The sequence below is a fragment of the Pelodiscus sinensis genome, chromosome 6 (genome assembly GCF_049634645.1).
Source record: "Pelodiscus sinensis isolate JC-2024 chromosome 6, ASM4963464v1, whole genome shotgun sequence".
In the NCBI taxonomy this organism is placed as follows: domain Eukaryota; kingdom Metazoa; phylum Chordata; order Testudines; family Trionychidae; genus Pelodiscus; species Pelodiscus sinensis.
In genome coordinates, this window is record NC_134716.1 from 32,305,413 (window position 1) to 32,531,155 (window position 225,743).

General features: G+C 42.0%; 2 protein-coding genes across 11 annotated transcripts; one reads left to right on the plus strand and one right to left on the minus strand.

Annotated features, from left to right (window-relative positions):
- Positions 1-10,690: 10,690 nt before the first annotated feature.
- On the plus strand, positions 10,691-54,802 carry ENTREP1 (endosomal transmembrane epsin interactor 1). Its single transcript, XM_075931697.1, has 11 exons — positions 10,691-11,197; positions 17,023-17,079; positions 32,461-32,571; positions 34,831-34,959; positions 35,457-35,564; positions 35,723-35,856; positions 42,436-42,565; positions 44,100-44,178; positions 47,796-47,954; positions 49,844-50,133; positions 53,051-54,802. Exons 1-11 carry the CDS (start codon positions 10,856-10,858, stop codon positions 53,252-53,254), a joined length of 1,743 nt encoding a protein of 580 aa, XP_075787812.1. The 5' UTR covers positions 10,691-10,855; the 3' UTR covers positions 53,255-54,802.
- On the minus strand, positions 48,772-202,311 carry APBA1 (amyloid beta precursor protein binding family A member 1). 10 transcript variants are annotated; one of them, XM_075931687.1, is made up of 17 exons: positions 202,087-202,310; positions 118,049-118,306; positions 113,097-114,301; positions 97,087-97,188; positions 91,665-91,704; positions 89,277-89,422; positions 78,766-78,798; positions 77,603-77,689; positions 76,616-76,801; positions 72,683-72,862; positions 71,162-71,374; positions 65,334-65,453; positions 64,465-64,605; positions 63,818-64,030; positions 60,458-60,585; positions 58,573-58,698; positions 48,772-56,469 (listed from the first exon to the last, which is right to left on the minus strand). In XM_075931687.1, exons 3-14 carry the CDS (start codon positions 114,246-114,248, stop codon positions 63,959-63,961), a joined length of 2,472 nt encoding a protein of 823 aa, XP_075787802.1. In that variant the 5' UTR covers positions 114,249-114,301; positions 118,049-118,306; positions 202,087-202,310; the 3' UTR covers positions 48,772-56,469; positions 58,573-58,698; positions 60,458-60,585; positions 63,818-63,958. The 10 variants fall into 10 exon arrangements, with proteins under 10 accessions (XP_075787802.1, XP_075787803.1, XP_075787801.1 ...); XM_075931688.1 differs by adding an exon at positions 200,678-200,837 and having other exon boundaries at positions 60,458-64,030; XM_075931686.1 differs by having other exon boundaries at positions 60,458-64,030.
- Between the last annotated feature and the right edge of the window lie 23,432 nt (positions 202,312-225,743).

Below are 225,743 nucleotides of genomic sequence, written 5' to 3' on the forward strand. Positions count from 1 at the left end.
GTTAGTATTTAGCTCAAAACTTGGCCATATTCCCCTCCCTTCTTTCCCCCCACCCAAATAGTGAGTTAGTAAGCTCTTCTGTGGGGGCTAGAAAGGCTTAAGCCAGAACTCGACTTGATTAAATCTTCCACTTAAAGATTTGGATTGGTCTAGACTTCTGTAACAGGTACTGTATCTTAGTACCTTGCATGACTGTTCATTGTTTAGTCCTGCATGTGTGTTCTTATTTAGTTTAGTACCCTCTTTGTAGATAGAGGAATCTCACAAATATTAGTGTAGCCTTTGAGTGTGACGTCAAAAGGACTTGGCCCTGTTTTTATACAGCCTGGAGATCCCAAAAAGCATGTGGCACCAGGCACCTCCTCACACAATACCAATCCAGCCCAATTAGTACAGTATTATTTGTGTATAATTTACAAAAAAATAAAAAATAAAAAGAATGTTAAAGCTGCAAAGTCAAGCACTCAAAAGCTGTCATATTTGTTTGTCTGTGCAACCTTAATTTGCCTCCCACTTGTGTGTATGCATTATGCCACCTTTAATTACATGATCCCACACTGTGTTTTCCCCACAGCACTCCTGCATATGGTGCTCACTGAATGAGAAGTCATTCAATATTTATTTTTATCCTAATCATTCAGTGTGTCGCTCCAGGCCGTGTATGACCCTGCCATGTATTTACTTTAATATTGGATTCAATTTAGTTTTCATTGCCTCAGATTCAGTGTGCTGCAAATCCTGTATGGCTGACCAGTAACTGAGTTTGAGAAGCTGAGGAGCACAGGAAGATTTCATAGCGGACTAAGTGTCGGCTAAGTCTTTTGGTGCCCAGAAAGATCAGGTTTGTTTTTGAGGGTGGGGGGATACTCGGGAGATATTTTAGGTTTGGGTACCAAGCAGGGAATACATTTCCTCTTTCCCTCCCTCCTTTCTTCTCAGATTGGAAAAGAGATGACTGAGAGGTGGGGAGAGGTAGAAGACAGAGGTCTATAAAATCAAGACTGATATGGAGAAAGTAAATAAGGAAGTCTTATTTACTCCTCATAACACAAGAACTAGGGGTCACCCAATGAAATTAATAGTAGCAGGTTTAAAACAAAAGGAAGTATTTCACTCAATGCACAAGTCAACCTGTGGAACTGTTGCCAGGGGATGTTGTGAACGCCAAAGCTAGAACATGGTTCAAAAAACAACTGGAAAAGTTCATGGAGGATAGTTCTATCAATTGCTGCTATTCGGGCTGGCCAAGGACCACGTTCCTACCCTCTATTTGCCAGAAGTTGGGAGTCAGTACCAGGGGATGGATCACTTGTTTGCCTGTTGTAATGATTCCCTCTGAAGCACCTGGGATTGGCCCACTGTCAAAAGACAGCATACTGGGCTAGATACACCATGGATCTGACTCAGTATGGCTGTTCTTTTATGAAGGGACAGAGATGGCAGAAAACTTAAGGTGCGAAGGATAATGGGATTTGAATTTGTTATTCTCCATCCTACTGCACACCCCACCTCAAGATCTCCAATTACATCCAGGAACAATGGTAAGCATGTTTTGGCTAAAATGATCAGCAGTAAAACATTTACTCTGGTCTTAAATTGTCATCAGACTTTAGCATTAACAATCCATTCAGACAAATGAAGCAGGTCAGATCTTTTGGAATATTGTTTAAGACACTCTGAAGATTCAGTTTCAACTTTAATCCATCAGTTTCTGGTTGGTTCGTGTTCTGAACGTTTTTCTCTGTAACCATGAGGTATAGAGCCTTAATTTTTTAATGACTTTCAGTTCAGGAGCAGTGTTATTCAGTAGGTTAATTTTACTCAGCATTGAATTTGGTCCACTAGTTTCAAGAGATGTGGAGTTGGGTATAACTGGGTGAGAATGTGACTCCTGTTTTCAGTTGAAAGCTATTCAAAGAGCTCATCTGTTTTTTGGCCCAATGGGGCTCAGCTGCTGTCGATGGAGAGCTTTTGCAAGAATTTTGATAGATACTATTGTAAGCCTCAGTATATTGGATCGTCTTTTGTTAAATACATAATTGCAATTTAATTTGCTTTTCTTTTACTGTAGCCAACATTTAAACTAGAAAATCCTAGCTGTTACAAACTATGCACTGCTTATCTCTGTTTTTGTTTTCAGGGCCTTGCTTATCTTAGCAACTGCTTTAAACTCTAAGAGGGTTTGCAAAATTAAGGGGGAAAGAAGTGTCAAATGACGACCTTGAAAAATTGTGCAATGCCTTCAAAGAAACTTAGAATTTTTTTCTCCACATTCCATTTTACTTTTTTTTTTTTTTTTAAACCTCCCTCTCTAGTTAGGCTATTGCATTGCTAGATTAGTAAAAATTATTAAATATTTATCTTCTGATTGTACAAATGCTTTGAACTGATTATAATTTTTTTAAATTAAATTAAATTAAACTTTTAATATATCAACACATTTTGTACTGAAAATGTGAAGACTACATATGGACTTTGTGGGAATAATTAACAGATAATGCATTAAGAGTTTGAGGAAGAAATAGGAAGAATACATGGAAACAAAAATTGCTATTGGTATGGCTCATATAGTTGCCCTGAATGTATAACTAGACTTTTTTTTGTCTGTCATGCAGCAACAGAATGGTTGTCATCTCAACTATATCTTAATATTTTTGTGATGTGGGGGAAAAAAGGGTCAATTTTACTTTAGCATAATCAAGAAGATAGTCCTCATATTGTCTGCAGGACACTATCCCAGCCTTATCACAAACTGAGAGATCCTTGGCAGTAGGCAGGTAGATTAAGTAATAATTCTCCTACTATGAACATGGAACATATAATTGCACTATAGTTCAATTTGAAGATGGTGCTTTAATTACAAATCCCAAATTTTAGTTATTTCTGAGTGACTAGAAATTTGCCTTTAGAGAGAGTTTCACATGCCTGATGTATACCCACTTTAAAAAAGGAGAGGACAGGAACATTTAACACAGTTTTTTTTTTTTTTTTTTAAATAATGAGGCAACTGTTCTCAGAAGAGCACTCCAGTAGATTATGGCTGTTTCTGATAGATAGCCAAGCAAGTCTGCTTCCTGCCTCAGCTCCTTTTCATGAACAGGTGCCATCGGGTGCCTCTTTTTAAGACAGGTTTCATTGTAAAGCCTGCCTAGGAGAAACCCAGCCTGATTCAAATGGCCATTTTTAGTTGGACACTCAAACTTTCTAATCATCCTTCTGATTTTTCTGGTTGTCTCTGCTGCATCCATTTTCTCCTGTGTAGCCAATCAAGCAGCTAACCACTGTAATGGGCTCACAACCCACTCCTCCTCTTCCCTCCCCCCTCCCCCCATGAGATCTCTCACAAAGGGACTGCAGGAGGAGTCCAGTGCAGAGAGCACTGATATCTAAGCCGGGGGAGAGAGTGTTTGGGTGAGGCAGTCATTTTATCACTTCTGAGCAGAGCACTGCTTAGTCTGCATGAGAGGAAGGTAGGAGGATAATTGGGGGACTGGAAGGATGGTGGAGGGGATAGATGGAGAAGTGAAGGGCTGATGGAGGGGAAATAGTTTCCCACATTCCCCCAACTCTCTAACACACTGAAAGAAAGAATTGATGAGAAAGGAAACACTGACTTGGAGAGGGATGAAGTGAAAGGGGACAAATGACAGAATGGCAGGAGGCATTATCAATTTGACGGGGGGTAATTGAGGGACTTGGTTAGTGGGATCTTTACAATTTGCATTAAAATCATATGTGAATGTATGCATTTTCACGAGGCTTTTAGTTGTACTATTGCATGCAGATCTAGTGGCTTCTCAGGCTGCCATAAAATGATTAATGGCTCAGGGTTTAAGGTGAAGCCACATCAAGGGATGTCCTTGCCAGTTATTTCCTCCAAGAGATAATCAAGGTAATCAATATCATCCTGTTTGGGTAGAGAACCACACTTGGCTCACGTGTTGTTCAGAAGCAGTGGTTGCATTGAAGAAAAGTATAACATGGCTAGAATTTGGAGCCTTCCAACCTCCTTACCTACCAAGTCTTACATATGCAGCTACGACATCCCTCCATGTTGTGACGGACAATATGTTTATGTTTTGTGCACAACATTATCTGTTTGCACATTAAATATTTTGCAAGTCAAAGTTGGACACCAATGTTCCAAATTTAGCCCACATAGTACAGATATAATTGGATAATGCTTGCTCCATTTGCTGAAAACAGTAGGGTTTAGGGACAAGTTAAGAACTCCTTTCTCACCTGAAATGCTTATTGTAGTTGAGAGTCTTACGAACTGAATAGGGCTGTAATCATAAAGTCAAATCCTGCAGACCAAGTAAAGGCTGAGAGAGATACTGAATGCAATAGAAACTGTGCTGTGTACAGCATTAGTAGATGCAGGACCTTGGACAGCCAGAGTCTTTTGAAAATGGGAGGAAGGAATGGAAAGAATATGCTGTAAATCTGTTAATTCACTAGGCAGAGGATTATCTCTGAGACAAGTTGGATTACTGTACGTTTTGCTCAGTTTAACAATGGACTCTGGAGGCCTCTGCTGTCTCAAAAATATGAGAATAACAAATATATATAGTATCATGAGCTTTCATGGGCAACACCCACTTCTTCAGATGAGCTGGCTAAAAAGTGGGTTTTGTCAACAAAAGCTCATGATACTATAAATATTTGTTAACCTTTAAGGTGCCACAGGACCCCTCATTGTTTTTAAAGTTACAGACTTACACAGCTACTCCTCTGAGACTCAAAAACAGGAAAACATCTGGGGGGAAAAATAGAGAGTCTTTTGCTTTTCAAAATAATAGAAAATAAGTTTTAAAAGTTGGGTTTTTTTTAATAATCGACCACACTTTCTGCAGACAGAACAAAGGTGTCCTACTTTATTGCTCTTCCTTTTTAGACAGCATATATCAGTTCAAGTGTGGAAAATGGATTAATTAGCCAGGAAAACATTACTTGCACCAGTGAAGACAAAAGTAAGCTGAGACTTAGTGAAATGATTTATTAGATTAATAGTGGAAAAACTAAAACTAGATGCACCAGAACAGCTGCATAATACTAGTGAGCCTTAATTTTATTATATTTGTTTGATATTATGGATCACATAATTATTTAAAATAAAATAAATAAAACTCAGGTCAACTCAGACACATTAACTAAAGTGCTGTTCTATAATCATCAGACTGGATATGATATTCAAGTCCCAATCTGCAAACCCTTACTGCCAGGCCTTACTGCTGTGAATAATCCATTGAAATCAGTGAGACGGGACCATTTGTTTTAGTAAGCATTGTGCCTGGCTGTGTTTGTACTTTCAGGTGCTAAGGTGAAAAGTGGTATTGATTAAATATTGCTACATCTATAATAAACATCAAAGGTCTGATTCAGAGCATTCCGAAATCTCACAGAAGTCGAGCATTATTTAAAAATAAGTGTTTATAGGATTTTGGAATCATGTGTTACTCTTGATTAAAAACCAGTTTTCCTCTTAGACAGTTGTGACCATAAGCAATTCTCTATTCATACCCTGCACATTATTGTAATACTCTGCAAAATATGCCTTGTGAGGCACACTGGGAAACGAATAACTCACTAATTGTTAATATTCTATCTTGATATATGTATGTGGTGGATATTAAAGAGTTATGAATGTATACTGAATTATGACTGCAGTGTGCATAAATAAGGTATATCCAGGTAACTGTTAAACAGGTTTCTCCTACACCTGTGATGTGTTTTTTAAGGATGGTAAAAGACTAGTCGACTATCGGATAAGCATTTGCTTATCGGATAGTATTTTGACTAGTCGATATCCCACCCCCCTTTGCTGCCTCTATAATATAGAGGCAGCAATGGGAGGAAGGGGTACTTCAAAGTGACTTTTCAAAGGGGCTGCCACTGCACAAAGCGTCAACTGGGGAGTCCCCAGCTGACTCCGGGCTCCATGGCTGTCCTTTTGAAAGATGCAGAGTTGGCAGTTTCAAAGGGGATGCCGCTGCTCAGCTGTGTGGCAGCTTCCCCTTTGAAACTGCTGCCTTTAATTCAGGTTTCCCAATAATTCTATTTAGCTATACTTGGGGTTTTTTTATATTTATTCAAAATTGATTGTTCCTTGCTCAAATGTGTGAATTTAAATTATATTTCAAAACCTGGACTAAATAAGAGTTCTAAAAGTAGAGGCTCCTGAGGGATGCTCTAAATCAACACATCCTAACCCCTCTTGCCCCTTCACCAGAACTGTCTGCTTTTGTAAGCACTGCTAGTGTGATCTGTGTAATAAAGACTGGAGTTATAAATACCTACACCCCTATAACTTTTCTCAGAAGGGCCATTTGCCATAAGGCACTTCTGCCAAGCCAAAACTGGTGCAGACCTATGTGAGTTAAGCCTACCAACTGTCCAGAAGCTCATTTGGAATAATATACATGCTTTGCTGATTATGCCAGCTGTAAGTAATGCAACTGTCCTATTGTCTGATGATAAACCAACTGTGATAGTGGTTGGTGAGGGTGTTTTCTAAATTAGCCTGTAAGTACATCAAGCCAGGGACTTAGTTCTGTAATGTAACAAACTCACTTGAAATGTTGAATAGAGAAATGGTTAATGGCACCATAAAGTTTGATAATCAACCCTCTGTCAGCAAGGCAACATAATCTCCTGACTCATGTAGTCATTCCAGTTATATACATTTTTTTCTTAACACACTCACACCAAAGCAGAGCTACATATATGCCTGCTTTTATTACCCACCAACACATTACACTGGAACATGGGCATAGATTTCCATTGTAAAGTAACTACAGGCAGTCCCTGGGTTATGTACAAGATAGGGACTGTAGGTTTGTTCTTAAGTTGAATTTGTATGTAAGTCGGAACTGGTACATATTGTAGGAGAAACTCTAGCCAAACATTTCTCCAGAGCTCAGTTTTATTCTCCCACACCTCACTTCCCTCAGTCCTTTATTCTCAAGCTGAGGTGTCTGCTGAGAAAAGCCGCTCCGCGTCTCCCTGGTCTGCTGAGGGGTGGGGGGGGGGAGGCGCGCTAGCTTCGCGTCTCCCTGGTCTGCTGGGGGGAAGCAGCTAGTGTGGGGTTGCCTCACCCCATTTGTAAGTAGGGATCCGATGTAAGTCGGATCCATGTAACCGGGGGACTTCCTGTACTGCCATCTCTTTGCTGTTTTATGTATTTTTTGCAGTGGAAAGTCATATCATCGAGAGAGAGCCTCCATCACAAAGAATGTAATTTTTCTTTTGGTACCAATGTTCAGTGGTCATCTGAAGAACACAATGGGATAATGTTTGTTCTCCGGGGGTGGTAATTTGATTATACAGTACAATATCTATCCTATCTGCTACTGAATCGCTTTGATATCTTCCAAGTAGGAAAGGCAACACATGCTAATGTCTCCAGGGTTTAGTGTTTGGGGTAGCGGAGAATTTGCTTTCACGATACGAAACTGTATACATTTCCTTGTTTAGTATAGGAGTTTTTAAATGTAAAGGATTAATGATAGTCTGATCAAAGCTTTGCACAAACTCCTTCCCTACCTCCACTATTAAGATAAAAAATGGGATAGAAAGCAATCTTGAAAATATTATGCCATTATCTATACGGCTGTATCTGGAATATTGCCTTCAGTTCTGGTCCTGTTTCAGAAAATGTGCAATAGAAATAAAATAGAAATGGGTGACAAATGATTAAAGGGATAGAATGACTTTCAAACCATAAGAGACTGAAACCGTGGGATGCATTTCAGGAATCAGAAATTCCAGAACAGACAGAGAGAAACACAGACTCTCAAATATGTAGTAGATAAATGGGCATCAAGTAAAAAAGGAAAGGAACTGGAGGAGAACATGTGAATTTTAAAAGACCAGTTAGAATTACCAAATCAGAAAGTGGAGGTTGAAGCAGTTTCTGCTGAAGTTGATGTGGAAAAGAAATAGGTGACTTCATCCTAAAAGGAAACTTTCAGTGTCCTCCACAGTTAAGATTTTTTCCTCCACAGTTTGTTTAATTTTATTCATAAAATTGAGGAGAATAGTGAATATTTATTACTCAGAATTTCAATACATCAGTAACAGTGAGTAGGGAGAAAAAAAAACAACCCATGAATCTGCCACTGACTCATCAAGAGCTAATGCAGAGTTCTCCTGCATGGGTGGGCTGGTGCACCTTCCAGCCTCTGTAAGGGTGGTAATTATGATTGTATAGAACTACTAGTAGAGAGTTTTTCTAGCTCCTTCCATTAGCAGTCTTCACTCCTTCTAAAATTGACACCTGAAGAGGTGGAAAGAAGCACATAACATTAAACAAACACATTCCTGTCATGAGTCAGCAGAAGTCTATTGTGAGAACCTGCAGCAATTGATCAATGTTACAGTAGAAAAGGTCAGTGTGAACCTAAGTAACTTGGAATAAACACAGAGATGAAAGAAATGGTGCTGCTTTTGACAACTAAATTCCATTTATCCAGACCCCTCTCTACTAAGGTTATATGATGTACTCTTTTCAAGAAGGGCTAGGGGATCTTTAATCCAGCTGGTAAATTGGAAGAAAGAGGCAAAAAGGCTCTCATCCAAAGGGCACCACCTCTAATGCTGCAGCTCCTCCTCTCTTTGTTACTGCAGTGCAGTGCCAGCATCAAGTCTGAATTAAAGTTCTAGTTGAGTGTTGACCTCACACTTCTTCTACACAGGGTGAATGCTACCAGAACCACCAATGACATTTTTATAGTGGTGTGTTTTCCTGTCTAGCTAACAGCTATATTTTTCCATGACTGAAATGATCTATTTTTGAAGTCATGTCCAGACATGCCCAACATGTTCAAATTGTAGTGCCTGAAATGCAACACCAGAACACATTGTTTGAAGAACATACAGACTGTGTCTAGACTGGCAAGTTTTTCCGCAAAAGCAGCTATCTACACTGGCCACTTGAATTTCCACAAGAACACTGACTTCCTACTGTCTGAAATCAGTGCTTCTTGCGGAAATACTATGCTGCTCCCATTCAGGCAAAAGTCCTTCTGCGCAAAGCTTTTGCGCAAAAGGGCCACTGTCGACAGCTCAGATTAGTTTTATGCAAAAAAGCCCTGATCGCGAAAATGGCGATCGGGGCTTTTTTGCACACAAGCACATCTAGATTGGCACGGACGTGTTTCTGCAAAAAATGCTTTTGCGGAAAAGCATCCGTGCCAATCTAGATGCTCTTTTCCACAAATGCTTAACGGAAAACATTTCCGTTAAAAGCATTTGCGGAAAATCATGCCAGTCTAGACGTAGCCACCTAGTCTAGACAATGGCACACTAGCTTTAGCACAAAAAAGGAGATACTGAGGGCATTTCACTTGAATGACAAATTTCCCTATCCTGATCCTTAGGCAGCATTATAGTGTGTATGAGCATCTGTACATAGATGTAGACCCAGATGCATCCACAGGCGCGCGCGCACACACACACACACACACAAAACCAGCTGCCAAACCTCCTCCTCTTGGGGAAGAAAGCCAATAATGTGAAATGCAATCCAGTTGCTTCCCTCATTCCTCCTCCCAAGGGGAATTATTTTAAAACTTCAAGCTCATTCTTTAGTAACAACATTGCCAAAAGAAAAAAAGAGCCATGGTTGGGGGCGTTCAATAAAAGAAAAACAAAGTGGAAAAAAGAGTGGAGAAGAAATTTTGGGCAATAAAGGGGAAAGGCTAATACTTGCCAGTGATCAGTGTTGTACAGTAACAGAGTAATTTGATGGGAAGATTGGTTAGGGAAGGGCTTCCAGTCAGCAAATTGCTTAGTTTGAGAGGAAGTTGACAGCAGTAGAAGATAAAGGGCCAATTAGAAATGGGGTTGGCTGCAATGGTGGGGAGTGATTGGAGAAGGGAGTCAAGAAGGGCTTGGCACAAGCAACAAAGTAGTTTAGTACACCATTAAAAAGGAGTTTGATAGTCAGGTGAGGTTTGGTAGTGGGAGGTGAGTGTTCTCTGGCAGAAGATGTTTGACATGGCAGGTGGACAGGGACAGGTGTTAAACACTAGCAGCATGGAATAGTTGGGGAATGAGAGCTAGAGAAAGACTTGACACTAATGAGAAAGTGGTTAAATATGAGGAGTGGGGTGCCATGGGCATTTGGTGGGGGGGCTGGTACAGGGGCTTACCAGAGATTGAGGTTGGCCTGGCACAGAGAACCAGCCTGGGATGTTTGGGGGAGGGGGCCTAGCATGGAAAATGTAAGTGGGTGGCCCAGAAGAGCTACTTCATAGGGGTTAAGAAGATGTGAAAGAATGGCATAGGGGTCTAGCCCAGGGGAGGATTTGAGGGGGGGGGGGCTAGCCTTGCGCAGTTAAGTGGATGGGGGGGGGTGTTGAAGTGACATTTGGGAGCTTCAGCTGAGGAAGTGGGTTATACCTAGGAAAGCTCATGATACCACCTACATGTTGTGTTAGTCTCTAAGGTGCATTGGTTATTTGGGAGCTAGTCTGGGATGGTTCAAGGAGCAGTGGGGGAGTGAAGGTGGCATAGGGGGGCAGAAAGCTGCCGGAGGGGGGTATTGGGCTGCGTGTGGGCTCAGCCAGGACAGTTAGGTAGGTGGGAGGTTAAGGGGGCATTTGAGGGTTAGCCAGGGGGTAGTTAAATGGATGGGGGGGGGGTTAAGGAGCATCAGGGGGTCTGTCCGGGGCACGGGGGGGGGGGGGGAGCCGGCCGGGGCAGTTGAGGCGGCGAGCGGGGGAGCTCGGCACTGGCGGCAGCGCGCTGCGGGGAAGGGCTTGGCAGCGGGGCGGTAGCTGGCGGGGCCTGCCCGCTGCCGGCCCACACTCCGCGCCTGCCCTCGCAGCGGAGCGGCCCGGCCGCCGCCCCCATGTCGCTGCCTGTGGTGCTGCCGGGCTCCTGCTGCCCCCTGGCCGGGCTCTCCGCGGCGCCTCAGGCGGCGGCCCCCGGCCCCGCCGCCCCGCCACTGCCGCCGCCGCCTCTGCGGCCCCGCCGCTCCGGCTTCCCGCACCATCGGCCTCCGCCGGCGGCGCTCTCCCCGCTGCCCGCCCGCCGGGCCGCCGCCGGGCTGCTGCCGGCCAGACCGCTCCTGTCCCTGGGGCTGCTGCAGCTCATCCTGGGCTGCTGCATGGTGGCGCTGAGCTTCGGGGCGCTGTCCCTGAGCGCCTCGCCGCAGGTGAAGAACTCCTGCCCCTTCTGGGCCGGCTCCTCGGTAAGTGGCCCGGGGGCGGCCACACCTGCCGCCACAGCCCGGGGACGGGGCAGCTAGGCCGGGCAGGCGCCATCTCCCGCCTGCCCGCAGCCACCTCTGCAACCTGCTCGGCTCTTTCTCTCGTTAGCGGCCACATGGCCGGTCTGTTATCTAGTCCGGCTCGTTAGCTGGCGCGGGGCGGGTCTGTTATTTCGTTAGCCAGTTTGTTAGCAGGCACGTGGCTGATCGCTCAGTCTAATCTATTTTCTGTCTCGCTAATCTCCTAGCTGTCATCTATCTGGTCACTCTAATCCATTATCAGTCTCCAGTCTGTTCGCTCTCACAGGTCTGGGCTGGTCTCTATCTAGCTGATGTATTATCACATATCTGATTGCTGCAATCTGACTAACTAGGATAACCTTAAAAAACAACAAAAAGTCAGGTAGCACTTTATAGACTAACCAAACAGGTAGATGCTATCATGAGCTTTCGTGGGCACAGTCCACTTAGCTAATCTATTAGCTACCACATCTGATTGCTGTGATCTGTGATCTATCTAGCCAGTCTATTAGCTGCTACATATCTAATTTGTTATCTGTCTGATCCATCTACCTATTTACTAGCTACCACGTTTGATCAGTCTAGCTAATCTGTTAGCTCTTACATGTCAGAACAGTCTAAGCAATATATTTTCTAACTAGTTAATCTATTAACTAACATTTTTGGGAAAATTTCGTGGCCCATGTTATACAGGAGGTCAGAATACATAATCACAGTGGCCCATTCTGGCTTTAGAATCTATTAATCTATTTACCCATTTGTTGTATCTATGTACCGGTCTGTGGCAAAGACTGTATTTTTTGCCTCAGACATTTTAGGCACTACATCCGTAATTAATAATACATTGTCTATTGCTGGTAACATTCATAGGGTGTTATGCTTTCCATCATGAATTTTGGATTTAAGGGATTAACTCTACTCTTTTATTGCAAAAGATTTATTGAATTTAATGAGTCTTGCAAAGTGTGATCTCAGGCCATAATCCTACAAGAAGCTTTACAAATCCAGACCTTGGTTGAAATGCCTTATTGATTCTTACAACATTCCAGATGGGTGCATGGATATGCCTGCACAGAGCTCCTTGCAAGACTGAAGCCTAACTGATTAGAACAGGGGAATGGTAGTCAGGATGCTTAGGTGCTAGTCTAGTTCTTCTGATTTGCAGTGTGATATTCAGCATGCTACTTAATCTTCCTGCATGTCAGTTTCCCTATCTGTGAAATGTGTAGAATCTGGTATTGGTCATCTTCCTTTCCAAGTGCAAACTAATGGTTCTTATCAGCCTTTTGTAACTATTTAGTCTTTGAGATGCTACTAGACTAATTGTTGTTTTTAAAGTTTTTCCTGTTACGGACTCACTTGGCTATTCCCCTAAAGCTTATCTACTCACTTTTTCTTCTTCTTCCCCTTCAATTTTTTTTCCATCTCTTCCCCCCCCCCCCCACCTTATTTATTCTTGCATCTGGACTTCCAACACTCCAGTCATCTGAAGAAGTGGGTTGTGCCCACAAAAGCTGATGATACCATCTACATGTTTTGTTAGTCTTTATAGTGCTACTAAACTATTTGTTGTTTTTTAAGTTTTTCCTGTTACAGACTAACTTGGCTACCTCTCTGAAGCAGTTGTAAAATGTCTGTAAAGCACTTTGAAAGCTTCAGGTAAAAGATGCTCTCTATACATATATGTAATATTAATAAGTAATATTACTTATAGAAGCACTTTTATAACAAATTACATTCTTAACTGAATTATAAATTCTCAGTGATCAGAGGCCATATATTTTTATTTGTTCATTAGTGAGAACACTACTCTTTATTGTTTCTGCAAGACAAAAATAATCTGCCATATATTTGAGAGAGTCCGTCTGTTTGTTCAAAAACTCCTCCTAAACAGTAAGAGCTAGGACCACCAAATTTGTTGTGTGCTTAAAACAAGGTAACGGTTTGATTGTACCATGCAGAAAAGAGACAGAATCACCAGGCAGGTGAAAGGGGCTTCACTTGAGCCTTCCACCCTTCCAAGGCCCCCTTATTTTTTAGGAGACTTTACTGGCTGTTCTTATTTGTCATGGAGTGAGGGGAAAGTATACAGTTTGCTGCATTCCTCAGTCTGCCTGGGGAACACGGGGCAGATGAACCTGCATCTGCCCCAGATGGAGGACATGTCTCCTCTGCAGGTGTGCCTGCTGGAGCTGCAGCAGCCATGGACAGATGCTTCTTCCCTGGTCCCAAGTTGCTGTGGTGAGAGAGGGCTGGGGTTGTCCTCTCTTCCCCGGGGCAGCCTGTATACTGAACCCTCATCACTACACCAGAGCAATGATTTAAATGGAGATTTTCATTTTATTTTCCAAAAAAACAAAATTGAGTTAAGGACCCAAGCAATGCCAGATAAATCTTCTAGTATAAATAATATTTTATATTGCTGTCTATAGGCCTTACTTCTGTAGCAGCACAAACCCTAACAAAGACATTCTTACAGAAGAATAAACAAATATAAAGAGGAGGCCAAATTGACATTTTTTGTAACTGATTAGTTTAAATGTTATCCTTATGAAAACTTAATTTCTCAAACCTTGTGTGTCTTCTTTTAAATGCCTATAACTTTATTAATGTAGTTCAAACCAGATTGTTTCAACTATGGCTAATGAATATCCCATTTAAGACTGAATACATAATAAGCTTGCATGTATGTAACAAATTAGCTTTTTAATTACTTGAGTGCAGAATGAATTTGTGTTCTGTTGCTCAATGGGAAAAAAAAGCCTTTTCCCTTATATGCCTACAGTTCTAAAACATTACATTTGACTATAACATTTACTAAAATTATTGTTTCAGGGTTGACAGACATAAGAAAATTTATCCCAAAGATAATTATGTGAGAAAGCTATAAGCAACTTCAGTTATGGAGTTAGGATGTGGATGCTTTCTCATGTGTGACTATAACATCACAATGCTTTCTTAAAACAAAGCACAGAAAAATTATGAGTAAGGCTTAAATCACATGCCTCAAAGTTGTAATAAACATTAAAGCAATCGTGCAGGCTTTCCTGTGGCAAAACACCCGTTGACATTGTGATAGATATAATAATTTCCTGCAGTGGCCCAGACAAACGTTGTTGATTTAAGTTAATGTGTCATTGTGGGCCACAGATTGTAGGTAATTTCATGGGGAAGGGTGAACTACAGCCCTCCAAGAACTAAAAATAATGGTGGTAAATTCACTCCGGTTATAACATCTCCTGAGAGGTACAACCATCTGGACAGGCGTGCATATAGAGGTTCAGATTGGATTCTCTAGAGAAAGGACTTTTGGATAGCCTGAATTTAAACTGATCCAGGGCCTGCTTTCTGTTCCAACAAATGGACAGGACTTTCTGTTCAAGGGAGGTCCCAGTCCTTCATGGGAAGGGTTGGAAAGACTTGAGCTGTTTATATGTGTGCTTGTTCTGTGCCAAGACAGTTACGAACATGGAACCACAAAAAAGTTCCTTGGCAGAGTTTGAAGGACTGTCTCTTACTAGACCCCTTGCTGGGGTTGTGGTGATCTCTGATAAGGTTATTAGTACCTGTAGAGGTTCTTTTATTGGTTTAATGTGCTTTTTCTCTCTGTTTTCAGTGCTTGCTAGGGGTGTTAGATATAGTGTAATTGAATAGTCATGCAACTGCATGAAATCTTATTGCTTATACGACTATACAGTAGTCTCTGAGGGTGGGGCCAGCAGTCAGTGTGCTCCTAGCCCCATTCCCAGGGAGCCCCCTGGCAACCCATGCTGCTGTCTCTGTATCAGAAACAGCAGTGTGGGGTGGTAGGCAGGAGTTGGTCCATGAGGTCTGTGTGGAGTGGCAGCAGCCTCTGTTTGCGGGGGGAAGTCTGAGCTCCCCATGGACAGTGGTTGCTCAACCTCTATCTGCGGGGAGCTCAGACCGTCCGTGGACAGGGGCTGCTACTGGGTACCAGCCACTGTTTGTGGTGAGCCCAGACCACCATGGGCAGAGGCTGCTTCGTGGCAGCCTCCCCTTGTGCTGCTGCCTCTGTTAAAGGCACTGCAGAGCTGGTACTGGCAGGAGCTGGTTTTTAAGCCCCCCCCTCCAACATCGTCTCCTGTCTGCCCTCTCTTGCTGCTTCTATGGGAGGCAGCAGGGGGGGGGGGCAGGTGGGTCCGTAGAGCCAGCACACGTGGAGAGCCAAAAGCTGGCTCCTTGCATGAATCGGCTCCAGCCTGCCCCACCTCCACGCAGCTGCCTCTTTATCAGAGGCAGCAGCACGGGGAGGGGGCAAGCAAGTTGGTTGCTCCTGGGTAGCCCGCTTTAAACCAGCTCCTCATGGGCACCAGCTCCCACTGCCCCCTCCTCTTGTTGTCTCTGATAGAGAAGCAGCAAGTGGGCATGTGTGTGCCTGTAGTCAATAAGATTAACAGATAAACCCGAGCTTATTGGTTAACTGTTTATGTAGACTACACATTGACATCCCTAGTGCTTGCTTAGGAAAAGCTGTCTGGTACTTATAACTGTGGGCAATGATGCTGTTTATAGCATCTGAACAGAAAAAGCAAAGCAGGCTCACTTAGGCAGTCTGAGTCACTGGGAAATCCATGGTGTAGGCAGGGAACCATGCAGCCTTGAAATGCTCCAGTCAGAAGGGGTGAGATGTGAGTCTGTACCTGAGAGAAATAATGGGAACCAGGACCTAAAAATAGATCCTCTTGGTGGACCAGTTCAGGTTCTGTAGCCCTGAACTGTGGCAGATATCAGTGATGTGTTTTACTTACAACATCACATGATAACTTCACATTCATATCATTCACAGGTTGTTACAAAACTGCAATGTTACAGATGTAGTTTTGAACGTAATGGCAATGTAAATGTTTTGGCCAACTCATGATGCCTCGTGAGACTAGAAGTCATTGGAGTTATAGAAGGGATTTACTTATTTTAAAATACTAATGAGTGCAGTTCCATTTGCTGTAGCCTATCCCTTTCTGGTGCAGGATATAATCTTGAAGTTTTGTGTTCATTAACCTAATCGCATTGGCTCAGATCCTCAAAGGAATTTAGGCTCCCAACTTCCACTGATTTTAATAGGAGTTAGGAGTCTAAATTCTACATCAGGATTTATTCCTGACCTGTCAGAATGGAATGAACTCCATGTATATGTATGTAAATCTTTAGCTGTAGATCCTTCTGAGTTGTTCTCTTGACTGAAATACTGAGTTTAATAAAATAAGGCAATATAATACAAGAATTTCTTTCTTTTGGCTCCCCTCCAGCAAAACAGTTGAACCATGACCAAACTTTGAAGTCAATGAGATTACTCCCTTAAAATTACACATGGGCACAAGAGGTTGGCTGGTTAGGGATCTAAGTTAGTAGATATGTTACTTTGCAGTCAGATAAGTTGTTTGAGTTTACTGAAAAAATAGGTAAAACTATTGTGTACATTTCTAGAAAATTGTGTACATGGACTAAAAAATAAAAAATAGAATAAAAAAATCTGATCATGTTATAAGGTAAGATATTCTCATAGGTGAAGTGTCCTATTCACATTGGCTCTGATTGTCCAGTCATTCAGGGCAGGTTTACACTGGTGTCTTTCTACTGAAGTCAGTGGAGTTACTCCTGTGTGAGAGGGTCAGGCCCACTCACTTAAATAAGGAACATTTTATCAATGTTTCTACTTGAACTCTGAAGTTAATAGTTTCTTTCAATATATTAATGATGGCTGTAAAGAGGGCCTGCCAACATGGTGGTTCAGTCTTGCATAATTGTTTGTTTTTTTGCTCTTGCAGGTGATCTTGTCAGGAATCATAGGTTTAACAACGTGGAAGAGACCAGTAATACTTCTGGTATGTATCTGCAAACACATGTTTTAAGGGAAGTATCACAAGATGCTCTTGATATAATAGTACAGTACTGGTACAGAGGTTAATTTACTTTCCCTTTAAAAAATACTGGCATTACTGAATTAAGCAAACAAAAGATTAAAGCAAACCAAGGGGTATACACAGCTCTTGTTAGCAGCAATAGGCATTATGGGACTGTACTGAGAGGAAGTAATACTATTGTAATTTAATTTTACAGAGCTTTTCCATTCATGTAGCTCAGTGTTTCTCAAAGTGGTCCACAGACCCACTCTGAAAAAGCTGTTATCTGGCCACTCTGGTTTGTTTATTTACCAGTTCCACAGCCACGGAGTGACCTACTGCTTCCCACAGCTCCCCTTGGCTGCAAAAGGCGAACTGCAGCCAATGGGAGCCACAAGGCTCTGTGGCTGCAGACTCAGTAAGTAAACAAACCAGAGCGGCTTGATAGCAGCTTTCTCAGAGTGGGTCCACGGGCTAATCTGAGAAACACTGGTGTAGGCCTATTTCCTAATTCGAAATTATAGATTTGGGATACGAGTAGCACATCCGAGAGCACATCTACACAGCAGGGTAAAGTCGAAATAAGCTACACAACTTGAACTATGTCAATTGCATACATTAAGTCAAAATAGCTTATTTCAGCTTTTGCGCTGTCTACACAGCAGGAAGTCTGAGTTAGAGTAATCTTCCTCCAACTTCCCTTACTCCTCGTAAAATGAGGGTTACAGGAGTCAGAGTAAGAAGTCTTCTAGCTCGACATTATTTCAACATTGTCGAAATAACTACTTGCTATGTAGACATGGGCTATGTTATTTTGGAATAATGTTGCTGTGTAGACATAGCCTAAGAGACTAACAAAAGTATATACGATCATGTGCTTTCATGGGTAAAACCCACTTCATCAGTCTTAGCCACTAAAGCTATATATTTTTGTTAGTCTTTAAGGCAGGGGTAGGCAATAATTTTTGACCAGGGGCCACGTCAGAAATTTTCAAAGTGGCCTCAGGGCACCCCAGAAGGGGTGAAGCCAGGCCACTTCTGAGATTCCCCTAATTGGTCTGGGTGGAGGAGCGTGCAAAGACTTTGCTCCCCCCTCCCGAGAACCGCCAGCTGTTCTCAACTGCTAATGGGTCGCTCTAAGCACCCATGCCCATGGCAGTAGGAGAAGACTTTGCGTGCTCCCCCATTACCCCAAGTGAATCAGGTCCTGGGGGAGGGGGAGAATGTGAAGTCTGCTCCCACGCTGCAAGGGAGTCATCTGTCAGCTGAGCAGCAGCTGGCCGATGACTTTAAGTGCTGAGCCCCTTGCAGGGTGGGAGAAGTCTTTGCATGCTTCCCCTCCCCCCAAGCCCTGTTTGGTTTGGGGGTGGTGGGGATCATGCAAAGTCTCTCTTATTCCCTGCATCTCTGGCACACAGTGCTTAGTCAACTGCCAGGGTTGATTCTTAAGCACCGCATGCTCCCCCGTCCCTAGGCCCTGATTGGCCTGGGAATGGGGGAGTGGCAGGGACTCCAGGCTGGTTCTACTCACTTAGCAGGCTGGATCCAGGCCATGGAAGCCCTTTTGCATACCCTGCTCTAAGGTACCACAGGACTACTCATTGTTTTTAAAATTACAGACGAACACAGTTACCCCTCTGAGTTTTAGGATAACAATTCACATCTATGTATCCTGTGTTGTTTCCTGGCCCTGAATTTTTTTCCATTCTGTTTTGTCAGCACTCTGGCAGAGTATGTTTTGTCATTTGGGGATAATACTATTCAAGTTTCCAGAAAGGAATTGCTCTCAGGACTGATCACTCAGCTGTAATATACTGGTGCCTACTACTACAGCGGAGTGGTCGCTCTAAGTACTACTGTCTTATATCATTTGTCTTTGTCGTGCCTCCCATATTTAAGAAATTATACTCTTTTGATAGAAATATATAAATGTACAGAGTATGTAAGCTGTATCTAGATATAAACCATCTAAAATGCTCTTTGTTGTGGTGGGTCTGATGTCTCGGGGACTGGAAATGGGATATGAAACCTTTCATTACTAGGTCACTGCTTCATCTCTCTTCGAGGACAATAGTAACCAAAATATGTTGTCACAGGCTACTTTTTTGGTGAGACGTGAAAAGTGGGGTGGTTTCTATCCAGCTTCAGTTGTTGTCTAAGTATACAGACCAAGGACTGGATAGGTATGTTGACTAAGTTACTTTCTCTTCCTTAGAAGAGGAGGTCTGTCCAGATGAGAGACATTGGTGGGATAGTATATAACTTGCTTTGTTGCTACCTATGTTGTACCAGTTCTGTGAATAATTAGAGAAGATATCCAGGACTCTCAATATGGCAGTTTACACAAGCACTGAATTTGTTTAAAAATAAATATAAATGCCATCTGTCTTTAAGAATTTCAGCCCTACAAGGAGTGTGGTGTTTCTGTATCTGGAAAAAAATGATTACAGCAATTGCTGTTTACTATAGCTCCTTATTATTTCCTTCTCTTCTACAGTCTAATCCTTTTTTTCATATCCTCCTTTTTATTGATTGAATGGATTATTTCTCATTTTACCTGAGCACTGAATCAGTACACTTAACTTTTTATTTTCATTTACTTTCATTCATAATAAGTATGATTCTTTAGTATTTTTCATTTTTGAATATTTCTATGTTTGTGAAATGTGATATCTTTTCCCCAAGATTCGGGACAGAAAGGTAATGGTACAAAATTCATCACCAAGTTTCATATCACATGGATTCTTTAATACAGAGAACCTTGCAGATGGATTAATTTAATACATTGTCATATTTAAGAATTTTGTATAACTTAGATTTTTTTAATTGAACACCAGGGCCATTGCAGCAATCTGAGAAATCTGGATAGTCTCGTGTATGTTTTGAATTGCCAGGGTTTGTATTGCATCATGATGTTAGCATTTGCACCATCTTTGAAGAGATTTTGGACACTGTAAAATATAGTTATAACATTAGTTGTTGTTGGATTCATCTTGATCATTATTTTTACTTCTATAGCTGGGTCAACATTAAAACTCTCCCTTCGTGTTCATAAGCTAAAACCTTATTATCATCTTTGTTTTTATGCATAATTGTACTTTGAGCTGGTGATTCTATAGAGAATACTGTACCATTTTAAGTGCTTTTAAAATTCTCTGTGGTTTGCCAAAAAATAAGTGCTGCAGGTGTCTTGAAACTTCAAAACCAAATGTTAAAGGCCATGAAATTGTTTAATTTGATGTAGATTAAGAGCTCTCAAATCTAGTAATTAAATTTGTCCAAAGAGCTATTTGGGCTTATTCTTTTCATCATAATAAAATAAATAATTTCCGTACTGAATGCTTGTATTATTCTGCCTCTGCAGCTGCTTATCGCTTAGCAGTATTTAAGTAATCTTACAAAGGAGCACACATTTTTCTCAACTCTCCTTTATATGCATGTGTTTAGGTAATGTCACTGCTTCAGTTGCTTTCTTTGTGTGTGTCCAAATGAGGATAAATTTGACACAGATTTCTTCGTCCCTATACTGTACTATAAACAGAATTGTGAGGGGGACTCAGTATCACAGAGTGGCTTGTTCTGAGGGCTGGAAAGTCTGTTGCTAAGCCTACTTGATCTCAGAATGAGCCTTACCTACGGGAAACCAGGCAAATTGCCACATAGAGTAGAAGGTGAATGCAATAATGGGCAGGAGAGCTAGGCTTAAGCAATGTTAAAGAATTGGAGTGAGAATCAGATAGGAAATTCAGAGCAGGAAGCAAAGCTTTCCAGGCAGGGAGGCCTGGGAAGAGACCTTAAGAAGCTGGATAGGAAGTAGGCTAACACAGTTATAAAAGCAGACCTAGCTGGTCAGTACGTGGCCCTGGGCTAGAATCTAGCATAGGAGGGTAGGACTGGGTTCCCTACCAGCCCCAAGGAAAGGGGTGTGCATAGGGTTGCCAGGTGTCTGGTATTCACCCGGACAGTCCGGTATTTTCGCCTCCTGTCTGGTAAAAAAAAAAAAATCAGAAAATACCGGATACCTAAGATGTCTGGTATTTTCTGATTTTTTTCTCCTGGCCAGAAAGCGAAAATACTGGGAACCTGGCAACCCTACAAACACTAAGCGCCCAAACTCCCCTCACCCCTCCCCTGAGCCGCTCCCAGCCCCCAACACCCCCAGATCCCATGCTTACCTGGTTCTGCAAGGCTGCCGGCACAAAATGACTGCCGGCAAAAAGACCAACGGGAAGCAATGACTTCCCTGGGTCTTAGTGCTCAACCGCTCCCCTATTTCTATCCCTGCACTCACTCTTAAAGGGGACATGCTGTTTTAATGCTGTTTTATTTTAATATATATATATTGCTTAATAAGTCTTGGAGTCTTTTTTTTTTCTCAACAACTTTGGTCTCCTCCCCCTCCCCTTTTTTTTTTCTTCAACAGAATTTTTTCCCAGTGTTTTTTTTTTTGGAGGGGGGGGAGGGAGTGTTTGGTATTTTTGTTTCAACCATCTGGCAACCCTAGGTGTACAAGCTCACTGCAAGGGATATTAAGCCCACCAAGGAAGCTAAAGGCAAGCCAAAGAGAGGCAGAAGAAGTGCTCAGAGTAGATGGAAGAAATGTATTTCTGTTAAACACATTTGAAGACTTATAAGTTTAGAGTCTTAAATGACACCAAAATGGGTGACACCAAAATGTGTGGACTTAAGATGGCAACATGGCCGAAGGGATGAGTTACTGACAGAGAAACTGCCACTGTGCTAGAGTGACCATTGGTGGGAGTGCTACCCAGAGAGAGAGCTGTTATGCCATGCTTGGTCGTGAGAGAATGCCTAGTGTTGAGTGAACTGATTTATACCACTTACAAATTTGCAGCACTGTTGTCCCATCACCCTTCCCCATTCCTCTGTTTAGATGGCAGCTGCTTGTGATTCTGAATCATGGAGATCACTATGCAGTTCAGGCTTTAGCACAGATGGAGAACATAGTTTACTCCTGGAGGAATTCACAATGTAGAATTTTGCCAAAATTATTTTTGTGTGTGCGCACAATTTCCATTTCCCCACAGAAACGGGCTGCAGGGCTGCTGGCTGCCACTGGGGGTTACTGGACCCGGCAGAGCCCAGTTTGCACATAGAAGACACTGCCAGGTGGATGAGGAGGAAGTTAGATCCCAGCTGCAGTTCCCAATATGCCTTGAGGGAAGGAGAGGGAAGTGCATAGGAAAATCTGTACAAACCCGGGACAGAGCATCAGGCTGTTTCTCCCTCCTGGATTCTGAGGGGTAACGGAGCAGGTTTCTGGGCTGGGAGAGACACAGCTGGGTTCTGTGAAGAGGCAGCTTAGGTTTTTGGGCTGGGGGGTGCTGTTGGTTGGGGGTTGGAGGTTTGGGTGTAGTGGCAACGGCATTACGTGGCGGGACTTTGGGGCAAAGGGGCATCTGCATCTAATCCCCAACTGGATTTTGGGGAAGGCAGACAACAGCAGATGGATTGTTGTAGGGGGGGAACTGTGTCTGTATTGCTGCTTGCTGCTGGCACTTTGAAATAAATTTCCAAAATAATTGAAACTGGCATGATTATATGTTGTTTTAGCTAATGAAATTTGCAGAATTTTTAAAATATTGTGCATAGAATATTTAATTTTTTGGTGCAGAATTCCCACAGGAATAGAAATAAAAAAATAAATAGCTCCTCTACACACTTACAACTATGTTGTAACTGCATTCCTGGAGATGGCCCTCTTCGTGGAGTAGTCCAGGCCTTCAATGGTATATCTGTGTGGATATTTCGGCAATCTGAAAGATACTGTAGTTTTTAGCTTTGAGTCTCAGTTCTTTAGCTCAGTCACCAAATATCTTTGCAATTTAGTTTTTAGCATTTGGTTGGTGGTTTTTCTGCAGAACAGATTCTTCCTGTTTTGGGGAGTTTTATTTCCTCTAAAGTTGGCAGGAGATGTTGATTTTCACTATACTGAGTTAAGCATTGCTCACCTCTTTATGGAAACTGTTTCTTCCTGTAATGAGCTTCTTCCTGCCACAAACTCTTACCTTTGGCCTATAACAGAAGTGTTTTCTTTCTAAAATCATATCAGTGGCCAAACTGGTTTGAAAACAGAGATCAGCAGTGCGGTCAACAACCAACTTTAACTCGCTATTTTGGCCTCAGCACAAGGTCCTCAGTCTTTATGCTCTTGCTCTCTGTGGTTTTTCATCTTTGGCCCATAGATGGCTAGGGCTTCATTGCACTCTTTCTGGTGATTCCTGGAGCTGTCCGAGTCCTATTGATGAAAGCTATCAATTTTCAGTCAGTAATGTATAGTATAAGTTGCAGTCCCGTTCAGGATGTTTTCTAAGACTTTCCTTGGCTTTTTGAGCAACAACAATAAACTGAAAATCACAGACATCTGCACATACTGTTGTCTTCTTTGTAATTCTTTTGTTACTTTATTTTTCTCTCAAGGAGGAAAAAAAAAGCCTGTGTTCAAATACATGGATGATGCCTCAGTTGAAGCGATAGCAGTTTGGTTCTGTCCTCTTATAGGTCTGCAAAGTGACCTGGAAAGATTGAGCTATAGGCAGTGGAGGAAGATTCAGTAAATATTCAGTGCCTGGGTAGAAGAAATTAATTGTACAAACAGGGTGGCTGTAGCTGCTCCAGGCAACTCCAATAAACACATTATAGTTTTTCTAAAAAGCGACTGTAAAAAATGGCATTGTATGATTCTGTATGCATTGCCAACCAGTGATTTCCATTTCAGATGTGCTCAGCATTCAAGTTCCCTGATTCTTTGCTAGCTCACCTGCAGGGATAGGGGCTACTGGAGACCTTAGGTTTCCAGGGTCTGGAGCTCTAGGACAGCCCTTCCCTGGGGACTACCCAGGTTCATTGCTCTAGGAAATCCTGCCATGTGGACTATCCTGGGGCTGGGCAGCCTGGACTTCCAGAGAGCTAGGAATCCAATAGCCTAGGGAGCCAGCTGGCTTGAGAGTCTGGAAGCCCAGAGAGAGTATGCATGGCAGAGCTGCCCAGGAACTGCAGACTCTGGCAGCTGCTGACTGAATTTGACATTCTTGTCAATGTCAGTTTCACTCAACAGCTGCCAGTCTCAGAATAGCTGGTTTTGGAAACAGCATACCAGTGTTTCTGAAACACTTTTTTTTCCCAGGGGGAAGGGGGAATTGCCAGTTTTAGAAACATTTAGTTTCAGTCCAGTTTGGAAAATGAAAAAATTTCTTGCGAATTGTAAACTTCAAGTTTTGGCCAGCTGTAGTTGGCATACGAGATTTTTTTTTTAACTGGAGTGTTTGCCCTGCAAACTCAGTACGGTTCTGAAAATCAGCTTGAGGTTTTTTTCAACTTTTGCTGCATAACTAATAATTTGGAGCAGTTTGATTTTTTTTAAACATTTAAATTAAAATGTTTTTTCATCAAAATAGAAATCTCTGCAAGAAGTTTTTGCTTTTACTTATATGTTTTGAGTTTCTCTTGGGGAGGGAAGGGAAAAACGGAGAACTGAAAACCCAAACATTTTTGAAGAAAAACTTGATGAACTATGTTTGAAATTGTTGACAGGAACAAACATTATTTCCTGACTAGCTTTAATAATAAAGGTTCTTCAGGGCAAGCAGTGCTGTTAGTGACATTTTGGCATGGTTGTTGCCTTGAAAAGATTTGGAACAAAGTGAAACTAAATAAACTATTATGTTTATTTGATATAAACTGCACCTTGCTTATTCTTAGGCAGTGGTTCTCAAACTTTTGTACTTGTGATTTCCCCCCCCCCCCCCCCACACACACACACACCGGAAGCCTGTGAGAGCAACCCCCTCTTTAACAATTAAAATAATTTTAATATATTTATTGCTTTTATAAATGCTGGAGACAAGGTGGAGTTTGGGGTGGAGCCTGACAGCTCACGACTCCCTTGCCCTTATCTCTGTAAGGGTGTGTCTAGACTACATGCCTCCTTCGACGGAGGCATGTAGATTAGCCAGATCGGAAGAGGGAAATTAAGCCGCGATTAAAATAATCGCGGCTTCATTTAAATTTAAATGGCTGCCCCGATCTGCCGATCAGCTGTTTGTCGGCAGATCGGGGCAGTCTGGACGCGATGCGCCAACAAAGAAGCCTTTCTTCATCGGCACAGGTAAACCTGGTTTCACGAGGCTTACCTGTGCCGATGAAGAAAGGCTTCTTTGTCGGCGCGTCGCGTCCACACTGCCCCGATCTGCCGACAAACAGCTGATCGGCAGATCGGGGCAGCCATTTAAATTTAAATGAAGCCGCGATTATTTTAATCGCGGCTTCATTTCCCTCTTCCAATCTGGCTAATCTACATGCCTCCGTCGAAGGAGGCATGTAGTCTAGACACACCCTAAGTGTTTTGTTAACTAGAGGGAAAAGCAGTGAAAATGGAAGCTAAATACCTGAAAACCACCAGTGCAAGCACTTAACTTTTAAGTACACGAGTAAATATTCAGACTAAGCATATGTATAAATATTTGTAGGACGAGGGAGCGTTTTTGTCTTCTGTGCTCATCTGGATTTACTAGGAAATAAATAATTCCAAATATTTCTATACTAGCCAATAGCCCGGCATAAGACAAGATTTCCGGGTCTCTCCTCCACGTCCTATTCCCTTTCTGTCTTGCTCTTCTCTCTTGAGCCTACGGTCTCTCGCTCTGTCTTTCTCTTTCTCTCGCTTTCCTACTGCCTTCCCCCCCAGCCTCTCTTCCGCCTCCTGCCTCTCTCTCCATCTCTCTTTTTCTCTTCTCTCCTCCTGTCTCTCACTCTCTCTTCACTCTCCTCCGCCTTCTCTCTGTCTCCTCCGCTCTCCTCTGTCTCCGTCGGGGATGCACACTCGTCCAGGCCCTGCCCCTTGGCCATATACGTCACTGCCCCCCTTCCCCTCCCGCCGTGGCGCTCGGCTGACTTCTGTGCCGCTCAGCCAGGCCGCCGCAGGGAAGCAAACGGCGCAAGCGACCGTTTGGGCCCCGCGCTCCCCATGCAGCACCCCCGTGCTGCATGGGGACCATGGCGCCCAAATGGCTGCTTGCTCCCACCTGGCAGCCTGGCTGAGCGGTGCAGATGTCAGCCAAGGGCCACGGTGGTAGGGGAAGTATGTGACTCAGGCAACAGCGCCGCCCAGAGGGAACAGACAGCATTTCGGGCAACAGCACCGCCCAGAGGGAACAGCCAGCATTTCAGTGTTATATATATATATAGTAGCCCAATGTCTGAGAGTCTGTAACGCTGAAATGCTGGCTGTTCCCTCTGGGCGGCGCTGTTGCCTGAGTCACATACTTCGCCTCCCGCCGTGGCCCTTGGCTGACATCTGCACCACTCAGCCAGGCTGCCAGGTAGGAGCAAGCGGCGCAAGCGGCCATTTGGGTGCCACGGTCCCCATGCAGCACGGGGAGGCGAAGTACGTGACTCGGGCAACAGCGCCGCCCAGAGGGAACAGCCAGCATTTCAGTGTGTTTATATATATATATATATATATAGTAGCCCAACGGGAGTGCTGCATGAGGAGTGCGGGGCCCAAACGGCCACTTGCTCCCCTGTGGCGGCCTGGCTAAGTGGCACAGAAGTCAGCCGAGCGCCACGGTGGGAGGTGAAGGGGGGTGGGGCGGTGACGTGCAGCGTGATAGTGGCTCCAGGCCCTGCCCCCTGGCTGTGAACGTCACTGCCCCGCCCCTCTTCGCCTCCCGCCATGGTGCTCGGCTGACTTCTGCGCCGCTCAGCTGGGCCGCCGCGTGGGAACAGGTGGCGCAAGTGACCATTTGGGCTCCGCGGTCCCCTGAGTGAGAGATGGGGGGGAGGAGAAGAGAAAGAGAGAGAGAGAGAGGCAGGCGGTGGAGGAGTGCTGAGAGGGGGGGGGAGGGAGGCAGGAGGAGGAGGAGAGAGAGAGAGAGAGACAGACGGAGCTGGAGCTGGAGTGAGAGACCGGAGGCTCAGGAGAGAAGACCGACATGGAGGAGAGATCTGAAAATCCCGTCTTATGATGGGCTAATTGACTAGTTTTACTATATTAGCTCAGTATTCATTTGACTCCTTTCTCCTCTGCCATCCAGAATACATACTGATATCAAAGGGAGTTAAGTTCATATAACATTTGCAGGACTGATCTCTATATACAATAAGAAATAGAATTTAGATGTATGACAGTGTATAATATTGAACGTGTAGTTTGACTTCATTTTTAATATACTCAAATACTCCACACTAAAAAAAAAAAAAAAGCCTTCACCTTGATTTTAGGAGTCTTGCTACTTCTTCTAAAAAGTAGTATAATATTGCTTTTTAAATAAATTATTTTATACTTGTAAATTAGTATTTTCCTTGTCTTGAGCTTTATCACAAAGCTCTGTATAATCTTTCAATAGTTCTCATGGCTGATGGGGAAAATTAGCAAGATTATAAAATTAGTGCTTGCTCTTACAGCTGAGTCTCTGAAGGAAAACTAAGACATTTATTTAGAATGATGTGTAATATTTGCACTGGTATAATATTTCATTATTGGGAATGAAGCATTTTTGTTTTGCTTACTATCAAAGGGTTTCTTTGGGCCCTGACCCTAATCCAGGTACAGGCCTAGCCTCGTTGACTGAAAACATTTTGCTCCATCCTATGTGTATACGTTCTTTTTTGGTGGAGAAGTCATTCAATGAAGGCCTCAGTATAATGGTTTTCATTTTCATATAGTCTAATTCATACAAAAATATTACACTTTCATGCCTTTGTATAATCCATACACATATAGGACTAAAAGAAATTAAGTGCAACAGGTCAACTGAGCATAAAGCTAAGCCAGAATTTGGCTTGTTTCAGTTTTTATCACTGCAGTTCAGACTAGGTCTCTATGCATTTTGACTTTTAAAATAGTTTGTTTACCTTTGCCAGTGCTTCCATATGTTAACTCTCCTTTGTTCAAATGAATTTTCCTTCTGTCATTGCAGAGAAGGTGGGTTGGACGTATAGCCCTACTTAGTTTCTTTGTGCACTGAGATCCAGGGTTCAGTGAGCCAACATAAGGGCATCTTTCTTCTTTCTTCCTTGGATGGATGTTCATTCCAAGTTAATTTTTGCAGTAAACAGTCATAGAATAATTTGCTTGAAAATTGTAATCAGTTAGCTAACTGTCTTGGAGCTTTCTAGAATGTGCTCCAACCCAGCTTTAATTCAGGTCAAGTAATTAAGAAGTGAGGGTGTATTTGAAATGTCTTCTTGGAACTTACCAAACTTCACTATCTTCAAGATTAAGGTGCTTCCTGATATTCCTTCTCACTAAGGCTATGTCTAGACTACATTCCTCTGTCGAAAGAGGAATGTAAATGAAGCAAATCGAAAGTGCAAACGAAGCGCGGATTTAAATATCCTGCGCTTCATTTGCATATTTGCGTCCGAGCACTTTTAATAAGTAAATGAAAATAAAGTGAAGTACCTTGATTGTTTTTACAATCTAACTTTTGAAAATTGCTGAAGGCCTCAGTGGACCACTTCATGATCTTTCCAAATATTGTTTGTACCATGAGCTACCTATTGTAAATTGCTTTGGATAAGAGCACTTTAAGAAAAAAAAATCTTTCCTCAGTCCACCTGAATGGAGTTCTCGGAGCACACGTTGAGAACTTCTATTCCAGATGAAACCTTGTATTTGCATTACGCTAACATGACCCAAAAGTGGAAAGAAACAAACAAACAAAAGCATACGTGTTTTAAACAAAGTCAAAATAATGTGTAGTGCTCTCACAAGATGTGGCTGTAGCATTGCAGATTAAATTTAAGGAATGGCTGGAACATGGCATGAATAAAGCAGAGGCATTTGCATTGTTCAGTCTTGCCTGTAGAGCTGAATATTTTCCTGCCATATTTGCATATTGCCAGCTTTGCCCACGACAATTTTTAATGTTCAAACCTAAATTTGCAATGATTTTCAAAACCGTTGTCTTTAGACATTCAGAAGTGTGGGATTTTAGTGGGACAAAACAAAGAAATTGCTCTACAACTTCACCATTGCTGGTCACGTATCTTAAAAATTAATGTTAATTGGTCTACTTGACTCACATCTGGTGTTGAATCGACTATTATAGAATAGTACTTGGCATCCTTTACTTCATCAGTGAATTGGTTTCTGAGCTGCTCTGCCATTATGATAATGAATTCACTGTAGGTTTGGTGCATTAAAAAATTGGTCTTCCCCGAGTCACAATACTGATAATTTTTCCTATGTTCATTGAGACAATTGTCAAATTCACTAAGATATTCAAGGCAGATTCAAAAAGTTACCTTTTTGATTTGACATTGATGACTCCTCATGTCGTCTTAGAGGTAGTCCAAAAGAAGACTGCAGTTTCACTGTGCCAGACCTGGTGCTGGACTGCCTGGCCCTGGGAGCCCCCTATTGCTGGGGTAGGGGTCCTGTGCCAGAGCACGATATATTTCATTGTAAATCCACCCTGTCTTGGATATTGGCTTTTGGAGTGCACACTTTTGGTTGTGGCTTTTTAATGTTCGCAAAATTGTTGGAGCATTACAGTGAGTACAGGCAGTCCCCGGGTTACGTACAAGATAGGGACTGTAGGTTTGTTCTTAAGTTGAATCTGTATGTAAGTCGGAACTGGCGTCCAGATTCAGCCGCTGCTGAAACTGACCAGCGGCTGACTACAGGAAGCCCAAGGCAGAGTTGCTCTGCCCTGGGCTTCCTGGAATCAGCTGCTGATCAGTTTCAACAGCGGCTGAATCTGGAGGCCTAGGACAGAGCAGCTGGGGCGCTGCCGGGTAGGTCCCCGCAGCGCCGCACCTCAGCGCTGCGGGGACCAACCCGGCAGCACCCCAGCAGCTCTATCCCAGGTGTCCCCAAGTCAGCCGCTGCTGAAACTGATCAGCGGCTGATTCCAGGAAGCCCGGGGCTTTGTCGACAGAACTGAATGTGTCTAGACGCTTGCTTTGTCGACAGAACTGAATGTGTCTAGACGCTCTATGTCGACAGAAGTTTTGTCGATAGTATCTGTCGACAAAACTTCCATCGACAAAACCCTGTAGTCTAGACGTACCCGTAGACTCATTATAATGTTTAACTTTTCGGTGCCCTGCTGCCTAGTGGAATCTGCAGTCCTGAGTTAGGTGGTCATGCTGCTTTTATAATGCATGGGGAAAGTTAGCTCCTTCAGAATGGGATTCACAGAAATTGGGGAGTTGGGAATGGGGTTGCCTAAGCTACTTGATGGAAAATGCTGAAGGACGGCATGTATCTAAAACCCACCCCTCAAAGGGCCTCAGTTATCTAAATCTAGATTGGAGTGAAACATCTATCTCTGCCTGAGATTCCCAGCCGTGAAACCTCTCTTGGCGTTAGGTGCCTAAGCCTTTTCTTGTTTTGTCATTTTCTTAAAACCAATAAGGGGTGGTGCCCTCTCACTTGTAACTTTTAGCCCTGTGATTAGGACACTGATCCAGGATGTGCAAGACCCAGGTTCAGTGAGGCAGACCTGCCCCAGAACAGTCGCCTGAGAAGTGGGAGACATGAGTTTAAATCCTGCTGCACATCAGGCAGAGGGAGAAACCAAATGCATGTCTCACCCCACATCGTGGTAAATGCTCTAGCGACTGGGCTAAAGGTCATAAGTGGAGTGAAGGCAGCCAAACCATCACCTCCTCTGGATGTTTTGTTTGAGTCCTGCGCATGCCTATTGTCTCAGGCCTTGCAGGTGAGGCAGGTGATGCCATGCCTAGCAGGGATGTAAAATCCCAGTTAAACAGTTAAATGTTAGGGTCACCTAAAGTTTAACCAGTTAACTGACGAAAGCGGGATCTGGGCTGGGAACCACTCCAGCCCAGATGGAGAAGCCCCAGAATGCGGGGCTCCTACCCCATCCCCGTGCTGCTGCCTGCTCCCAGCTCCATTGGAGCAGCCGCTGCCTGCAGCAGGCAGAGTGCTACTCCGGCCCCCACAGGTTACCGGTTAACCAGAATCCGTAAGCATTATCCATTTAGGGTGATGTTTAACATTCATCAATTTACCACTTAACCTTTCACATCCCTAATGCCTAGTTTGAGGATTCCATAGGAGATTAAGTGTGAGCTAGGGGCCTAGACTGAGGTGGATGTGGTTATGTCCAGGGGTAAATATTTAGGTTCATAAGGCATTTATCCCTGGAAACCTAGTGACTTTAGGAACCTACAGGGTTAGGTGGCAGCACAGTGGAGATTTGGGGGGGTCTAAATATTGGATTAGGCATCTAAAATGGCATTAAGTACCTAAAGTTTTTTTGGAACTAGCCCTTTTTGTGTCATCATGGTTTCCCCCTGTAGTTAGCCAGTTTCTCTTGGTGTCTGTGTGTGGACAGTGGAATGAAAAATAGGAACATTCAAATGTAATAATACAAAAATTGGCAGGCAGTCTCAAGGGCAGGCATATTACATTGAAATACTTTTAACTCATGTATTAAATTGGCTAGGATCCTGTAGTAATTGGAGTTTAAAAGTGTGTTTTGTACATATAAGCTCAGTTCAGTGTGTATAAAATCCATTGAATAGTGGGATGGAAAACAAATAGATGATTCATTCTTATGTTCTTATGATGGTTTTACAGATCAGAAACATTGTCTGTGACATTACTGGAGGGATTCTGTTTTTGGTAGCAGAGGAGAAATAAAATATTAGAATTGAAATTTTTTGAATGTGTCTGCTTCCTAGTTGTATTGCATCAGTTACTCTAAAATATTTGCCCCACAAAACAGTTCTGAAAATTGCCCATGTTGAATAAATGGTGCTGCAAGATATTTCTGCCTCAAATTTCCTAATGATCCAATTGTGCTGAGAGGCTGGTATAAAATGGAAGTTGGGATCTCTACAAATCACTCTTTACACCTGCTGGAACATCTTTCAGCTAGTCAGGATGAAGGTGCCTAGGGCTCCCAGACAATTTGTGAGAATCAACTGAAAATCTCTCTGCCACTAGTAGAAAAATAACCTTTAAAAAACTTTTTTCAAAAGCTCCTTCAGCTCTTTTAAACTGCACTAAACATCAAAGTAACTAATTGCTTCTTGCAGTGCTAATAATGAGACTATTACTGTAACTATAGGTCTCTGTACGTGGGGGCCTGCAGGGCATATGTCAGCTGCTGTAGAAACTCTGAGGAAAAAGGGATAGACAACAAGTTTTGCACAAAGTTCATGGCCAAAATAATTGGTGAGGTCAATTCTTTTTCATGAGATATTAGGGAAGAAATCATAGCCCTACTGACCTCAATGGGAGTTTTGCTATTGACTTTAATAGAACTTGGATTTCATCCATGTAATTTTTCAGTGAATTAGCTTTCCCATAGTTCAATTCCTACTCTTGTTTCCATTATTGTTAACTATGTTTTTCTGTTTCAGGTTAACCTGTTTGTTTTGCTCTCTGTTGTCTGTGTTCTTTTGAACCTGGCTGGATTTATCCTAGGATGTCAAGGGGCTCAGTTTGTGTCCAGTGTACCCAGATGTGACCTGGTGAGCAGACTTGATAACTCAGTGTATTTCTTGACTGCATGTCAAGAAGTAGGGTTGCCAGATGGTTTCAACAAAAATACCGGATGCACTTGACATTACATCACAATCTACATTACATCTTATTTAGAAAATACTGCACATTTATATTTTCTCATTGATATTTTCTCAGTTTGTTTCCTGAACAGAAAGCTCAAATATTGGACTGTTCGGTTCAAAACCAGACACCTGGTAACTCTATCAAGAAGAGTGGCTGGCACTGCTGGATTCCTACGAGTGCTGATAGATTAATCTATGCAGCAAATCAAGGAGTTGTTTAGTGCAACCATAGAACAGCAAAAAATTTAAAATAATGCATATTGACTTAAGCCTCTGACACAGCCAAACACTTAAGCATGCGCTTAAATGTAAGCGTGTGACATATTTCCTTATAGAATGGAACACAGCCAGTACAAGTGAAATTAATGCATGCAGCAACTTACGAGCATTTAATAGAGTCTAAGCGCTAAATACGTTCTTACAAGACTAATACCTATTTTCAACAAAACTGACATACAGATGAGTGGTTTGGTTCCCAGCTATGAGTATGTCAGTTCTTAGCCACTGCCCCTAGCCTAAGCCAGCACATGGTTCACCAAGGTCACAATATCACTGTAATAGAGCTCTTTTTAAAACTAGTTTAAAATAAATACATTTGGCTATTGGAAAGTCTGACACAAATCTTAATAGGTATAGGATTGCTAGGGAAATATATTTTTAGAAGTGTTATTTAAACAGTCCTCACAGTGGCCACATTGGGGTGCCATGCATATGATCCAAGTGCAGGCTGTTGGACCCTGAGCTGGTCGTGCTGAGGAGTCCTTAGGAAATATGATGCCCTTGCTCTTTAGCAGACCCTTACGGCTGGCCCTGGAGTGGCTTTTTTGGACATAGTAGGAGCCATATCCTACCTTTTGCAGCCTGAAATACAAGTTGGTTCAACATGGAGCTGGTCAGTCACATTTAAAAGAGAATCTGGGAAGGGATCCCAGAGATACCGCTGCCCTGACTGGCTGATACACTGATTTTGGATAAGAGCATGATTGCAATAAAAGATTTGTTTAATTATCTGGAGAGAATAAGCAGTCTGAAAAGCATGAAAGAGCAATTAGGCCTAATTCTTATAAACTAGGAAAATTGTATTTAATTAAGATGACATACAAGACAGGATTCTTTTTTTAGTTCATTACACTTAGTAGAACTCCTGAAAATAAAATATTAAAATGTGAGACTAAATAAACTATGTAATAATAATTGACTTGTTTTACCAGATACTCAGAATAATGACTCTCAAAGGGAAGAGTGTTCTGTAGAAAGAGGGAGGGTAAAAGCTAAAAATCTCTCAGTAATGTAAAAGACACAACAAAATGATCTAAACTAAACTGAAGTGGGACAGGGGCACAATCCCACAGATTTGATAGGTGTTGATCTGTTGGGGCTTATAAAGCCTTTGATTTTTTTCCCCCTTAGATTTTATTAGTAATGCATAATCTGTTGCTTCACAGGAAGCCAGTGCAGCTTCCGGAACATACCATTTGGGGTTGGTATCAGATTCTGGTGCTTACCAACAAACAGTTTAGCAGTTAAGGGCTGCACAAGCACAAATATATTGAGAGAAATATTGGGGAGGAGATTAATAATTCAGACTAGAAATTTTAATGCTTTATTGAAAATCTCACTGCTCAGTTCTTCAGGAAGCCATAGGCCACAGGCCAGAAACATCTTGGAAATTAGATAATTGTAGCAATGCCTCTGAAGAACAGGTTGGACTTCCCTTGTCCAGCACCCTGGGGACCTGAGTGGTCCCAGACAATGGAGTTTGCTAGACAAGGGAAGGTCAAGACTCCCTATCTAGCTATAGGCTCTGCTTCCAGGTGGGGCTGCGCTCCATATCGTCTGCCGCTGCCTCCAGCCCCCCACCCTGCCAGGCCTGGCTGGGGCTGCATCCACCACTGCCCCAGCCCCAGACTGGAGCCGGACCCGCTGCCTCTAGCCCCAGCAGGAACTGTGCCTACCCCCCTCCCAACACCGGCCCATCTGACATTAATGGAACAGATGAATCCCTGACATACTGAACTATGCAGCTTTGATTTTGTATGCATGTGATTAGGTCAGTCAGCTATATAATAGAGTGTATGCAGCTACAATTAGATATCTAGTCATAGACATTGGATTAGTCTGCAAGTTAAATCATAATTCGCATTATTTTTCTTACTGTTAAAGGTGGACCTGGGTGAAAGCAAGATTTGTTTCTGCTGTGAAGAATTTCACCCAGCCAAATGCACAGAGAAAGAGAATGCATTGAAGCTGTACCCAGTCCAGTCATGTAGCGCTGTTCACCTTCTACTCAAGGTACCGTGAAAGCAGTGCCAAAGAACTCATGCTCTGAGAAAATACATTAAAGTATGTTGTTCTTTGCCATGTAGCGATTCCCCTTGGTTTCTAGCTCATTTCCTTGCCCAGGAATTGCTTCCAGCTCCAGTGTAGCTTGTTCTTGATCCGCAGCCTATGCTGTTGACAAGCACTTCCTCCTCTCGCATGGCTCTTGGCCTAATTGGGAAGGTCTATGAGTTCTGGCCCAAGAAATGAGGGAGGGGGTCCTACAGAAAATTGGTGAGGCGAGTCAGGATTTCTGGTTGGAAAAGATTTTGACACTCTTTTTAGCAACCTCCTCTGATTTCCCCTTCATTCTGTGCCTCCTCATGGATCCTTAATAACCCTTAGAAATTAGCCAGCCTGGAAAATTAAGTAAAATATAGATTGCAAAGATTATTACTGTTGTCGTCCTTCTTCTCCCTCGACTTTTGTAGGGACTTGATGTACATTTCATAATCTTTTTTGCTCCTCAGAAAGTTCTCTTTGCTCTGTGTGCCCTCAATGCTCTGACGACCACCGTATGCTTGGTGGCAGCTGCCCTGCGTTACTTGCAGATATTTGCAACAAGAAGATCCTGCATAGTACGTGAGTGCAAGGCACTATCTTATAAAATACAGCCGGCATGATCATAGAGCTGCAGAACAAGTAGCCAGATCTTCTGGATAATCTAGTCATGCATATTTGTGCGCTATACAAGCGCAGAGAGGTTTGGTGGTTAACAGAGATTGTATTTGGTTAGGATGAATCTCAGGTGTCTGTCGAGGATGTTGAAGAACAAGGCCGCATTTCAGATCCTGAGGATTTTGTACCACCTGTGCCACCTCCTTCATATTTTGCTACATTCTACTCTTGCACACCGAGAACGAATCGCAGGTAAGAAGTGCTAAACCATTGTCTTTTCTATGTGTCTCTCACAGCAAGGGTTCTCAGCCTTTTACTTTCTGAGCCCTCCTCCCCAGCATGCTATAAAAATGTCAGGGTCCAGTGTAGGGATGTATGAGACTAGTCAACTAGTCACTCCCCCACCCCTTGCTGCTTCTATCAGCCTTTTAAATGTACTCAGAGCCTCAGGCTGGGAGCTAACCCCGCTGTGGCTCCACAGTTTGTCCCCTTATCAGCTAATCCATCGACTAATCAATTAGTTGATTAAACACAATTTGACACCCCTAGTCCAATAAGGGGCGAGAAAGGTTCAGGATTCCTGGATTCTGCCTCTGTATGTGGGGGAGGAGGGGACCACAGACACCACGCTGGGAGGGGAAATGCTTAGGTCTCCAGGTTTCAACCCCATAGTTCTGATTCCAATTTTAGGCCCACAGGGAGTGCCAGGGTTTGGGGTTTCAGACATGTAGAGCTGACTTCAGCCTGGGGAGATAGAGGATATGCTGCGGCTCTAGGCTGCCTGGGGCTCTGCTTCTGGCTTCAGCACTGTGGAGACACCAGGGCTCAGAGCCTGGGCTTCAGCCCTGGTGCCCTGCAGCCCCTGAAACTGGCTTGGGGCTGCAGACCCCTGGTTGAGAGCCACTGTTTTATAATGGAACACTGCTTATAATCCTCTCAGAGGCATTTCTTGCTGTAACTCGCTGTGCAGTTCTGCCAGTAACTCCAGCTTGGCCTAAGGGTATACATTTGGAGTTTTCACCAAAACGTCTGCAGGAGCTTGTCTCAAAGTAAGATAAATACTGTACCTCGATATTACTGAGAACATCTTTGACGTAAGGACTCTTAATTGAGCTAGGCCAGGCTGAGGGCTAAACCCAACTGCTTTGCACCAGTCCTGAGGCACTCCCAATGTTGAGTTTCACCTTCACAGCTTCCTCTGTCCAGGGACTGGGACTAGGGAAAAGCGTCCCTGTGTTCTGGAGATATTTGGCTGTCAGAACTGCCCCTGTTGCTGGGGGGAGGCTGGGGTGGGCAGAAGGCTCACAGCAGCTGGTATATTCTAAAGTAACCCTAAAGACCGCTTCACTGCAAATTAACTAGAGCGACCTGCACCCCAACCTGAGTACCAGCTTTAACCTGGGTATGAGCAGCTAATTGCAAAGCTCCACTGTGTTCCTGATCCACCCTGGTTCTACATACACTTATCTGTCTCCAGGACTTCAAGGATCATAGCTCATAGTTTCAGTGCCACAATAAGATGAATCATGCCATTCTTGCCAATGAACTGTGGGAGAACTTTTCTGTCCTTCTGGGTGCATGGATGGAATTGTGTGTTGATAGCTCTCCTAAGCTTTCATGAGTGGTTTAGCCTGCATCCTCACTGCTCAGTGGGCAGGTTATAGTCCCAGCGAAAGCACATTGGGACTTCAGCGTATAGCTCCCAATGAGCCAGCTAGCCAGAATAAAAGCACCACCAAACTTGAGAGAGAGGATTTTTTGTGTGGACAGGAGAGGGTTAGCGGCAAACTCCGAGTAAGAGTCTAGCTTAACTCTGCTATGAAGACTGATCCTAAATTGACAGGACCAGAGCCTGGCAGCATGAGGATCAGAGAGTGATAAATGTACCAGTGTAGCGCCTTTCCTAAGATGTGCTAAGCACTAAATAGACAATCCTGGCGATCTGAGATCATCTGCGGGTTAGGCCTTTCAGTTCAGGGGAGGGCATTGCATTTTATTGCCTGCACAGCACCTTTCCCAACCTGGGGGAGAGGATTTCAGTTTCCAGGGCTGCAAACTTAGATAATGAGACAATCCCTGTCTGGGAAGGTTTATAACATAAAAGACCCAAACAGACAAAGGAGACACAGCTACAACAGACAGTCAAAATAACATAATGGAGAACTGGCATAACCTTGTTAGATACTTTTGGTTTTGTTGTTGTTCGGCTTGCTGGTTGTGTGTAGAAGTAAGGTGAGGGGGAAATAGCAGGCATGGAGGCGTTAGTACCAGGGAGTAGGAGAAGGAAGGAAGGGGGAGAGGAACCTGATTTACAAGGAATTACAGCAAAGGTGAGCCTGAAGGAGGCTAAAGTAGTCTCTGCATGGCGTTTACCTGGGAATTTTCCAGTGGGTAAAGGCTGGCTAAAGAAAACAGGAAGGTGCTTTTTAGTATGTTAGCTTCAGATTCATAACCAGATAAGTTGTCTCTTTCAAAAAATGTGTTAAAAATCATGTAGTAAATCCAGCAAGTTTCAGGTTTGCTTGTAGGTTTCTACCATGCAGGCCAGTTTATGCACCCAGGCTTCTTGTTGTAGGACCCGAGGTCATAAATCTTACTGTGCCTCAGTTTCCCCTCTGTAAAATTGCAACAATAAGATTGTTGTTCCCTTTGTAATCTTAGGAAGCGCTTCAGGGCAAGAGCTGTCTCTTTCTGGACATATAGCATCTAACATTGTGCTCACTGTGGTATTTGAGGCCTGTAGCTATTTCTGTAATACAAATAAAAGATCTCTTAAGTGATTCAAAACACCTGTAATAGTCACAAATTTAGAGTATGGAAGAAATTCTTCCCAAATTATACCAGTTTAAGGTAGGTCACAGAATGGCATTAAAGGGTGAAGTGCTGCTGGAGATGGCGTCTGTCAGATGATGGTTATAATCAAGGCCGTGTGACCCCCTTTGGCCATGAAAGATCCTATGCGATAATCCCATGTACTTTTCACAAGCCTCCGTCTATTAACTATGGTGTCATAGGCAAATGCAAACTAGGTTAATTGTATTCTGAGAAGAAATTAGGGCAGGCTCTAAAATAGCAGTTTCTGGCACTTGTAATTCAGTGGAATAGTCCCAGGGAGAGCTGCAGATCCCTCAGTGCTGGAATAGTGAGGCTTTATTTTTCGTCATTCTATAATAAGGACATTCAGTCTGTTCTGGAGATGGGCTTTGGGCTAGCACAAAACAGAACTGTCATTTCATGAATAGCCGATGAAAAGGGTGGTTCTGGGGTGCTATGAGGGCTGTGTTCAGTTATGGTGTATTTCTGATGGCGTAGGAAGCTCAAAAGTAAAAAGCAACTGACAGATTTAATTTCCTCTCTTGGGAAACAGGGAAACATGACTCACCCTCGATCAGATTCATAGCATCCAGCAATGCATGATTTAAATTTGACCTGACCTTTTCTCCTCCATTACCCCATCGCTCTCACTGCTTGTGTATTGAATGCCAAGCAGGCTCAATGACCTGCTTTTCTAGCCTGGAACTACAGTGGTTTCAGCTTCCAAAGCCAGACCAGGCTTGTTCAGAAGTGAATAGATCAGGGACTACCTCTAGGCAATATAAATGCAATCTGTGAAGTACATTTGGGGGGCTTCCGAAACAGGTCTACCGCAAGTATAAAGGAAACAGTATAGAGACCAAAATCCATGCCCAGGATGCATTTGGATTGGGCATGCATCCTCCTCCACCCTTGTGCAGAGCCAAATCCATTGCTTTTGAAGCCAATGGATTTGTGTCTGTTCACTCCTGGAGTGTGCTCTACCTGAAACTTTTTAAATTAATTTGTCTTATTTAATATTAGACACAGACAACATACTACCATAACAGAGGTGGGATGTTTTACTTCTACCTGTAATCTTGTTGTTTTACAATGAAGCAGATATAGTAATTAAGTATTTTTTTCAAGATTAGCATAATAGTAACTGTTGTGGATTAAATGGGATCTTCCAACTATCTCACTAACTATTCCCAAGTTTTATTTTCCTTCTCCTAAGTTGCAAGCAGCTGACTACATTCCTCTTTTCCTCTCTGCAACTCTTTTTAGGCCCTTCCATTCCTGCTTCAAACCCTCTGGATTTCCTGAATAATGTTTTCACCTGTCTCATCTCCCACCTGTCCCACAACCCACTGTCACCCATCCCCTCAATGAGCTCCCAAAATTCAGGGCAAAACATGTAGCATATTTCTCTGCCATGCTAAGCTAGAGAGGCACAAGCCACAAAGTTTGGATCTGGACTTTCCCGAGTATGGGAATGTTTGGGGGCTCAGGTTTTGTTTTAGACCAGGGGTGGACAATAATTTTTGATAGGGGGCTACTCCAAGAATTGGGTAAGTGGTCAAGGTCTGCATTTTTCTATGATATAAATGGAGAAAGTGCAGGGTCTTGGATTGGCAGTTGGGTGCAGAACGGAGTTTGGGGTAGGGGATTGGGATGCAGGAGGGGATGCAGGATCTGAGAGGGGGTGTGGGTGCAGAAGAGGAGTCTGAGGGAGTGCAGGGTCCAGGAAGGGATTGTGACCTGGGGCAGGGTGCAGGAGGTGGTCAGGGGCTGTGTTGTGACCTGGGGCAGAAGATTTGGGTGCTGGAAGTGGTGCAGGATCCAGGAGGAGGTGTGGGTGTGGGAGCAGGAGAGGATTCTGACATGTAGGAGAGGTTGCAGTGGGTTGGGTTGTGCCCTGTGGCAGGCAATTGGGGTGCAGAATCTGGGAGGGGGTACAGGTGCAAGATTGTAGAGGATTTGGGTTACATGGGGCAGAAGTGCAGAAGGGAGAGCGGAGGGTTTGGGGGGAGGAAAGGGCTAGGGCCACAGGCAGTTTGTGGCTGGGGGGCGCTTACCTAGGAGCCTGATGGCCAGCAACCTATCAGGTCCCTCAGGCTCCCTGCCTTCCATGAACCCGCACACCACTCAAAGAGACTGGCTGTGGGGACGATATTTATCTGATTGCTGCAAGCCCAGGGGGGCATTTTGTGCACTGCCCCCATGCACAACCTAGGAAGCTCCCATTGGTCGGTTTTCGGCCAATGGACGAGATTGTGCTATGGGCAGGAGCAGCGCATGAAGCCTCTGCCTTCCCCCCCTCCTCCCCGCCCTCCTTGCCCAGCTCGCAGTGTTCACATGGCTCCCACAGCCAGCTGCTTTTAGTGGCATGGGGAGCGGGGAGAAGTACAGAACCTGCCTGAAGCTTCCACTGGGTTGAGGTCCAGATCTAGTGGCTTGGCAGGCCAGATCCGGCCCATGGGACATACTTTGCCCACCTGTGTTTGCCCAAACTCTGTTATCCCCAACCAAACAGGGGATGCTTGTTGAGTCACCCCCCACTCCCTTTTTGAGCTATTGTGTGTGATATAATATTATGTTCCCACAATCTGGAAATAGAAAATAAGAACAGCAGTTGGAGGTCAGCAAAAATGAGGGTTTCAGTGGAGATTTCAAAACCCAGTGACTCTTAGTCTTTAGTATTTTGTGAGGAAACCAGCCTTTGAGATGTCAATCATCAGTATTTGTTTATTCAGATGTTAAATATGGCAGGATAATAACATGCAATCAACAGTAACATTTACAACAACAGACTCGACAGACCTAGAAAACACAGCTCCCCTCCCTTATCCTGGCTTTGATTTCTCTAAGAGAAATGTAGGATGGAAGGGCTGATAAAGAGATATCTGTTCTATTTTGGCTTCACTAGGATCTTGTTATATCAAAGACCCAATAGTGAGTGAATAGTATTCATCAGTCCTGTCTGCGTCTATTCACTGACTATTCAAAAGTAGACTCTAAGCGCAGTGCTCATCTTTGTGTGTCTCTATTTAGCCATGGGAGGCATGTGGGCGTGAGCATGTTTAATTCTAACTGAAGTTGATGGGAGTTCATCAGCTTGTAACTTCAGACCACAAACGTCTAATTTTGGAGACCCCCATTTTTGGATTCCCAACCTAAGAGGATTATTTTTGAATGTTTGGACTCAAAACTTTCATATTTGCAGGAACTAGATTCAGTATCAGAGAGAGAGGGGGATTCGCTTGGGGCAGTCTCTTCTTTCTCTGCTTCAGAGTTTTGATCGGGGTGGGCAAGACAGCTTCCATGGATCGAATCCGGGCCACCAAGCCGGTGGATCTGGCCTGCGGCCACCCCGCCACTCCTCCGCCCGCAGACCAATCGAAACCTGGGGAAGCGGGAAGCACATGAAGTCTCCTCCCATGCCAGGGACACGCAGCACCAGAGGGAACTGCCAGCTGTTTTAAAATAGCCAGCTGTTCTCTCTAGCCCCCGCAGGGCAGGGGCAGGGAGCGAGGGACTTAGCCCGCTTCTCCACCCCCAGACACTGATTGGCCTGGGGGCAGGGAGAGCATGAAAAGTCTCTTCCTGCTGCAGTGCCTAGAGGGAAGTGCCAGCTGTTTTAAATCTTCCCATCGTGGGAAGACTTCACATGCTCCCCCACCCCCAGGGCAATCGGGGTCTGTGGGAAGGGGAGCACAAGAAGTCTCCTGGCCCTGCCCCTTCTGCCTGAGGCTCTGCCCCTTCCAGGACAGCCCAGGGCCACTTCAGAAATGTATGAAGTGGCCCCCTTTTAAAAATTAGTGCCCACCCCTTGTCTTGGTGAAGATTAGGAGGGGGTGAGTCCAAGACATTAGTTCCCCATATCATTTTGGGAAAATCTCTTGGTGGTCTCTGAGTTCATTAACTTTGATTATGAGTCTGCACAGCAGAGCCAATGAAATTCTCTAGCTAATCATATCTTTTTGCAGGTAGAAAGCTGCCTGGAGAAGGAGACTAATATAACATTATTTTTCCTAGGATGCTTGGGGCTGATATTATTCCATTACCACATATTTATGGAGCTAGAATTAAAGGAGTTGAAGTGTTCTGTCCTTTGGATCCCCCTCCTCCATATGAAGCTGTGGTGAGCCAGACCAGTTGTGAGCAGGTACAGTCCATGGGATTCTAGCAACCTAACTTTCTTTACTGCAGAGATACAATTGAAATGAGAACCAGAAGAACTGAATTTGTACATCTAGTCGCTCTCTATTTGAGAACAGCAGGCTAGCACCTTGGGTGACATAATCTTGTATAATTGCAAACCTCAGTAGGCAAAGTCTCACTTTTGCAGACAATGAGAAATTCAGCAGAAACATTTCCCTCATTTGGATTCTTAAGCATTTGTGGCGGATATTTTTAAGAACAAGTAAAACTGGATACAACTTCTAAATGGATCACTCCTAACATAAATCCATTAGCCTTTCACATATTATTCTCTATTGATGTGGGCATCTTTGTTAGGAACCACAGAGGTATTCCTGTAAAGCAGGGTATGCCACTCAGTCTTTTTCCTCATCATATAAAGAAATAAAGTCCACATGTTCCTGTAGCTCCTTTTTAGGTAATTATAACTCTGCAGCCATTCATGGCAGTCTTCTGTAATAGGAATACCAGCCTAAGGAAAAGATTTGCCTTGTGGAGAAGTGAATTAAGTGGATCTCAGAGCGTGGAGCACAAGTGATGGAATGTGATTATTCCTTACACTTGTACTACTACTCCTGCAAACAGCAATCAGCAAACAGAACTGCATGCAGAAACAGTTCTGATTGCTGTTTACCTGGCTGGAGAGGGGCAGAAGTGGAGGAGAGAGTTCCAGCTCTGCTGTGTGATCCCACTTCCACAAGAGACTTTTGAGCACCCCGGAGTTTTGAGCAGGGATGGAGTGAAGAGGAGCTGCTCTCCATGTCATCCCCCCTAACTCATTTGCAGATATCAATGGTAACTCATATTCCACACCAGCAACCTTCTCACTAAGTCTGAGGAGTAGCTGTGTTAGTCTGTATCTTTAAAAACAAGTAGTCATCCTGTGGCACCTTAGAGACCAACCAAAATATAGAGAACCATGAGCTTTCATGGACAAAACCCACTTCTTCAGATGAGTTGGAGACTAACTCAACTTATCTGAAGTGGGTTTTGCCCATGAAAGCTCATGATCCTGTATATCTTTGTTATTCTCTAAAGTGCCATAGGATGACTGCTTGTTGTTCTTCTCACTAAGACATTTTATCCACAAGCATGGCAGTATACTCACAGGAAAGGGGCCTAAAGGGTAGTCTTTTCCCTGGAGATATGTGGGGCTGTGAGTCCTCATCCCACATCCTCACTGCTATCCTAAATTCTTCCTACATGAAAATATTTCAAGGAAGCTCTGCAAGGTACAACCTGGTCCTAAAACAGTCTTACGATGATAATGCCTGAATGGGTCATTTGTAAAAATGTATCCATCTGGTTGCTTCAGAGGAATACTTATATACAGTATGTGAGTATTGTCAAGGATTTGCTGTGCACTGTTAAGTTGTTGTGGTTTCACTTTAGAGGGAGATGCAGCTGTTCCTGCATGATAAATGTGTGTAAAGTGCAAAGAGAACTTTTCAAAGACAAGATATTAACATTTTTTTACTATTGCTAATTTTGTATGCCAGGGAGGTGCATTCCAAATTCCAGATGTGGCAGAAGCTGTCGTCAGGCCACCAGAACCAAATGATATACAAGTATCTCAAGGTAACTGAGAGCCATCTTAGATCATTAGAACCTTTAAGTAATCAAAACTATCCAAAGCAGGGTTTCACGCCAAAAGTAAATTGAAGGCAGCTGTAGCAGTATCTTGCTATGTGTTTATTGCTTTGAGGGTAGGCACAGATTTCCAAGCCTGCAGAAACAGAGCAACATGTACAAATTAATATTCTTTAACATGCAAGCAAGTTAGCTGTTATCCATGCACGAGCGGGTAAACCAGGATTAGCAATTGAATTAGAAAGCAATGTGGTAGAGAAGCATTTTCCTTTTTTAGAAATAACTAGTCTCTGTTCCCCTGTCTGTGCCATGGCATGGGTGGTGTCCGGATACTGCTGTGGTATTTATAGCCCATTGTGGCTCATTACAGTGCAGTGTCATTGATCTCTAAACTGGGACTTCCTCTATGGCAGGGGTGGGCAATAATTTTTGATGGGGGGCTACTCCCAAGATTCTGGTAAATGGTAAAGGGCCACACTTTTCTATCGAGGGAGGGAGTGTGGGGTCAGGGATGGAGGTTGGGTGCAGAAGGGAGCTCAGGGTATCAGATTGGGGTAGGAGAGGGTGTGAGGTCTGAGGAGGAATTTGGGTGAAGGAGGGTGTTGTGGCTTATGGCAGGGGTGCAGGAGAGAATTCTGGCCGGGGGGGGGGGGGAATAAGAGCGGGTGCAGGGTCTGGGGGGTGGGTGCAGAGGGTTTGGGGGAAACCTGGGGCAGGAGTAGGAGAGGGGCAGAGAGGTGGGGGATGGAGAGGCTGGGGTGCCAGAGGTAGGTTCTGGCTGGAGGCATTTACCTGGTGGCTCCTGGCCAGCAGGCCCCTCAGACAGGCTCCCTGCTTTCTGCAGTCCAGGGTGGCTGGCTGAGGTACTTCATTGCGATCTTGGTACTGTACTTTATTGCAGAATGAGTACTGTAGACTATAATATAGCAATTGGTATACATTACAGACTACGTGTAGTCTGCATTGTCTCCAGGAAAGAAGCTGTAATCAACTTTGTTCTAATATTTCAAATCTGCTTTGTAAGACCCAGTACATCTGTAGGCTTGATAGAAAATTGAGGCCCAGATCAAAGGTAACTATTGAGGCACATAACACTGGCTAAATGTCAGAGGATCTGTGTCTGCATGCCTTGATAAAGAAAGGTGTCACTTCCTTGGGAGGGGGCCTGTCTTTTTAGGGTAACGATTAAAAAAAAGTGAACATTTCTTCTCTTTATTGCTATGCATAATGAGGGAGACATAATCTAATGAGGTTTGCTAGTTTCATGAAAGAATCTAAGTGGAGCAATTTCACATGATCGCTCAGTTGTTCGAGGAGAACAAATAGACATAATGCTGCATTTACGCCTGGCTTACTGTAGCTGCTTCTAGTATAAACCCAGCCCAGTCAGAAAAGTGGGTGATATTGGCAGGGAAGAGGGCATGGCTAAGGCAGCTGGCAGATGTGCTGATTCAGTGCATTCTTTTGGCTGCAATCCCCAGCAAGATTGATTTTTTTCCCTTCCCGCTTTCAGCTATGGAGCCCCTGGCAGAAATAGTTACCCACCCTGAGCCAGACCTCGGAGGGAGGGCAGCAGCAAAGCAGCACTATATAGTGTGTCAGAGATCCGTAGTCCCCCTAATATGTATTTAGCCCATAGGGCCTAAGATTCCGCCTCCTGACGTAAATGTGAGTTTTCTATTTGACAGTCGGCTCAAGTCCTGTATAGACTGCTAGTGACATGTTGTAGTTACCCTTCATCACCATGTAACCTTAGAAACAAGTACACTTCGGCTGTCATCCCCATTTCTAGCTACTGTAATGTTTTTTCTCTCAGGAATTTAGAATATTGAAGCTAAGATTACAGATAACTCGTCATCAGAGAGTCACTAGACCAAATTACTCCCTGCTTTTATTTAAAACACATTTCACTGCAGAAGCACTCTTACAAATTGTAGGATCATTACTGTACTGCAGAGGTTCTCCAACTTAGTGCTACCATGAGCCTCCTCTAAGTTGCTCGCGACCCCTCCGAGGGGGGTCAGGACCCACAGTTTGAGAAACGTGGCTGTACTGTGATACTCCAGAGGTTAATGTAACTCCATTGGCTGCAGTTCAGTTACACCAGGCAGAGGCTTGACTCTTTGATCCTACACCATTTCCGGATTCCTTAGCGGCTATTGTTTGTTGTTGGTTCTTGCTTTTGAGCTGTTCCCCACTCCAACTTTCCAGGCTGATAATTGCCTTTATGCTTCACCTCATTGCTTCCTGTTATGTGGATTTTCTAGTTTGTGATCCAATACCAAACCAGAAGCGACAGTCAAGAAATAAAAACAACCCCTCTTCCCCTCCCATCCGCCCCGTAGATGTGCTTGCTCAGGGATTTCAATCACTGTTACTTTTCCATTAGTCAGTTAAAGTGATGAACCGCTATTGCTCAGGTTCTGAAAAAAGAAAGTTTAACTCTCTGCTCCCAAAGAAACAAAAATTGCTGCCAGAGATGGTTACAAAATGGCTACATCTAGACTGGCATGATTTTCCGCAAATGCTTTTAGCGGAAAAGTTTTTCCGTTAAAAGCATTTGCGGAAAAGAGCGTCTAGACTGGCACGGACGCTTTTCCGCAAAAGCACTTTTTGTGGAAAAGCATCCGTGCCAATCTAGATGCGGTTTTGCGCAAGAAAGCCCCGATCGCCATTTTCGCCATCAGGGCTTTTTTGCGCAAAACAGTTTTTAGCTGTCTACACTGGCCATCTTGCGCAAAAACATTTCCGGAAAAGGGCTTTTGCCCAAACGGGAACATCAAAGCATTTGCGCAAGAAGCACTGATTTCAGATAGTAGAACGTCAGTGCTTTTGCGCAAAATCAAGTGGCCAGTGTAGACAGCTGGCAAGTTTTTGCGCAAAAGCAAGCAAAAACTTGCCAGACTAGGCGCAGCCAATGAGTCTCCAGAAAAAATATCCAGCTACATCCTCTTTCATGTTCTCTGCAACATAATATGTTGCACCACCTCCTGTCAAAATCATATGGTCTGAATTATACTGATGTATGAGTTCAAGGAACAGGGACCGCTGATGTTGGATTAGAAGAAAATGAATGAACAAAAATGTTTTCTTGGGCTCTCCACATCTTTATTAAGGAGCCTATGATACTAGATTTTAAAACACAGCAAACAGGTGTGCAAAAGGACTGGCTTATAAATACAGCTCTGGAAGCACAAGTATTCAGTTCTGTGGTTTCCCACGTACCATGTCAAATGCCACTGTACAGCCACTGAAATACAATTTTTCTCTTCTTTCAGAATGTTTGAATCTTGGTACATTCCAGGGGTGCTGAACAGTTTGTTCTGGTCTAAATTTTCAGTTAAAACAGTTTGGCAGCAGTACAGCTGTGCCCGATGGTGATTTATAAGAAGTGGGTCAGTTTTTTTACAATGTTTAGGAGGAAGATTTTAGAATAGTATGGAATGGACTTTGGACTCTCCCCCCCCCCAACCCATGCAATTCCCATTAAGATCAATGCCAATCATTGTTTCCTGAAAGTGTAAGTTTAACCTGTTATTTCCAGAAGGGTATTGCATAATTGGTTTATTCTGGTTTGTTTTCCTTCATCTTTACCTATTATCCAGTGGGTGCGGATATTCCCGACTCTTCCAGTAGAGAGAGCCTTTCGACTTCAAATCTAAGCTCAGTGCCTGTAGAACAAAAGCCTGCACGCAAGAGAGCTTTCAACCCTCTGAGGAAGAGATCAAAAAGCGACCCTATGCTACATGGCTTGCCACCTAGAGGTGATTACTTTTCTATATCAACACTGTCAGACATTGCAGTCATTTTCTTAAGGCTGAATATGCCAGTGCATTGAATTTGATATAGCAATCTGGCAGCTGTTGAATGTATCATATCAAGATTTTTGGACAGAGAGAGAGAGAGACAGACCACAAGAAAACAAGTGTATGAGTTAAGAGCAAACCCTTCCAAAGAACAGTAGTAGTACTCTTAGCTTCTGCATCTGTAGCTACTAGTAAAAAAGAGGGAACGTTTTCCCCTTTTCTGTGTATTTATTTCTCACTTTAGATGCAAATACCATTTATGAGCATGTTCAGTCTCATGCACTGTTTCACAGGGAGTCAGCAAGGGATGCTTGGTGCTGTGCATAGAATCAATCAGTCAATCAATCAGCAGCTTTTAGGCACTTAAAACCAGGCCATCAGGAACCCTGTTTGTAATTGATTCTATATAATGTAACCTTGGTCCACTTGACAATGTAATACTGAGCTGCTGCAGAGATGGAAGTCAGCTGCCACATTCTAGGGAAGTCACTTTTTAGCTTGAGCATCGGTGATAAGAGGTACTGGAGTTCCTCCTGGAATTATTGTCCCTGGCATAAAACTCATATTAACAGTGCTGCCTTATTAACCTGTGGATGTTTTTCTGATTACAAAAACACAGTAGTAAGAATTTATATTTAAACAACATGTCAGTTTATTTCCCCCCCTTGCAAAGCTCTGCCCAAGACAGTGGAAATAGAAAATTCAGTCAAATAAAAAAAAAAACCCAGGATGTATAGTTGCTAATTTTTGTTTTTTTTTAAAAAAAGAATTCTCGTTAGTTCATAACCAATCTTCTTGCTCAAGGATTACTGTATTCCTCCAAAAGATCTTGAAAGATCCAGTATAGCTTGTAGCAGTATGCAAAATGAACACAGGAGCTATGAATGTATTGGCATTAGTTGTCTGGTTATGCTTGGACTTGGGTTGCTGTTTTTTCCATATATTTATTGAAATTAACAGCTACACTATCTTAGTTGTATGACAATACAGTGCAAGTGGGGGGGGGGGTGTAATCAGTGGTGCTTATGTTGGACAGGGGAACTACTATTCACAAATTGTGAAAATCACTGAAGTTTAGAAGGGGTCTTACAGGCCCTGACACTACTTACATCCTCTACACCAAGTCCTTCATGGGGTCTAACAGCTTAATTTAATCTATCGACTTCTCTACCTGGCAAGATACTGTGTGGCAAACACACCAGCTTGTTTTGCAGTAATGTGCAATGAAAATGTAGACTACAGCGTAGTACACTACAATTTTCACTCTGCCGTAGCGACATCCATGCTGGTGAGTTAGTGTGTGGCAAACTGGTACACTGGAGAGTTACACCTTTGCTTGCCATGCATCTACTTACTGTACAGACATGCCCTGGTCCATGATCCATATTTACAAAGTAGAATTAATGTTATAAAAATTATAGAAAGTTTATTTAAAAAAAAACCAATCAGACCTTGTTTCATGTTGACAGTCACAGCCCATTAAAGTACAAAAGAGTGGTAAAAGGGGCTTCTAGCTCTAAGGTGGTGACAGAAGGGCAATAGGCCCGGAAATGCATTTATTTTCCTTCCCTAAGCATGTACGGTTTTTCTCTGTGCACTCTAGCTGGAGTAAATTTGACACAAAGCACAAATATTTCTCAGGAGTGGAGGGGGGGAATTGATGCTTGTTACCAATGGTGCCAGCATGGCAATAATTGAGTTTCACTAGTTACGATAACATCACATTTATTTTTGCAATCTATCAGTGTTGAATTACTGTCAGTGCTGACATCTCATTAGGACATTGGTTTTTTTCCAACTGCCCAGATAAAGTAAATGGGCTTTGACTAGTTTGTTTTTGTCTTCAGGTCCAGTACTAAGCTGTGAAGCTGCAACTCAGACTGAATTAAAACCCAAACTGGCCACTGTTATTTTGCGAAGGGGTTTGAGAGCAAGAGCTCTGAGAGCAAGACCCCGATCTTTGGTGGACTACAAGTCATACATAGACACTAAGCTGCTTGTGGCAAGGTTCCTAGAGCAGTCCTCCTGCAGCATGACCCCTGACATACACGAACTGGTGGAAAATATTAAATCTGTTTTAAAGTCAGATGAAGAACACATGGAGGAAGCCATCACCAGTGCCAGCTTCCTGGAACAGGTATCTTTTATTATTGTAGCTGAGATGAATCGGAGACATTTCCTTACTTTAATTGGCTTTTCTAGCATAGAAACCACTGGTTCAGCTCACAGCTGCACTCCCTGGATAGCAGCAAGGTTCAGAATTGACCTCTAGCAGGGTTTGCTAGTATGCCAGCTTGGTTCTGGGAAAGAATGAGAAGCCAAACACAGAGCTAACCAAGATTCAGGGGAGGGGAAATGGAACAGGAAAACATATTTCTCAAAATAGTGTGAAAAGAGGCAGATCGAATATTAATCTCCTCTCCCCCTAAAGCAGGACAAAATCTTTTGTGGTAGGGACTATAAAATGACATGAAATGATTATACTTTACCCAGAAAAAAGGTTGTAGAAGATTATAAAACTGAGTAAATTGAAATTATAATTTATTATCCCATTGCAAAAAAAACCAAAACCCCCACCACAAGAGAGAGTCTGGAGCTAATTGAGTTCAGTGATGACATAAAAATGTTAATTAATGCCGCCATCTAAGAACATAACTAAAATATCTGTTACCCTCATGTTTTACAAGTTACCGTAAAACATCTAAGCCTTTTGATTTCTCTCTGATCGGTTGTTTCTAGTGCAACCTTTGTGATACACCTTCCTAAAACTCCAGTGCTGTTTCTAAAGCCAATGGACTAATTCAGCCTTGAGCACATTGATGTTATTTGTAGTTTAAACATGACTGTAAATCACAGTATGCATAAATAACTCTGCATTATAAAAAGAGGCCCAGACTCATCCTTATTTCCCCAAGACCTTAACTGAGGTTGGAATAGTATTTATCCATCATCCCATAGCTTCAAGCAGCCCAAGTCTTGGGCCAGGACCCCGTTGTGCTAGGTGCTATACAAAAGCAGAACAAAAGGACAGTCCCTGCCTCAAAGAGCTTACAATCACTCTAAGACTGTGTCTAGACTACATCCCTCGTTTGACAGAGGGATGTAAATTAGACACTTCAAAATTGCATATGAAGTGTGGGATTTAATATCCCATGCTTCATTTGCATAATTGCACATTGGCACTCTTTCTAGACCATGGTTTTACTTTCCAAATGGCGCTTTTTGGAAAGTGCGCCATTACGCGATTATGCAAATGAAGCATGAGATATTTAAATCCCCGCTTCATTTGCAATTTCGAAATGTCTAATTTATATCCCTCTGTCAAAAGACACAAAGTGTAAGGTAAGAGACAATGGGTAGATATTGACAGATAAGAGTACAAGAAAGCAATGAATCACTATAGTTCAGTATGGTAAGCAGTGCTTTCTGCACACCAACTTTACCACCGTCAAGGTTTTCTTAAATAAGTATAATAGAAAAGGAGAGGTTTAAGGAGGATTTGGACCAGGAATGGGCAGTAAACCAGAAGCAGTTCACCAGGGTTCCTCTCTCATGGGCCGCTGCTTTATTTACCTGATTCCTCCCTACCAGTTACAGCACTTACAGGGAGCGTTACATGTGACACTCTGAGTTCCAGGGCTGTCAGGAAATAAGAGACCTCTGCTGAACATACAGTTTAGATTCACTAATCCACAGCATAGAGGGCTAACTGCCACCCCCATCACTGAGAGAAGAGGGATGCTTTTCAAGGTCTGTGAAATAGCTACCCATTATGTTTCTCACAGGCTCTATCAAATCACCTTCCTCTTCCTCCCTGAAATTGTGCGTGTGACTCTCTACCAGTCTAGAATCAACAATCAGCACAATTTTCATAAGACATACTGACAAGGCACATGGACTCACAACAAGATGTCTAGGCCCAAGAAAGGTTTAAAACAATCTCCTGCCTATCTTTCCTGCTATCCTTTATTCACAGGGGAGCAGCGCTGTGGGGTAACTTCTAGCAATCAGGCTGAGGATTACTACAGAAATACCTAATATAAACTCTATCAAATCAGCTATGACCTATATCTGTTATCGATTTAGGGACTCTTGAACCAAACACAAAGTAACCTAGAGGAAAAGCAGACAGTGCAGAACACATTTTTATAGTAACAGGATGAGCAACCAGCAATTTTTTTATAATTTGATACAAGCCACATGTAGGCGATAGACTTTTTCATGAAAAGTCTTGGGTATCTTGGAGACACAGAACATTTAAAATGGGTGAAGCTACAGCCCAAGTGACTCTCTATTAAAATGGTGAAAGTCAAGAGTTATACTTCACATTATGCAACTCTTTGGTTTGGTTGGGTTGGGTTCTTGCCCCCCCAAGCATTTCACATTGTTTTAGAATCAAAAGAACAAAATGATATTTCCCTAATTTCAAGCTGAAGTGATACGTGGCTCATGGTTTCATCCAAGTTCAAGGAAAGGTTTGAGAAACAAACACAGCAAAAGTGTGAAACTAGGCCGTTTCTTTACAAAAAATGTCTTGTGGCTTTAGTCTTTACATCAGCATGAGTCTTTCAGAACTGTTCAACCCTCTGAGAGCTGGGCTGAAGCATAGCAGGGAAGGGAAGGCTACAAATAAGGGAACGTGGGAAATAACTCTTGAACCATTATTAACACATTGTCTTGCACTTGGGGTGAGTTAATATCAGAAGTTCACCTATGTTTAGATTTTAAAAAAAGTGGAGACACCAAAATGCACAAATACTGCACCCATGCTATGGAAAAGGAAGAGGGGGGAAGATGTTCCCACCCCCACGGCTCAGCCCCCATTAGAGATTACGTCTTTGTACACTTTTCAAGGCAGTACCTGCCACATTACGATATACATTCATGAATTGTCAGTAAGTCAGGCATATAGTTATCTGGGAAATATTAGAGGAAGCTACAGCTTGTAACATCCTGTCTCCCAGGAAGCTGGGCCAGGGTGACTTCTATCGTATCTATTTTAAAACTGGGAAGCTAAAAGAAATAATGTTCAATTGTTTTCCATTTCTTTGAAGGTAATGACTCCAGCTCAGCCATCTACATCAAGGGCACATACCCTACCATTTAGAAGACACCCAGGGCTGCTGCACTTGGAGAGCTGTGGAGATCTGAGTACTTTCACTACATCTGAAAACCAGGTAGCAGAGAGGAGAACCCAGAGACTAGAGCACGAACGGCCCCATAGTCTCATTGGAGTTGTACGGGAAACTGTGCTCTGATTTCATCTGGTTTTGTTGCTTATCTGAATTCCTGCATGAGACAAACAAACAGGGCTAGAAAATCATCTCTAACAAGCACGTTGAGGGGAATATTGCTCATATATTTTTTCATGCTTTTGGAACCCCCTGCTGGAGAGTCTTAGAGTTAATTCTACAAAACTTTTCTCTTTATTGTTCTGGTTCTAAGCTGGCTTTTAAAATAAGGATATCCAGGTGCAATTAGTATGTTCCCAGATCATTGTTTTGGTGCACTACTGTAGTTTTTCAGTTCTTGGGAGTTGATTCATTCTTATTACTAAGCCACATTATACAGTGGAAAGTTGAATGAATATATCTTGATTTCAGTGGAAGGTATGATTATACATAAATTCATTCATTGTTGTCTTATGTGGGTGTATGGTCCAAATTCTGATCTCCTGTCTGTATAAATCTAAAATGAAACCATTGAAGTCAGTGGGACACCTCCTCTAAGCCAATTTACACCCACTATGATGTGTCCCTGTTGTTTGCACAGCTCTAGTATGTAGTAAATCAACACTGCAGAATGGTGTGTACTGTCAAGCATTACCTTGGTGAAAGTGTTTTGTGCTACCATCTTGATAGCTCTTTGTTGACTTGAAATTCAGTCATTTAGGGATGGTCGGTGTTCCCAAAGGAGCTCAATCTAAGTTCATGCAGCTGAAGTTGTGTAACATCGTAGCTGAAGTTGACATACATAGATCTACTTACTGTGTGGTCTTCCCTGCGGTGTATTGATAGGAGCTGCTCACCTGTCACTTCCCCTTGCACTTCTCATTGAAGTGGGGTACCAGAGTTGATGCTAGAGTGAGGGGCAGTTGATTTGTCATGTTTATACTAGACACAATAAACTGACCCTTGCTAGATTGATCGCTACCCATCTATCCAACTGGTAGTGTTGACATAGCATTTCAGTTCCCTGACTGACTAGGCTATCCTGGGCTTTTGGCAACCTCAGTCACACAGCACAAATAGTGAATTAGGAACAGCAAATACTCAAAGTACAGTGAACGCTTCATGAGCAATCTGTGAGCTGAAACACACTGGTATCAAATATTTGTCATTCTGAATAATGTATAAATTCAGGAGTCGGTCTGTTTGTTAGCAGATAATTGATGAGTAACAAAGGGCACCAAATTTGTCAAATTGCAGACCATTAATAAGTTGGCAAATTGTATTGCATTTAGTTGGTAACTGGAAAGAGAATTTACTCAATTTCTCTCTCTTAGAAGGATACAGGTCATGATCCAAAGCCCATTGAGAGTCTCTCCATTTGGCTTTAATGGGATCAGGATCATTGTTTGTAGAATCAAGGCTATTTATAGCAGCCTACAGCATCCTGTATTGCAGCAAAACATAGGATTTTGTATAAGTAAGTCAATGATTAAATATTCCTGCTGTTGTTGAAATTATAAAGTGTTACATAGGGTAACTATTAAATCACTTTTCCTTGATTAGAAGGAGAAAGACTTGTTTCCGTATATGCTGGCTTGAAGGAAGAGAAATAGTTAAATAAAACTGTTGAATTTGTATAGCTGGAATCCGTGTTTTGTTTTGTTTATGCAGCTTGTACATGTTAATGTTTGTTGATTGCTAGCTGGAACCTTCTGCTTGGGGGAAGTAGCTGTTGCATTCAGGCCCCCTTAACTCATCTGAAGCTCAGAGCAGGATCAGCCCCTACATTTTTAATAATAAACATCAAGCAGTAAAACTGTGTCCTTTGATTTTTAAGTGAAACAATACAGTCATCAGTGGGACAAATTATCCTCCCCACATGCCCAACAGCTACAGCACCAAGCAATTGGCTAGTGTCAAAAGCATAACCGTTAAGTAATTAATCACTTAACTTTGCCCCAAGCTGTTCACTTGTAGATGATTGGCACCATTCACTGCGTTTCACAGAGACAGGCATGTACTAGAGCACCTGGTCTGCAAGGGCAATTTCTGATTACTTCAAAGTGAAACCTTTGAACCATTTTGGAATGGTAAATCAGACATTAAGAATGGCAACATAACAAAAAAAAAAAGTGGGGGGAGCACTTTAACCTCCCCTGGACACATAGTTTCTGACTTTCAAGTTGTCATTCTTATGCGCAAAAACAAACAAAAAACCCTTCAAAAACAGATTGCAAGCAGAAACTGCTGAGCTGAAATTCATATTCAAATTTGACACCCTGAAAAAAGGGTTAAATAGAAAGATGAAGTGGTTCTCACATTACAATAGGTACTTTCCTCTTCAGATACTTTCACCCTCTCATTACTGTTGGAGATAAGCCATATCCATTCTGATTTAATTAGCACTGATGTCATAATCTCATCTCTGTATCTCTGCCTCTTTTCAGCATCTGAGGAAGTGAGTTATCTCATGAAAGCTTATGTCCTAATATATTCATTTGTATTCACAGTGCTATTGGACTCCTTTTTAATCTGTTCCGTTAGCTTCGGTACTTCACATGACAAGGATTGGTAGCAAAAAGAAAGTACACAGTAGGTGTTGTGGCATTTAACCTTTTTTGGCTTCTTTTTGTGTGTGACTTCCTTGACACAAGAGCCCAGAGTCAATTTCTGCCCATTTTTCCTTTCAGGGGACCCAAAGTTTGGGAATGGCTGTTTTGAAGGACCTGATCCTTGAAGTACAGAGAAAATTTGCAGGGTCAGTGGGCCTCTAGCCCGATTGCTCTACAGAGTCACTGAGTAGGGCTAAAGAATAAAAATTAAAAAGGCTGGCTACTGTTACAATCTGACAAGCTAATGAGCTGACAAGGAAGACTTCAGGCAGTCTAGTCCAGATGGCAGGAACTGCACAAGAGAGGCCACTCATCCAGCCAGCTCAATGAGCAAACGAGTAATTTACTTGTAACGTGAGTTTGTCCATAACATTCTTTTAAGGCAAGGGAGGAGAGAGAGAGGAAAGAATAGTGGCGACAGTTAAGAACTAACCTCATTCCATTATTAAAGAGCTTGGACTGATTTATTTTTCACTGTTTGCAAACAGCGCTAACCTCATTTCAGTGCACATCATGAGGTCTGCCTGAACCAATGTGGGCAAAGTAGCTCCATCCAGTGTTGCTCACTCTCATGGTTTTGTCATGAGTCTCATGATAATTATTGTTTTCTCTTCAAGTCCTAGCTTCTGGAGTCCAGTGGATCTGTTGATTTCAGACTTCACTCAGAAATAGTAAGTTTTTAGCCTTTCTCTGCAGAGAAAATGTCAAAGTGTGACCACCCTTCCCCCAGGCACCTTAAAAGCATAAAAAAACCCAACCCCAAAATCTATTATTTTACATAATTTCATGACAGAACAGCAATAGCAGTACAAATCATACATGCATAGTTTGGCAGAGTCTGAGAAGCATTTTTCTAGACAATTATTCCAAATGAAGAATGAATATATTCCAAAGCCCATTTGAAAATATTCCAAAGGAAGAATTTGGGAACTATGGGTGGTTTCCAGAAAAGGAGTTGGATTTGGCTGTCTACATAGCTGATTGAGAGTGGGTGTCCAGAAAAGTCAAAGGAATTAGTTGGTTATTTTTGTTTTGCTGAGTATAGTATATTACGGAGGCACAAGAGTTAAGGTTGAATCTAGTTTTACATTTTGAGGTAGCATTGAAACTCTTTATATCTTTCATACATAACAATGCATCTTCCCCTAAACATTTAGCACTTACACTGGTTACAGTAGTGACGGATGGCAGAGCAATAGTCTCAAGTTACAGTGGGAGAGGTCAAGGTTGGATATTTAGGAAAAACTATTTCACTAGGAGGGTGGTGAAGCACTGGAATGTGTTACCTAGGGAGGTGGTGGAATCTCCATCCCTAGAGGTTTAAGTCTCGTCTTGACAAAGCCCTGGCTGGGTTGATTTAGTTGGGATTGGTCCTGTCTTGGGCAGGGGGCTTGACTTGATGACCTCCTGAGGTCTCTTCCAGCTCTGTGAATCTATGATTCTAGGTGCATTAAGTGAATTTTCTAAGAATTTACAAGTACAGCAAACAGATGGTCTCCTGCTGGGCCTCTGCCTCCTCTGCCCCCCCATGGAGATGGTTTTGGGGTGAACTGGCTTTTAAGCTGGTTCCCCAAGCACAAGCTCTGCTCCCTCCCTTTGCTGCCTCTGATAGAGGCAACAAGTGTGTGTATGTGGGGAAGCAACTAGTCAAGTAGGCTAGGTCTACACTTAACCCCTCTGTCAGCAGAAGGATGTAAATAAAGCACATTTAAATATCCCACACTTACAGAACCGCGTCTAAACCGCCATTTCAGTTTCAAAATGGTGCTTGTTTGAAACAGCACCAGAACGTGATTATGCAAATGAAGCATGGGATATTTAAATCCCCGCTTCATTTGCACTTTCGATGTGCTTTATTTACATCCCTCTGCCGACAGAGGGGTGTAGTGTAGACACGGCCATAGTGACTCGACTACCTGGTAAGCCTAGGCAAAAATCCTGATACAGGCAAAATCCCTCATTTGGGACTGGTCAGGAAGGTCTAACCTGTACCATCTTCCCTGAGGCAGTGTATAGTCACAGTTCAACTGAGATCAAATAAGAGCTTGTGGCCAGGTTGAAATAGGACAGTTCTTTGTGAGTTTCTCAGAAAGAAGAGACTTTATGTGGAAAAAGAAAAATTCTTAAGTTTCTTTAAATACAGTTCAGTCTGTTTCAGTGTTCATAGTTCCAGAGTCATCATGCAGTTACTGCAGTGGTGTCAGTACAATGGAGTCAAGGGTCCTGGGGTTCCCAACTGTGCCACTTCTCTACATGTTTAGGTTTCTTTTAACTTTGACTCTGAATGTCTGGATTGGTAATGCTTGTGTTGGGGCAGGCCTGCCGATGGGCTGGAGGGGGGCAAAGTGAACAGTTGCCTTAGGGCCTGGTGATTTAAAGGGCCTGCGCTCCCAGGTACTGCAGCTGCCACGGAGCCCTGCGCTCTTTAAATTGCTGCCAGAGTACCACCACGGCCTTACCACAGAGGCCCTGCCCCTTCTGGGGTAGAAGAGCCGCCCTCCTTTACCCCATCTTGCCCAAGGGCAGCTCTGGAATGTGTTTTGCCTTAAATTACTCTCAACCTCAAACCAATCTTATAATTCTTGCCTTTGAATATGTGTACTAAAAGGGTTTTATATGGAATTGTTGATCGTGGAAATGGAATTTGAGTGGCATGTGCTTATACCAGTAACACCATAAAGATGTCTGCAAAGGGTGTGAAAGGTAAAAGATCCAAGTTTTTTCCACCAGAAAAATTAATGAGAAGTAGATTAGAGAAAGCTACAGAAGTTCCAAACTATGCCGACAACTCACCTGATGAGTTTCAGAGGCATGAAAGCAGTTGCTCTAGGAATTATCCCCAGTAGATGGCTCTTGGCTATTGAAGGCTTCAGAATAACAAACATCTCAGTGAAGCGGGTTACTGTGTGAAATGAGGTACTGAAGAACAGAATGAAATTAAATATTATTACCGGGAACACTGGCTGTTGGATACTGTGGTTCTATAGGAAGCACTGTCTTTCTCCAGAAGAGTCAGCAGACAGCTTCATGGATAATCTCTTTATGCATAATCCTATTTGCTGCAGAACAATCTTATCAGCAGACCACTCTCCAGACAATAAAAATTCCTTGCATCCCTTACACTTCTCAGCTGCATATAGATAACATAATAAAGGCCTCCACCCCCCTCTACTCCAACGCCTCTGCTGAAATCTATGAAGTCTGCCTGCATTCTACAGCCCTTGCAGTATCTCAAAAGGAACAAGTAATATCTGCAGAGGATTCCTACCCACAAATAAAACTTAGCATCCTGCACTTCTAATTGTTTAAAGTATAAAAGCAAAATGTATTCCTATTTGTGTAAACTGGCCCTTTGCAACTCATATGCAAATCTCCCCAGATAGAAAGTTAATGAGGTTTGGGAAGATTAAAGAACACTATGAACTTTCAGTTTTACAAAGGAAATGTGCCTTTGCTTCCAGGGGCAAAATATGTAAAGTCACAAACCCAAAAAGCCTCTATTATGACGGATTTAAGGTTTCATCCACATTTTAAAAAAAGGGATTCTCATTACAGAGTTGTAATTCGGCAGTAGTCTGGAAATATGCCATGAAGTTTAATCCTAGCTATGATCTTTTGTTATATCCATCCTTCATTTACTTGTGGGAGATTACTCTTGCTCCAACTGTCACACAAAATAAAAATATTTCTTTCCCCCTCCTCCCAGTGCACTCACTTAAGTCCTATATCAGGTATCTACACTTGTCCCTTAGGCTCATCTAGATCAGTGTTTCTCAACCAGTGATACGAGTCCCCTTAGGGGTACTTGAAAGAAGTCTGGAGGGTACATTAACACAACTGAAATTTGAAGAAAACTGAATTTTGTTTTAAGTTTTACAGCGCTTGAAATTTTTGGGTGTAAAAATAATAATCACCCACCCGGCTACAATTAAGTTGTTTAAACAAATGTGTTGCAACGGGGGAGAAAAATTGTGTGTGTCTGAAAACTGTAGGTACTGGGGGTACTTTTTTTTTTTTTAAAGAGGGTACTTTATAAAAAAAAAGGTTGAGAAACTGATCTAGATTGTTGCAAAGAACTGGAATGTCTGTCATCGGTGTTGGATGTACACGGTAAAAACTAACTGCTAGCTTGGGTGAGGTTTCTGGCTATAGCAGAGAGGGTGAAAAGACAAAGAGTGGGATCTACAGTTCACTGAGTAGTGGATAGTGGAAGAAATCTTCTGTGGCCCATATGAGGTGGTGGGTGAGGTGTTGTGGCCTATATCCAATACAGGTAAAGGCAAGGTTAGACTTTTATATTAACATCAGTGATCAATGTCTGAAGTTGCAAGTTCAATTTTTCTTCTACAGCTTCTCTAGTGTATTCTATATATTCAAGTTGTCATTAGAATTTGGGCACATAAAAAAGTTCTATGATAACACATTTAAAACACTACAGTGACATTGTATCGCTTCAGTGTAGACACTACCTGTATTGACTGAATTCTCCTGTCAGCACGGGTATTCCACCTTCCAGTGCTGTCTACACAGGGACTTAGGTTATCTTAACTACACTGCTCCGGGTAGGGTAAAGGACTCCCTCCCAGAAATGTTCATTCAATATCGATGATCACATCAGCAAAGTCTCAGCCATGCCCAGTTTGTTTTTGTTTTGTTTTTTTATTGTTGCAAATCTTACCGACATTAGTGCTCCATTAAATAAAGGAATGTAGCACAGTAAATACATCACAACAAAACAGCTGGCCAAAAAAAAAAAAAAAAATCAATCAAACCACTGGAGCTGCGTTACAGACGAGGGTCAGAGACCTGTGACAAAAAACGTCAGAGGAAATTACATTCAATAGATGTGCAAGTATCAACATTCCAGGCTCACATATATTTATATATATATTTATATTTATATATAGAGATTGAGTTTAGTGTTTACAAAGAACAATATTGTTACAAATACATTACTATACTTTTCCCAACGCTTTACAATAATTTCTATTCACCCTCTTTACAGAACAATAGTAAAACTTCATATTCTAAATACTGTGCTAAATATATACAAGAAATCTCACCCACACTGCCATCTTCATAAACAGATTTCATTTAGAAAAATTAAAACAAAAACTGCACTCAAGAAATACAAGCCAAGCTTTAAATTATAAAGAGATTGAAACAAGTAAGTGTGGAACCTACAAAAAAAAATTAAAGGACATTTCATCCTTCATGTAAACACTGAAAAGTTAGTAATATTGTACTAAAAACAGTGAAGGGACGGCTTTGCAGGACCTTCACGGAAGAGAAGGAATGTAAAATGGTAGGTTATTCCTTTCAACCCATGGAGAATTTCACTCATCTAAAATACTAACATAAACAGCTGCTCTAACATCTTTTAAACATCCATAAAAAACAACAGACTACACAGGAGTCAACTCTCCCTTTTGAGTTCATTGTATTTCTGAAACACACTTTTTCTCTTTCCAGACTAAACTTCTGGGACTGTTTACATTAGGAGTGCTTACTCAATCTATCTCTCTGTCCTTGTTTAGAAATCACAATATGTTTATTGTAATAGACTAATTCACATTCTCAGGCCCCCAAATCCTGCACTCACATGCTTAGTTTTTACTTGGATGTGCAGTCCCAATTAAATCAATGGGTTACTCAGATGCCTAAAGTTAAGCACAGGTGTTTTCAGGATTGGACCCTTAGTTTCAAGACTCTATCACTGTTTTAGCCCTATATTTGTATATTGAGGGCTCAATCCATCTTCCACTGAAGTTGATGGAAAGATTCCTCAATGGGAGTTGGCTGGAGCCACAAAAGCAGAAAATTAATATGGGAGTTAACAAAGCTGGGAACCAACAGTGTGGTAACCATGTTATCAAGAGTAGCTTTTCACTCAGGCAACTATGGAAAGGCTGCACTGTATATAATCTTCTAAATTATACATGGTATATATCATATTTACATATATTAACTATACATATGGGAAGTTATGAAAAAATTGTTCCTATGACCTTTATAAACCATATGCCTGGCATTAAAAACGCTACTAACTAGTCATTCACAATCGATTTGCATCTGTCTGATGGTAGAGCAAATACTAATGTGGATTAACACCACTATACCATTGTAAAGTTTGCTATTCCAGAGACTGGGATTTGATTATAGAGCAACAAGAACTGTTGTACCTCAAGGAACTGTACAGTACTCTTACACCAAACATATTCATTTACTACAACAGCTTACTCAGCATTCCACTATTGCTCTCTAATATTTCCACTATTCACTGCCAGTTGGAATAAAACGTTTATGTTTTTTCTCTCCACTCAGTCCACTGTTTTGGAAGGGAAATTAGGCTCCTGAAACCAGCTGGAACTAAGTGATTGGACAAAGGCAGAGTTTTCACAGCTCACTTAATAATGGAAATGCACGCACGTGTGATCTAGGAAACCTATGCGAACAATTCCAAAAAGTCATCTCCAGTCTACAGCCACAGTGCTCATACTGCACAGTCCATTCCTCATTAAATGAGATTTGTTCATGGCTGTCACTTTCCCCCACCACCTCCCCAAAAAAGAGGGATGAGATTTTTTGTTTTGTCCTGCTCCTATATTAGTCCTGGGGGAATTCTGCAGTTGTTACATTTGGAGTCACAGTAAAACTGCAGAACTCCCCCAGCATGGCTGTATTTTCATCATTTTAAATCGGTGTGTCGTAATAAAATGTAGCAAAAGCTGTTGCTTTTGATCAATTTAAAGGCATCCAACTGGTCTAAATTCATGATTCTATAATGAGCTTAAATGTGAGTACATAGGACTAATGGAACATAACTACTGTACATGGGAGCAAGGAGAGTCACTACCACTATTACTGTTTCTTTTTTTATCCCTCCACTTTCCAAAATTTATAGCCCATATAACTCCTTGACATCATGCACCCCACCATAGCATTTTTTAACCCTCTTTTTCATTGTACAAGTACATAAATACCCTTTAACATCCTACATATGGAGAACCATGGATTAACTTTATAGCTATGTATATATATTACAAATAAATTAATTTTTCCTCATTCCCATTCCACCTCCCTCCCTGTTATCCAGATCATTAGCTAAATAATAATAATAAAAAAAAGAGTCATTAAAATTAAACAATCTTTGGACCAAAGATATGTTAATACTGGCTCAGAGTAACAAAATTACTTAGAACTGTATGCAGATCTATTTTTGTTCAAATTTCAAGCACATAGTTTTACACACACACACACACACACACACACACACACACACACACACACACACACACGAGAAATTGTGTATTTAGATTTTCAGCAGAAGTCCCCACAATACAATTGTTGCTGGATATTTATAGGCCACTTAACTTTCTCCTCTCTCTGAAGTAGGAAGGAGAATATAAAAGATATCCTGCATCCAAAAATGAAGTGAGATTTTTTTTTCCCCCCAAAGAGGAAAAAAAGACTCATATACCTGGGAGATCAAATGGCGAAAGTACCCTCTATAGTACTGTTTAGTGAAGACAATGGAACTCTTACTTTCAGGTTATATGAGCCTAAAGAATGAATGTTCAAGAAAATTAAAAGATGTGTGTCTGAATTATGAGTTTTACCACAACATCACTTATTCATTAACTCAGTCTTCACAGGCATTTAACTCCTCCTTTAGGGCAAAACTGTCCCCTTGGTTCTTTGCTCTCCTTGTGTGTGTAGAACCCTTCATTGGTAACGTTAAGCTCATCGCACACAGAACAGTACAATGGTGTCCAAATCCTCTATGGGGAGTCCAAGAGGAGAACTTTCCTGTGTGGTTCAATCTGTTTGTTAAGATTCTAATTTCATAATAATTCATGTTTTTGTGTGGTCCAGTTATGGCCATTCAAATACAACTGATGGTGGCACTTAAAGTGCAATGAGTCCTTTGTTAAACTACTTGTGAATAACAGCTATTTTTCTGTTCTGTGAGGAATTACAGAAAGCTTATAACTTGTAAAAAGATGCAGCAAAAAAACATCTTCTGGAAACCTTTTACCTGTACACAGCAAAATGTTGGAGAGAGAGAAAGAGAGAGCGAGTGAGATGTCTCTGAAGACACAGAAATGCAGGACTAGAAACACAACCACTAATGAGGAGAAACATCCTCCATGCATGTTGTGAAGGTGAGGTATCAGCCTTAGATGTAAACTGGCTGCTCCTGTGCAGTCAACAATCTGTACATGGCCGCTGGCATGGTCTTCATATGAATCTGGGTGGAAACAAAACAAGTCAGTCAATGCTCCTCATGTACATGCTGCAGAACTAAGGTAATAAAAGGCTTTGTGCGCTTTCATGCTTAGATCTTATGAATGTGGAAAGGAGAAAATGGCCTGAGACAAGGAGAAGGAATTAGCGCCAGTGACATAGTACAGGGGAAATATAAAACCAGTGAGTTTTTCATGCCCATTCTAAGTCTTATTACAGCACAATGCTGAGAGATGTTGAGCTCTTGCAAACATTGCTGACATTAATAGGAACTATGGTCACTCAGGGCCTCTCAAGCAGGCTTGCTAATAAAAATCTATAAAAACATGTTAACAGTAAACCTGGTTTAATCATATTCTCATTTCCAATATTTGGATAGTAGCAGTCAGCAAGAGGCAATGGTGTTGAAATGTGTAATATTATCTATCCAGTACCTACCTCACCAACAGCATTTGAGAGAATGTGAACGATTTTTTCATGGGGTGTTGCTACAACGCTCTGTCCGTTGATTTCAATGATCCGATGGCCCACTCGCACTCCTCCTCGCTCTGCTATACCTCCTCTCATAAGGCTACAGATCTTATGAAGGGAAAGGGCAAAGTTATCAATGCTAAGCATGTTACATTGTAAAACAACGGAGGTTTGTTCACAAATTACAAACTCTAAAATTAAACACTCAAGTCTCCAAAGTGTAAAGGAGGTTTTTTTTTTTTTAATACATAGTGAAACACCAATGAGGGTAAAATGGAATAGTACTAGAACAACTGCAACCAAGTCAGTACTAGGCTTAAGGAATATAATGAACAACTCTTCCCCTCAGTGCATAAAAACAAACAAAGTAAGTTGGCTACTGAAAATTACTCATATTAAACCTCTAGACACTGGCACTTTAAAAATGTAGGAGACTGCATAGGTCCATAGGAGCTTATGTATGTGAAAGGGAGAAATGTATGGTTTTTTATTTTCTCTGATTGTAAAGAAGACTCTTTCTTACAAGACCTGCAACGTGTCAGTTAGATCCAGCCTGTGCACAACTTGTCCCATGGACCTTTTGGTTCTTTAGCTTAAAATATCCTTTCTATTCCTATGGTTGACTTTATACTTTAAATAAAAGTATCTTTTCCTGCTTTTGACTTGCAAAGAAGGATCGGATATAGAGGAGGTAATACATTTTTGGATAAGTCAGTTTTTGTGTCTTCTAATCAAAATGTGTACGTAGCTCTTGGGAGAGCTGAGAGATTTGCCAAAAATTTTCATAGCTATAAAATCATCATAGTAGATACTTCAGGATTGTGAAAGCTACTTACGATCCCATTCTGTACACTGAAACCCAGCTGATATCTGAGGTCAGGTCTTCTGATCAAGACAGTGGTTACTGGAGGACATCTCACTATATTCAGTTTAACCCGGGCCTGGTTTTTCAAACCCTTTAAAAAATATAGACATACCATGACAAGTGTGGGTGCAGGTGTACTAAGACAGGTGAAAAAGTGGCACTGAAAAAGAATAATAGTTTGAAAGCTAACATCGAAATAATACTGAAGAGCAGTTTGCTAAGTATTCATCATTACAAATAGGTATTCTAATAAGTACCAGAGACAGGCAATATGACAACTTGCTAACTGAATGATGCAATGTCAACCTCTAGTTGTCAACAATTTGACATGTTCATTTTAAACTGCCAAGAAATTAGACATCATGTTGGCAATTTCTTTATTTTGGATCATAGAACATTATTTTACAAAAAGCAGAAGGGAAAACAAGAAGTAGGTCTGTACAATGAAGCTAAAAACTGTTACCTATCATGTTGTGAAGAAAAAAATCTTAAAATATGCATTTAAGATGCAAACAAGTAGCTTTTCTGGATGTGCCATTTAATTCTGCAATGCAAAAGGCAGAATTTACTTAACTCCTGTCCATTTAATGCTAGTAAAAGCAATTCTCAGAGACTCCCCTTTCTAAACTGGGAGTATCACATTCATCCTTAAATGTTTGGTTACCCCAGCAAAGCAGACCTGCTAACAGGGAGGAGGGAGGAAAGGGGGCAGTTGCTCTGGGACCAAGCAATACAAAGAGGTCTGGGGCTCCCAGCCGCAGCCGCTGCTACAGAAGCAGTAGCTATAGCCCTGTGTTCTTTAAAATGTCCCTGGTGCACCTCACTGTGCACTGTTGGCAGCTCTGAGGGTTGGGGGAGGGCTGGCTGCCCCAACTCCACCCTTCCTCCCAAGGCATTGCCCCTTTCGGGAACGTGGAACCAGCTCCCCCAACCTTGCACAAGGGCTCATGCAGACTGTCGGCTCCCCTGCAATAAAGCATTATCAAAGCTGAACATGACTGCATATATCTGACCCGTGTACGTTTTGAACTTCTCACAGCTTTTTCCTGTAGATCAACCCCCCTAATCTTCTCTGACTTTCCCTCAGAAAGAACGCATCTTTCTTCTTCCAGAACAGAATATATTTCTCTGTACTAGAATACTGTATAAACATCCAGGCAACACTCAGAACTAACTAATCTGTAATTCACTAAATTATGATAAAAGACCACCTCCAACAACCACAATCCCTAGCAAAAAAGGAAAGTTATGTTAATGCCTAAGGCAAGGTCTACACTAGCCCCAGAAGCTCAGATTAAGGTATGCAAATCAGGAGTTGTCTTACCTTAAGCCGAGCTTGGCGGCACCTCCACAGCAGGACGACGGTGGGAACAAATGCTCCCATTGGCTTCCCTTACTCCTCACAAGCACAAGAGTACCGGACACCATCGGGGGCACCCTCTGAATTTAATTTAGTGAGTTTTATCTAGACTCACTAAATCAAACTCCACAGAGTGAAGACATGGCCTAAGAAGCTGGTAGCTACCCTAGTATTAAACATTCCAGGGTTTGTCTGCTACTGAATTCAATAGGACTAGGATAGTACTAATAGTTGGAAAAGATTTCCTGATTTGTACAGGGAGTTATACTGACATCCTCACGCTTCCACATATGGTTTCTTTTTGCTCATGTTGTAAGGCTTCTCTTTGCAAGACCCAGTACTTGAGTGTCTATGCCATTCTGCCAGGGCAAATAGCTTTTGGCACAACTCTGAAGTGCATGGCAGTCCATCACCAAGTAAGCAGAGAAGTCCAAAAACGAGAAGGAAATCTTCATTCACCTCTCTGTATGAGGAAAGGTTGAGGTGGGAGGGAGGACAGATCTCCAGTAGACAGAACTAGATGGCTTCCCTTCTGAGATTAGATTAGTTTGGAAGTCAATCTGTGCCTACATTACAATACAAATGGGGAAGATGCCTGAAGTCAATCTGCTAAATCTAAGATGTTTTGTTAATTGCCCCATATTGATCTAACAGCTCTAACCTATTTTTTTTTAAAACAGGAAGTAACCAAAGTATTCCCTTTGGATTAATGGAGTTCATAATTATTTTTCTATTAATATGCAAATACAATCAAGTGCAATTTAAAACAGTTTCTTTCTCTTCTCCATTAAAGAATGAGAAATTTAAGTGTCTACATTCAATTTGATTTTAAGGAAAGGGATGCTTACTTGGGAGCTTATGTTAAGTAGAGATCCATTCAACCCTCTCACCAATCGCTCCAAGAAGGTCTATTCTCCTGACAACTGTGTCAAACTGCTTATTTATATTTATGGCAGCTGTATGCACCCACTCAGGGGTAGGAGGCCAAATCCTAAAGAAAGAGTGCCAAAGAATTTCGTTTCTCTGGTCTCTAAATAGCTCCGTACTCAGCATGGTTTGTTAATCAAGCCAACACAGGCTGGCTATAAGAGGACATGCTGCTTTGGGAACCAAAGCAAATGAGATTATGAAGTGAGAAGAAGCAGTTCCACTGCCAGCTGGCTCTCAACAAAACACAAGGCCTCAAGTATTTTTTGCTCTACTTCATTCCATTAATCTGGTAGTTGTTTTATTTACTGTTTGTGATGCATACACTAGCCAGAATCAGTTATCATCAACTAACTACAGGCAGTCCCCGGGTTACGTACAAGATAGGTACTGTAGGTTTGTTCTTAAGTTGAATTTGTATGCAAGTCGGAACTGGTACATATTGTAGAGGAAACTCTAGCCAAACATTTCTCCAGAGCTCAGTTTTATTCTCCCACACCTCACTTCCCTCAGTCCTTTATTCTCAAGCTGAGGTGTCTGCTGAGAAAAGCCGCTCCACGTCTCCCTGGTCTGCTGGGGGGGGGGGGTTGCTAGCTTCGCGTCTCCCTGGTCTGCTGGGGGGAAGCAACTAGTGCGGGGTTGCCTCACCCCATTTGTAAGTAGGGATCCGCTGTAAGTCGGATCCATGTAACCCGGGGACTGCCTGTATAGGGCAATTGGCCTATATGGCTACATACACAGAAACAAGAAAAGAGTAAATATTCAGTTTGCATTTATTTGTGTGTTTGCTCTTGTGGATATCTTTTAAAAAATAAGAGCATAGGCTCGTTGTGAGCAATTTCTAAATTTTACAGAACTAATGCATCTCTTAGACATGTCTGTTCATAATATTTTATTTGCTGGTATTCTATGCCAATAGGAATAGAAGTATGCTAGATTAATGCAGTGGTCCATGAAGTCCTGAATCTGTCTGACCATGGTCAGCATCACATGCTTCAGAAAAAGGTGAAAGCAACATAAGACATGGAATAGCCATTCCAAACAAGAAAGTTTCTTTTTAATCCATCAGTTAGCACTTAGTTTATGGTTGATTAGTATAAGGGTTTGAATCTCGCATTTTAAAAAAAATCCTAATATTGTGGATATTTTCATTATTTACATACATGTTCAATTTGGAGTGCAGCCCTGTTCATACCATATTAAAGAACTTTTGCAATGTTATGATCCTTGTGCATCCTGTAAGTATTTATTTTGGCCAATAATATATTTATGTGGGTCATTAATTTTGTCCTTCCAATGACAAGATGACCCATAAGTTTGCAATGCCTTACCGCAATCTAGCTGGAGCTGTTCAGACATTAGTTCTGAATTAAAAGTAATATATATCTATTTTTTGCATGTAATTCAGAAGTGATGTATGAACAGCTTCCAATAATTTTGCAGTTCTTCTCAGCAATCTATGGGTCATCTTCTCATTGGAAGGACAACATTAACGGCCCAGTAGTCCCCATGACAACAAATGTGGCAACAAAAAAAGAGATAGCAGCATGTGTCAGAATAAGATCTCCATAGCAATGAGATAGTGGTCGTACTCTCCTTGGAGAAGCACAAGGGAAATTCTAAAGACACCACCACAGTTGTCTGTTTGGAAGGATTCTGGTGGAGGAGGAGTGTTCTGAAGCACATTCTATGTGCTAGACCTGCAAATAATTACACTTTTGGAAATAAGTGGTGCAGAATGGGGAATAAGCATAACAAAAGTGAGAACAGTAAGAGGTCTGGTAACAAAATATATGGTTAAAGGTGAAATGGGAATTCCTTAACAATTGCACCTCCCTGTGCTCGCTACAGACCTTTGCCTTCAAGGTAGTTATTTACCCCAGGACACACAGGATTATTTTTGCTGTTTCCCTCTTTCCTTTTAGGTGGGAGAAGACGTAGTTTTCAGCTGTGATCTTGTATGCAGCCTCAATGACAGCAGAGGCTAAATCAGGGCCCACTTAGGTTTCTGTCTTGGTGAGATGCTCCCAATTTTGGGCTTCCAGAAGTAAGGATGCAGCCAGTTTCTGCTGCTCCAACCTTCTTCCATCTTCAGGGTAGAACTTCAACCTGAATGGGTCATGAATATGCCGGCATAATCCTAAATGAATTTGTCCTAATTATTAATGTGGACAACACCAAGCTGGGAGGAGTTGCAAGAGCTTGGGAGGATAAGATTATGCACCCTGACATCAGTACCCGCTCCTCTTTTTCCTGTTCCCTGCACAGCAAGCAAGAGGCTCCCAGGAGTGAGGAGCAGCTCCGAGGCAGAGGGCAGGAGCAGCACGGCAGTGCTGAGTAGGGCAGATGAAGTGCCAGCACTTGATAGCCTCCTGGTCAATCCTGTCAGAATCACCTGTCAAAGGCTCCAAGATCCACCAGTAGATCTACTGGTTGGTGACCACTGGAGTAGCTGAAGTCAAAGTAGCTTAACTCAGCTTTTGGCGCAGTCTACACTGCAGGAAAGGAAGGAACACTCTTCCTTCAACTTCCCTTATTCCTCATGAAAGCAGGGATACTGGCATTGACCAGAGTAGACCTGCTAATTTGAACTCAACAAGAATGACAGTGTCAGCTTCAATCATCCTCTGTAGTGTAGACATACCCTATGTAACCTATAAACCATGCAGTACATTGGGGTAGGGTAGCTATTTGTTTCAATTTAGTTGTGCCTGTGATACTCTCAATCGATGCATCATTTTCTTTCCATGAAACAGTGATGATTACATTCCCATTCTCTTACAGCTACTCTAGAGGTTCTTCTTTTCCAGTTGACATGCCTGCTTTTTCCAATTACATACTCATATAAATTAGAAAAAATTAAATGACCCATAGCATAGCTAGGTCAACTACACATTCAAACATCCACAAGTTAACTCCATATTTATACAGAAGACAAATACATTTTATAGTTTAAAAACCTAAATTTCCCAATTTTTTATCCAATGTTTTATCAGTCTTAGCGCACAGGGTCAAATTCCAAGATCCCTTTTTTCAGCTCTTACTCAAGTCAGGTGGAAGTTCAGTGGAAGTTTTGCTCAAGACTGAGATATGGCTTCACAACTCAGCCCTTTTTCTCTGAATAGTTTTGATCTTCGTGAATGATGAAACACGAAGTAAGGCCAAGGTGGCAAGGATAGTCTTGTAATTAACACATAGAACTAGAGGTAGAACCAATCTTTTATTCTCAGCTCTGCCAAACATTTTATTTGAATTTAGGCAAGTGAAAGCGCTGCATTTTCATTTCACCCTCTGTAAAATGGGGATATTGATATTTCTCATCTCACAGGGGCCTGCTAGGCTTAATTAATTAGCATTTGCAAAGTTCTTTGAAATCATCAGATAGAAATTGCTATAAAGAAGCAAAATTATGAGTGTGGTTAGATAATAATGTCTTTAATTTACATCTTTATTATCTTCCACTATTCCCATACAGTTTTTAAATATGTAACATTTAAGAACATTCCCTGTACCTTTATAATACTCTGGCATGTTGAGAGTGGTAAGCCGACCAAGCTTGTACCATTAATTGACATGATCTGATCCCCTATGTTCAGCTTTCCAGACTTCTCTGCCGGTCCTCCATGCATCATGTTGGCTATGATAACTGTGGGCAGGATGGAGCCCCAGCCAGATTCTACAATCACAACACCTAGAATTTCTCCCTTTTGCTTTTCAATGTAAACCTACATTAGGAGACAGAAATACAGTTTCAAAAACAGATAATATGCTCAGGTATAGAACACAGCCTGTGTACATACCTACATTTACAAAGACACTAACAGAGACACATACAACTTCTCTTTCTAATGCCAAGGTAAAAACCAATGAAACAGATGTGCTAACAATTTCTTTTTTTTTTTCTTACTTGAAATAAGTCAATATATTATGTTTTATCTCAAAAGAAAACATAAAAGGCAGGAGACAGAGGAGCGTAAGGCAAACCTGCTGCTGGACCAGGGCTGCTTATGTAGATAGAGTGACTCACACCCCTCCAGCAAAGCCTCCTGTGACTCAGCCTTCTGACATACTACAGCAGCCTGTTCCCCAGCAGGGCCCAGGTGAGATAGGCCCAAGGCACAGGTATTTCATCTTTACTGCAATTTAGTCTGTGGAAAAGCACTACTCAACAAGGGACGCTCCTACTGTCTCAAAATGTTACAGACTCCCTAGGGTTCCAGCCTGCCCTTGATCCTGACCTCTGCCTGTTCCTGCTCCCTGCATTGTCAGTGTCCTATCCAGGGCCCTGCTCTAGCTCTGGCCTTGACTCTTGATCCTGAGACTCCTGGCATGACACAGCCCAGCTTTGAGCATTGGCTTGCTCCCTGCCTCTGACTACACGCTTGATCTGGCTTGTCTATGGACTCTGACACCAGTTCTGGCCTAAGGACGGTATTTGGTTTCACCAAGTCCTTGGCTCTTTCCCAACCCTACAACAGCTTCGACCTTCATTCTGGCCACCTGGTTTGACCATCCAGACCCCAGGGTCTCACAGGAGGTGGCGGTGATGGGGTGCTGCAGGTAGGACTATAACAGTGAAAATGTGCTGTTGACGACAGACTGGATTAATGCTACACTGGTTCATCTTTATCAATAAAGCTGTATGTGTGTATAATTGCTGTTTTAAAACAAACTCAGAGAAAATGTTTTCACCAATCCTAATGTCTCCATAAAGTGTATATAATTTGTTAAACCAACAGCATGTTTTAAGCTCCTTTTACTGACGTGCAGTGTCCCGCAGATTTCAAAATCGTTTGGTAAAACAGCACAGAACAGATGGCAAATCACAGTAACACTAATGAACTCTCAGTTCAACAATTCACTCTTCAAACAGAATGGCCACTGGGTTTCCTACTGGGCAGGAGAGTGTTCTAGCCTGACCGGATGAAAGTGATTTGTGGGACACATGAATGGCTTTCTAATTGCTCCCAGTATTAGCTTGCCTTTGGGACAGATCAGTCTAATGCTACTACGATAAGAAGACTGGGACGTACATCTTTGCAGTTTTCAGACTTGGAGAAGTGGATGAGGTCATCGTTGTACATGTCTTGGGTGTTGAGCAGGTCACTATACTCTTTCTGGCTCAGGTCTTCTGGATTTATTCCATTGGCCCTCAAGAATTCCTGGTAGGCCACACTAAATGCTTGACCTATGGATTGTGCAATCAGCTGTGCCTGCAGCCCCCCCCCCCCCCCAACCCCAGAAAGAAAAGGAAAACATTAAATACATAACATTGCTTGTGGGCCAACACTTTCTGAGTTACAGTCATGCTGTAAATAGTTCCCCCATATCAATTAAGCAACTTTAAAACCAATTTCATTTTTTGTCTTTTAATAAAAATTATAATGCTAACAACCAGCTTCTAAACCCATTGCGTGTCTGTTTATTTTCATTTAGGTATGGATAAAAAGAACCTCTATCCCGAGCTCCAGGTACTTGACAAAATAAATAAATAACCCCCTCCCCCCCACAACCCTCCTTGCTTCCCAGCAAAGAAACCAAATGTAATCTTATCCTCGTCCCTTAAAACTAACTAGCCCAGCAAGGCAAACTGTCAGAACTGAAAAGCAACAGTAGCAGATCATAGAATCATAGGGTTGGAAGAGACTTCTGGAGGTAACCCCCCTGCTAAAAGCATCCCAACTAAATATTCCCAGCCAGAGTGTTGTCTTCCTTTCACTGATGAGAACTGAAGAAAACCCTCTTTGTGTTTAACATTAGCCGTCATCCTCGCCTCTTGAGCAACACAGGCAACAACTGAGCTGCTCTGCCCTCTAGCAACAAACAGTGCCCATCTCTCACATGCTAGCAACACATGAACACATCTATCGGGAAAAGATGCCACTTAAAACAATATCTGTTCCTCCTTTTTCTTGCAAAGTCTTCTTGCTCATATTTGTACCCGCTACCTCTTGCCCACCTGGATAGTATCTTAAACTGCTCTCACCTGGTGCATATGTTCACTGATGACAACAGATGATCACTGGCACTTATGAGGGCACTGTCTCAATTATGCTTGTGTGTGCACACACATGCATACAGGGCCAGATTTGCATAGGAGTTCAGCTCTCATCTAAACATGACAATAAATAGCTAGATTTTGAGTATTAAGCTTTTTTGAAAATCTGGCCCTGATTGTGATGCTGAATAACTGGGAACCTGGCCTTGAGCTCCTGTGAAAATTTGGCCCTTTACCAGTAGTTTAGTCTTCACTGCTTAAAATAGCTTATTAGAAACTCAAAAAACTCACTTTCCTACTGATTATCCTTTTTCATTTAAGTATTCAATACTCCATTCCCCTGTGTTTAATCCTGCTAAAATTAAAACACCACTTTAAATTGTTTGGGCACGCAGTTTGTAGACCATACTACCATAATCTGGAAAAAAAATTATGTGTTAGTCAATTGCTCCTGCAGAAGCAGCTGAAAGAGTGACATAGTTTCTTCCGATGCTTGCTCGAACATATCAGTCTCTCTAGGATTTGCACAAAATATATTCCAATAGAGTGGGCAATTTAAAGGAGAAATTTGGCTAGCATCAAAATGTTTGATGATGTAAGGATTGCCCAATTAGCAGTTGGGTAGAGCAAGATCATTCTAAAACAATGCTTCTAGGGCTACCTAACTGTCCCCTTCTGGAGAAGAGAAAATTAGATTAGAATACACATGAACAGACGTAAGATTAAGATAATATTCCCATGGGCTCTTTACTTCTAATAGATAAAGTTCTAATTTTTTAGATAGCCTAGTATTTTTTCCAATTTATTTTGGATTCGAATCAGAACTTTTACAGAATGGTTGAAATAACGTCATGTAACCCAAGACTGAGTACAGCTGACCATGTCTCCTCAAATGTCTCAAAATACTGTCAGATCTCCTGACTACTAACACATTTTGGATCTCCTCACATTTAGGACTTTCCAAGCTAACAGTTACACATGGGGGTGAGGAGGGATGATCGTGATCTGCATAAATGTGACCTGATCGGACCTCATTAGGTGACACCAATGACTTCAGAAGGGGAGTGCCCCGTCTGATTTGCCAACTAATTACTGAGTAGTAGTTCCATGGGCAATCAGCCTGATCATCTCCTTCATAACTTGAAGGAAAAAAAATTGCTTCTGCCCCCTTGCCATGTGATGCCACCGTGCCTGATAAAGGGACCTGTGCTTTCTCTGTTCTTAGTTGGTCAATGTGGGCTAGGAGTCTAGCAAAATGCTCAACATCCATTATTTGACATTTGTAAGCAAGCAGTCTATAACCAGTCCGAATTCCACTGACATTTACCTGACGAGCAGAGAAAACCACTGACTGATCTTTTTTTAGGCATATACCAGTTTCCTGGAGTTGAAGGAAATCACAAGTCTCACAGCAGCCATCCTGTATAAATATCTTTTTTTTTTCTTTTTTCCGATTTTTAGTAGTAGAAGGATGCCTCAACTTCAGCGTTCTCACACTTGTCTTTCTTCTAGCAGGTGACTGGTAGTGGTCCGTGCTCGTGTATAGACCTCACAAAATTTATCTGAGAGTGATACCTAGAGAATAGTTTCTCAAATATCTAAAAAATGACCTTGGTTAAATAACCTTGCTGTCTACAAGAACTCACACATATATTTATAGGTTGGTAGGTGCGTTATTTTCACCTAAATGCAACAAACTGTGTCTTTCTAAATTGTTTTGGAATGTTTCCTATAAACCTACATTCAGGGAGCAGGGAACAGAAATAGATTATCACCTATCCATTTATAATGTGGACAGATTACGTTAACTGGCAGAAGAGCTGTTGTCTAACCATTAATTTAAACATAAGAGTGATCTGTCCCTCCTTGTAGCAGCCATTTGACTGGAATAAGTATAATAGTTGCCTCTGATATTGAAAATAGCCTGCAGAATAATTGGGTGACAGCTAAATAAGATACGCTAACTTCCCACATTACTAGATAAAGTTCACAGAATCATTATTTATTTGATATTAATTAACATGATTGATTATTTTATAATAATGCATTTTATTTTAAATTTGGATTTGACCATGTGTTTAATTATATTTTACAAGTTACTTAAAAACATACACAATTGGAGAATTGTGTGGACTGGTATATTTCCCCAAGTGGTCAGGGCCTAGACAAGAGAGGACCCAGTGGCAGATTAACAGACACAACTCAATGCACCACTTAGTGGTAGACAAGGGTATCTGCTTTCTACTGTCCTCTCACAATGTCATGAACCCAGTTTAACTGGCTACTTAAAAAAGGGTTTACAGCTGCTTTGCATCTTTCAAAGCAGCGGAAAACACAGTAACAACTCTGGTCCTGAATCAAAAATTCAATTGAGATACTCATAAATTAAATGACTATGGACAATATATAACCTACCACTATAGAGGTCTGCTTGGAGAGTGGCTGCATGCAAACTACTTTGGAAGTGTACATACGATATCACTGACTGGATTTCCTAAAATGTTTTCAGTGTATCCTGCCCAACAGCAGCATCCTCAAGGACAATAAAGGCCTAGCTGCATCACCCTTATATGCATTTATGATCCTAGCAGTAACGTTCAAGGTTACAACTCCCCTTGAAAACAAATTACTGTGATGAATGCTGACTCTCAGGGGTAGATCCTCAGCTAGCAAAACTAGCGATGGCAGCAGCTAGTATTTAAAGATCTCAATGTCTTCCGTTAAGAAAAAAAATAAAGCACACGAAAACAAAAGTCTGTGTTTCTAAATATAGTTTCTTTGTTAATGATGACAACCAAGCAAAAGGGCCCAATCTGCCAAAGGCAAAAGACTTCCTCTTTCTAGATTAATTCTTTTTACGTAACTAAAAACCAAACAGAACCATCAACCATAGACTTCAATGATATCCTGACAAATGGTTCTCAGATTCTCAAGCATAACAAAATAATGGAATAAGATAGTTCCTTACATCCTCAGATTCAAAGACATGGCAAATCATTTTGTACTGCCTCTTTCCATCCTGAGAGGGGTGAGATGCCTCCACATTGTCCTGGGAATTAGATCGAGGCATTCGCCGCCGAGCCATCAGCACAACAATGTTCCCTATATCTGCAATGTAGGAAATGGTCCTCAGAGGATGATCCATCATGGTTTCCTGAGGAAGAGAAATTTTGAGATCAGTGCTCACTTTGAACAAATGCTTAACATGGTTTTGGCATTATATAAATAAATTGAGAACAATTGTAAGTAAATACACACGAGTTAATATATGAAAAGATGTGATAAAATAGAACCATCAATGTCAGTTCCAGCAAATGGATTGAAATTCCCATTTAAAAAAAATGAATGGCCATTATATTTAGTGGGTAAAAAAACTCCAAATACACAGATCCCATAAAGCAGGTCTGAACATACACAGAGGAGGACCTGGAATTAGCAACCTCAGCTAAGCTTTTTAAGTAATACCAATTACACCTCTCTAGTCTGGCACCGTCAGGACCTGAACGGTGCTGAACCAGAGAATTTGCCAAATCAGGGGAGGTCAATATTGTCTAGCAGTATTACCAAAACTCCCACTGCCTACTGGGCTCTTGGAAGACTTTTAGGGGTAAATTAGAGCTAAATAACGGCACAGAAAACTGAGAGCCAGGACTGGTGGTTGTAAACAAACTTTATGGGATCACAAGAAACTTGACCACACCCATGATAAGTGGACATCTTACTAACTAAAATCATGTTGGGCCATGGATGTTGCCAGACTAGAGAGTGCCAGATTAGAGAAGTTCAGCCTTTATACTGGAAAAAATATCTAAGACACATTCATAACTAATATATTATGGCACAAAACTATTTGCAATGTTGTATCATGATATCTTTCAATAATAGTTTAATAGAATTGACCACTACTACAAACTGACAAAGTCCAGCCCCGGCAAGAGCACATCTGTGCCTATACCTGTGTGTCTGCATTCAACACTTTTATTCTCTGCGTAGAGATAAAGAGGTCCACCTCAGTCATAGGCTGAGATTCACCTTCTGGGGCCTGCAAACAAAATGCATTAGATTTATTAAATACTCAGAAAACAACTTTAATAATGATGTTAGATCACAAACAGGGGTGCACCAAGACACAGTCACCAGAACAGCAATGCAAAACAGTGTATTAAATTGCAGAAGCTAAACACAAAGATATGGAAACTATATATAGGGATGAAAGTGTGTTAAGAGTCAGTATTATCTGTAAAACTGTTAATTCCATACAGAATCCCTACTCTCTTTTCTGATCAAATGAAGTTATAACCCCCTAATTCATGAACTGTATAATCATTCCATGGAAATCAAAATGATTCTCATTTTAACATGAATGCCACATTAAAGAAGGATTTTCACATGAAAAGCGTACTAACTAAGGGTAGCACTTGCAGGATTTCTATATGATTCTAATTAAAGTGACTGCTGAGGCTATTGAGAAAATGTATACAACAGGTGCAGAGCAAGGGATTATAAAGCAGTTCTGGCAAGGGGGTCTTTATGGTCAAACAACAGATTATTAAAGCACTAACCCACTCCAGAAGATGTACCTTTGTAAAATGTAAAGTAAATGCTTGTACTTTAAAATGCATATTTGTTCCATGACACCTAAGAACTTCATGAACAAAATGTACTCATATTTTAGTAATCTCAGTGTATAAAGTAAGTGTACATATGTAAACTATTTTTGCATCCAGCAATTTGACACACATTAACCAAAAATAGTCTTTAGAAAGAGATACAATATAAGAATAATTTCTTATTAATATGCCATTTTACAGAATTAAAACCTTTACCATTCCTGTTTATTTGGTAGGTACTTTGGGGGTACTGTGTTTCCATTTGATGAATCCAATATTTACCCTTTTTCTGACATGAAATGGCTAATGATAAGCAACAAAAAATGGCCAACTAGGCAACTGATTTTTGGGAAATGTCAACTTGTGTGGTGAGGCGGAAATAAACCCGAACAAAAACTTGCTGGATGCAGAAAATAAAAACACAAAATTAAAAGTAAGAAAGGCAAAAAAATAAAATAAAACAAAACAGAACAGGCATAACATCAAGCTGATGGAGGTTGTACTGCACCTTCTTCCTGCTTTTGGCTAATTTCTGGGCCATCTGCTTAGCATGGAATAAACAGAGATAGGAGAATGGTTAGAGAAGACTTTGCAGAGACTCAAGTCAAGTAGGGCTCTATACGCTAATGTCCAGTAACTCATCTAGGTTAGTCTCTGTTTGGATTTCTCTCTTTCATTCTGGTTAAAAAAAAAAGTTTCATGTTTAACGCAATAGGTTTTAAAAAGTAAACCTGCACCAGAAAAGAGAGAGAAAGAATAAGGATTACTTTTATTTAATTTTAAAAAGACTGCTAAGTTAAAAACATTGGGCCAAATTCTGCTCTCATTTGTATTTGTACAAATCATTAGTAGTTCTCTTTAAGTCACTGGAATTACACAAGTGCAGAACTAGTGGAAGTGAGAGAAGAATCTGAGCCTTTATATTCAAACTCTCTCAGATCTTAAGGTCTTAGATTCAGGTTATTAAATTTTGCAAATCCATACAGACTTATAAAGAGAAAAAAAAATATCAAAAATGTTAAATGGCCCTAAAAAAACCAAAATGGAAAAAAAAAATTTAAACAACCCATCCAATCAAATGCACAAACACACATACATATTTGCTAATATTAGACTCAGGCAATTAGGGACCACAATTCCCCATGTTTATTGCACAAGGACATTTTCCATGCCACTCACACATCTGCAAACTTCTTCCCTGGTTGGGGTGCACACTCTTCAGATATCTATGTGAAAATGGTCTATTTAAAGTATTAATATATACGTGGTCAATACCAAATAAATTCTATAGGCAACTAATGAGATACAGTGACAATCAAGTCTTGACACACTATCATCAAGCATTTATAAATCTTCTGCAAATAACTCCAGATGTAGTAAAAAAACCAAACAAACCCCAAGGACTCTGTGGATTTCTTTTGTGGACTTGTTTATTGGACAAGCATGATACTCACCTTGCAGGCAGACTTCCATTCAGTTCTAAGAGTAACATTTAATTAACTTAATGTGTTTGCTCTGTGGTTATTTTGCCAGGTTTCATCTTTAAATGCATTACTAATAACTATTAGGTCCACAGAACATCAGCCCTGAATTACAGATGCTCTGAACATTTGTCATTGGTGCTCACAAATTATGCTAATTCTGCAGGTTGCGCTTTAAACCAATCCGAAAGCAGCAGTTGATAATGAAATATTCCTCTTAACTTACAAACAAATCAAACATTTTTACCTTATTTGTAGTAATCCTTTATAGATTAAAACACATATACAAGTCTGGTAAATATAAGCCACTGCTAGTGACAACGTGAATAGACTCATGCCAAAATCTTTATATTAAGTTATTGTGTCTGGCATTCAGAGAAAAAAAAATTACCCTGTATAGTAATGGCAATAAAAATTTAAAAATAACACCACGACTTGACTTTTATTCTCATTGTGTTTTAAAAAACATAGCTTCTCTGCAGTCAAAACTTTTTCAGTATTGCAGGCAATAGGTCTCTAAAAGAAGGAGTATACCAGTCACAAAGTGAAATGAAAAAAAAAATCTGCTTGAGTCAGAACTAGGGTAAAGCAGACATGATAACTGAAAGGTGAGCGAGAACAACCTCATGCACTTTGTGATTCTGTTCTTGATTTTAGTTGGGAGCAGCAGCAGGGCATCTGTCTTATTTTATGTTCTTGGAATATCATTTTCAGACATTTAACAAAACCCTAATATAATGGCATAGAATACACATTCATGTTAAAGAAATGATTAACACCCCAGAGAAGGTGAACATGAAAGGGGCTAATATATCTTTAGCTGCTAGCTAAACAAAGGGAAAAAGTCCATGAAAATGCAAACACCAAGATGACTTGGATGCAAGAAACAGTAGCAGACAATTTCAGTCAGACTACGTAAGTAATTCTAGCTACATTAATCAAGCAGTTCTTTTCACAGTCATACGAATACAACAGTAATATAAGACAGCCATACTGTAAACCAGAGGGTCTCAAGCTCACAGCCAGTGGGCCATATGCGGCCTGAGCAGTTCCACAATTCAGCCCGTACACGACTGTTGGCATATAAGTCCCTCTGGCCCTGGAGGGGGAGGGCGGCAGTGTCTGTAACCTTCCCCCAAGTCCAGCCCCTGCTCTACCCTTCCCCTTCATTTCAGCCCTTCAATCAAGCCCCCTCCCCTGAGGGACGCGGCCCTGGTGTGGGGCAGTAGTAGGGGTCCCTCCCCCCCAAACACACACACTCACTGTGGTGACAGAAGCTGTGGGGAAGCAGAACGACATAACAGCCTCTGCTTTGCTCCACTGCCATCTCCAGTTTTATATCACCAGGGGATGGCAGGCAGGGCTGGGGGATGCACGGAGAGGGGGAATGTAAAGCCTGACAGGAGGGGTCAGGAGATGCATGGGAAGGGGATGTACAGAGACCTCCTCATCCTCCTTCAGAGCCCCAGCAGAGAGGGGTGTCCACTGGCCTACTAGGAGGATTTGAGGACTGGCCCTAAGGTAATTTGAGTTTGAGACCCCCTAGTGCAAACTTAATATAAGTTAATAAATGCACTGAAAAAAAACACAAGTTTTCTTTGATAGGGATGCATTTCATGTATTTGGTCTAGCTATGAATTGCTTACAATTTTAATAAAGAAGTCATTACAATTTAAAAAAAAAAAAAGATACATTTTGCAGCTATATTTCCACTACTATTTGTACACATTTAATATACACTCTCTCTAAATCAGATTGTAAATTCTGTATGCCAGAGACTGCATCTGCCCCATTGATGGCAGTCAATAAATAACAATGGCTAGGCTTTTAAACTATCCTCAGATATGGAATGCGTCTTTCTTTCAGTAATCAGGTCAACTGGTATTTGAAAAAGTGCTAGCCTCCTACACAGATGAAATATGCTGGTGAAATCTAACACTTAATCACCGCTTTTCCTCCAGGCTGCGAGCATCATCCTCTTATTCCAGATGTTAACAAAAATTAATATCTGCTTAGGTTGGGAGGATGGATGGCTCAGGAGATTAGTTAAGAGACTAACAGTCTTTCAACTCTTAGGTCACGCAATCAATTTTATCACAGTTTGGTAATAAAAGTCAGTCCTGGCTAACAAAAACCAAATCTTGAGTACATTGCCTGCCACAGTTTTAGTTCTACTAGTAAGTTTTTGCATAACTGGACCTTCAGATTCACAGGTAAACAAAAATATTAGTTGATGGTCATGGTTCAGTGGACAGCCATCTGCATCGCAAAATCCACCATTTTGCTGAAACTATTTTTGTTGTAGTCTCAGCAAAGAATGTATAATAATTTTTAGCATTTATATAATGCATTGTAGTCTCATAGTGATGTGTGAACTAAGGAATAAAGTGAAAATCCATCCTTGAGCACAGGGGTCATACAAGATCTGGGCATCACTTAATGCCTTTCAGGCTCAGTTTGAGGGGCTGAAGTTGTGCATAGACCTGGTACGTGAAGATACATTTTCCCCACCCGCACTGACTATAATCACTAGAAGAGGTCCTCCCAGATCAGGAATGAGTCAATTTCACTATACCAGTCTACACTCCATCTAACTATTAAAGCAATGTATCAGAGTCCCTCATGTTACCTTTGTGTTATGAATAAATAGACGATGCTCCAGAATTATCATCCCTGTACCTTCCTTTAATACTAAATATACTTTTAAAATAATTATTGTTTTGAAAAATGACTCCTAGTCAATCAGATGCTTAAATGGATGATTTCATACACAGAATTTTTTTCTATTGTTAAAGATACAATCTGGATCCATATTTCATTCTGCAAAAGCTGCCTTTGAAATGTAGCAAGAGCCCCACGGGCAGCTCTTGCTACATTTAAACGGTAGAGGCACAGCAATCAGATGGCCGTTTTCCGCTGCACCTCTGCCTCCCCTGCCACCACCACCCCCCCAGAGGCGGTGCTGGGGAGGGGGGAAAATCGGCTTTTAAGCTGGATCCCGCTTCCCTCCACCCCCGTGCTGCCTCTGATAAGATGCCTATCGGGTAGTCAACTAGTCACTTACATCCCTAAGTAGTACTACACTGAAGTAAGCAAGGGACCATTACAGAGAGATTATCGATACTCATACTACTGTAATGAGTAAGGTCATAGTATATGTTAAAGTAGGCCTCATCCTCCCTGATTGGATTCACTTCGTTATCTCTAGCATTATTCTGGCCTGCATATTTATACCTGCCTCTGGAAATTTCCACTACATGCGTCTGTGACGTAGTGGGGGTACCTGGCTGGTTTCTATGCTGCTGGCTCTGGGGTAACCCCCACTGGCTGTCGTGGGGGCCATGACCCAGCAAAACAGGATGAGTCACTATGCAAACCAGTGACCAAACACCCCCCATGGAGAGGAACAAAGGAAGGTGGAATGCTGCCCTGGCTGGGGGGCAGGGCTGGAAGTGAGAGTGTTGGTGGCTGGCTGTCTGTGAGGATGGAGGAGACAGCCTAGGGAGAGGAGCTGGAGTTTAGGGGCCCAGTCTCCCCCCAACTCAAGGGGGCCTGAGGCATCCTAGCCCAGCTCTGTGACCAGATTACATCTGTGCTGTGCTGTATCCTGGAGAGGCAATAAACTTCCTCTATTCCACCGGCTGATGCGGTCTGTTTGTGCCATTTCGGGGTGCAGGAGACAGGGGACCCCCAACGCGCCGTCACAGCGTCTGATGAAGTGGGTCTTCACCCACGAAAGCTTATGCTCCAACACTTCTGTTAGTCTATAAGGTGCCACAGGACTCCTCGCCACTTTTGCAGATTCAGACTAACATGGATACCCCTCTGATATTTCATTCTGTGTAATCGCAAAACAATGGACTTTTGTAGGACAAGAGTAAATGGAAAAGGGCTTTTAAGTGGGAATAGCAACAGCCCCACCAGGTTACCAGTGTTTAAATGGGATCAGGAGGCAAAGGAATACTTTTAGACCTGGGATCCTGAAGGTAGGCAATGACGTCGCTTGGGAACTCCATGCCCTCAGCACCTTTGAAAAATCAGGCCATTTATTTATGTTCCTAACAGGAGGCAGCTTGGTTTTTTTTTTTAAAGTAGCCTATCAATTCACAGCTTTTGTTACACTTTTTTACAGGAAAAGACATCAGGAGGTTCTGGATGTAGGTTAAGGATTTTCACAATGCAGTAGATTTTCTATTTTAACAAAATCTTTAAAAAAGCTGTTTTGTCTGTATGGTATCTGTGTGTGCACATAATACCTTACTGTACTAAACCTGTAAGTGCTATAAAAGGAACGAAGAGCAGGAGACCTATACTAACAATGACGTCTAAATGACTTTTCAAAACTTTAAGCCAAATCCTTCCATGACCAGAAAAGAAACGGCCATCACAGATTCAGGTGGCTCATCTGTCACAGAGAAACTACTAAATGAGCCAGGATTTTATGGCAAGAGCCAGGGAAGATAAAATATTTCTATGGAATCTCAGACCCAAACTACTTAGGCCTTCTTATAAGTGAACATCACCACTTTAAATTTTACCTAAAAATAAAAGGAGCCAGAGTAGCCACAGGGGCAGTGGTATAATATGTTCCCTGCAAATCCGTCCTCAGAAGTGTTTCTGAAATTCATCTCATAGCTTGTGACAGTTGCCAGGTTCCTATTTTAAAGGCATTCATTCCATTTAAGACTCTGCATAGGTACACTGGAGCAAATTTCACTAAAGTGAGTAACTGTGCACCTATTTATCTGTCGGGCGTACAAACAATGGGCCGGGTGTTCACCAGGGGCAAACCAAACAGTTTCTCAGTAACAACTGGGTTGTTTGGGGTATTGGCAGAATTTGGCCATAGCTAATATTGTATTTTAATAATGAATAAGAACACTATTCGATTTACAGGGCTATTTCTTTTACAATGACAACCACTAATAAATATAATATTTTTAAATGTAATAAATTAGCTATAACGCAGAACTTAAGAACTACGGAATAAAAACTGTCCTGCGGAGGAGTTATGTTTGCTTGAAACTGTATGATGAGATATTGTTATAGAATCAGTATTTGTAAGCAAAATTGCATGCTGGGATATGCTATGGGGAGAAGGTCAACTGACTAAACAGGGGCACATAAGCTTGGACTCCTGAAATGAAACTCCATCCAGACTGCCTATTTGGAAGTCTGGAGGGTTTTGAATTTGAAGGGTAATCATCTGGCCCCTGGAAAAGGGGAAGTAGAACCAGAGAGGAAGTTGAGGCACTAGACTGTGATCCTGAAGGGAAGCACAGCTGGATTCTGATAAGTTTAGACTGACCTTGCTGGAGTAAAAAGTTGGAGGGCCACTAAATGCTATTTGTGTTATATATAGTCAGCTTAAATAAAAAGTAATTGTTTTTCAAACTCAGAAGTCAGAGGCCTAGTTGACGTGAGTTTTGAAGAGATCTGCAAGGTCCTCAAAATACAGTTAAGAAAAGCAGCCAAGATCATGCAGTATTTGCAGCAAGTGTCCTGAAAAGTAGGTTCGAGGAGAGAAAGGACTGACACAGGAGAGAACCCTGACACATCAGTGTTGAACAAAGAGAGTACCCAGAAAGGGGATGATCGTGACACCTCCATTTGTGAGTTGTGTAAAAATATAATGTTTTCCCGGGTGGGAAGACAAAAGAATGATACTCAGAATGAGAGTTTCCAGTATAAGTGTATGGCACAGATATATATGAATGACTGAATGATCAGAGGGACTCTGATTTGCAAAAAACAACTGCACCTGAAGTCTTTAAGAGCTTTGCTTTGAACATAAAAAGTAGTCTGAAAAATCAGATCCTAAGGTATTTCAAATTGGGCACCAACAATTAATGAATACTTATGACCTTAATCTCTCTGTGCTTTAGGACCCCATCTGTAAAATGGGATAATACCTCCCTTTTATCTCACAGGGCTGCTTTGAGGACACATTAAATAAGGTTCGTGAAGTACTAACATACTGTATGGATAAGTGCCATTGAAAAATCCCAGAGGAAATTAATTCTGTCTTCAGAGCAAGATTTGAATAGTGCACAGTAGATAAGGCCTAGGGCCATCGGCTGAACAAGGAGAAAAGAAAATATTGAATAGCGGCTCATTCAAGGAAAAAATAATACATGATTGTGTAAATAAAGACAGATTCATAATGCATATGCAAAAAGGGAGCAAATAAAGGTTGCACATACCATCTCATTTCTGGCAATTCCTAACTTTTAAGTGCTTACTTTTAGAACCCAAATAATGTCCTTTTAACATTGTTTTTACATAGAATGTCCTAGGTTTATAAAAAGCAAACCAAACCAAACCAAACCAACAAACAAAAGAAACAGAAATTCTACCATGAGTCACCTGCAAGACTGAACCTTTTGATCCACCACACAGACCTCTGCCACTTTTGCTCGATGTTCAACAGCAGGTTGTCATCCTCTACGTGGACCAGCACCAGGGGGGGATTAGACACATGCTTTTTAGCGGGTTTCACAGAGTTTTGCTCACAGCAGAGGAACAGTGAGATAGGGACTCTTCGGTTCCATTCCAGGCTCCAGAGGTGAGTGCACTCTTGTGGGCATAGACTCTTCTGCCCATTTCCTGTAGCTTGATCCCTTCTATCCATCCCCTTCAATCTGCCCTTGTTCTGTCTCAAACCCACCCCTGGCTCTGAGGGTTGCCAGGTGTCCGGTTTTCTACCACACAGTCCAGTACTTACACCGTCTGTCCGGTAGAAAAATTCAGAAAATACCAGACATGTGCAATGTCTGGTATTTTCTGAATTCCCAGCTGGGCACTGGACAGAAGCCTGGTGGGGGAGTGACTGGGAAGCAGGGCCATGATTGGCGCTAGGAGCCTCTGGTAGCGTACAAAAGCCAGGTGGGAAGGGGCAGGGACTGGGACTCCCAGTCACTCCCCCCGCCCGGCTTCTACTAGCAATTCGAGGGAGTGCCTACCAGGGGTGCAGCCCCTTGGACTCCAGCTGTGGTCACTGGCTGCACTCCTCCCCCCACCACCAGCCTCCCTTCCTCCGGACCCCGCCCTCCTCCTGTCCAGCCCCGCGGCCCCCGACCCTCCCCAGCTCTGCTTCCCAGCCCCCCGTTCCTCCTACCCCCTCCCTGTTCCTCCTGGCCAGCCCCGCGGCCCCCCCCCCCAGCTCTGCTTCCCGCCCTTCCCTCCTCCCGTCCAATCCCTCCCTCCCCCCAACGATCAAGTATGTCCGTTTTTTTTAGCACGGTCTATCTGGTAACCCTACTGGCTCTGTCCCACTCCCAACCTCTTTGTCTATGCAGTCCCAGTCTCCACTCCTCAGGCTTCTCCTGCCATCCCAGTTTTACTTTTCAGCCAGTCCCAATCTTCCCCCTGAGCTCATTGATTGAGTTCCATTCTCACTCCTGATTTCAAGTCCCTTCCCTTCCCCACCCTCTTCAAAGCTATTTGCCCAATCAATCCCAGTTTCCACACTCCTTTCCCAACTGCTTGTTCCCACCTGATTAACTAGCCAGTCGCAGTGCCTGGCTCTTCATCTGATCTGTCTCTCTTCTTCCCACTTTACTGACTTCCCACCCTAGTCTCTCCAACAGCTCTCACCTCATCTAGTTTCTGCCTTCCCCCACCTGCACCAGCTCCTTCTCCCAGATTCAACCCTCCCTGGTTCTTTGTTCCAGACTCCTTGTTCAGCTAGCCACTACGCATTTAAACGATGTGTGTTCCTTCTCCAGGCCCAGGTCTTTGAGCGAATAGGAGAGACAGGCACCCTGCTCTTAGTGCCAGTTTTTAGCCCAATCCTGGTCTGGAGCAACCATCATAGGGAAAATCTGATTTCAACTATATAGCTCTAGGCTAGGGCACACTCTGTGGAGTCTGGTCAGTAATAGGAACTGTGAGAAGGTGAAGCATGTGCAATTAGACCAAATTTTCTGAAATTGTAGCTGTTAAAAATCAATGCCTCTACTGAGCATGTGTGAATCTGACTTTTGTAAGGCTTAAAACTGCTGTCATCTGAAAAAGTGGGTTGCGCCCACGAAAGCTCATACCACCATCTACATGTTTAGACAAGACTTTAAGGTGCACCTAATCTATTTGTTGTTTAAGTTTTTTCTTTTACAGATTAACTCGGCTACCCCCTGAACTTATTGGGAAGGACTGTCATAGAGATGGCAAAAGGCACATACTGGAGAGAAAGGCCACCATTCTGCTACCTTTTAAGTCTTCACTCTTAAGCGCAAGCAGGGATGCTCAAGCACTTCAAAGTTAGTCACCAGAATGTTTTAACATGGGCACAACAACATATCCCCCCACCTTCATTCGCAAAGAAATGATCAAATCATTTTGGCCGAAGAAGTTTTCCAGGAAAAAAAATCATTGTGATTTACACATCTAGTATGGATAGTTTCAGTCCAAGCGAGTAAATCTTGGCAAACTCAGAAGCAACTAAAAACAGAGTCTTATTATGGGAGGTGTTGGGCAACCGTAATAACAGATGGTGCTACCCATCCCATTTACAATGTTATCAAACACAGCCTGTATTGGGTGTTCATTATTTTGGATACCAGTGACCTGTGAACATTTTTTATATTGAACGGATGAGAATTTATTTTCAGATCAGATATTTGGCAGCTGAATTACTCTAAGCAATATGAAATACCACTGCGCAGCAGAGGAAAAACTACAGCATCCTTTCAGAAAAGAATTTAAGGAACAAAGCACAGCCCCACAGACACACTCCCCTCCCTCCTTCCCTCTCTCTCTCTTTCTCTCTCATATACCAGAGTACTGACAATTTAGACTAGTAGTAGGAAGGTCCTGCACTTTCAGAACAACCTTCCTCAGAATGAGACAGTCAGCTGTTCCTCTCTGGGGGCTAAGTGGATATTAAATAATTTATAGCATCTTCAGTTTAAAATTAGAAAGCAAGCCAGGTGACCTGGCCAATATTTATTCTTTCACTATAGGTTCTGAATGTCCAAGGTTTAGTGTCCAAGGATGTATGTAGGGATGCCAGTTAAATCGGTTACGCCGTAAGCATCAGCCAGTATGGGTGATGCTTACCATGTAACCGGTTACCCATTCACATCATGAATGATCTCTTACAGGATTCTGACTGCTGTGACTGCCTACCTGTGAAGTGGTGAGAAAACAGGCATGGCTGTTAACGTGGTATTACTTTCACAGAATGCCGAATTACAGCACAAGCAAAAGAAATATACAAAATATACACAATGCCCTCTAAACCTATTTCCTCACATCTAAGATAGAACTTACACCACCCTTTGTTTCCCATAAGCTTTGATGACTAGAATATGAAAGGCATATTAAACCAAATTATCCAGTGTATCCTCCTTCCCACTCCAGTCCCCAGATCAGACTAAACAGGTGAAATATCTTTCAGAAAAAAAGTATACAAAAGGCACCTAACCTTTTAAACAGTATATAAGAATAAGGGAGGAATACCAGATGTAAGTATGCAACACCCATATCTGAAGTTTAAAAAAAAAATCTAATCACATGAACAGCAAGATACATGCTTCACCTTGATTCTGCTGACAGCTTCCTGAGCCTGCATCATTCGCACATTCTTGGAAGGAGTTTTGTCAGAAAGGAGCTGAGTGGAGCCAAGGTAATTGGCAGCAAAAATAATTCCATCAATTAAATCTTCAGGATCACAGGGTCCAGGAACTATAACATAGAAAACAAATTGCTGAGCAAAATTATGTAGCATGGAGAGAAACACTATTTAGCCTGCATCTGATGGCTATAAATGCTGCTCTGACCTACTTAGGTTTAGCATGATGGCAGGACAACCAACACTTTCAGTTAAGGCCCCCATTAAAAAAACATTGAGAAAAGTGCTTTCAACATCTCTACAGCAGAAATCACAATTGCTAATCCAACCTGCATCTCCCAATAGTTTGCTCCATGAGGCAAAGTTAACACTAAACCACAATAAACTCAATTAATTTAAATTCTTACAAAAAAGACCAAGCATTTTCATTTTCCTCTCTGTTCTTCCAATATTCTTGTGTCTCTCAGATAGTCATATCATTTAGCTAGAGTCTAAAATAAAAAGGAAACTAGGGGCATAAGTCAGTAATAATCATTAGCACCTCTCTTATTCAAATACTGACCATAGTTGGAATGAACAGAGAAATCTCCTCAGAGCATTTTATAAGCATGATTTTTCCCCCCAGTGTGGAGTTAAAAGCTGTCACGTCATATTGAAGAGTGTATAGATTTATGCCAGACTTACTCACAAATGTCATACAGGGGACTGTTCTCTTTAGTAGGTATCATTTTAATTTAGACAAACTCTCTTTGCTATAGACTCTGATGTTAAATGTGCAAAGTAAGGGATTTATGCTGCTTGGACTTATATATATATATATATATATATATTATACACACACACACACACACACACACACACACACCCCATTGACTTGGTCCTGCAAGTTACCAATACACCTCAACTCCCTCTAGTGTCACTGCAAGCTTATGATGCTGCACAGAAGCACTTAATCATTTACAGGATGAGTTACTATTAATGTTCCCTCTAATTATTTCCATAAATGTGTGGAATAAATTTGTATTGTGCACTGAAGCATGTGCACCACCACTAGAAACAAAAAAAATCTAGCTGGGGGTGTTCTGCTAATCAGCTGGGCAGCATCCGAATTTCTCCTGAATGGCTGCAGAAGAGCCTAGCTTACAGGGAACACTGGTCCCTATAATATCTATATGAACACTGTTTTTTCAGGCTGATCACTTTACAACGGAAGCAATATTCTTCCCTTGGATATTTCATCTAAAAGGACCTGGATTTTTTCATTAAAGGTTTAAGCTCTAATGATAGTCTAGAAGGCAATTCACATAACACACTACATTATCAGAGTGCAAGAAAGAAATATCTGGATTCAAATGTAACTAAAAATATACACAGCATTACTCTCATGAGAATTAATTTTTTGTAAACTTAACTTTATATTGTCATAAAATTTAAAATAGTGACATTTTATTTTTCTTATGAATATGAAAAAAACCTACTCTCAGGACCTAAAGTATCAACCTCAAAGACTGAATCATCTCTCTGAAATTCTGAAAAAAATGTATTTCTATTGTACAGCTTTTAAATACATCACAATGGAAAACAATCCAAAGAATCCCAAGAGAGAAAGCTGATATTGACTTCAACTCTCATCTTTATAAAAATCAAAAGACCAACTGCAAGAGTTTTAGGTAGCAAAATTATCTTAGAATTTCCCGGCTTGTTCTATGTTATCATTTCCTTTATATTATTTATGTTTTAGGGCATGCAGCTGAATATTTATGTGTACACACAAAATACACAAGTATGCATGTGGTTATGTTAATTCTAGTGATGGGTGAACCTCATAATATATATAATTGTTAAAAACATTATTTACCCACAGAACATGGATAATGGATGGTCCCTGCCACCACCACAGCACTGCCAATAAAGCTCAACACAGATGTTTTTATTTTATTTTAGAGCCAAAAGGGACCATTATGATCATCCAGACTGACCTCCATTCTTTGTCATAAAAGGGTAGTTCAGCGTCCATGCACCATCCAGTGCAACATGAATTCCAAGAAAGCTGCTATGGATAGTGAAAATTCCAGTAGTGCCTTATGTGATATTGTCACCCATTCCTTAGGAACTGGGCTGGGAACACTAACAAAACATTACAAAATAAAAAATAATTAAGCTTTTTTAACTTCTGAAAAATAGTTCTGGGGTTTGGTTCAAGTTCTGAATTGGTTCATATTTGATCTAAACAAGTTCACCCAGCCCTAGTTAACATTTACCTTCACAGTACATAGACGTCTTGTGTTTTTACTTGTACAAAATAATTCTGTTATAACAAGTACAGCGTTACACATTGAATGTTATATAGCTTACCTTCAACATAGGTTGGGAATGAAGCCAAACTTTTTCGGGACTGTAATTAAGACAAACAGGATTTCAAACAGAACAAAGCATGCTCAAAAATGCATTAAAAATCCTTCCATGCAAAAAAGAGAAAAAACAATAAAACCCGAAAACACAGTAACAAGTAATTAGTCAAGGACAGCTGACAACTTATTAAAGGGGAAAAAAAAGAAATGTTCTCAAAATATTAGCAATTAAGGAATTATTATGCTGGAATATAGTTTATATAATTATTATTTTTATCAATTAGGCAGTTTCATCCTGAGTCTGATACTAGACAGCACATTTTTGAGTGCCAGAAGTACTGATCCATATAGGAATAACAGGAATACATCATATTTCAAAGAACTTGAATGCCAAATTTAAAAAAATCCAGGAATATTTTTAAAAGATTTGCAATATTATCATAACTCTAGACTGGGGTGGGAACCTAAAGCCTGGGAGCTGGATGCAACTGATTTTTCTGTGGGTCAGTGGCCCCTGACTAAAAAAGATGCTACACTCCTGCTCCAGATCAAAAATTTATATACAGACTCAACCTGTAAAAAAAAAAGGTATTATTAGAGTTATGCTATATTAAACACCCACATCACAAATAAAAAACATATTATTTAGACACTGAAAATTGTGAGCTCTGGATTTATCCTTTGATTGTTGGTATCTGGCAGGGAAACTGATGGGTCTCAGCTTAAAGACATGTAAAAGATGGGACTGACTAATGGAAAATCATCAAGCTGGCATTTGCAGGGAGATTGACTAGATGAAATAACAGAACCTTTCCATTTATAACGTCTACAAAAAAGCCCAGTGAAAGACGACATACATCTAACTGGCTCTCACTGCAGTAATACTCATCATTTAGTTACTCTTAGAAATAAGCCTATATGAAGAAATTTGTTAAAGGCAATTTGCATGTCAAAGTATAGAGGATAATATGGAGCACTGCAACATATGCCGCTATTAGATATGTGTGTGACAAAGAATTCTGGAGAAGCCAAGGATTACAAAATGTTGATGTGCCTAACCCTAATCCCACAATGAAGCAGATAGGCATTCATTCCATTGATTTCTCAACATAATTATGCTAGTGGAAAATCAGTGAGAGTTCTGAATGAAGCCCAGTCTTTCATATGAGGGGCAAGTGCTTTTGAATGTTCAATTACAGTACACAGTAAATCTGTTATCCCTTTTTATGCTGAGCAACTTCCCAGGTATTAGATGTTTGTAAAAATGTAAACCAACCACGCAGGCAGGCAGGCAGGCAGGCAGGCAGGCAGTTGTACCTAAGTGGCAAGAAGGAGGACTAAATGTCCCAGTAAATCCTCTCCATTTTCATGGATTGTCAGAGTAACCATATTGTACAACTTATTACATGGGGCTGGTAATAAAAATAAACTGCTGGTGGCAGAAGAAAGGTTCATCAGGGCATGACATAAGGATATCAGGAAAAACTTAAAAAACAACAAACCGTCTAGTAATAGAGATGTAGCCGTGTTAGTCTGGTCTTGCTGAAATAAAAGACAGGACTATGCAGCACTTTAAAGACTAACAAGATGGTTTATTAGGTGATGAGCTTTGGGTCTGGCCCACGAAAGCTCATCACCTAATAAACCATCTTGTTACTCTTTGAGCTTTTGTGGACCCAAAGTGGGTCGCGCCCATGAAAGCTCATGATACCATCTCCATGTTTTGTTAGTCTTTAAAGTGCTACTAGACTATTTGTTGTTGTTTAAGTTTTTCCTATTACAGACTAACTTGGCTACCCCTTTGAAGATAAGAGCATCCTTGAAATACTTGCTTTCTTCTTCTTCTATGAGATAAAGACAACAGAAGACAAAGTCATCACTGAATAATGGCCTCCTGCTGCCAAATACATATAAGGAAAATTAAGTGTTGGGAAACAGTTGCTGTCAAAGCAGTAGAGGCTGCCCTGAGACCATCCTGCCTATTACAATGACTATTTTTATTAAACCCACGATTGATGTTGATTTTGATAACTGATCTGATTGCCTGTCAGAATGCAACCTGTCAAGTTATTGTGTACTGCACTGACAGCAAAGAGAACAGACCAATTGTTTTTCAGAAAACAACAAGCTTATACACAAGTACAATTTTAAAGTTTACACTTTTTAAATAAACAGACTCAAGGAATGTCTGTCTGAAGTTTTACTTATTTAGTTTTAACTTTAATCAGTTAATGGTAGTCCATCATTAGGGAATTTGATTGATCTGCAGAGTTTCCTTTTGGGATAAGACTGAGTACATGAATATCAAATTTAACATCTAACATTTATTAGTTGCAATAATATTTAATTTAAAAAAGACGTTTAATTCTAGTACTTTTATTTAGGAATCTTTTGGCACTAGAATTAACACAAGGCAACAGATGTCACAGAAATATTTACCTTTAAATCCTGGTAAAGTTTGTTAGATTAATCTTTTTGTTTGTTCAAAAAAAACATAAGATTTCTTTAAAAATAAGGTTTTGTTCAGACAATCGTTTCCCATAATCAAATAAGTTTACTATTACTTTTGTTATTTTTAAAGGGATGTGCAGAAGACGACAATGCTAATTTTAAAAAAAAATCGTGAGAAATGATTCCTGCAACATATTCTACTATGAAATATGGTTTATTACCACTGTTACTGTATGAAATCAAATGCTAAAATGGGCTTTATTTCACTAATACTTGGACTATGACTAATGATGGCTAATAACTGTTGGCAGTCAATAGTGGATTGCATGAAATTATGAAATCTGTACTTTAATGAAAACCAAAGGCTATGAGCAACGAGGAATATAGATCAAAGCTTATATACACAAGTGCTGGTCATACAGTTCCCCAGGCATAATATGCAAAGACTAAACGCACACGATAAAATTTCCACATTTTCACAGTTGTCCCATTAACACAAAGCGAAATATTCAGAGTTTGCAAAGTTAATCGTGTGCATAAGTCTTCACAAGATAGAGGCACTGGCCTGTTTGCTTTTTCCCCTTTTGAGGATCCAATGTCAGGAACCTCTGGATTCTATTTCCAATTTTGTCATTAAATCACTGCCTGAATTTCGGCTAATCACTAATTCTAAATCCCTGCTGATAAATCAGGGAGCAACGCTAATATGCAAGAGTGCTGTATTCATATTTATTTATTTTGGCAGACCTATCATTCTAAGACCATGTTACATTTACAAGCTTGTAGAGGCACAGCTGTACCAATACAGCTGTTGTGCTGTAAGGCAATACATATGGCCACGTTATGCTAACAGGAAAGCTCCCTTGTCAACATAATTATGATGGATAGGAGGAATGCTGCCTAGCACTCGGTGACTAAAGGGTTAAAATCGAGTATTTAGGTGGTGTTCACAGGGAGCCAAGAAGGCCAATGGGAAAGATTATTGAAATTTAAATTGAATAGATACACCTGCCTGCTGTTCCATTGTGTGAGTTTTAAGCTAGGAGCTGGGGGAAATAAAATGAATTAATCCAGGCAGCACTATCATGCCTACAAGGAATACTGGGCATGGAAATGGACTGGACCTTGAAGTATGGATCATGAGTAAATAGGAAAAACGTATATTTAGTTGCGATCAGGTTATTTTCTTTGTTTTGTTTGGTTAAACTTCTCTGTGCTAAGTCCATGTGTCTCTCCCCCCACTTCACTATATCTAAGCTGTTCCCAGAGATATTATGTTTCTCTGTGTTTTACTTTGTTTTTACTCAGTTACTCTATCACGCTTAGCAACTAAGGGTGTATCTACGCAGCAAGTCTTAACTCGAAGTAAGCGACGCAAATTGAGCTACGTCAACTGCATAGTTTCTTTCAAAATAGCTTTTCTAAATTGGGAGAGTCTACACAGCACTTATTTCAAAATAGAGCACACTCCTTCTGACGTCCCTTATTCCTCATACAATGAGGGTGACAGAAGTCAGAGTAAGAAGTCCTCCAGCTTGGAAAAAAACCAAATTTGTCATTATTTCGAAATTACTGCCTGCTATGTAGATGCAGACTAAGTTATTTCAAAATAACGCTAGTTATTTTAAAATAATGTTGCTGTGCAGAGGTACCCTTAGTATGTTTTATTAAGTATATCTTTTAGTTTTGTTAATAAAAATCACCCTTTTAAGGTGATGATTTGCCCTGGGAAATAGCCAGGGGTCTGTGTATGCATGCCTAAGACTAAGAGGTCAGCTATCAGAGATTGCAGTTTGTTTTCTGTTTTAGGGATGTGAAGGACTAGTCAACAGGCTAGTCGACTAGTTGCTCTCCCCCCCCCTTGCTGCCTCTATCAGACAGAGGCAGCAAGGGGCAGGGATGAGGAGGGGGTATTCAAAGCGGAAGTGTCGCTTGAAACCTGGGGCCAGACTCTGGGCTTCACGCAGTGCTGCCACTTGGAAACGCTGTGTGCAGAATGGGGCCAGTGCTGCATGTGGCATTTCAAAGCGGCAGCACTGCATGGAGCCCGGGATCAGCTGGGGGCTCCCCTGCTGACCCCAGGCTCCATGCAGTGCTGCTGCTTTGAAATGCTGTGGGAAGCCCGGTGTCAGGCTGCACGCAGCATTTCAAAGTGACAGCACTGTGTGGAACCTGGGATCACTCCCCAGCTGATCGACTATTCAATTAGTCAATACTTAACATCCTTATTCTGTTTTTCTCATGCTCTCTGGTGGTAAAAGAGCTTGTGGGGGGAGGAGGTTTCTCCTCTGGAAGAAGTTTAAGTGCTTCTACCTGAGTTTCAGAAGAACGGGTTTTGTTTTTACACTTGATGGTGGCAGCTACCTCCCAAGGGCAAGAAATCTGTGACCTTGGAGACTTTTTTTTGTAAGCCAAAGCCTTTAGAGGCAAGGTATTTAAGGTCTTTTGCAGGCCCCCACCTTCTGCATTCACATTGCCAGAGTTGGGAACAGCCTCGACAACAGTAAAAACAGCTCAGTGAGCGACAGAAGCATCTCCTGCCAACACAGTGCTGCACACACAAGCACTTATACTGGCAAAACTAATGTTGCTTACAGTGTCAAAAATTTTGCTGATACAAGTACTAGGGTAGATAAGGCCTAAGACATGTAGCCTCCTTTGTGGAAAGACATTCTGCAAAGAGTGGGAAAAGAAAAATGCTGTCTCCTTTTCTGCAATTCAGAGGGGATACTGGCTGCTCTTAAATAAATCAACTCTCCTCAGGATGTTACACAAATATTACTGCAGAAAAAAAAGCCAACCGAAATACTGTTGTGAAATTAAGGTTTCATTCAGAGAGAAGGAGGAAGCACGTAAAACGAACTTTTGCCAGTTTTTGTCCTCACCCCCCATCTATGAGAAGGAAGAAGATGATATAAAAATTCATGAGTAGTAAGAGGAACAGAACTGTCTCTCTTAAAAAGATTGCACTCTACCTCTTTATTAGTGGAGGGTTCTGCTGTGCCACAAACATCTTGGTGATGTTGCCTACTAGATGATTCAGCACCACGGGGCGAAGAGGAATCAGGAGATGGAGACTAGACACGGTAAGAAAAATAACATTAAATAAAAAACAGAGTGACCACTATAGAAAACTCACTCTATTTTAGTTGGAACTAAGAATAAGGATTACAAAGCAGCCAAACATTATGTACGTTGTTACAACCCATGTTTCCCGAGCTAATGAACATGCGAAACTTCTAGTATTTCATCATTTTTATTTCAGTTACATGTTTGTGAAAAGAATTAAATGTATTGTCTGTCCATAAACTAACGCAGTTGAAAATTTAATAAAATGAAATCCAGAGAAAAGTAATATTCACCAAAAATCACATAATGAAAACATAGTTTTGAGAGTTGAAGGGGAGAGAAAATGATGAGATTTAGCATGAACATTTGTGACTTTCATTTGACTTTTCTTGCCAGCCACTCAATTAAGTTGCAATTACAATACCTCTCCCCACACAAGCAGTGTATAAATACAATTATCTTATTCTTTTATTTAAGGTTGCAAACACTTCAGCCTAATATTCTGGAAAAAAACAAGAGAAAAATAGTAGAGTCAAGATGAAAATTGTTACGAGAAAGATGAGTGAAAAAACACTGAGGGCCTGATCAGAATGTGGGGGTGCAACTTTAGTAAGGTGAACCGAACTGACACACAGCAAACAGAGTGCTTTAATCTGCCCCTTTAAGGCTATGTCTAGACTGCAGGAATTTGTCAGCAGAGGTAATGGAAATGAAGTGTTCATTAGCATTTCTCGCGCTGTCATTTGCATAGTCTCTTCCGATCCTTTTTGCGGAAGAGGTTTTTGCGCAAAAAAAAAAAAGCAGTGTAGATGGAGCCATTTGTGCAAAAAAAAAAAAAAAAAAAAAAACCTTTTACACAAGATCCTGTATACCTCAGCATAAAGGATTTTGCGCAAAAGTTTTTTTTTTGTGCAAAATGGCCCCGTCTACACTGCTTTTTCTTGCGCAAAAACCTCTTCCACAAAAAGGATTGGAAGAGACTATGCAAATGACAGCGCAAGAAATACTAATGAGCGCTTCATTTGCATCGCCTCTGTTGACAAATTCCTGTTGTCTAGACGTAGCCTAAGAAGAATGTGTACCTACAATTTCTCAAGAGTAAATTCCAGAAAGGCTGGCCTAAAGTGAACAGAAGCAGGTTGCCGTGGTTCCGTCTAACCATTTTACAATTGCCTTAAGCAATTAAATAAAATAATAATTTCTGTTTATTGTTTGTACTGCGGTAGCACCTAAAAGTCCCATTCACAAACTAGGACCCCAGAGTGCTAGACAATAAGTAACAGGGAGCATTGCTAATACCGAGGAAGTCATACCCAATTATCCAAGGCAAAACTGAAAAGGATTTTAGGATAACTACTATACTAGAAATACAAAGGATGGAATCAAGGGGATTGATTACAATGGAATTATATAAATTATAAATGAGCACCAGTGTTCCCTCTAATTTTTTCCATCATGTATAGAATACATTTTATGTTAACCAAGGCACGTGCAGTTCTTTACCACCAGTAAAACCTAACCTCATACTGCTGCCTATGGGAGGCTCTGGGCACTTTACTAATCAGCTGGGCAGCATCTGAATCTCTCCTGGGGTGGCTGCCCAAGTGCTTAGCTTACAGGGAACACCGGTGAGCCCATAATTTGACCCATAGAGCCCCGATATCAAAATCACCTTCAGATATTCTTACAAAATAAGTTTTCAGAGGTACAATAGTCTAGGTAAGATTTTCCCCCTACAGTTATGCAAGTCAGGTTCTGAGAAAACATTGGAATCCTACACAGTCCCCTCTAACACACACACGTGGATCCTTATGTAACTTTATCAGTCCATTCAAAGTTTGCCATCCACAGCGGCAACACCAGATATTTAACTGCTAGTTTCTTGGCTTAAAAAGAAAAAGAAAAAGACACCACGCTTGCTACTTGCTTCTTCTTTGGGCCAACCAATGTCATTACATTGTGAAATGGCTCTGCTCTGATTTGGGACAGCTGCATTTCTGACCCACACATCTCTTTTCACTGGAGTCCTCATTTCAGAGGTACTGTTGGATACTGCAGAGCAACCTGAATTGATTCCTTCACCCTCCAAATGAGATGAAACTTGGTTTCAAGGTATATGTCTAAAAAGCAATAGGTTCTTACTATATTTCTTGTTTTCAAATTAGCTTTAAGGACAAATCAAGGCACTCGTGCAGATCCTTGGCTATATGGTTTAACCACCCTCCTTCCTTTCCCCCCCCACCCCCCCCACCCCTCATGCTCTTCCCCATCTCTGTAATAAGAGGACAGAGTTAAGAGGTTCTACCGAATACCTTGGTATAAAAAAAACAGCTTCTACAATTTTCCCTTAATAAAGTAACTGCTAACTAAAACATCACTTCATTAAGATCTTCACTAGGCAGGGATGAGATGGCATTTACCAAAGGACCAGGCTGAATCATGGTTTTCACCATCCCATGAAAAACTAGATAGTCCCACTTTCAAGGCATTTTCTATTTTTAAAATCATTTCATTAAGGCACACCACATTGCACGTGGCTTTAGTTACATATTCAAATTATGGTCACATAAGGCAGTAGTTTCACAGATTTGTATCTGTACAACTCTAAATTGAAATAAAACTTCAATGGGCATACTGCTTATATTTGCAATTAAAATACTGAACACTGGTATGTCTGTGTATGTTTTGGTTGGATATTTTCTCAAAGATGGTATGCATTTCATGAATAATTTTGTTTTTTAATAGGATATAAAAAGGGAATTATTAGACTGTGTGAAAATGACAATTTGTTGTTGTAGGCTTGAAGCAGTCAGCAACCAGAAGCAGGCAGAGCTACAGACTATAAACCTACCTCCTATTGGCTATGTAGTATTCTGTAGAAGACGACCAACTTTGGGGATTGACCAGGCCTATTCCTCAGATCTGAATGGATGTAACCAAAGTTTGGAAAGGTTCATTCTATGCTCGCCAGCTGGGCACTGATGCAATTCCCCCCCCCCCCAGTTGCCTGTTTTTAACTCAGTTTAAATCAGCATTTACCAGCATCCTGTTCTAAATTAGTTTTTCCGTGGAAACAGCCAAGATTGGTGATAAGTGAGCTAGCAGTCCCTGGGTCCACGTCCAGTAGATCTTGCTCGAGCAAGATGACTGTAGATTAGAAACTTTAATTTTATTCTTCATCAATCTCTCTCTTTTTTTGGAGGTGTGTGTGGAGGGAGGGAGGGGGGGTAAAAGTGTGGACCTGGAAGGCGGGAGACAGAGATTAAGAACAGAGGCAGAGTGTTTGTAAAAATGGCACCTAGAGCTGTGGAAGATACTTGAGCCTTCAGGCTAATGTACCCCAATTTTATGCAACTTTGCTACCATATTTTTTGGGGGGAAGCTTCCACTCCCCAAGAAAGCTCCCCAGCACTGAGATAAGTTACATGGGGAGAAAATTATATAGTTAAGAGCCATACTGTAAGTCAAGAAATACAAAACTTACAGTGTCACTAGCAACTTTAACTCAGCTGTGTTGTTTTTCCATTCCTATTTTTCTAGTTAAACATGACTGTTTCTGTTTTTTAAGTGTTAAAACAACATAACAGGTGTGCAATGCTATCAAGCTAACAATGATGCTAGTGGGTGTTTTGTGTCAGGAAATAATGTAGGATTGAATTTTAAAACAAACAAAACAAAACATATTGAGCACTGAATGTTGTCCCCAAAATATTTATTTAAAATACTGTCAAGTTCACTTCTCAACTAAAAACAAATAAGCCTCATTGTTAGTGTGTCCACCACATTTAAGAGGTCATATGTTTTTAAAAACATTGTGTTGTTGATCCAGTAGTTATCAGCATTAGAAATCTGTATGATTGAACACATAATAAACTACACATATCTAAAAAGTATTGGAATTATTAACCTATTAAAGGTCATATAAATGCTGTGTCTGCATTTTTGCTGCAAGATTTTTTTCTAAGATGATGACTAAGTCTGACTGAATACACTGAAGAAATTTATAACAGAACAGACAGCATGCAATATACAGCTTGCTCTACTGTGCAATATTAGCAACCCCAAAATAGTTCCTATTCTGAAGTGAAGGAAAATTCAGGCTAGAGGGATTCCCACATTTGGTCTATTTAGCATCCCAAAGCAAAAGGTACAATGTACATTACAGAGTGCAGCTTACAATATACAAGTAATTCATACGGTAGGACCAAAAAAAGAAATTCAATAAGAAATAGCAGAAAGGGCAGTTTGTTCAGCTTCTTCAAAACTGTATTTTTTATACAATTTCATTTTAAAAGAATGTCTGTTCACATTGCTCTTATAACTCTTAAGCTAGTTAAACCAAATCTAAACTCTGGCAAGAGAAACTATACTGTACATGTATACACTGATTTACTGTACCAATGAAAATGTTAATTAGAATTGTGAATGGCTGCACAAAAGGGAGAAATATTGTTAAAAAAAAGTAGCAGCATCCTGACTTCTCTTCCTTCCTTTTCCACCTACCTGTCTTTTAGAGTATTCCGCCTGGTACAACCAGAAATTCTCCATTTCGCTTTTGGTGTTGTTCAGCTGTAACTAACACATCCTCCACTAACAAGCTGGGAATAGGTTAATGCTTCACTGTTATTTTGTGCTTGGATTTAATAATGAAATTGGTAATAGGAGATGCGACAGGACTCCATTGTGTCACACCTATCCAGATTAACCAGCTATGTAACTGAATATCCTGTGAAGACATACATCAGGAAGAGTGGAGCTTCCTTTGTCACAGCAAGCTGTTCTTGTTTTAGCAAAATGGTGATGTTTATTCATTCGTAGCAGCAGTATATCTAGAGATTGCATAAACAGCTTATTATCACTATGACACATTTAGATTTAGGGGGGAAATAGACAAATACTTAATCCAAGCAAAATTCAGTGGTGCCACTAGAATTAAGAAAAACAATTGTTTTTTGTTTGTTTGTTTTTGTAACAGACTAACTTGTCTACTCCCTGAAGCACTAGAATCAAGGGTCAAATGTCAAATTCTTCAAAGGGGTTAGAGGAAACCTGCTAGACCTCAGCTTGCATTTTCTTTCCACTTAATTGGGCCTTTGACTCTCTAAAAACCTCACTCACCTCTGCTACATTGCCTCTGATCCTTAAATTAATTATCTCTCACCACCACCTCCTGAACAAAACCCTAAAGATATACACCACAGTACAAATCAACAATGGAAAATTAGACACCACTCTCTACAGAAAACCCACCGACTCATACAGTTACCTACATGCATCCAGCTCCCATCCAGAACACACCACACGATCCATTGTCTATAGCCAAGCCCTTCGATACAAGCGCATCTGCTCTAATCCCACTGACAGAGACCAGAAGCTTCAGGATCTCTACCAAGCATTTATAAACCTCAACTACCCACCCAGAGAAATAAAAAAGCAAATTGAAAGAGCCAGACGAATACCTAGAAACCATCTACTTCAAGACAGACCCAAGAAAACCAACAATAGAACACCACTTGTCATCACCTACAACCCCCAACTTAAACCTGTCCAACACATCAATAAACTACAGCCTATACTGGAACAGGATACCATACTCCAAGAGGCTCTGGGAGACAGTCTCCTATAGACAACCACCTAACCTCAAGATGATTCTTACCAACAACCACAGGACATACCACACTAATACCAACCCTGGTACCTTCCCTTGCAATAAACCCCATTGCCAGCTTTGTCCACATATTCATTCTGCTGATACCATTATTGGACCTAACCAAGTGAGTTATAAGATCAAGAACACATATTCCTGCACATCCAGAAATATAATCTAATGCTATCATGTGCCGAAAGTGTCCGTCTGCTATGTACATTGGGCAAACATCTCAGACACTTTGCCAAAGGATTAATGCCCACAAAACAGATATCAGACAAGATCACAAAGAAAAAACAGTTTCTTGCCATTCTGCTACAAAGACCTTTTACATCTGCACTTGAAAGAGAATCCTCTGAACTGTCATTCATGTTAAAATTCGACACTCTCCAAAAAGGAATGAACAAACACTTGAACTATCTCACCCATTACCAAGATAGCTTCCCCAGTTATTACCTCTAATACCATTAACTCACAAACGTCCCACTCTCCCCACCTCTAATATCATCAATTCACAGACACTTACCTTCCTTCCTCCCCTCCCCCCCCCCCCCCCCCCCCCCCCGCATCCCCTTCCTGTTCTGCAATGTGATTTGTCCTTTTCATATTTGTTCATTTTTTTAATTGTACTCTTTGGTATATATGGTTGTGACTATTTTCTTCCACTATTTGATCTGAGGAAGTGGGTCTGGCCCACGAAAGCTCATCATCTAATAAACCATCTTGTTAGTCTTTAAAGTGCTACATTGTCCTGCATTTTGCTAAAGATATATATCTTCCTCAGAGGGGTAACCGCATGATCTTATTATTATAACCTTTATTTTTCCTCAACTGCTCCCTCATCTGTCTGCTACAATGTATGAAAATTAGATTGTAAGAGCTCTGGGGGAAGAATTTTTTCTCTTATTTGTTCTGTAAAGCACCTAATACAGTTAAGTGCTATACAGCTCCTTTTGCGGAAAAACTTGCCAGCTGTCTACACTGGCAGCTTGAATTTCCGCAAGAACACTGACAATCTCATGTAAGAAATCAGTGCTTCTTGCGGAAATACTATGCTGCTCCCGTTCGGGCAAAAGTCCTTTTGCGCAAAAGCTTTTGCGCAAAAGGGCCAGTGTAGACAGCTCAGATTTGTTTTGCGCAAAAAAGCCCCGATCGCGAAAATGGCGATCGGGGCTTTTTTGTGCAAAAGCGTGTCTAGATTGGCCACGGATGCTTTTGCACAAAAGTGCTTTTGCAGAAAAGCATCCATGCCAATCTAGATGCTCTTTTCCGCAAATGCTTTTAACGGAAAACTTTTCCGTTAAAAGCATTTGCGGAAAATCATGCCAGTCTAGACGTAGCCAAATGGTACAAAAAGCAGTGTTAACTTACTTTTGTTGTGCACTCTCTAACATTTTACAATATAAACTTAAGAAAACAACAAACAGTCTGATAGCACTTTAAAGACTAACAAAACATGTAGATGTTTTCTCTTTAAAGTGCTACCAAACTATTGTTTTCTTAAGTTTATCCTGAACAGACTAACTCAGCTACCCCCTGAAGCTTCATTTTACAGTATACAATTTATGCCAAATCATTGAGTGATATCATAATTTTTTAAAAAAAGTTGATTTTACAGTGAGAAAAGTGTAGTTTTTCACTCCTCTTCTAGCTAATCAAAGAGATTTTGCTTAAACTTTCCCAAAACAACAAAAAATCCTTTTTGGGAAGGCAATAACCATGTAAATCTTGAAAGATTATTCCCCAAATGTGTATACTTTGGAAACTTACAAATATGTGGAATATGGGGATTATTGTGGAAAGTAGTAGTCAGACAGCAGACACTCACTATAACAGATTCCCTTCTCCCTGCAATACGATCAGAGCAGCTCAGTCTAATGCTGTGATCTGGTCAAACATGAGTTTTTTTGCAGCCTACCAATGAGGGGTCAGTTAATCTCCAATCTGATCGGGAACCCTGTCCATTAAAACCTACACTAAGACCATTAATTCATTTCACTAAGATACAGCTGCTAGATGGTAAAAACTAGATGGAAACCTATAGGTGAAAACGCCACTCATCCTCAGAATGCATTTTAGATGGTTCTGTTTTGCTATGTTAAGGGAACGATATTGTTAAAGGGCAGCTAAGACAAGAACACTAAAACTGGAGGAGATCTTGCTCCTTGTCATGGCCTCAGGGCTGGAAGACCTCTCACTCCCCTCTGTGGCTTTTGAGCCATGGCAGCAGGATAAGGATGTAATAGTGTAGTCGAGTAACCGATTAACCAATAAGCAAAAGCTTATAGGTTAATGCTATAGACTACACGCATTCTCCCACCCCCAATGGTAAATTTCTTAGGAGGCTGGCCAGCAGACGGGCCCAGTCCTGGCTCAAGTCAGATCCGGGACCTACCTCTGCTGTAGCTCTGCATTTGAAGTGTTTGAGTTCACACAGGTTCTCGGAGCTCAGCCCTGCTTCTGGACAGGCAGCTGGTTTGCGAGGGGAGCTGTTTTTTAAACTGGCTCCCTTTGCGGACCCACTTCCACCTGGCACCCCACACTACTGCTTCTGATACAGAGGCAGCAGTGCAGAGTGGCAGGGGGCTTTTTCGGAGGGGGCCGGAGCGCACTGGCTGCCAGCTCCCTCCTACCCCCCGGACTATAGAATAATCGAATAGCTAATAAGAATTCATGAGGGTAATCGACTACTCAATTAACCGATATTTAACATCCCTACAGTGGGAAAGAAATTCTCCAGTCTTGGGGCTGTAGTGGGGGGAGGGAAGAGTGAACGGAGGTGTAAGGTCAGTGGCAGGGGTGATATGAGGCGGGACCATGGACAAAACAGCAGCAGGGGACGGGAAGAGGGGAAGGTGGGAGACGGAGTGGAATGCGAACAGGACCATAGGTGGAAGGGATGGGTCAGGGCTAAAGTTCTTGCACCATGGCTCCTCCTTTTGGCCTAGGGTTCCAGGAGATATTAATCTGCCTGTGAAAAAGAGTTCTTGTTCAGAGTTCTATAACATGCACGGGTTACAGTAATGTATAGGTTACAGTAATTCACACCTATAAGGATTTCTTTGCTAGAAACAAAGGCTAGAATCTTTCCTTTAAAAATTGAATCTCAGATTCTACAGAATCTGTGCATGCTCAGCAAATCAATAAATACCTTAAGTGGTCAGACCTGGCCAGCAAACTGAATGCTTCACACCAAAAGCTGGCATTGCAGAATTCCTGAAAATGGGCTCAATTCTGGCTCTTTTTCTCTCCCATGATGTGAGATTTTTTCCTCCACTCAACATATATAACCTGAGTTAACTTGTATTTGAATTTCAACTGCAGTATATCACGTGTCAATCTAAAGCAAATACTGCAATTCTTGTCCATGTTTTCAGAAGCCTTTCTTCATAACTGTAATCACCACGGGCAGTGCTCCAGTTTACAATGGAGAAGAATCATCCTTTATCTTTCCATAATTTATTAAAAAACACAATAAAACACAAAATGATTCACAGACTCCTGAATCAAATATTCACCATAATTTAAATATCCTGACCTGGTCTAGTGAGTGTTTGTCTTCCAACACTGTAATTGATTAACATCTCCCTTTTTCCTACATGGTTGATGAATCAGCATAAAGCCTTCTTTCCTTGCAATTAAAATGTTCATGGTTATTGGGCTTGCTGTATAATTTTAAGACTTTATAATATATAGATGCCACTCATTAAAGATTTGACCTCTAAAATCTATTCCAAAAAGCAGCTTTAAAGACTTTGTTGGGGGGGGGGGGGAAGCACCAACAATATCACATCCATATAACTAGACACTTTTCCCTCTTTCTTTCAAAGTTCAACCAGTACCTGAAACCCGCTTGAATTATTTAAAATAGACTTCTCAATTTCCTCATTAATAATAAATTAGGCCTGCTGTGGAAAAATTGAAACATGCTCATCTCTGTGAAACAGCTCCAGTATCAGTGCTACCAGATCTCATGAATGCAGATTTTGGACACCAATGATTGTGAGGTCTGAGAAACTGAAGGTGTAGAATCACAACAGCCAAAAATGTTTGTGCATCAACAATCCTTGGGTTGCTGATCTACAATGCACTACAAATACGTGACTCAATTGCGAGAGAGAAATCCCCTCTCTCTAGAGCTGAACATGAGGGTCTCACTCAGACACCAGTCACTCCAATAATTTGTTATTTGCTTGTTCCCCAAACAGAGCAACTCACTCAGCTGTCAGATACTTCCTGGAGCTTTGAAATGGGAGGGGCACATGCCTGCAGGGCACAGAGATCACAAAACACTGAACACAGCCATCAGGATAGACATTGTGAGATACTGGTGGAAGCCAGTTCTCTTGACAAAAATCTAAAAACAGCAGCATCCACACTGGCTCTGGCTCTTTGTTCTCAATAAAGGGAGGGGAAAAAGACAAAAGTCTCTCACAAGGGTTGAATTTTTTTTCTCCAAAACTGGGTGTTTTCCCCAACAAAAGTTGCATTGAAATATAAACATTCTCACTGTTTTGATGCCAAAAGGCAGTTTTTGGTAACAAAATGTGCCAGTGTTGACAAAGCCCTCGAGAAACCTAACTCTGATGCTCCATGGTTTCTCCTTACAGTTACTTGGTGTTGCAGTTGCACTACGCAAGTTCTAGAAGGAAAAGGAACAGAGCTCTACCTAACAACCATACATGGCTATACATTCTAAAGAAAATTTAAGGAGTTCTGCTAACAGAAGCAAGGAAGATACTGTAATCACACCACCACCTGTGCAGATACTAGGGAAATCCTAATGCACATCTTTTATGGTCTAAAACCAAAGGTTGTGTGCATGCATTCGTGAAAGTTTAGCTTATTGTACTTAAATTTAATGGAGCCAAATTCTGTGAAAGCACACAAGTTAATGAGATTGCATAGGGTGTATATCAGCACAGATATTGTCTCACTCCCTTTTAAATGGAATCTTGGGCATTTTTTTAAATTCCCTGCTTATAGGTTTACATTTCAAGTTTGAAATAAAAAAAAAATCTTTTTCCTCCTTTCTACATCACATGATCTTAATAGCTACTAACTGTACTTCTACTAACTACACTGTACATAAAAGCTGTATTGCTGCCATTTTATTCTGTTTTTCATATACCAGTAAAGCATTTGTTTTAGGGTAAATACATATGAATGACTGAAAGGAATTAGCTACCAGATTTAATCCTGAATATCATGAAGACAAAGCACACCCATCCGTAAGTGGTCCTTCCTTTAAGTGTCTCATTTATCCGCTCCTTTATCCTTTCCATTAGCCCACATAATCTCCATCTCTCTTCCCAACTGCTGGTTAGTTGAAACCCAGTCTAAGCACCCCAACAGGAGTCAGTCTCTTATCATTACTGCTGAACCTTTTTACTTTATCCTCTACACAAAAGCCTCCAATCTCAACACTGTCATGTAAATGCTCAACACTGCAGCGTGATATTTATTTTACCTTTGAAAAAAATCCTGCTATATTTAATACTGATACCTGTAGATCCTTCTGCAGTCTCCATGGCTTTATCACCTCTCAGAGAACTGCTTGCTAAGGGAATCCAAGTCTATTGTTCTAATCCTAAGGTTTGGTCACTATTTGGTTAGCAGCACAAAATGATTGCAAACATTTTCCAAAAAAGAGTAATATGGGAAAACAGATCATTTGCAGGACATACCTGAAGAGAATATAATGTTAATGTAATAAAAGGTCTGATTCGCTGGAGTGCTGATTTTGGTAAAAATTATGAGATTTTCAGTACTTCTGAAAAATCAGTAAGTAAAACAGCACCTTCATTAATCAAATCCCTGCTTAGTTATAGATGAAATTGAGTTACATTTCTGAAACATTTCAGTTATATTGAAAAGCCCCTAATTTTTCCAAAATATCGTTTGTCTGAAAAAAATTGATATCCTGATAAATGGGGTTCTATAGTATTATTATTATAAAAACTGATTCCTTGTGATCACTTAGTGAAGGCAATCTTATTTTGTTCAGCAACCTGCTACGCCGTTCAACGCACCCTCTGTTCAAGAAGATGGATTTACTCGGACTACTGTATCTGTGCCAAGTGATACCTGAGTAAAGCATTACAAACAATGCAAAAATCAGCAATAATTGATGCTGAAAAAAAATCCAACCCACATTCTCTTCTTTTCAAGTGGGATGCATTTTTTTCAATCTGCCACAGGATTTTTACCGTTGTTAGTTTGATTCACGCTTTTCTGCTTTTCAGAATTTAGGTTGCCTGCACGCCTATCAACATCTAGTTGTCATATGAGCTTTGGCTATTATCAGCATCATTTATTATTTGTGTTGCAGCAGCACCAAGAGACACCAATTAGGATCAGGGCCCCATTGTTCTAAAGGACATACAAACAGAACGCAAAAGATGGTCCCTGTCCAAAAAAGCTCACAGTCTAACATATTATAATATCAGTTAAGGACTTATGGAAACACCTGCTTTCATCACTATGCAAGTGCGCCACATTAGGATCCACAAGTGCAACTTCCGTGGTCCGGTTCTGCAGAGTGTGGAAGTTACACATGAGAAATGCAGTCAAAAGGGAGCATGGCAAGCACAGCACTCACTAGGAAGAACTAAGCCCCTTTCAGGATCCTTACAACCTGATAAGCTTGCTGCCATCATGGGTACTTTAGGATACTGAACCTAAAGCCATTAGGAACCAACGAATATTTTGTGCGACTGCTATCATGGCAGAACAAAACCACACAGAAAATGTTGTCCGAAAGCTGCAATGAGGTGATACTAATATGTTCTATATTTGGATGATGGAAGTGAAATAATGATGATATTTTGATGAATGAACTCCCATCATAAAAAATAAACTACAATTTTACAACACGTGAGTCATCTTAGTTCTACGTATCCTGTAAACACGTTCGACCCTCCGAGTCCACTACGAGCTAATTGTGGTACGGAGAGTTCAGCCTGAGCAGTCACCACTAAGGCCGGTGGCCCTTTTATTACGCACATTCGCGTTACACCCGAGCCGGATCGGCCTGCTGGCGGAGTAGGGGGGTTCGGGCCCGCCCCCTCTCCGAACCCCGGCCCAGGGCCCTAAAGGCAGGGACCCATGGTCCCTCCCTCGCGGATGGGGGAACGCCCCAAAACACACCCTCTCACGGGCTCCACGACCCCGCCCTGGGCCGCTTCCTACTCCACCAGGCCTCCTGGCCCGTCTCCCTTGACCCCGCTTGCCTCACCTCTCCTTCCTTCTCCCCTCCTCCAGCTCTGTCCGCCGCGCTCCCCTGCACCGTGCCGACCCCGGGTTTAAATCCCCCGCCGGCTCCGTTCCCCCTCCGCGTCACTTCCCCTGCGACGCCTCCCAGCCACCCTTCCCCCGTGACATCATCCCCCTGCGCCTCGCCGGCCCCTCCCTCTTGGGCCCTGCCAGCCGGCGCCAGCTGCCTCCCGACGCCCCCTGCGCCGGCTGCCGGCGTATTACTGCAGCCCGCCGCGGCGGGCTGGGCCGCGTTCCCCGCCCCCCGGTGTGGCTGCCCGGCGCCTCCCGGCGCGCTCTCAGTGCGGGGCGCGAGTGCCCCGTCACAATCCAGATACCACATTTCTAGGGTAATATGCCCATTGATGGTTAATGACACATTCTATAAAGTATAACAAGCTTGAATTTTAGAGGTGCTGAGCATGCACAGATCCCAATGCTGTGTTACAGGCAGTCCCCGGGTTACGTACAGGATAGGGACTATAGGTTTGTTCTTAAGTTGAATTTGTATACAAGTCGGAACTGGCTCCAGATTCAGCTGCTGCCACTGAAACTGACCAGGGGCTGACTACAGGAAGCCGGAGGCAGAGTTGCTCCGCCCCCAGCGTCCTGGAATCAGCCTGATCAGTTTCAACAGCTGCTGAATCTGGAGCCTGGGACAGAACAGCTGGGGCGCTGCCCGGTAGGTTCCCACAGGACCAACCCGGCAGCACCCCAGCTGCTCTACCCGAGGCGTCCCGCAACAAAAGCCTGGTCGGGGGGGGGGGGGGCGCACTAGCTGCGCCCCCTCCCCCCCCAGCAGACCGGGGAGACCCGAGCAAAGCCGCCCAGGCGGCGGCTTTGCTCCCGGGCAAACGAGCAAAGCCACCCAGGCAGCGGCTTTGCTCGGGTGTCCCTGGTCTGCTGGGGGGGTCCAGTGGCTTTGCTGGACCCCCCCAGCAGACCAGGAAAAGCTTTTCTCGCCCCGGAGGACACGGGTGGCAACCCTCCGCCCGTGAGCTCCGGGGCGAGAAAAGCCCCGTTCGTAAGCGCGGATCCGACTTTAGTCGGATCCACGTAAGTCGGGGACTGCCTGTACGTATAAGAAATTGATATGTAGATATAGGTTTAAAAGAGTTTCCAATGGCTGTATGTGCAAACCATGCATATTAAACTAGAAGACACTTATTAAACAGGGATGTTAACAGAATGATGTTTAATGCTTTAGCTGCAAAATCCCGCTTCTACATCTTTCCTTAAACAAGCAGTCCCAGAGAAGGCAATAAGAGCACGAGCAGATGTAAGCTTGCCGATATTTGACTCTATTTTGGGATAATATAAATGAATTATTGCAATTCATCGTCTCTGTTACACAGGGTTAACATTGTGTGATGAGACATGATCTAATTCACAATTCACTTACAAGTTTCTGGATTTCTGACGGTCTTTCAAGAAAGAAAAACAATATAAAAGTTACTTATCTTGGCCAGATCACATCCCTTTTTCATATTTCAAACTCCATGCGCTATACTACAGTAAGCCTGGTAGCATATAAGACCATTAATATTTAGTTTTTATTTAAACTGGTATTGCTAGAAGTTTGAACTAGGGATGTTAAAAGATGTTTAATAAGGTAATTGTGTAACCACTAAAAATCTTAGTGGTTACATGCTGAGGGCTCTGCAGTACAAAGCTCAAATAAGCTTCATACTGCAGAGCCCGCAGCGAAGTCTCCCAGGCGTGGGGCCACCAATAGGGATGTTAAAATGCATTTAATTAAGTAATCGTGCAACCACTGACATTTTCAGCAGGTACATGGTTTCACATGAGCTGGTGTGCATACCCCGTGCTTACGGGTTTCCACCTGCCCTCTATATTAGCATTAACAGATAGGGGTGGGGGGGCAGCCAGGTAAGCTGGCTTTCCTTGCATACCGGGAGTCCTCATGTAACCGGGCATGTTAACTCATGAGCCCAAGTTCATCCGTTAACCATGTACAGGGTTACACTTTCACATCTCTAGCCACCAGCCCCAGCAAAGCCACCTCCCTGGAAGTGGGGTAGGGTTTAACCAATAGCATTAACTGATGAGCATCAATGTATTAGTTAATAGGTTAAACTCGAACATCCCTAATTTGAACTATACATAGTATATCACCAAAGGAAGCAGACACCAATAAAATACTCCATAAGAATTAAAGAGAATTGTTACACACATTTTGGGTCACACTCATCCATGGGACAAGTTAGCTGACATTAAATGAATTACTTAAGGGATGATTTGATCTACTGCCCCTATACATTTTAATATGATTAAAAGTTGCTTCCAAAACTATTAAAGAAATACTGTAAACCATAAATTTAACATATACAATTAACTGTACATGGCAAAGAGAATAGGCTGAACAGTTCTGGACTGATTCTGAATCAAGTTAGGTCTGCTGTCTAAATATAAAGTAGTTCAAAAACTGTAATAGATTGTACACTATAAGAAATAACTAACAACATCAGGTTCACACATGAAGGTGAGATTCCCCTTTACAATTAAACTAACAGTGTTGTAAATTTGCATTGTCTTGTAGTTGGCAAGCCCATAACTGATGGGAGCCTGGAGAACCTGATCACCCAAGTAAAACTGGTTGATAGCTGTTCTCATCAACCAGTTAGTTAAGGGATATTGGAAAAAAAACGTTTTATCGCTTGTTTCTGCAAGATAGCAATCAAACCTTGCGTGGCAAATTCACCTGTGGTGTAACTCTATTGATGTCAGTGGAATTTCACGAGGGGTTAACATGGCCCACTGATAATACATAGCTCCAATGCTTCTGCATCCTTTAGAAAACAGAATTAAAATGGGTAAAGCTCTAAATATTTAACAGGAACAGATTGAGCCATACAAGCATAGTGTACTTTACCAGGAGTGAGAGAGAATGCATGCATGTGTGCATCTACATGAAAGAGACAGACATACAAATGTTGTTATGTGTTCCTCATGCCTTTACTTGTAGCAAGTAAGCCAATAGCTTTATGTACTTACATCTCCATCTAGTGGCCTCTGATCATCACAATCCCTGGTTGGGCTGATGTCCTGTCTCATCACCCAGATGGGTTCTTTTGGTTCATCTGGGGTATAAGGGGAACGAATGGTCCTTGTCTTCACTTCCTCAATAGCCTCTTTAATATCTTTAATGGCCAGAGATATTGCATCCCTTTTTTCCTTGCTGTATCTCTGCACTGACTCTCCTGAGTTGGCGGTGGGCCTGGAGCCAGTTGGGAGCTGACCGTTGCTCTCAAGTGTCCCCCTACTGGGAGTATGGGCACATTCCAAGTTCTGCTCTGCTTCTGGCATATCTTCAGCCAGCTTGTCTAGGCTCTGAGAACTCATACTCTGTTTCACCTCAGCCACAATCTGATCAATGTCTTCCTCTTGTTCATAACTGTCCATCCTTGGATAGGGAGCAAATTCTGCCTCCTTCTCGGGGCTGTCAGACTCTCCATCGGACCGTTCATCATAGTGGTGAAGGCGGGCACCCAGAGCTTCCTTGCGATAGTTGTCAGCTTCCTCCCTCTCCTGCTCGTAGAGTCGTAGACCCTCCCTGACATCCAGGTCAGGTGCATCTCCTATTTCCTCATACACATGCTCCTGCAGTCCATAGTCGGCGTAAGGCTCAGCATATTGTTCATCTTCCCCTCGATGGAAGAGCCCATGAGTGTAAACATAACCCGAGTAGGCAGCATTCATAGCTTCCTCATGTTCAATGGAATGAAAGTGTAAGTGGTTAGGGAGAGTTCGGGCATGAGTGGCCTCCGCATGCTCAGCTTCAGCATTTTCCGTATACTCTTCAGACTCAGGCCTATACTGCACTGCATAGGCACTCTCGTCCTCGTTTTCCTGGACTCGGTCTGTGTCATAGCCATACTCTGCTGTGGCTATGACATCCCCTTCAGCAGTATCAGTGTGATTGTGGAAGCCACTCTCAGTACTGGCCGACCGAGCTAGCATCCCCTCCTCCTCCTGCCCAGACTGGCCTTGGCTGCCACTGGCATGTCTCGGGTAATGAGTGGCATATTGCTGCTGCTCCTCCTCCACCTCAGAGTGCTCCAGGTCAGCCTCCACAGACTCGTTCACCTCTCCGTTTGCTGGCTCGTCATTCACCTCCCCCTGAGGTGGCCCGTCCAAATGATTCATGGCAAGGTCTGAAATGTAGGCTACTTATTCTATGGACATTTTGTCTACTGAGGCTGAAAAGAAAGAGAAAAATAAAGCTGATTATAAAGTACCATGGTGATTACAAGGTCATATGATTTGATAAATAATGTTGTGGCAACAAAAGGCATCTCCTCTTCCCCAGTTAGTGGTGTAAGTAGGGTGGTCCAGTCCGCCATTCTCATAAGATATTTATAACCAATCTCTGTGCCAGAAGACAGAGGAGAAGCAAAACATGGGACCACTAGGTAGCCCCAAATGCTGCTGCTGCAGTTCTGGAGAGCCCTGTTGTTTTAGAAGTTCCCTGAGCAGCAGGAAGAGCACAGACACTCCCCTCCCAGCCTTAAGGTAATGTAGGATGGATAATGGAATGAGAGGGGAAGAAAGTGTGGGTCTCTGGGCTGGAGTCATGTGCCCCCTCTTTAGCTGGTACAGCATATTAGTAAGAAATAAATTCTACTTGCTGTACCATCCACAGTAGACACATATATAGCCTTCTTGGCTCTAGAGTCGGTGGATGGTAATCACGTAGATGGTCTACATCAGAATCAGACACTTGAAGTGTCACTCATGAACCTAGGGGAACTGTAGAGTTTACATTTTTGTAGACATATTTTATGAGAAAGAATTTAATTTCAGATACAGCAAGGTAAAATTTAATTAATTCTAGTTATTGCCCTGTAGTTGCATTAGTGCACGTCTTCAGTATCTGAAAGCATAATCTCACTCCTCAAATGCAAAAATGGGACATTTTCTGTTTTTATTACAAGCAGCAACTAAATATATCTTTTGTGTTCTTATACACAAGCAAATTATATCATTTTTCAAGGAGTGTGTGGTGAATGGGAAGAGGAGTAGCGGTAGTTCGAACTAGGCTTCCTAGTTCGAACTACCGAGTTCGTGCCGCGTGTAGCCACGCGGCACGGGGTTCGAACGAGCGGGGATTTAAAAATGGCGGCGCCCCGCTTATGCAAATGAAGCCCGGGAAATTCAAATCCCGGGCTTCATTTGCAATTGCGGTATGCCTACATTACCCTCCTAGTTCAAACTAGCGGGGTAGTGTAGACATACCCTAGTTTACTCTTGGGACCTAGTCCTAATTGTCTTACCTGTAAGGGTTAAAAGTACAGATAGTGGGTCCTAGAGAGTCCCCAGGAATGCTAGGGAAGCATGAAGTAGGTTGGCAGGAGGCTAAGAGAGGCAACAGAAGCAGTGTGTGGGTTTTTGAATTGGAAGCAGAGACTTTTCTGTTCCTGCAGTTGTGTAACTAGAGCTGAGCTGGAAGGACATAAATTAAGCCAGAAAGCCAAGCATGGAGTATCCAGTGACACCCGTGCCAAGGGAAGGATTAAATCTTGCAACAACAGATATGTTAGAAGAACAGGGAATGTTTAGTCAGACACAATCAGGTTATTTTCTTTTATTTTTGGGTTTGTTGGACTTCTCAGTGCTGAATACCCCCTTACACTGTAACTTGTTAAACAGAATCCCAGGAATTCTCTGTGTTTCATCTTTTTTATTTTTTAGTTGCTTTGTAACATCTAGCAACCAATTAATGTTTTACCAAGTGTTTTCTCTGTTTTGTTAATAAAAACCAGCCTTTTAAGTCCACAATCTGATTCCTATGTCTTAGAGGATGAGAGGTTCTGTATGTACCTGCCTAAGAGTACAAAGCTGAACTACTAAGAGAAATTAAGTTTTCAAGCTCTCTCCAGGGGGAAGAGTTAGAGCTTGAAGGTGCACCACAGGAAGGAATTCCCAAGTGTGCCTTCCTGACATGGATTTTCAATGGGATTTTTGTATTTGGGAGGTGGTAGCCGTTAGGGGTGCAATAGTGTAACAGTTTAAACAGTTAACTGATCAGCATGAGCTTATTGGTTACTGTAATGGTTACATGCTGGCTCCTCGCTCCCAGGAAGCTGGCTGCCACTCCATGCTGCTGGCCTTCCTTGTTATTTTTGCAGATACCAACTAACACAGCTACCCCTCTGATACAAGCAGAGCCCAGCGAGTCAAAGCAAATGGAGAATGTGGCAACGTAAACAACACAAGGATTCTGCTATACTGAAGCACTTTCATCTCAGTGTATTTTCTAAAATAAGGAGTCCTCTTGATGAAGTCCATAACCACGAGGATTCTTGCCATATGAAGCAATGCATCACATTTTCATTTCACTGAATGTGTGTGTTTGGCACAAAAATAATCAAATAATTACTAGAGAGGCTGCAAATTAAAAACAAACAAATATTGCAGGGAAGGAGAGGAAGGGGGGAGCTCAGAAAGCAACCTGAGGATGGACTTCTTCCTTTCCCTGTACTGTTGGGTTTAGCGGATTCAGAAAAGTGTCATTTTCACCTCTGTCTCAGCTAGGCTGAATACTGCCAAGTGTTTTGAAATTCATCATCTTAGGAATAAGGATGTCTCAAGTATTTCAACAGTCGAACCATGTAGTCAGTACTAGAATATAATTTTATCTTGTGGTTTATTATGAATGACAAGGGAGAAAAGGTGCTGATAAGTCAGAACATTTGTACTTTGAAGATACTATAAATATAAGTCAGATGCTAATAAAAACATTTCACACATATATAATGCAGAACGTGTGTCAAATGTCATGAAACTGGTGCATGTGTCTCAAAGTGGAAACTAAAAAGATAAGGCACCCAAAAGAATAAGCCATTTGAAAAAGAATTGTGGCTCTGATCTTTGAACAAGACTTTCCAACACTGGAGTTTATGCTAGTGTAATGCCTGAGCAAATGTAGCATGTTGACTTCAGACTCCAATGCATGTTACTTCTACTTTAAAGAATAAAGTTTAATCTTTAGTTATAACATGAAAGCTATCTGTTAAATAACAATTTATAAAGAAATCATTTGAGATGTGGTTGAGCAGATGAAAATACCCACACACACAAATAACCCTATTTCTTCTAAAAGGATCTTAAAACACTGCAAAAAAATACAATTCAACTTCTCAATGGAAATATTAAAACATGCAGGAGTATTAGTCAAAAGTACATGGGCAAGAATCCTCCAGTGGCAAAGGAATGTGTTTTCCATGTATGATTTCTAGGAATCTAGGGTAGAAAAATCATTATAAAACACAGAGAATTAGATCCACATTAGTCAAGAAACTTGAAATTGATAATGGTCATCTTTTGGTCTTAACCCTGGATACAAAATAACTATAAAGCAACTGCTTAGTAGTACTTAAAGTATCACCTCAAGTTTTAACCAGGACTGTCAATCACAGTTATCACCCATGATTAACTAAAAAATTAATCACAATTAAAACAGTTAATTGTGATTAATTGTAGTCAATCACATTAAACAATTAAATACCAAATTTAATGTATTGCATATTTTGAATGTTTTCTGTATTTTAAAATATATTTATATCAATTGTGACAATTCAAAGTGTACAGTGCTTGCTTTATATTATTTTTATTACAACAATTTGCACTCTAAACATGATAAACAAAAGGAATGGTATTTCGAATTCATGTCATACAAATACGGTAGGGCAACATCTTTATCATGAACATGCACCTTACAAATATAGATATTTTTTTGTTATATACTGCAGAGCTCACAGCACATGTAACTGTATAACCGCTAGGATTTTTAGCAGTTATATGGTTGCCTTTTAAAATGATTTTTTACATCCCTACTTTTAATACCTGAGAGAGACAAGGTATGGTGCATGCTTTCAGAAGTCTTAAAAAAGCAACACTCCGATGTGGAAAATATAGAATCTTAACCATGAAAAAAGGAAATAAACCTTCTGCTGGTGGCATCTGATTCCAATGATGAGAATGAACATGCTCTGGTCCGCACTGCTTCAGACTGTTATTGAGAACAATCCATCATCAGCACGGACCTATGTCCTCTGGAATGGTGGTTGAAGCATCAAGAGTCATATGAATCTTCAGGGCATTTGGCATATAAATATCTTGTGATGCTGGCAACAAGAGCACCCTCAAACTCCTGTTCTCATTTTCAGGTGACTTTATAAGCAGGAAGCAGGCAGCATGATCTCCTGCAAATGTAAACAAACTTGTTTGTCTGAGGAATTGGCTGAACAAGAAGTAGGACTGAGTAGACTTTGAAGTTTTACACAATTTTATTTTTAATGCAGAGCTTTTTATATAATTTTACATTTGCAAATTCAACTTCCATGACAAGGAGATTGCACTACATTATTTTCAAATGGGGGAACTAAAAAATACTATTGTTTCCTGTGACAGGGTACAGTCACAGAAGATCCCTTGGGGCTGCTTCCCAGTGTGCTGATAAAGCCACTTACACTCGCCTCCTTGCCCTTTGGGGCTTCTCACCATCCCATCCTGCTGGGCCAGATCTCCTGGTCTCCCCCAGCCAAGGCACAGGGCTGAGATCACCTCCCACCCCCAAAGAGCAATACAGACACGAAATCACTTCAGCTACTAGGAGAATGCAGTTTCGGGCACAGCATCCAGGAAATCAACCCCCAAATGGGATCAGAACCCCAAATAAACCATCCAGGCAAGCCCCCTGTAACAATGAAAGAATGATGGCTCCCCCAGGTAACAATTGTTTACACTGGGCTTGTAATAAAAGTAATTTTATTAAGTACAAACAGTAGGATTTAAGTGGCTGCCAGTGAAAACAGAGCGAAGTAAATTACAAATTTAAAATAAAAGAAAATACATAGCTAGTTCTAACAGACTAAGGCATATTGCTAACTTACCCTAAATCTATTCTTATTTCCGGCAAAAATCTCCAAGCCAGGGAAGATCTTTTTCTCCCTGGGGTTTCTGGCTCCCTTAGGGCATTTCACGCCAACCAAAGATGTCAACTGATAACTTTACAGTTTAAATAGACTTTCTTTTGGGTGAGAATTCTTTGTTTCTACATCCTCCCCCTTCCATGGGAAATTATTTGGTTAGATCCTACCAGTTGGGGTGATCATGTGTCTTCCTAAGACCAACCACTACTTAAAGGACAAAGGAGGCTGTTTACATGGTCATCAAGTTGATCACCCAGACATTGAGGTGTCCAAGCATTGGAAGCCGCCTTGATGGCTTTCATTTGCACGTGTAAAATGATCAACCATTCCCTACCCCGTAACTCTAACTTTGCAGACAAAAAGCTTCAGGGGGTAGCTGAGTTAGTCTGTACAGGATAAATAAATTCCAGTCATTTGAAGAAGTGGGCTGTGCCCACAAAAGCTCATGATACCATCTATATGTTTTGTGAGTCTATAAAGTGCTACCAGACCATTTGTTAATTTACATATAAGAGTGACTCATACCAAAATAAGCTATACAGATCCAGGAGACTGAGACATTACAATTGATAGATTACATGACATATTGTATCCAAAGCATCTTCGAGTTACGCATATTTGTATCCATAAGACAATTTCATAAAGCTTGGGGGGGGGGGGGGGGGGTCCATCATACTTTTGGTTTTCACATTCAAATATTTGTAATAAAATAAATATAAACTGAGCACTGTAAACTTTGTACTCTAAGCTGTATCCAAATCAATATATTTGAAAATGTAGAAAACATACACAAACATTTAAATATATGGTATTCTATTATTGTTTAACAGCGTGATTAATTGTGATTACTTTTTAGATCATTTGACAGCCCTATTTTAACCTAATTCTGCTTCCACTGAGTCAATGGTACATCTGTCACTTATTTCAATGGGAACAGAGTAAGACCAACACTAAGAGCTTTTGAAACCACCACCTTAATCTGTAGATTTTTGAAGCGCTTTAATAAATGGCTCCACAAAGTTGCTCACTAGGTGTGTGCAGCAAAGTTGCTTTAGTGTGCAGCAAAAGGATCCACAGGGAGAGTTAGAGCATGACAGGCTTACATCTCAGTTTGCTGCACATTAACTATTAGACAACACAGGCCACCAAACAATATCCCATAATTGTCTTACATTTTAAATACACACAGTCCAAAACAATTTCAGCATGTTGGCATACAGCTGACAGATTCACTGCCAGCTGCAGCTGTAAGAAACAGAGCTTATTTTAAAAATACAAAATATCATTTGAAATGACAGGGCATTTTAAGGCCTCAAAATTTCACTTTTGTAAAATGGAAGTTTTTGAAGTGAAGCTTATGAAACTGTTTTGATATGAAAAAAATCAATCTTCAGAATAAAATTTCACATATTACAATCTTGAACGTTTTCCATTTTCATTCAAAACCAGCCCCTTTTGCACTGAAAAACCCATAACATCCATGAGGCATTTATTGGTTTTGATTGTTTACAAAATCACCTCAGTTTTCCCCAATTAAAAAGAAATATGGACACCAAAAATATACAACTTTTTAAAAATTCACCATGACTAATTCAAAAATTTTAAACTGACAAAAAACAGTAGTTTGGAAGTACCATTTTCAAAAACTTAAATTAAGTTACTTTGGAGCTCAAGTCCTACTGGCTTTGAATGAGAGTTAGCTCAGACATGTAGGCCCTTTTGAAAATGTTACCCTAGGACAGGTCTTCAGCTCAGTACTTTATTTGAGCCAACACAGAAGAGTCAAAACCATTTTCACATTGGGTGGCTAGAGGGCATAGTGAATAATCAGATTTCTGCTGCCAGCAACAAGTTTCTCCCCATGCAGATACAAGCCTTTCTGATTGTTCTCATCAGGTTCCCACAAGAAAAAAAATTCACCTCCATACACCCACTGTAAGTGAAATGCCACAGTGCTACATGATGGCAGAAAAGAGAAGCAACAGAAATCCCTCAGTCCTGGGGAATAAAGACATGCTACACTTCAGAAAAATGCTGCATTCTCACACTAATTACCCTGAAGAGCAGCTGTGCTCTAATAATCAGACACATATGGGAAAACGCTTTCTAAGCACTCCTGGCTCTGCACTCAAGCCCTGATGGATGGATTTGTCTCCATAATAGAGAAAGCAGAATTTGATTGATGGTGCTATTGGTTTCTCATTGAAGGTTAAGCTATGTTCTCAACTGTAAAAAGAAAATAGTAACAAATAAATCTCTATACATTTTTAAAGAATTTGGATGCTTCATAGAGATATCAAGAGAATCTGGAACTCCAGTTCACCTCTCTGCAATTTTAGATCAAAAACTTTAAAAACCCATTGATACACATAACACTAAAAGGCATGCTGTCATCTCAATGAAAGATAATGCCAATTGACATGTTAATGATAGCAACACATGCACCAAGAAAAGAACAAAACCCAAATATCAGGTAAAAATAATCCTTCAATGTCTGCATTTTTAATCCTTTCTTCCGTTGCACACACGAACAAGTGGCACATGCTCTATACCAAACATGGCTTTCCTTAAATTCAACATTACTTTTATGAGAGTTCTCAGTTTAATATTTTTAATAGCCCTTTTTCACTCGTTTAAAGCTACATTGAATCTGCCCATACATCCTCCCCCTCAGGATATTTATTGATTAAATGTAATCAGGAATTTATTCACCCTCATGTACTCTCCCAATACGAATTATTAGAAGATTTACCCAGTGTTTCTCAGGTCCTTAACTCAATTTTCATAGAATCATATACTCATAGAATTCTAGAACTGGGAAGGACCTCGAGAGATTATCAAGTCCAGTCCTCTGCCCTCATGGCAGGACCAAGCACAGTGTAGATCAGAGGTTCCCAACCTGGGGTACGTGTTCCCCCAGGGGGTACGAGAAGCTTGTCAAAGGGTACAGGGAATATTTGGTAAATAACTAGATTATCCTAATTGAAATATTCCAAAAGTAGTAGTGTTAGTGAAAAAAGTAGTGAATTCAGGAGTCTAGAATTTATTTCCTTTCATATTGAATAGGGGGTACGGGAAGGTTTACTAAAAGCCAAGGGTGTACGGGGACTGAAAAAGGTTGGGAACCCCTGGTTTAGATCATCCTTGATGGCTATCTGTCTAACCTGCTCTTAAATATCTTGAGAGATGGAGATTCTACAATCTCCCTAGGCAATTTATTCCAGTGGTTAACCACTATGACAGTTAGGGTTGCCAGGTGTCCGGTATTGTATCAGAGAGTCCGGTATTTGAGCGCTCTGTCCGGTAAAAAAAAATAATCAGAAAATACCGGACATGTGCACTGGACGGAAGCCTGGCATGGGTGGGGGAGCGGCTGGACCCTGCAATCCCAGCATCATTGACTATGTCAGGTAGCCTATTTTACAAGCCTCTGCCGACAGAGGCATGTATTATAGACATACCCCAAGAGACCTATTTCTTAGTGTGTCTGATTATGCACAGGAGAAGTAGTTTAATGCACTAGCCTGGTTGAGTGTGTAAGTAAGTAGGATTTTGATATTCCTAAGTTTAACTCCTTTTAGTGTATTTATCCATACCTACATATCACATTATCAGGGGAAGAACCAGGATGAGCAGGGATGCTAGATCTCAGGAAGGAGGTAAAATCGCATAGATGCCCAGGGAATCTTGCAAAACAGCTGCCTGCTTTCTGCTAGGTTCCAGCATTATCATCAGTCCTTCACTTTCAAGGAGCAACAAAATGAATCTATTTCCACAAAACCCAGATATTTTGAAAAAAGCATCAGTGCTTTCAACAAATTAGATTTATATTATATTGCGCCTTTTTGGAGCAATGGAAGTTTCACTTACATAATTAGGTGGATTTTTTTTAACCACCCATTAATTTTTTTAACCAGAAAGGTAGCTATTTAAAAAAATGTCAGTGTGTTTTATCACCTCTAGAGAACACAAAATATTTGTTTAGCCGGCCTATTCCTTCAATGGGCTTTTTTCTTCTTTCCTTTCCTTTTTAAAAGGGATATCCACTGTATTTTTCACCAAAATGAAGGTAATTCACTGGCTGAGAATTGTATAGCATCTGCAGTGACTCCTTTGATGGAATTTCTAATGAGTTTTCCCCTTACTGTTGGTCAACCTCTTTCTCTCTTCTCAACTGACAACCTATTTAGAAAAGCTGATTACTTTCTCTTTGTGTGACAAGTAAATAAGATGATAAAAGGGATCACTTCCCAAAGATATCTTAAGTAAGCCTGTGGAAATACACCATTCACCATGCATAAAATATGGCTACCTAGAAATACCACAATAATAATTCCATTTTAAAAACAGCTTGAGAACACTGAGGCTATGTCTACACTACAGCCTTTTTCCGGCAGAGAGTAGGCTAATGAAGCGCTCATTAGCATTTGTCTCTTCATAGATCTGGAGGGATATAGAATCTTGTGCAAAAGGTTTTTTTGCGCAAAACAGATCCGACTACACTGCTTGTTTTTGCACAAAAATCATCTGGAGAGAATATGCAAATGACAGCGTGACAAATGCTAATGAGCTCTTCATTAGCCTACTCTTTGCTGGCAAAAGGCTGCAGTGTAGACGTAGCCTGAGGTTGCCCAGTTACACACCTAAAAGTCAGGAATTGGTAGAGTAAAAAGGTTGCACATGCAAAATTGAAGTTGCTGTGCATGTCAAGTTTCCCATAAGAGTTGGTGGGGAGCCTGGGGCCATGGAACATGTTAAAACCAGAACATACATTTCTCTACATTGTAGAAAACCTAAAGTAGGGCACAAAGTTTTCTGTGCTAACCAGTGTTCAGCTTCAATGGCTCCCATCCCAAATCCACTAGCTTCCTTCAATTCCTGGGGCTCAATCTCCTCTTCTAGCTGTTTCACTGGCTTCTCTTCTGCACCTGGGTAGATGCAGAGCTAAAACCATTCCCTCCCCAATGATGAGAAGGAAAACTTTACCATGTTACTGCCATCAACTGCTGCAGAATGCAAGTTTTAATTAGAAAAATGAAAAAAAAAATCTATGGACTTTGGCATAATGAAAAATAAATGGGAAAGAACAGGAAAAGGAGAAATAGGGGCAGGAAGAGAGAAAACACACATGAAAACAAGGCATGGTGAGATGTACCAAGATCAATTATGGGAAACAAAAAAGGAAAAAGTGGACGAGAGTCAGGAAAGGGAAGAAAAAAATCGGGGAGGGGGAGAGGAGAAGTAAAAGAGATGCAGTAAGTAGGGATGTTAAAAAGCATGTACCGGCTCTAGCCTGCCATGCTGTTCCAGGGAAGATGGCTGCAGCCTCTGTATCATTGACTTCAATGGGACCAGGTTTTCGCTTCATAACTTAACCCCACAGGAAAAGAGACACACAGGAGAAGGAGAGATAGAGAAAGACAAACACATACACACTACACAATTGAATACACAGAAAGGAGACAAAATTTGGCAGCGGACTAGCCAAAAAGATATGGATGAATAACCATTCAATTAGCGAACCACTTGAATAGATCCATATAGACCTAAATTGGTTCATGTAAGACAAAAAGCACAGCAAAATCTGGCAGTTCCCACAGGAAGACAAGCTGGCATCTGAGCCTAGTTAATGACTGGTAATTTCCAAATAGATAATATGGTACACACTGTATTATTAGCTACTGAGATCAGGGGTGGGGAACCTAAGGCCTGGGGACTGGATGCAGTCCCCAGCTTGCAGGGATCTGGTCCCTGAGGCTCGGGGCTCCCGATGATGGGTGGCTTTTTTTGGTTTTTAACTTGTGTGCAGCCCCCAAATGATTTTGCTGTAGGTCAGTGGCCCCAACCCAAAAAAAAGGTTCCCCCACCACTCATGTAGATCAATATGCGGTAAGAAATTGAAGCATATTGGTTGAACTGAATTGGGAGCGAATTGGACTATCTGTAACATACATGTAAATGTTCCAACATAAATGGCACTTAAAATTCCATTTTCCTACTCATTCTATTTTAGTTGTTACCAGGGTATAAAACTCTGTGGTGGGAGAGGTTATTTCCAGAGATAAGATTTAGCAACAGAGTACCTATAGAGAGAATGTCACACCCTATCCCTTAATTAAAGGGAATTTAAATTGAATTCCAGGCTTCAAATTTAAAAATGACTGGTTAGATCTACTCTAAAGTCTTGTTTTGTTTGTTATAATGCACATTCAAATGAAAACAGGATGAGTCACACATCCCTGCTCTATAGTTCAGAAATACCAGGATTACATCTGCAGTGGATAATGCAGTTCCTGTGTTCATGTTTTTACCAACTGGCATTTTTTACAATCTGTGTTTTGAGTTTTACACAATTGCTGTTACTTCAGCCTTCATGCTGATCTGTGTGACAGTCCAAACTTACCCTTGTTCTTACAGTTCAAAAGTATGCTCATAAATGCATCTACTGTAGCAGATAATCTGCTGCAATTATGTAGCTACAGTTTAGAAAATACTGGTTTGTTTGAGCAATTTCTCTGTACCTTTGCAAACAGCAAGCAAAACACCATGAGAAAGAAGGGAAAGATACATTTCAAAATGCCTGAATTTAATGTAACAGCTAATTTGAAAGACAGACTGTTCAGTGCCTGTACAGTTCAAACCTCGCCTCTTTTTATATGTACTTAGAGCAGGTGCAAGGAACCAGACTGGCAATTCTGAAATCATTTTACTGCTTGTAAGCCTCTGAGCAAAGATAAGCAGTTAAAGGAAATGCCCAAAACAGGCAATGCTGGTGCAAGAGTGCCAGCTCTGAGTACAGTAGTTGATAAAACTGTACTGTACACCATGCCTCTGCTTTTTCAGCAATAAGGTTTCAGGTGAAAGTGAGAGACAGAAGCTGCATTTTCTGGTGGGTGGGTGGGTGGGTGTGTGTGTTTTTCTTCTTAGAAAATTAGACTGTCTCTGACAACAGCTGCAGAACATTTCAAATAAGCTCCCTCTGCCCAGCCAAATGGACAGTAGTCACCAACTTTAATGCCATTTAAGACACCCTCAAGGGATTGTTCTCCTTCTAAAAACTCTCTCCTGCTAAATGGAAAGGAAACAAGAGATGTTGTTAAAATGAAAGCCTTACCTGAGCAGTAACTGTTAATGTTATAAAGAAAACAGTATGAAGCTGAATTTAATTGAGGTGTTCAGTAACAGCTATGCTCTGTACTTTAGAACAAAGGAAATAAAGGACAATAAGAGAGGATTTCAAGGTTGGAGGAGACTAGAGAAAATAGAAAGAGGAAGGGGAATAGTGAGTTTTGTATAAACTCTTACCTCTCTATAACTCCAATGCTCAGATGGCTAATCCATCCCTAGGAGAGGGTCAAGATCAGAGGTAAAAAGTGGGTCGGTACAGTGTACTGGTAGGACCCGACCCCCAGGATTGGCCCGTATACAGCTGATATTAAAGCTCTACTAAAGCGGCACTTTAATGTCACTCCCTTCTTTGCTCCCCTCCCTGATGGCCCTGTCAGTAGGGTCGGAATCCAGCAGCACTGGGGGTGAGTAAAAGGGGCAGCTGCCCCAGGGCAAGTGATTTAAAAGGGCCTGGGGCTCCTGGCTATTACTGCCATAACCCTGGGATTCCTGGCCTCTGTAGTGGCAACCTCTGCAGTGGCAATGAAGGACTGGCTGGGGGTGTCTGGCCCCAGCTAACCCCTTCCGCCTAAAACCCTATGCTTTTAGGGACCCAGACACCCCAAAGCCAAATGCCAAGAACCCTGTATACCGGTAGGTCCTGACAATTACTTTCACCCAAAGGGTACATCTAGACTACAAGCCTCTTTCAAAAGAGATCGTCTAGAAAGCCACAAGACTTTCGAAAAAGCAATTCACCTTTTTGAAAGAGAGCACCCAGCAAGAGCTCTTTCAAAAAAAGGCATCCTTCTTTGTAAAAACAGGTTTACCACTGTTGAAAAAAACTGACGTGTTCTTTTGATTTAATTTCGAAAGAATGCGATGGCAGTCTAGATGCAGGCGAAGTTTTTTAGAAAAAAGGCCACTTTAAAAAAAAAAAAAAAAAACCTCTGTAGTCTAGACATAGCCTTAGTCAAGATTCCATTGGTGGAAAACTTACCTCCATCTAGATTGCAAGAGAAGCATTCCAAGTGCTTATTGGGAAAGTACAGGAGTTTGGGGCTGAGCACACTCCTTTAGGCACTGTTTTACATGTTCTGTTCATTTGTGGATTTAGAATAAGGGGAATTCAGAAGAAAGGAAGGAAGGAGAGAAGAAAGTCATGCTGGAAGGACATGACGACTGGGGTCCCACGGGGATTAGTTCTCAGTCTAGTTGTGTTCAGTGTCATCATCAATGATTTAGATAATGGCATAGAGTACACTTACAAAGTTTGCACGATACCAACTTGGGCGGGGTTGCAAGTGTTTTGCAGGATAGAATTAATTCAAAATAACCTGGATAAACTGGAAAGATGCCCTAAAGGAAACAGGATGAAATTCAGTAAGCACAAATGCAAAGTACAGCAATCGATTGCACGCATACATAATGGAAAATGACTACTTTGGAAGGGGTACTATGGAAAAGGATCTAGTGGTCATAGTGGACCACAAGTTACTTATGAGTCAACAGTGTAATACTGCTGCAATAAAAGCAACCATTATTCTGGGATGCATTAACAAGAGAGTTGTCAACAAGACACAAGAAGTAATTCTTCCATTCTACTTTGCACTGATTAGCCTCAACTAGAGTACTGTGTCCAGTTCTGGGGGGCAACATTTCAGGAGAGACATGAAAAGACTGGAGAAGGTCCAAAGAAGAGCAACTAAATGACTCAAAGTCTAGACAATATGACCTATGAAGGAAGACTGAAAGAATTGGGTTTGTTTAGTCTGGAAAAAGGAAGACTGAGGGAACATGATTAGGGATGTGAAGGTTTAACTGGTTAGGCAGGAGAAGGGGCCCACTCTGAACAGGAGCTGCAGCCTCCATTTGCAGTGGGAGAGTGAGGGGGCATGCGACAGCCCAGACCGGTTAGCCAATTAAACTAGGGATGCTAAAAGGCGTTTATTCAGGTAAACATGTAACCACTAAAAATGTCAGCGGTTACACATTTACACGGGGTGTGGGGCACACCAGCACGTGCACTGGGTCCGCCCTTCCCCTTCTCCTCTCCCTCCCCCCCCGGTGCGTGTACGCCCTTCCCCTTCTCCTCTCCCTCCCCCCCCCCGGTGCGTGTAGCAGGGAGGGGAGAAGAAGGCAGCCCCATGGGAGCCCATAGGGAGTCTGCTTAAAAGCTGGCTCCCCACGTGTATCGGCTCCCGCACTGCTGCTTCTGATACAGATCATCTCATCTGAAGAAGCGGGTTTTGCCCACGAAAGCTCATGATACAATATTTGTTAATCTCTAAGGTGCCACAGGACTACTTGTTGTTTTTACAGGCTGGAATGTCTATTGTCTCCTTTATTTTTTGAAATGGTTATGAAGCCTTTTTGCATAGAGGAAGAACAGATCTACCACAGGAACAAAACTTTCAGGAACACATCAGAAACAGCATGATACACTATTATTTTTATCTACACCAGATATTTCCTTAAATTAATAGGTAAAGAAATCTAAGACTTTGGAAATGCACCTGAATTTGAAGTAAATTATGCCAAATCTGAAATGACAGCTTGGCTAGTCTCTGAAAAGTCACTCCTACAGAAAACATTTGGCTACAAATGGGCAGCAAATTCTATACAGATACTTAGGAATACAAATCTCTAACAACCTAGCAGAGTTCTGTGATTTAAATGTCAAACTCTTACTTCAGCAAATGAATAAAGATGTGATGTGCTGGGGGGAGCAAGGAATATTTGGTTGGGGAGAACAGTCACAGTCAAAATAAATCTGCCAAACATATCTATCTTACTTCAGAATCTTTCTCTGATTATCCCACATGAAACTCTGTTGTTAGACTGTATAGTGAATAAAAGCAAGAGCAGATGCTGTACTTTGTACACACCCATTAAATAGTGTGGATTACCTATTCCAAATGTTTCATTATACCCTCAAGCCAGACAGCTCAAAACTAGTGGATTGGAGGATATAACTCAGTCAAACACGGGGTCTTTGTCGAACAAGAAAACTGCTGCAGTGTGAACACTGCGGAACTATTTCAGATGATTATATATGTAACAAAAGAAATCACACCCTCCAGACATTTACACACATCTTTTAGCAAAAGCTACTCTATGCACGTTTGGGATAAAGACAGAGATAAACTCAGTTCTTTTCCACACAAGTGTCACCCAGGGCAAATAATCCAGATCTTAATCCAAATCATGAATGAGAGAGCTTCAAAGATTGGGAGAGCCATGGCCCACTATTCAGTAAAGAAGCTTTTTAGAGGTTAAAACTAACTTTAACTGTCCCACTCTCCCCTAGTACCAGTACAGGCAGTCCCCGGGTTACGTGGATCCGACTTATGTTGGATCCGTACTTACAAACGGGGCTTTTCTCGCCCCGGAGGACGTGGGCAGCGGGACCGCCCAGACGCACCGCGGTCCCACCACCCAGGTCCTCTGCCGCTTTGCTCCGCGTCTCCCTGGTCTGCTGGGGGGGGCCCCGGGCTTCCTGGAATCAGCCACTGATCAGTTTCAGCAGCAGCTGACTTGGGGACACCTGGGGTAGAGCTGCTGGGGTGCTGCCGGGTTGGTCCCCGCAGCGCCGAGGTGCAGCGCTGCGGGGACCTACCCGGCAGCGCCCCAGCTGCTCTGTCCCAGGCGTCCAGATTCAGCTGCTGTTGAAACTGATCAGCAGCTGATTCCAGGAAGCCCGGGGCACAGCAACTCTGCCTCGGGCTTCCTGTAGTCAGCCGCTGGTCACTTTCAGCAGTGGCTGAATCTGGATGCCAGTTCCGACTTACGTACAAATTCAACTTAAGAACAAGCCTCCAGTCCCTATCTTGTACGTAACCCGGGGACTGCCTGTACTTTCAAGTCAGACACTATGTAAATTCTCAGCCTTCTACCAAACTTGTTTTATACAGAAAGCTAACCTTAACAGAAGAGGTGGCATCTGACCAATTAGGAAACAACACTTATAATTAATTTACAGCAATCTTTGCAGATAGCTTTCCTAACAAATAGGGTCCATCTATGACATGCTGGGGAAAGGATGTGGCTAGATAAACTGCCTAAGAGGAATGGAGTTTGATTTGGAAAAAGTGGACCATGAAACCTCACAATAAAAGAAAATTTCTTTAACTACTGTTTCAATAGTACCTCATATCGGTCAGGTTAAAATAAATACATAAATAATATGTGACTGAATGGGAATAAATGTTGGAGAAATAGTGATGAAAGAGGAGATTTTATGCATATATGGCAGACATGTAGTCTAAACTCAGTTACCTCTATAAAGCATCTTAACTGCTGTAATTCATCCCGCGACCCAGGTATGAGAAACTGTAATGTTCTGTTATCAATCCTCTGAGCCACTCAGTCCTCCCAATTCTGTACTTTAAGAAATTACATCGAGAAGGGAAACTTTAAATCAGTAAATACTGTAAAGAAAACATGCACATTTTCCACAAAAACTGACCCTATTTTTTGACCAGCTCTATTTGCCGACAGCCGGGGGGAAAGCATGTCTCCCATGAGTATTCTCTCAGAAAGGGAAGCAAAACATTCCTCCAAGCTGAAAAGTAGCACATCTGAATAGATATCTTGGCTAAAACACTACACAAAAGGAATTTCTACACAAAGAAAACAGGCCAATGGGTTTCTTTAAAAGCCCCTTCCTCCACGGGTGACTAACCAAGTGCAAGAGGCACCAGGCCACAGTGAGTTTTAAGGATATTCTCTCAAAGACATGCAAACCTTGACAGAATCCACACCACCATCTGTACTAGATACAGGATGTGATAATCTGGTGTCACGAGTGACAGATAACCCTTTAGATGTTGTTGAAACCAAGTCAGCAAGCAAAGAAAGCAGTGTCAAAACATGTAAGAAAGAACTTCAGCAAGCAAGTAGCAGAATGGAAAATCACAGTATTAGACTGATCAGGCTCCTTGGGTCAAATGAACTAAGTGGCTCAATGCCATTCTTAGAAAGCTGAGTATCTGAGACAATCAAATCTACCTACATGTGAAAAAGGGGGAGCAAACATGCAGAGTTAAAAGATGAGTTCAGGAATTCGTTTTTATTGTCACAAACGTTTGTGACAATGAAAGGGTTTTAGCAGTTGTCAAACAAGTGAAACCTTCTGTCATCTAAAGAAGTGGGCTGTGCCCAAGAAAGCTCATGATACCATCTACATGTTTCGTTAGTCTATAAAGTGCTACCAGACCATTTACTTGCTGTTTTTCTTCTGTACAAAGTCCTCCTTAGATTTTCCCAAAACTTAAATTCAGGAACACAGGCAAAAAGGAATGGAACCGACCTGGTCAGGAAAGCCTTAGAAGATAGGAATGTTGAAACACCAATACATTTCCCAGATCCTCTTTTAGAATATTTGCTTCACACTAAGAGGGGCTATCACAAGGATTCAGATGATATAAGAACTGATTCTCCTCTCACAGAAGTTTAACACTGAATTAATTAGAGTGAATTATTCTTGATTTATTCTGGTGAAGCCAATTAACAAAAGACAAATATAGAACTTATCTTTTGTGTTTTAGTAAACAGAATTTCCAGGCAATAGGACATTTTAAGTAAAACTCTGCTACACAGAAAAAGACTTTACAGCAAAATAGACCCTTTATCTATGGACTGATATGTATGGAATGGCACTTATCCAGGCCACAATACAAGCCCAAACTCTTCAAGGTATTCAGTATGAAGAATATTAAACAACAAAATTAAACCCATCTCGAGGAATTGCTAAAAGTCAATTTCAAGGACATGCATAAAGTCTTGAAAAACAAACACCTCAAAACAAAATCCAGCCACTCTCATTTTAATTATGTTTACAATTAAGCATATACTCAAAAACACTTTTTGCTAATAACTCTTTCTAGAAAGGTTCAAAATTATGTAGGAGTGGGGGAAATGAAATTATAGGAGAGAGAAACTGATTAGGGACAAACATCAGTTCCATCTCTTTCTCCTTCAACCTTCAAACAGAAAAGTAACATTTCCTTGTCATAATTAAATCTCCTTTACAAGAATCTGACATATGCTCAGATTATGTTGCTGAGACCCATGTTTTAATACTGCAGGTTGAACCTCTCTAGTCTGACATCACTGGAACTTGACCAGTGCCGAACCAGAGAATTTGCCAAACCACAGGAGGTCAATATTGTCTAGCAGCATTACCAACACTTCTCTTCCTTATGGGGTTCTTAGAAGATATTTAGAAGTAAATTAGAGATAAATAACAGCACAGAATACAGAGCCAGGACTGGTGGCTGTAAACAAACTTTATGAGACCACCTAAAACCTGGCCACACCCATGATAAGTGAACATCTGGCTAACTAAAATCATGTTGAACCATGGATGTTGCAAGACCAGATAGTGTGGGACTAGAGAGGTTCAAACTGTAGTTTGTTTCTCTCACTCTTCAGTGCCAATAAGACACAAAGCTCTGAGAAATGGCATAGGCAATAAGACACAAAGCATCAACTGAAATGGCATAGGCAAATGACAGCATTTAAGATTTTTAACTCTTGCGGAGGAAAAGCTCTGAACTGGAAAACTCTGCACTGGAGCTCCAAAGTCTCTTTATGTCGCTCAATATGTTCATGAACAAAATCTCCATTAAAAACACAACAGAACCAGATTTTTTAAAATTGTGTTTTAATAACTACTTTACAGTAGCTTCAAATAACAAGATTTCTAGAAGTCAGCATTGTTGGGAAGATCTGATTCTGCCTACATAAACCCTCATTCTTAGACAAAAAAAAGGAACAAAGAATGGGGAACAAAACCCTGTATGAAAAAGGAAACAAGTCGTACACATATATAAGGTTTTATTATCTGCCCGATGAAATAATTTCCTTCTCCCCTTCCTTTCTTCCAAGATATAAGTGTTGTTAAAGAACATTTAACAGAAAGTAGAGTCAGTCTATCCAAGCTAACAAGTCCCAGAGCCTGTGTGAACTGACTTGGCCTCATGGGGCTCACACTACAACATTAAAAATAGCAAGGTAGACATATCCGTCTGAAACTGGATGAAGAGTTTGGGTCTCATTGCCCAGGCTATATTGCTATTTTTAGTCCCACAGTGGGAGCCTGAGTCAACTAGCCTCGGCTCAGAGGCTCGTTGCTAAAGAGTCTGGCTTGTTTTTTATCCTGATTTATTAAATCATCTCCCTCAAAATGCAAAATTCTTTCCCGCAAGACATGTTTTGTCCAGGCTAGCTTTAATTGGCGCAAGTTTCCCACCATATCCCTTACTGTGAAATCCACCCATGAAGAGAATCAGCACAAGCAAGGGGGACTTATGCAAGGTTCCCTCTAAACTGTGCCACTGCACAACTGCCTAATAAGCCCCACATGGGAACTCAGGGTTGTGGTTGCAGCAGTGCCCCACTGCTGCTAGAGGAGCATGCCTCTCCCTGGATGCGACAGCTATCTGCAGGGACCAGGGGAGAGGCGTGCTTCTCCAGCCCCAGCGGGGAGCTGCCATGGCCTGTGGGAAGATGTGTTCCTCCAGCCTCAACAGCAGGACCAGATTAAGAAAGGGGCTTTAGGACTTGCAGCCCAGGGCTAATGGGGAGCCCCCTTTAGCCCAGGCCTCTGGGCTAGAGCACTAAACTTCCTCCTCTCCCCCAAGTTCTCAGCCAGCCCCTCCTGGCAGGGAGGAAGGGAGGCGGCTCTGCAGGCTACTGTTCCTTCCCCCTTGGTTGGAGTCACGGTGAACTCTGGGAAGCTCTGTCCCCACAGCTCCCATTGGCTGGGAATCATGGCCAATGGGAGCTGTGGAGGGTGGTGCCTACAGGTGAACATGGGGCAACACAAAGCCACCTGTTCCCCCCCCCCCACCAAACGAGAACTGCCCCAAGTATGTGCTCCATACCCCAATCCCTTGCCTCAGCCCCAAAATGCCTTCATCACCTTAGCTCCCTTATAGACCCCCACACTCCAAACCAAAGCTCTTCCTACGCCCTTCTTTCTGACCAGACCCTACATCCCTATGCCCTCCTCCACCCCTAATCTTTACTAAACCTTGAGGTATCAGTAAAACACACAAGTGCACTTATACCTAGGCTATAAACATAACATCTAGGCTACATCTAGACTGCAAGCCTCTTTCGAAAAAGAGTGTCTAGACTGCAACCAGTACTTTCGAAAAAGCAAGCCGCTTTTTCGAAAGAGCACACAGGTAGTCTGGATGCTCTCTTTCAAAAAAGCACAGTTTGCATTACATAGCGCCTTTTTCGAAAGAGCACTTTCGAAAAAAGGCGTTATTCCTCGTGAAATGAGGAGTACCGCCGTTGAAAGAAAAGCCACGTTCTTTCAATTTAATTTAGAAAGAACATGGCTGTAGTCTAGACGCAGGGAAGTTTTTTCGAAAAAAGGCTACTTTTTTCGAAAAAACCCTGCAGTCTCGACACAGCCCTAATGTCAACAGTTATGCAGCATAGCAAAAAATATTTCAACTGTGAATTTAAATGTAGAATAATGTAAACTTGAAATGGGTTACTACTAAACATTAAATAGCTATACATTTAAATATTTTAAATTATTTAATCTATTTATTTCTGCTTTTTGGTAGCAAAAAGTTATAGAATCAATAGCTTGTTTCACAGATACTCTGCAATTATTAATGAGCAAACATATTTAAAAGAAACTCATGTCCTTTTTTTCCCCCTCCAGGGATTTAAAAACTTTAATTACTTTGCTGTATTATGTTTCATAACGAGAAAAATAAGAAGCCTCTTAACAAGGTTCCATTAAATCTGGATGAAACAGATATTATGGAACTAGGGAATGGTAAATCTATTCTATATTTTGAAGAGTTTGTTTGTGGATTTGTTTGTGCAAAATAAAGTCATACTTCCCAATTAGTACAGATACCAAATTTTATATAAACAAGTCTGCCACTTAAATTAACTGAATGCACTACTTTTTACACCAGAATATACCGGGTGATAGGTTTAAATAATTATTTTTGTTTTTCATTGGAAAAAAGTAATGACTATTATCATTAAAGTTCATAAAAACATTTGCTAACAAAATTAAAATTGAGTTGCCTATTCAACTGTCATTTTAGTTCAAAGAAAATTTTTACTGTTACAAATCACAAAATAATTCAAATTAGTTAAGGAAAGAGTAAAGGAAGCTTTACAAGTTTCTGATTCAAATCTACTATGTATGGTAATTATTCAATAAAATGAATAATGTTTGAAGTTAAAATCCTACAAATTTAATACTGTTCTTTTACTTCCCTTATGCAAGCACTTTTAAATACATGTAATAACATTTTTTATTATTTCTTAAAGTTTCCTGTAAAGTGTAACTTACGCAAAATGACTTTTCCCAGTGAATGAAAGGCCTCCCTCACCTGCTAGTTTAAGATATTTTCACTTATCTTTTTTCCAAGAAAAGATCATCCTTTCTACCATGTTGCCTTTCCTTCAGTCCCTAAGCTTAACTATGGAGTTGAAACTTTACATTTTTGTTCTTTAGTGATATTTAAACTCACATGAAAAGCCTGGCCTCTTTTCTGTATTATATTATGCAAATTTACCGTTTGCCTTCTATTTTAAACATTTAACCTTTATCCAAGTGTGACTATATAAACATTCTTTCATCTGATTCCACTCTCAGAGTTCTTCCAGTGTATTAAGGGCCAGGGCTATTGCTACACTTCAAAAGTGAAAGAGCAGTGAGGAGCACAGGGCCAGCAGGGGACTGCTTGAGTTCCCTGCTGGCTCCTGCTCCCCGGGGCATTTAAAAGCAGCAGCACCGCATGGAGCCCGGGGTCAGTGCCCTGGGCTCCATGGGGTGTTTCAAAGCAGCAGCGCCGCATGGAGCCCAAGGTCTGGCCCTGGGCTCCACATGGCGCTGCCGCTTTGAAAGCACCCCTTTCTACTCTCTCTCCCCCTCCCCACTGCCTCTTTCTGATAGAAGGAGCAAGGGAGGGTGGAAGCGACTAGCTGAATAGTGTGTCGACTATCTGGTAAGTATTTGCTTATCAGATAGTTGACTAGTTGTTCACATCCCTAGTATAGAGGAGTGCGATTAAGAGGTTTTTACGGAAATTAAACAGTGTCCTACAGAAGCTGCTCCAAAAACTATGAATACAGTGAGGAATTATGTATTTTCTATAGGCTCTTTAATCCACACAGAGAACTGACTAGAGATTATAACCTTGCTATAGAATATCATGGTTTGGTTTAAAATTTCTATAGAAACGTTACTAAATTCTGCAAGGCTTTTATATAAGTGTCACATTAATGACACTTTTATATAAGTGTCACATTAATGAGAGTAAAAGGGCAACTGTTAGAACTAGACAGTGAGCCAAAGTTTCTAAGGGAAACCAGAACACAATTTGTACATGTACAAAAGTTGCTTGTGCAATTGTTGTGCTCAAATATTTGCACATAGAAAAGATCATGTGGCAAATGTAACACACAGATGTTTTAGAAACTTCCCTACTAGACTAGATTAGTCTGCTAATGCACAACAAGCAAGACCTGAGAACACACCTAGTATTTCAGCCACATAGACTGAGCAGAGACTTCTCAATCTTGCTAATTTGTGAGCAATCCAGCGGTATGAAAAAGCCAATATTAGCTACTGACTCCTTGGATAATGTGCTATTGGACTATTGGATAATGTACACCCAATATTAGCAATTGACTCCTTTCTTCTGCCATCCAGAACCAAGCAAGAAGATGTACATAATTGACATGTACAGAGAGAGTAAGATAGGAGGAAAAATTAAACAATATTTGAATAAGAAGTGTGGGTTTTGGGCCTGTTGAAAAAATTGTTAACTGAATCCTTCCAGCTCCAATTATATTTCTTTTGTTGCCATCAGTACTTTCCAACCAGAAGACTGTAACATTCCATTAACCACATTCAAAAGGGACCACAACATTAGCAGGTTCTTTTTATTAGAGCTGTGCCAGCATAATACTTTAGTTATGGTCGAGAAGGCCCTTTCATTATTCATCCTATGAACAGAATTACCTTTGGAGCTGAAAGATTGTCTGATGCTTCTTAGCTGAAAGGTAAATTTTAGTGTGTATGTATGCACACAGAGACTTTAAGGCCAGAAGCGACCCATTACAGTCATCTCGTCTGACCTTCCACATAACACAGGACAAAGAATTTTACCCAATAATTCCTGCATTAAATCCATGTTGAACGAGAGCATACTTTAAAGAAAAAAAATCCAGGTTTGAGTGAAAGACCCCAATGTGACGGAAAATTTATCACACCCCTTGGTAATGTTCCCTCTAATTTTTCCATCCCTGTTAAGAATAAATAGTATTATATATACAGAGGCATGTGTGGATATGTACCATCATCACAAACACATGCTGTGGGTGCTCTGCTAATCAGCTGGGTGACATTTAAATCTCTCCTGGGTGGCTGCCCAAGTGCTCAGCTCATAGGGAATATTGCCCCTTAGTCAGATATGATAAATTACCTTCATTGTTGAAAACAGAACCTCATCCAAAAAGCTCTTGTGCTCAATGGGCTTTGGATGCAGCTCATAGCTAGGCTTCTCTTGAGAAATCTGATCAGTGAAACATAAGTGCTTCTCACACTTTAGGATAATTTTCAGACATATTTGTGTGATTAGAATGTTTAAAACCACCTTTCTTTTTAGAAAGCTTCGATTTCTTGGCTTTGAGACTGAATACTGCTGTGGACCCTTCCACAGGACTAAGCATGCAGAAGTAGAAAAAAATCATGCCCCTAGTTCTTCATAGCAATAAGTGACTTTGAACTATGTAAGGAAGCGTTTTAGAAATGACTATGTGTTAGAAAACTCTCTCATAGTGCTTGCATATGACCTGCCATTGTTTATAATTTGCCCTTTTTAAGAGCCTGATCCTTAAAAACCATTTAGCAGTAGGCATAGACCGTAAGTCCATCATGATGGTTACAGTCTTTTTGTGCAGTGTTTGAACAGACCCTGACAAAATGGAACAGTGGTCCAGAATTAGAGCTGCTAGTTGCTATGGCAATACAAATAATAAACATGCCACTACCTCCACCACATAGTGTTTCCTCACCGTGAGACCATTAATAAACAGTAATGAACAGTAACTATTACACTCACAGGCAGGGATTTTCCTACACCACACCTGAATTTCCCCAACACTCCTCCACTAGTCAACCATTACATGCAGTGTTGCCAATTTAGTGGTTGGCTGAATGAACTGAAATTATATATATATAAATAATATATATAAATAAAAAGACTGACGAGAGTATATGACAAGGCTACCTGAGAAATAATAATGGGTTTGAAAAGGATGAACAAAGATTAAAAATACTGCAACCATTATTACTGACTTTGGAAAGTATCTACCAAGACAGGACAGATCTAACTAGTGCAGTTGGCAGACTACTTTCTGACTACTACTGAGTTAAGAAAAGACTTTTGCCATTCTCTCTCTCGTAAATATGCTATTGACAAGCACTTGGGTCATTAAACAATGCCATCCAGGAATCTGCTACAACAGTAGTAGATCTTTGTTCAGCAATAGAAGGAACTCTTGGGTCAATCAGAAAAACATCCACTGAAAACATACTGGAAGAAACAAAAATTTCAGTATGGAAGTTGACCAATAAAGACACTTATATTGAATCTTTAAGTGAAGAAGACAAGAAGTGTTTGTTAAGCCAGATGAGAAAGTACACAGATTTGATTATTACAAATCTGTAATAGCAATTTCTGGATTTTACTTGACCTCAATGTAATTTTTACAGATGCCTGTCTTATAAAACATCAAGGGTATGTCTAGACTACATGGCTCCGTCGATGGAACCATGTAGATTTGTTTACTGGGCATAAGGAAATGAAGCGGCAATTTAAATAATTGCCGCTTCATTTAAATTTAAATGGCTGTCGCGCTGTGCCGATCAGCTGTTTGTCTGCTCAGCGCGCTAGTCTGGACGCTCCGCGGTCAACATCAAAGGCATTTGTCGACCTCCCCGGTAAACCTCATCCCACGAGGCATACCCTGGAGGTCGACAAATGCCTTTGATGTTGACCGCGGAGCGTCCAGACTAGCGCGCTGAGCCGACAAACAGCTGATCGGCACAGCACAGCAGACATTTAAATTTAAGTGAAGCAGCGATTATTTAAATCGCCGCTTCATTTCCCTATGCTGGGTAGCCTAATCTACATGCCTCTGTCTCTAGAGACATGTAGTCTAGACATACCCTAAGAGCTGACTGGAACAAAGCACTAACAGCAATGGTGCTGCTATGTGATCAGGAGAGAATAGAGAATTATGAACACGAAGTGGAATATCATACAGGAAATGAATGAAGATTTAACTTCTTTAACATCACTAGTGGTTCAACCCAATCTTTGTGCTATGTTTCCAGGATAAACGAAGGCCAAGAGTTCATCTCTTGCTACTCCCAGTCACAACAGCTACAGCTGAGTGTTCTTTTTCTTCCTTGAATAGAATTTTGTGTTCTAAAAGAAGTTGCATTTTGCCTAACATGAACATATCACAAAGTACTAGAACTAATGGACACACAAGAAGTCACTATTGAATGCACTGCATTCAAGAAGTTCAGTAATTAATTGTGCAAAACTACAGCAAGAAACCAAGAGGGACGGAAAATGTAGTGCTTCACAGTAGGACTGAGTAGTAAACTTTAATTTCTGTGATGATTTTAGAACATGAATTGTATCTAATAAAATTGTCATGAAACTGGGTTGTTTTTTTTCAATTTGTCTATGATACCTTACAACCTGCCTGCACCCTCACAGTCTCAGCCCTCATCGGCCCTCCCCTCCCATCTGCCTCCATACATTTGAACACACATGCTACATTTCAATTACTGGGAAAAACACTGCAGGTAACTGTACATAGGAGTAGGAGATTGGCTGTAGATTTTCCTTTTCCATTTAGCAAATACTGCCAATTCTGCATTGGCAAAGGGGCTAAAAGTAAAATTGATTTGGTTTTTCTTCCATTTATTTGCATACAAGTTTCCAAAAGGATGTTAAAAATACCAGCACTGCTCTGTAGATGCAGCTCGTTAGTTTACAGGTGCTCCCTCTGCTGGCTGCTCTCTGCAATGGATCACAAAGCACTGTAAGCTTTTCATGTACAGACAATGGCTATTCTTTTGAATTCTTCCTTGACAGAAGGGGATTCTTTTAAAATCAGATATTTACAGCGCACAAGCACTAGAAAGGCAAATCAAATATATATGGCCTTAAGATATCTAAGCATCACCATTTCATTTCAATAAAAATTTCGATTCTCAAAAACTATTTTTCCTCTTATTCTTTTCTCTTTCTGATGTTTCCTCCTTCCTTACCATGACAACACCTGAACAGCAAAGCCAATGTCACTGTTTTCACACTGTAAGAAGCACAACAGAGTGCTCCTCAGGAGTGATGTAGTCTACTCTACACCTCTCCCTTCTAGGACTCCATGTAAAATGCGTGCAATATGACCTTGGGTTTCAGTGTATATTGACCCTACAGCTTGGTAAACTGCCTACTTTTATTTTTCAAACGTTACTAGAAACTAGGGATGTGACTGGGTAACCAGTTAACTAAGGATGTTAAGGACTACTCGACTAGTTGACTATCCGATAAGCAAATGTTAGTCGACTAAGGACTAATCAATTCCGCCCCCCCTTCCCCCGCCTCTATGAGATAGAGGCAGCAAGGGGGGAGAGGGGCAGAAAGGGTACTTCAAAGCAGTAGCACCACACAGCTGAGCCAGAGATCAACTGTGAGGCGCTGCCCATTTAAAACACTGCCTTGGTGTTTCAAAGGGGCAGCGCTCTGGAGCCTCGGGTCAGCTGGGAACTCCCCAGCTGATCCTGGGTTCCGCGCAGCATATCTGCGGAACCCATAATCAGATGGGAACCTGGGTTCTGGGAAAATGCCGCATGGAACACAGAGTCAGCTGGGTAGTCCCCAGGTGATCCCGGGTACCACGGAAATGTCACGTAAAGCCTGGGATCAGCTGGGAACTACCCAGCTGACCCCAGGCTCTGAGCAGTATGCAGCACAGCATGGAGCTCAGGGTCATCAGGGGACTCTGTGTCCCCCTATTGGAGACTGATTCCCCTGCTGACCCCGGGCTTCCTGAGGGCCCTATGGATTTGAAGTGCACAAGAGCCCCCGTTGGGGACTCTTGTAGACTCTTGTACATTTCAAAGCAGACATGCCCTGGTGCAGCCCAGAGTCAGCAGGATTTCCTGCTGGCTCTGAGTGGCACATGGAGTTCTGCATTCCTCCTCTGAAATGTACAAAAGCCCCTGCAGGGGCTCTTGTACATTTTAAAGGAGGAATGCAGAAGTGCCTATTGACTAATCGATAGAAATTCCATCAACTACTCCACTAGTCAATTAACCACAATTTAATAATATATATAGATATAGAGAGAGAGAGAGATAAACCTATCTCATAGAACTGGAAGAGATCTTGAGAGGTCATGGAGTCCAGTCCCCTGCCCTCATGGCAGGACCAAGTACTATCCCTGGCAGATTTGCCCCAGATCCCTAAATGGCCCCCTCAAGGATTGAACTCACAACCCCGGGTTTAGCAGGCCAATGCTCAAACCACTGAGCTATCTCCCCCCTTAGAATTAACTGGTAACGGTGATGCTTACTGGGTAACCAATTAACCAGCCCCCCCCAAGAACTGGCAGTCATGGGGGCTGCTCCAGCCGAGCTGGGCCCACTGTGCCACGGGGGTGGGGGAGAGGCTTAATCAGTTAACTGGTTAAATGGGATTTTAGAGCCCTATTGTAGACAAATGTTTATAATATCTCAAATTTCAGTACTGCACATCACTAACTCCTCAGTCTTCAGGTATGCAATGTGCAGATGCTATTTTTGCCTCTTAAGCAAGGAAAATACCTACAGCAATTCATTGTGCCAAGATCCCAGAGGCTCCACTGGTTCCTTATTTGTTGCAGGAAACAATGCAAGGTTCTGGCACTCAGTGCAGACACTAGGCATAACCAAACTAAGCAATTGTTTAGGGTAGTGTTTCTCAAAGGGTGTGTCTACACAGCAGGGCTTAACTCAAAGTCAATTGCGTAGCTTATTTAGAAATAGCTTATTTTGTAATTGGGAGTGTCTACACAGCACTTATTTCGAAATAGAGCACTCTTCCTCCAACTTCCCTTAGTCCTCATACAATGAGGGTTGCAGGAGTCCGAATAAGAAGACCTTCAGCTTCACAGTATTTTGACATTATTTCAAAAAAATTGCCTGCTGTGTAGATGCGGAGTAAGTTATTTCAAAACAACACTAGTTATTTTGAAACAATGTTGCTGTGTAGACGTACCCAAAGTGGGGGGCAGGCCCGCCCTGGAAAGGCTGTTAATGGGCCGCTTCGGTTTGTTTACTTACCAGCTCCATAGCCACGGAGCCCTCCCGTGGCACCCCTTGGCTGCAAAGGGCAAACCACAGCCAATGGGAGCCACGAGGCTCCGTGGCTGCAGAGCTGTTAAGTAAACAAACCAGAGTGGCCTGTTAGCAACTTTCTGAAAGTGGACCCACGGCTCACGTTGAGAAACACTGGCTTAGGGCCTACGTTTGCCACTTAACCATGAGGCCACCTATTAAGCCTCATGCTGCTGTGAGGAGAGGTGCCTTTGCCCACAGGCCACAGCATGGAATTGCCCCAGAGTTGCTGTAGTTCGGGGAGAGGTGCCCTTTCCTCAGCTCCCACTCAGGCTAGCCCGGACATCTAGGGAGTGCCCCTCTCTGGCCAGGCCTTGCTGGAGCTGCTATAGCAACAATGTGGTGCTTTTCATCTGGCTCCAAGTTTCTGTGATAAGAGAAGCCTGGGGATTGTCCTCTTTCCCTGGGGCAGCCTGCACACCCCCCCCCCAAGACTCTCATTCCTGCCTCACTCTGGATCCCACCCCCCCATCTGGAGGACTCCCTCCTTCCTTCTGCACCCTGAACTCCGACCTGCACCCCAAACTCTACATGCCTGGCCTCACCCTAGAGTCCACACCTCCAGCCATAGCCCTCACTCCTCCCCCACCCTCTGCCCTAGCCTTGTGCTCCCTCCCACACTTGTAACTCCTCCCCAGCTACCACACACTGTCCATGTGAAGAATGACTTTTGTGATATGCACCAATATGGATGCTGTTGGCACACCTCACCACCATATTGTTGCAGATAACATTCATCCCGCACATGGGCATAAAAAGTAGAGGGAACACTGACTGGTTAGGGCCCCATATGTGTGTGGGGAGGAATATTCCTCCACAAGACCCCCACTGGGATAATACGGGGAGTGCTGGCTATAATCTCTAAAAGCCTTTTTAGAAACACGACAGGGACATCTTAAAAATGCCTCTTCATCCCTCCTAGATAGTTGTGATCAACAGGAATGCTAAAGCTGACAGTTCAGGCTTAAACTCTTTTGAGCAAGGGCCAGAGTATCCTTGAGCTTGAATTCCTTACTAGAGAAAAGCAGATTAAATCCAACTGTTCTCACAGCGTTGTGGGAAACCCACCTCTTCCAAAAAGCATCTGGTCAATGATGAACCCTGAAAAGCTAATTAAAATAATAACTAACACCTACAAAATGCAGTAAGAGTATTTGCAGCAGAACCTAGACTAATAGGCTACACTGCAGCCAAATCCAATATTTTAGTCATTAATTTTTACATCTAGCACCTAGATAGGAGGGTAATAGGCTTCTCAGAGATGCCAAAAATAGACAAATATGCCATGCCACCGTACTAGCATGAGGTGCAGTAACCAGTCATCAACTATTCACAAACTCACTCATGACACAGGGCTCATTCCACTCCCACTGTAATCAACATAAAAACTTCTGCTGACTTCAGTGGAAGCAAATTCTGGCCAACAATTGACAGCTCTCACAACTCTTGTAAAAGCCCCAAGTTTTAACTTGTTTGGATAATAATGCAAGTGCTTCCTGAATATTTACTAAGTTAATTCATACTTGCATCCTCCAATGAGATAGGTGGTGGTGTCCTCATCATACACTTGTTGAATAATGAGATACAAAGAGGCACAAAATGGTACGCTTGGTGCCAGTCTTGGAACCATTGGCACAGCTGATAAACAGCTGGGGAGTCTCTGTCTCCTGGTCCTGCCATCAGTGTATTAGATGACATTGTTTTCTTCTTTTCCCTGCAAACATTAACTCTTACAGTCCCATCAGAACAATATGACATGGCATTAAGACACTTTTTACCCAAATGCTACAGAATCTTCTTTTGACTTATGTTTTTAATTCTGTAAATCCTTAGTCAGTATTTCTGATGTAGTCTTGGGAAAGCTGGGAGAGGAAATTTCCTTACAGATATACAGTAGCCTACTACTTATCTCACATAAAATCCCAGACAACCAAGATGTGAAGGAAATTAATTGAGAAGCCTTCCATCAGTAATCACAGAGGAGGGGGAGGATGTTCATTCTTTGCTAAGGAAAACTCAACCTCCTACATCTCCATAGTTTTCTGCTCTTGAGGCAGTAAGAAAAAGAATAGAAAGAAATTCCCTTTTCTCTAACAATGTCATTTACTTTCCTTTTCATGGCACAAAATGGCCAGAGGATAGAAAGGCAGGAATGTGAAGAAATGTAGCAATATCCAACAAAGTCACTCTCACCTTTGCACTAAGTGCATAAGCTTCTTCCGGCACTTCAGTCCCCCATGCAGCATTCAGTGGAGAGAAAGGCTCTTGTCACTTCTGCAGCAATGTTCCAAAATCAAATTATTTCCATTATGTCATCATGAGACAAAACTATGTCACTCATGAAACTTAAGCTTTCTTGAAATATTTTTCCTTGTATTCGTCTACCAAGTTTTGGGTTCATAGTCAGTGATAGTTCCTGGAGGCATTGAAAAAAACCACCTATATAGAAAAATTGCTGTTTGTCAGTCATATTTTCTGTCCTCTCCCTTTGTTACTAAGGCAACATCTGCATGAAAATAGAATCTGAGTATCACAGGAATTCACCTGAGGTCACAACTCAGGAATCTAAGTGGGATATCACAAAGAGGAGCTACATTTAGATGTAGACTATCAGACAGGAGAAGATGAGTGCTTAAAACAAAAGTCTCTCAATATTTCATCTCATACAACTTTGTAAAATATGTGCATGCGATATCAAAAATATCAAAGAATGTAAGCGGAAATTAATTGTCTCTAAATCAAACAGGCCAAATTAATGGGTCAATAAAGCACAAAATTTGCTAGAATATATCAGCAAAGTTTTGGACATAGAATCAGTTATTTTAAAGCGCTGTGCAATTTTTGGGATGGGAGGCACTCTGTATAGGACTTTGAATTATATTTACTAATCAGTGCAACTATCTTTCTTATGCAAAATAAAAACTCAGTTGTTGCCCACAAGGGTTATGATATTGTTTGGCCAACCTGGATGAACAAGATCAGTGTTCTTATCTTAAGAGTCAAATCCTGAAGTTGTTGATTAGTTTTCACTCATCCTCTGTGCCTCAACAATACTTTGCAACAGAGGTAACATCTGAGGTGCAGAGTCTAGAGGAGAAGGTAAATTAGCACACTGACTGAGAATTCTCTCAAGGGGAAAGAGCATGATAAATGAAAATGTAAGCTTGAAAGAGATTACATATAGGAAACTGCACAGATCAGTATGGGGTTTACAGCTTTTTATAGGCACAGCAAAAGAAACATTGGAGAAAAAAGAATTTCACTATAGCCAGGTTAACAAATTAAAGATAATTTAATACAGATAAACCATAGGATAAATCAGGAGCAAAAACCAAAAGAAGGCATTTGCATCGCATGAAAAGTTGCTTCATGGATTTATGAGTTATTACAGAAATCCCTTTGTTTCGTGAATATACAGCTATGCGGAAGGAGGCTTATAAGACACAGAGCTCTTCCTTTGTTCTTGCATATTTAACTCTTTGGTGTTTGGGAATCAGACTTCAGGGGTGAATTATTGGAACATTGCAGAAGGAATATCAGGCCTCAAATGCAGATAATGAAATACAGTGAGAAGCTAAGCCTTACTAACAGTATTTCTTAAACAAGAAGTTTGGAAAACTAACAGTAATGGATAGACGGAGCAAAAAGGAGGGCCTGGCATTTGGTACAAACACAATTTTAAAGAGGTTCATACAAGAAGCTAAGCAAAGTAAATATTGTGGTCCAGGGTAAACAAAACAGCCAATCAATAATCTCTATTCAAGGCGCATCTATGCATTTGTCAAGACCAAAATAAAAAATAATCACATATACTACAAATGCTTAAACCAAAGAAAATATCAAAATGAAAAAAAGCATTTTAGTTCAATCCCCAAACTAAACTGTAAGATCTGATGATGCTTTTGGCTCTTACCCATCCCCAGTAAGATTTACCCCTACTTCATAAAATCCATATAAAACAGAACCACAGAGCTACAAACACTTTGGGAATGGAGGCTGTTTGGAACTCTGAAATGTTCGTAATTGAACAAAACATTATGGTTGTTTTTCAAAATTCTGCAACAACACTGACCTAATACATTTTTTAAACTTTACTATGCAGAAGAAAAATGTAAATGAAACAAACACAAACTATTTCCTTATCTTGTCAAATCTTTAAATGTTTTTTAGCAGTTTACATTTAAGACAATACTGTATTGTATTTGCTTGCTCTGTGCGTGTGTCTGCTGCACCCTGGCTGCATATTTCCAGTTCCAAATAATGAGTGTGGTTGACTGTTCAGTTTATAACCCGGTTAGTTGATAATTCTGAGGTTCTTCCGTAGGCCCTAACGGAGCAAATGTCCTAGATGTGATTCTATAACATCACATCCCAATTTTCCACGTCTCAGCCTAGTTCCTGAATTTCAGCAAATTCAGATGTAGCTTGGTTGAACAAAGGAAAGATAATGGTTTAAAATCCTTCCCTCCCTAGAATTTCTTAATACTCCCAGCCCAAATACAATTAAAACCTTTGTTATTTCTTTCCCTTCTCTTGCTAGCCAGTGATAACCCTGACTTTTGGCCAAGTGTAAGTGGTGCAGATTTCACATTTAATGGGCAGGTTTTTGGGTGAGTTTTTTGTTTTGTTTTGTTTTATTTTGTTTGTGCATATGGGCAGTAAATGGCATGTTTGTATTCAGATTTAGAGAGAAATCATCAACTTGAAATCTAATAAAAAACTTGAAATCTAACCAAAACCACATGTTCTACATCTGCCCCAGAGTTATCCTGCCATTTTTGTGTTTTTATAAATCACATTGTCTATATTGCCCCTCACACAAATGCTTCAGGGTGTCTACAGCCACAAGGCCACCTACAACCCTTCTGTAATCTCGTAACATTCCTGTAGCAGCTACAGTAACAGCTTATATGGAAAAAATTGTAAATCTTTCATATATTTTTAGTTGTCTTTAATGTAACACAGCAACTGGGAACAGCCAATCTCCTGTGAGCAGCCTGCTTTCTGCAGACCACCTGCAAGTATCCTGTGGCCCACTAAACTAACAGGGGAATTAGAGGAACTGACTACATAAACTGCTGAAAAGCACATTAACAAATGGGGAAAAAAAAACTTCTCAACTCTCTTTCAGTTGCAATAACCGTAGATGCTACCTGTAATAACAGTGGTTACTAAAAAGCCTTCAAATAAAGTGTGATTTAAATTCATGTGTATTGTTAACACCCCCAGTTCTTCCATCACAGGGATGGGGAGGAGAGAAGAGGTTACTACTAAAGATTCCAGTGTTAATCCTTCTTCACCTTCAATAAGCATAGTTGATTTAGGTTCTTATAAAACGTTTAATACATGAACATGGTCTATCAGACTTGCCTAACAAAAGACATCCTAAACACAAAGCCCAGATTTTAAACAGAGACACACATTAAAATGAACTCCATCTTCTCTGATGTATTTCAGGCCAAATACAAACTCGTATCTAGAAAAGAACTCCTGCCATGTGCTTTTTGTCAGCTCAGGGTCACGTTGTAAATAATATCCAAGGAAGGTCATTTTGCCATTGCCATTATATTCTCTGCAACTTCAGGCTAGATCCTGCTAACAGATCCACGAGCCAGACTCCTGCACTGAAGTGGAAGCCCACTGAAATCAAGAGGAGTTTGACTTTTGTAGGACACACTGATTAAGCTGAAGGATCCATCTTTTAGAGACCTTTATATGTTGTGTAGGCTATAAATCCAGACAAAATTTGCCCCAGTGTGAGCAGGGCTCCAGCTCCTGAAATGGTGTTTGGCAATTAAAGTGCTACCTCTTTTATAAAATTAAGGTTAGGGAGTAAATGATCGGTCTTGGGCTTTAACGAACATGAATGTTATTTTGGAAAGTTAGGTGCCTCTTTTTTTCCCCCGAGAGAGCCCCACCTGATACAGACTCCTTCAGCCCCAGGGGGCACAATCAGCAGCTCCACTATGCCACGGGAAGACAGGAGAGAGAATGGTCTCAATCCATGATAAAAAATGTGGGGAAAATAGGGGGGAAAAAAACACTCCTCTGTCATCCACCAGCCACAACCCAAACATATGGGTCAGACCTGGAGAGACTGGGAAGGAACACCTCTGCCACTCTCTATAGGAACCTGCTAACAGCCTAAAAGGGAGGGAAAGAAATCCCCTCCTCCGAAAAAAAATATAGGACAAACAGCTGAGGGATGGGAAATGTGCCATGCCCTTTCACTCCACAGGAATCTAGGAGAGGGAGGAATTTCTTCATCACTTTCCACCCAAACAGCCACAGATTCCTGTGGTTTTTTTCCCAGCCTACCAACAATCCCATATTCTCACGTGTGTTTTTCTCCACAATACTGCCCCAAGATGATTTGGTGGAGAGGAATCCAGAGACATTCCTTTTGCCTTTCAGTGCTCCTCTGGTGGTCTTAGCGATCCTGTCTATAGGTCCAGGGGATTCCCAGCCCCAGTAATAATGCATGATCCTATCTCAGCAAAGCTACAAAAAGAAATCAGATCAATCAGGACCTATCAAAATCAGGATGTTCAAAATTAGTAAAAAAATCGGAAGGCCTAGATTTGTCATTTACTCCCATGCTGAATGTGACTTTTTGTGTTAGTGCATAAAAAAAGTTCCAGAGCAAACAGAAGAAGCAGTAAACATTGTAATGAGTATCGGCCTCATGTAAACAATGGCTTTTTAATTCCTTAGGGACACTTTTTAAAAACAGATTAGATCAGAGGATCTCACACAGTGGTCTGCAGATCCATTCAGGTGGTCCACAGATAGTTCCCTCTACAGGTGTGCATGGAAGCAACCACCTGCAACAGAATGAAAGGCCACCCACTAGGAATGCAACACTACAGCCGTTTAAATGGCTAACCAATGAGCATAAGCTCACTGGCTATGATAACGGCTCCCAGAGAGCCAGCTGCAGCCTTGTGCTGCTGCCTCTGTACCACCATGGGCTCTGTGCTGAGATTTTCAGTGGTTAGATAGTTACCTAATTAACCGCTTTTTAACATCTTTACCACCCACTGAAATGGGTGCTGCACAGTGAGATATGGCATAGGTGGAAGAGGGCACCGGGGTGAGGTGGGGAGAACAGGTAATAGGTGGGAGAGAGCATTGGGGTGATGAGATGGTGGAGAAATTTAGGGTGTTCGGGGCTGGAGCTGGTACTGAAAAAGATGACTTTCCCCAGAGCCAGGGCTGTCAGAGCAGGAGAGAGTGAGAGACCCCGCTTCTTTCAACCCCCACTTGGGAGCTACCACAGGAAAGATCATTAAGTGAGCTACCGAGTCCCTCATCAATTTTCAAGTGGTCCATGAAAAAAGTTTGAGAACCACTGGATTAGATTCCTGAGAACATTTTACCAGTCCCATGAAAAAAATCTTTCAGCACTTAAGAGAAACCAATAGAGTTCTGTTGAAATTTCTCTAAAAACTTGCTGAATAGAGAATATTACCCTTTCAATACCTTTTGGAACCAGCAAGGATCTATTAAATTGTATTAGATGTTAAATAACCTATTCTAAAGGTAACATTTTGTATTAAATTCTATAAGACTTTTCTATAAGGGTCATTAGAGTGTTATTAGACACAAATTTGACCATGTTACATGACAACGTCTCTTTAATAAAACTTATCCATCCAATCTTTTGCCTTTTATTTTAGTGATACAACCTGATAAGAATAATACAATTTCTATCAAACACTAAACAGTTTATATACCAGAGTCCAGTCCAGCATATTTAATAAGACCAATATTTTTGTGAATTAGTTGGTACATTATAAGTTCACTAAGCCAGGCAGAAAGCTATTTTTCATTAATATTACAGTTGAACAGCTGCCACTCAGCTGCACCTCACATTTTTTTAAAGCTTCATTCAAACAGGAGCCATCTGATGCACAGAAATAAAATCATTAATAAAAACTTGAAAAACAGATAATGCTCACACTGAAAATTAACACCTTGGCTTCTTCTGCACAACTATTTTCAAACAGCTCCCACGCTGGCCTTCCTTTAACAATGAGACCATTATTCTGGGGCAATGTAATATTTCAGTGACATCATTGCTAGAGCCCTGTGCAGATTTGCAATCTGTAAAAGTGGTCCAAGAATATCCACATACGTGGACACGGATTTCCGCAGATTTGCAGGGCTCTAATTATCGTTTCAGTAAGGCACAGCTGCCAAAACATAAGTTCTGGGACATCTTATTCAGAATCATACTCTTACAACAGCTGCATCCCATGTTCCATTCCTACGATGAACTCACCAATGCAGAGTCCCACTATCTTCAGTGGGGTTCCATGTGGGCACTGCAGCCTGTATGGCATAGCTTAGGACACCACTGCATAAATTCTCAAAGGAATGAAGTAGCTGAAGCCAGTGTCAAGTTAATTGAAGAGCACTGATTGGTAACACAAAGACAATTTGATTTCAGTAGCAACATGGGATGTATAGTATTTTCAAAAACACCTATGTCACTAGGATCCTAAAGTTATGTATGAACTGCACAAGGGAGACTATGGAGGTCTTCAGGGTGCACCAAAGTACTGCACTGTACCTCCTCCATACAAAGAGTCTGCTGGCACACACTAAAGTTTGTATTACTGTTGTCCTCTTCTAACAGGTCTACATTAATCCAAGTAGGCACCTTTTAGTGCACATTAACCATACTCACCCTGAAGAATTACAGCATAGCACTTTGATGTGCAATGCAATTCACACTAAGATGTTAGGTATCGTATAACTGACTAATCGAATAGTCAATGCATTTTTGCATTGATTATTCAATTAGTCAATACGGTGACACTGCCCCTTTGAAATGCCACTGCAGCATTTCAAAGCGGCAGCACCACATGGTGCCCACGATCAGCTAGGGAGTCCCCAGCTGACCCCGGGCTCCAAGCGGCTCTGTCGCTTTGAAATGCCATGAGGAGATTGATGCCGGACTTCCTGCTGCATTCAAAGCAGCAGCGCCACACAAAGCAGCTGACCCCAGGCTCTGTGCGGCGCTTCCACTTTGAAGTACACTCCTCTTCTCCCCCCCACTTGCTGCCTCTATTTAATGGGGGGGGGGGAGACCAATTAGTCAACTTTCCTGTCGACTATCCGATAAGCATTTGCTTATCAATTAGTCCTTGACATCCCTAATTCACACCCTCTTAATCTGAACTATGGGGGCCATGTGGACAAGCCCTAAGACAGTGGCTCTCAGTTTGGTCTTCAGACCACTAGCGTCTTGCAGGTCGGCCGAGGGCTCAGGGCCTGCCCCCCCTTGCAGTGGGGAGACCATGCATGTGCTCCAGCCCTGCAGCCTCCCACCCCATGTGGTTGGAGAAACAGCATTGGCTTCCTGCTGGAAGGGAGCCCCAAACTTCAAAGGCTGGATTGGGCTTGTGAGAGGAGGAAGCAATTCCACATGCTGCCACTCCCACTCCCCCTCCTTCTGGCGGCTAAAGGAATAGCAGTGCAGGGAACCACTCACCTGGAGGCTTTCCTCAATGCTCCCTTTGGCTGGAATCCTGGTCAATGGGAGCAACAGGAGGCGGTGCCTGGGAGCAGCTGGGGTGCCCAGATCCCTATCCCATCCTCCTCACACACACACACCCTCCTGCTGAGACCCTGCACACACACCCCAGACCCCTCCACCCCCCCATATACTCCTGCACCCAACTTCCTGGTCAGATCCCCACTGCCCCAGCCTGCTCCTGCACCCGACCTCCCACCCAGACTTTGCATCCCCTCCTGAATCCATTTTGTCATCATGGGTGGTTGGCCGGTGGTCCACAGAAAGGTTTGCATTGAGTGGGATGGGCTGCAAGACAAAAAGTTTGAGAACCAATGTTTTAAGCCCTACTTTTAAAGGAAGCAAGCAAATATAGAATTTACTCTGCTAACAGGAGGGCTGACAGCATTAATTAAGGAATTTTGTAATCAACTTTGAAGATGAAATACAAAATTTGTACCAGGTGTTCTTAATGTCATAGCATTTACACCATGAAATGTGATTGGGGAGAGGAAGGGATGCAGTTAATCTGAAATAAAACCACTATAACCAGAAGGAAAAGGCACATCATATTTCCGAAGACTATTTCATTTTTGCAGCAGGGACAAAATGACTTACAAGAACCCAATCTGCTTGAATTTTCAGCTTCAGAAGAAGAACAAGATGCCTTCTCCATGACACCAATACTCTTCTGATGGGAGTCAAATATTTGTTGGAAATTTATTCTTGGCACATAAGAAAAGCTTGACTACAGCAACAGCAATAATTAAACACCTTTCAAGCACCTTCATTATGTGTGATGTAAATTTTTTCATTGCTATTTAGACACATCACAGCTGATGGAGCGACTTTGATATCTATCTATCTATCTATAGAGAGAGAGAGAGAGACTACGAATTTAACCGTAAAACATTCTGTCAAATCCTAGTGTTTGAGATATCTATTTTTGTTTTTAAAAACATGGATATCTACTTGAAATTGCATATGTTTATAAAATCATGAAAGGAGTTAAATGGAAAGCAATAATCAGAAAAAAGTGATATGCACAGTTGAACACCTCCAAATTGTTTTTATTTTTAAGACCGGGGGGCAAGTAGCAGTGGCATCAACTGATTCTTCTTTGGAATTTGTGCGATCACATTCATCAGGTAAGCATCAAGGCTTCTATGTTCTTAGAACTCATGTCTGTTTCCCTGGATCAAATGCAACCCTGATGTAACTCCACGGAAAGGAAAATACAACAGGTTATTATACATGCAGTTTTTATATTATGGGAAAGATTTTCAAAAGTGTACAGCTGAGGTTGCCAGCTGTCTGTTTTTAGACCAGAACACCTGGTAAAAAAGGGACTTTGACAGCTTCAGTTGGCACCCCAACCGGGCCTTTAAAAGTTCAACTGGTGGCACAGCATAGCTAAAGCAAGCTCCCTGCCTGCTGTGGCTCCAGGTGGCTCCCAGAAGCAGCGATATGTTCGGCAGAGGGTTCTGCACACTGCTCCTGACCCAAGTATAGGCTCTGCAGCTCCCATAAACTGGGAATCTCAGCCAATGGGAGCTGAGGGGTGGCACCTGAGGATGGGGCAGCATGCAGAGCTGTCTGGCTATGTTCTTCACAGGAGCTGGGGGAGTAGGCTGCTGTTTCTGGAGCTGCTTGAGTTAAGTGCCACTCAGAACATGCATCCCTGAGCCTTCCCACACCCGAACCACCTGCCCCAGTCCTGATCCTACTCCTACCCTGCAAACCCTTCAATCCAGCCCAGAACAGCCTCCTGCATCCCTAACCCACTGTCCCCAGCAAAGAGCTTGTCCTTCCTCCCCCCCGCCCCAAAGCTGCACATCTGCATATGCCTCCGAGCACATAACAAAATTTATTCTGCATGTGGACAAGGACTCCATTTCGGGAGAGTCAGGGAAGCAGCAGCTGTGCACTCCAGAATGCAGCTAGCTTTTCATCCCATTCCCAGGATGCTAAGGGAGTCAGGGGAAAGTACTGTACTTGCATTCCGTGCATGCCCCTCACACCCAGCTAGTGAGTATCCAGATACTCTTTAGTCTGGTAGTAGTACTTCACTGAAGAGTGGTGGGTTTCTTGAAGTAATTAAGGTATATATGTTAGGGCCATCTAAGTGTAAGCGTTTACATGGTTAACCAATCATCCTGGGCTCATTGATTACCATGCACAGTTACATTCAGGCTCCCATCACAACACTGCTGCCTGTGTCTCACCAGCAGCAGCATGGGCGGGGAGGAGGCAGGAGCCAATTCATGAGGGGAGCCGGCTCTTAATTTTTTCAGCAGTTACACGTTTACTTGAATAAATGAATTTTCACATCCCTAATACAGGTAATGTTTTCTATAAAGTAGGTTATCTTATGACACTACACCCGCACCCTCTCTAGGGATGGCCGGGTAGACGCAGAAGGGGTAGAAGATTGGGGTGAACTTATAAATGACCCATGACATGCCCTGAAATTTGTTTTTTTGAATAACACCCTGATATCAGCTGGCTTACTTGTCTTCTCTTTTGCATGAAAGTAGACTGCAGAATGTAGAATTGCATAACGTTCTGGGCAGTATACTAGTCCTGATTACTAGATTTAAGATTTATATCGGGAAATATGAGACATGCCTGTTAATAGAGCTTTCTGGGTGGTAAAATGCCAAATAATACAGCTTTTACTGTGCCAGCTTATAGCTAATAGCACAGGTTAAGCAACACATACTGCAACATTTTGCAGCATGAGAAATGCCTCACAGCTAGTGAAAGTCTTAATCTCAAACTGTCTTTTCAGCTGTCACATGTCACAACTTTAACAGGAATGCCACAAATAAAAATACAGTGCTTTTCAAATGGCAGTTTATTTAATTCACCAAGAAACACATCAACATTGCTATACTCACCAATCAAGTACAGCAGGGCTTCTCAAACTTGTAACTACCAACACCTACGTTTCTGACTGTCCTAATACTCAACTCCTATGGAGCCTTATATTTTGAGCAGTGACTATCAAACACACTGGGCCAAACTCAGGGAAGATGTCTCAGCCCAGCTAACCCTCCTGGGCTAGAGTGGAAAATCACTCATGTGCAGGAAAGCCAAAATTTTTGAGGATAGAAGATTATAATTTCTCTTTATCGTATGTGGCTATTTGGCAGGTCTGTCTTCTAATATCATCTTATAACATTATACCTCTCTTTGGTACCTACTGCCATGTATATCCATGGGTTTTAAGGAAATTACTACATGACATTACTGTAAAGGTGGGTACAAGGTTAACAGAGAGCATACTTCAATGAGAGGCTGTCATTTATTTGCTGTTAAATTAAGATTACATGCTATTCAATATTTTGCAAATAATTTCATTAATAACTTGGATAACAGAGTGTTTGTAAAGTTTCTGTGTGACTCCAAGCTGCCAGCACAAGGGAGGTAAGCACCAGGGGAAGCAAAGAGCTATTTAAGCTAAAGGACAAATGGCTATAAACTGGACATGCACAAATTCAGACTAGAAATTAGAATGCACATAACCAGAGGAGTGAGGTTCTGGAATCTCTCCCTGTAGGCATTGTATGGACAGTGAATTCAGTTTTAATAGAGAACTGGATAAGCACATCAATGCAATAGTGTGACAGGGTTCGGAAGATAGCACCCCTCCAGCAGCAGCGCAGAAGAAAGGGTGGCAGTCCTATATTATACCATCCTTATTTCTGTGCTGGCGTTCCAACCAGCAGCCATTTTCCAGCCAACCATCTCTGAAGGCCACACCACCACCAGCAGCAGTGCAGAAATAAGGGTGGAAATATTGTGAATGCTTACAATAATCCTACCCTCCCACAATTTGCTCTTGGCTCAGGACTCCTACAGTTAAGACATTGAAATTTCAGAATTAAATAGCTGAAATCATAATATTTACATTTTTTAAATCCTATGGCCATAAAATTGAACAAAATGGCCCGTGAATTTGGTAGGGCCGTAACTGTAATGGTAATTAAGCACTGGAAAAAGCATTCCAGGGAACTACTCTCCTTGGAGCTTTTTAAGAACAGATTGGACAAACACCTGCCAGGGATAGTCTAGGTTTATTTGGTTCTGCTCAGAGCAGGGAACTAGACTAGACGATCTCTCCAGCCTACAATATTTATTACACTGATGTTAAATTTTTAACCGATACTCACTTTATCTACATAACTATGTGTTAGATTTCTGTTCTTTGTGAAATCTGAAATTATCTCCTTTGAAACACTTCCGTAATTTCCCCCGTACGTTAAAATAACCACAACACCCAGCTGAAGGCAAGAACGTCCCCATGCCCAACTTAGGAAACACTGAGGTTCAGCATCTAGAATTGCCGAGAGATACTAAGCACATTGATTATAAATTCACTCTATGATACTCTGACACTACAGAGAAGGATTTAGTTTAAGAACCTGAGTAGAACAAAGCATTAATTTGTGTTTCGAAACCAGTGCTCAAAACAATGCAATTCACTCTCATTTTCTGCACATGCAATTTCTATTTGAGTTCTCTCGGGGAAGCTATTATAAAACAGCTAAATGAAATGAAGAAAAATTTAACATCTATTTGTGACGCGAATTGAAATGTACTGTGATACTATACTACTTAAGAATCTGACAGTGTTTTGCACTGAACCCAATCTTTTGTAAAATTCTTCATTTCCTCTGTGAATCACCTTGGACATTTTCTGTAAAATACAATCGCCAGGGAGCAGAAGGTGAGAGCAGAGCAGAGCTTAGCGATGGCATCTGAGTCAGTGAGTGACAGTGAAAACAGCCTGCAAAGCATTTCATTTTAAGGCTCCATCTTGGGGGTTTGACATTTTAATTTGTAAGAATCTATGCTCTAGTCTTTACCTCATGCACCCTGAAGGATTCACACAAACAGATGTGAAACAAGCCCAAATCACAACCCACTGGCAGCAAGCATGTCCTCCTCTCCCCATCATGCCCCACATTTCACACCTATGCACCAAGCTACTTATTTAATAGCCGTAGCGTCGCTGTCTCAGGTGAAAACACTACATATGTGAAGAAATGAAACTGATCTAGGCTCCCACCCATTAGTTTAATAAAGTCCTGGAATTTCATATTTAGATGAAAAACATTTTTAAAAAAATCACATTTCCCTAGAGACTAGTGTAGTCCCCTTACTAAAAGTGCCTCTGCTTATTTTCTGGGAAGATCCTGTGTGCTGCAATCTAGCCCCAGAGACTACAATTCCCAGGAGCCCTTGAGGAAACCAGGAAGGAAGTTTTGTTTTGTTTTGTTTTGGTGTCTGGGTCTCTCCATGTGTGTGGAGAGAGACTCTGAGCAGTCTGTGGACTCTTCCCTTTGTTTTTGGAAAAAAAGGAACCAGGCTGCTGTGGAGGAGTTTTAGCCAGTCCAGGAGCAGTTAGGTTGCAGCTATAGATTTGGATTCAGAGCCTTTGGGACTGGAATCCAGCAGGCTGCTTCTGAATGCCCTTTGGCTGTACCTGTAGCTAGAAGTACTACTCTGCACCCAGCACAAAGAAGGAGACTAGCATCATCCTCTCCAGCTGCTTCAAGCGCACCGACGCAAGCAAGTGTATGGTACAGTGAGTCCTGAGGAGTGCATACTCTGGGGTGTGATTATTCCAGATTATTGCTGGAATAATTTTATTCCTGGAGGCTCCCAAGGCACACCATTAAGGGCCAGTCAGGGGGAGGTACCGCCATTGTATGTTCTTTATGAGCAAGGGACAGCAGCAAGAGGGTGGATAGGGTTTTCCCCAACTAAACACCACCACCACTGGGATACTCAGGATCTCCCTTTATGTTAAAGCCATCAGGCGCCCAGGCACACCTGTGAATGTGACCTGCTCCCAAGTAACCCGGGGAGGAAAAAGGGGATTACACGAGGAAAACGAGGAGGATGTTCGCATGTGCTGTGATTTCGAGCCAATATAAAAGATACTTAGCATTCATAAATGAGGCCACAAATAGCTGTTATTTGTATATTATGTCCTAAAATTTACAGGGATTAAGATTTCCACTATTAATCATAACAGGATTTTATTTCCAGGATGTTCAAAAATGTGTGTCATGTATGTATATGTCCTAACTTGGGCATTTCCAAGGCACATATCAAGATGATATACAGGGGCTTGTACATAATTTTATGTTGCTCAGCAACGTGAACAATCTTTTCCCATCAATTTAGCTAGCAAAGCTCTCTCTTCCATTAGCGTACCATGTTTTTACAAGCCATGCCGCAGTTGCGCTGCTATAGCTCTTCTAGAGTGTAAGCTAGCTCTAAGTTGTCCACTGCATATCAGCAGGAACCAGGCACATGTCTTAGGTAGAAAAAGCTGCTATTCTCTCAGTTCCTTTTTAGTTCAGTCTTTTGTGATAGGCACATGCAGATCACATATCACTATTAAGTCCTTAGGCAGGAAAATCATCAACCAGAAAGACAAAGCAAACAAGAGTTACACAGGTAATAACAACATAAAATAGCAACATAGATAGTAATCTTGTGAACACGCTCTAAAACACCTGGGATTATTATCCCACACAATTCCATTGTAACTTCACTTTAGTCAATGGAGTTACAACAGGGATTAATTTAATACAGTGACTATAAACACATGACTCCATAAATCCACAATTAGGTTTGCAATACTGATTATATGACAGTTGTTACTAGAAGGGTAGAAAGCCCTGTATTTCTGTTTGGTATGTTTTGTAGTATTATTTTCTCAAATTTATTGCTTAATTATAAATGAACTCTATGGAGATCACATACTAAATTATTTTGGGGAATCTCCTGGAAATACAGTTGAAAATATAAAGTAACTCCTTGTAAGAAGGTATTACCATTAATTTAAACCTGAATTAATTGTGATTTGAGGTCAGCAAGATTTCTAGATACAGCTTTGGGCATAAAATGTTCTAAAATGCTCTGACAAAGTGAGTAATTTAAAAGCAATAAATGAGTCTAAGAATTAGCTTCCTAACTGGGTCCTAGGTCCCTTGAGTTCCCACAGAGTGTCTCAATACAGGCTCTCCTATGTTTAGAACCCTCTGGTTTTTTGTTTGGCTTCTTTTTTTTTGCATCACCTTGCAGAGCGTTCCCACCAGACTTCATTCAAAGGATAGTCAACTCCCTTCCCTAATGGAGTTCACCCAGACTTCTCACTAAGCATATGCACTGAAAAGAAACATAAAACAGAATAAAAACTGGTCAACATTTTTCAGACACACACATATATACACACACAGATAAAGAAACAAACAAACAATGGATGCTACAATTTTCAGGAAAAATATACTTACCCATCTTCCACAAGCAGGGAAAAAATCTAGAAGAATGAGGCCTTGTCAACACCACGAGATAAGTTCGATTCTATTAAGGTCAATTTCTGGTCACCCATTTTTGCAAAGCTTTCAGGTCCGTGTCCCTACACTGCACAAGAATTCAATGTCATTCAAAGTAGCAAGTCCCCATTAGAGAGACTGCCATCAACTTTGAGAGCGATGCACTATGGGTCGCTATCCCACAATGCCTGTACCACTTTGCATTCTGGGTTATACTCCTGGTGCATGCTGGGACCAAAACTGGGGGGCGGGTGGTTATGAGTTCATGTCATTAGCATCCCATAATGCACTCATCTCCTCCCTCCCTCCTTTGCTTGAGGCAATTGGAAACAGAGAAATTAGGGTACATCTACTGAGTGCAAGTGGCTTCTGCCCTGCTCTCTGTTAGGGATGTTAGATAGTGTGTAATTGAATAGTTGTGTAACCGCATTACATCTATCTGACAGTCCCTAGAGGCAGGGCAGGTGGCCAGCATGCTTCCAGGCCCATTCCCAGGGAGTCCCTTGCCACCCTGCGCTGCTGCCTCTTTATCAGAGGCAGCAGCGCAGGGTGGCAGGCAGAAGCCAGTCCACGATTGGAGCCAGTTTAAAAACCTCTTATACAGAGGCAGTAACGTGGGGGAGCAGCAGCCCCTGTCCACGGGGGGTCCGAGCTCCCCATGGCCAGAGGCTGCTCTGCAGCAGCAGCCTATCTGCGGGGAGTTCAGACGCCCCCAGAGACAAGGGCTGCTGCCATGGAGCAGCCTCTGACTGTGGCAGGCCCAGGCTCGCCGTGGACAAAGGCTGCTCCATGGGATGCGGGAGTAGCCTCTGTCTGCAGGGAGCTCAGATGCCCTGCAGACGAGAGCTGCTGATGCAGAGCAGCCTCTGTCCGCAGTGAGCCCGGGCCACCGTGGATGGAGGCTGCTTCATGGCAGCTTCCCCAACGCCCCCACCTGTGCTGCTGCCTCTGATAGAGGCAGCAGGGCAAGGGGTGGAGGAGGCACTGCAGAGCTGGTGCTGGGCTGGGGGCACTGGTTTTTAAGCCAGCTTCCCCCGACACTGGCTCCTACCTGCCCCTGACCCCACCTCTTTAGGAGGCAGCAAGGGGGGGCAGGTGGGTCGCGAAGCTGGCATGCACGGGGAGCCTACTTGAAAGATGGCTTCCCCATGCATATTGGCTCCCACCTGCCCCCCTCACCCTCCGCACTGATGCCTCTCTATCAGAGGCAGCGGGGGGGGGGGGGGTCGGGAATAAGGGGAAGAGTGCATGTAGTCAATAAGATTAACCAATAAGCCCAGGCTTATTGGTTAATCATGTTGTCATCTACACCTTGACATCCCTATTCTCTTTGTTGCTCGCCTATGTGCCCATTTGGTCCCTGAGCACAAGTGACTGCAGAATGGCATGGGAAAGTATCCTACAATGAGGGAAGGAATAAAGCTACACTGCCATGGAACCTGCAGCTAAGGATTAATGAGTAGCTCCAAGAACTTTCTGGGAGATCTCTCTGGAGGATTCCCATGAGATCCCAGCGTGCATCACTACTCTGCTTTTGAACCTACATATAAGAAAACAGGGAGGCCAGCCTGAAGGAGCAGGAAATGCATTGTATGAACGGGGCAGTCATGCAGAAATAATATTCACTAGTCTGTTATTCTAGCATGAAAACAATGTTGGCAATAAGATGAATATTGTAATAAACTGGTGTAATTCTGGACTGCCAGTCCCATAAAGTGAGTTAAATATAGTAATAAGGGTGAAGTGACAGGGAACAATATAAGAGCAAAGATGGAACAGATGCAGAAACATAAAGAAGCTCAATTAAATGCCTTTCCTGATGATAACCAAGACCAGGAAGGAGGTGGTGAGATGAAATCTTTTATTGTACCAATTTCTGTTGGTGAGAGAGAAGCTTTCAAGCTTACTCAGTGCTCTTCTTCAGATCTTGGAAATGTGCAAACTGAACTTTTCAAAGATTTATGATTTGGCCAAATAGATGGTGCTTAGGATGGCAAAGGGCACATCCCTCTCACAAAGCCATTCACTCTGCCAAACTTCAAGACTACCAAAAAAAAATCAATATAAGTGAAACACCACATTTTTTTCTCTACACTCATTCTAATAAACAATTGAATCATTTGGACTGAAAATTCCCTCCCACAAACATACACTCAAAATCAACCTGAGGCAGACACCCAGTATTGGAAAAATTCAGCCAAATATCATTTGGCAAAGTTATAACACAAGTGAAAACATAGTCTTATAATGAGAATCATAGAATACTAGGACTGGAAGGGACCTTGAGAGGTCATCGAGTCCAGTCCCCTGCCCTCCTGGCAGGACCCAGTACTGTCTAGACCATCCCTGATAGGTTAGATAAATGTCTACTCTTAAATGTCTCAAGAGATAGAGATTCCACAACCACCCTAGGCAATTTATTACAGTGTTTAACTACCCTGACAGTTAGGAACTTTTTCCTTATGTCCAACCTACACCTCCCTTGCTGCAGTTTAAGCGCTTTGCTTCTTGTTCTATCATCAGAGGTCAGAAAGAACAAGTTTTCTCCCTCCTCCTCATGACACCCTTTTAGATACCTGAAAACTGCTATCATGTCCCCTCTCAATCTTCTCTTTTCCAAATTAAAGAAGCCCAATTTTTTCAGTCTTCCTTCATAGGTCATGTTCTCTAGACCTTTAATCATTCTTGTTGCTCTTCTTTGGACCTTCTCCACATCTTTCTTGAAATGCGGTGCCCAGAACTTGATACAATACTCCAACTGAGGCCTAATCTGAGCAGAGTAGAGCAGAAGAATGACTTCTCGTGTCTTACTCACAACACATCTGTTAATGCATCCTAGAATCATCTTGGCTTTTTTTGGAACAGCATCACACTGTTGACTCATATTTAGCTTGTGGTCCACTATAACCCCTAGATCCCTTTCTGCCGTACTCCTTCCTAGACAATCGCTTCCCATTCTGTATGTGTGAAACTGATTGTTCCTTCCTAAATGGAGCACTTTGCATTTGTCCTTATTAAACTTCATTCTGTTCACCTCAGACCATTTCTTCAATTTGTACAGATCATTTTGAATTATGATCCTATTCTCCAAAGCAGTTGCAACCCCTCCAAGCGTGGTATCATCTACAAACTTAATAAATGTACTCTGTATGCCGATATCTAAATCATTGATGAAGATACTGAAGTGCTGGGCAACCTTCATAAGGAGCAACACTACTATAAACACTTGCACAGAAAATTCTGTCAACACCAGAGAATTTGAGAACACGCAGGGATAATAGTGTTGTGCATAACCTCCACGTTCCACAGGATGGGATTTGGGGGAGAAAATTCCCTAAGGGGACTACCTTCGAGAAATACCCCCATATCATCCCTAGAGGAAGTCTGCATGGCACAAGATTTGCACCCTCTCCCCCCAACCAGAAATAAGAAGTCCTCCCCCCAGTGATTTACTCAAGCAGCACAGCTGCGCTAGAACAAAACTTGTAGCTACTCCTCTTTTGCCCAGGGTGGTACCCAGGTGGCAAATGAGAACGTAAGGGTAAGTTTTATGGAGCTGGATACCATGCATCTCACCATGGGCTCATCCCACTTGCACTTCCCTTCAATTCCACACAGTCTCCTTCTACTGGAACACCAGATGTGCAGAAAGAGCTTGGCTAGGCGTTCTGTGGAGAAAGTGCCATGAAGATAACCAACCCTTCCTTGACACAGAAGAGGCAGGACTTGCCCATGAAGAACTCTTCTGCACATGGATCAGGTGAGAACAATCTAACTCAGCAGCATATTGCTCAGTTATTTACCATGTTCCATCAGCGTGCTCCATGCAGTATAATCAGAGGAAGACATGGTCACTGCCATGGACACTCTCAATCTACTTGCCAAAGTCAGTAAAGCTGGCACACTCCATAATACAGGTCAGGGATAGCCACACAGTCTCAATTATGCTGAGATGACTGCTGGTGGCTGATGTTGCTCAGAAAGACAGTGGCGCCTGCCATGAAGAGGGCATGGTAAGAGAGTATACAGACTTACTAATTTCTCTGGGGTGTTCATAGTGAGTGATGGGAAGAGACAAAGTGTTGACCCATAGGTAAGAGTCAGAGGAGAGGCCAATCATGTCTCACATTCCTGGAAATAAGGTGCAATTAGCTACTCTCTGAGCCAAATGTTCTGAATCTGAATTTCACCTTCAGGATTTTGATCATTTCTGATTCTGGCCTGGTATAGTATTAAAGTGGAGTTATCAAAAAACTGCTGCTTTATACTCCTGCATATTTATTTTCTACATGTCTGTTTCATTAGAGAACTAAAAGAAAAACAAAAATGTTTTGGATGTTAAGATACTCGAAGCCAGTGAAGCTTATCCAATTTTAAACCAGTGTAACCAAAATCAGAATTTCATCCACTGCTTTGTTCTGACACACCTATGATAGAGGAGGGACAGTGGAGGGTAAACAATACGGGTGCTGAGAATACAAGCAAATCAACCAACTGCAAAGCACATTTGTTTATTTGCACATGTAAACCTTACTGATTAAAGGTTTATTAAAAAGATTTTGTAAAAATACCCAAAGTTTGGACTATTTAAGATTTCAGATCATTAGCAGAATGCAGCATACATCTTAGTTTGAAAGCCATTTTTTCCATAAACTGCTTCACTGGGGTGGCTTTCATTTGAGGAGGGTATCTACTAAATTTCATTATTTCCCAAATGAAGCTTATATGGAAACAGCAATGGTACAAAACAAGGGCAAGCTGTGTTAAAAACTGTAGACTAAATATGGGGCAATTTCATGAGAGCAGTTTGTAAACAAATAAATGCAATATGAAATAGGAATGTAAAATCCCGTTTAATTGGTTAAACAGGCAGGGAGCTCCTCCAGACCCCACCTGTTAACCAGAACTAGTTAACCTTTCACATCCTTAATATGAACTAGGGATAATTGGTTAATTATCAGGTAATTGACGAATCAAATAGTCGATGCATTTTTTCATCGACTATTATAATTAGTCAATAGGGTGTCTCCACCTTTGAAGCATAGCAACAGCCTTAGGGTTGTTCCTACACTTGAAAGGCGAAAGCGCCTGTGGCGCTGCTCCTTTAAAACACTGCCACGACGTTTCAAAGTGGCAGCACCGCACTGAGCCCGGGATCAGCTGTGGAGTCCCAGGCTCTGTGAGGAGCTGCCGCTTTGAAGTACCCCCCTCTTCTCCACCCTCCTTTGCTGCCTCTAATAGAGGCAGCAAGTGGGGGAGAAGCAACTAGTCGACTAGTCTATCGACTATCCAATAAGCATTTGCTTATCAGATAGTCAACAAGTCAACTAGTCCTTCAAATACCTAATATGAACAGATTTTAAGAGAGAGAGTTATTTAATAGCAGTTGCTTTCCCATTGACTTGACATGACCATCAGTCAGAGTATAAAATAATCCAAGGAACAGGGCTAAAGATGCACTTTCTGTAATACAAATACAGGACTTGGCTGTCTTACAGCCATTTATTCCAATGTTTAACCATCCTGATAGTTAGGAAGTTTTTCCTAATGTCCAACCTAAACCTCCCTTGCTGCAATTTAAGTGCATTGCTTCTTGTCCTATCCTTGGAGATTAAAGAGAATATTTATCCCTCTTCCTTGTAACAATCTTTTAGGTACCTGAAAACTGATATAACATCCTGTCTTAGTCTTCTCTTTTCTAGACTAAATAACCCAATTCTTTCAGTCTACCGTCATGGGTCATTGTTCTAGACCATTAATCATTTCTGGTGGTCTTCTCTGGATTTTCTCCAGTCTGTCTGCATCTTTCAGGAAATGTCACATCCAGAACTGGACACAATACTCCCAGCTCAGTCCTAATCAGATTGGAGTATAGCGGAAGAATTACTTCTCATGTCTTGCTTGTAACACTCCTACTAATACAGTACATTTCTTTTTTTGCCGCAGTATTATACTGTTGATTCATATTTAGCTTGTGGACCACTATGACCCCTCAATCTCTTTCTATAGTACTCCTTCCAAGGTAGTCATTTCTCATTTTGTATTTGTGCAACTGATTGTTATACTTTGCATTTGTCCTCATTGAATTTCACCCTATTTACTTTAGGTCACTTGTTCAGTTCATCCAGATCACTTTGAATTATAATTCTATCCCCCAAGGCACTTGCAACCCCTCCCAGCTGAGTATCATCCACAAACTTTATAAGTGCACTCTGTATGCCTTTTTCTAAATAATTTATGAAGATATTGACTGGACCCAGAATTCATCTCTGTGGAACCACACTTGTTTTACCCTTTCAGCAGGACTGTGAACCATTGATAACTACTCTCTGGTAATAGTTATACAAACAATTATGTACCAACCTTATAGTAGACCAATCTAGGCTGTTTCTCCCTAGTTTGTTAATAAGGTCATGCAAGACAGTATCAAAAGACTTACTAAAGTCAAGATATTTCACATCTACTGCTTCTTCCTTATACAGAAGGCTTGTTACCTATCAAAGAAAGCTATTAGATTGGTTTGGTACGATTTGTTCTTGACAAATCCATGCTATTACTTATCACCTTATTATCTTCTAGACACTTGCAAAGTGATTCCTTAATTATTTGCTCTATTACTTTTCCTGGTACAGAAGTGAAGCTGACTGGTCTGTAATTCCCTGGGTTGTTCTTTGTCAGGGCTGTTCCCCACTCTGGCACTCTAAGTGCAGAAGAGGGGACATGCAAGAGACCTTAAAAATACCTTGCCTCTAAAGGCTCTGCTTACAAAAACTCCCGAGAGTCACAGATTCACTGCCACCATCAAGTGTCTGACCCCTTCTGTTAAAACCCATGAAGAATCACTTGAACTTCTTCCAAAGGAGTACCCCAAGCTCTTTTACCATAAGAGAGCTTGAAAAAGAAAACAAATTGCAATCTCTAGTAGCTAACCTCTCAGCCTAGGCAGGCACACACACAGACCTATTATATTCCAGGACACAAGAATCAAATCATTGCCTTAAAAAAAGTGATATTATTAGCAAAACAAAAATGTATACTTGATAAAGCATACTTGGTTGCTAGGTGTTACAGAGCAACTGAGAAAAGAGCAGATTAAAACAGAGAAAAATGGCACAACTCAGGTATAGTGAAGGGGGGACGGCAGACCCATGGATTTCACACAGAGAAGTTTAACCATATAGCAAAATAAAGAAAGATAGCCTGATTGTGACTAAACATAGACTAAACATACATTTCTCTATCTAGTCACAATCTGTACTGACCCCGTACTTCAAGGCCCAGTCCATTCCCAGTATTTCTTATAGGCAGGGCTCAACAAATAGTGTGTAGTTTACACCCCAGAAGAGCTGGCGCGGAGCAATCTGCGCATGCGCAGAACCACGCGGCTGGCGAGTGGGGCTCGCCGCCGCTCAGCGAGCCCTGCTTATAGGCATGGTAATTCTGTTTGACTACAGGCAGTCCCCGGGTTACGTACAAGATAGGGACTGTAGGTTTGTTCTTAAGTTGAATCTGTATGTAAGTCGGAACTGGCATCCAGATTCAGCCGCTACTGAAACTGATCAGTTTCAACAGCGGCTGAATCTGGAGGCCAGTTCCGACTTACATACAGATTCAACTTAAGAACCCCAGGCATCCCCAAGTCAGTTGCTGCTGAAACTGATCAGCGGCTGATTCCAGGAAGCCTGGGGCAGGGGCTTCCTGTAGTCAGCCACTGGTCAGTTTCAGCAGCTGCTGACTTGGGGACACCTGGGACAGAGCAGCTGGGGTGCTGCTGGGTTGGTCCAGTGGCACCCAGAGCGGCGCTACGGGACCAACCGGCAGCGCCCCAGCTGCTGTACCACAGGCGTCCGGAGCAAAGCCGCGGAGCACGGGGGCAGCAGGACAGCCCAGACGCGCCGTGGCTATCCTGCTGCCCTCGGGCTCCGTGGCTTTGCTCTGCTTTGCTCCCCGTCCCCCTGGTCTGCAGACCAGGGGGACAGGGAGCAAAGCGGTGGAACACGCGGGCAGCGGACAGCCCAGACGCGTCTGGGCTGTCAGCTGGCCACGTGCTCCGCGGCTTTGCTCTGCTCTGCTCCCCGTCCCCCTGGTCTGCAGAGCAGAGCAAAGCAGAGCAGAGCAAAGCCGCGGAGCACGCGGCCAGCGGACAGCCCAGAGGCGTCTGGGCTGTCCGCTGCCCGCGTGTTCCGCCGCTTTGCTTCCTCTCCCTGGTCTGCTGGAGACCAGGGAGAGGGAGGGCCCCATTCATAACTGCGGATCCGACATAAGTCGGATCCGCGTAACTCGGGGACTGCCTGTACTTCATCTTGCTTCCTCCAGCTACTAACTTAGAACTCACACAAAAAGAATGGCAATCAGGTAACCTTTACCATTGAAATTTCAGCACTGTATTGCACTGGTTCTTCTGACAACTGGTTCTTCTGACTGGTTCTCCCTGACAACACTTGTAGCTACCTGAGTTTAATCCTTTAGTCACCGAGTGCTAGCCAGCACTCCTCCTGTCCATCACACTCTTATTTCCTTTATAAAGATGGGCACTATAATAAAGAATAGTTCACTAGACTCTCTAGGAACCACCTTCACAGAGAGAACAGTCGAGCCCAACCAGATAACATGGCACTGGGAGGTTTACAGCTATAGAGACCCTATCAAGAATGCTGTGTCACTTGCTCTGGAAAGTTTCACCCTCAGATAGCTGCCTTTTTAGGGTATTCCCCTGTAAAACTCTTAGCATCTATAATGTCACAAAGAGATGCTGTGACGGTGCATTGGGGTTTCCCCATCTCCTGCACCCCCGTAGTGGCACGAACAGACTTCACCAGCCAGTAGAATAGAGGGAGTTTATTGCTTCTCCAGGATACAGCACAGCACAGATATAATCTGGTTACAGGGCAGGCCTAGGATGCCTCAGCCCCCCTTGAAATAGGGGAGACTGGGCCCCTAAATTCCAGCCCCTTCCCTAGGCTGTCTCCTCCATGATCCCAGACAGCAACTCACTAACCATCCCTTCCAGCCCTGCCCCCCAGCCAGGGGCCGCATTCTACCTTCCTTTGTTCCTCTCTCTGGGAGGTAACCGGTAGAACAGGTTACCTCCCTGTCCCATCGGCTACTCGGCTGGGCTGTGGTACAGACAGCAGCCAGTGGGGGTCACCCACAGCCCAAGCCTAGCAACCAGCAAGGTACCCAAACTACGTCACAGATGCATTCTGGGATCTCCTCAGTTAAAGTATCCATGAATTTCACACGAAAGGATTTTTTTTCCCAAGATAAATTAAATGGTTATTTCTATGCTGAATTCCTTTCTACCCTATACACTCGAGAACTGCTAGAGTGAGTTTATTCAGCACATAAATCCAGATTTACCACAATGTTCATGTCAGCTTCATAGTTAACCTTTAGCTAGGAAAAAAAACAACAACACGTTCCTCTCATCTTTAATAATTAAAAATAGCCTCATGGAATGAAATTCTGTCAAGCTCTCCAAAACTCTCATCATTGGATGGAGAACAAACACAAGAAGTTCTTTATGCTTTGGTGTGCATGTGTTTTTTTTAAAATTTAAAGACATTTATATGCCATCTGAGATAGAACTATAAAATCACTACTAGGGATGTAAGAAACCAGTTAAAAATGCAACTAGGTAATTGTTAAAAATCCTAGCAGTTACACACACTGCAGCTGCTATAATGCTTCTCTGCGGGCTCTGCAGTATACATTTTATATTGTAGAGCCTGCAGCACAGGGCAACATCCAGCACCTCAAGAGCAGAGCCAACAGCTGGCATACACTGGCTCCCAGTTGCCGACCCTGCTCCTGTGGAACTGGTTGCGCTTTGGACTCTGCAGTATGAGTTCAGTGTGACTGCCCATGAAGACTTTACCAGATTAAACTCTTACCTCCCGAGTCACTAGAACAATGAACACCCAAACTGAGATTATTAAAAGGCTGTATTTTTATCTCAAGTTCTGACAGCATGTACAAAGCTTCTCTCTCATCATGCATAGGATCACCAATAAAATATTTTTCCTTGTTGCATAGTTGGACATAATTTGTGGCTACAGATCTAAATAGGTTATGGTAGGTTCTCTACATTACATAAATTAAGGGGGCAGGAGGAACCCTATATGTGCAATGTATGTAAGTGTACAGTGTGGTTAAACACTGGAATAAATTGCCTAGGGAGGTTATGCAGTCTCCATCTCTGGAAATATTGAAAAGCAGGTTAGCCAGACATCTATCGGCAGGGCTCGACAAACTATGTAATCTACTTGCCCGTGACGAGTAGATTAAAACCCGAAAGAGTTGGGTTCAGGCGATCTGCGCATGCACAGATCGCCAGACAGCGCGGCTGGCGAGCTCTGTTTATCGGGGATAGTCTACACCAGTGTTTCTCAACCAGTGGTACGAGTACCCTGTCGGGTATTCGAGAGAAGTCTGCAGGGGAGGGGAGGGGACATCAATACAACTGAAAATTGGAGAAAACTTAATTTTTGTTTTAAGTTTTACAACACTTTATTATTTTTGTATTTTTTACACCCAAAAATTTCATCGCCCACCCGGCTACAATTAAGTTGTTTAAACAAATGTGTTGCAATAGTAGAAAAACATGTTGTGTGTCTGAAAACTGTAGGTACTGGGGGTACTTATTATTTTTTTTTTTAAAACGAGTACTTTATTAAAAAAAAAAAAGGTTGAGAAACACCGGTCTAGATGGTACTGGGTCCTGCCATGAGGGCAGGGGACTGGATTCGATGATCTCTCAAGGTCCCTTCCAGTTCTAGTGTTCTATGATTCTATGTTTTAAGCAATTATAATGTTTTCCCCCCCTAGATCCTTAGAAATACAATCGAGCTCTGAGCCATATTTTCTACATTCCCCAGAAGATGGTTTGACCTTTGCAGACTATAACATTAAGTTAGAACAACTTTTAGTTTTTTCTGATAGAAATGTTTCAGTGAGTTGTTTTAACATTTACAGACTTCTTCCAAAATAACCACTTTTTTTTGTTCTCATATATATCCCAGTGCCATTTCTGTCAAAAATCAAGAGCAAAACTCCCACTGACTTCAATGAGAGCAGAATCAAAGCCTAACTATACCATGCACAATTATAGACATAACAGTAAATAACAGAGAAAGACAGTAATAGGATCTTTTTCTCATTTGAAGACAGATTTTGAAAAAGGAGAGAGACGAAGTTTATAAACAATACTACTCATGCAGCATAAATTTCTCTTCTCTCGTTGCTTATTATTACTAAAAACACGGGTACTGAATAACATATTTGCTGCTAAGTTTATCTCCTTCCACATCTTGTGCCTCTGCACCTATTAGAATCCTTTAATTTTGACACTGCAATCCAGAACTGATTGTGTTGCCACAGGTGTAGGTCACATTGTGTTTCCATTTTAATTATGATATATCCACAGAGCAGGTTCACTGACTCCTTCTGGATCTACATTGACAACAGAATATAATCCTATGGCCTCAACTAGAAATGAACTAAGAAACTGATTCTGTTTAAAACCAATATACTTAAGTAATGAACTACAGTAAGTAATGAACTACAGTAAGAGAAGCCTAGAAAGTGACACAGCAAAACTGTTTCCAAGTATACTATTGTTTCTAACTTAGGGATGTGAAAGGTTAAGGGTGATGCCTACCAGTTTCAGTTTAGCGATGGGGGCTAAAGCAGCTCCATGGGCCAGGCCTGCAGGGGGAGCACCCCTCCCCTTACTTGGTTAACTGGTTAAACTTCAGGTATAACTGGTTAACCAATTAAACAGGATTTTACATCCCTATTCTAAATAGAGTATTTTTCAGAGATATCTGCAATGTGTTAGTGAAATTTCACTTTTAACGCACATAAGGTATCTGATAAGCACAGAACAGAGAGCATGTATTAAATATTATGGAATAGACAATTTTAATAGCTCTGATACTCAACTGGCATAGCTGCAATGAATTCAACATAGCTTTCAGTCACCGGCATAAATTTCAGTGGCGCTCCACAGATTTATCCTAGCTGATGTTCTGCTCCTAAACAGCCAAGATATGTGTTAATTGAAATGTATTTCTAGGATTTATATGACAATAAGTAAACAAAATTATTCTTGCTTGTAATTACAGAATGAGGCTGTCCTAACACTTTAAAGATAGGGTTCTCATTTAAAAAATGCTACTTGCCAGCAGGTAAAATATTCACATACAAATGGAATATTTCAACAAACTGATGTGCTGAATACAGGACAACCCATCATGAGCACAAGCAAAGTTTACCAAAAATGTAATAGCTCAGCTCACTAGCAATGTGGATATCATAGCATTCTGTTCACAAATAGAAATAATCAATTACAGAAAGGCCTTAGCATTCAGTTTTATTCCTACCGAATCATTCTTTGAAACTCAGTTGATATTCCTAAAGGGGAAAATAGGAAGATAAGTTTAGGAATTGGTTGGACTAGAGAAATACTTTGATTACAGGTGTAGGCTCTATGTACACTCTCCTAAATCATTCAACAACCTCAATTTCTCAACCCTCCCATCACCCACTAATGCACTGTTGCTAAACATTATAATCTTGGGGTCATCAAGAAAAAAATGTTACTTAGGGAAGAGTTAGCTAAATTTAGACCAAACAATGTATAAAGTACTCTTCACTAACTTCCACTTCAATGCGTCTGGATGTCATTGCTTAAAAGCCCTCTATTGCTATTCAGAACCCTCCGTGATGTTGTGCACGGCTGGTCTATTCATTACTCTGAAAATGCTAATACACTGAACTCTGTGGGGCATTTCTATCAGAGCTTCTAAAGTAAGCAATTAGTGAAAAAGTAAACAGAAACATGCTGCATAATAATTACAATCCAAATAAACTAAATGTTTGCATGTTGGGCGTTATCTTTAATTTCGATTTTTTTAAGCAAATCAACTGTTTTCCCCAGATGTTAAACCGCAATGTGTCCTGAATTCTTTAGTTATGGATTTTGATGCACAAAGAAAGAAAAATTAGGCAAAAATTATTTGAAAATGATTTTCATTACATTAATCCAAGGGCTACGTAGTGTTCTCAAGGTGATACTACATAGATCTCAAATTTTCCATTTGTAATTTTGAATACACTGAACCTCATTTTTACATTAAAAGACATCATGAATCTGAAGTGTAATAAATTTTAACAAATTAGTTTCAAACATTGTGCCTAGTTGAGTAATCCTGCCATTTTTGTGGCTTTACAATCATATTTTCCAGTTTTAAAATATGTTTTTCTCTTTTTACTGTCTAAAAAACCCACACAAACAAGTGAAACTCACTATACACAAAGTGCTGTCAAATGGACTAACTAAAACTGAAAAAACACACTTTGCCCATTTTTCTATTTTTGTATTATATTAATCTTAGTTGTTATGCATACCAAACCAAAAAACTCAATCATTTTAAGACAGATATGGTTTTTGAGTTGACAATGGTGATTCTCAACCACAAAGCAAAACACCGATAGGGAAGAAAAAAAAAAAGGCTAATCCTACACTGCACGATACATGAAGAGCTAGTATTAGGAATGTAAAAAATGTATACAAAATCAGATAACCAATAAATTTCTATAGGTTGCACAGTTAACCACAGGGCTCGATTGCCAGGTCCCAGCCTTGTGGGGCTACCAGCCTGGCCTGTGGCAGCTGGGCAGGAAAAATCCCACAGCATACTCCAGCAAGTGAAGGGCTCTGATCAGGCCGGGCCTGGTGCATTGTTATCCTAACCGGTTACCCATATACATTCCTCGTTAATATTCATATCCGCTTTAAGATTTCCAGAAGTTATGTATTGGTCGAAACCACAGGTCACACTTTGATTTTCCAAACTTCATCTCCTCAATTCTGGCCACAGTTTAAAGAAGGTATAGCATGCATGAAATGTGACCAAAAGACTTACTATTATCTATAAATAAAAACATTATATGAAACAAGCTATCCCATTCTCAACGAACAGACTTCCACACCACGGAAACCACCACAAGTGGCAACTTTGCTGACAATCTGAATGGAGGGGCCAAGAGCAGCATGGGCCAGGGAGACTCAACTAAGGATGTGAAGGACTAGTTGACAAGCAAACGTTTATCAGATAGTCAACAGGAGAGTCGACTAGTCACTTCCTCCTCCCTTGCTACCTCTATCAGGTAGAGGAAGCGGGGGAGAGGGGGAAGCAGACAGGGTACTTCAATCAAAGTGGCAGCACCGCTTGAAGCCTGCGGCCAGACCATGGGCTCCATGTGGCGCTGCCGCTTTGAAAAGCTGCGTGCAGCCCGGGGCCAGTTAGGGTGTCCCCAGTCTGCACGCAGCATTTCAAACCAGCTGCGCTGCGTGGAGGCCGGGATTAGCTGGGGACTCCCCAGCTGACCCCAGGCTCTGTACGGCGTTGATGCTTTGAAATGCTGTGGGTGTCAGGCTCCTTGAGATGTTTCAAAGCGGCAGTGCCCGGCTAATACCAGGCTCCATGTCGCACTTTCGCCTTTGAAGTGTAGCAGGAGCCCTAGGGCTGTTGCTACACTTCAAGGGCAAAAGCACCCTATAGACCAGGGGTCTCCAAACTACGGCCCGCGGGCCGGATGCGGCCCGCGAGGCCCTCTCATCCGGCCCGTGGAGACCTTTTTGTCTGGCCCCGCCTTCTTCTGCGTGCCGGTGTGACGAGGCGACCCCCGCCCGTCCCTGGGGCGCCGCCGAACGGGCCCTTCTTGCCGCGGGGGGGGGACCCTGTCAGGGGTGTGCGGCGTGTACTCATGCCGCCCCGGGGCAGGAGAAGCGGGCCACTCCGCTGACAAGCGGCCGCGCGGCGGCAAACGGCGCAGGGGGCGGGGGTTAGCACGGGCAGCGTTCCCCCGCCCAGACTGACAGGGCAGCCGGCCAATCAGGGGGCAGGATGGGCGGTGGTGGTAACGCCCGCCCGGCGACGTGCGGGGGAACGTGAACCCCGGCGGGAACTTTAAAAAGGTGACCCCTTCCGCCCGGGGGGGGGGAAGGAGTGAGCGGTGGCAAGCAGGAGGGGAGGACAGCGTGCAGAGGAAGGGGAGAGCAGGGGGAAAAGCCCCCCCCCCTTCCGGGAGAAATGGATTCGCAGGCGAATATTCTGAAGAGGAAACATTAAAAGCAACAATCTCTCTACCATAAGTGGATATATTTGCACACTATATTCAGGTAAGTTTAACTTAAGAAATCATAAGAATTTTTAAAAATTGTTTCGGGTCAAGTTCAAAATAGGACTGGTGGGTTTTTACCAGTTTTTGCCCAAGGAAGACTTTCCTAATGTCAAAACTTTTGCATCAAGGTACCTTTCAATCTTTGGAACAACATACCTGTGTGAACAAACATTTTCAAGAATGAAATATGTGAAGAACAATTTGAGAACAAACTTGTCCGATGATAATCTCAGGTCACTGTTGATGTTAGGGACAACAAATCTAAAGCCAGAAATGTCTGCTATTTTGGCATCCAGGAAACAATTTCACCATTCACACTAATACAGGTGTTCATGTGTAGTGTATCAATGTGTTATTAAATAATAACTGAATAAAATAATATTAAATAAATAATTTAAAACAACATCCATGTTTTGATTGTTTTTTATTTGGACCTCAAGTGTGTAGTCGGCCCCCGAACTGCTGTTTGATAGTTAATGCGGCCCTCGGGCTGAAAAGTTTGGAGACCCCTGCTATAGACTAATGCAAAATGCATCGACTATTTGATTATGCAATTACCCGATACTTAACATCCTTAGACTCAACTACTTTCTCCAACATAGAATAATCCCTCCAATGCTACCAACAATGGAGAAAATTTTACCGTACTGCTTCTCTCGCTAATTAGGTGGTTTGACTACTCAAATAATTTCATACCACATTTCAAAAGGCAAAGAGAAGATTTTAAACAATTCCTTTATTATTTAGGTCCATCAATGCCTATGAGTAAGGATGGGTAGAAATAGTGTCCCTAGCCTCTGTCAGAGGCTGGGAATGGGTGACGGGAGAGGGATTGCTTGAAGATTTCCTGTTCTGTTCACTCCATCTGGGGCATCTAGCATTGGCCACTATGGGAAGACAGGATACTGGGCTAGATGGACCTTTGGTCTGACCCAGTATAGCCATTCTTATTTATACTCTTATGTTCTAAGTTGGAAAAGAACCTGGATAGCAACATAGACAGATAAGCTCTGGGAAACTGCCACATGTCACTTGACAGAGAATCCATCAAGATGATTAGCAAGCGGCCATTACAGACTCCAAAGAAATGTCATTAATTATGGGTTACCCAAAAGTCTTTGTTGCCATAATACCAGAGTTTAAAGGGGCGCGAATAAGTGAAGTGTGACAGAAAGTGGTAAGAGAGAAAAGAATGGTCTTTAAGGACATGAAAAAATAATTTGGGTTAGCGCTCAGCACTCTGAAATTATTAGAACTACTCAAGATATTGAAAAGTTATTACACAAGTTACATGCAAGGACAACACTGAATGCACTGAGTAAAATGAATCCTCCCCACCACCTGGAAAAGACCCATAGGATCAGAGTGGCTAGGCAAAGCTCTCAGCTCATCTAATCTGACCCCTTGAACCTTGCAAATCATTTCCCAACATAATCCCTAGCACTGTTTCACATAATCTAGCCTCATTATAACAATTTCTGCAGGGGTCTAGTATGAAACGCTCCTCATTTTCAGCTTTAGGCCATCATTCCTTGTCTTACCACATTCAGAAAATGTGACTAATCCCCTTCCACCCTGGATATTATTTCCTTGAAGGCATTTGTACAGTATTATCATGTCTCCCTTTAATCTCCTTTCATCCAGTCTATGTAAATTAAGCTCCCTTAGTCATTCATTGTATGTTCTCTCCTTATCATTTCAATTGCCTTTCTATAAATTCTAATTTTCCATACTTAAATAAAAATGGGGAGGGAGAGACAAGAGGTGCTCACAGGCTCACACTGAGGATGCCAACAGGTGTTTATAAAAATGTTAGAGATACACACAAAACCAAGCATGCCACTGATGTTTTACATCATCATTGTATTACAAGGTCATATATGATTTGTCATCCAAATCCCCAATTAGATGTCTTTCTGACTTACCTGTACTCTCAATTTTCCTTAGACAGAATGGAAAGTTCTAGTATTTTAAATAAAATGCTGTACATAAATCAAGACAACAACACTCCCAAAAAACTCCACCAAAGACAAAACAAAAACAATCACATCAGCATTTGGACTGCAGAAGCAATCAATCAACATTGTTTCAAAAACAAAGCTAAAATGAAAGATAATTTACAAGATAATGAATAGCGTACAGTTTACAGAAAACCCAACAACTGCAACTCTGTATTGATATCTGGTAACAAATGTCTTAGAAAAACACAATGAAATCATCCCTGATCACAGACAACAAAGATGGAAAAGACCTATTAGGTTATTCAGTTGAACACTTACAGTATTTTCTCTAGTGTTCAGTACAGTCTACTATTAAATCCTCTGGCAATGTTGCTTCTACCACTTCCCTAGGGAGACCATTTCACAATCTAATACATCTAAGTCAGGATGTTTCTTCCCCACCTCAATATTTTTTTCTGAATTTCATCGTACTATTCCTATTTATTTCTCTCCTATACATATTCACAATTAAGTCTGTCACTCATTTTAGCAATTGACTAGGACGTTGGGTGGGAAACAGATGTATCTAATCAGCCTAAACATTCTTTCTTCTCATACATGATTTAGAACCACCCTAAAGATACTTTAGAAAAATACTATCAGGTGCTCCCAAAAAAGTTACAAAGATGCAAACCAAAGGTTATGGGTTCAAAAGAATACATCTCTTTTAAAAATTAAGAATTAATACAATTCTAAAGATTTATGCTAGAAAATTAGGAAATTTGCTATTAAGGTCCAGCACCAATTTTAACTCAGCCCTCTGTATCCTTGGGTCACTTTTCTCCTACAACCCAAACAATTCCAACACTTACATAAAAAGCATCCAAATGTATTGCATATCTGAATTAAAAACTTAAAAACCACATGGTCCTGCAGCACTTTAGGCACTAACAAAAAAAATAGATAGTATCATGAGCTTCCGTGGGCACAACCTACTTCTTCAGATGAAACAGGTACGAACTAACACAGCTACAACTCTCAATTAAAAGAGTTGAAGAAAAGAACTTTTTTGTTGATGTTCTAACCTGACACCACTTTTCCAAGGGCAAGAGGAGCTCCAGTTTTACTGGGAGAGTAAGGGACCTATAAGCTGGGTATTTTGTTTTAAGTGGTGCTCAGCTTGCCTGGAAACATGGGTATTGACCCACTCTGGAAGGTTCAAGAGAAGAGAATTGTGGTTTCCACTCCATACTGGGGGTATACAGAGTATCGTGTATTCTATTTTTCCAAACATTTATGCAACACTTACAGTACTACCAAAGTATCACTTTACAAAGATTTAAGCAAAGTAAAAGTCCTTCACGTGGTCTGATTTGCTTCTTCTCAGCCCATGGACTCTTGGAGGACTATTCCCCGCTCCTCCATGCCTTTTCTCTTCCACCTTCCTTTTCTTTGCAGTTATTTACATTGATTATTTTTGGAATACTAAGCATAAGCAGCAAGTTTTACAATATGCAAAGGCACGGCTCTTTATGGCAGCCATGGGAAACCTTTTTTCGGTGGGGGGCCGCTGACCCTCTGAAAAATCAATTGGGGGCCGCCCACAAGTGAAAAGCAGCCACCCCCTCCACTCCCTCCCCCCAAAAAAACAGGAAAAAAGAACCCTCATTGATGTGGCCCTTTCCTCCCACCCCCACTGTGACGGAGAAAGACACTCCCCACATTTTCCTCAAACATCAGAGACCAGGAGGGCCCAGGCTAGTAGATTTTTTGTGCTCTGGGAGCTGGAGCACCAGTGTGGATTCCCTAATGCTGGGGCGAGCCCTGAGCCTCGGGGGCTGGATCCAGGCAACCCGGGCCACGTTAGACTCCCCAACCCTGCTCTATGGCCAAACCACTGTCCGATAGGATGGGGGCTCATCATGATAGTCTCTCAGCAGAACTATCCAGGAAGAAGGTACAGCACCTGGGATGTAAAACAACAGGTGAATGGTAGTTCATCTGCCAACTCATGGTCCATTTTTCTCAATTTCACAGTCATGGGATTTTAAAAATCATAAATGACATGATTATGGTACTTAAACTGGAAATGTCAGAGTGTTGTAATTACAGGGATCCTGTCCAAAAAAGGCGTTGTGGGGAAGCGGGTCACAAGGTTATCATAAGGGGTTTGAAGGACTACTATCCTTGATTTTGTGCTGCTGTTGGCAGTGGTGCTGCCTTAAGAGCTGGGCTGCTGAAGAATGGTGGCTGTTGGGCAGGTGCCCAGCTCTGAAGGCATTACCACAGTCAGCAGCAGCACAGAACTAAGGATGGCAAGCGATGGAATTATCGCTCTTACTTCTGTGCCACTGCCTGCAAAGCTGGGCCCTCCATCAGCAGTCCCTACTCTCCAGCCACCCAGCTCCAAAGACAGCAGAGCAAAAATAAGTGTGGCGTGATGTGATTATTGCTTATTCACTGCTGTTGACAGGGCACAGCCTTTGGAGCTGGGTGCCTGGCCAACAACCACAGCTCTCCAGTGCCTAGCTCTGAAGACAGCTCAGAAGTAAGGATGGCAGTATCATGACCCCCCTGCAACTTCCTTTTGGGCTAGGACTCAAATTTGAGAAATGCTGGTTTCCCCTTCCCCCCATGAGATCTGTATAGTATAGGGTAAAAGCACAGCAAAGACCAGATTTCATGGTCTGTGGTGCGTTTTTCCATGGACATGGATTTGGTAGGGTTCTAATCATGATAGTCGGAGTCTTGGACTGAAATGGAAAGGTACATAGATAGAATAGGTAGAAATGGGTCAAATGCCTACAGGCAGAGTGTTGCCAGCGATCTAGGCAGTGATTGATATTAGAATCTTAATTACAAATATCCTGACTTTCCAATATTTAGCTTTTATTTTAAAACTATATCACCTAGCAATATTTATTTTTGTGAATGTCACTTAAGTAGAAATAATATTCTGAATTCCACTCATGACCACTAGTATTCTCCTCTAAAACAGTACAAAATGTCCAAGAGCAAAAAAGAGGTTTAGGAGACATTGATGCATTTCCAGAAAACTGGTAGCTATCAATAAAATCTTGCCTACTGCAGTATCAAGTATACATACAACTACAGTAAGAAAAACTTCCTTCCCTTACCAAATAATGCAACACACCACAGTCAGCATGAAGCTGACAACACTAAAAATGACATTTTTGTGTGTCACAATGGGATTCTCTATTTCCACAAAAAAGTCACTGAAAAAACCTCCCTGGCTATCATGGAAAAAAGCGCATACTATCGGATTCCTCCAGCACTCAAATGTGTACATGTGCTATCCAATCAGGTATAGGCCTCAGTATCATATCAAAAATATTCATCCAAAAACCCTGAATTATTTAATGGACATATCCCAAATCCAACAGAGTATGGGACAGACTCTTTTATTTTGGATAGCAAAGCTTTACAGAGTGGCAACTATACAATGCCAACTCTTCAGCATAGAAATGGATCAAAAAAGACTCATTTAGCAACATTAAGCCAGGGGTTCCCGAACTTTAGCTCACAGAGTGTCTTTTGTCACAGTGGTGAAGTGTCTGCCAATCTTTAAGCACCTATGTTCCCGTTAGCTATAACCCAGTTCAGGAATCTTTTAGGATATCCAGTTTTTAAAACCAACTACATGTAAAAAACAAAACAAATACAGCCAACATGCTTCACGCACTTCTGTGAGATCTCTACAGGTTCTTGTGTCTTCCTTAGCCTGACTGTTTCTCACATTTCTTCTCCCTAATAAACACCTTCCACAGTGAGAGTTTCCAACTTACAAATAGAAATTTCAGGTCATACAGACAAGCTAGGAAGAAACTTAAGAGGCTGGAACAGGCGTAAATGAAGAGGAAGAATCATCCTCTCCATGATAAAAAGGAAAAGTGAAAATATCAATTACACTTTGCAATCTGGGGGTAAAATTTTGGCCCCACAGAAATCAGTGGCCTAAACTCCCATTCTCAAACTCCCATTCTCAGGCTCTCAATACATTATGCAAGCATTTAAGGCTCCCTGAACCTCTGCAAAATAAGTAAGCAGTATCCCCATTTTACAAATGAGAAAAATAAGGCACAGAGAACCCAGCTGACTTGCTTAGGTCCCAAAATAACATCTGTGCAAAGCCAGGAACGGAACCCAAGATCCTAAGTATCAGTGTGGTGATTGAGCCATTATACCATCCTTCTCCCACAGCAGCTTTTTCACAACTTATTTTGTTCTTGCTCTAAATCATACAAACATTACATCTAGCACTGTACACTGCAAATTAATTTTAAGTACTTTTTCTGGCTCCATTTAATTCTCCAGTTTCTCTGCATCCTCTTACGTTTGCTGTCCTACCATCTCTAGAGTACCTGCAATGATAGTATGGTTCCAAATATAAGAGGTATAGAATAAGGCCTGAATTTGTACCGACTTTCTAGCCCTGGTAGGTCACAAGCATTCTAAGCATTTAGATATTGTGATTATGTATGGCAATGGCTAGAAGGACCACTTAAACCGTTTCTAACCCATTTCTAAGGTGCAAACTTGACAGCCAGTCCAAAGGAGAATACCGTGAGGAATGAAAAGTCAGATATTTAATGCCATATCACTCAGCAAGGAGAAATTAAACTAGGGAAATAGAAACTATAAGTAAGAAATCTGTAGCTCTACTTTTGCTTTCTAACTAAAGGCTAAAAAGTAAGGGAACTTGCCACGCCTTCAATAAGGGCCCCAAGAAGAGTGAAATTGAGAGGCAGGCATGAAATTAGTGCTGGTGGAATCACGAAAACTTTAATGCAACAACTTGTTCTCCCTCTGGAAGGATGCCTGTAAAAGCTGAGGATAATGCTGCCCCAAAGCTACAGTTGTAGCTGTAGGGTATCTCTCTGCTTCTCTTCTTCCCTGCACTAGAAACACAGCAGCAGGGCGGGAGAAACAGCTGTGCTGCTCTGACATTCGTCAGTACAGAGAGTTCACAGAGCAGGGATCAGCCCTGCTTTCCCACAACACTGCACTGTGGGATGATTACCCTCATTGCTTTGCTCTCTCTTTCCACAAGGTGCTAGCAAGGTGGCTATGAAATGTCGACAATGGGAGGCAGAAAAACTGGTATGAGCATTTTTTACTTTTGACGACATTTGCATGTTGACAGCATGTTTGTCGCCAAACCTCCCCTGTGTAAACACAGATTCCATTGTGGATCTTAAGTACCTGGCAAGTTTACTGAGGTTGTGCATCAAGATGAGGATATAACCTTAACAAGTATCTGATATACAAGGTTTATTTATTACATTATAGTGATGTGGCTTACAAATAGGAATAAAAGGTCAAGCAGATCCTGAAAGAAAAAAAAAAATCAGCTAATTAATGGCACGCAGGAACTTTCCCTTTCTGGCATCTGCGTGGGGGCGAGGGGCACGGGACATTATTATCTTCTTAATCTTGCAAATATGAACTAATGCAGTGCTGTTTTCCTGAGTTGGCAAACAGGACACTAAACTCCACCTCCAACCACTTCTATTTTCTCCTGCAGCAGCAGTTTGAAACTGGTAAGATTCTGGCCAGTTCCACTCCAGTTATTCAAAACCAAGTGGGCAGTAGTGAAACATCTAAGAGTCATATGAATTCACTTTGCCGATGTTTGGTAAAGATGTGAGCACCAGCAAGAACAGGTCCTGGAGCTATCAATCTGAAGGAGAACTCCCAAAACCAAAAAGCTTCAGTATTACATTCCTCCCATTACCCTTTTGCAGAAACAGTCTGGACCCAATGTGCGGTGGTAAGAAACGGATCCTATTTAGCAGACGGAGGAAACAGGAAGAACACAAGTTCATTGGACACCAGCTAACTGGGGTTATCATGAAAGACTGAGCTCTTCATCAAAAAACAATCCAGGACCCCACTATGAAAACTGGGTTTCAATTTGGTATTTAGTTCCTATATCTCACAGACAGCCCATTCATTTGATCTGTACACAAGACTCTAGCTAGGGGCTTACTCCTCGGGATGTCAAGATGTGGGAGAACTTTTTGCATCCTGATGTTATATCTGCTCCTCTTCTGAGGAGATTCAGTGGGTGAATGCAACAGTTGAACAAACTTCAGAGCTGGAAAGTACAAGCCTAGACCATATGCTCTATGCGGCAGGGACTGTGACTTCCTGCACGCTCCATCCCTGGCAGAATGTCTGGCGGTGTAGGATAAATAGGCGCGGCAGATTTGACTTTTTTCTATTTGACAAAAAAAAATGCTTCAGAGTAAATTATCAATTAAATGTTCATATTTGCAGGGAATTACGGGGGGTCAGACAATTATTTAATGACAGCAGACATTGAGATTTTTAAAGTTAAAGCTTTATAAGAAACAAATTGTCAACATCATGTCAAAATATACAAAGGAGATAAGTCTTCAATTCTCAGGCAGCATTTTTCTTACTCAGCCTATCTTTACATTTCTATTACCAATGATATATATAAAAAAAACCCTAATCCTTACAAGCCTAACGATAAATAGCAGCAAGTGTGGGAGGCAGTAGTTTACCAGAGCAAAACTATGGCAACCAAAAGGAAGAGATGGAGGGGTTTGATTACACAAGGTGAAATGATGTTTCTCCTAGTACCGGTTCTATGTAATTTTTTATATTTTAATTTTGAGAGCAGGTTTGGGTTAATAAAGGGAGGTCCCATCATGACAATCCATATGCTCAAAACTATTCACAGTAATCAGAGCACAGACACTGTTCTGGTTATTTGCATTAAAAATTGGGGGAAAGGTTTCGGGGACAGAAAGATGTTAATGACTTTTGGCCTAATATTTAAAATGAGTGCATTGCCATAACAGTGAGTCTTTTTTTTACCATGATAAACACAGACATTTTGTATAATAGAAATTCGAAAAAATAAAAGAATTAATTTTTAATAGTTTATTCCTTTTTTCAGTCTCACTCGGCTATTTCCTTCAATAATACTCTGTACACAAATCATCTTCAATAGCATGGACTATCAAGCGAGCAACCCACGTCAGTGTTTCGTTCCATCTGCATGCAAATGTTCCACTTGTAACACTATCAGTAAGAAGGGTATATTTGATTTAAATCAAATTGATTTAAATCATTATTTAAATCACTAGTCAAGAAGATTTGATTTAATCATGGCTTTCTACGTAAAAGTGCATTCTTTTTGGTTGTCATAACCTTAATAAATATTCTTCACAACTCAGAAATAGACGTAGGTTTCATTTTTAGAAGGTACACACTATACATTTTTACACTAGGGATATAAAAGAGCAGTCAAATAGTCAACTACCCAATAAACCTAGGCTTATCGGGTAGCCAAGGTGACTGATAGCATTTTCCTCCCCCCCCCCCCCCCCACCTCCATATCACAGGCAGCAAGTGGTGGAGGGGAGAGCAGGAGCCAATTCCCCCCAGCACCGTCTCTGGGGTACAGGGAGGCGGTGGGGGAAGACGGGGAAAAGGGGAGGCAAGGCACAGCCAGGAATCCGGTGCCTCTGAAAGAGTCCCCACTTGTGCTGGGTTCCCCGCAACGCCTCCCCCCGCTATCGACTACTCGATTAGCTGAAATTTAACATCCCTATTTTAAACAGTGATTTATTTTGAATACTTTTCATTAGTATTACAGCTACATCATAAAATGAATGATTATTCGGTTATTTTACTTAATCGAAGCAGATAGTTCATCTCCCAATGACTTTATAAATATCTCCAATTCAACAGGTTAATCATTAATATTCGGAGGATTTTCTTGCCATAATGTATAAGGGGGAACATTAACAGACAGACATTTAAATTGTTTTACTTATATAATGTTGTTGTTTTAGTTATTCTTGGACCGTTTTCTTCAACAGCTGTGATGAAGTGGGGATTGTGTTCACTCTGCTTGCTTTTTTGTGTTGCGTGTGATTTCTACTGTCCTGTGGTGGCCCCATGTGGGTGCCTCAGTTTCCTTGGGCACTGCTCTGCTGTTCAGAGGAGGATGGGAATTGCAGGTTTGACTCACAGAGAGAATGCAGCCTGAAAGGGGGTGTGACCAGGTGACATCTTTTGCGGGGGAGCGGGGGCGGAGCCAGACAAAGGGGAAGGTGGCGCTGCCTGCAGACGAGGAGGGGCTGATGAGGTTGTGGGGTTTTCAGAGGGGGCTTGGAGCATGATGGGAGAAACAGGGCCCAGGGCATCCCCTCCCTAAGTTGGATTATACTGGCTGCTCTTGGTTCCTGTGTTAACAACAAGACTATGCTACACAATTTTCTGTGAACCAATTAACCTTCTTTCTGTTCTACCTGTTGGGGATGCAGGGCCCGGTGACTACTCCACACTCCGTGACAACAGCAAATATATAATATTTTAACAAAACAAGCATATGAATTTTTTAAATGTACAGTAATCAATCATTCAGGTTTTTTAAAATCAGGTTAGTTTTTGTTAAACTATTTAAGAATATATACAATATATACAACAATATATGTTAAATATTTTTTAAACAAAAAAAAAAATCAATTGACCTTGTCAGTCAGGTCAACATGAGAAACTTAAAATATTGGCTTCTATTCACTGAACTTTTTGAAACTGCACTTTTAGAGAGAGGTAAGGGACTGACTCCATGTACACAAATTTGAGAGGGATAAAAGGGCTGAGGTCTGTTTTTTTTCCCTCACTTCTATACATTATTTATTTAAAAACATTTTAGCTGTTAACAAATATGTTATCTCAGGACACACACATCCAGTTTGAGAACGGATATCTTTGAATCTAGACTGAGCACTGAGTCCCACTGGATAGATAGAAAGATTACCCTAAATAATCTATAGCCTTTGGAACCCATAAGATCAGGTCCCTAATATATGAACTATTGGAACTCATTTACAAAACTTTTCAAAAAGATGACATGAATTAGAATTTATAATTCCTATTCCATGATGAGATATCTCTCAACTATGATATATCTTAATTAAAACTATCCTTACACAGGTTTTTCCTCAAAACACTTTTAAAAAATCCGATGTAATTAAAAATCTGATTTTTTCTATATAAAACAAATCATTGGTTTTTTTTTATCCATCCTGTCAGTAAGTATTGTAGAAAACACATACATAGCCTTGAAAGGGCACTGATGTTTTACCCATTAGTAAAGTAAAATTCATTGGGTTCTACCTGCTTAGTTTCTTAAAAAGAAAGTAATCAAAATGAGACCACCACAAAACTTGCTTTTACTATAAAGCAAGCCTAACCTTCTTCCCACCAAACTACATTGGTGCCTTGCTTCTTCTTCAGTGGGTGTCATTAATGGAAAGCCTCTAGGCAACTAGCATAAATTTAAGTTGCTAAGACAGTTGTTTAGGGAAGCCTCTTCTTTTACTATCCATCTTTTCTTCTTAAACAGTATATTCCTCTTTTCATAAACAAATTAAAATTCACTTGTTTCTTTCATGCTGTTCAAACTAAGGGTGAATGACTTTACAGCATGTCACTTAAATTGTAAAAATGTTGTACTGATTTACTAAGGGGATGCAAATTTAGCATTATTACTCGAGGTACACTAAGCAACATTTGTACTCCAGATATTTGAATGCTGTTAGGAACCACCAGCATGGAAAATTTTAAAAAGTCTCTTGTCTGATGGGTGCCTTGGGGCACCTCTTCTGACTTCTACAGACTTCTGACTTCTACAGTCTTCTGGATTTTTATGCTTTTCTGATGGCTTGCAAACAGGAATTGGATAATCTTCTCTATTCAAGAGAATGAATGAGCATGTGTAGTATTCAATACACTAGTTTACAGTGTAAAGATTTACAGAACTCACTGAGAAAACCATTTTGGTCCTGCAGATTTGCCATCTGGAAGGTTTCTCATCATATTTAAATTTCATCTGTTGCTCTCTACTTCAAACTGTACTTTTGTCCTCCCGTCGCCAGCACGATTTTTAGGTTATTCAAAAAACTGTGTATTTGTTGTTTTCTTAAAAATACATTTGACGCATATAACAATATCCCGGACTAGGGATGTAAATAAATGACTAGTCAACTACCCGATAAGCATATGCTTATCAGGTAGTTGAGTAGTGATTTGACTAGTCGCTCTCTGCCCACCCACAGCCCCCCACTTCCTCTATCAGAGAGAGGCAGCAGGGCAGAGGGGGAAGAACTGGTGCTGGGGGCAGCCAGTTTAAAAGCCAGTTCCCCTCAGCACTGTCTCCGCAGGGGAGCAGGGGAAGCAGAGGCACAGCAGGGAAATGGCGTGAGCAGGGAATGGAGCAGTACCCGCTCGTGGCAGTCTGCGCGCGGCTCTTGTACAATTCAAAGGCAGAGGTACAGTAGGGAACCCGTGGAAGCGGGGACTGCTTCAGTCCCCACTGTGAAATGTACAAAAGCCGCAAGTGGGTCTTGTACATTTCAAAGGCAGAGGTGCAGCAGGATAGCGAACACCCCCCTTATCGATTAATTGAGTAGTCGATGGAAATTTAATTGACTACTCAATTACAGGCAGTCCCCGGGTTACATACAACATAGGGATTGTAGGTTTGTTCTTAAGTTGAATCTGTATGTAAGTCGGAACTGGCATCCAGATTCAGCCGCTTCTGAAACTGATCAGTTTCAACAGCGGCTGAATCTGGACACCAGTTCTGACTTACATACAGATTCAACTTCAGAACCCCAGGCGTCCCCAAGTCAGCTGCTGCTGAAACTGATCAGCAGCTGATTCCAGGAAGCCCGGGGCAGAGCAACTCTGCCTCGGGCTTCCTGCAGTCAGCCGCTGGTCAGTTTCAGGAGCGGCTGACTTGGGGACGCCTGGGGCAGAGCAGCTCGGATGCTGCTGGGTTGGTCCAGTAGCGCGGCTGCTCCTCGGCGCTACTGGACCAACCCAGCAGCACCCCAGCTGCTCTGCCCCAGGCGTCCTGATTCAGCCACTGCTAAAAACTGATCAGCAGCGGCTGAATCAGGACTCCTGGGGCAGAGCAGCTGGGGTGCTGCCGGGTTGGTCCAGTAGCGCCAAGGAGCGGTGCTGCGGGACCAACCGGCAGCGCCCCACCTGCTCTACCACAGGCCCCGGGCTTTGCTCCACGTCTCCCTGGTCTGCTGGGGGGGGGGACACTAGCTGCGTTCCCCTCCCCCCCCGCAGACCAGGGAGACGCTGAGCAAAGCAGCGGAGGACCCGGGGCCGGCCCCAAGGCGCTTCCAGCTGATCTGGAAGCGGCCGCGGGTCCAGCCCCGGGTCCTCCGCCGCTTTGCTCCCCGTCTCCCTGGTCTGCTGGCTCCCCCAGCAGACCAGGGAGACGGGGAGCAGCTTTTCTCGCCCCGGAGGAGGCGAGCGGCAGGACCAGGCGTCCCGCCGCTCCAGTCCTCCAGGGCGAGAAAATCCCCATTCGTAACTGCGGATCCGACATATGTCGGATCCGCGTAACTCGGGGACTGCCTGTAGTTGATTAATCAAAATTTAACATCCCTATCCAGGACAAACCTCATTGAGATAGGCATTTTAGGAACTCTCTGGACAAAAATGCCAAGGTTTGTGTAGTTTTGAAAGATTGTACAGGCAGTCCCCGACTTACGCGGATCCGACTTATGTCGGATCCGCACTTACGAATGGGGCTCTCTCGCCCCGGAGGTCGAGGTTGCGGATTGCTACCTGCGAGCTCCGGGGCGAGAAAGCCCCGTTCGTAAGCTGCTCCGGTGCCCCTGGTCTGCTGGAGACCGTCCAGCTTCTCTGCTGGAGAAGCGCGGGAACCCGCCCGCTGCTGCCGCTTCAGTCGCGGTGCCTGTGGTCTGCTGGGGATGATCCCCAGCAGACCACAGGCACGGGGACTGAAGCGGCAGCAGCGGGGGGTCCCGCGACTCTGAGGCTTTGCCAGAGCAAAGCCTCAGAGGCGCGGCACCCCGCTGCCGCTGCGGCTCTGCTCCCGTATCCCTGGTCTGCTGGGGGAGGGGGCGCGGCTAGTGTGCCCCCCCCAGCAGACCAGGCTTTTGTTTTGGACCCTGGAGCAGAGCAGCTGGGGCGCTGCCGATTGGTCCTGCAGCGCCCTCTGGGCACTACTGGACCAACCCAGCAGCACCCCAGCTGCTCTGCCCCAGGCGTCCCCAAGTCAGCTGCTGCTGAAACTGACCAGCGCTGACTACAGGAAGCCCGAGGCAGAGTTGCTCTGCCCCAGGCTTCCTGGAATCAGCTGCTAATCAGTTTCAGCAGCAGCTGACTTGGGGAAGCTTGGGGTTCTGAAGTTGAATCTGTATGTAACTCAGAACTGGCGGTCAGTTTCAGCAGCGGCTGAATCTGGGACTCCAGTTCCAACTTGGATACAGATTCAACTTAAGAACAAACCCACAGTCCCTATCTTGTACGTAACCCGGGGACTGCCTGTATGTCCTTGGTAAGAGGAACGTAGCCCTCCAGGAACTATGAGTAGTGGGAGGTGGTTGGGTACATTCACTGGGCTGTAACACTTCCAAAGAGCTAACCCCACTTAGGGTAAGGCTCACATATGCTGTTTTAAACCAATTCTCCAAAGAATAACAAAGAATGGATTTTTGACGTGAGTTAAAACTGACTACGGACCTTGTGATCCAGCAAATGGACGGGACCCTCTGGCCAAAATGTTTTTGGCCCATTGGGGCATTACAGGACTTGCATGCTGGTTCTGAGCTGAAGCTGTGATGAACTTGTGATTACAGGATAAAACCCTGAGTGGTGTCTGAAGGACTCGTCACCAATCAAAAGCCCTTGCTAGAGTTGTGGTGATCTCTGGAAAGCCCCTACATGCATATAGGTTCTGTGATTGTTTTAATACGTTTTCTCCATAATGCTTTCACCTTAAAAATAAATGTGTTTTCTTAGAAAGGACTACGGGGTAACTTACTTTGGGCATGATTTTTTGAGGGGAGAAGCAAAGGCCTGTTTAAGAAAGTCTCTCTTTTGCTGGGAAATAAGACAATGAAGGCAGGGAACTATTCAGCCTGGAAACACGTCAGTCAGAAGGGAGAAAGACACGTCTCCAGCCTAGAGAGGCAATGGATGAAGCCTGGAGCCTAGGACTGGGTGTCCTTGCTAGACCATAGAAGGGGAATACAAATGTAGTTATGCTGAGTTGCGATAGCATCTATTGTAGATTTTTCAAAAAAAAAAAATCAGTTATTTATAACTTATATTACTTGACGACTGTAGTGGCCAGGACATTTTTGAAAGCATACAGTTAGCTCCCCGTCCCTCTCCCCCACAAAAAATAAAAAAATACTAAGATGTAGGACAGCTGATTGTATTCACAAGGCATTTGTCATCATGCAACTGAATTTCTTCAGCTTCAACTTTATTTTACTGGGAAGTACTGTTGATTTTTTGTTGTTGTTGCAGAGATTTCAATTTCCTTTCCAAAGTTGCTACAAAGGCAATTTTGGTCAGTATTCATTCCTCTAGTACACACTTTCTACTACAACTGTGTGGGAACTTCCTCATTGTCACATAGGTCCAAATATTGTTTACTATTATCCAACATATGCAGATACTTGAACTAATTTGGGCCTTACCACTGCACTAAAATCTCCTGTAGGAAAAAATTCAGTGTGTATTGGATAAGAGTAATCAGTGAATAAATCTGATAGAAAATCAAGATATGCTGGAAGGGCATACGTATATCCAATGTGCCAGAATGCAAGAGATTATGTCCTCTCTCACCTACAATAAACTGAAATAATCACGCCAATGAAAACAACTTTTTGTTTATTAAAGTGACTTCCCATTACCAATTAGCATAATGTGCAGCAAATACACATCCCACTCAGTCTTCAGGAGGAAATGTAGAGACAAGAAACTCTTAAGGGTCCCCTCCTGCAGTTCAACTACTGAATAACCAGTAAGTTGCCAGCTCAATTATTAAATTAAAAGTCTAAATTTAGTGTTTGTCACACACTAAAACTATGTACTAGAGGTGGGCAAAAGCCCGCCTAGGGCTTTGATCAGGACCACAAGGCAGTTCTAGGCCCTGCCCCAACAGGTATGCCCAACCTGTGGCACGCATGCCACTGGGAAAGGAGCTCAGCCCCACCCCTCCTCCCCCCATGCAGCCACTGGACAGGAGGCAGCGCTGGGACTGAGGCTCCTCAATGGCACCTCGGCCTGTGGTCCAGGGCCAGCCCCAGAGGCACCGCTGCTGCGGCCCACGCGTCCTGGAGGCTGCCCGGGAGGGGCTGAGACCTAGGGCTGGCCCCAGAGACGCTGCTGCCGTGGCCACCCGGCTGATCCTGGAGGCACCACTTCGGTAGCCACAGAGCCTCCAGAGCCAACTACAGGTTGCGTGGCTGCAGTAGCGGTACCTCCGGGATGGCATGACGTGGTGCCTTGGGGCCAGCCCCAGATCATGTGACCCCAGCAGCAGCATCTCCTGCCTCCAGGGCAGCTTTGGGACATGTGGCTGTAGTGCCTCCAAGGCTGGCCCCAAGCCATGTGGCTGCAGCAGCAGCGCCTCCAGCGCCAGGCCTCATGCCTCCAGGGCAGCCTGTGGCTGAGGTGCCTTGGGGCCAGCCCCGGACTACATGGCCACAGCGTCTCCTGCCTCCATGGCCGTGGCAGCGACATCTCTGGTCTCCATGGCTATGTGGCCATGGCAGCGGTGCCTCTAGGGCCAGCCCTGGGTCACGTAGCCATGTGAACTCTGGCCTCCGGGGTTGACCCACGGCCGCATGGCTGCGGTGCCTCTGGCCTCTGTGTCCACAGCACCTCTGGGGCCAGCCCTGGACTGCTTGGATTCCACAGCAACACGACCTCCCTCTGGGGCGGCTGGGACAGCGTGGCTGCAGCCATTGCTGCAAAGGGGCAAGAAGCCAGGTAAGGTTCCCCCTCATACCCAGATACCCCCACCCCAATCATGTCACTTCATTCTCTGCCAAGACTTGGCACCCCCAGCTTGCTACGACCCTCCCTTGTTCTTGCACCCTCTCTCCTGGCCACACACTGCACCCTCCCTTGCTCCTGCTCCCTCCACCTGGCCAGACACCTTACTCCCAGCCTGCTTCTGCACCCCAGCTCCCTCCCAGATCCTGCACCCCATCCCTATCCTACTTCTGGCAGCCATGTCTCACGCACTGAACCCCTCATTTTTGTCCCGAACCCAGAGCCTAAGGAGATCCATACAATCCACTAATTCCAGAACCCCAGAAAAGTAAATCTGATCTATGAGAAGCCCTGAACCTCAGTCCTTCCCCCTCACCTGTGAGCCTAGGACACCCCAGAGGAGCGAGGTGTCTCAGTTGGGGCCGCATCAGTGAGCGTTGGGGGGTTCTGGAGGAGTTTTTTTGCTTCTCACGTGTATGGTCCCCAACTGATTTTTTAGTGGGTCAGTGACCCCCAAACCAAAAAGAGTTCCCCACCCCTGCCACAAAGAATACATTGAAACCTTTTGTGTTGGACATAATATTTTATTTAAAATGACGTTTGAAAAACGAACATGAGAAAGTTAAAACAAGTGATCTGTTTCATAATTTAAATTAAACCGTTCTTACTAGCCACAGCTGGTTCAGAAAATAAGGTCATCGTACCCAGCAGAGTAGTTCTCAAGCCGGCCCTTCCGCCTGAAGCCCTGCCCATTCCCGGTCAGCCCACAGCCACTTCCGAAATTTGTGAAACGTCCCCCCTTCCAAAATTATACTCTATATACTCTATCCTACTGAGAGTAAAGTGAGTATACTCTTTATTATAAGGTCATGGCTAAGGACAGAACAGGAGTCCACAAATTAAAGCTATAATTGAACCAACATTATTAAGTTACAGTAATACTCTTTTCCCAGCTGATTGCCAACAGTAATCAGTAATATAATGAACCAAGTCTCTTACCTTCCTTTCCCCCCGTAAATGTTAGGCATTTACCAGCAAGGCAAGTCATGTCCTTGACAGAATAGAAACCTGAGTTTGGCCCTACTTAGCAGTTTTAGTTAGGTAGAAAGATCAATTAGTAGGGAACATCAGAGCTATAACGAAAGTATAGGATATTGAAAATGTTCACTGAGTTCTATCTGCATGAAATGGAGATCAGTGGAATTTTGTATAGATTTAGTTAATCAGTACTTAGTCTATATCAGTGTTTCTCAACCAATGGTACGAGTACCCTGAGGGGTGCTCGAGAGAAGTCTAGGAGTTATGTCAACACAACTGAAATTTGAAGAAAACTGAATTTTTGTTTTAAGTTTTACAGAGCTTTATTATTTTTGTACTTTTTACACCCAAAAATGTCATCACCCGCCTGGCTTCAATTAAGTTGTTTAAACAAATGTGTTGCAATGGTAGAAAAAAATGTGTGTCTGAAAACTGTAGGTACTGGGGGTACTAATACTTTTTTTTTTCCCAAAGAGATACTTTTCTTTTGAAAAAGGGGTACTTCATTAAAAAAGGGGGGGTGAATCTAAGCACTTACCACATAACTAGTAAGAAAAACTGTTTAAATTTTTCATTTAACAAATAGCATTGCAATTTTAATTCTATACCAGTATTAACTGGGCAATTTCTTATTTTAAAAAGAGTTTTCTTAAGTTCTTGCAAATCCAGAACTTCTTGAGAGTTTTTAAACACAAAGATTGATGTTTCTTTTAATCATCATCAGAGTTACTGAGACTAAAGTAATATATCTAATACCCTGAGTACCCTCTTCTGTGTTCTGAATTAGGGATGTAAGTGACTAGTCAACAATCCCATAAGCATAAGCTTATTGGATAGTCAAGTAGTGACTCAACAAGTTGCTCCCCACCCCTTGCTGCCTGTATCAGAGAGAGGCAGCAAGGACAGGGGGAGCAGGAGGAGACAGTGCTGGATGGAGCCTGCTTAAAAGCCATTTCCGCCCAGCACTGTCTCTGAGGGGGCAGGAGAGGCAGAGGCACAGCGGGGAAGCGGCACGAGTGGGGACTGAAGCACTCACGCTGGTTCCGAGTGCTGCGCTTCTGCTTTTGAAAGCACGGCTCTTGCACATTTCAAAGGCTGAAGCGCTGCAGAGAGCATAAGGCCAGCAGGGGACTGCTTGAGAGTCCTGCAGGGTTACTACTACATTTCAAAGGCTGAAGTGCCACAGTTTTCCGCTGTTCTTCTGCCTTTTAAATGTAGTAAGACCCATGGACAGCTCTTAACTACATTTAAAAGGCTGAGGCACAGCTCCCATTCCCAGGTCGAGAAGGGAGCAATGGGATGGGTTACTTGATGTTCTGTTCATTCCCTCTGGAGCACCTGGCATTGGTCATTGTCGAGAGACAGGATGTTAGTCTAGATGGACCTTTGGTCTGACCCAGTACAGCCATTCTGGTGTGATAAAAGATCCCAAAGAAATGTCAGTTTTTCCTTTTCCTCCCCCCAGGCAGTCTGTAAAATAGAGTGCTTATCTTTAAAGTCTTGCAGTGTGATAATTAAGAGTCAGAGGTGAGAGCTACCTTTCTCAGTCACATTTAGCACTGCATAGGCTACATTTTTAAAACATGTACTTGCCGATCCAGTTGTTCTGGAATCCATTCAGAAAAAGCAAATCACTGGTTTGGGGTTTTCCACAAGTTGTGTATATTTTCATTGTCTTTCCCTTTATCTTCAAAGAGTTTGTCTAGACAACTGATTTTTAAACTACTGGTTATGACCCAGTACTGGGTCGTGAAATGTTAGGCACTGGGTCTTAGGTAGGTGACCAGTGAGCAACTGCCTGTCATGGCACTACAGACTGAGCTGCACTCCAGAAGCAGCCAGCAGCAGGCCCAGCTCCTAGGTGGGGTGGGGAAGAGTATACAGTGCTCCGTGCATTGCCCCAACCCTGAGCACTAGCGCTCCCATTGGTTGGGAACCAGCTGTTGGCTGCTTCTGGGGGCAGCATGGTCTGCGGTTCCAGAACAGGCAGCCTGTCTTAGTGCCCCCGTTGCACTGCTAACTGGGAGTCACTTGAGGTAAAGCTCTCCTGTCTCAGCCCTGATCCCCCTCCCCCAAGCCAGCCCCATTCTACAACCCACAGTTCTCATCCTCAAAGCAGTCCAGAGCCCACACTTTCATGATATTATGTTGGGTCACAGGCATCTATAATTTTCTTCAATTGGGTCATGAGGAAAAAAAATTGAAAACCACTGGTCTAGGCTAGGATAAAAAATGCATTTTAAAAATGCATTAGCAAAAAAGTGTTAACCTAGAGTAGACAGTGCAAATTGTGTTTCCCTTTGCTAGGGTCCTTGACCAAATAAGCATGTTAAAATATAACTTGGCTTTCCTACCCTCGGATTTTAAAATGTGTTAAAAAGTAAGCTAACATTTTAAAATGCTCCTTCTATTCTAGTCTAGACAAACCCTAAGTAGTTGAGTTTGTTTTCCAGAAGTTGTATGCAGGCATCTATTGTTGTCTGAGCTCTTTTACACATTGTTGTTAATTGACTTTAAAATCCTTCTGTTATTCTAGTTAGTTGGTCTGAGAGAGGACTGATTATTATTTATAATCAACTGTTGCACCTTAGATCCCGACAGAGATCAGGCATTATGCAAACATACAGTATGAAAAGTACCTGTCCCCAACAACCTTACAATTGAAACAGCAGAACGGTCAAAAAAAATACTAATATATCTCATCAAAACAAATTGAAAAATACATGATCTAAAATTTCAATGATATTTTTCTTCCTTTTCTCTTTTCTGACTAGCTGTACCTATGAGCAAACATTCCTAACAGATAAACAAGGAACCAATGACATCATGCCAGGGATACGATAACCACTTACGAGTACCTCAATACTGAGTTGGTGTCTAGAGTTCCTAGCTATGAGGCTAATGTGATATAGCCTAGTGATGTCATCACATCAGCTGGAGCCCATGAAGAGATATCTGACATCTACTCCAGGACCAGCAGCGGTAGCCAGACAGGACCACCCTTTCCCCAGCAGCTTTGCTCACCTCATCTACAAGTATTAAGAGAGGGGGGTAGCTCTGGCTTGTCAGATGGCAGCAGATGCAGATCAGAGCATCACCATTAATTTTCTGGTGGCTCAGCCTTCAGGCAGCCACTGCTATTTGGGCAGCAGAAAAAGAGGAACCTCCACTGCTGCTGCTCCCCACTCCTCTTCAGACACTGGGGAGAGCAGGCCTGACTGCCACTGCTGCTGGTGGGGTAGTAATGAAAGGGAGATTTTAGATAGCACCAGGGAAGCCAGAATTAGAAGATCTACCACAGCCTCAGAGGAGAGGGCTTTTGTGAGGTCTTCAGCCACCCCATTAGAGAACTATGTTGGGATGACAGTAGCAGGATGACCCACTACTCAGAACCTTCTCTTGGGGAACAGACAAGTCACCCATAGAAGGCTTTCTGTTGATGTAGCAAGAGGTTGTGAGTTCTCCCATGCACAGAGAGATCCTATACGTGGGACAGAGGGAGTCAGAGCCTCCATCCTCAGGAATGGGACAGGCCTCTTAGGCAGGGAATGAACGAGGTCCCAATCTATCCAAGGAGCAATAATGAGAGGCTGTCTACCCTCAGCTGCTGGTTCTTCAAATGGGAACAGGCCCACAGTGGATATTGGGGGCCTTTTGAGGCACGTGTACCTCAGACCTTGGATTGTGTTATCTTAAGTTTGCCTGAAAAGTCTCTATATCAAGCACGAAGCAGAATCATTATTGGTAATAAAAGAAATTAACTTAAGTGGTACAATGGAAGTAAAACTAAGAGTAACAATCTGATTGATAGCTGTAAAAGGATTACTTGGGAAGATAGGGACTGCTAAACTGAGACTGATTCAGAGACAGAATAGTGGAACTAATGGACTGTGGAAGTGCCCATTCGGAGGAAGATTTCAGAAACCACATAAAAGGTAGAGATGTGGAATTATCTACTTCCCACATTAAAACTCTTACTAAACCAGTCTTTAACCATTAAGAATTAAGCTCTGAAGCATGAGATTTAGTACCTCTTCCAAAATGTATGTAACCACTAACTCTGAATATTTTTGTCATCCATCTTGATGTTCAATCCTCTTAACGAATCTTGCTAAGTTTTTCATCTTAATGACTTCCCACAACAAGGAATGCCACAGTCCAAATATACACTGTGGGTAAAATTATTTATTTTTATCAGTTTTAAATTTACCACCATTTAAACTTCCTGAATGTCTGTATGTGCTTGTGTTATGAGACAGAGAAAACATTCTATCATTTTTTAATGTAGTTTAGCCTGTCCTTTCTGATTAGTCTCCTCAGTTAAACAGTCCTACTGACTACTAGGAAAATCCTGCTTATATTTAGCTCTCTTGGAAGAATCTGTCACAGTCTAATAGACGTGGGGAAAGCCTTTGACTCAAGACATTCAAAACCAGACTAGACAAAGCACCAGAAAATGTACTGTAGGGAACAATCCTGTATTGGCATCAAGATAGAATGGGTGACCTATAATGTCTTTTTCTATTCTTCATTTCTATGACTCTATAATGATATTTGGCAGTGATTCAACTTCAGTAAAATAGAGGAAGACTGTTTTAGAATTAGGAGAAATGACATCACCATCACAAAGATCTCCATATGCATTACTAATGGAAAATGCAAAAGGAAAATTCTTAATTTCCATTTTAGAAGCAGCACACAAGGACGATTCCCCAGGCCCTTTCAGTAAAAATAAACATGCATCCCTGTATGAGAAAAAGTTCTCACGGAAAAATACTATCACGCTGCTTTTAGCTGCTGGCTTATCAAATCGATCAATACTACGAAGCAAGATTAATCAATCCTTTGGTTTCAAATACTCCTAACCCGAATACAATCACAATCTATTTTATTCCTCTTTGGAAATGAATGAAAAGATAGTACCATACTAAACCTCATATCAATTAAAAAACTTGCACCTTTAAACAATAAAACCATCCCCAACACAAAAACCATGTTCCTATAACATTAAGGGCACGTCGACACTATGCAGAAGATCAACACTGCTGCAGTCAATCTTCCAGGGTTTAATTTAGCGGGTACTCCTGCTCCTCAAGAGGCATAAGGGAAGCCAATGGTTGCATTTGCTCCCCTCACCCTCCTGCTGTGTGGATGGTGCAGAAAACATGATTTAATATACATCGACTCCACCTACAAAATTAACATAGCTGGAGTTGTGTACTTGAATTCGACTTTCCGCTGTAGCTAGACCAGGCCTAAGAGTCTCATTTAAATCCAAAGCAGCTAAGGATTCAGAGTTAAGTCTCTCTTTAATAACTACTATAATATTGACCCTACACATTGCAGCACACTGAAGATGAGTTATCATCTACTGTTTGGATATACATAGTAGGTCCTGGCTCCCGTCTCATTTACTCTTGTTTTACACTGGGTTAACTCCATTAAATCAAAGTTAGTCCACTATAAAATATGCATAAGAGAAGGAGAAACTGGCCTGCTATTCCTAAACATAAAGCTGAAATCTACAATCATTTTAAAATTTTAGAAATTGTTTCAGGTTCTAAAGCTTCCCTCAAACTTACATGGTGACAGTACCATAATGAACTTAGCAGTATGCACTGGCTCCTGATAACTTTTGTAGTTTTACAGTCACATTTTCCTGATCATTTCTGCCCTGATGCTGTGTTAAAGACCCCCTCAGACACTAGAGAAAACTAAAACAGTGAAATTGATGATATACAAAGCACTGTCAAATAATCTGAGAAATATAGTTTTCCTTCTCTCATTCTTTTCAGGTCTAATGCTACAGGTTGCACCTCTATAAACCAGAACTCTCTTGTCTGGCAACATCCGTGGCCTAGAAGGACCACAGATGTTCCAGGATCAGAGTGTCCTGGAGTGTTGTGGGCACAGAGGGCAGAAGTCCTGTGCGATGCAGGAGAAGGGGGGGGGGGAATGACATACAGCCCAGCTGGGCTACAGGAGAGTGGAGAAAGGGGGGGGAGCTGGGAAGCCAGGCGTGTGGCTCAGCTGGGCTGCAATGGTGGGGCCAGAAGCCAGTAGTGTGCGGCACAGCTGGGCTGCAGGGAGGAGGAGGGGAAGCCCATGGGTGGGACGGGGCAGGGTGTGGAGTTTGCAGCAGGGGTGGGGTGGGGGGCAGAAATGACCTCCCCTTGTCGGGAAAAATCCCTTATCTGTGACCAGTCAGATGCCAGGGGGCCAGACCAGGCAGGTCCAACCTGTATAAGTGTTACTTTTAGGTCAACAAATTCTAACAAGTGTAATTTTTCAAACTGATCAAAAACTTTTTTAAGTATGTTGTGGGTTTTGTGATAAATATTATTTTATGCTACAGATGCATACAAGAGCTGATATGAGAGAAATCAAGAGCCTATTTCTTGTCTCATTAAAGTCAAAGAACTCTGACTTACCTAACATCACATAGAAAATAAATCAGACTCTGTTTCTCATAGTTTTCAATGAGGTCCTTACTTTAGCCAAGGAGACCAATGAATACACATTCTCCTCTGAATGTGATGTGGAATCTTTAATATCCACATAGAGCACACAAAACCACCATTTTTAAGGTTACGGTCAAAAGATCCATTCATTGTGAACTACATGTAATTCAATTTATTTGTTTCAGAAGAATGAAGCACTGAACTGAGCATGCCTAGATTTTCACCTTTGATGTCAGGGATTCTAGTGATTTCAAATACGACAACCTGACCACTGCACCCAGTGTCACAGAACATAATTGCTCCTTCAGCGCTATTAATCTATAGTGAAAATACATCCCGAGACCATTTTAAAAACAAACACATTAACAAATCTCCCCCTCATCCTCCTGAAATGTGAACCACAAAACTCACAGTTAGATATTTGAGGGGGAGTGATTAAGTACAGCATACAGTGGAATTGGTTTTAAGTTAAGTAATTATGAAACTCAATAAAGGAAGCCTAAAAAAAAAAAAATTCTGCTTCCACTCTCAAAAAAGCTCTCCTTCCTAGCTAATCATCACCTTCCAATAACATCTACTACTTCTGGAATTCTTTCACTGTATAACCAAAAGGTCAATCTATGGATATCTTTTATTTAAAAGCCTTCTAAAAGGCTGGCCTTTGCATCTGCTAGGAGATGGAATAATAGTCAGAAAGACATTACTGCTATTTTAAGTGGAGACAGCACATTATTGCTAAACAAATGTATTGCTGCAAGCTACAATCAAAAAAGGTACAATAATGCAGTCCAATGAATTACAGGATTCATACCGTACTCCTGGCCTTGTCTATCCATTACTTACCAAATCAATTCTGCCTCCCAGCTTCATTACTTCATACTTTTTTCCCCAGTAAACATAATGCTGCTTGTCTTTCTTTCAACCAAGCTCTCAGTATACTTTATAGTTGATAATTATAAATTAATTTAAAAAACTCAAAATAGATTAAAAATGCTCTCACATATTCCTTCATTTCAGTTTACTAAACATTTAACTTCTCAGAACACACACACGTACACAGAGTACCACCAGTTGATAACGATGCCTTTTAACAAAAATAAGAGCATGCAGTCAATTATGTGGCAAAAAGAAGAGCTTCAGAAAGGGGGAAAACAAGGACTATGTTTTAGAGTATTATTTTAGACAACAGTTCCACAAAGAACTAGCATACGATCATAGACCTAACATTCGAAAAAAATTACTTGTATATAAAATGTATCCTTTAATCTTTACATATAAATTACATATAGTGACATTTTAAACAAATTCTAAATCAGAATGAAAGAAGTGTAGAAGAGGAAAATTAAAAGCTGTGTTATGGAATGACTGGGCAAAGAAAGCCTGATCTGAAGCACTGGCAATTGGTGGAATACAAAACAATAATGAGCAGGATTTCTGACACCGAGTTTCTAAAGTGACAGGTATAAATGACCCTCATTTTTGGTTACCTATACAAAGATTTACCCTTTATTTCTATTTCTCAAACGTTGATAATGACAACATGTTATGTATTTGTTTGTGGAGGTATGACAGCCACAGGCAGCAAAGATAGGGGCACACTATTCATATTTTGACAGCAATGCAGTGAAATTTAAAGTATTGTGACTGGAATATTTTCCAAAGCATGATAGCTGAGATCCTATGAAACAGGTTAACAAAAATGCATTAAAATACTTATAGTAGGATGTGTTCTTATCACCTGGTATAATGTGCAATGAAGGTAAAATTTAACAACACATGCCGTGTTTGTCCCCCTTATTAGCGCATCCTTAATATATGCAGAACCAGAAACATCAATGCCTTATAGTCCATTTTCTGTCCCATTGTTTTAGTTCATGAGCAGTTATGGCATCAGAGATCTGTAATGCACAATACAGTAAGCTGAAATCCCTCATCATAATAAAGCCACAAGAAGTGGAAAGCCATCTCATTTTTCTGAAAGCTCAGGCCTAAGGTCCCCAGTATATTCCCTAAATGCAGATTTAAACATAACGACAGCAAAACAAGCTTCAGTGAATTGCTGAAGAATTGCTAGACCAAGCTTCCCAGAAAAAAAGGTGGAAGATATACATCTGTGATGACTGCAGGCCTGATTTAACCAAGCCACAACCTGACTGCACCAGCATCCGTGAAGAAGCTGGTAAGGGCAAGAACAAATCAAGTGGGCTCTGTTCTCTAAAAGTGGTATCTGACAATACCAGCTTGTCATCCCTGTCCTTGTTCAGACACACACACACACACAAAGTGTCCCAGATCCTGGGATGCACTAGGGATGGGAACAATTTCCTATTCCTGGAACCTCCAAAATCTGTCAAGAGGAGACCAGCAGCACTTTCTGCAGGAGATGTCATCTTCATCCCCTGTTCTGCCAGGGCCATGTGCTGCCTCTGTTCAGTTGCTACAGTCTCCTCCCCACCTCCAAAAAGAAAAAAAAAATCATTCCCCACACTATCAAAGGAAAGTAATCTATTAGCTCCAGTGAGAACACAGACCAACATAAATGGTTTCATAACAATAAATCCCCCCCCCAACTCACCACATTTTAAAAAAACATAATGATTACTGTGTTGAGACTATCTGCAGCAAGAGCTGGCCCCAGGGGCATTAACAAATCTGTGTATCTTTCACTGCAAATCTCACTCTCTGTCTCACACACACACCCCCTCCTAAAACCTGCCGTCTCCCATCCCCCCGCCCCACTCCCACTGGTGCATGCTGCACACAGCAAGTGCCTGCCACAACACTGTGCACTTCTGATGCCGGCGGCTGCCACCACCTCATTTTTTCAGTCGCAGCATCCTCTGCTGCCAGCAGATCCGGGAGGGGGGAAGGGAGAGGAGGAATCATGCCATATCCCCCGGTCTCTCTCAGCCAGGTTAGCTCACATCCCCTGCTCCCCGCGCGCGCACACACACACGCAGCCTTGTGCAGGCAGCCAGGCCCTCCTGCAGCCGGGCCCCTAGGCAAGCCCTCAGCCGCAGGCGGGCTCAGCATGTGGCCGCAGCACCAAATCCACATTCATTCGGGGCTCGCCGGATTCTGTCCCTTCGCGGTATTTCCTTGCGCCCATCCCCTTGCCACAGCGGGGCTGGGGAGAAGCCTCGTTACCTCGGCTGGAGTCTGCGCAGGCCCCTTCAGCAGGCAGCGCGGTGCTGCTGGGGCCGGGGAGCAGGGCAGCCAGGCGGGGAATGAGCCTTCACTTCAGCCGCTCCTACCTCCAGCTCCACCATCTTCCTCCCCCTCGCTCCTCCTGCCGCGGCTCCAGCTCTGCAGCCACCGGCGCGCAGCGCCCGGGCCAGCCCCTCTCCTGCGGCTCCGCCCCTGCCCCGCCTCCCTCCGCGTGACTGCCCCGGGGACAGACGGAGGCTCTGTCTCGCCCAGCCAGACAGGGAGAGAAGCGGGCTGGGAGGCGGGCGAGTCACTGCTCCTCCGTCCGCCGCAGATACAGGCATGCGGTCCCTCCCGCATCAGCGGCAGGGGCGGGCATGCAGCTGCTCTCCTTGTCGAGAGCCAACAGATGCATCCCTGCTGCAACCAAGCCCGCTCACATCCACAGCACAAGCATGCACCAGCCCCTCTCATCAACAGCGGCAGATGGAGATAGGAGTAAGCTATGCAGCGAGCCACGCTCACATCAACAGCAAGCCCCTCCACACGGCCAAATGTCCACCTCTTCCCCACCAAAGCCTTCACCACATTTAACCCAATTTGCCCTGCTGCTGAAGGGAGGACATTTAAAACTATGGGCGCAGGTTTGTTTCAAAATGTGTGCCGAAACTCCATAAACAATTATGCAACTTCGATTTGCGTCTACACCTATCTGAGTTTTGTGCACAAATGAAGTAAATGTGCCTTCAATTACTTCTAGGAAGCGCCACTAGGTATCTGAGTTCTCTTGTACTAATTTGCCTGCATGCACACATTGAATGTGTGATGTGGGAAGGGTGATAGGTGTGCATTCATTTTTTCTTGTCCTGGTAGATCTCTTGAGACTTTCATTATGAAATCTTTTTTTTTTCATTTAAAGGAGGGAGATTTTAAAAGATTTTTGAAACTCAGTGAAAAATAATTCCCCATAGACCACAAACTATAATTAGTGTTTGTAAAGTGTGAAATACTTGGAAGAAAAGTAAAATAACAAATCAGTACTTATCTGAGAATGCAATAGTTGTTACTATGCTAATGTTAATTCAGAATTTAATCATCAGCAAGAACAAAACTTCATTGATCCTTCTGGGAAGCATCTATCACTGATAAACACTACACTACCAGAGAGACTCTATGCCACACAGCTGAGCCATTCTGATTCTATCCTATAAATCGAAATTAAACCTGTACAACCTTGTCAGTTACCTACAATATCCCACTAATGCAAAATGTAGAGTGAAATGTATAGTTTAAAAGTGTATGTTGTACAATAAGGCAAAAGCCCAATTTTTCAGGGAACACCTCTAAAACCTGAATACAGTACTATGGTGCTTTCTGCTTCACTATCACATTCTCCCCCCACACGCACTCACACTGCTGTAGAGAAACCTTTTCTTCCATTTCATTTTTTTTCTTGCTTGGTGTCTTTATTCATCAATTTAATGTACTTGTTCTTTCTTTGTCTTCCTCCCTCCTTGAGATGTCTCCTAGCTTTACATACTGGAGAGAGTGTAACTCCTCATGGCACTGGGGCACAGATGGGAGCAGAAAAAAGATACCACAAAATTGGTGTATGCTTCATCTTTTTCTGCTCTTATATCCTAACACTGTTCTTCTGAGGCAGAGTGGGCACATAAGACCTTTAAGTTGCTAGTCCCCAAATGGGTATATCAAATAAAACAGTTCAATTTTCACTTAAAATAAACATAGAACATGTTTTCTGTGATCCCAGCATGAAAAGCAGCGCCACAGTGTTGACTGAATAGCAAAAACAAAACCCCTCCATGTTCTAAATGCCTCACTCTCCTCCAAAATTAGGACAGTAGTGGACCTGTAAAGCTCAGGTTCTTTTTGAGCCTGAGGAGATGCTGGTACATTCACTTGACAGTATTAGCACTACAAGTAAGCTGCACTGACATTGTCCCGTATGCCCCTGGCTATCATCAAGGGAAGGAGAAAGTTGTAGTGGCACCATATTTTACCTACTCAGTTGAAACTATTCAGCTGCTATCCTCACTGGCAGAACCTGGGACAGCATTGCAGGTTGGCTAGTGTAGCCAGCATGCCATTGCTACTAATGTTTAGCCACCTCTTCCCTTTGCCTGCTGCAAACAGTACTTCTCATTCTAGTGCATGAGATTAAATTATTTGACTTTCAGCTATCACAACAGAAATCTGCAGTAGATTCTCACTCAGCAGTAGAGAGGTTAGGGGTGATATAATTTATTATATCCATATCTATTGTACCTAGAATCAGAAGTATGGGGCCCATTGTGCTTGGTGCTATACACAATATAATAAAGTGACAGCTGACACTCCAAAGAGTTTGCTAGCTATGCCAAAGATTGAGTCCATAAAAAAAAAATTTATGTACGGTCTGGTATTTCCTGCAGAATTGTGCTTATTTTCTAGAGTAGGTGGCCCGATTCTTAGATTTTTAATACCAGCTATTATTGGCAGATATACTGATAATAATTTTAATATTTTCAACTGAGAAATAATATTTTAAATATGCAGATTTCTTTCCTGTATTACTAATATCAACTTAGGTTACTAAATGTGAAATACATTTGAATTTTCAATTTGATTGTCAGTAGTTATGCCCTTTACTTAATTAAGACAAATTTAAAAAGTAAGAATGAAAATCCATTAAGTAGGCTACATTTTTCTTACAATCAGTTTCATTTAGTTTTCACTAGTGGTTTTTTTTTTATGTGAGTCTAAGTTGTATAGACTCTTGCTTATACAGGTTAATTTTCTGGCCAAATTTAAATTAATATTGTCCCTTTAAACGAAACAGAATGGAATGTAAAAGTTGTAAATATAACCACAGCCAATAGAAACCTCACTGCAAACTCTGCTGAACATTAGATTAATGCCTTTGAGTGCTCCCACTTCCTAAATTTGTTTTAAGAGAAATGCAAATACTTCTGAAATATTCAAACAGTCGTGATCTGTAAATAATGCTAACCTACTCTGCCCATCATTTAAACACATATGTTATTTTGCTGGTTAAAGCTGCAGTCCTATGCATTTCAATTTAAAAACTGAGTACATTGCACTGTCAGTTAATAACCTTAGGGCTCAAATCCTCAGTTCTGGCTGACATATGCACAGCAGAGGCAAAGGAGCCTTTACATTCCACAGTTCCTACACCAGCTGTGTTCCAAACTGGTCATTTGATGTCACTATCAGGAACCCGAAGCCTTTGTATGTTATGCTGGCTGCCGGTGGCTCCAAGGAACCAGTATGGCAGCTGGGAATTGCCAGGATGTAAGGGAGTTGGCCACATATCTTTCCCCAGACATGCCTAATTCTGCTCCTCTCGTGGCACAGAACAAACATTGCAGCTCATGCAGCACTCATATGCCAACCACAAGGAAGGGGAGCTGTAGAAAAGCTGCTACCTTACAATGCTAGAAGCTCCCCTTATGTTGTGGTGATGGTTTAGGAACCCATTATGCCAGTTTTAGAGCCATTTTTTTACCAACAGTGTACATGCAAAGTGGCCTCCCAACTAGGGTGAATATAGCCCATGTTGTATAATTACCTTCCAGTGGCTGGGAATGGGACTAAGGAAAAAAGGTAAATTCAAAGCATTTCTTTTTTCTTTGCAGAAAAATTTATACTCTCTAAGATGTGTTAATTGTATTCAGTCTGGCTGTGTGCCACATCTGCTAATGCACCCATTAACCTAGATAAAACCTTAGACATGGCAGTTCAGACATTTTTTGCTCAAGTCCACTGAGCTGGCAAATAAGCAACCTATAGGTAGTTTTTGGGACTGAAAGTTGCACTGCTATTTTGGGGCTTGGACCAATACAATAAACAAAAAATGGCAAGTCCCAATAGACTGAAGGGACCAGTGTAGGCCAGACACAGTTTTAAGGTCTGAGTAGCTCATGAACCACCAGAGACATAAATGAATGTTTTATACCATCTGAATTCCAGCTTTCAAATGTCATAACACATTAATCTCTAACTCAAGTGGTGTGTGAAATGTCTGCTGCTAGAATTGTGCATGAAAGACTATTGCAAATGTGCTTAGTGGCATGCTAGTAAGAATGCTCTAAGACTGGAAACATTTTCCAAGCTCTGCTACTGGATCCAATGAGCTGAGAGCAGTTTTATTAATGAACTCTGCAAGCCTTAAACCAAAACTACACCTAACTATTTTAGCCTTATGTGTTGTTAGCCTTTGGCTGCTCCTCAGATGGTTCAGGAGTTCAGACAGCAGCCTGCTCAGTAACATCATTTCCAGTGATAGGGATGTGTAAGGACATCCTACTAGAGATTTATCCAGATACACTACAGAAGCAAAGATGATGGATATGTCTAGCATGGGATTTAGCACTGAATTGGTATTGTGAATTAAGATGGCATTAGAAGACCACAAAGGGTTTGATTTATTTTTTTCTCTTTGACAGACATCTTTTCTGTCTCTCCTTGATTTCTTCTTCTGTTGCCCTCAGAAGGTCCCATATGAGAATGACCCTTCCTTCAACCAAGCAGCCTGAACCCAAATCCATCTGAAGACTGTCTATGTGTCTTCATGTATAGGCCAAAGAGCCATACAAAATGCTCCTATTCCCCAGGAGCTAGATGTGCTGCCCCTGCAAGACTTACACAAAACCTCAATTCTGATCCCAAATCACCAAGCAGATCCACAGGTCTCAGTATCTAGGCAAGATTCCATTAAAAAATGGAACAGCTCACATGTCTTGGTGCTGTTTTTGCAGTGTATGTGCCCAAAACTTGCATAAAATGGTGCATCTGTTGACAATATTAGTGTAACCAACACAACTAGTGTGGTTCACTGTCCCATGCAGTGGCACTTAGCTTAGGCTTAGCGCTCACTGTAAGTGGTCTAAGAGTCAGCTGGCTTTATAGCTTAAGCTGCAGAGGCTCCTACACTAAGCTCCAGAAGTTCCAGATTCAAACCTGCTCGTTAGCAGTTACATTAGCACCTTGAAGGGGCAGAACTTTCCTTGAAGAGATCCTGGTGCCTGGAGGGATAGATTGTTTTAAACAAGTTTTTATTTGAAGAATTTTAGCATAAACCATAGTAATATTGACTTTTTCTGGCAATGAAGAAGCACTCTGGCGCATATTAAATGAAAATTGCAGGGTAATGTAAAATACACCCTAAATCACTACATCTAATTACAAAGAGTAAATCACTAAAAACAGTAAATGTCTTAAGTATAATAAAAAGTGAATAAATAATCAGATAGGAATCTGCCATCTAGATCATCTCATTATGTATATTAGGAGTGAGGAAATTCATCTTTGAATCTCAATGCATGCCAAAGAAAGCAGCTTGCAAAGTTCTAGTGAGGTATATTAAAGGGATACAGTCATCTTAAAATCAAAGGTGAAAGTAAGTAGGTGCACCCTGATGCACAGCTCTGGCAAGAGCTGGCTGAGCTGTGGCAAAAGCCAGCAGGGAGCTATTTAATGAGCTAGCAGGGACCTGCGTTGTAATTGTACAGTAGCTGTAAGAAATTTTAAGTTACTTTTCCCCCCTGCTTAAAATTCACAGCTAAAAAATCTAATATGCATTTAGCAGCCTTTTGTGTTTTTTTTTCTCTTGCCTAGTGAATACATCCCCTTTTGTTTGTATGGGTCTTTCCTTCAGCAACTGGGAAAGAAAACCATCTGTAAAATTTAATTGTAAAGGGAAATCAAGGGCAGTTGTAATAATTTTTAAATATTTTTTTTCTGTTACTGGACTATATTTCAAGTTGACAGTCTTCCTTTAATAGAATTGCTACATTAACCAAAATATTGTCTATATTTGTTTCTAAAAAAGCCACAGTATCTCTTACCTTGCATAAGCCCCTCTTGTATCATGCATTCAAATCGTGTTCTGAATTCCATAAAACCCGATTTGTAGCTGTGGTAGAGGCACAGTGTCATTTCTCTTCAGTAACAACATCCAGCAGGACTGTTCTGCATGCTGAACAAAGCTGCGAGCTCAAAATATCTCTATTCAGGATCACATTCAAGTACTCACTCCTTTGTTAAATTTGCCACAAACTACTTTGTACATGACGTTAGCTAGATCCAGACCAGCTGGAGCTGTGTTTGAATAAGAGGGCAATCCTTCTGGGCCAAATTAATTCAGAGATGGGGTCTAAGTAGAGAATTTCCTCTTATGCTTACTAACCTGAAGGACAGCAGGTTTGTATCATTTTTGGTGGTGTTCAGAACAGGCCCAAGTCCTGTCTGCCTTCCCATTCCTGTCTTGATATGTTTTTTAAATGATATAAAAGTGTGAGGACTCTGGTGTGGGGGTGAGGCTGAGGATTTGGGCAGAGGGTTGAGCTGGAGGGATGAGAGCTGTGGGGTGGGGCCAAAAAAGAAAAGAAGAGTTTGATGTGCAGGAAGGGGCTCGGGGCCGGGCAGAGGGTTGGGGTGCAGGGGTGAGGCAAGGTCAGCAATGAGTCTGGGGTATAGACAGGCTGCTCTGGGATTGGGGCTGGAGAGAACTTCCCCCAGCTCTCCCTGCTGGCTCTAAGGAGCTCTGCTTCCCCCCTCCTGGCAGCACACTTACCTCACACTACTGTCATTGCATGTGCTTCTAGAGCCTCTCTCAGGTCCCTGCAGTGGGAGCCGGGGGCAGCTACCATCACATGTGGACCTCCTCCCCTGCTGCTTCCCCTTACAATAGCCTCACTGTGGGGTGAGGGATAGGGCTGCTGCTTGGTGTGGGGCAGGAATGGTGACTGCAGGGGATGCAGGGTGTCACGACGCTCACCCAAGCCCCAGGCTGCTGCTCAGATCCAGACTTCAAACTAGTGGTTGGCACTCACCTGTGCTAGGGGAGGGTCCCGCTGGAAAAGAGAAGGGTTTGTCTATCTGTGGCGGAAGACAGGGATAGGGTCAGCCTAGGTCAGCCAGCCCTCACACTGGTAAAGGGGGGGTGCAACAGTTGATTCTGGGAACCAGCAGAACAGAGTGGAGCAAAGGCGGCTGGGGTCAGTCATTGGGAGGGAGCACAGCAGGGAGCAGCCATCACCTGCTCAGGTATACTTGGGGGAGGCATGCAGAGGTGACAGGTGACTGATGACTGGGGGGGAGGGGGCAGGGACAGTGCAGGGAGAGCCACCTAGAGGAATAGGAAGGGCATGAGAGGGCAGCCCATTCAGTAAATAAAATTTTGGTGTGCAGGGCGGCAGTATACCTCCTGAGTGCTACCATGAGTCATCTATGCATGTGGGTAGCAAGTGGGGCCCAGGAAGAGAACTGGCCCCAAAGATTGATGGAGCCAGGTCCCCATACTCTGAATATTGCTGGAGCATGAACACCATGGGCAGGAGATGGAAAAAGATTGCAAACTCTAAAATTAATAGATCCAACTGAAAGTAAAGGTGGAGGAGTTGTCTGGCTGAGAACAAGCTATGGGGAAGGAAGACAGTCAGGAGAAGCAGACACCCCTTGAAAGACCACATCAGGAGATGGTGACGGACCCACTGCATATAAATCTTGTTTTAATATTATGAGTGCACGGACCATCTATATATGTAAATTGATAGATACACAAACACTGTTTTAAAAAATATTCTCAACAATGCAGATACATTTTCCTCCTGCTAAACAGTTAAATAAGACACAACAAGGACAGACAGGTTTACAAATATTTAAAAGATTTATTAGTGCGCTGCAGGCAATATAGACAAGAAAAACGAGGTATGAGCAAAACAGCTTTTTTCTTTAAAAAAAATGTTGATGAGAATGCAGGGCCACAGCCTACTATTAAATGTTTGTTGTATGTACAGCACATGATTTAACACTGAAATAACACTTCAGTATATACACACACACACACACACACACACACACACACACACACAGAGAGAGAGAAAGAGAGAGAGAGAGAGAGAGAGAGAGAGAGAGAGAACTATACCTATATAAAAATAAAAGGGGGAAATGAGGAAAAAAATGATTTTACATATATAAGTTATCATGAAAATAAAAAGTGTCCTTCAGATCTATATTGAAAGCATCCATGGATTGTATTCTTCATACATATTTAATGCAAAGTATTGAAATGTCATTTTATATGAACTGTCCTAATATATAACTTAATGCCATGAAAAGGCTAATTCAAAAATAATGTCATAAATTATTTGACACCTTAACCTTTAAGTGTTAGAGACATTCTTCAGCAAAAACTGTCATGCAAATATAAATGTACAGCGATTCATCTTGTGGGCAGCATTAAATAAAAGCAAACTGCAGTAGGTGCATATTTTTACAGTTCAAAGATATTAACCCAATGTCTGTGCTTCTATAAGCAACAAATAGTTTCACACAAAATAAAATAGTCAACCTAGATACTATAGTTCACATACTGTAGGTCACAAAAATGCAGTGTGAGCAGCTGCTACAAGGAATTTAACATACTAGTTAATCTAATAATTGGGGGAAGATTGTGGCTACTGTTCATCCCGTTGCCAATTCAGCCACCACCCCTTATTTATATCTCCAAAAATGACCAATAACTGAATTAAATCTTTGATTTTAGATATATTTACACTTTTATACAGCTTTGTCAGTAATGCCAAGACAGACAGGAAGCTTCCCTTAGCACTCCCTCTGCATTGCTGACTGGGAGCAACTCAAGGTAAATCCCTCCTGCCCCAGCTCTGACCACTCCCCAAAGCCAGAGCTTCCTTCTACACCCCAAAGCTCTCATCCTCAGCCTTACCCTGGAACCCATGCTCTAGTCAAATTATGTTGGGTCGTGGGCATCAATAATTTTCTTCAACAGGGTCATGAGAAAAAATGTTTGAAAACCACTGTATTATAAGACAGTCTTCAGTTACATGATCACATACTGCTTTTCCCACAGAACCCCATAGAATTAATTAATTCCCACAGAATTAATATTAATATTTAATTTAATGAATTTTATTTTATATTTAACTTTCATTAAATTTACAAAAAAGATACGGAGTCATATTTCTTTCAATAAACACCATGGGCCAGAAACATTTAGAATCTGGGTGGATATCAGCCAGTCTCCTAAGGTGCTCGACTAATCTTTGGATCTCACAGGAAAACAAACAAAAAACCTGACAAAATTACTCTTTTAGTTACCGCAATCCACACAGTGAGGCAGGGGACCTGAGGAAAAATTAGTATGTGACCAAGTAATTAAAGATTATATAAATGAATATGCACAAGTGAGGGGCATGCTTGGGGGATATTAAGATAGCACACCAAACCTTAATTTTGGCATTTCTCAACTTAAATGCTTGACTTTGCAACATCAATGTTATTTTATTATAGCTTTTTTGGAAGCTTACACACACTTGCATTCATACATATATGTTTGTATCATATGCATATACACACATGTGGATCTCAGATCTATGGATGAAAAAGTGCTATATATTATTAAAACTACTCATTAAACCATACAGTAGTTCTATGCTATTCACTTAACTAATGTATAAACTACAATTCATACACAATAACCGAGTAATTTTGTCTTCTACGGCTGCAAAGATTCAGAGTGCTAAAAGTTTCAGGCTACTATTACCTAATTACTTTTATAAAATATTATATAGCATATCTATTTGAATACTAGAAAATATTAGTTTAAATTACAATTTGAGATACCATGATATAAATGGTAATGTGTTTTTCCATTAATTCACAAAATTCAGTAAATCACACCGGTTTCAGTCAGTGAGTTAGCAAGGCTCTGCTATAACTTCAAACAAATCACTCTGTTTTGCTAGGTGGTATTTTTCTCAGTGAATATGTGCTGAACTGCATTAAATTCTTGATCTTTCTCTTATTATAGTAAATGGAAAAATTGCCTCCGAATTTAGTGAGAGCTGGCTCGACCCTGAATGCCTTCATGTAAGTTGGTTTGCAGGATTGTATAGTAGAAACATTTGAATTTTGTGGTGCTCTTCCTTTGAAGCCAGCATAATTTATTTTGCATCTCAATGGTCCAGCCAAAATAAAATAATATTGTTCAAAATGTTTTTTATATAATGAGAAGTATTGATTTTACTGTAGCTATTTTGTACTCTGCTTTTGGGTAAAAGCAATGGGGTCTGATAATTCTTTCTGCATTTTTTTAGTGCCAAATGATAGTATTGAACACAAAGACAGAGTCTTTAAAAAAAAAAAAAGAGCTCTGCTCCCATTTAGGCACCTTACTGAAGTGGCCAGATTTTCAGAAGTACTGGACACCCAGTTCACAGTGTTCTCCCAGGGAGCAGCTGAATGCTGAGCTCTTTTAAAAATCTGGCCCTTAAGGGTACATCTACATTATATGGTCTTAGAGACACACATGACAACAGCAGCTGGCTTCTTTGAGCAGCACAGGGTGCAGCAGGCAGGGAGCTTGTCCGAGGGTTCCACTAGTCGGCAGGATGGATCCAAAGGTTTAATGGGCCGGATCCACCCTGTGGGCCATATTTTGCCCATCCCTGTCATAAAAACAGTCCAAAACTGGTATGAATTTACCAGATGCTGGAGTGACTGATAAGACCCATAAGGTTTCCAGCACTGGTTGCAAGTCAGAGTCAATACCAGATGCAGCTGTGTGTTGTCTTGTTTGGTCAGCTAGGAAATGGGATTGGACTTTAACACCAATATCTCCAGCCCGTCTCAGCTACTTTCTTTTCTTTTCCCCACAAGGACAGGAATTACTGTCCTTCAATACCATGTAAGAGCCTGCCAGCTTAATACCTTGGGGCCCCTTTATTCCATCTAAATAAATACAAGTCTCTAGTCTCAGTTTCACTGTCCACCTTTAGCTGCTACTCTAGCCTTACACCCTGAGTTCCCTCCACGCTATTGTGTCTTGCAGGCTCAGGGGTTCTCTGATCCATGTCACAGACACTGAACATGAAACGTTCAAATATACCCTCTTTTTCTTTCATATATCTACTTGTGGCCCACACACCCAACACACACTACAAAGGCCAAGGCTAACAGAAGGCCCTGGGACACCCAAAAAATAGCTATTTCACTTGCCCAAGTGCCCTGATCACTGTTTTTTTGCACAGAGTTTGATTATTGTGTTGTATGTTTGGATGGCTGCCTTCCTGGTTGTTATCATTTCACATTTAAATATGTTTAAAATGAAGTGCTGAATTTGCGCACAAGGTTTTATCAACAACACTTGCATCCCAATGGCTCTGAAGACAATGCTAAAGGGATGCCATGTTGCCAAATGCACATGCTATTGCCATCCTAGAGCTGAGTGTGTAGCTGAACACTCTTTTGGCAAGCCCTCTGAAATTAGGGTATGGCTTCATAAGCCATGACAGAAAAGGGAAAGTGGGTCTCTACATCAACAGTGAGATCACAGAGAATCCATTTATAATAATGTCCCAACTTGTCCATGAAGTTAAAGTCCCAGTCTCCAGAAAATCCTACCACCGTGCAGCTTTCTAGTACTTCCCATCTGAACATCCATGAATCTGTCTGTTTGGCTGACTGAGGCCTGTGTGACAACGTAGTAGTACCCTTTGCAGTTTAGGTACTCAAACATTAGGCCTGAGTCCTGGCCTTGGTGTAGTGTGAAACCCCAATTCTCTCAAAGCAGCAATTATTTCAGAAACATTTGTAAAACCCCTGGGATAAATCACAGTTCTGATCATCTCACAAACCTCTGCCACAACAACTCTCAGAGGTGGCTTGCCAACTTACGACTGATTAGCAAGGGACCTGAAGCAGTATGAGGTGGCCAGAATCTAGAAGGGTATAGTGACCCACTTCTGAACTGAGATGGTTTTCATCATGTGTGCATCCTTGCACTGGAGGGTTGGGACAAGCTGATCACGAACCTCCAGGAAGCTCAGCTTCTTCATGTGAAAGTTCTGGAGCCACTGCTGGTCATTGTAGGTCTACATGATTATGCATTTGGTAGGTCAGTTACCACTGCAAAAACATCCACTAGCATCTCATAGGTGCTCTGATTTTCAAAAGACAAATGAGGTGGGGGAAGTTCTTCCACTGGGTTTGGATCCATGTTGATGACTGGCTGCTGGCAGTTTGTAGATTCAAGAACAACGTGGCTGCATGTGATGACTGGCTCAGACCAGTAAAATCCTACAGCATAGACAAATTCTCCCACACTCCACTATGAACCAAGCCCTAGAGTGGATACACCTAGGCCTGAGTGAGACCTAGATTTTAAATGCAATCATCACTCAAGGGCAGACTTGGAAATAACCAAGTCTGCAGGCATTGGTGCCATAGATCCAGGTTTACTATTCACTGCAGACATGGCCATATTCTTCTCTTTATCCACAGATGAGCACAGAATGGGCAGTAACAAGGCAGACCTTCCCACACTGCCTTATCAACTACTTGTAGGCAATTTGATGGTTCTGTTTGTAGGATTGGCCTCATATCCTAGGTAGCATATTAGACTTAAGTTATCTGATAGTTTCCCCACACATTATGCATCATGGATCAGAGTTCTGTGTCTCTAAGACCTGTCTAGTTCTTCCCAGTATATTGGCACTCTAAGCCTGGGGAGGCACGGAGAGACTCATGGGAATGCTACTATAATGCATCTTAGTGTGTGTGCAGGGCAAAGTGCATGATTGGACCACAGACCATCTGCCACTGAGATACATGGCACATTCCTAGGCAGTGCTTGAGACGTTACACTATAAAGTAGGGGGTGTAATTCCTCTCATTACACACACCATCATGCTAGCTCAGTGAGAGCTAGCGTGAGTATAAATTGCAGCATAGGGTATTGAAAGTGCTGCTCTCCCAAGATGAAGCGGAGATAACGTCTGTGAGCTGGATGTATTGTGACATGGGAAGTATACATCTTGCAGGTTGAGGGCTGTGAACCAGTCCCCTTTGTCCAGTACAGGAATAATTGAGGCAAGTGTGACCATTTTGAAGCACTGTTTGCGCAGGAACTTCTTTAGCTTCCGGAAATCCAAAAATCAATCTCCATCCTCCTGTAACCTTTTAAATCAGGAAATAAGTCAAATAAAACCCTTTTCCCTGGTGTGGTTCAGGGACTGCCTCTATTGCTCCTAACTGGAGGAGCCAATCAATTTCTTGCCTGAGCAGATCTTGTGAGAGGGGTCTCAGAAGAAGGATGGGGAAGGGAGAGTTGTGGGGGGAAGTGAAGTGAAGGGGATAGTGTAACCTGTACGGATGATTTCTAGTACCCATTGGTCCGATGTTATAGCATCCTAAAGGTGGAAAAAGGGATGTAATCTGTGGGCAAACAAATACTTCTGGTTTATTATCCTGGGATAGATAGAGGGGTTGGGCAGACCCCTTGACCAAACTCTCAAATTTGTTGTTTGGAGGACTGAGAGCCAGAGGGATGTGACTGAGTTGGACGCTTCTGCTGAGGCCGCTGTCTGGATTTATTGTAGTCATATGGTCTGTGTTGTATTCGGTTGTAGTACATGTCTTTGTTCCTGGTGTAAGGAGTATATCTCCTTCGCTGATATGGAGGCGTGCCCATGCCGAGTGTGTGAAGGGAGGTGCAAGAGTTTTTACTTCTACGCAGGATTTCATCTGTGTTAACCGCAAACAGTTTTTGTTTATCAAAGGGGAGATCCTCCACCTTTGTTTGAAGGTCCCTGGACACACCTGCTGCATGCAACCAGGAGGTTCTCCTCATTACTACTGCTGTGGCCATAGCTCTCACTGTTGTGTCGGCTACGTGCATAGCTGATAGTAGTGCCATGTGGGCGATGGTGTGCCCCTTGTGAATAATTGCCCTGAGGATTGGTCTCAGTCGGGCAGATGTTCCATCAGTTCGGCAAGCTTGGAGTAATGATCAAAGTCATGGTTGGCTAGCAATACAAAGTAATTTGCAATTCTGAGCTGCAAGGTGGATGAGGAATATACTTTTTTTCCCCCCACAAATGGGTCTAGTTTTTTATATTCTTTGTCATTGGACGTTGAGTTGAGGAGCTTTTGAGTGGTGATTCGCTGCATCCACCACCCAAGAGTTTGGCTGGGGGGGGGGGGGGGGGAGAATAGAAAGTCCAAATCCTTGGGTGGGGGGGAGGAGGGAGGACAACAAAAATATTTCTTATTGGCTTTTTTGCAAACTGGCTGGGTAAAGGCAGGTGTCTGCCAAGTGACATCTAATACTTCCATTATTGTTTCGTCAATTGGCAATGTGATCCTTCTGTGAGACGAGGGACAGATATTCTTTAGGGGACAGTGCTGTTCCTCCTTTACCTCCTGGAGCTGGACCTCTTGAGAAGTAGCCACTTTTTTAAAAAGCTCTTGAAATTGTTTCAGGTCATCCATATATTGGATGTCTTCTGGTATTATTGCCTCATCAGAAGATAAAGCCAAACTGTTCCCTGAGGAAGGCTGCGGGGCTTGGGAGTCAATATGCTTATCGAGGATTTGACCCTCCTCTTCATTCTCTGATTCTGCTGTATTCGGATTGATGTGGGATGGGGAGGCTGGTAGAAGCTTCTTTGGTGAAGGAGATGGGCCTGTAGAGCAACTTCCACAGGGTCTCCAATACTCCAATGGGGTCTACTGAGACTGGTAATGAAGCGGCTAATGAGGCGGCAGAAAATGCCAGTCAGGATACCACTGTGGCTCACAGTAATGATGATAATGCCAAGATATAGTGGGAGAGGAGTATTATGAGGAGAAAGTGCTTCTCTGATGATAGTCATCTATTCCCATTAAACTCAGTTTAATGCATTCAACTTGGGCAGTGTTGTTAGGCAACTGTGTCTGTGCTGCCAAATCTGGTGGGGGAGGCACATCAGTCGATGGTGCCGATGACTTGCGAGGCTATTTTAAGGACGGTTCCCCGTTCTCTCCCAGTGCCAGGTGTTGCAGTGCTGCTTGCAGTGGTGTCGGTGTTTGCTGGCGTTATCTCTCAGGTGCCAAAGCTGAGCGCGCCGGTTCCGACTGAGCACAGGGTGCCATTCTGGCACCACTTAATAGAGTCCTTGGCACCAAGTTTTCCGAAGTGCCTGGTGAGTCTTCATTGACTAGACCGGGGGAGCGGGTGAGGGGCAGTGACCTCATGGGGGAGACTGTTGCCTTGCGGTGTTTATGAGGTGAGGGAGATACTGATCTGTGCTTCGGCAGGTCCCCTAGAGTCAAAGAGGGCTGAGGCTCCTCTGAGGGCTGCAGAGCTCGCTCAAAGAGAATCATGTGGCGCCGAAGCTCCTGGTTTTTCCTAGTCCTTGCAGTGAGGCTATGGCAGTGATTGCATTTTTGGGGGTTGTGAGACTCCCCCAAACAATGTATGCAGGCTTCATGCCCATCAGAGGCAGGCATGGAGTCATTACACTGACTGAATTTCTTAAAGCCCTGAGAACCGGGCATTGTAGCAGTTAGGTGGTGATTCTTTCTTTTTTTTTCATTTTTTTTTTCATTTTTTTTTTTAAGAAAAGAGAAGGAACGAACTAGGCAGGCTTGAGGAGAAACGTAGCCTCTGCCATGAGGCAGTCCGTCAAGACTGAGTCTCTCTCTCTCTCTCTCTCTCTTTTAAGCAAGCTAGACAGGAGCAACTACTTCTAAGTTGAAACAGTAACAAAACAAACTGAAACAGAAACAAGTACAATTGTTTGAAGTGAATGAATGCCTGAGGTGAGACAGCTCTGTCCATGACCGAGGGCAGTTAACAATGAACTAAAAGGGGGGTAAGCCAGGTCATGTGGACAGGGTGCCAAACCTCCAACAGCGCGAGCTGCCTTCAGCACATGCATGGACTGGCTGATAACTGCTCAGAAAAGCTCTGAACTGCAGCTCCGGGGACAACCCATCACCAACAGTGGAGCACAGGAACAGCACCCAAAGAAGAATATCTGCTAGTATATCCAGTAACTTTAGATAAGCATTTTAGCTTGCTGTCATGATGGGCAGCAGATTGAGAAAATGACTTTTTTTACTGTAATATTTTCTGTTCAGATTACTGCTCCTAGGGCAGGGATGAGTAGAGTTCAGGATGCACAGCTGAATTGTGAGTAAAGTTTGTATTTCCTATTTTTCACATGGCAGTATCTCTTTCATTAATGCAAGTACATTCTCTCTCAGGGGTTGCTTAAGATTTGAAAAAAAAAAAATCTGCTTTCCCTGCCATATGAAAGCGAAAGGAAAAAGACACAAGAGCTGTGCAAGACAGAAAAGGAATTATTCTGTTTATGTTTTGCTCTCCCCTTCAACCTTTTCAGCCAACAGGAAATTATTACTCACTTCTACCATCCACTTGCCTCCCTCAGATTTCTCAGCTGGAGTGACACTGCAGTTTTCAGTGGTAAGGCAGTGCCACAACAGATGGGTCAGTTTGGAAAGCATGTTTTAATTTCTGTACTCATTCAAGTCAAGCACTGCTAAGATGACTAGGCCATGTTTATGGGGATTGCAGGAACTGAGCTGGAACCAACATAACTGTTTCTCCTGAAACCTTGTGAAAGCTATCGGATTTTCAGTCACACTGAGCAAAGGCTGAGGCTCTAATAGAATAAGATGTTGTGGGGTTTTATAAGCATTCCCCATCTCTCAGTAATATTTCTTGAAAACACAAACAGATTCTCCACAAACAAAGTTTTTGGGGAAAAAGTTCACTTATGGGTGAACATTTTTCACAAAGTGATCACTCTGTATCTGACCTCTCAGTCCTCCTCTTCAAAGGAAATGTATACAACACTTTTCAGAAGATGAGCCTGGGAGCCTGATTCAAAAGATGAGGCTGGGAGCTTTAATTCGTAGCTTTACCAGACACTGAAAATCAGCTTTCCTGACTCACCAATAGAAGTTGGTCCAGTAAGATATTATCTTTGTCTATCTGGGGTGAAAAAAAGTCAAGCTGTATTGTGTTAATGAAGCAGTAACACAATTGCTTTGGAAAAGGTAGGCAAGTAGGTGCAACTACTTCATGACTTGTAAAATAGGAGTTACCTTGTCACCATTTTATTCCTGAAACAAAGGGATCTGTAGGGTCTATTTTTTTAAGTCAGTGTTAAGCATTGGTCAAGCCCACCACACTTCTCTCCCCAGCATATCCTCTTTCAGATGATTTTCATTAGAACTGAAGTGCCAGATTTTTTGAACTGTGTGGGCTTGTCTATGCATAGTCTGTAAACAAACAAAAAAAATCAGTTTAAACTCAAGGTGTGATTTTAAAACACTTCAGCTTAATGTGTGAAGAATCCTGTTGGTTTAAACTTGCTTTATGGAGATTTAGTTTGCTCCTGTAATTTATAAACCTGGTGAAATTTAAAATTAGGATGATCACTGGATTTCCTGAAGCCATACGTAGAACAAGTTTGCCCACATTGACTGGGTACATGTCACCTCAGGACGAGATGCAGAGATAAAATTTCTCGATGCCTTAAATGACTGCTTCTTGGAGCAGTTGGTACATGAACCAACAAGGGGAAAGGCAATTCTCAATTTAGTAGTGAGTGGAGCACAGGATCTGGTCCAGGAGGTAATTATTACAGTACCGCTTGGGAATAGTGATCATAATATAACAACATTTAACATTCCTGTGGTGGGAAGAACACCTCAGCAGTCCAACACTCTGGCATTTAATTTCAAAAAGGGGAATTAAGCAAAAATGAGAAGGTGAAACAGAAATTAAAAGGTAAAGTGACTAGAGTAAAATCCCTGCAAGCTGCATGGAAACTTTTCAGAGACACCGTAATAGAGGCCCAACTTAAATGCATACCCCAAATTTAAAAACATAGTAAGAGACCTAAAAAAGAGACACCATGGCTTAACAACCATGTAAAAGAAGCAGTGAAAGATAAAAATGCATCTTTTAAAAAGTGGAAGTCCAATCCTAGTGAGGTAAATAGAAAGGAACATAAACACTGCCAAATTAAGTGTAAAAATGTAATGAGAAAAGCAAAAAAAGATTTTGAGGAACAGCTAGCCAAAACCTCAAAAAGTAATAGCAAAATGTTTAAGTACATTAGAAGCAGGAAGCCTGCTAAAAAACCAGTGAGGCCCCTAGATGATCGAGATACAAAAGGAGCAATCAAGGATGATAAAGCCATTGCAAAGAGACTAAATTATTTCTTTGCTTCAGGCTTCCCGGCTGAGGACGTTAGGGAGATTCCCAAACCTGCACCGTCCTTTGTGGGTGATGAATCTGAGGAACTGTCCCAGATTGAAGTGTCATTAGAGGAGGTTTTGGAACAAATTGAAAAACTTAACAGTAACAAATCACCGGGACCGGATGGCATTCACCCAAGGGTTCTGAAGGAACTCAAATGTGAAATTGCGGAATTATTAACTGTGGCTTGTAACCTATCTTTTAGCTTCTGTACCCAAGGACTGGAAGACAGCTAACATAATGCCAATATTAGAAAGGGCTCTAGAAGTGACCCTTACAGACCAGTAAGTCTAACGTCAGTACCGGGCAAATTAGTAGAAACAATAGTAAAGAATAAAATTGTCAGACATGTAGAAGAACATAATTTTTTGGGCAAAAGTCAACATGGTTTCTGTTAAGGAAAATCATGTCTTATTAATTTATGAGAGTTCTTTGAAGGGGTTAACAAACAGGTGGACAAGGGGGATCCAGTAGATATAGTGTAATTAGATTTCTAGAAAGCCTTTGACAAGGTCCCACACCAAAGGCTCTTGTGTAAATTAGGTTGTCATGGGATAAGAAGGAAGATCATTTCATAGATTGAGAACTGGTTAAAAGACAGGAAACAAAGCGTGGGAATAAATGGTAAATTTTCAGAATGGAGCGGGGTAACTAGTGGTGTCCCCCAAGGGTCAGTCCTAGGACCAATCCTATTCAACTTATTCATAAATGATCTAGAGAAAGGGGTAAGCAGTGAGATGGCAAAGTTTGTGGACGATACTAAACTGTTCAAGAGAGTCGAGACCAAAGTAGACTGTGAAGAACATCAAAAAGATCTCACCAAACTGAGTGATTGGGCAACAAAATGGCAAATAAAATTTAATGTGGATAAGTGTAAAGTAATACACATTGGAAAAAATAACCCCAACTATACATACAATATGATGGGGCTAATTTAGCTACAACTAATCAGGAAAGATCTTGAAGTTATCATGGATAGTTCTCTGAAAACATCCATGCAGTGTGCAGCGGCAATCAAAAAAGCAAATAGGATGTTAGGAATTATTTTAAAAGCGATAGAAAATAAGACAAAGACTATCTTACTGCACCTATATAAAACTATGGTATGCCCACATCTTGAATACTGTGTACAGATGTGGTCTCATCTCAAAAAAGATATTTTGGCATTAGAAAAGGTTCAGAAAAGGGCAACTAAAATGATTAGGGGTTTGCAACGGGTCTCAGATGAGGAGAGGCTAAAGAGACGGGGACTTTTCAGTTTAGAAAAGAGGAGACTAATGGGGAATATGATAGAGGTATATAAAATCATGAGTGGTGGGAAGAAGGTGAATAAAGAAAAGTTATTTACTTGTTCCCATAATATAAGAACTAGAGGACACCAAATGAAATTAATGGGCAGCAGGTTAAAAACTAATAAAAGAAAGTTCTTTGTCACACAGCGCACAGTCAACCTGTGGAACTCCTTGCCAGAGGAGGCTGTGAAGGCTAGGACTATAATAGAGTTTAAAAAAGAGTTAGATAAATTCATGGAGGTTAGGTCCATAAAAGGCTATTAGCCAGGGGGTAAGGAATGGCCTCTGTTTGTCAAAGGCTGGAGATGAACGGCAGGGGACAAATTGCTTGATCGTTGTCTTTGGTCCACCCCTTCTGGGGCACCTGGCATCGGCCACTGTTGGCAGAAAGGATAGTGGGCTAGGTGGACCTTTGGTCATTCTTTGGTCTGTATGGCCATTCTTATGTTCTTATGTGCAACTCCAGGTGCATCCACACAACAGTTGGGAGTGTGATGACAGCTCATGTTACCTGTAAATCTAGGTAGCTCACTAAAAATATTGTGAGGACATGGTGGCAGGGGTTCCTATAGATACAGCTGGCTTGTGCTGCCTGTGCTGATGCAGGTTGTGAAGGTAGTTTTGATGGGCTTGTAGACTAAAACAAAAGAGAATCATAACTAATTTCATGGAGGATTAAAAAAAAGCTTCCTGATGAGGATTACTTTTGATCTTTGGTAACCTGCACTGGCTTTGAACTAGAGTCCAAAAGCTGGAAAGTCTACAATTCTAATAATCCCTCAAATCATCCAGATTTACTTTTTTTTCCTGCTTTTTGTTTGTTTTAATCCTATAGATTACATACACAGTACCCATGAAGGAATATTGGTTTGGTCTGGGACCACTGTGGACTCATTAATACAGAACTCCAAGAAATCATTGGTCTTAGAACAGTGAAATTACAGTTTGGATTTTCATATGCTTTCCTAACTTTTCTGAATTGAAAATAAAAAGGCTCCTGCAGAGCCATTTACAATCAAATCTGCAGATGCTGAAGTTTTGGTGGTGGGTGAACACAGAGCATTAATCTTTAATGTTTTTAGCAAGAAAAACTGTCCATCAAGGTCTTAGAACAAATTGAGTCCTGATTATGGGGTGTGTGTGTCTATCGGCTGTACTGAGATAGCAATGAAGGGATGTCGGGGCTGTTGCCCACTCTGGCACTCTGAGTGCAGAAGGGGAGGGGGCCCGCAAGAGAGCTTAAAAATACCTTGCCCCTATAGGCTTTTGCTTAAAAGCTCCTCTAGATCATAGATCCCCTGGCCTTGGGAGGTAGCTGCCACCACCAAGTGAAACAAAAGAAACCTCTTTCTTCTTGAACCTAGGAAGAAGCACTTGGACTTCTTCCAGAGGGGTACCCCAAGCTCTTATACCACATATGAGCTTGGACAAAAGAGAAAACAAATGGCAGTCTCTGGTAGCTGACCTTTCAGTCTAGGCAGACAACACACACAGACCTCCTGTTTCTTCTCAGTCAAACACCACATATTTTTAAGAGATGAAAAGTTTATTTAAAAACTGCCAACATTTAGCAAAAAACAATTTTACACTATTTTCCATTTTCTACAGAAATACAGTAACTTACAGCTGTGCTTAGTATATTCTCTCACTAGTACATATAAAAACAAATCTACAGATAAATAAGTGGAAAATTCATTCTGCCAGCCACCACCACTAAAATTGTACCTGTAATTTTGGAAGACATCTGCATAGGATGGTTAGAATTCCATGGATTTTTGTACTACTAGGATAATGTAAAAAAATATAATTAGCATGCAATATAAAATATCTGAGATAAACAAGGTCTAATTCAGTGTGCACAACTGGAAAACAATGTAAGGATGCTGTCTTATGTTTCTAACCATACATCATTTTACATGGTGCAGAATTTCAACTTTCCTTCGCAATAAAGATCAATATATAAAGGATCTGAATGTATAAGGAATTACAATTTATATCCAACAAGGTGTTCTTACATGTAGATCAGTGGAAGGTGTGTTGGGGCTAACAGCATTCAAAAAACCTATCCTTTACTCGATTCCTACAGTATGATTCAAAAAGTTCTCAAACTTTAAGTAACTACATTTATAGAAGAAAAATTACCACTGTTACCCAATTGAGTGACTGAGATGACAAGTACAATGATATTTGTACAGTTTATTATTGCACCATAAAATAAAATATTTACAGTGCACATTAAGAAAGATAAAACTAGAGCTGCTCAGTATTTGCTAAAGTCCCCAGCAGCCAACATAAATTAATGGGTATCTAATGCCCAGGATCCCTCTATACATCCAACCTCCCACAACATGCATTTAACATTGAACTTAGATGTTAAGCTTTATGCAGTTCATCAAAAATACTATCTTAAAACTAGGTTTAAGACTTGTACTGCATCTTATTCGAAGATTCACACATATGCATAAACCTTATGAAACCCTTCCCACCACATTTCCATTTAACGCTGATGTCCAAGGTAAACTGCTGTATGTCTAGAAGCAGAATGCAACGTCAGAATTTCCTTAAAGAAAAAGGCTGGCAAAATGCCAGATTAAACTAGCAGTTACTGTCCTAAAAACACTCAATGTTTTTAGCTCAGATTTTAAAAAGTACTCTTCTTTCCCTCATGGTAATCCCAAGGCAGTTGTGAAAAACCCTCTCTGCTATTCAAAATTGAAACAAAATTAAGTTGCTTTTCCAGTTGTTGCATACAAGATGCATGCAATACCCCAAATCCCTCTCTAGTAGTCTTTTAAGATTAAAAAGAATTAGCAACCTTGGTTTTTTTTCCTTCAGGATCATACAAACTGATAAATACCACACCCGTAACAATACTGCTTTCCATGAGAACCTTGTTTATTATCATGCATAAAACAATTCACTTAAGATAACTGAGCCATTTATAATTCATCACACTAAGCATTTTACTGTCAAACTAGTAGTAGTGGTTTATCAGTCATCTCCAGTATGGGCTCAACCTAGCACCCCTTAAAGTCAGTAAGAGTTTTGCCATTGGCTTTAAACAGGAATGGGAACAAGCCCTATCTGCAGTATCAGATTAAGAGCTAGATCCTGCAACCCACATTCACAAGTGAAGTTTACAGGATCAGGCCTAATATTGCTTTTATTCAGTCACTGTATACCCTTAAAAATTTCAAGCTTAATAATGAACGTGGAAGTTACATGAACCAATACTACACTTATACATTTACAGGTTTTTTTCAGAGCCTCGCACTTTCTCTTCTCAGCAGCTAATGATAGAAAGTCTCAGATTCTTAGAAGGTGCTCAACATATTTTTTTTAGACCAGGCCCTTTAAAAAGCTCAGTATTTAAAAATGGAGGCATCCAAAATTATTGGCACTTTTGAAAACGTTGTTCAAATATGATTTTTATAAAAGCACCCATTGGGAATACCAAAAACTAAGAAGTATAGCACGGATACTGGTTTCATGATTCCATTCAATCATTACTCACAATAACTACCTAGAATAGTGACAGAAATGTAGCCGTGTTAATAACTACCTAGTTGCCTTTCCTCCACAAGAGGAAGCAGAGAAGAATATGCAACCAACAGATTTTGAGGCACCTCATTCACATGACTCTCTTGAAATGTTCTCCAAGGGTGCTTTTTGGAATTCCAAATCAATAGATAGGGCGCAATGGACATAGTCCACCAGATTCTCCCACCAAAACCTCAGAACCCAGTCTGCAGTAATTTAGGCTGTTTGCCCTCTCACAGTCTGAAATGGTCTCCTAGGTCATCCAAAGTTAGCAGTGCTCTTGGAAAAATAGCTCCTGTAGAAGCTGTGCTGTTCAAAGGCTTATGGAAGTGAGATGGGCCAGACTAAAGTGGCAAAAAAGGGGCATCTCTGAGAATGCCCCTTGCCCTCAGCAATTTTTGAGTTTGACAGAGATCTTGGAAGATTTACTAATTAAGAGGTGGTATGACCAAACTCCCAGTTTCTTCTACAGGGCAGTAAAACAGCCCCTTTGGAAGAACTGCCATTCAAAAAGCCTCCAGTATCTTATCCAGGAATAACCCAAATGTAGGAGAGCGTGTCCTTCATTACAAGAAGGGATTTATACTGGGCACTAGTCGTTCCCTGCCCCCCACTGCTGCCTCTATTAGAGGCAGCAAGTGTGGGGAGGAGAGAGCAGAAGCTAGTGCTGGGGGGAACCAGTTTAAAAGTCGGTTCCTCCAGCACTGTTTCTGCAGGGCTTAGAG

What these genes read in the sequence shown, in the direction of transcription:
- ENTREP1 (XM_075931697.1), top strand. Translation starts at nt 10,856, where the DNA reads ATGTCGCTGCCTGTGGTGCTGCCGGGCTCCTGCTGCCCCCTGGCCGGG. An exon ending in CCTTCTGGGCCGGCTCCTCG is followed by an intron (nt 11,198 to 17,022) that starts GTAAGTGGCCCG and finishes TTGCTCTTGCAG; the next exon opens with GTGATCTTGTCAGGAATCAT. An exon ending in GCCAGACCAGTTGTGAGCAG is followed by an intron (nt 42,566 to 44,099) that starts GTACAGTCCATG and finishes TTTGTATGCCAG; the next exon opens with GGAGGTGCATTCCAAATTCC.
- APBA1 (XM_075931690.1), bottom strand. Translation starts at nt 114,248, where the DNA reads ATGAATCATTTGGACGGGCCACCTCAGGGGGAGGTGAATGACGAGCCA. An exon ending in AACCCTCCACTAATAAAGAG is followed by an intron (nt 91,705 to 97,086) that starts GTAGAGTGCAAT and finishes TCTTAATTACAG; the next exon opens with TCCCGAAAAAGTTTGGCTTC. An exon ending in AGTCTGAAAACTGCAAAGAT is followed by an intron (nt 71,375 to 72,682) that starts GTACGTCCCAGT and finishes CTCCTAATGTAG; the next exon opens with GTTTACATTGAAAAGCAAAA.